Raw genomic sequence first — 288,358 nt, 5'->3', positions numbered from 1 at the left:
GAGCCCGTTATGCCGTGCAGCGCCCGTGTGCATTTTCCCGCGCTCGCCTGCCATCCACCTTTTACCGCTCCCCTACAGATAGGGTATTCACCAAAGGTTTTACATTCCACATATCCTAATACATTGCCTACGTATGGACCAGGCGCACAATTACAATTTTAAACATATTACAATAGATTCAACATGGGTTACACTTCAATTCTGTTATAGCATAGCTTGAAATTTGACATAAACATTAATATTCACCTCGAAAGTTGCTTACAGTTTCTTTAACATAATGACACGAAAAGAAAAAGAAATGAAATCAAAACATTACTTACACTAATTTATCGAAAATCAGAAGAAAAAAATTATTATATGTACAGTTGTTGTTACACATGCCCCTGTTTCCAGTAAATTTTTACTAAGTATAAATTTAATGGGAACACTAAATTTTACATTTATACAGTGGTTCTGAATCTTTATGTGAATGTCCCAAAAAAAAATTTATATCACAAACTTCCTTTCACTCACATTATATAGGTCTATACTTTTTAACATATCAAGAACATTTACTTGTCATTTACTTAAGTGCCTTTTGCACCGTCCAACCTCCCATCACAACATTATTAAAATAGCAAATTACTAATTTTTACTAAATTTCTCAAAGAAATAATTTCAAATTCTGGAACACAAACATTTAACTACAAAAGCAAATGCAAATATCTGTATTCACTATAAGACAATTTATTGCTGCTTGCATTGAATGGCAGTCCATTTCCTTACTTACTAAAAAAAACACACACACACAATAATATTCAGAAAATTTCGTACACATATTTGCTGCCTATTATTCAGATTTGGGCAGTCCTTTTCACCTCATATTACCACATCACCTGTATCACACTTACAATTCTCCATTGATTATTTATCTGCCCTCATTGGTGTTTGCCAGTCCTTTATATTATGGCTCATACACTGCCCATTTTCATTTTTGACAGTCCCATCTTTTATCTGGCTGATAGCATTTACCCTTTCTTTTCAGCACTTTTTCTCCATACCTCTTTACATTTATAGTGCATTTGGTAATCTGAAACTCACATAACTACATTAGCACGCTGTCAATGGTATACATACATTTACAAAGATTTGTTACATTTGGAATAAAATAGTTTTAGCATAGGATACAGCACATTTACTGCAAATTATTTTCTGAGTGTACTTATGTCACTCACTCCTAGGAACATAGTTTCCGGTCCACAACATTTCTTACACCTAAAGGTTTTTTGGATTTTGGGTAGATCAGGTAGTAAGCATTATCGTGTGGAATGTTCTGTATTATATACGGCCCATTATAAATATATTTAAATTTGGAAATTTCATGGTTCAGTTCACTAGACTTTTCGTGGGTTTTTAAAAGAACATAATCCCCAATTTTAAATTTTGAAACTTTCAGATTTTTATCGTGTCTTTTAGATCTAGATTCAGCTTTTTGCTTTGCCCTTTTTCTTACTAATTCTTTCCTTTGACTCAACCCCAAACTTGTACAAGGTGGAAACTCTAGTTTTTCCTCAATTAAACTTTCACTTCTGCTGCCTAACAAAATTTCTTCCGGTGGGAATCCAGTAGTTTCATGATGTAATGTGTTCATGACAGTCTCAAAGTCCGATATAAACTTGCCCCAGACCCTATGGTTACGACTGCAGTACGTTCTACATAATCTTCCGATTTCTCGCATGTACCTTTCAACCGGGTTGCTAGCAGGATGATAGGCTGCGACATATTTAACCTCTACTTCATTTTGCTCCATCCCTCCTTTCCAATTTTGGATATGAACTAGGGACCATTGTCAGATAGTACTGTGTTGGGTTTGCCAATGGTTCTGAAGTATTCAACCATCCTATTAAATACAGCTTTTGCTGTTGCTTTTTTCAAGGGGTATAATTTCACAACAGACTTGCTCCGGACACTGCGAGAGGCCTGTACAAGCAATGATCACACGCACGGCACAGCGGACACACCAGGAACCGCGGTGTTGGCCGTCGAATGGCGCTAGCTGCGCAGCATTTGTGCACCGCCGCCGTCAGTGTCAGCCAGTTTGCCGTGGCATACGGAGCTCCATCGCAGTCTTTAACACTGGTAGCATGCCGCGACAGCGTGGACGTGAACCGTATGTGCAGTTGACGGACTTTGACCGAGGGCGTATAGTGGGCATGCGGGAGGCCGGGTGGACGTACCGCCGAATTGCTCAACACGTGGGGCGTGAGGTCTCCACAGTACATCGATGTTGTCGCCAGTGGTCGGCGAAAGGTGCACGTGCCCGTCGACCTGGGACCGGACCGCAGCGACGCACGGATGCACGCCAAGACCGTAGGATCCTACGCAGTGCCGTAGGGGACCGCACCGCCACTTCCCAGCAAATTAGGGACACTGTTGCTCCTGGTGTATCGGCGAGGACCATTCGCAACCGTCTCCATGAAGCTCACGCTCACGCCCCATTATCGTGCAGCCCGCCTCCAGTGGTGTCGCGACAGGCGTGAATGGAGGGACGAATGGAGACGTGTCGTCTTCAGCGATGAGAGTCGCTTCTGCCTTGGTGCCAATGATGGTCGTATGCGTGTTTGGCGCCGTGCAGGTGAGCGCCACAATCCGGACTGCATACGACCGAGGCACACAGGGCCAACACCCGGCATCATGGTGTGGGGAGCGATCTCCTACACTGGTCGTACACCACTGGTGATCGTCGAGGGGACACTGAATAGTGCACGGTACATCCAAACCGTCATGGAACCCATCGTTCTACCATTCCTAGACCGGCAAGGGAACTTGCTGTTCCAACAGGACAATGCACGTCCGCATGTATCCCGTGCCACCCAACGTGCTCTAGAAGGTGTAAGTCAACTACCCTGGCCAGCAAGATCTCCGGATCTGTCCCCCATTGAGCATGTTTGGGACTGGATGAAGCGTCGTCTCACGCGGTCTGCACGTCCAGCACGAACGCTGGTCCAACTGAGGCGCCAGGTGGAAATGGCATGGCAAGCCGTTCCACAGGACTACATCCAGCATCTCTACGATCGTCTCCATGGGAGAATAGCAGCCTGCATTGCTGCGAAAGGAGGATATACACTGTACTAGTGCCGACATTGTGCATGCTCTGTTGCCTGTGTCTATGTGCCTGTGGTTCTGTCAGTGTGGTCATGTGATGTATCTGACCCCAGGAATGTGTCAATAAAGTTTCCCCTTCGCGGGACAATGAATTCACGGTGTTCTTATTTCAATTTCCAGGAGTGTATTTACTTCCGCTAATTCATTCTCGCCTTTTACTTCATTGCAAACACTGCTAACCGCACCTCTCTGTGTATTCACAGTTTCATCTATTATTTCCTTCGCCATGGAATTATCACTCGTAATATATTCATCAGCTCTTACGGCTATGTTCGTATCTAATGCTGCCGCATTGCTAGCGGCTTCTCTCTGAACAGCTCTTCTGCTAGGCTGGGCCGTTGCCCTCTGACGCTCCACTCGCCTGTTAACAAGTAGTGCTCCGCGCGGCCGAGATGACTCATTCTGGCTCGCACCTGACGCTTGTTTAGCAACAACAGGTTGCGTCGTTCCACGCCTGTCTCTAACCTGTCTCATAATATAACTGTCAGTTCGGTAACTTTTCTTAAATCGGGGCCGATATATATTGTCCGCTTCCGTTTGGCCTGCAACGTTCGCGGAAATCAGTTTCCCGCGTCGTTGTTATTTTGCGCGGTGTATCCTCTACCGCGACCTGGATAACTTCCTCTTCCTCTACCTCTACCTCTCTGTATCATATTGACGCGAAATCCATCGCCGTCATTTCTTTCGTCATTATTACGATTATTTCGGTTACCAAAATTTTGATAATTGGCACGACTTTCACGCCAATGGTCTTTGTCTTCGACCCTTTCTAGAAATGCTTGGAAGCTGCGATGATTGCTTCCCACGTATCTCTTTGAATCTTCTGGAAGCTTTTTATATAGTTCCCAGATGATTTCTGAATCTGACCTTCTACCTCTTAAATGTGTCAATTTCCGGTACCAATATTCGCAGAAATCTTTCAAAGAATTCCTGCCCCGGTTATCATGAAGCTTGGCCATGATGAACTCGCGCCATAAATGATCCTGTTTTTGTTCGGACCAATATTCTTCCGTAAACCTTTGCTTGAATTCTTCGAACGTCATTTGTTCGGTATTCAAATTAATTCCCCAGCGCTTAGCGTCACCTGCTAAGGCGCTAATTACTACGTTTATCTTTTCCTGATCAGACAAGTGTTCAGGAAATATCCTCTCGCAATTTCTGATGAAATCTAACGGATGCCATCCGTTATGTTTCTTGGCGGGATCGAAGCGTTCCTCACCTTCTAATAGCTTCGTAATTGGTGTGCCATTACAGACAACACCAGGTCTATCATTAATTTTACTCTCAAGATCGAAAATTTTGCCTTGAATTTTCGAAGCATTTTGTTCACATTTTTGTACACATCCGGTAACTTTCTCACCTAAATCTCTTTCAGTGTCTGAAACTGCCCTTTTCAACTGTGAGATTCCGTGTTGACATTCGTTTACGATTTCAGTTTTAAGATCGAAAACTTTTTCGTCTACTTTTGTTTCAACCAGAGGCTCTACTTTCTCTTGGATGTTGAGAATTTCAACATCAAACCTACTGTTAATGTTGTCAATTTCCCCCTGCATAGTATCCATAATTTTGTTAATGGTGTCAATTTCAAATTTCATAGTATTTACCACAGAACTTAAATTACCCACTTTTTGTTCTACCTATTCTATTTGTTTACTAATTTTAATTCCTTGCTCTTCGACCTGTGCTTTAAGCTGATCATTCTGTGTTTTGAGCTGATGGCTCTGTGTTTTAAGCTGCTCGTCAACGTGTGTTTTAAGCTGATCATTCTGTGTTTTGAGTTGATCGGCAACGTGTGTTTTAAGCTGATTATTCTGCCCTGAAATGTGTTTGGTTAATTGTTCAAATAAATCGTTCATGCTTAAAATTTTCACACTGTTTTGTTCTACTGAATCGGTGTATTCTGATGCTACTTCAGAAGTTTCTTTCGGTTCTTTCTTTATCTGTGGTGAATCAAACATGTCAGTGGATTCATTCACATACCCACTATCATCTACAAAGTCATCCTCTACTTCCTGTTTTATCCCTTGCTGTGTTCGAGACGATCTCGACATTTCAATCTGTTCGTTAACGTGTTCATGATACTGTATGTACGCCAATTGTCTTCCGCTAACGCCATCTGTTATCTGGCCACGTAAACTCCTGCTACTGCCAGCCGCATTTTCCATTACGCTCGGCACATCTACCGTGTCTACGTTCGTGTCCATACTGAATGCCAATTACACCTCTCCACTGTACTTGACGTTCACTGCTATTTACTTTACTGACTATTATTGCAATTCGAGCCACTGAACATCCACTGTTCGGTATTCACTTTAATTTGTGACCGACAACAACTGGATGTCCTGTCACAGTCGCCACTTGTAACGTCTCCGCTCTGGCGTACGTTAACTTTTTAAAGCCTGTACTATGATAAGTTGACGGGCTTCACCTTTTTAAGAAAGGATTTTAGTACATATGTTGACCGCGTGTACCTGAATGGAAGCAAAATCGGACTTATACCCAGTCAGTAACAACAATGATACGTCAAGCAAGTATAAAGTGCAACTACACGTTAGGAAGGGCAAGGAATATGCACAGCAGATGCTACCAATTGTTAATAATACGGTCGCCAGCCTAATTAGGCATTAAGTGAGTTTTTTCCTTGTACAAGTGGGTGTACGTACAAGCATAACAACACGTCGTAATACTGCATTATATGGTAAATTTTAGAACCAGAAAAATCTACTGAACTAATATTTTCCCTTTTTGTACTAATTTGGACAAGCTGTAAATACACAACATTACACTACAATGATTACTACAAACTGCATTTTGTCTATTGATCCGACTGAAATCGGGCATAGACTACCCTAGAAATAGCACTTTTGAAACACACATACAATGTCAATTTTAATAAGAGTAAACTGATAAATTTAGGTTTTATATTGACTTTAACTTTGTAGGTCAAATCAGTTCAGTACATTCCAGAATTTAAATGAATAGAAAAGAAAAGAGTGGAAGGGGGGGGGGGGGGGGGACCCTGAAACTGTTATGATCACTGTGTTGAAACTATTAACTATTGGAAACATTAAGCACTCAAGATTTACAAAATATGAGTTACTACTCTTTTAGTCTTATTACTTCCTCATTTAACTACCATTATTTTTGTCTCAAATTATTTGAGCTTCATTACTAAACCAATTCCAAAATTATCTTCCAACTTTGTCAGACCTTTGTTCTTTGCTTATACTTTCATTAACAATAAAGCTCCTTAAACATCTTTCTAGCATAGATAGGTCTGCAGGTAATTCTTATTAACATAAACTTTAAATCTTCATTTCGGGACACTCGGATTGCAGAACATGTGGAAAGGACCCTGTCTCGGTTAGTGATGAGGATAATTAATTGATAGGGCAATTCTGGTAAAAGTTAAGTTATTATTGAATAGTCAGGAACAAAATTAACACTGGTCCACACGAATACAATTCTAAAGATTCAACCTGTTCGAGTCGATGCGGCGGTTGGCGGGCAGCGAGATGGCGAGGCGCACAGCACACATACAATCACAGCTATGGCTCTTGCTGTATCGGCACTTTGCTTCATCTTGGCGTCGCAATCCTTTTCAATTCAGTGCCTATAGAATATAGCCATGCTGTATAGTCGTCGGAAACGGCACATCCGAGGCTCAATGAAACCACTTTTTCCAGGAGAGCCTCCTCGATCCGGAACGTGTTCCTCAGACCGATGCCCAACTCCGACTGTATTGCTGAGCCCGTTATGCCGTGCAGCGCCCGTGTGCATTTTCCCGCGCTCGCCTGCCATCCACCTTTTACCGCTCCCCTACAGATAGGGTATTCACCAAAGGTTTTACATTCCACATATCCTAATACATTGCCTACGTATGGACCAGGCGCACAATTACAATTTTAAACATATTACAATAGATTCAACATGGGTTACACTTCAATTCTGTTATAGCATAGCTTGAAATTTGACATAAACCTTAATATTCACCTCGAAAGTTGCTTACAGTTTCTTTAACATAATGACACGAAAAGAAAAAGAAATGATATCAAAACATTGCTTACACTAATTTATCGAAAATCAGAAGAAAAAAATTATTATATGTGCAGTTGTTGTTACACGTTGCCTGGTGAAACGTTGTTGTGATGCCTCGTGTAACGAGGAGAAATGCGTACCATCACGTTTCAGACTTTGATAAAGGTCGGATTGTAGCCTATCGCGATTGCGGTTCATCGTATCGCGACATTGCTGCTCGTGTTGGTCGAGATCCAATGACTGTTAGCAGAACATGGAATCGGCGGGTTCAGGAGGGTAATACGTAACGCCGTGCTGGATCCCAACGGCCTCGTATCACTAGCAGTCGAGATGACAGGCATCTTATCCGCATGACTGTAACGGATCGTGCAGCCACGTTTCGATCCCTGAGTCTACAGATGGGGACGTTTGCAAAACAACAACCATTTGCGCGAACAGTTCGACGACGTTTGCAGCAGCATTGACTATCAGCTGGTAGACCACGGCTGCGGTTACCCTTGACGCTGCATGACAGACAGGAGCGCCTGCGATGGTGTACTCAACGACGAACCTGGGTGCACGAATGGCAAAACGTCATTTTTTCGGATGAATCCAGGCTCTGTTTACAGCATCATGACGGTCGCATCCGTGTTTGGCGACATCGCAGTAAACGCACATTGGAAGCGTGTATTCGTCATCGCCATACTGGCGTATCACCCGGCGTGATGGTATGGGGTGTCATTGGTTACACGTCTCGGTCACCTCTTGTTCGCATTGACGGCACTTTGAACAGTGGACATTGCATTTCAGATGTGTTACGACCCGTGGCTCTACCATTCATTCGATCCCTGCGAAACCCTACATTTCAGCAGGATATTGCGCGAATGCATGTTGCAGGTCCTGTATGTACCTTCCTGGATACAGAAAATGTTCGACTGCTGCCCTGGCCAGCACATTCTCCAGATCTCTCACCAATTGAAAACGTCTGGTCAATGGTGGCCGGGCAACTGGCCCATCACAATTCGCCAGTCACTGGTCTTGATGAATTGTGGTATCGTGTTGAAGCTGCATGGGCAGCTGTACCTGTACACACCATCCAAGCTCTGTTTGACTCAATGCCTAGGCGTATCAAGGCCGTTATTGCGGCCAGAGGTGGTTGTTCTGGGTACTTATTCCTCAGGATCTATGCACCCAAATTGCGTGAAAATGTGATCACTTGTCAGTTCTAGTATAATATATTTGTCCAATGAATACCTGTTTATCATCTGCATTTCTTCTTGGTTTAGCAATTTTAATGGCCTGCAGTGTAGAATATGGTTGACGTGCAGCTACGGTGTAAGGATGCCGCGGAAGACAATCAAAGGGTCTTGCTATGAAAAGAATGGCCTTATTGGCGAGCGACAGTCAGGCTGGTATCTCACCCCGTCCAGGGCGCTTCCAGACACGTCTTCAGCCTGCAATCTCATAAAGTGGAGTAGAATTGTCTCTTGTGATGATAGGGCAAATTACCAGGGTTGGAAGTTTAATAGTGGCACTATTTATTTACACCTCGTACAAAATAGACACGTGTTTCAAAGATTTCTGCCTTCAAGGTAGTCACCAGTATTGTGTATAACCCGTCGCCATCGATGTGGAAGTCGTAGGATACTCTAAGCATTGCCAGCTGTGTCGACAGTTCGAGCGGTGCGGTCCATTGCGCGACGAATTTGTAGCAGTTGTGAAGCGAATGCCGTGAAGTGTTCCTTCAGTTTGGAAATCGATTTGAACTCACGAGGGCTTAAGTCAGGGGGGCGCAGTAGTGATATAGCACTCAACAGCCCCATCAGCCAAACAAATCAGTAACAGAATGAAATTTTCACTCTGCAGCGGAGTGTGCGCTGATATGAAAGTTCCTGGCAGATTAAAACTGTGTGCCCGACCGAGACTCGAACTCGGGACCTTTGCCTTTCGCGGGCAAGTGCTCTACCATCTGAGCTACCGAAGCTCGACTCACGCCCGGTACTCACAGCTTTACTTCTGCCAGTATCTCGTCTCCTGCCTTCCAAACTTTACGGAGACGGGATACTGGCAGAAGTAAAGCTGTGAGTACCGTGCGTGAGTCGTGCTTCGGTAGCTCAGATGGTAGAGCACTTGCCCGTGAAAGGCAAAGGTCCCGAGTTCGAGTCTCGGTCGGGCACACAGTTTTAATCTGCCAGGAAGTTTCAAATCAGTAACAGCTTGCACTGTACGTGCTTGAGCATTGTCGTGCAAAATGATGGTCAGGTCCTGCAGAAAGTGTCATCACTTCGGTCTCTACGCTGTTCATTTTTGGAACACAACCTACGACCAGCTTGAAACCTTCCCGTCTCCTCTATATCTCTTTTGTTACGCAACCTTCTTTTCTACAATAACCTATGAAACCTTCCCTTAGGATTTCCGTCTCTTGCTTAATAACAACAAATGAAATCTTCCCTTTGAAATTAATTCTCTTTCTCAATAAAAATAGGTGTAATCTTCGCATACAAATTTAAATGCTGCTTGTTAAAAGAGATTTGCTCATTATTTCGACGAAACATAGAATGTGTCGTCGTCGTCGTCGCCCTCATTCGTTACCTGCAATAACCTAAAACTGTTCCTTAACTTTTTTACCGTTATTGGATCGCCATCTGACTGCTACATCGAACTGCGACATGAATATACTTACTCTGTTTTACTATACTCTGTTTTGGAAAGTTTTACGTTGATGGTTTTTTTGGAGGATTTATAATCAGTAATGCAATATTGCTGGCAAAAATTAATTATATTCTGAAAACGATTCTTCAAATATTTACTGTTGGTAATGAAATGTGTTGTGACTTGGCAAGACAGCCAAGTCACAATGAGAGGAAGCCGAAAGGCACACACTTAAACTCACGCAGGCTGGCGTGAGGTCTGAAACAGGATACGTAATGAATGCTATAAAGAAAAGTACGTAGCTGCTGGAATACTTAACTTTAATCCACAATTGGTGAACATTGGTCTTGTTGATACAGTATTATCATCTCAATATAACTTGGTGACGGCGCCTTGCTAGGTCGTAGCAATTGACTTAGCTGAAGCCTATGCTAACTATCTTCTCGGCAATTGAGAGCGTAATTGTCAGTGAACCTTTCTCCGTGAACCATGGCTAGCAACACCGAGCGAGGTGGCGCAGTGGTTAGACACTGGACTCGCATTCGGGAGGACGACGGTTCAATCCCGCGTCCGGCCATCCTGATTTAGGTTTTCCGTGATTTCCCTAAATCGCTCCAGGCAAATGCCGGGATGGTTCCTTTCAAAGGGCACGGCCGACTTCCTTCCCCGTCCTTCCCTAATCCGATGAGACCGATGACCTCGCTGTCTGGTCTCCTTCCCCAAACCAACCAACCAACCATGGCTAGCAACGTCGGCTGTACAACTGGGACGAGTGCTAGAAAGTCTCTCTAGACCTGCCGTGTGGTGGCGCTCGGTCTGCAATTACTGACAGTGGCGACACGCAGGTCCGGACCGCGGCCGATTTAAAAGCTACCACCTAGCAAGTGTGGTGTCTGGCGGTGACACCACAACAAACGTTCAAATGGGACTTACTTTTTACAATAATCTTACAACTACCACTGCGGAAACATACCTTCAGTAGTCTTGAGTTTTGCAAAGAAAATAATTCAAAAATATTAGTTCCTCTTATGATAATAGTTAGCTGATGTCTCTGTACATCCGTTTATAGTCTCTTGTAAATCATAGCTGGTGGCTGGCAGGCACACCGCTCCTCTCAACCTCTCGTTTCAGACCTGCCACCGACTCACTTCGCATCTCGCTTACTACTGACTTCCTACGAACGCTAAAGTGCGGTCTCTCCCGCCAACAATACTTTGGTGCAGACACTCCCTGCTACCACAATTATTTCCAAAATGACAGATATTAATTATTCCTACTCAATCCGATTAATAAAATATAAACATCTTTCATAAATTGTGGTTTGACAATAGACGATAGAAATATAAATGTCTTACAAGCTTACAGACAGAAGTGATGACGCTTTCTGCAGGACCTGACCATCATTTTGAAGGACAATGCTCAAGCACGTACAGTGCAAGCTGTTACTGATTCGTTTTAACTGATGGGGCGGCTAAGTGCTACTGCACTCCCCTAACTTTAGCCGTCTTGAGTTCAACTCGATTTCCATACTTAAGGAAACACTTCACGGCATTCGCTTCAGAGCTGCTACAAATTCGTCGGGCAATGGAACGCGCCGCTCGAACTATCAACACAACTGGCACTGCTAAGAGTATCCTACGACCTCCACATTGCAGGCAACGGTGACTACTTTGAAATATGTATTTATTTTGTACGATATATATATATATATATATATATATATATATATATATATATATATATATATATATATATATATACCCTCCTCTGCGTTACCACAGACGATGTGTTACTGACCTCGTTTGTACTAAGATTGCAGTACAAGCGACGTGTCTATTTCCTTCCACCGCCCTGAGTGGAATGTATAAGTTCTGATACACTTTCACCAACCTGCAGGCTTCTACAGTTGTTGTCCGCTACACAGAAAACAGCCCGTAGGTCGTGAATCTGTTATCTTGAAGCTGTAAGAAACTCTTAGAAATAATTAATTCTCCAATCAGTTTTTATATACGGGATGCCACTTGCTCTGTATAGCAGAACACAAAGCACTGCACAATTACGTTCCACTTTTGAGTCACAAATAATGTCTATTCTTCAATAATTTAATGAACTGTGTATTTTCCATAATTACTATCACTCTCATAGCGTGTAGGCTTTCACGGCCGGCGTCTTCAGTAATTAAAACTTCCGGGCTAAGAGGCCGTGGTCCAATAGTAGAAATACTTCTCCCTGACGTTTCGTTGCCAGCTGCGGGCAACATCATCTGAGGTGAGTCTAGACTCGCGCGCACAGAGCCAGCGCGCCTTATCAGTGTTGCGCAATCTTGATTTTCCAGCAACACGGGCCTAGTAATACTAGGGCCCGTGTTGCCCGGCAGCCTCGCTCAGCGGCTAAGTCCGCTTCAAGGTCACACGACTTACACAGCCATGAAAAATGCGCGAGTCTAGACTCACCTCAGATGATGTTGCCCGCAGCTGGCAACGAAACGTCAGGGAGAAGTATTTCTACTATTGGACCACGGCCTCTTAGCCCGGAAGTTTTAATTACTACTATCACTCTGTTCTCTACATGTCCACATCACCATACATCCCTAATGAAGTCTTGATGCTGACTGCTACAGAAACATGTCTGTCCTGCGAGGGTACCCAACTAGCCCTCACCTTCACAAACTAAACATTGCAAATTAAGTCTTAACTGATACCGCGGAAGACATGTCTGTCCTCCGACACTGACGAACTAGCTATGATCTTACAGCCGAACCACTTCGCCCGGCATCCACGAAGTGCTTCGTCTGTGTTTTCGTTTAGCCGTTGTTTATTATTCTAGTGGTTATTAATACTTGTAAGATAGTGGAATGATCACACACTATTGAGAGAGGCTTTGATTTTATACGCAAGCAAATACGCTGTTTCGTTTGTCTAATATTAATAACAGAAGGTTATCATTTTGGCGCGCAACTTCCGAACGTAGCAGCCAATAGCCGAGAAGGACCACAATTTCGGCAGTCTTTCTCAGGGTACCCGTACCGTGCAAACCATCTGTCATCGCTACCTTACTCCACATTACATCATCTTGCCACTTTTGCCTTATCAAATGCTCTAAGAAGAGATGACCAGCATATTGCCACAGCATATTGTGTAATTCCAGGGGCTATCCTGGGTAATAAACATTGATCTTCCCAAAATCCGAGCAGCATGTGTATACAAATAGTGGTTCGATAGTAAGACAATGACGTTTACTGGCAGCTATAGACCACTAACGGCCATTTCCAGTACTCGGTTTATAATAACACTGATTTCCCGTCTTTCCTGGCTTGTAAATAACAGTTGTAAATCATCCTTCTCGTATGTCTGCTGTCTATAAGTTACTAGTTCTTAGTTTCTAGTAATATTAAAAAGGAAACACTTCTTAATGGCCTGTTCAGAATGGTTCAAATGGCTCTGAGCACTATGAGACTCAACATCTGAGGTCATCAGTCTCCTAGAACTTAGAACTACTTAAACCTAACTAACCTAAGGACATAACACACATCCATGCCCGAGGCAGGATTCGAACCTGCGACCGCAGCGGTCGCGCGGTTCCAGACTGAAGTCCCTAGAACCACTCGGCCACAGCGGCCGGCAATGGCCTGTTCTTTTTTAATATTATTATTACGCTCTGCCAGACACCGACGGAAAATTCAGTTAACTTTAGTTTTCGTTGGTGGTAAGTGCTGATATGCCTTTAAAATTATGTTTTGTGTGCCGCAAGCTATTACTACGAGTCAGATTTCGTACCAAACAAGATAATGATTTGTCGTTTCAGTACTGGCATTCATCACTTGTTCTCAGCCGTTGAATCATGAATATACATGATGTTGACCTCACAAGTGATATGCTACATGCATAAATACACTCATGATATACACTCATAAGTTAACATACGAAGTTGCAAATTTTCTAAAGCAAAAAGGTGTTTACATAGCATACAAAACAAAAAATATAGTTAAAATATATTTATAGGCCTCAGCAACCAAGCATCAGTCATATAGCAACTCAAACGCCAAAGCTGTAGTACAGTGTATGTCGGAATGACAAGTAGGAAATTTAGATCAATATTCCCTGATGGAAAAAAGTCACAACACCAAGAAGGAGTTGTGCGACATAAACGTGTTTCTACATCTGATAGATGATGTATTTGTACGAGGGTCACTCCAAAAGAAATGCACCCTATTTTTGCAAAAATACAGTTTTCTTTCTGCATGTGTGAAAGTTTTACAGTGTGTAGATACATCCTTCCCGCTTGTTTTCAACCTGTTCCCGTGAGTGGCGCTGTCACAGCATGTCTTCAAGATGGCTGCTACACTTGACGTTCGTCAGAAGCAACGTGCAGTCATAGAATTCCTGTGCTGTGAAAACGAGACAGTGGGAAACACCCGCAAGAGGTTGAAAAAGGTGTATGGAGATGCTGCTGTCGATCGCAATACAGTTAGTCGGTAGGCAAGCAGGTTACGTGATGAAAGCGGGCACCGCAATATTGAGGATTGTCCTCGCAGCGGCAGGCCTCGTACTGCACACACTCCAGACAATGTGCAGAGAGTTAACGAATTGGTGACTGCTGACAGATGCATCACAGTGAACGAATTGTCACGCTACTTTGGGATAGTGGAAGGAAGTGTTTGCAGAATACTGAAAGTGTTTGCGTTAAAAAAGGTTTGTGCCAGGTGGGTTCCCAGGATGTTGACAGTGGCTCACAAAGAAACAAGAAAAACGGTATGCAACGAACTTTTGGAAAAGTACGAGAATGGTGGAGATGAATTTCTTGGAAGAATTGTGACAGTTGATGAAATATGGCCCCATCATTTTTCACCAGAGACGAAGAGGCAATCAATGGAGTGGCATCATGCGAATTCACCCAAGGAAAAAAAAAAATTCAAAACCACACCTTCTGCTGGAAAAGTTATGGCTACGGTGTTTTTCGATTCCGAAGGACTCTTGCTTGTGGACATTATGGCAAGTGGAACCACCATAAATTCTGATGCATATGTGACGACACTGAAGAAACTTCAAACTCGACTGAGTCGTGTTCGACAACATCGGCAAAAGCAGGATGTTTTGCTGTTGCACGACAATGCACGGCCACATGTCAGTCAAAAAACCATGGAAGCGATCACAAAACTCGGATGGACAACTCTGAAACACCCGCCTTACAGTCCTGACCTGGCTCCATGTGACTATCATCTCTTTGGGAAACTGAAAGACTCTCTTCGTGGAACAAGGTTTGAAGATGATGACTCCCTTGTGCACGCTGACAAACAGTGGCTCCAACAGGTTGGTTCAGAATTTTACCGTGCGGGTATACAGGCGCTGGTTCCAAGATAACGTAAGGCAGTTGGATGGAAATTATGTGGAGAAATGAAAATATCGTTCCTAAATGATGTATCTACACACTGTAAAACTTTCAAATATGTAAAATAAAAGACGGATTTTTAAAGAAATAGTGTGCATTTCTTTTGGAGTGACCCTCGTATATTCAAATTTCGCGCCAGTCGCGTTGTCTCAGTGGGACCACTGAGTCCCACTGGTATCAACTTGGATCCACTCCTGTTCCTTATGTATATGGATGTCCTTCGACTTAACCTTCATCAGGGAGAAATTGTTGTTTTTTCAGACGATACTAGTGCTATAACAAATTCTATTAGAGATAAAGCAACAAAAGAAATTTATGATGACGCTTCTCAAAGAATTATTAAATGGTTCTTTGAAAATAGTCTCTCCCTTAACTATATTCAGTTCTATAAAACAAGAAGTCATACCAAAAACTGATGTAGCGCGTGAACAGGGTAGAATGCTCCAAATTTCTGGGTGTACTTATTGAAAAAAATATGAACTAGAAAAGCATATTACCGAGGCTACTTAAAGAATTCAGTTCATCTACTTTTGCTCTTCGTATTAAGTTCGTCTACTTTTGCTCTTCGTATAATTGAAGGTGTTCGAAGCAACATCCTACCACAATTTGCACATTTTCACTCAATAGTGTCTTATAGAATAATTTTCTGAGGTAACTCAACATTCAAAAACATTGCACAAAAGTAGTCATCTTGTACGTATCTCTTGAAGGCATTAAACATTTTAACCGCATTTTCACAATGTACGCATGTATATATTCGGTAATGAAATTCGTCATATATAATTCAACGCAATTTGGGAAGGATAAGAGAAAAACAAAAAGTGGTCTGTGTTACCCATTATTAAAACTGTCAATGACCGAGAAAAGATTCCAAACTAAATCATCAACAAAAATTTTTGATGATTTGGACAATGACATAACAGTCAGAGGGGTAGCAAAGCAAGTTTTAAATCTAAGATAAGTAATTTCTTCTGGACAACTTCTCATAAACGAATTTGCATTTAAAAACGGGAAGCCTGTAAAAAAAAGCTTACTTTTCACTGCAGTTGCATTAACAGGACAAAAAATTTTGTACATTCACTGTAGTTTAGTGAAGATGTGCTTTGTCCATGTACAATGTAGTGTTGTCATCGCACTGTTTATGGCAGAAGGAGAGGAAGGGCTTCCATACTGACACGAAAACTGACTCGTCTCGAATAGAAGCACTCGCATTTCTACCTATTAAATACTACCTCCACTACTGTATAGGCCAAAATGCAGTAACCAAGCTCCCAGTTTCAAAAGTAAAGTGATAGCACCCGAAATATATTCCTGCTGAAAATGTACATAACTCTTACCAGAAATAAAACGTGAATACTTCGTAGGACACGCGAAAAATAAGCGTTGTTCTTGCACATATAATCAATTTTTGCAGCTGACACATCTTCAGTGCTAATACAAGAAAAACATGAAACTACGATAGACTGCAGAATGCTTGAGCAGTGGGTCTTTTTTTTTTTTTTACAATAAATAAAGGGTAAGCTTTCTGTGTTTTTATTTTTATTTATTTTTTCTTCGCTAGCAATTTCGTGTCTGACCCATGAATACACGTTTATGTAAAGTTCGACTTAAAGTTCAGCGATGATACCTGAGCAGTAATTTAATCACCATTTATCTGATAACCTCAAGATGCAGCTATCCGATGCTGATAGGAGACTTGAACGCATAGATAAGAAACGAACTTTTACGAAGGACAATAAAAATGGGTGTTTACCTTTATAATATGCATAGTAAAATAATATGTACGATCGAAAATTAGCGTTTATGGGGAGCAATCGAGGAGAGGAAAATACAAAAAGAGGTGAAATCTCTCTTTAGGACGAAGTCAGCAAGGAAATTTTAATCTGTGCAGCAAGTCAATATCTACACTAGTGCATAAAGAAAAACAATGACAGGGCCTTCTGGAATACAGAAAATGACCAAACGATCGCCTGCCCAAGCACGCCCAATATACTCCGTGTTCTCTTCAGTTGTTTGTTTCTTTCAGTTCCGTATGTTATCTCAGATTGCAACACTGGAAGCTTGTATTGATCATCGCCATACTGGCGTATCACCTGGCGTGGTGGTATGGGGTGCAATTGGTTACACTTCTCGGTCACCTCTTGTTCGCATTGACGGCGCTTTGAACGGTGGACGTTACGTTTCAGATGTGCTACGACCCGTGGCTCTACCCTTCATTCGATCCCTGCGAAACCCAACATTTAAGCAGGATAATGCACGACTCTGCAGTATGCACAAAACTTGCAATGCCTTCTAAATCAATTGTGTAATCGTTTTAACCAAAATCTTACATCCATAAGTGGGCAGGTAGTCCACTGGAGTGAAGTCAAAACCTCCGTATAAAACACTCGTTAATTTCGCTTTCAACACACCTCTTGAATCGCCAAACATCTCCTTCTTGTAAACCATAGTTCGAGGTTAGAAAAGAAACTGTTCCTGAAGACCAAACTGGGGATCAAGCAGAATGGAGGCATCTGGTGTACTTTAGCCTTCGCAGTGACGAATGTATGAGCAGGCCACTGTCATGAAAAGGCATTTTCTTGTGCGGTGATCTTAATCGCTTTTGAAATCACTACGAAAACCATCCCTCGGTGTTACACAGCAAGATATAGTTTTATTTTTTCCGTACTGTTGATCACCGCATATCTTATATTACAACTCATCGGCCGTCACTTTTCTCCACTAAATACCTAGGAATTACAATTACACTATATGATCAAACGTATCCGGACACCTGGCTGAAAATGACTTACAAGTTCGTGGCGCCCTCCATCGGTAATGCTGGAATTCAATATGGGTTGGCCCACCTTTAGCCTTGATGACAGCTTCCACTCTTGCAGACATACGTTCAATCAGGTGCTGGAAGGTTTCTTGGGGAACGGCAGCCCCAGTCGGTCGATGAGGCCTGGCACGAAGTCGGCTTTCCAAAACATTCCAAAGGTGTTTTACAGGATTCAGGTCAGAACTCTCTGCAGGCCACTCATTTACAGGGATCTTATTGTCGTGTAACCACTCCGCCACAGGCCGTGCATTATGAAGAGGTGCTCGATCGTGGTGAAAGATGCAGTCGCCATCCCCGAATTGCTCTTCAACAGAGGGAAGCAAGAAGGTGCTTAAAGCATCAATGTAGACCTGCGCTGTGGTAGTGAAACGCAAAACAACAAGAGTTGCAAGCCCCCTCCAAGGAAACACGACCACACCATAACACCAACGCCTCCGAATTTTACTGTTGGCTAGCAGATGACGTTCACCGGGCATTCGCCATACCCACACCCTGCCATCGGATCGCCACATTGTGTACCGTGATTCGTCACTCCACGCAACGTTTTTTCACTGTTCAGTCGTAGGCCGGCAGCGGTGACCAAGCGGTTCCAGTCGCTTCAGTCCGGAACCGTGGCACTGCTACGGTCGCAGGTTCGAATCCTGCCTCGGGCATGGATGTGTGTGATGTCCTTAGGTTAGTTAGGTTTAAGCAGATCTAGGGGACTGATGACCTCAGATGTTAAGTCCCATAGTGCTCTGAGCCATTTGAACCAGTCGTCCAATGTTTACATTCCTTACACAAAGCGAGGCGTCATTTGGCATTTATGGCGTGATGTGTGGCTTATGAGCAGCCGCTTGACCATGAAATCCAAGTTCTCACCTCAAGCCTAACTGTCGAAGTACTTGCAGTGGATCCTGATTCAGTTTGGAATTCCAGAGTGATGGCCTGGATAGATGTTCCATAAAATTTCGAGCGTGTAGCCGCATAAATTCAGCTTCTTCTTCTAATATTTCGGCTGAGTACCGTCCAGCCATCTTCAGAATGAGCCGAGGTGACTAACGCTCCAGCACGTAGGTTTTCTCTAAAGTTCTGTTGCATCTGGGGGTGAGTCTCGTAAATGACTGAAGTGTCCGATTATATAAATTAGTGCCCATCCTTGATACTGGGTTTTGCACAGATAATTTTTCTTGCAAATTTAATTTCTGCATCAGTGGATTTGAATTTCTTATTTACTGTGACAAATACACAACCTCCATTTACCACTAGCCTATCCTTTCGATACACGTTTAAATCGTTCCCAGAAACCTCACTGCTGTCGATTTAGGGTTTTAAGCAACTTCCTACATTTGTTAATGAAGTGTAGATATTTAGGAACATTGAAGCTCTGGAACTTCGTTTGCAATGCTTCGACACAAGCATTTTCATTCTCTCGCCCGCTGGGGGCGTTTCTTTGGATCTTACAGTGACACATTCGCCTCCTCTACAGCTCTTGTTGTCTGGACTGGATAGAGAGACGCCTAATCCACAATACCATTGTGTGCACCCCAAGTCAGCAATAGCAATAGCAGTGGTAGTAGCTTTATTCATCTGTAGGTCTCTTTTTACAGGGATATAGGACATGTCAAAGTATTTACAAGTTGAGATCAGTTTAAAATAAGCTAATTCGTATACACATATATTTTCAGGCTTCTAGTTAGACACAATAATTTGATTTACTCCTGGTATACAACACTCTTTTTACAAATAATTTATTAGATAATGTAATGCCACACTGTTCATTCATATCTCACTATCAGTCACTGCACGCACTATACACACTTGTTTCGTAACACTTCACTCACTACACACACAAACGCGCGCGCGCACACACACACACACACACACACACACACACACACACACACACACACACACACACGCACACACACACACAGTGGTGATCTCTGGCCATTTTCTGTACCACAACTTCCCATTTGCTATCCTGAAAAACTGAGTCAGCATCCCTCCATAATGAGTAAGATGTTGAGCTCAGAAAGCGGAAGAGGTGTTAGTATTGTGCTATGCATAGCATGGGGGTAAGTATTTCTAGAAAGGAAAAAATAAGGAAAAAACATAAAGTGAAGGTGTTATGTGGAATGTTGGATGTTTTATAATCATTGTTATTATTATTTACTTGTTTAACATTTTTTATGAGGCCCCTACTCTATCTAAGTAATCCTTCAATGTATAAAATGTATTGCATAACAGGAATATTTTAGCTGCCTTTTTAAATAAGTGTATTTTTGCAATTTCTTTAATCTCTTTTGGTAATTTATTGTACAGTTTTACTCCTTGGTAGAAAATTCTGTTTTAAGTTTTATGTAAATTTTTTCTTGGTAAATGTAAGTTGAGTCTATCTCTTGTTTCATGGTCATGGACAGAGCTGTTTGTGCAGTAATTATCAGTGTTATTTTTTATGTGTACAACTGACTGGTAAATGTATTCACATGGTTCAGTTAAAATCCCCAATGTTTTGAACAGATCTGTACAATGAGCTCGACTAGTATTTTTGGTTATTATTCTTATGGCTCTTTTCTGGAGTTTGAAGATTGTGTTCATATTTTGTGCATTTGTTCCCAAAGAAGAATGCCATACCTAAGAACTGAGTGTACATATGAATAATATGTAACTAAAAGACACTGCATGTTACACACTGATGATAGGATTCCAAGGGCATAACATGCTGCTGACATTCTGTTTGCAAGCACCTTTGTGTGTTCACACCACTTCAACTGAGAATCAATATTAATTCCTAGAAATTTTGCATTTGTTACACAGTCTCTAGAGGTGCCATCTACATTTAATTTAACATTGCCGTTTTTCCTCTTAAAACTGAAATTCAAGGCATTAGTTTTCTTTATGTTCAATGTCACTTTATTGCTTATTGACCAATCATAAACTTCCTTGATAGTTTCATTCGCTTTCCCGGCAAGGAGTTCTCTTGTTTTCTGCTGTCCTCAGCGAAGAGAATTTTTTCACCATGAGTAACACTACTGGGAAAGTCATTAATGTAAATCAGAAACAGTATTGCTCGTAATATGTTGCCTTGCGGAACCCCTGTATTAATGAATTTTGATACTGATGTCTTACTAAATGTTTGGATCTATTTGAAGTATGTGTTACCTTTACTCTTTGTACGCTGTTAGGTATGATCGAAACCAGTCATTAGCTACCCCTCTTATTCCTAATGCTTCTAAATACTTTAATAGAACCTTGTGGTCGACTGTATCAAACGTCTTAGAAAGATCCAAAAATATGCGTGTGGTACACTCATCTTTATCAAGAGCATCAAGTACAACTTTTGTGAATTCTTCTATGGCTGACTCTGTCGTGATTGTATTTATGCAGGCAATTCATTAATCTGTCTTTCATAATTGCTTCTATAAAGGAAGGATAATTATGGTTTAAAGTTTTGCCGACATCGAGGTCTTTACAGACGGACAACAAGCTCGGATTGTTTCAAGAATGGCGAAGGAAATCGGCCTTTCTCTTTCAAAGGAACCATCTTGGAATATTTCTGCCTTAGCATAAGTTAGGTTAAGCTAGATTAATTAGTGTGTAATCCTAGGGACCGATGACCTCAGCAGTTTGGTCCTATAGTCCTTATCACAAATTTCCAATTTTAAAGCTGGTGGAGGCTCTGTATTGGTGTGGGTCGTGTGCAGTTAGAGTGATATGGGACCTCTTATACGTCTAGATACCATTCTGACAGGTGACACGTACGTAAGCATCGTGTCTGATCACCTGTATCCATGAATGTCCACTGTGCATTCCGACGGACTTGGGCAATTCCAGCGGGGCCATGTGACACCCCACAAGTCTAGAATTGCTACAGAGTGACTCCAGGAACACTCTTCTGAGATTAAACACTTCCACTCACCACCAAACGGCCTTGCAACGGGCTGTTCAGAAGAGATCTCCACCCCCGCGTACTCTTACGAACTTATGGAAAACCCTGCAAGATGCCTCCAGCACTACTTCAGACATCAGTCGAGTCCATGCCACGTCGTGTTGCGGCACTTCTGCGGGCTCGAGGGTACCCGACATAATATTAGGGAGGTGTACAAGTTTCTTTGGCTCTTCAGTGTAATAGTCTCATATATCTTAAGCCTGCAAGACAAATACAAGAGATCTGTTTCCAAAATATATTCAGTCAAAATACACACACCTCTAAAAGTGGTCGTATTTTATGCCGTTGTGACAGAAGCTAATGATATAACGGAAAAGCCATTCAGTGCGAGTTACAGGGACAACTTTCTCCTGTCTCCCGTAGTAAGTTAAACGTTCGTAAAATTATCGGCATTGAACTACTAGTGTATTTGTCTTTTCTTTCATTTTTAAATACATTTGTGTGTAAAATTTATCTTTTATGTAGATTAATACGTAATTTACTGACTTGTTGACTTCCGTATTTGTTTCACTCTCGTCTGTTGGTGGCTGCCTTGATCTCTCGGAAGTTCTCTTTCTCAAATAAATGATGACTGAGTCCATGCATGTACCTTGCTGTGCTTTTCAACTGCTGCCTAATCAAAAATTATTTATCTTTTCCGATTATCTTTTTCGACTGTAAAGATCTTCAAAGTAGTGAGTGTGCTACACCGTCAATTGTAAAGCAAAGCTATTAATATTTGTGGATAAATCGCTAAAATTCCTTTACTGATTGCTAGTTTCAGCTAACTGACAATCCATCTTCAGATCAACAAGAATTATTTCTTAATTCACTACGTATCAGCCACCAGGCATTACGCATTGTCATAATCTGTTGAGCTGAATCGCTCTTGTAGTTATGTACGCACTAAATAGGTCGTCAAGCTTATGTAATTTATCTTCGCCTGTGTGCCACCTTTTCTGTCGGCGAATTCCTTGCCGATTCCCGCCCACACCAACACATCCCTTTAACGGCGAAAGTTTATGGATTTCGCAATTTACGAGAGCTTCAGGAAAAAATGATAATGCGGACCGACAATTGACATGTAGAAAGCTGAGTATTTAGTAATATAACGAAACGTAGAAGACGTAGACACTGAATTCACAAAAATCGAAGGATGGGAAGCTTTTAGATTCTTCGGAGCACTGATGTCATCCAAGCCGAGTGTACATACGTGATAAAATAGTCTAAAGGAAAAAAACAAGAAGACAGCTCAACTTTTTTCTCTGAAACAGCAATGTAACAAAAAGTACGAAGTGAGTCACCTATGAATTCATTGTTGCAAATATCGCTACGTATGACGCATACACATGTGAGCTGAATAAGAGGCAGAGAGAGAGAAAGAGAGAGAGAGACAGTGAGAAAGAGGGGGGGGGGGGGGGAGGGGTGACTGGCACTGGAAACAGATTTTTGAAGACGAAATCGTGGCGTTTTTAGGACGGGCCATGTGAGGAATAATGCAGTAAGAGAGATTACAGAAGCCAGAAAGACGATAATGCAATAGAAACAAAACAGCTCAAGGAGCTCGGCCATTTGGAAAGAACGGCTGATGTAAGGTAGCCAAAACAAAATTGGAAATGGACTCGACATGAGAGAAAGAGGACAAGGCGCCCACCAGCAACAATGAAGGAAGGTGTCTGTGGGTCACCGATGGGCTGAGGTCTCCGTGAAGGAGACTGGCTGAATAGGGAAAAAAGGAAAAGGTCAAAAATGGAAAGCGAAAACGGGCTGCAGCCGCAAATAATAATCGCAAAAATGATGATCTTCCAACAATGGTCATTGGGCACTAAATACCTCGGGCCTAAGTCATTCACCTTTGACACTGGAGGCCATTTCCGTATTACTGCTACGTTGTACCAAATTTGATTCAAAACTTTTAGTTAGATCTCATTCTAAAGATATGAGAACTAAATAATTCAGATCAAAATACACTACTGGCCATTAAAATTGCTACGCTAAGAAGAAATGCAAATGATAAACGGATATTCATTGGACAAATATATTATACTAGAACAGACATGTGATTACATTTTCACGCAGTTTGGGTGCATAGATCCTGAGAAATCAGTACCCAGAACAACCACCTCTGGCCGTAATAATGGTCTTGATACGCCTGGGCATTGAGTCAAACAGAGCTTGGATGGCGTGTACAGGTACAGCTGTCCATGCAGCTTCAACACGATACCACACTTCATCAAGAGTAGTGACTGGCGTATTGTGACGAGCCAGTTGCCCGGCCACCATTGACCAGACGTTTGCAATTGGTGAGAGATCTGGAGAATGTGCTGGCCAGGGCAGCAGTCGAACATTTTCTGTATCCAGAAAGGCCCGTACAGGACCTGTAACATGCGGTCGTGCATTATCCTGCTGAAATGCAGGGTTTCGCAGGGATCGAATGAAGGGCAGAGCCACTGTAACGTTGTTGCATTAATTTGATCTGAAAGCGGTGCTGATAGACAATAAAAGCGGGTTAAAAGCTGTGAGCTGTCTGGGGAAGTGAACCATGCGTTACTACGCAACTGTTTCATCAGGTATCCAGTCTAGCTTACCAAATTCCCAACCAGACTAACATTAATTATAATCTTTTAATAGTCATACGACAACCGGTGATATATATATATATATATATATATATATATATATATATATATATATATATATATATATATATAAGAGAATTTAAATAAAAAGAAATAAATCAGTTTATATTTGGAAATTTATTTTAACATTGATCATTGAAATTTCAGCATATTAAACTTGATTCATAACTAAGCTGGTGCCTTATTTAGGATTGTGAAAATGTGAGATTGTAATCTTACGGAACACATCAAATAAGGAGCCAAAATTGGGAGACTGCATACAACACTGCATTCATAAAATAACAAACGAAGAACGTTGAAACATATGCAAGAGGAAATTAACCACAACCAACCGATTCAATTTTCACCCAAAGAAGTTACGTTCGCATCACAATCCTGTCCGTCATGTAATTACCACACACAGGTATACTAAATTCATACTAACTCTCTGTGAAATCTTCCTGAAAAGAATAGCTGAGGGCTACTTTGATGATTACACCACATGCTTCACGTGGTCAACTTGGTTTACACAAAGAGTGTAACTCCACAATAATTCTGATAATTAAAATAAATTAGATCGAAAAGCAATTTACAAAAGAAAAACCTCGAACTGGTTATTATCGTCTTACTATTAACCTGATGGGTCAAACAATCGTATAAGCACGTGGTACTGGTCTCACAAAGTACACCCCACGTGGGTTGAACATAAAGAAAAGTTGCTATATTGAAAAATATTGTCAAGACGAGACGTTATAATCTCACGCACATTCGCATTTAAGATTGATGATCTTAGTTAGAGTTACTGATCAACATGTGGTTCCACTTTACTCACAAAGTAGTGACAAAGCAACTACTGGAATATTCTGAACTGTACACTCGAATCGCACTGCGTTGCAATTTAAGATAACATTAGATAGTTTATAGCTAAACCTGAAATAAAGGTGATTAAATTTTCAGTTAGGCTGAACTTAAGAAATCCATTGTCCTACGGACTTAGCAGACACGCACTTAGCCGGAGATCTTACCACTTCAGACGCTCGCCGCAGACAGACTGAGCTGCTGGGCTCCTACCGTGCGTGCTTCACAAATACAAACGGAAGTGACCAGAGAGGCAGCTCCCTATACCAACATGACAAGGGACGGACAGGACCATACTAAGAATAGAAACCTCTCTGCTTTTAGAAAGCGTAGCTACCTGTTCTGACGTTGGTCCTACTGTTCTCTAGCAGACAGGCTTGTCTGCTACCATCAAGCATGCAACTAGAAATACATTTGCTCATTCATCCTCTCACACAGAAGGGAAGGGGGATGACAGTATCTTATCATATACAGTATATAAAAAAAAGCGGATGTAGGTTCCGTATGAGACTGTGTGACATGAATTACATATAAACTGTGTTTTAAAGTGTAGTAGTGTGACAGATCGTTCTTGTTTATGTGTAAAAGTAACACGTTTAACTGCTCAGTCTCCTCCCAGATAGTCAGAAACACCACAGTAAATTTAGAAGAGGAATTTATGCCGTAAATGACAACAGATTTAAGAAATTAACATGAAAGGAATCCAACAGAGACCTTTCACCACGAGTCATAACATCTGAAACGTACCGTCCACTGTTCAAAGTGCCGTCAATACGAACAAGAGGTGACAGAGGCGCGTAACCAATGGCACCCCATACCATCATGTCGGGTGATACGTCACTATGGCGATGATGAATACACGCTACCAATGTGCGTTCACCGCGATGTCGCCAAAAACGGATGCGACCATCATGATGCTGTAAACAGAACCTGGATTCGTCCGAAAAAATGACGTTTTGCCATTCGTGCACCCAGGTTCGTCGTTGAGTACACCATCGCAGGCGCTCCTGTCTGTGATGCAGCGTCAAGGGTAACCGCAGCCATGGTCTCCGAGCTGATAGTCCATGCTGCTGCGAACGTCGTCGAATTGTTCGTGCAGATGGTTGTTGTCTTGCAAACGTCCCCATTGTTGACTCAGGGATCGAAACGTGGCTGCACGATCCTTTACAGCCATGCGGATAAGATGCCTGAAATCTCGACTGCTAGTGATACGAGGCCGTTGGTATCCAGCACGGTGTTCCGTATTACCCTCCTAAACCCACCGATTCCATATTCTGCTAACAGTCATTGGATCCCGACCAACGCGAGCAGCAATGTCGTGATACGATAAACCGCACTCGTGTAAACCGCACTCGTGATAGGCTACAATCCGACCTTTACCAAAGTCGGAAACGTGATGGTACGCATTTATCCTCCTTACACGAGGCATCACAACAACGTTTCACCAGGCAACGCCGGTCAACTGCTGTTTGTGTATGAGAAATCGGTTGGAAACTTTCGTCATGTTAGCACGTTGTAGGTCTCACCACCGGCGCCAGCCTTGTGTGAATGCTCTGAAAAGCTAATCATTTGCATATCACAGCATCATCTTCCTGTCGGTTAAATTTCGCGTCTGTAGCACGTAACCTTCGTGGTGCAGCAATTTTAATGGCCAGTAGTGTATTTCGCTTTGACGAGTTCCTACTGTTTACCTGTTGTCATGTATGAACAAAGAGAGTGCTGGTGTTAAACGTTTTTCATGTATACGAGGGGCTTTCAATACGTAATGCAACTTTCTTTTCGCAGCCAATTTCGGTGGAAAAAATACAGAATTTGCTGAGGAACGTGTGGAATATTCCCACTGCAGCCCCTATAGTTTCATAATTTCCGGCCGGTGGTGGTACTGTACGTAGCCTTCAAAATGAAGTCTTTAACGGAAGTGCGTTTCAGTCTGAGAGCTGTCACTGAGTTTCTTTTGACGGAAAATCAGAGCATTGCAGATATTCAAAGGCACATGCAGAATGTCTACGGAGACCTGGCAGTGAACAAAAGTATGGTGAGTCGTTGGGCGAGGTGTCTGTCATCATCGCTACAAAGTTGCCCAAACCTGTCCTATCTCCCGGGTGCCGGCCGGCCACACACAGCTGTTCTACTCCTGCAATGTTGAAATGTGCGGACATTCTCATTCGAGGTGGATGACGGATCACAATCAAAAACTGGACGTCTCTGCTGGTACTGCTGACACTCGTCAACCAGTTGGGGTACTCAAAGGTGTGTGTTGCGGGCTTTCAAATAAAAATAAAAATGAAAATGATGTTGATTGTAGCCCTCAGCTACGTACCCTCCGACTCAGAGTTGCAATATTAGAAGTTTTGGCTGGTTTCGTTGTCTAGGGGCTGGAATACGTAGTTGCCACACTACAGTCCAAATACTGCTGAGTCTACAGTGTACGATAAGAGTGCACACATGAATCGAATGGTCGAAGGTTTCTATCGCTCGTCGTTTGCGGATTATGAATGTAACATATAAATTAATAAATGAAAGATTGCAATTAAATAAAATCTATCTTAACGACTTTAAATGATGAGTATGATAGTAGAAGTACTTTTGAGAATGTGGTATATTTTTGCAACACTTATTGGTGTCGATGGTCCAGCAATTAAATAAAATATAAGTTGAATAACAGGGAGACAATAGATTCCTACTTCACGTAATTAGTTATGAACAACAACATAGCTCGCGAGACATTCACTTCTGAACGCATACTACGTCTTCACTGCAGAAACCACAGAAATCACACAAGAGCACTCTGAAATATTTCTACCCTGCGTAACCACGCGCAAGCTGCTCCACTGCCCAAGTCTTTCTGTCAACTGTCCATCTGTCGCGCCGTCACATCCAGCACCTCCCGTGTCCTGCGCTGTACTGTCCAGGACTCCCATGTGTCCCTTACGGAAACGATGCTCCTTCCCAACCTCCATACCTCTCTTACAAGGGAACCTCCCCATCGCACCCCCCTCAGATTTAGTTATAAGTTGGCACAGTGGATAGGCCTTGATAAACTGAACACAGATCAACTGACAAAACAGGAAGAAGTTGTGTGGAACTGTGAAAAAAATAAGCAAAATATACAAACTGAGTAGTCCATGGGCGACATAGGCAATATGATGGAGACCGTCAGCTCACGAGCGCCGTGGTCCCGTGATAGCGTGAGCAGCTGCAGAAGGAGAGGTCCATGGTTCAAGTCTTCCCTCGAGTGAAAATTTTACTTTCTTCATTTTTGCATAGTTATTATCTGTCCGTTCGTTCATTGACGTCTCTGTTCACTGTAATAAGTTTAGTGTCTGTGTTTTGCGACCGCACCGCAAAACCGTGAGATTGGTAGACGAAAGGACGTGCCTCTCCAATGGGAACCGAAAACATTTGATCGCAAGGTCATAGGTCAACCGATTCCTCCACAGGAAAACACGTCTGATATATTCTATACGACACTGGTGACGGCATGTGCGTCACATGACAGGAATATGTTGTCGACCCACCTAACTTGTACACTTGGCGAATGGGTAAAAAGATTCTTCTACCTTGCCCGATTTAGGTTTTCTTGTGGATGTGATAATCACTCCCAAAAAAGTGATGAAAACATAAGAGTTTGTCACATAAACTGAAAATAAAAAATTAAACATTTCACTCGATGGAAGATTTGAACCAAGGACCTTTCGTTCCGCAGCTGCTCACGTTACGACGAGACAACGGCGCTCCTGCGTTTCCAGTGTCCTTCATGTTGCCAATCTTGCGCATAGACTGCTCAGTTTGTATATTTTGTTTATTTTTTTCACAGTTCCACACAACTTCTTCCTGTTTTCTCAATTGATCTGTGTTCAGTTTTTCAAGGCCTATCCACTGTGCCAACTTATAACTAAATCTGAGGGGGGTGCGATGGGGAGGTTCCCTTGTTAGTAAGGAGCGCTGTGATGGGCTAGAGCGCTCCCTCCATGTCTCCAAGCCAACGTACACTCACAAACATATTGAAACACATACGAAATACTGGATCTACATTTAAATAACTTGAAATTAAATAAATATTCCTACGGCTGGACCGTAAACATGTTCTAACATACATTATTAAATACGTAAACAAATTAAATAAATATATACCAAAGGAATAGGAAGAAAAAGTAGGCCAGTAGCCTAATGTCTCTGTGCTTTCTGAAACACAGTAAATATTTGACCAATTTCTTCATGAACAGTACATATCGGATATAAACAAAGACGCAGATGAATAAATATATTTATAAGCATGCTGCTACCGTTTTTTCGTGTAACTGTGCAGTACTTGTGGCCTGACGCGATCGATAGCAATCGGCCACTTTGACCTCCAATAACTCATGTACGAGGGTGAGTCAAATGAAAACCTCAAATATTTTTTTAAATATTATTTATTGTGCAGAAGTAGTACAAAGCTGTATCACTTTTCAATGTAATCTCCCCCACGCTCAATGCAAGTCCTCCAGCGCTTACAAAGTGCATAAATTCCTGTAGAAAAAAATACCTTTGGAAGTCCGCGCAACCACTCATGCAGCGTGTGGCGTACCTCTTCATCAGAACGGAACTTTTTTCCTCCCATTGCGTCTCTGAGTGGTCCAAATATACTGAAATCGCTTGGGGCAAAGTCTGCTGAGTATGTTAGACGAAGAAGACACTCAAAATGCAGGTCTGTGATTGTTGCAACTGTTGTACGGGCAGTGTGGGGCCTTGCATTGTTATGTTGCAAAAGGACACCTGCTGACAGCAATCCACGTCACTTTGATTTGATTGCAGGCCGCAGATGATTTTTTTAGGAAAATTTTTTTGAAATGTGTGTCAAATCTTATGGGACTAAACTGCTAATGTCATCAGTCCCTAAGCTTACACACTACTTAACCTAAATTAGCCTAAGGACAAACACACACACCCATGCCCGAGGGAGGACTCGAACCTCCGCCGGGACCAGCCGCACAGTCTATGACTGCAGCGCCTTAGAACGCTCGGATTTTTTAGGAGATCTGTGTATGATGCACTGGTGACAGTGGTCCCACTAGGCATGTAATGCTCCAAAATGACGCCTTTTTCGTCCCATAAGAGTGTCAGAATAACCTTCCCTGCTGATGGTTCTGGTTTGGTGATGAGGAATGGCGCCATTCCTTGCTCGCTCTCTTCGTTTTCGGTTGGTGGAAGTGAACCCAGGTTTCGTCCCTAGTAACGATTCTTGCAAGGAAACCATCGCCTTCTCGTTCAAAGCACCGAAGTTCTTCACAAGCACCAACACGTCGTTCTCTCATCTCAGGAGTCAGCTGCCGTGGCACCCATCTTGCAGACACTTTGTGAAAGTGTAGCACATCATGCACAATGTGATGTGCTGACCCTTGACTTATCTGTAAACATGCTGCAATGTCATTCAGTGTCACTCGGCGGTTTTCCTTCACTATGGCTTCAACTGCTGCAATGTCCTGTGGACTCACAACTCGTTGTGCCTGACCTGGACGAGGAGCATCTTCCACTGAAGTCACACCATTTGCGAACTTCCTACTCCATTCGTAGACTTGCTGCTGTGACAAACATGCATCACCGTACCGAACCTTCATTCGTCGATGAATTTCACTAGGTTTCACACCTTCACTGCGGAAAAACCGAATAACAGAACTCTGTTCTTGCCTGGTGCAAGTCGCAAATGGGGCGGCCATCTTTATACTGATACTGCGACGGTATGTGTGCATCTGCACTATGTTGCCACCTACAGGCCATTCCGCACCCTGTTTGTAGCATGCTTACCAACTTACTGGATAACGGCTCAAAATTTCGATTTGTTATTAGAAATTTAAGGTTTTCATTTGACTCGCCCTCGTAATATTCAAGCTAAATGCCTGTAATTTATATCAATTTAGGTTTCTAAAGACACGTCGATCGAGAAAATCGGATGAAGCTTTTAAATCTTGGAAATTCATTGCTTGGTGTTACTTGTATAATTTGCAGTCAGATACTAAACTTTAAACTAATAAGGATATTGAAAATCATATTACGCCATCAGATTCATCGAGCAAATAATAGTAATGTACATGTTGCATGGGGGCTTAATTAAATATAATGCAAATAATTTTAATTTTTTTTTGGTCGATGTTTGTCCGATTCCGAAGTCTCGTAACCGGTTGGCCCTGACTAGTATTAGTACGCAATCTGACTGCATAGAATAACAACAAAGAATCAAAGGAAATTTCCGTTAACACGATTAATTAATTAAGTCCCCAGCAACTATAAAAGCTACGAAACAAAAACTACGAAACAACAAAGCACAAGTGTAACTGTTCTGTGTGTGGAAGTGTGATTCAACGTACACATCTGGCACGGTTATTCCTCAATAAGACAAGGTATTTTAAGCACCATTTACACTGAAGTAATTAAAAAAAACAGAAATACTATAATTGCCCATAGAAACCATAATTACACTCTAATACATGAACACAAACCTGATGCTTTGTTGACTGAACCTGTGACCAAGAGACATTGATAGTTAGGAAATTTGAAATAAAAAAAATGTTTTTTTTTATCTTCTTATATATTGACGAATAATACACTCTGATCATTACAACATCCCCATTCGAACAGCATCGGCTGTCTAGCCCATCAGAACAAATGCACACGACATGCTCACAACTAGTACTGCTATCGACATCCTCTCAACAAGCACTGACTACGGCAACATCCGAACCACTACTTCCCACAGCAACTTCTGAACAAGCACTGCCAGTGGAGGCGGCGGAATAAAACTTTTTGGCGCAATCTCTGGCGCTGTGACTCAGTGTAGCCACCTTTCAAAGTATCTTTTTGAGGTATCAGGATTCCTCTGGCTACTATTAATTTCTATACGAACTGCGAAATGTCTGCTGTGATGGTTTCACAAAGTCTGGCATCTTTGCACTCCCGGCGTGTCTCCATCATCGACACGAGGTCACCGTGGAATTCTCAGCCACGCGGCTTGACCATTCACTGGGGCTACCCCTCTCGTCTGGCTAATGTTCGGCACCACGTGTGCCGGGCCCGCACGGCAACGACCACTCCGAACTTAGAATATTTTCAGGGCGTCACAACTCGCACATTACCTCACAGTGTGCGCTGGGTTCATAATCGCCTAACGCAAAACCACAAAGTGCAATGGAGGACCATGTGTGCTTGCTCGTTACAAGGCTGATCTTGACAATTTTTTGTCGAACATCGACGCAGGCGATAAAACATGAATTCATCACTTGGCACCGGAAACAAAACAGCGAGCTATAAAGTGGCGCAATACCACCTCTCCTCTGAAGAAAAACTTCAGAGCCGCACCTTCAGTCGGTAAGGTCATGGCTACGATCTTCTGGGTCTCTAAAGGGGTTATTCTCATTGATGTCGCTCCTCTTGGTGCAACGATCAATACGTAGATGTATTGTGCTACACTCAGGAAATCGAAGAAACGACTTCAGCATGTTCGTAGGCGCAAAAATGCAAACGAACTTTGCCTTCTCCACGACAACGCAAGGCCTTACAATTCTGCACACCCAAGTTTCATTGTACTTTCCTATCCAGTCTACAGGCCGGATCTTCCAATTTCCGGCTTCTATATGTTTGTCCCAATGAACGATGCACTCCGCAAGAAGCAGTACATGGATGATGGGGAGGTTATTGATGTAGGAAGCCGTTGGTTCTGACGTCTACCACTAGAGTGCTACCATAAGGGCAAACAGACTCTCCGAGTAATGTGGCCGTATGACTGTCGCATCTAACGGAGATATATGGTTTTGTAGCCAAAAGAGTGGGGAATAATATGGTGTATTTGAATCCTGATAAATCAACGCGCTTTCAGAAACAATTATTGCATTAGTTTCTGAACATCGCTCGAGCAAACAGAGTTTTGGAATATTATCTGACGCAAGAGTCGAGCGTCGCTATGGACGCTCTGTCTGTGGAAATATCCCTTCAAAATGTAATTTTATTTTTTCCGTTTATTACACTTGTAGGACGAAACTGGTAAACTAGTCTACACTACTGGCCATTAAAATTGCTACACCACGAAGATGACGTGCTACAGACGCGAAATTTAACCGACAGAAAGAAGATGGTGTGATATGCAAATGATTAGCTTTCCAGAGCATTCACACAAGGTTGGCGCCGGTGGCGACACCTACAATGTGCTGACATGAGGAAAGTTTCCAACCGATTTCTCATACACAAACAGCAGTTGACCGGTGTTGCCTGGTGAAACGTTGTTGTGATGCCTCGTTTAAGGAGGAGAAATGCGTACCATCACGTTTTCGACTTTGATAAAGGTCGGATTGTAGCGTATCGCGATTGCGGTATATCGTAACGCGACGCTGCTGCTCGTGTTGGTAGAGATCCAATGACTGTTAGCAGAATATGGAATCGGTGGGTTCAGGAGGGTAATACGGGACGCCGTGCTGGATCCCAACGGCCTCGTATCACTAGCAGTCGAGATGACAGGCATCTTATCCGCATGGCTGTAACGGATCGTGCAGCCACGTCTCGATCCCTGAGTCAACAGATAGGGACGCTTGCAAGACAACAACTATCTGCACGAACAGTTCGACGGCGTTTGCAGCAGCATGGACTATAAGTTCGGAGACCATGGCTGCGGTTACCATTGACGCTGCATGACAGACAGGAGCGCCTGCGATGGTGTACTCAACGACGAACCTGGGTGCATGGCAAAACGTCATTTTTTCGGATGAATCGAGGTTCTGTTTACAATATCATGATGGTCGCATCCGTGTTTGGCGACATCGCGCTGAGCGCACATCGGAAGCGTGTATTCATCATAGCCATACTGGCGAATCACCCGGCCTGATGGTATGGGGTGCCATTGGTTACACGTCTCGATCACCTCTTGTTCGCATTGACGGCACTTTGAACAGTGGACGTTACATTTCGGATGTGTTACGACCCGTGGCTCTACCCTTCAGTCGATCCCAGCGAAACCCTACATTTCAGCAGGATAATGCACGACCGGATGTTGCAGATCCTGTACGGGCCTTTCTGGATACAGAAAATGTTCGACTGCTGCCCTGGCCAGCACATTCTCCAGATCTCTCACCCACTGAAAACGTCTGGTCAATGGTGGCCCAGCAACTGGCTCGGTACAATACGCCAGTCACTACTGTTGATGAACTGTGGTATCGTGTTGTAGCTGCATGGGCAGCTGTACCTGTACACGCCATCCAAGATCTGTTTGACTCAATGCCCAGGCGTATCAAGGCCGCTATTACGGCCAGAGGTGGTTGTTCTCTGTTCTGATTTCTCAGTGTCTATGCACCCAAATTGCGTGAAAATGTAATCACATGTGAGTTCTAATATAATATACTTGTCCAATGAATACCCGTTTATCATCTGCATTTCTTCTCGGTGTAGCAATTTTAATGGCCAGTAGTGTATGTTTAGGGAATGTCCGTTGCTGTGGTTTGGCCCAGGCGCCTATCCAATGTGGTAGGTCTGCTTGTCTGCTTCCCGTGCCAGTGGCCTGGTGTTTGTGTTAGAGCTCAACACGGCGAGGAGCAGGTACGGCGCTCGTAAAGCGCTTTGCCTCCTGAGCTGCCACCTTTGTTATGGGCTCCCTTATCAGCCACGGATGCGGCGTACGTGCCACGTCAGGTCTGCACAATGCAAGGTCTGTTCTCTTGTCTAAAGCAGCCCACTTCCCATGTCGTTTCGCTGCGCCGACTGCAACGGGTCGTGTACTGACGCAAACGACTTCGGTCCCCTATCAGAAACAGCCTTGCTGTTAACTATCAAAACGGTGTCGAAACCGGCTGCAGGGAATCAAGGCCAAGAATTCATCGCTATAACTATTTGGGGCCTAGGGTACTGGTGTTCCGGGGGGGTAACCATCCAACCATCTTTAAGGAACCATTTGCACTCGAGCGCAGACGATATTTAATTTACTGAACGTAGATTATATGTATCGATTTTTTAAGACAAGAGAAAGCAAAACTAAAGGAATTAACACCGCTCTCTTGTCGCAGCCAGTAGGCTTCAGCACTCTTACGTCATTCGTTGCCCTAGAAGGACGTAATATTTTGTGTGGCTCCACAGTTAGCCATATTGATACTTATTTGCAGAAAAGAGGCGCAGAATTAATAAATCGCTCTCATTTGTCAATTATCTGCAATTATTTACCTAGAATTTTACTTTTAGTCACCCCATTGTCATGATTGAAGCTGAGGTCAGATATCAGGCTTGGTACATCTTCGGACGTGCGAAGCTCGATAAATTCACGGTGTAAATTGCATTTACTTTATTGTGTGACCTCAATGAACAATGCTACGTAATATTTTATGAAACATTGAGAAATTCAATTCCAATCTTAACGGCGAAACAAACTTTAATCTCTCAATTACTTATCCAAACAATTATTATTATTACAATTTATTATTATTATTATTATATTATTATTTTATTTGTTAAACATCGTATCTATTCTGCCAGCTATAGTTAAATATTAACTGTTTTTATTCCGTTGTAGCTTTAATTGTATCTTATTTTTTGTGCTGTAGTAATGCAACAGGCTTCATGGTGTAGGTTATCGACTTCTTGACTTCCTTGCTTCGCACGTCATTTCAGAGATATTTTTTTCGTAACGATTTTCTGTTAGCTTCGTCAGTTTTATCTACTACTTCGTGCGGCATCCAGTGTTTTCGAAATAAAAGACACTCATTCGTCTTCTGGTCCTCTATTTTTGATGTTTACAGTTTGCCAGACATCGCCCGTGTTCCGTCAGTAATATCGATAGAGTGGCCGAAGTGTTTTCTTAATTACCAGTAACTCACCATTTTAGCAGACTAGTTGCGATCTCCAATGTACCGATACACGACTTTCCATCTGGAACTGAGGTTCTTTTTTTTAATTTTGTGTTCCTTACGTACAAAATGGTTCAAATGGCTCTGAGCACTATGGGACTTAGCTTCTGAGGTCATCAGTCCCCTGGTATTTAGAACTACTTAAACCTAACCAACCTAAGGACATCACAAACATCCATGCCCGAGATAGGATTCGAACCTGCAACCGTAGCGGTCGCGCGTTTCCAGACTGTAGCGCCTAGAACCGCTCGGCCACTCAGGCCGGCTTACTTACGTACATAGCTTTTGTAAACAAGTGCACGATGTAAATGCTAAATCCGTGACAATTACGGTGTAATTTCGGTCGTTTAAATTTCTGTTACGGGATGCTCACTGTTGTTTTGCACTTACGAGGCAGTTATTACTAGGAAGGCCGGAAATAGGTGCATCAAAAGTGCTTGGTAAACAGGACTTTGAACGTCTGGTGCAAACCGTGTAATTTTATGCACGCATATCACTATATCCTATAAGTGTTTGTATCACTATATTCCATATGTGTTCGACACGACAGTGACGCGGCGTACATTGTAGTCAAGCCATCTATGCGACACTTTACATCTGCAACTCCACGCAGACTTCTTAAGACTTTGAGACTGAGAAGCTTATGTGCACGAATGAGCGTGGTTTTAAAACGCATCGCTCGCGTGAAACCAACTTGCCCTTTTGTCGCATGATATACTGAGAACTTTGGACGAAGGGAAACAGGCAGATTCCTTATTTCTAGATTTCCGGGACGCATTTGACACGGTGCTTCTTTGCAGGCTGTTAACGGAGGTACGAACATATGGAATAAGTTCATAGATACGTGAGTGGCTCGAATTCTTCTTAAAGAAAAGAACCCAGTATGTTGTTCTCGACGGCGAATGTACACTACTGGCCATTAAAATTGCTACACCACGAAGATGACGTGCTACAGACACGAAATTTAACCGACAGGAAGAAGATGCTGTGATATGCAAATGATTAGCTTTTCAGAGCATTCACACAAGGTTGGCGCCGGTGGCGACACCTACAATGTGCTGACATGAGGAAAGTTTCCAACCGATTTCTCATACACAAACAGCAGTTGACCGGGGTTGCCTGGTGAAACGTTGTTGTGATGCCTCGTTTAAGGAGGAGAAATGCGTACCATCACGTTTCCGACTTTGATAATGGTCGGATTGTAGCCTGTCGAGATTGCGGTTTATCGTATCGCGACATTGCTGCTCGCGTTGGTCGAGATCCAATGACTGTTAGCAGAATATGGAAACGGTGGGTTCAGGAGGGTAATACGGAACGCCGTGCTGGATCCCAACGGCGTCGTATCACCAGCAGTCGAGATGACAGGCATCTTATCCGCATGGCTGTGACGGATCGTGCAGCCACGTCTCGATCCCTGAGTCAACATATGGGGACGTTTGCAAGACATCAACCATCTGCACGAACAGTTCGACGACGTTTGCAGCAGCATGGACTATCAGCTCGCAGGCCATGGCTGCGGTTACCCTTGACGCTGCATCACAGACAGGAGCGCCTGCGATGGTGTACTCAACGACGAACCTGGGTGCACGAATAGCAATACGTCATTTTTTCGGATGAATCCAGGTTCTGTTTACAGCATCATCATGATGCACCCGTGTTTGGCGACATCGCGGTGAACGCACACTGGAGGAGTGTATTCGTCATCGCCATACTGGCGTATCACCCGGCGTGATGGTATGAGGTGCTACTGGTTACACGTCTCGGTCACCTCTTATTCGCAATGACGGCACTTTGTTAACAGTGGACGTTACATTTCAGATGTGTTACGACCCGTGGCTCTACCCTTCATTCGATCCCTGCGAAACCCTACATTTCAGCAGGATAATGCACGACCGAATGTTGCAGATCCTGTACGGGCCTTTCTGGACACAGAAAATGTTCGACTGCTCCCTGACCAGCACATTCTCCACATCTCTCACCGATTGACAACGTCTGGTCTGTGGTGGCCCAGCAACTGGCTCGTCACAATACGCCGGTCACTACTCTTGATGAACTGTGGTTTCGTGTTGAAGCTGCATGGGCAGCTGTACCTGTACACGCCATCCAAGCTCAGTTTGACTCAATGCCCAGGCGTATCAAGGCCGTTATTACGTCCAGAGGTGGTTGTTCTGGGTACTGATTTCTCAGAATCTACGCACCCAGTTGCGTGAAAAAGTAATCACATGTGAGTTCTAGTATAATATATTTGTCCAATGAATACCGGTTTATCATCTGATTTTCTTCTTGGTGTAGCAATTTTAATGGCTAGTAATGTAAATGTGATTCAAAAGGTACTTGAAGTGAAGAGAAGCTGGACAGCAAGAAACTCTTTAGCGCGCAATCCCCGCAAAGACAGTAGTTGTGAATCTTTGAGTATGGACTCTAAAAAAAAACACAATTGATTTATTAAAAAAAAGAGGACTGTTAATCTGTATCTTATGGAAAGAGGGCGTGTTGCTAGGCCGTCACTCAGAACGTATTGTTACATTTAATGAAAATTGATATTTTTGTCATAAAACCGAGTAAAGTATGTGCAAGAGTTGCCAAACGTTTATGTACACAAATTTTCTGGAAGCGAAGAATAGAAATGTCTTGTTTTTGGAAAAGGAGGTGAACTTCATTGTCGTCGCCGTCTATCAATCGACAGAACTGTAAGTGTACAAAGTTCACTAAAATACAGGAAAAGAAATTCATTCTCTATAGTTTTCATTCAATAAGTAACAATCTCTCATAATTTCATAATTACAGTAATTGGACTATGTTCTTTTACAATAGTACGGTGCTGAACTCCACTGACCAATTTTGATGTAGCAGGACGTGTAGTTTGAAGGAAGTCTGTGTGCCAAGCAATCTCCTTTTCTCACGAAAAGCATATTGTTGTTCGATCTTATTTACTTTCAACGGTGGTCCCTTAGGTATGAAAAGCTACCAAAACTTGTGCTCAAAGCTATCCGCAATACGGCCAAGCAACTAAAAGAGTCGTATTTTAAACCTTAAAGAACAATAACTTCCTCCAAATTGCAATACGTCACCAACTGGTGCAGTAGCTGATCATTCAATCAGGCAGTAACCAAAATTCAGGTACCAGTTACGACTTAAAGTAAAAATGTCAATCAAAAATCAATCTCTCTCTCTCTCTGTTTCCAAACACATATATAAATATTTTTATTATGAAGATAAAAGTCATTTTATAGCATTAATAAAAAAATAGTGATCCAGACTACCTTTTCATTCATTTTTCTAGCATGGACCGCACGCCGGCCGCGGTGGTCTAGCGGTTCTAGTGGCTCAGCCCGGAACCGCGCGACTGCTACGGTCGCAGGTTCGAATCCTGCCTCGGGCATGGATGTTTATGATGTCCTTAGGTTAGTTAGGTTTAAGTAGTTCTAAGTTCTAGGGGACTGATGACCACAGATGTTAAGTCCCATAGTTCTCAGAGCCATTTGAACCATTTGAGCCATGGACCGCACGAGTGTTCTGTAACTAATCTCCTTAGCAGACGGATTGCATTTTCCTAGTATCATACCAATGAACTAAAGTTCTGCCATGTGTTTTGTGGTGTCACTGCCAGACACCACACTTGCTAGGTGGTAGCCTTTAAATCGGCCGCGGTCCGGTAGTATACGTCGGACCCGAGTGTCGCCACTGTCAGTGATTGCAGACCGAGCGCCGCCACACGGCAGGTCTAGAGAGACGTCCTAGCACTCGCCCCAGTTGTACAGCCGACTTTGCTAGGAAAGGTTCACTGACAAATACGCTCTCATTTGCCGAGACGATAGTTAGCATAGCCTTCAGCTACGTCATTTGCTACGACCTAGCAAGGCGCCATTATCAATAGATATTTAACTTGTGATGCCTGTATCGTCAGACCGATGTTCTCAAATTATGGATTAAAGTTAAGTATTCTACCAGTACCTCCTGTTTTGCTAGTCTTATTTCTCTGACGTGTTCTAGACCTCACGCCAGTCTGCGTGTAATTAAACGCGTGCATTTCGGCCTCCTCTAGCAACACGGTGTTGGCTCTTCTGCCAACACTTCATGTTTACTTACGACCAAGCCCATGTGATCTTCCCGTTTCGTATCCTTAAAAATTGCTACTCCCAGGTGTTCGTATAAGTTGGCCGAATCCAATCGTGACTCACTGATACTGTAGTCATAGGATACTACGTTTCTGAATTTTGTGACGTACACAATTGTAAATTAAAAGCAAGTTGCCAGTCGTTGTAACAGTTTGAAATCTTATCAACATCAAACTGAATATCTGCGCAGTCGTTGTCAGACGGTACTGCGTTGCATCATCTTGCAAAAAGTCTCAGTTTACTATTAATACACTCCTGTAAATTGAAATAAGAACACCGTGAATTCATTGTCCCAGGAAGGGGAAACTTTATTGACACATTCCTGGGGTCAGATACATCACATGATCACACTGACAGAACCACAGGCACATAGACACAGGCAACAGAGCATGCACAATGTCGGCACTAGTACAGTGTATATCCACCTTTCGCAGCAACGCAGGCTGCTATTCTCCCATGGAGACGACCGTAGAGATGCTGGATGTAGTCCTGTGGAACGGCTTGCCATGCCATTTCCACCTGGCGCCTCAGTTGGACCAGCGTTCGTGCTGGACGTGCAGACCGCGTGAGACGACGCTTCATCCAGTCCCAAACATGCTCAATGGGGGACAGATCCGGAGATCTTGCTGGCCAGGGTAGTTGACTTACATCTTCTAGAGCACGTTGGGTGGCACGGGATACATGCGGACGTGCATTGTCCTGTTGGAACAGCAAGTTCCCTTGCCGGTCTAGGAATGGTAGAACGATGGGTTCGATGACGGTTTGGATGTACCGTGCACTATTCAGTGTCCCCTCGACGATCACCAGTGGTGTACGGCCAGTGTAGGAGATCGCTCCCCACACCATAATGCCGGGTGTTGGCCCTGTGTGCCTCGGTCGTATGCAGTCCTGATTGTGGCGCTCACCTGCACGGCGCCAAACACGCATACGACCATCATTAGCACCAAGGCAGAAGCGACTCTCATCGCTGAAGACGACACGTCTCCATTCGTCCCTCCATTCACGCCTGTCGCGACACCACTGGAGGCGGGCCGCACGATGTTGGGGCGTGAGCGGAAGACGGCCTAACGGTGTGCGGGACCGTAGCCCAGCTTCATGGAGACGGTTGCGAATGGTCCTCGCCGATACTCCAGGAGCAACAGTGTCCCTAATTTGCTGGGAAGTGGCGGTGCGGTCCCCTACGGCACTGCGTAGGATCCTACGGTCTTGGCGTGCATCCGTGCGTCGCTGCGGTCCGGTCCCAGGTCGACGGGCACGTGCACCTTCCGCCGACCACTGGCGACAACATCGATGTACTGTGGAGACCTCACGCCCCACGTGTTGAGCAATTCGGCGGTACGTCCACCCGGCCTCCCGCATGCCCACTATACGCCCTCGCTCAAAGTCCGTCAACTGCACATACGGTTCACGTCCACGCTGTCGCGGCATGCTACCAGTGTTAAAGACTGCGATGGAGCTCCGTATGCCACGGCAAACTGGCTGACACTGACGGCGGCGGTGCACAAATGCTGCGCAGCTAGCGCCATTCGACGGCCAACACCGCGGTTCCTGGTGTGTCCGCTGTGCCGTGCGTGTGATCATTGCTTGTACAGCCCTCTCGCAGTGTCAGGAGCAAGTATGGTGGGTCTGACACACCGGTGTCAATGTGTTCTTTTTTCCATTTCCAGGAGTGTATTCTCTGCAAGATCATTAATAGACTGATGAGCCATAACATTAAGAATGCCTGCTTAATAGCTTGTTTGTCCGTCTCCGGAAGGAAATACATCACTGACTCTGCGTATAAGGGATCCGCCAGTTTATTGGAGGGTTTGTGGAGGTAAGTGGCATTAGATGTTGAAACACGTATGTAACGCAGCAGCGATGGCGAGGCATTGTAGCATCTGTGACCAGAGAGTATGCGCTTGACCGCGCGAGTGTTGCGAGCGGTTCTCAGTCAGTAGTAGTCTTTACGAGTTAGTTGTCGCTATGCAGAGTAGCAGTCAGTCAGTCGTTGCGAGTCTGTAGCTCTGTCTAGTTGAGAGCAGTACTCAGTCTGTAGTCGTCATGCAGAGCGGTCGGTCAGTAGTAGCAGCCCAGTGCGGTTGTGTGATGTAGGCGGTCGGCAACAATGGTCAAGATGAGGAATAAGGTATACTGTTAATTAATATAATCATTAGATAATGAAAAATTTTATTTATTGTAATTATTCTCCAACAAGTCTCCCAATAATAATTTTTTATTTCAAAACCATTTTTTCAAAAGTTTAATTTTTTGAACTAAAGATCTCATTGCACTTCCCATTTCATTCCACTTCTTTTTGAAGAAAAATTTCACTAGAATTACAAAAAAAAAAAAAGGAGAATATTATTATTTGCAATGTAGTTCCTCCAAGTGGTGCGCAGCAACAAGAGCAGATATGTGACATCCATTTATTCTGAGGTAAGACTTTAATTCTGATTGTTTTTGCACAGGGCCAGAAACCGATATTTCGGTTTAATTGAATTTTCTTGTCACTGAATGGACTTTAATTTTTTGAGGGATTTATAATTGAGTCAGATTGCGAATTTCACATTTGTTGCCATTGTCAGTACATTTGATTGTGGGCAGGTTACGCATAGAGCCATGTCCATCAGCATTTCTAATTAGTATCGTTATTTTCTTTTAAAATTTTTTTGTGGGGAGGTTACACTTGGCTCCCATTTCTATTAAGTATTGCTATATTTTCTCTTATAAAAATTGCGGTGGGGAGGTTACACTTGGCGACACCCAGTCCAGGATCGTATTTCGTTGAGAGTCTTTTGAGCGACAGTCAGATATCTGCTCTTGTTTGCTTAGATATAATTAGGATTTAGCGCAACGCTTTTAATAATATTGTGACTTTCTCTCTACAGGTCAACGGCAGTTTGTTGCTTTGTTGTATTTGTGTTGCTTTTGCACTGTGTCGATTTGTTTTGTGAAAAATTTTGACTATTGTAAAAATGCCGCGAAAGACTGTGAATAGTGTATCGCGAAGTATTGTGAATGAAATTACCGACTTAAACAACGTGACCGATAGTAATTGTGATACGCAACGTAAAGATGACAATCCTGCGTTCACTAACAATCAGTGCATTCCAACCACTAATGATGACTTTCACCTTAATGATGAACAAACGAACTCAATTGTCTCGTCTGTTAACTTGACGACAATTGATGACGCAGAATGCTCTATGGTAATGAGCGCTGTAGAGCTTAACACACCCGATTTGGAAAATTCAAGTAATGTACAGTCAAATCTGTCTAATGAAAATGAACAGATCACACAAAGTAGGACAGATGTATTTAATTCCGAAACAATGACTGATAGTAAACATTTGACTGACAAACCTTTTTGTAAATTTCAAAATGACCAAATGGTTACAGAAAGTGAAACAATTCCAGATCCACTATTGAACAGTACAGATAATAGAAATGGTAATTTTGGCTCGGATCCAATTATGGCAATACTGCTACAACTTAGGGAAGAGAGTAAACAACAGAATGAAAATTTCAAACAACTTAGGGAACAGTACAAACAGCGGAGGGAAATGATGAATAATTTTTTCAAACAACTTAATGGAGGTTTTGACAACCATTGCAGGCAGGTAGATGAGGGTGTCGACAGCCATTACAAACAACTTAGCGAAACAATTGATAAAAGTGTCGATCTCACAAACGAAAAACAAGACGACCGTAAAGAACAGAACAAACAAGTTAGCGAACAGATTACAGCTGTTACCATACAATGTCAGGACACTAAAGTACAATTACGTGTGAATACTAAGACTTGTGCTAATAACAGTAATGAAAAAGTTGGCACTGTTGCACAAGAATTAAATAGTACACATGTAAGCACAACAGAATTACATAAAGACGAAGTTAATGCAGTCACTGAACAATGTTCAGCAAACGCAACACAGATACACGAAATTAATGCAGTCACCGAACAATGCCCTAAAAACGAAGTACAGATTCGCGACGAAGTTAATTTAGAGTCAGTGGAAGTTTCATACACTCCGAATACGGAAGTTGACGAGAAAAGTGAACGACACAATAACCAGATTGACGAAAGTATTAAAGTAACAGAATTAACAATTATTTCAGTCACCAATACGTCACAGAATCCGCCACGTTGCGAGCATTTGTCAGACTTACGCAGCGTGTATAATGTGAGCAATTTACAGCAACTACGCGACTTAAAATCCGAAAAGCCACGCGACTTAAAATCTGAAAAGCTACGCAACTTGAAATCCGAAATGACACAGACGAACAGATTCACACACAAACCTGAACGTGTTATCAAACTGAGTGACGAGAACGTAGATTTCGAGCAATTTGCATTTGTAAGCAAATGTAAAGAATTTAATAATGACAGAACACAGATACACGATTTGCACTGTATACGACAATTTATTTTTGTACTTTCACCGCTATTATCTGTAATGGAGAAACTAGCTTTGAACCTGAAGCGACAAATTGCTATTGTATTTTCATCAGCATTGCCTGTAATGAGGAAACTAGAATTAACATGGATACAACTATTTGCTTTTGAATTTTTACCGCTATTGCGTGCAACGCAAAAGCTAAAATTTATTTGCAGTGCGTAATGGACCTCAGGGGATTCATTACGCTTTAATGAATATGTGCCGTAGCGAGCATAGGGCCCCGAGCTGTAGTAGTGCTATTTCATCTTTAGTTTTCTGCACTGCTGCCTTCTCTTCTACTATCCTTTATATCTATCAAAACTGCTCTTTAACTATTGCTCTATATAGAATTAAGAAATATTGTACTGAAAACCCGATATGACAAATCTTTTACCGAATGTGACAATTTTCAGCAGGCACTCCCGTAATGACAACTACCGCCGTAATTTTAATTACAGATAAAAATCGTAATCATCAGTATGTGTAAAATTAACAGCAAACGCATTTTTTGGTAACAATAGACGTTTTCCACCACAATAGCATGAAAGTCAGCCGCTTAGCATGCCTAACCAACAATGCAGTCTACAAGGTCAACCAAACTTTAATGTTTCGCCGCGTGCACGTATAGTCCCAGCTCCAACAAATAGTAACGCATGGCAGCAAAGAAATAACTACGTACAGATAACACACTATTTCAACTCGTATCGCAATGCGCCGTATAGAAATTACTATCATGACAGACGTAAAAAAAAAAAAAAAAAAAATGATGAGCACAATTTTCAGCGTACATTTAATAACAGTCGATCTTTTCAGCAGCAAGAACATCAGCAACAACACATTATCATGAATGATCCAAACAATAGGTGTCATCTATAGCGTAACACGTCAGTAAGAAATAACAGAACAGTTCATATAGTGGATATGCCACAACATTCTCCCGTAAATAATAACACGTACGATAGATTTTAACCAGATACAGCACAGATTGCGTATTACAGTAACGCAAACATTACTTTTGACACGCAGAATTTTGCTCACGAGAATGTTATTTGAAACATGCTTTGTTGAATGCTCCATTTTTATCGCACCCAGATCTTACCAGAAATTTTTCCATTGCCACCGACAGTTCTAACACCGCTTTAGGCGTACATATTTTCCAGGAAATAGAACAAGATGGCTCTACAGTAATTAAAAACATCGCATTTGCAAGTCGCATTCTGTCACCTGCTGAGCGAAATTACTCCGTTACAGAATTAGAAACATTGTGTGTTGTATGGGCTTTTACGAGATTTAGGCACTTTCTTTACGGCAGACATACCACCGTCTACACAGACCATAGAGCGATACAATTTTTACTTTCAACTAAATTCACTCACGACAGGTTAAGCAGATGGAAACTATATTTACAGGAATTTAATTTTACAATAGTTCACATTCCCGGTACGCAAAATGTTATAGCAGACGCACTATCGCGTTCTCTCGGCAACAATCAGCAAGACGTAGCAACCAACTTCTGCAAAGCAAATTTCAGTGTCATGTACATTCAGCAGGTTGCATTTGAAAATTTTATTTCATCGTCATTACAGGACATAGCACAAGAACAAAATAAGGACAATGTGTGGAAAGAAATTAAACACCTTTGGCAAGATAGGAAAAATGTTACGATTAGGAACCACTACACTGTACGCAATGACATTCTGTTTCGCCGCTCTCATCCTGACAGCAACATTTGGTTATTATGCATTCCTGACGAACTGGTTAACAAACTAATTTGGTACACTCATTTAAGTTACGCACATTACGGAGCACGAAAATGTTTTCTTATACTGAGACAGAACTGTTATTTTACCAACATGGAAAAACGTATACGACGAGTTTTAGCGTCTTGTAAAATTTGCCAGAAAGCTAAATCAGACACCACTTCACATATTCCTCCTTTATATCCCATTATACCTGTGAAATTAAGACACATGGCCGCAGTAGATATTTTTGGTCCGATTCCGAGAACTAACAGAGGTTTTTGCTACATCTTTGTCGCTGTTGAGCTCACTTCAAAATTTGTTACTTTCACTCCATTACGCAAAGCTACTGCTAAAACTGTTTCAAATGCATTTGTAAAACATTTTCTATTTCATGTAGGGCATGTAATGAAAGTAATTTCTGATAATGGATCTCAATTTCGTAGTAGTGTATGGACACGCATGTTACGAGCTAGAAACATTTCTCCGATCTATATATCCAAGTACCACGCTTCTTCAAACCCTTGTGAAAGATTAATGAAGGAAATTGGTAAGCTGTGCAGAATATACTGCCACAAAAGACATATTGATTGGGATACACACATACTCTCATTCCAAGATGTAATTAATTCCATTCCAAATGAATCCACTATGCTATCTCCGACTGTTATACTGAAAAACGTTGAACCACCGAACAAAATTAAAGAATTAATAGAATTCCCCAAAAATCGTCGCCTACGACACCACGAAATAATTGACATTGCGCTGAACAACATCAAACGTGCCGCAGAGCGCCGGAGAAGACAGCAAAAACAGGTTTGTACACGCCGCGACTTTCACGTTGGACAGAAGATATTAGTACGTACACACTATTTATCCAGCAAATTAAAAGGTAAGTGCAGTAAATTTGAACTTCTATACGCAGGTCCGTATCGGATTCGCAGCATCCCTCACCCCAATGTTGTACACGTCGAAACTTTGAGAACCAGAAAATCGAAAGGCAATCACCATATCTCAAACATTAAACCGTTTATTGAGTGAAACCACTGTATGATTCAACACACTATGATGCCATTTACTAATGCAATTAATTCACCTGACTAATTATTGATGATTATCGTATTTTTTTTCTTGGCAAGTGCCCGGCAAGGTAAGGTTAGCAGGTCGCTCTTCTTGTCGTTACACATCAGACCGTGCATATTTTTCCAGATGAATTTACACATTTACGACTATTTCTGCAATTATATTTATGTGACTACTTATTGATGATTATCGTATTTTTTTTTCTTGGCAAGTGCCCGGCAAGGTAAGGTTAGCAGGTCGCTCTTCTTGTCGTTACACATCAGACCGTGCATATTTTTCCAGATGAATTTACACATTTACGACTATTTCTGCAATTATATTTATGTGACTACTTATTGATGATTATCGTATTTTTTTTCTTGGCAAGTGCCCGGCAAGGTAAGGTTAGCAGGTCGCTCTTCTTGTCGTTACACATCAGACCGTGCATGTTTTTCCAGATGAATTTACACATTTACGACTATTTCTGCAATTATATTTATGTGACTACTTATTGATGATTATCGTATTTTTTTTCTTGGCAAGTGCCCGGCAAGGTAAGGTTAGCAGGTCGCTTTTCTTGCCGTTACACATCAGACCGTGCACATTTTCCATTTTTTTGTGTATATGACTGTACTCCAGTTTTGTTTGTATGCACTATGAAATAGTTAAGATATAACACACACCAGTCGACTTTGACATTTTTTTTTTGCCTTATGACATCTCAACATCGTGACTGTTTCACATTTTTTTTTTTGCTACTGCATTGTATTATTCTGTGTACATTTTTTCGCATCCGAACACTGTCAATGTCTTGGACATATTACGTTTTCTGTCATGTTATGCTGTATGGTTAATTGTGTCACCATAAACCAGTCATTATTTAGTGGGTATAGGATTTAAATGCAAGACATTAATCTTTGTTCATCAATTTCAGAAAGGAATGATGATTCTAAGAAATAAATTTAACATAAATGGGAATTTCACCTACGGAATAAACGAAAGGAGATGCAATAACTTTATGAGGAAGAGTAAAGGGATCAGGATTAACAAGCATTAACAAGACTATACTATACTCATCACAGAATAGCAGTCTTAACTAATTTTTTCTTTCAGAATACAAGGTGATTGATGCAGGCTGTCAGAGAGAACTACACATCTTAGTTTTAGTGATGAAATATGCTAGAGATAAGGAATAGTTATGTAATGAGTAATGAAGTGATTTTTTGCAGATGATAGTGAATACTGATGAATAATGATGAAGGAAATGGTATTATGAATAATGAAGTTTTTCTTTACAGGTGATGATAATGGTGAAGTTATGATGATATGGATAATGAAGTTTTTTTCTTTATGCTACGTAGTTATTTAAGTATTTGTTGCGGTTTGCTTTGACAGCAGGTGTTACATTGCATAGTAGGATGACGGAAAGTTTTGGAAAGGACAGCTATGGAACACATTTTATACACATTTCACTACTTGTTAATTCGAAGTTCACTACTTTTCAGCATAGTGTGCGTTTCTTCTTTCAGGTCAATAATCCGTTTTTGTATTTTTTCCAGGAGAAGTTTTTCATGACACTTACTAAACCTGTTACTTATTATACCTGTTCTAGTACTTGCATTTTTATATTTTTTACCCATTTGTGTTTATCATTTATAAATGTGATCACATGTACTGCCTTGTTACATAATCTTGCTACAGCTGACTCATGACGAATGACGTTACCTATCCTCATTTGCAGCAATAGGTCAAAAGCAAAAAGTATTATGCCTCAGCAATTAATTATCGATCCCAACGCAATGCATTGCTACCAAAAAAAATGTATTACCAGTCCCACATAATGTCACTAGTTTATGATAATTCTGAATAATACTGATCAACTCTGAATAGCATGTCACTCGAGTAATGACATCTTAATGAGACTATATTCAAAATAATGCTTTGTCACTAGCTAATAACTGCCACTGTTTATTGTAATGCCTGTGATTACTAATGATTTGACTGTAATTAACTGATTTTTAATAATGACTTTGTAATGATCTGAATAATACTGAATGATGAACTATGTTTTATTCTATTCAATACTTGATGGCTACTGAGTGCCAATAATTAATGTCAATCAACGAAATTGTTATTAATTATGCCATTAATTAACTCTTGTTTTCAATGTTCATACTTTGTAATTGGAAATAAATGTGATTGTTTAATAATGCTTTGTAATTAGGAAAAGACTAATGATTCTTAATAGATTGGAATGACACATAATTAATTAACTATGGTACTGTTTAATAATGATTTGTAATTAATTAAGGCTACAAATGATTAATTAATTAACTGTAATTAGACAAATGATTAATTAACGACAAATGATTAATTAACTGTAATTATACAAATGATTAATTAACTGTAATTAGACAAATGATTAATTAATGACAAATGACTAATTAACTGTAATTAGGAGAAGGTTAATGATTCTTAATTATACTCTGTAACTGAAAAGAATGCGATTATTTCATAATGCTTTGTAACCAGGAAAAGAAGGCTACTGATTCTGTGTAAAACAATTAATGAACATTTTTCTGTAATACTACATACTTGGTACAGAAATGTTCAATAACTAGGCTGTGAATGCCACAAACTACTCATGAAGACTGTAATTGTCAATATTATGTGACTTGATGTCCTTCACCTCATAAGCTGACTACCCTGAATTACTGCAATGTCCATTTGTCCTGTTTATCCCAGTGATCATGGAGCACTATATTTGGTTTTGCACTAATTCTACGTTGGTGTGCCTTGTAAGAGTGTGGTGTTGACACGACATGCTGTCCACCACCATGAGCGATGAAGACATTATTATGGTCCCACTGTTTGGTGTACCTAATGTACTGCCAAAATGAAAACATGGAACATTACTACGACAGTTCAGTGTCTTGGCTACACTGATAAATTCTGATGGGAAAAGAACTTCAAGTTGTGTCACTTGGTGTTGTACTACTGTGGAAAGATATGGACTTTCAGAGCAGCTGTGTGCAATCTAAAGTGCTACAACCATGATGCAATCCTTCCCTTTCCTATCCTGATTCTTGTCACATAAAAAAAAAATTTTTTTTTGGTACCATCATTTATGTTCATAGGTTATACATTTTTCGATTCGCTAAACTCAAGTGTGAGTACACTTATGTCACTGGTCGACATGATGTTTGCCATTATGTTTATTTGTTGTGAAAATACTAAAGACATTTTTCAGTGCATGTGCACTTTGGACATGAATTTTTTTTGCCATTATGTTTATTTGTTGTGACAATGCTAAAGACATTTTTCAGTGCATGTACACTTGTCAACATAATATTTCTTGCCAGTCTGTTTATTTGTTCTGAATATGCTAAAGAATTTTTTCAGTGCCTGCGCACTTTGTTATCTGTCAAATAATTTGTATATACTTTTCTGATTTGCTACTATGTTTTGTACTCACATTTTGTCTTTGTCTGATATAATTTGTACTTAGTGCGTGTGCACAACATTTACTTTATGTACTACATCTAATTATTCTTGCCAGTCTGTTTATTTGTTCTGCATATGCTAAAGAATTTTTTCAGTGCCTGTGCACTTTATCTGTCAAAAAGTTTGTATATACTTTTTTCTGATTTGCTACTATGTTTAGTATTCACATTTTGTCCTTGTCTGATATATTTTGTACTTAGTGCGTGTGCACAACATTTAAATATTCTGTAAGTTGTAGGATTTTGTTAATTAAAGAAAAATTTTGCCGCGCTTGGCAAGTCCAAATGACTCACCATCGCTGCCAAATTTTTGCCCCCCGAGTGGAGGGTTATGAAACACGTATGTAACGCAGCAGCGATGGCGAGGCATTGTAGCATCTGTGACCAGAGAGTATGCGCTTGACCGCGCGAGTGTTGCGAGCGGTTCTCAGTCAGTAGTAGTCTTTGCGAGTTAGTTGTCGCTATGCAGAGTAGCAGTCAGTCAGTCGTTGCGAGTCTGTAGCTCTGTCTAGTTGAGAGCAGTACTCAGTCTGTAGTCGTCATGCAGAGCGGTCGGTCAGTAGTAGCAGCCCAGTGCGGTTGTGTGATGTAGGCGGTCGGCAACAATGGTCAAGATGAGGAATAAGGTATACTGTTAATTAATATAATCATTAGATAATGAAAAATTTTATTTATTGTAATTATTCTCCAACAAGTCTCCCAATAATAATTTTTTATTTCAAAACCATTTTTTCAAAAGTTTAATTTTTTGAACTAAAGATCTCATTGCACTTCCCATTTCATTCCACTTCTTTTTGAAGAAAAATTTCACTAGAATTACAAAAAAAAAAAAAGGAGAATATTATTATTTGCAATGTAGTTCCTCCAAGTGGTGCGCAGCAACAAGAGCAGATATGTGACATCCATTTATTCTGAGGTAAGACTTTAATTCTGATTGTTTTTGCACAGGGCCAGAAACCGATATTTCGGTTTAATTGAATTTTCTTGTCACTGAATGGACTTTAATTTTTTGAGGGATTTATAATTGAGTCAGATTGCGAATTTCACATTTGTTGCCATTGTCAGTACATTTGATTGTGGGCAGGTTACGCATAGAGCCATGTCCATCAGCATTTCTAATTAGTATCGTTATTTTCTTTTAAAATTTTTTTGTGGGGAGGTTACACTTGGCTCCCATTTCTATTAAGTATTGCTATATTTTCTCTTATAAAAATTGCGGTGGGGAGGTTACAATGTCTACGCACATGTTATGTAATTCGCGAAAATAACGGGCTGCCGATTTGCGTACTCGGTGATGGCGCCCGATAGCGAGCCAGGTAAGTTCTAGAGATTTTACATTAGACAAATTTGGTCGAGGAGACATCAACGTGAGTTCACTATAACGCTCCTCAAACCACTGTAACACTCTTGTGGCTCCGAGTCTTGTTCAATTATGCTGCTGAAAGATGACATCGCCGTTGGAGAAGACATCAAGCAAAAAGGGACGCCGCCAGCGTGTCTTCGATTACTGCCACAGATTCCACAGCATAATACTGCTCCTACCAGACTTGACAGCAAACATAAACGTAGCCAAAGGCTTGCAGACAAAAAAATTACACGAAGCGAAATGTAGTGTGAGGAGGGATATGCGAGAGGCGTTCAATGAATTCGAAAGTAAAGTTCTATATATTGACTTGGCAGAAAATCCTAAGAAATTTTGGTCCTATGTCAAAGCGGTAGGTGGATCAAAACAAAATGCCCAGACACTCTGTGACCAAAATGGCACTGAAACAGAGGATGACAGACTAAAGGCCGAAATACTAAATGTCTTTTGCCAAAGCTGTTTCACAGAGGAAGAATGCACTGTAGTTGCTTCTCTAGATTGTCGCACAGATGACAAAATTGTAGTTATCAAAATAGATGACAGAGGGATAGAAAAACAGTTAAAATCGCTCAAAAGAGGAAAGGCCGCTCGACCTGATGGGATACCAGTTCGATTTTATACAGAGTACGCGAAGGAACTTGCCCCCCTTCTTGCAGCGGTGTACCATAGGTCTAGAAATCTACTCTGTAGGAATCAGCATGGGTTACGAAAAAGACGATCGTGTGAAACCCAGATCGCGCTATTCGTCTACGAGACTCAAAGGGCCATAGATACGGGTTCACAGGTAGATGCCGTGTTCCTTGACTTCCGCAAGGCGTTTGATACAGCTCCCCCCAGTCGTTTAATGAACAAAGTAAGAGCATATGGACTATCAGACCAATTGTGTGATTGGATTGAAGAGTTTCTAGATAACAAAACGCAGCATGTCATTCTCAATGGAGAGAAGTCTTCCGAAGTAAGAGTGATTTCAGGTGTGCCGCAGGGGAGTGTGGTAGGACCATTGCTATTCACAATATATATAAATGAGCTTGTAGATAACATCGGAAGTTCATCGAGGCTTTTTGCGGATGATACTGTATTATATCGAGAGGTTGTAACAATGGAAACTTGTACTGAAATGCAGAAGGATCTGCAACGAACTGACGCATGTTGCAGGGAATGGCAATTGAATCTCAATGTAGACAAGTGTAATGTGCTGCGAATACATAGGAAGAAAGATCCCTTATCATTTAGCTAAAATGTAGCAGGTCAGCAACTGGCAGCAGTTAATTCCATAAATTATCTAGGTGTAGGCAGTAGGAGTGATTTAAAATGGAATCACCATATAAAATTAATCGTCGGTACAGCAGATGCGAGACTGAGATTCATTGGAAGAATCCTAAGGAAATGCAGTCCGAAAACAAATGAAGTAGGTTACAGTACACTTGTTCGCCCACTGCTTGAATATTGCTCACTGGTGTGGGATCCGTACCAGATAGGGTTGATAGAAGAGATAGAGAAGATCCAACGGAGAGCAACGCGCTTCGTTATAGGATCATTTAGTGATCGCGAGAGCGTTACGGAGATGATAGATAAACTTCAGTGGAAGACTCTGCAGGAGAGACTCTCACTAGCTCGGTACGGGCTTTTGTTGAAGTTTCGAGAACATACATTGACCGAGAGTCAAGCAGTTCGTAATTAAAGTATTTAGTATAGTGACGAACTACTACACTAGAATTGTTGTTATTTTTAAAAATATCGGGAACCCGATATATTGATATTCAAAAAAATGATATCATCGGCCCTTTATATACCGAAAAAAGTTATTTAATATCAATATATCTACTGGAGAAATATAGGCGAAATGGTCTATAAAAATATCGGCTGCACGTTGTAAATATACTGCCAGTTTCAGAGCTGTACATTAAAGTATTGATTTATTATCAGATATTCTGTACATCAACAAGCCAGCAGCCTGTTTATCCCCCTCAGAGCAAGAATTAAAAGGAAAACGGCGCACGTTCACGCTTGGCGACAATCACTTTGCTAACAATGGTAACTGCATGTATATTGCGCAATAAAATGTGTCCGATGGGCCTGTCGTTCGGTTTTGTCATATACAGGCTCCGACTGGAACACTTCATGTCGAGTTTCTTGTTTTTTCATTTCTGCAAAGGCCAGAGCGACCTTGCAGTCGTAGTGTCAAAACTGCGTGATGAAGTTAAACTCTGTAGTTACTTTTAGTAGCGCCGAGCGCCGATTACATTATCATTTCCCCACACACGTCTCTGCCCACCGAAAAAATCAATCCTGTCGTTTATATTTTTGTCCATCAGTTTCAGCAATTGTTTTTGAAGAATGCCGATGTGAAGAAACAGCTCACTAGATGCGTCATAAACCGATTTTCAAAACACAACTGATGTGCTATTTCTTCACATCGTGTATCTAGTTATACCATTCACACTGTCAGCCTCCCCCCCCCCCCCCCCCACCCCTCCCAGTGCAATCGGATTTCTTCTTTGTGCCACCTATGGCACCTATACTAGCTTCGCACAGTCAAAGAAAAAGCCTGGACGTGATGAAAGCTCAAAAAGTAGTAAAACTCCTTCACACCGTGATAGTAAAACTATGTTCTACTACAATTTCAGAAGAACAACTTGAAAGACGTGCACTTCATTCACCATTCAGCGCTCGCATTTCATATTTCTAATCCCAGCATTCTGGTATTCGGTAAAATAATAATTCGGGCAATATTAATACTTTCTATGGGTTGCCTGGTTTATTTGACGATTTTTACAGTTTGTCTCACACTGATCTGTGAGCGGAGCTAGGCGCTAGGAATTTTCTTTATTTATGGGCAAGGACAGCAGTCTTCCTAGCAGCCATGATGGGTTCCCGTTTCCCATCCCTTTTCCAATCGCCAGGGTAGCACGTGGTGTCGTTTGAACATTCAGTGGTGGCCAAAGTTTCTCCTGTTCTCAGTTCCCCAACCTGCCTTAACAACCTTGTAACCGCTATTTCTGCTCGATTTTAACGTCGCGAGGTCGCCTCCCTGTGAAATTTCGGCCCTGTGATTGGCCAGTTCAGGTGAGCTACCGTTTTTCGCGGGCGGGCGCCAACCGCCCTCCGCTGATGGGTGGTGGACAAAAGGGCAGTAGTTCAGCTCTAGTGAGGGAACCTTATAGGTCATTGTGAACAGTTTCGCGTCTTGCGGGTTTTGTTCCTTTAGTACGGGAGGCTACCTAGGGATTCACGCACAGTAGCGTCTTTCTTAATCTTTGGCTGATTCCTGGCGGTGGTCGTTGCATGCCTGCAACCCCTCCCTTTAGAAAATTGGACCCCATTTGATAATACGGCGATCGTTACTAAAATTCCTTTCCTCCTGCTATCGTGGCTTGTTATGAACGTACGTTGGGGCAGACTGCTGAACTCGACTTTTTCTTCCCCCGCCCCCGTTTGGTTGTAATATTGTTCCATTTTCAACTGTTCAATAAATGAGTCCTTTAATTTTACATTCTCCCTTTCATTACGTGAAATCACCCCTAGTGTCACAGAATAATGCAGAACTATAACGGTTGCTGTAAGGTCGTGCAGCTCTCGCATCATTAACGATAGGATAAAGATTCAATACCGCGCGTGCCGCGACCATTGCACGCATGGCACCGTTAACAGTAGTAATCATGTTCAATTATTCCCCACTGATAAAATGGGAAGTGTTCACGGCTCAGTGTGAGTACTAAATCCACTTGATTTGGTGGAAGTAGTGGCCTCTGTTTACCTTGCTGGTTTAGACAAAAATATCAAAAATCACAGCCCCTACAGCAAGGAATAGTAACCTGAAACTAACGAGCCACCGCTTTTAAACTTCAAATATTTATCGAAAAATGCCATTTATATATCGATATTTCGGTGGGAAAGAGCCGCCGACATATATCGATTATTACAGCGGAAGATATCGGCATCTCGCAATAGCGATGTATCGATATTTCACAGTATTTTCTCGTTAGCCCTACGCAACACACACAAGAATTTTTTGGGAACTCATAGACTCACATTATTTATCTGACCAGAGGACCTCGGCGAAGATCAGTTTGGATTCCGTAGAAATGTTGGAACACGTGAGGCAATACTAACCTTACGACTTATCTTAGAAGAAAGATTAAGGAAAGGCAAATCTACGTTTCTAGCATTTGTAGACTTAGAGAAAGCTTTTGACAATGTTAACTGGAATACTCTCTTTCAAATTCTGAAGGTGGCAGGGGTAAAATACAGGGAGCGAAAGGCTATTTACAATTTGTACAGAAACCAGATGGCAGTTATAAGAGTCGAGGGGCATGAAAGGGAAGCAGTGGTTGGGAAAGGAGAGAGACAGGGTTGTAGCCTCTCCCCGATGTTATTCAATCTGTGTATTGAGCAAGCAGTAAAGGAAACAAAAGAAAAATTCGGAGTAGGTATTAAAATTCATGGAGAAGAAGTAAAAACTTTGAGGTTCGCCGATGACATTGTAATTCTGTCAGAGACAGCAAAGGACTTGGAAGAGCAGTTGAACGGAATGGACAGTGTCTTGAAAGGAGGATATAAGATGAACATCAACAAAAGCAAAACGAGTATAATGGAATGTAGTCAAATTAAATCGGGTGATGCTGAGGGAATTAGATTAGGAAATGAGACACTTAAAGTAGTAAAAGAGTTTTGCTATTTGGGGAGCAAAATTACTGATGATGGTCGAAGTAGACAGGATATAAAATGTAGACTGGCAATGGAAAGGAAAGCGTTTCTGAAGAAGAAAAATTTGTTAACATCGAGTATAGATTTAAATGTCAGGAAGTCGTTTCTGAAAGTATTTGTATGGAGTGTAGCCATGTATGGAAGTGAAACATGGACGATAACTAGTTTGGACAAGAAGAGAATAGAAGCTTTCGAAATGTGGTGCTACAGAAGAATGCTGAAGATAAGGTGGGTAGATCACGTAACTAATGAGGAGGTATTGAATAGGATTGGGGAGAAGAGAAGTTTGTGGCACAACTTGACTAGAAGAAGGGATCGGTTGGTAGGACATTTTTTGAGGCATCAAAGGATTGCAAATTTAGCATTGGAGGGCAGCGTGGAGGGTAAAAATCGTAGAGGGAGACCAAGAGATGAATACACTAAACAGATTCAGAAGGATGTAGGCTGCAGTAGGTACTGGGAGATGAAGAAGCTTGCACAGGATAGAGTAGCATGGAGAGCTGCATCAAACCAATCTCAGGACTGAAGACCACAACAACAACAACAACAGTTGGTTCTACTACAGAATAAAGAATTCAGAAAAGCCTTCACTGCTTAATGCAGGGTGACAATGCGCTGAGCGCCACGTGCCTTTCTTATTACCGAGAAGAGAATGAGCGGGAAGTGGAGAAAACTTCAAGTCACCGTGCCGGAAGTGCGCTTCTTAGCGCGGTAATTTACCCACGACCACTCCATGCGTCCGCCGCTCTCCCGCTTCGCAGATCGCTCCATCGAGGCGGCTTTACCGACCGGTCCGCTGCCTTCCACAACAGAGACGCAAGAGGCGGCACAATGGGACCCTGGCAACCACGCCCCGACGGGACACCCCTTTTTTCTCCCACCCTCTCCCCCACGACAGCTGTGAGGTGTGGAGGGTCGGTCAGCCGCGGCCGTTATAACTACAGAGCGCATTATTCGGTAGATGGCTCCGCAACTTAGCGAAATACAGACTCAACCCAAACTCCACCGTAAAAGTGGCGGAAACAGCTCAGAGATATTTTTCGGAGTACTTTGGTACGAGGGTCCCGTGGTCTCTGGTAACTCGTTGCAGAGTACATATCGGCTGTAGTTTTAAACACGGCTGCTTAGTCAGCGACTGTTTACAAAGTAAAGGTAAAGCAATTACAGCCCTCGGTCACAAAATTTAAGTCTTTTGACCAGGTTACGACACTTCTATGAGTTTACTATGAAGACCCTTAGCTGCATACAGGCGTTGATATAAGTCAACGAGGACAGTTGAAAATGTGTGCCCCGACCGGGACTCGAACCCTGCATTTCCTCCTAACATGACAGACGCTCTATCCATCTGAGCCACCGAGGACACAGAGCATAGTGCGACTGCAGGGACTTATCTCCGGTACGCCTCCCGTCAGACCCATATTTGCAACTTATTGTCCCGCACTATATTCATAGTGCTCCTGCCCATCATATTCATTAGTCGCGGCTTTATCGCCGATTCCCGTAAGAGTTCGGGCACTGTTTGTGCATCCGCACAGAAGAAGATGGTCAAATGGCTGGTGAGCCTTAACTGTATATATATGAAGATGGTATCCGTTCTTTCGAACTCTTACGGGAATCGGCAGTAAAGCCGCGAGTAACGAGTATGATGGGCAGGGGCACTGTGAGTATAGTGCAGCAAATAAGTTGCAAATGTGGGTCTCACGGAAGGCGTGACAAAGATAAGTCTTGCAGTCGCACTATCCCCTGTGTCGTCGCTGGCTGAGATGGATAGAGCGTCTGCCATGTAAGCAGGAGATCCCGGGTTCGAGTTCTGGTCGGGGCACACATTTTCAACCGTCCCCGTTGACTGATACCAACGCGTGTATGCAGCTAAGGGTATTCAATTCATAGTAATTTCATTTTAAAGTGCTGCATGGTCACCAACGGTATCTGTCCGAAAGAACAGATACCATCTTATATATATATATATATATATATATATATATATATATATATATATATAAGAGCGAAACTTGTCTAGCTTGAAGGGGGAAACCAGATGGCGCTATGGTTGGCCCGCTAGATGGCGCTGCCATAGGTCAGATGGATATGACTGCATTTTTTAAAAATAGGAACCCTCATTTTTTACTACATATTCGTGTAGTACGTAAAGAAATATGAATGTTTCAGTTGGACCACTTTTTTCGCTTTGTGATAGATGGCGCTGTAATAATCACAAACATACGGCTCACAATTTTAGACGAACAGTTGGTAAAGGGAGGTTTTTTAAATTAAAATACAGAACCTAGGTGCGTTTCAACATTTTATTTCGGTTGTTCCAATGTGATACATGTACCTTTGTGAACTCGTCATTTCTGAGAACGCATGCTGTTACAGCGTGATTACCTGTCGCTGATGTTCCACTTGTCGCAGCCATCGTGGATTTTCCGTTGCCCAATAGCGCATATTATGCCGGTTTATGTTACCGCTGTTGGTGAATGACGCTTCGTCGCTAAATAGAACGCGTGCAAAAAATCTGTCATCGACCCATAATTTCTCTTGTGCCCAGTGCCAGAACTCTACACGACGTTCAAAGTCGTCGCCATACAATTCATGGTGTATAGAAACATGGTACGCGTGCAATCGATGTTAATGTAGCATTCTCAACACCGACGTTTTTGAGATTCCTGATTCTCGCGCAATTCTCGCTCGGATTAGCCGCGACAGCAGCTAAAACACCTACTTGGCCACCATCATTTGTTGCAGGCCGTGGTTGACGTTTCACATGCGACTGACCACTTCCTGCTTCCTTAAATAACGTAACTATCCGGCGAACGGTCCGGACACTTGGATGACGCCGTCCAGGATACCGAGCAGCATACATAGCACACGACCGTTGGGCATTATGATCACAATAGCCACACATCAACACGATATCTACCTTTTCCGCAATTGGTAAACGGTCCATTTCAACACGGGTAATGTATCACGAAGCAAATACCGTCCGCACTGGCGGAATGTTACGTGATACCACGTACTTATACGTTTGTGATTATTACAGCGCCATCTATCACAAAGCGAAAAAAGTGGTCCAATAAAAACATTCATATTTCTTTACATACTACACGAATATTAATAAAAAATGTGGCTTCCTATTAAAAAAACGCAGTTGATATCCGACATGTAAGTACTGTTTATTTCTTGTACTGTTAGTCTGTACCTAAGCTTTTCTTTACAAATTTTTTCCATAATTTTGTACTTATGTTGTAGGCCAATTTGAATATTTAATTTCTGATGAAGATACCCGTAAAAGTGTCGAAACCTCGTCAAAAGACTTAAATTTCGTGACCGAAGGCTGTAATTGCTTTAACATGTCGTTTGATTTTTTACCCCCACTTACGTACGACCTTGAAGAAGCAAGCTACACATTTCGTGCCGCACTACCAGTTGTAGGAGTATTAAACCGGAAATTGGTTTCGATAGTTACACGTCTGTTGTTTGAAGCTGATAAATAATATTTTATTCTAAATAATGTCCACTGCTGTTTATACACTTCTACCACTTCTAATAGGCTATGAATGTCACGCCAAAAAAAAAAACAAAAAAAAAACCAGTTCTTCTTTTGAAGCGAGCCGGTCAGCGAGCCATTTTCGCACATTTTCATACAAATTGAAGCGTTGTTCAGCGAGAGCGTGCCACAGTGGTGCAAATAGATGATAATCGGATGGAGCCAAGTCTGGAGAATAAGCCGTATGCCGTAGTATTTCCCAAATGAACGCCTCGATCGTTTCTCTGACCCGTTTTGCTGTGTGTGCTGGGGTGTTATCATGGAGCAATATGACTTTGTGTTGTCTTTTTCCGTATTCCGGTCGGTTTTCACGCAATGCTCGATTTAAATCGATCATTTGCTGCTGGTAGCGATCAGTGTTAACGGTTTCACCAGGTTTTAGCAGTTAGGCCTAATAATAGATGACACCCTTCTGGTCCAACCAAACACAGAGCATTACCGTCTTTCCAAAGTGATTTGATCTTGCAGCGGATGTCGATGGTTTGCCTGGATTCATCCATGTTTTACGACGCTTAGGATTCTCAAAATATATCAATTTTTCCATCACCTGTCACTATTCGATGGAGAACGACTTTCTTTTGTGTCGGACGAGCAGCATTTCACAAGTGGTCTTTCGATTTGCTTGCTGTCTTTCATTCAGTTCATGCGGAACCCATTTTCTCACTTTCTGCACCTTTCTCATAGCTTTCAACCGAAGAGAAACGGCTTTCTGCATCACATTCAATTGTTCAAATGGTTCAAATGGCTCTGAGCACTATGGGACTCAACTTCTAAGGTCATCAGTCCCCTAGAACTTAGAACTACTTAAACCTAACTAACCTAAGGACATCACACACATCCATGCCTCAGGCAGGATTCGAATCTGCGACCGTCGCGTCTAGAACCGCTCGGCCACCCTGGCCGGCATTCAATTGTTCCGCGAGTTCCTGTTGAGTCTGAGTATCATCATCATCCAATAAGGTCTGCAATTCTTTGTCTTCGAAATTTCGGTGATTTCCCGCACTCGTCGTTTCTCACGTCAAAATCACCACTTTTGAATTTTTTGTACCACTCTAAACACTGTGTTTCCCAAGAAAACTTTCGCCGAAAGCTCCGACAAGCATTCGATGCGATTCTGCAGTAGTTTTCTTCAAATGATAACTGAAAATCAACGCTGTCCGCAAATCAAGTTCGTAGGCACAAAACTCGACGTGCTTGCGGGTTTGAAACAGATACCGATGCATGGAACTTGGGTTACTGTGTGTTGACATTCATCGTCAGCCGGTACAGGAAGCAAATGGCGCTGCAGACGCGGTCTCACGGGCCCTACATTGAGGGCTAGCACAATCTATAGGGAAATTCCGGTTTCACACTTTTACACCTCATAGAGGTATGTTCACACGACGCGCAATTACTGACGCACGGGAACAAAAGTGCTTGCACAAAAATTAGTAGTTCTAATGATGCAATTAAATGCTCTGTCTCTTTAGAGGGTAGCGTTAGTCACAAATTCATAAACGTTTTAACAACTCTGAAATCAAATCATGTGAGTTTTGAAAACTTGGATAGGCTGGAAGGTTATGTTATGAGTATACCAGGAAGTAATACTCGCTCTGAGAGAGTATTTTCTCTTCTGAATAATAAGTTCAAATGGCTTTGAGCACTATGGCACTTACCATCTGAGGTCATCAGTCCCCTAGAACGTATGTGAGAGTGAGTCACTGTTGGAATCGGCCAACTCATACAAATACCTTTGTAGGCATATGTCATGGAATGATTACGTCGGTTCAATCGTGGATAAATCTGGTGGTAGACTTTAAATAGATTGCTTACTAATCACTTTTGCGACCAGTTCTAGTACATTGCTCAAATGTGTGGGACCCATAGCAAATAGTTCAAATGGCTCTGAGCACTATGGGACTTAATTTCTGAGGTCATCAGTCCCCTAGAACTTAGAACTACTTAAACCTAACTAACCTAAGGACATCACACACATCCATGCCCGAGGTAGGATTCGAACCTGCGACCGTAGCGGTCACGCGGTTCCAGACTGTAGCGCCTAGAACCGCTTGGCCACCCCGGCCGGCGGACCCATAGCAGCTAGGACTAACAGGGGATATTGTATGCATACAGAGAAGGGCAGGACGAGTGATCACAGGTTCGTTTAGTCTGTGGGAGAGTGACTTCTCCTGCAAAGCCCTACAAAAATTAAGCTAAACCTATACCAGATGTGTAAATGTCCAGGGTAAAGAAAGCACAAACCGTATTTCCGTCGATAAAAACCGTAGCTAATACGACAAGTAATTATAAAACCTGCAACTCAATGATATTTGTGTTAAAAATGTTAACAAAATGTATTTTATTATCAAGGAGTAACTGTGCAATGTAAAGATATTTGGCGACTAAGGCGGTCGAGCGGCTGGTAGCCGCTATCAGCTGACGGAACGCAAATGTCAACGAGGTTCGCGTGCCGGTCGCGAGGAGTGCTGACATGTACTTACTCCTGGAGAGCCTGTATACAGAGAGAGTGGCCATAGGTGAGGTTGCCCGTGGTTGGTTGATTAGCTTTGGCGCCATTTTTCTGCCAAACGTCTCTCAAGCTTCCTATGTTCGCCGTGCTTTTGAGTTGAACTGAAGTTCAGAGGACTTTTGGAAACGATTAAAGGGTATTTGAATTATTGAGAGACTTGTTATGCGTTGTGCATGCATGTTCGATTTAGTTGTATATCGTTTTTAGTACCTAATTAGCGTTTGCGATCTTAAATACGAGTTGAAATAATGAAGCGTGTTGTGATGAAGTCGGTAGGCCTACATATTTGAAGTAAACACGTTAGTAATTGTACAGTATTGTTTTTGAAATCTGTAATTCGTTCTGCAGACGTTCGTAAACGATGCCAGGTTGTGCTGTATTTGGTTGTTCCAATAGAGGCGAAGGTGGATTTCGCATGTTAGAAGAATGAAGAAAGACGAAAGCAGTGGGCAGTCGCAGTCAACAGGGCTGACATAAATCCGATACAAAACAAATGCAATATGTCTAGTAAACGAACTTTGAAGGAGATAAATGCAAGTCACGAATAATTTTTACAGCCACTGTATCAAATTTTCCTGTGCTGTACGTAGTAGGCTACTATGTGTATATTATAACTGTAAAGAAACGCATTTAACGAATGATTTCGCCATATTGTCTTGTGCTTTTGATTCGGTGAGTGTTTACTCCACTACTGGCCATTCGAAAGTACCCGCCCGCAGTTTGGCAGAAAAATGGCCGCCGTATCGTCCGGTTGGCCACTCTCTCCCTATACACGCTCTCTACTTATTCCTAGAGAGACTCGTAGGCTCTCTACTTACTCCCTACCGCGGCGCGCGAGCGTTCCGTGACTGTTAAAACGATGTGCTTTGTTATAATTGTTTCGCTGTTGATTTCACAGAACGTTTCTGGGAAATTCTACCCAAGTTTTCTGTAACTTTCCATTGGTTGTTATTGTGTAATCACTGCCTATGTTATGTGTCCTTTCCTGAGTGATCTTCAATAAAAACATGATAAACATAGAAGACGTACTTCCTCCACAATAAGACGCAATAGTTAGTCACGAGTCTAACGCACGGTGGGAACGCGACGTCTGGTCACCCCGACGTGATTGCGGCTAAGAAGACGATTCATCAGGACCAAGAAAGAAACATTCGTTAGCGGAAACATGACAGATACACCAGATACTCCCGCGATTTCAAGACTGGCAGTACGACTACCACCATTCTGGCCTCACAGCCCCGCGTTATGTTTCGCATAATTCGAAGCGATTTTTCTTTGTGCAGGTGTGACGTCGGATTCCACCAAGTTTGCATTGGTAGTGAGCCACTTTGACCATCGATACGCTGCCGAAGTACAGGATATTATAACTTCGCCGCCTAACACGGAGGCCTACACGAAACTCAAGACCGAGTCCATTCGACGAGTATCCGCCTTCAAAAGGAGAGGGTACGGCAAGTTCTAACACAGAAGGACATTGGAGACAAAAAACCGCCCCAATACCTCCGTCACTTGAGGAGCAAAGTCGATGCAGGCGCGGTCCCGGATACGCTACTTCGTACATTATGGGGTAATTTCCATGAATGTTTGCCTATCGAAGCCGCGGCCTGCAAACGATAGATATCGAACATGCGATTCTAAATCGATCACGCAACTGTGATGGCGGGCGCTATGTAAAATTATTTGTGAGATACTAGGAAAACCCAAAACGATTTATGACGGTAGTGAGTGGGATGTCTGGTATTTTAGATGTTTCTTCGGTCGATTGTCTCACTTGGAAGAATCTAATTCCATGCTTATGCAATGCAGAAAATAGTTTGAATTTTTGTCGGAAATGTGACACTTGTAGGGTGTCAGGCAAATCCAACACCTTCCATGAAAACCCTGACATGATAGCAAATCCGGCAGTATGTCACATAGCTCAAAATAAATCCTGACATTAAATTAACCAAAGTAATACGATCAACGAGTGAGCAAATTGAATACCACAGACTAACACAAGAACGCCTAAATGCATGTCATACCTTCCCACCGTGAAACAGACGCAGTTCTGAGGGGAGAAACGAGAACAGAAGCCGAGAGCAGACTCGTGTAGGCTAGGAGGCCCTACGATAAGGGACGGACACCCACGTCGCCAGCCGACCGCCAAAATCACCCCCAGCCCATGTTAAAAGATAGAGCCCTCCAGCCCATGTTAAAAGATAGAGCCCTCCGGAAGAACAGTATAGATCTTATGATAACACTAAAAGGGCCACACCAGCTGCAAGTTTTAACGTGAGACGTTTTCGCGTCTCTGTTACGTTGCAAACGTTAAAAACATTGCCCCACCACGAAAAGTATAACGTTTCTCATTGGATAGACAGAATTTTGTAGGTGGAGCTTAAGGTTAACATTGAGACCCTGATTGGTCAGTTGAAAACACAGCCAGACAGTTTTTTTAAACCAACTTCGGTAAATTGTAGTAAGGAGAAATTAGGAGAGAGTTGCTTCCGAGATGGCGAGCTGTATGGAGCTGCGCCGCCCGCCGCCCCCTGACGCTGACTAACCACCGACAAGGTAATGAACGCACGCGATGCCACATAACAGCGCATAAAGGTTCACTCAGAACTGCAGAAGTCTCATCTGTTAGACCCCCTTTTTACGTAATACTAGTTTCGATCGTCAATTAAAGCTCATGGTGTTCACATTTGCTACTTGAAGTAAAAATCTGAAATGCGATGATTTTTCTGTTATTTAATTATTGAGAATCCACATCAGCCACTGTATTTTACGACAGGTTAGATAAGTAATTAAAGATAATTGAGGGTCACTGTAGACCATTTTGATAGTTTTCTCTTTTGTGAAACTTAATTTAAACCTAGATTATAGATGTGATATGGCATAGGTCATCCTTCGATCCATTGTAGAACTTGGAAACCCATTCAGGGAATATTCGTTCACATTTTTGTTGAACGCAGTTGGTTTTTATCATCCTGTATTAAAACATTTCCTTTTATCAATAGTGCAAATTATAAACAATGTTTTGTGAGTAGAATAAAATTTCCAATGGTAAACTTAACTGCTTTTTCGACGTTATTTTACCAGGTAACTAAAAATAGGAAAGCCTTGAACCCCTTCCACTAAATTTAGTTAGTACTAAGATTCCTTTACAGGGAGTGCAGTGGAGCTGACGCTGAAATCATTAAGTATTTGGTTATATCATCGCTAGTCTCACTGAACTCTTCTGAACTCTACATGTCATGTGTGGTCTGGCGTCTCCTTACCAGCAACAGGTCCCAGGTTCAAACTAGTCAATTCCCTAAAAAACACGCTCAGAGCGTCGTTGCGCGAAACCAGACACCACGCAGAATGTTAGACACTGTACCCATATTTTTGCGTTTCACTGGCAGAGTCTACCCAGGTTACGGCAAAAAGGGAATGCTTCCCGCAGCATACACATCACATGGACTTTTTCAAGACGACAACGTCGACGACGAGTGAGGTAAGTCGTTTGCTTTGTACAGAAATGGCCATTAAATTTGCTACACCACGAAGATGACGTGCTACAGACGCGAAATTTAACCGACTGGAAGAAGATGGTGTGACATGCAAATGATTAGCTTTACAGAGCATTCACACAAGGTTGGCGCCGGTGGTGACACTTACAACGTGCTGACATGACGAAAGTTTCCAACCGATTTCTCGTACACAAACAGCAGTTGACCGGCGTTGCCTGGTGAAACGTTGTTGTGATGACTCGTGTAAGGAGGAGAAATACATACCATCACGTTTCCTACTTTGATAAAGGTTGGATTGTAGCCAATCGCGATTGCAGTTTATCGTATCGCGACATTGCTGCTCGCATTGCTCGAGATCCAACGACTGTTAGCAGAATATGGAATCGGTGGGTTCAGGAGGGTAATACGGAACGCCGTGCTGGATCCCAACGGCCTCGTGTCACTGGCAGTCGAGATGAGAGGCATCTTATCCGCATGGCTGTAACGGATCGTACAGCCATGTCTCGATCCCTGAGTAATCAGATGGGGACGTTTGCAAGACAGCAACCATCTGCGCGAACAGTTCGACGACGTTTGCAGCAGCATGAACTGTCAGCTCGGAGACCATGGCTGCGGTTACCCTTGACGCTGCATCACACACAGGAGCGCCTGCGATGGTGTACTCAACGACGAACCTGGGTGCACGAATGGCAAAACGTCATTTTTTCGGATGAATCCAGGTTCTGTTTACAGCATCATGATAGTCGCATCCGTGTTTGGCGACATCGCGGCGAACGCACATTGGAAGCGTGTATTCGTCATCGCCATACTGGCGTATCACCCGGCGTGATGGTATGGGGTGCCGTTGGTTACACGTCTCGGTCACCTCTTGTTCGCATTGACGGCACTTTGAACAGTGGACGTTACATTTCAGATGTGTTACGACCCGTGGCTCTGCCCTTCATTCGATTCCTGCGAAACCCTACATTTCAGCAGGATAATGCACGACCGCATGTTGCAGTTCGTGTACGTGTTCGACTGCTGCCCTGGCCAGGACATTCTCCAGATCTCTCACCAATTGAAAGCGTCTGGTCAATGGTGGCCGAGCAACTGGGTAGTCACAATACACCAGTAACTACTCTTGATGAACTGTGGTATCGTGTTGAAGCTGCATGGGCAGCCATCCAAGCTCTGTTTGACTCAATGCCCAGGCGTATCAAGGCCGTTATTACGGCCAGTGGTGGTTGTTCTGGGTACTGTTTTCTCAGGATCTATGCACCCAAATTGCGTGAAAATGTAATCACATGTCAGTTCTAGTATAATATATTTGTCGAATGAATACCCGTTTATCATTTGCATTTCTTCTTGGTGCAGCAATTTTAAATGGCTCTGAGCACTATGGGACTCAACATCTTAGGTCATAAGTCCCCTAGAACTTAGAACTACTTAAACCTAACTAACCTAAGGACATCACACACACCCATGCCCGAGGCAGGATTCGAACCTGCGACCGTAGCAGTCCCGCGGTTCCGGACTGCAGCGCCAGAACCGCTAGACCACCGCGGCCGGCAGCAATTTTAAAGGCCAGTATTGTAATTACAAGTATTTTAGTGATGCTCTTCTTTTGTCGCTGCTGTAGTGACGACTAAAAACATGCTCATAAAGCCCGCCACCACAGTCGGGTGATCGATTTACAATCGCGCGTTCGATATCTGCCTATCGTTTGGGGTCCGCGGTGTCGATAAGCAAACATTCTTGCAAATTCCTCAGTAGATTGCCGGCTCGAGTGAAGGCCATGGTCGCGTCACAAATCGATATGCTACTTGACGCCGTAGCCGATCTCGCCGACCGTATTCAAGACGCAATCGTGCCCGCTTCTTATTATGATTCGTCGACGGCGTGTTGCAGTGCTTCGATGGGAACCCAACCCGACTTCAATAGTCTCGCTAATAAAGTGGAAACACTTAACAAACAGCTGAACGAGAACTTAGTAAGCAAGGTCGACGCCCTCAGTAGACAAATGAATGAATTTGTCGCCGACCGGAACGTTGAAGGACAGTGTAGTGTCCTGACAGGGATGAAGGGGTTGCTGGTCAGTCTGCGCACCCTAGCGGTACAGAGCAGAAGGCAGAATGACAATTCACAGTGAAGGCATTTGATTGTTTTCTTCTATCTGAGCCAACACTGGTACAGGCATTTTCTAGAAATGCAGGTGGTGAGACTCGGCAGGGAACTCGTGGAGACTCCTGGACAAACAGGGTTCTGAAATAGTTGTTTATTCCAGACAGGACTAACTAATACACTAGAGGCTAGTTCTAGGGTTAGAAAAAACATGAATAACACTGTTACAACAGAAGTCATGCAGAAGTCCCAGGAGTGGATGCTAACCACAGCAGCAAACACTAAGAGCATCTTAAGGCAACAACTTAGTTGCAAAACAAAACATACTGAATGTGACACTGTTCACTGAGGCACTCCAAGTGAGAGAGCAGAGTTACGCCGAGCTGGACCGAGGCTGGAGTCGACGGACGCGGATTCGGCGCCCAGATCCTCTGACTGAGAACTCTGCCAAAATGCGGAATCTAGGGGTTTTAAAGAGTCGTGTGGGGGCACTGTTTTTCCCACTTAAAGCCACCCAGCGAATCCCGTAGGTCTCTTGCAGGTGCCTACCAATCTTGGTTAAGGTTAGGTCCCTTCTACTGCTACTAAGACGGGGATGTTAATGCAGTTGCACTAACTAAGTCCGTATTTGGTATCAACATTGTTCAGCTGAAAGCTAAACGAAACTGCTCTGCCAAATAAGGCTTGCAACATTATTGTTATACGTCATTTAGCCCCGCCCTCGGGCTCCCCGGAGTAGCGACTGCTAGGTCAACAGTTTTTGGCGTTTTTCGCTCTCTTTCTAACCCTTGTGAGTCTACTGACGTTGCTGTTCTCAGGGCTGGTATCAAGCTGACTTTATAAACTAGTACGCGCCTGTTGGTTACAAAGTTCTTCGGTGACAAGCTAATCAGCGTCTAGACGACATATGAAGTTACATGTTAATTCCTTGAAGAGTAACTAACGACCTGGGACCGCGTCTGGGGGCGTCTGCATTTTCGCAAGGCTCTCCCCTTACTGTTTACTTCATGTAACAACGTCTCTCCTAGTTTCGCCTGCCCTCAGCATCGTCTCTGCTTCCGCGCCTTGGAACGCCTGTCCTCCTTTCTCACAGCTTCAAAATAACACTACAGTAGCAAGGAATAATCAACATATTACAACGGTTCCGACGGAAATCCCCAAACCGCTCTTCATAGCGCGCGCACGTCTCTGGTGACGCGCCGCCTACTAACATATGTTGGTATCACCAGCGATATGGAGAGCAGGCACGCACGCAAATGTAGTCTGCCTTGCGCATATACCAGCAACAAACATCACACGGAAGTGAACACACCTGACAGATCTTCTGTACGTCTATTGGTAACGGACCGCAAGAAAGGCCGAAAGTTTTTGAGCGACATCGGATACGACCTCAGCATTCTACCACTCGATAAGCTACATAAATACCGTCCGGCCGCCGCATTTCAACTGTCGGCAGCTAATAATTCTGCGATTGCGACTTATGGAGTACAGCATTTGGAACTAGACAGACTGAGACGTTCTTTGGTGTGGAACTTCATAGTCGCACATGTGATGGAGCTTATCATCGGCGTAGACCTCTTGGCGCATTACCGCCTGATGCCTGACGTCGCCAACGCTTGGCTGCTGGACACAGCCACAGGGCTGTCCACCACTGGATTCTGGCGCCACTCTGCAACTTGCGAGACCGAGGCGATCCAGGTTGCGGACGACAGGTACTCTAAGCTGCTAGCGCCGTTCCCTGCTCTCACGAGGCCTCCAGGGGCCAACAAAAGTTACGTCATGATACAGTTGTCGTTGTTGTGTTCTTCAATCCAGAGACTGATTTGATGCAGCTCTCCATGCTACTCTATCCTATGCAAGCTTCTTCATCAGTAAGTGGCTCGAAACAGCATATCCAGACACTCCGGGATGATGATGGCATTGAAACAGAGGATGACACGCGTAAAGCTGAAATACTAAACACCTTTTTCCAAAGCTATTTCACAGAGGAAGGCCGCACTGCAGTTCCTTCTCTAAATCCTCGCACAAACGAAAAAATGGCTGACATCGAAATAAGTGTCCAAGGAATAGAAAAGCAACTGGAATCACTCAACAGAGGAAAGTCCACTGGACCTGACGGGATACCAATTCGATTCTACACAGAGTACGCGAAAGAACTTGCCCCCCTTCTAACAGCCATGTACCGCAAGTCTCTAGAGGAACGGAGGGTTCCAAATGATTGGAAAAGAGCACAGGTAGTCCCAGTCTTCAAGAAGGGTCGTCGAGCAGATGCGCAAAACTATAGACCTATATCTCTGACGTCGATCTGTTGTAGAATTTTAGAACATGTTTTTTGCTCGAGTATCATGTCGTTTTCGGAAACCCAGAATCTACTATGTAGGAATCAACATGGATTCCGGAAACAGCGATCGTGTGAGACCCAACTCGCTTTATTTGTTCATGAGACCCAGAAAATATTAGATACAGGCTCCCAGGTAGATGTTATTTTTCTTGACTTCCGGAAGGCGTTCGATACAGTTCCGCACTGTCGCCTGATAAACAAAGTAAGAGCCTACAGAATATCAGACCAGCTGTATGGCTGGATTGAAGAGTTTTTAGCAAACAGAACACAGCATGTTGTTATCAATGGAGAGACGTCTACAGACGTTAAAGTAACCTCTGGCGTGCCACAGGGGAGTGTTATGGGACCATTGCTTTTCACAATATATATAAATGACCTAGTAGATAGTGTCGGAAGTTCCATGCGGCTTTTCGCGGATGATGCTGTAATATAAAGAGAAGTTGCAGCATCAGAAAATTGTAGCGAAATGCAGGAAGATCTGCAGCGGATAGGCACTTGGTGCAGGGAGTGGCAACTGTCCCTTAACATAGACAAATGTAATGTATTGCGAATACATAGAAAGAAGGATCCTTTATTGTATGATTATATGATAGCGGAACAAACACCGGTAGCAGTTACTTCTGTAAAATATCTGGGAGTATGCGTGCGGAACGATTTGAAGTGGAATGATCATATAAAATTAATTGTTGGTAAGGCGGGTACCAGGTTGAGATTCATTGGGAGAGTGCTTAGAAAATGTAGTCCACCAACAAAGGAGGTGGCTTACAAAACACTCGTTCGACCTATACTTGAGTATTGCTCATCAGTGTGGGATCCGTACCAGATCGGGTTGACGGAGGAGATAGAGAAGATCCAAAGAAGAGCGGCGCGTTTCGTCACAGGGTTATTTGGTAACCGTGATAGCGTTACGGAGATGTTTAATAAACTCAAGTGGCAGACTCTGCAAGAGAGGCGCTCTGCATCGCGGTGTAGCTTGCTCGCCAGGTTTCGAGAGGGTGCGTTTCTGGATGAGGTATCGAATATATTGCTTCCCCCTACTTATACCTCCCGAGGAGATCACGAATGTAAAATTAGAGAGATTAGAGCGCGCACGGAGGCTTTCAGACAGTCGTTCTTCCCGCGAACCATACGCGACTGGAACAGGAAAGGGAGGTAACGACAGTGGCACGTAAAGTGCCCTCCACCACACACTGTTGGGTGGCTTGCGGAGAATAAATGTAGATGTAGATGTAGATGTAGATCTCCCAGTACCTACTGCAGCCTACATCCTTCTGAATCTGCTTAGTGTATTCATCTCTTGAGCTCCCTATACGATTTTTACCCTCCACGCTGCCCTCCAATACTAAATTGGTGATCCCTTGATGCCTCAGAATATGTCCTACCAACCGATCCCTTCTTCTAGTCAAGTAGTGCCACAAATTTCTCTTCTCCCCAATTCTATTCAGTATCTCCTCATTAGTTATGTGATCTATCCATCTAATCTTCAGCATTCTTCTATAGCACCACATTTCGAAAGCTTCTATTCTCTTCTTGTCTAAAATATTTATCGTCCACGTTTCACTTCCATACATGGCTACACTCCTTACAAATACTTTCAGAAACGACTTCCTGACACTTAAATCTATACTCGAGATTAACAAATTTCTCTTCTTCGGAAACGCTTTCCTGGCCATTGTCATTCTACATTTTATACCCTCTCTACTTCGACCATCATCAGTCATTTTGTTCCCCAAATAGCAAAACTCATTTACTACTTTAAGCGTCTCATATCCTAATCTAATTCCCTCAGCATCACCCGATTTAATTCGACTACATTCCACTATACTCGTTTTGCTTTTGTTGATGTTCATCTTATATCCTCCTTTCAAGACACTCTCCATTCCGTTCAGCTGCTCTTCCGCGTCCTTTGCTGTCTCTGACAGAATTACAATGCCACCGGAGAACCTCAAAGTTTTTATTTCTTCTCCACGGATTTTAATTCCTACTCCGAATTTTTCTTTTGTTTCCCTTACTGCATGCTCAATATACAGATTGAATAACATCGAGGAGTGCCTACAACCCTGTCTTACTCCCTTCCCAACCACTGCTTCCCTTTCATGCCCCTCGACTCTTATAACTGCCATCTGGTTTCTGTACAAATTGTAAATAATAAGTAACTAATTGTAAATAACTCTGAGAGCATCGAAAACTTATAACTCTACCGAGTTCCTACCACCAACTGTCACCATACTATAGCCCGCTTTCACATAAGACGCCGCTTCCGCGCATAGAGGCGGAGCGATAGGGAGGCGTTGATGGGATGAGGTTTGCGCATGTGTGGCGGCAGAGGGCGGGCAAACAAGAGTCCGTGTTGCCGAACTCTGTTGCTGCGGGCAACCATGATGTTCACTTGCTTTGGTACATCGTATCACACGTCCAAATCTATGTGAGAGTAATACATTTTAAAACCGATTTCGATCATTCGTCTACATGAGAGAAATCTTACTTTTGAGTCTTAAGGTTGTGTCCACTGCTCCACAGCAATTGTCTGTGTGACGTCGGAAGGCGAGAACAGCTGATACAGCTTTGTTAAGACGTCAAGAGCAATTTTTCTCAAAACGACAACTGTCTAACCACAAGATCATCGAAAATAGTTGCAATAATTGCTATTTATTACGATTTGGACTGTGTTATAAGTAAAAATGTAATACGTTACAAAATAAACTTCATATTTGTTTGACAATTGCTTCTACTCCATATAATTTTTAAATGTGTGTAACGCGCGTAAGTGGGTGTGTTTCATTGCTGTTCTGTGTAAACCACTATGCGTAAAAAAGAATTGCTGGTTGCAAACACTAGTGCAAATAACTATCGTAAAAATTGTCATTATGTTATATTTTTCGGTGTCAACAGGCATTATGAGTTTGAACTAACTTGTTCGATATTACAGTGGGAGAACGCATTTGTGATCCATTGAACAAGCTAACAATTAACCATCTGTGAATAACTCGATGGGATGCTGATCGATGACGTCGAAAACCACCGATATCTCGACAGGTAGCCTTCCCTTTCATTTTAAGGCGTTTTCCAATTCGTGCCATGAAAATGGCAGAGGTTTACGTGCCGAAATAGTGGAGTTTTTGACGAATTTTTTCTAGCCGCGTTCTCGCAAGTAATACAATAGGCTGGGAAAAGCTTAACTTCTCCTTGGGTAATGTGTTGAACAATATAGTCTGAATACTTCACAGGCTACATATTCCCAGCCAATAAAAGACAGGGAGGTCCCATGTACAATGTATGCAATATGTTGACAAAAACGTTTTTAAACACTGAGTCTTTAAAACCAAGAAAGATCATTACTTTGTTTCAAAGTCTACACCGCAATACCATCTACTATCTGAGTCCATGTCCGAAACATCTGATTGTAAAATTAGGATGATACATTCAAGACTTTACCCATCTTTACCTCCCTGTGAAAGTGTTATTTCTGAAACTTTTCAGCGTGACACAGGCAGTGTGCTCACGCTGAAGGGAGATGCTGTCTATTTCTTTATGCTCAAGCCTTTCAGTGTCTGTTATCTTGAATGTTTCTTTTTTTCCACATAGCTTGTAACCTGTGTGCAACTTAAATCTATCGGTTTATGCTGACAGTAATATGTGAGTAAACGCAAAACTGTGTGACCACATTCACATGCAAAAAGTCAAATTTATACATTCTGTCGCGAGACTTTTATAAATTAAGGAGCTGCAAGAGTCCAGAACGAGTCTGGCTTATATTGTCCGGTATATTTTTATTTTTCAGCCAGAGCACAATACCCCCTTTCCTTGTGTTCGTACTTATCTCTTTAACAGCTGAATGATAACTGGCACGGTAATTACAATGACCGGATGGCAAGAATTGTTCAGTGAATCACTTCTTGAAAGTGACGGCGTTTATTTCCAAATGATAGTCACTACTGTTTTTCTTACATCTAAATACAAGTTTACTCTCAGGAACCAAATCAGAAGAAGAACCAGCATGCAGAATAAGTATCAGAGAACTTTTTCCTAAGGGAACTTTAAAACCGCCAATACCATCACTCATTTTCCAGCAGGTATTCGTGGAATGATTCTGATTCACCCATGTTTCATCAAGTAACTGTAGAACTACCTCTTCCTTTTGTATCGTTTATGTTTATAAAGGACGTGCTTTCTGCTGCTTCTATGCCACTTCTTTCAATTAAAAACTCTCTGCTTAACATGTTTAAAACCAATGTATTTATAACTCTTAACATTGACGAAGCGATACATTTGAAGCCAATTTGATCACGTGTAATTGCACAAGGTTTTGTGATGTTGGGTATTCCCTTCTTATATGCATTTCAAACACAGAGCGCGTTGTCAAAACCATCTATTTGTGTTACAGGTTTCTTGCAATTTCGATGATGTTCAGGCGCACGAAAACAAAATTTCCTGAGTTTTCTACAGCTCCGTCGCTTTTGGTTACTGCTCTCTGTACAGCTCCGTCACTTTTGTTTACTATTCTCTGTACAGTTCTCTTGACGACACGTGCTTCTGCAGTTCGTTCTTGAGTCTTGAAAATGTCAGAAATAGAAGTATGTGTTTCAGATTTGCACCGTCAACCTGTTTCTCCACCGTTCCCCTCTCGAACAGTGCCAGGAAACACGAACGCTTTTATCTTTCCTTGTGAACTCTAATTTCTCTTATTTTATTATGATGAACATTCCTCCCTATGTAGGTGAGCGCCAACAAAGTATTTTCACACTCTGAGCGGAAAGTTGGAGACTGAAATTTCATGAGAAAATCCTGCCACAACGGAAAACGCCATTGTTTAGATGACTGCCACCACAATTCGCGTATCATATCCGTGGCAGTCTCTCCCCTATTTCGCGAAAATACAAAACGAGCTGCGCTTCTTTGAACTTTCTCTATCAATTCTAACTGCAGTGGATCCCACACCTGACAGCAATACACCAGAAGAAGGCGGAAAAGCATAGTGTAAGCAGTCTCTTTAGAGGACCTGTTGCATTTTCTAAGTGTTGTACCAATAAATCGAAGTCTTTGGCTTGCTTTCCACATTACGTTATCCATGTGATAGTTGCATTTTAAGTTATTCGTATTGTAATTCGTAAGTGTTTAGCTGACTTTTCAGCCTTTAGAATCGCGTGTTTTATCCTGTAAACCGAATTTAGTGGATTCCTTTTAGTAATCATGCGGATGACTTCAGACTTTTCATTATTTAGAGTCAGTTGCCACTTTTCTCACTACACAGATATCTAATCGTTTTCTAACTTGTTTTAATCTCTGATGACTTTATAAGACAGTAAATCACAGCATCATCTGCAAACAGTTTAAGAGGGCTGCTCATATTGTCTCCGAAATCGTTTATTAGATCAGGAACAGAGGAACGCCTATAACATTTGCTTGCAAATGCCAGATATCACTTCTTTTTACTCGATGATTTTCTGTGGATTACTACAAAAAAAAAAAAAAAAAATGGTTCAAATGGCTCGGAGGACTATAGGACTTAACTTCTGAGGTCAAAAGTCCCCTAGAACTTAAAACTACTTAAACCTAACAAACCTCTGGAGATCACACACATCCATGCCCGAGGCAGGATTCGAACCTGCGACAGTAGCCGTCGCACGGTTCCGGACTGAAGCGCGTAGAGCTGCTCGACCACCGCGGCCGGCTCGATTACTACATACAGTGCTCTTTCTGACAGGAAAGCACGAAACCAGTCGCACGACTAAGACGATACGCCATAGGCACGCAACTGAATTAAATTGCTTGTGAGGAGATTCACGTAGGAGAGAGGTTCTCGGAGTCCAGTTTGTGACTCGCGTCTAGCTGCTCGGAAAGAGAACGAATCTTATTCGTTACTAGCAGATGCGCAGGACGGCTGAAAATAGGGCCCCCTTCCAACATGATGCGAGCTATAACAGAGAAGTTAATAATACAACATATTCTGAAAAATCACTTTAAATCATGATCACACTATAACCGTCTACCACAGTTGCATCCCATATGCACCTTCAATGATGTGAGACGACAAATTAGCAGTTTTAGATGTTTCCATCCTGTCTTGACATCAAATCACTTGAATCTTGCGCCAAACAGTGTTGTCTCATCGTTCATCTGCACGGAGAGCGATTAAGGTGGCAGACGCGGTGCAATTATGTAGGTATTTTTATTTCAATGGGATATGTCATACGGAAGAAATCTGCATATAATTTGAACGGTACAGTTTTCACAAAGAAATCATGGCTACTGCTTTTTATGAAATGTCAGTGAGAACGAGCAAAGAGGCAATGTCAGGGTGGCAGCAGTGTATAGAAACAGAATAACAGCGCAAAGCCGCAAACAGTTTGAAGTGGTGGGTCGTTTGAGGTTAATTTTTGTCATGTCTCATAAAGAAGAGTTGGCTCAGGATGTTAGGAAGCTGGTGAAACAGCTAACTGGTTTCGAAGTAAGCCAATATTTTGTAATCTATATGCCATCGGGAAAAAACAGAAAATCTCTAGAAGCAGATAACCGATGAATGACATTTGCTTTTGTTAATGTTGCAGGATGATGATGAGAACCTTAGACAGTGCGAAAGTTATGCATTATCAAATATTTTGTATCATCGCTGCGTGTCTGTCGAAGGGCAAAAAGTTCGTAAAGCTATGGATGGGATAGTGACGAAATTTTTTGTACATGGCCATTTGCAAGCTTCTAAAAGATTGTCGGAGCTTTTTGAAAAGTTCTTAACAGATGAGAAATTTGAAGATCCATCCCACGTAAGCATTAGTTCCTGATGCCTTAGGTAAAACGTGAACATATGTGGTCAGACTTGTTTTACGTTTCAGTGCGACGAGCGATGGTCAATGTTATGGCTCTTGCTGTGTTTGGCAAACAGACCAACCAATAAAATTCAACCTAATGAAACGCCAGAACCCGTCAAAGAAAAGAATGGTGACGAGAACTTCGATTGGGGAGCATATTTAATGGATGGAGTTGCTCCGTTTAGTAGACCGTACAAGGATGATTCAGATGTAAGTATGTGCATAGTTTTAGCTGTTTATATTATTAACTATGTTGTGTAAAAAAAAACTCTGTTACTGTAGTGCTGCGTCGTTCATATATTAGTGATGTTGTATACTTAATGTGCCCCTTCCATTATACCTGTGTAAGTAGTTTATTGAGAAGTAATATATGTCCATGTTAGAAAAGTGCTGTAGTTTCTCTGTGAGTAGAGATAATCTTCTGGGGAACAGAAGTGGTTTTAAAATTACTCATGTATGGGGTTTCCCAAGGCTCAGTGTTGTGCCAACTATTGTTACTCATATTTGTAAATGATTTCCCATCCAATATACAAGAGGCTGAATTAGTTCTTTCTACAGATGACACTAGTATTTTAATCAATGCCAGCATACAAACATTGACAAAAGAAGTGGTAAACAATGTTCTTAAAACTATCATTGACTGGTTTTCCACAAATTGTCTCACTGTCAAGTTTGAAAAGCAACAACATATTGGAGTTATGCACATCTAGGGGTACTACACCACTGAGTGTAACCCAAGGTGAGAATATAATAAGTGGGGGGGGGGGGGGGGGGACGACGACGACGACGACTTCAGAAGTCTTAGAGGTTCATATTTATGACAATTTAAACTGGAAAAGACAACTTAGTTCAGCCTCATTGGCATTTAGAATCATTGCGAATCGTGGGCAGAGACAAATGAATAAGTTGACATATTTTGCGTATTTGCATTTGGTAATGAAATGTGGGATAATGTTCTGGGGTTAACTCATCTTTACGTAAGAAAGTGAATCATTCCATGTCAAATCAGCACAATGATTTTATTTCTCATCTCAGATTTTGATGAAACTTGGCATAGAGGTAGTGTACATGTAGAAAATGGAAAATACCCGATTTTATTAACATGCAACAACCCATTTTGAAAATACAGCAATGTGAAATTGTCAGAAACCTCCTAACAGCACCGAACTGCCATACTAATTAAACTAATGAGATAGATGTCATTTTGCAGTATTTTCTGTGAGATTTGCTATAATATGCAACACAGTATGGAGTTGAAATGAATTTTTTTTCAAATTTAAATGAAAATATAAATTTTTAATTTGATTATAAAAAGCACATCTTTAAAATTTTTCAAATTTGTATAGCCTGCAAAACTTAACATTATTGTTAACTAATTCCCGAAGTGTGAAAGTGGGAGTGTCGCAGGTACACACCGTTGTATAACTTAAGAAATGCATCTTTCACTAATAAAACACATTTTTGTAAAATTTACGGATTTAAATGGAAACGTGCATAACTTCATCCGTAGTATATCTATGTAAGGTAACACATTCAAATTTACTGTTAACACATACATTTAGAATGTCACTTGCGAAAGCTGATACAAACAACGCGAATGTTAAGATTACACTTCCTTTTAAATATACCGCATTTGTTTGTACAGCTTCATCACCACCAGGAATCTTAATGTTATTTACAAGTACCCATAGGATGTTAGGTTATCTGGGGTATGCTTGAGAGAGTGATGGGCCAGCTAGGTGAAGGAAGTAACTTTAAGTTAAAGACCTTAATGTTTTGTTGAAACATAAGCTAGACACCTTTTCCTGATTGGGGAGCATATTTTAATGGATGGAGCTCTGGTGCAGACTGCACATAGTTAAATATTGGGCTCGTGAAGATAAGTAGTTAATTCTATAAAAACTGTCAATTAAGTTAATACTACACCACAAGGAAGTTAGTCTGTTTCATATTATCTTTTGGAGGTTTTACTCATTGCAAAGTATTACTAAAAGAAAAGGCAACCTAAGGGCTGTCTTCTGCATACTTTTGACGTAGGTTTACATACAAATTTAAGACATTTGCTTAAGTATTAAGTGAAGAATTTAGGTTGTTTTCATTAGACATATGTTTAGTAGTCCCATACTTACTCAAGGAATTAAAGATTTTAAGTTGTCCCTTTTATTTCCTTTCAAAATGTGTAAAGTACATATAGTGCATACGAGATCTTAGGTCTAATTTTTCAGATATACAAGTTTTGATTTTTAACCTTAGTATAAGTGCATTACGTTACTACAGTAATAGTATATGCATATATTATCGTTCCATGCTAACTTTAGCGACTCTTGTGATCTGTAGTTAGTAAAATATTACTTTTATTGTCCAGATAAATTTTGTAAAAATATTGTAAACAGCCATGAGCGAGAAGTGTTTGATTTGCCATAGGAAAGTTAGTTCTGGAGATCTGTGCAGCTGTCTGGTGTAGTGACATGGGAATTGGGGAAGTAAATGGGTCTCTTCCATGGTATTGCAGAGTATGTTCAAGGGATAGTAAAATAGCTGAATAGGAAGGGAAGATTAGAGCTCTTAAGGCTGAACTGGATAGTGCTAAAGAGGAACTGATGAAATCAAGGGAGCAGAAGGGTGAAGGCAGGTGGGAGGAAAGTTATGTTGTTAAGTTGTAGCCATATCTTGCAGGAAAAATTAGGTGACAGGTACCTGGTCACATGTATTTTCAAGCCCAGTGCATGTCTTAGCCAAGTGATAGAGGATGTAGTATCATCGTGCAAGGGTTCCACAAACCAGGATTGTGTTGTGGTAGTAGGTGGAGTGGGAAACAGTATTGATAGGGATCAGGGCTACAATATTCAATGTGACATGGTAAAAACAGCAGCTGCAATGAATGATGCAAATGTTGGCTTGATTATTGCTTTCATGTGCTATGATTGGCCCCAGTTGAACAGCTTTGTCAGGAGTCTGCTTCAGGCGGCTACTTTGTCAGGCATATGTTTGGTTCCTGTTGATGGTATTGGTAGATGGGACTTCACAAGACATGGCCTGCATCTCAGTAGGAAAGGGAAGGGTAAATTAGTTGGAAGGATGGCAAAATCTTTAAGGTGGAAAGGGGGGGGGGGGGGAGGCGGGCACTGAAACTCATGGGAGTATATCTTTTTTAGGCTAAGATCAGTGTCCAATGATCCACCATTGATTGAAATCAAGCTCAATGAGAAGCTCAGAGAGGCAGGTACTAGAGATGTTAAAATATCACAAGATTTTCATAACAGTACAGTGAAAAATAATGTTCATATGTCACAAGATTCTTGTAAAGGCACAGTGAAAAATAATGTTGGTATATTGCATCAGAATATCAAGGGATTAGAAAAACAGAATAGATGAGCTTGTTTGTTTCGAACATTTAGAAACTGAGGTTGGAAGAGAGGTACCATGAACATCATATAGTCACAGGTATGGAAATGGTAGATGTAGATGGGTATAAGATTGCAGCATATGTAAGTAGAGACACTAGGGGGAGAGGAGGAGTTGCCATATCTATTAAAGTCTGTCATAGTGTGAAAAATTAGGGAACTAAAAAAAAAAATGTGTAGAGGAACATATAGAAGCATTTGCTTGTGAGCTTAAACTAAATAATGGTACTTTTATAATTGTAGCCATGTATAGGTCCCATTGGGAAATTGTCAGCTGTTTTTGAAAAACTTGGGTTCTTTGTTGTGCTATCTGTCAGACACAGGGAAGCAAATTATTGTTTGTGTGGATTTCAATGTAGATTTTTCTAAAAGAGTCAGATAGAAAGCTTAACCTTGAAGTATTACTTGATTCTTTCAGTTTGACGTCAATTATTGATGTGTGGTACAGGAAAGCAGCAAACTGATGGATAATGTTTTTATAGACAAAGGTAAATTTAACTGGATAAAAACTTTTCCTGTTAAGAATGGTATGTTTGATCATGATGCACGGGTAGTTACAGTATATGACATAACTCCAGACAGTCATGCAAAACAGTCCTCCAAAATAAGTGTTCAATTAACAGTTTAACAATTCAAAATTTTAGGGAAAGCTTGCAACAGTTAGACTGGGATGAGACGTACAGGGAATCTGATGCTAATTTAAAATTTAACCTATTTCATGATACCTTTGTGAGTATATTTGAAAACAGTTTCCCTAAGAAAACAGTGCAATATAATTGTAAGAAACCACCTAAAAAGCCATGGCTTTCTAAAAGGATAAAAATATCTTGTAAACAGGAAAGGGTAATTTATCTTACAGCTAGGAGGAGTAATGATTCAGAAACAGTGAAACATTATAAAAACTACTGCACTGTATTAAGAACAGTTACTAAAAAGTCTGAGATTAGTACGTCTGGTAATAAAATTAAAACAATTTGGAATATTGTTAAAAGGGACACAGGGCAACTTAGAGCACAAGAGGGCTGTATTTCTATCAAACTCAGTGAAAAGTGGGCTGTACATTGAAGATGTGGGTCTTACGGGGAGTGTGCCAGAGATAAGTCCCTGCAGTCGCACAATCCTCCGTGTTCTTGATGGCTCAGATGGATAGAGCAGGTGATCCCGGGTTTGAGTCCTGGTTGGGGTACACATTTTCCACTGTCCCCGATGGTATTTATCGACGCCTGTCAGCAGCTGAAAGGTCTGAATTCATTGCAGTTTTTACCTTTGAGAGCTGCAAGATCACCAGTGGTATATGTTCTTTCGGAAATACCATCTTTATACCATGAAAAATTCGGTAGCAAGAAGTCTGAAGTAGAAAACACTCTTAATAATAGTTTTTTTAAGTGTTGTAATGAAAATAGGATCCAGCTATTATTAGAAAATGCGAGGCAGTATATAAAAGAGGCAATACCTATGCAGTTTGATAAAACTGAAATTCAAACCACCTCTCCTACTGAAATTAGGAAAATAATAAATTCACTTCAAAGTAAAAGCTCACATGGAATTGGTGGCAGATCAGATCAGATCAGAGAACTAAAAGCTTGTTGCCAACAGATAAGTAGGATTCTCAGCCACATATGTAATAGCTCACTAAAACAGGTCATTTTTTCCAGATGGACTGAAATACGCTGTTTTTAAACCATTGCATAAAAAGGGAGATTGGTCTGATGCTGACAACTACCACTCAATCATGCTTCTGACAGCTTTATCCAAAATTTTTGAAAAAGTGATATAATCAATAGTAGATTCACATATTTGTCAAAATGAAGTACAAACAAAATGTCAGTGTGGTTTTCAGAAAGGCTTTTCTACAGAAAATGCTATTTATGATTTCACTGATCAGATATTAAATGCATTGAATAACAGAACATTACCCATTCTGGAAACATCCCGTAGGCTGTGTCTAAGCCATGTCTCTGCAATATCCTTTCTTCCAGGAGCGCGTTCTGCAAGGTATGCAGGAGAGCTTCTGCGAAGTTTGGAAGGTAGGAGAAGAGGTACTGGCGGAATTAAAGCTATGAGGATGGGTCGTGAGTTGTGCTTGGGTAGCTCAGTTGGTAGAGCACTTGCCCGCGAAAGGCAAAGGTCCTGAGTTCGAGTCTTGGTCCGGCACACAGTTTTAATCCGTCAGGAAGTTTCATATCATTGCACACTCCGCTGCAGAGTGAAAATTTCATTCAGGAAGAATGGTTGTTTGAATGCCTCTGTGTGTGCAGTTGTCAGTTGTTATTGTAATCTTATAATCAAGATCACTATGTGAACAATATGTAGGGCATTGTATATCCCTAGAGTAATCATTTAAAGTCAGTTCTTGAAACGTCCCCCCCCCCCCCCCCCCCCCCCCCCCCCCCCCGCCTCTCCCTCCCCCGGTAGCTGAGTAGCTGAGTGGCGTCAAATCAAAAGGCTTGCACCCGGCGAACGGTCAACCAGACGTAAGGCCCTAGTCACATGACATTTATTTTTAGTTCTTGAAATTTTATTAATAGACTTCCTCGGGATAGTTTGTCTGTCTACAAGAGTTAGCCAGTTAAGTTCCTTCAGTATCTCTGTGACACTCTCCCATAGATTAAACAAACCTGTGACCATTCGTACTGCCGTTCTCTGTATATGTTCAATATCCTGTTAGTCCCACTTGAGCAGTATTCTAGAATGCGTTGCACGAGTCTATTTCCCCAGTATTCTATCAATAAACCGAAGTCTACCACCTGCTCTACTCATGACTGAACCTGTGAGATCATTCATATCCCTACATACCCAGGTATTTGTATGAGTTGGCAGATTCAAACAGTGACTCATTGATATTATAATCATAGTATATTATATTTTTTTGTTTTGTGAAGTGCAAAATTTTATATTTCTGAACATTTAGAGCAAGTTGCCAATCTCTGTACCACATTGAAATCTTGTTAAGATATATCTGAATATTTATGGAGCTTCTCTCAGACAGTACTTCATTATAGATAACTGCATCTGCCTAATTTTATTATTAATGTTGTCTGCAAGGTCATTATCATACAACATGAACAGAAAGGGGCCCCAACACACTTCTCTGGGGCAAACCCGAAGTTACTTTTATATTTGATGACGACTCTCCATCCAAGGTCACATGTGGTGTTCTCCCTACCAAAAAGCCTCAATCCAGTCACCAATATCACTTGATAGCTCATATGATTGTACTTTTGACAATAAATGTAGGTATGATACTGAGTCAAATGCTTTTTGGAAATCAAGAAACACTGCATCTACCTGGTTACCTTGATCCAAAGAATCAATAATAAATAAATAATAGTAAAAAATAAATGTCGTGAGAGAAAAGTGTGAGTTGGGTTTCACATGATTGATGTTTTCAAAATCCCTGCTGGTTGGCATAGAGGAGGTCATTCTGTTCAAGACCCCTCACTATGTTTGAGCCTCAGAATATGTCCTAAGATTCTACAGCAAATCAGTTCCAAGGATGCTGGATGGTAGTTTTGTGGATCACTTCAACTACCCTTCTTGTAGACGGGTGCGACCTGTGCCTCTTTCCAAGAACTGGGCAAGGTTTTTTGTTTGAGGGATTTACGATAGAATATAGTTAGAAGAGGGACTAACTCAGCTGCAATTTCAGTACAGAAGCTGACAGGGATTCCATTGGGGTCCGGAGCTTTGTTCAGTTTGAAAGATTTAAACTCTTTCTCAACACAGCTGACATTAAAACTTATTCGGCTCATTTGTTCAGCGGTACGAGGATTATATTAGGGCAGCTGTCCTGCGTTTTCCTTTGTAAAGAAATATTTGAAAACAGAGTTAAGCATTTCAGCTTTTGCTTTGTTAGTCTGTTTCAGGTCCTGTCTCATTCGCTAGGGACTAGAAACTAAAAGCCTTTATGTACGACCAGAATGGCTTTGGATTATGTGAAATGTCATTTGACAATATTCTGCTATGGTAGTCGTTGAAGGCATCATGCATTGATCTCTTGACAGCCAAATGCATTTAATTCAGCATCTCTCTGTCATTAGCCTTATGCTTTGTTTTACAACTATTATGCAGCAAATTCTACTTCTTTAGAAGTTTCTGTACAGTGACCGTGTACCATGGAGGTTCCCTCCCGTTATGAACTGCCCTACTGGGTACATATCTATCCAGTAGGTGGTCAGTTATTCTTTTAAACTTGTGCCAGTGTTCCTCTGCATACTCCTTACCTGTGCTGAAATTTTCAGGTTTCTCATTCAGATATGGCATTACTAATTTTTTTATGTAGTTTACTGAACATATCTATCTTTCTGCTTGTTTTAATTGTCCATTGTACTTTGTTAACCATTGTTACCACCGCCACTTCATGGTCACTGATACCAGTTTTGACGGGGAAATTCTCAAATACGCCAGGTCTGTTTGTTGCCATTAGATTCAATATATTGACACGTAGAGGAAGGTGTAAGTAGATGAATGGCAAACACTAACTTCACTTAACAAAAGTTTATTCAGCACTTGACATACAAGAGTGCGGAGTGAACTGCCTCTGGGCAGAACACATACGGTATATATACAACTACAGAACATTCCATTACAATGATTCTTGCCATTTGTGTATACTTCTAGCATGTACTCGAACCAAATACAGAAATTAAAATGTTTCATTTCAGGTGAGTTTTGAACTCACGACCCTCTATGCAACAATCCATTATCATAACTACTATAATACAGCGACTGCGCTACTCAGCTTCTTCTGCGACATTGCTCCCTCCTTAAGAGAACAGCGTCTTGGTGTTACATCCTCCTAGTCCAGGAACGAGTCATCTGTCCTGCATACTCCAACTCCTGATGACTGAAGTTCGCCATGGTGGTGCTCTTTTTAGAACTTCCCTTGCTGCTACATTCTTCAGTACCTTTCCGCTTGTTGCATGTCGCTGGAGCTTCAAATTTACCCTGGGTTGCAGGATCCTTATAGGGCTTCATTCGAAGGACGTGGACCGTACCTCTGATCGTCTTCTGTTGGGGTCGAAATCTTCAACTTCATAAGTAACATCAGACAACTGTCTTACAACCTTATAAGGTCCAAAGTAGCACCTGAGGAGCTTCTCGGAGAGACCAACCTTCCGAACAGGAGTGAAGATCCAGACGAGGTCACCAGGCGGGTAGACAACAGAACGGTGGCTCGCATCATGCCTTCGGCGATCGTTTTCTTGAGCTTTCAGCATGCGGAGTCAAGCTAACTGCCGATCTTCCTCAGCTCTGGTTAACACTTGGCCAATGTAGTCCACATCATCAGGATGTAACAAAAACACAGTGTCCATCGTCGTCGGCGCTGCCTGACGCCCATGCACCAGGAAAAACGGCAAAAATCCTGTGGTGTCTTGTTTGGCAGTGTGTAGGCAAACGTCATGAAAGGTAGCACCTCATCCCAGTTGCTCTGCTCAACATTGACGAACATTGATAGCATATCGGCCAAGGTCTTATTAAGGCGTTCAGTAAGCCCATTAGTTTGCGGATGGTAGGCAGTCGTCATGTGATGAGTAATGTTGCACCAGCGGTTTATCTCTGTCACAAGATTTGATTGAAAAACTTTCCCTTGATCCGTTGGCTTTTGTAATTGCATGGCTTGTCAGATAATCAGTGCAAACAATAATCCATCTATTGCCACTAGCAGACACTGGAAATTGTTAGTCGGCCAGGTGGTTTCTGAGGAACTGCCTTTCTCCTCTGGCACTCTCGACAGTGCGACGCATAATGGCGAACACTCCTAAATAAACCTGGCCAGAAAAATCTCTTATGGATCCTATCGCATGTCTTAACAAATCCTAAATGTCCAGCCTCAGATGTGTCATGGAATTTCTATAGAACATGTAAGTGCATGTGTTTAGGAATCATTGGTAGCCACCTATTTCCAAATGGATCAAAGTTTTTCTTGCAAAGTGATCCATTAACTACCTTAAACTGTCCTTTCACATCCTCTCACTGATTTAAGGCAAGCATAATTTGAGATCTCTTGGCATCCTTCATCTGCTCATCAGAGAGATCCTGGAGTGCAGCGAAACAGTCACTCTCTTGATGGTCTTGCACAGGGTTTCTTGAGAGACAGTCGGCTTATTGGCGTTTTCTTCCACTTTTGTACACTATGGTAATGTCATACTCTTGAAGATGTAGTGCCCACCTGGTGAGTCGTCCTGTTGGTTCCTTAAGACCTGTCAACCAACAAAGTGAATGATGGTCTGTAACAACTGTGAATGGCCTTCCATAGAGATACTGTCAAAATTTGCACATGGCCCAGATCACAGCAAGACATTCTCTTTCTGTAGTTGAGTAGTTTCTCTCACCCCCATGCGGGTCCGGGGATTAGAATAGGCTGTTTGTCAGTCACTCCGCGGCTGGCGCGCTGCCAAGATTGCGTAGCACCGCCTTATCGGCGGGGTCAAAGGTCAAGCGCTCAGAGAGCTGACGTAACATGCTGTTGCATACTCTATGTCGACAGATTCTAGATGTACCCTTGTCCGTTTTTAAGCTACGCTACAGATCACTTTATTTGTGAAAATACATTGTACAATCTCCTACAAATTTAACATATTCACAGGTACCTTTACCTTTAATCCATATAAATACAGTTTCATTAACTGATATCTTACGTCTACTACGTGTATACAAGGAGAAAGGTGAGGGTGACATACATGTTGATTTGCCGAAGTCTTTATTTGCATTTTCTGTAACATGATATGTCCGATAGGCTATAATGTCACGATCGACGAAGCTCTCCAGTCCAGATACATTAGGTACGCCTGTACCACCACGTACAATAGCCACTGCCTGTCGTAAGAGGCGACTAAAAGGAGTCCCTCCCCCTCAAGGGGGTAGTTAGCGCCTGCGTCTGGAGAGGGACGGTTCCACGACCTATATTTGCGGTCATTTTGGTTTTTCACTTCTTCTTGTATCTTCCTTCCTTTGGTTGGTTCCTTTCTTTGTTCTTCTCCATCTCACTGTCTTCCTTACTCGTTCCATTGCCTTCTTCTCCTTGCCTTATTCTCCTTGCCTTCTTCTCCTTGCCTTCTTCTCCTTGCCTTCTTCTCCTTGCCTTCTTCTCCTTGCCTTCTTCTCCTTGCCTTCTTCTCCTTGCCTTCTTCTCCTTGCCTTCTTCTCCTTGCCTTCTTCTCCTTGCCTTCTTCTCCTTGCCTTCTTCTCCTTGCCTTCTTCTCCTTGCCTTCTTCTCCTTGCCTTCTCTGGTCTCCGCCTCGGCGTTTGAGACAGTCTGTCCTCTCTCTCTTCTTTTTCCTCTTCTTCCTTCCTCCCTGTGCGTGCCTGAAAGCCGACCCACGCGTACGCACGCGTAGCCGGTGACGGGGTAACGCATAATTCCCTGCCCTGGGTAGACAAGTAAGGCACGTACGTACCCCCTGGTAAAGGCCAGGCCCAGGGAGGGGTGATTGCCTGAGCTGATACCTTCTGACCATTCCGATTGGTCCCTCCGTCTGTTTCTCGGGAGGTGTGACCTGAGGTGTAAACATTCACCTAAGGCGGGAGTGCCCTCTGAGAGGGTCCCCACAAGGAAGGAGCGCGCCATCGGAGACACTGGCAATCATGGGGGATTCCTCCGCAATGGATTTCTCTTCTTCTTCTTCTCTCTCGACTTCTGCCCATAAATGGAAATTTGACCAGCCACCAGTGACAAAAGTCCTACCGCCTGCCCCACAGTTCCTCGTAGTTTCTCGATCTGAGGACGGCAAAGATTTTTCCTCTGTCAACCCTTTCGTTATCCAGAAGGGCGTAGATGCCATAGCCGGATCTGTCAAGTCGTGTACCAGGTTGCGTAATGGTACCTTGTTACTAGAAACTGAGAGCGCCTTTCAGGCACAAAAACTGCTTCGGGCCACACTCCTGTACACGTTCCCTGTCCGGGTGGAGGCTCACCGCACTTTGAATTCGTCTCGTGGTGTGGTATATACTAGATCACTCGACGGATTGAGTGACGAGGAGATTCAGTCTTTCCTCGCTGAGCAGGGCGTGACGGCTGTCCATAGGGTCATGAAAAAGGTCAACAATGACCTTGTATCGACCCGGACACTTTCCTTGACCTATGATAGTGTTCAGCTGCCATCGCGTATCAAAGCAGGCTACGAGGTTATTTCTGTTCGCTCCTGTGTCCCGACACCTACGCGCTGCTACCAGTGTCAGCGTTTTAATCACATTTGCCAGTCTTGTTCCAATGCGGTTAAATGTGTCACTTGTGGCAGGGATGCCCATGAGGATGACTGTCCACCTCCGTCTTCTCGTTGCGTGAACTGTCAGGGTGACCATGCAGCGTCCTCCCGCGACTGTCGCATCTACAAGGAAGAACGCTGTATCCAAGAAATTCGGGTCAAAGAGAAAGTGTCCACCTCGGCTGCTCACAAGCTATTTGCTAGTAGGAAGCCCACGCTGCTCCCAGCGTGGAAATACAGTACTGTCCTCGCCTCTCCTCGGACTACCAGGGAGGTGGCGACGCAGACATGCGATCTGACAATCAGCACCATGGTCGTCCGTTTGGCCAGTGCTAAGATCGCGCGGTCGATGTCTACTCTTCCTCCCGTCACCCCTCAGACACAAGCACCTTCATTAGCTTCTGCCAAGACGAAGACCCAGAAGTCAGATGCATGGGCCTTCAAGAAGGAACAGTCCCGTGCAGACTTCCTACGTGCGTCAAACTCCCAGCTGTCAACCAGTACTTCCACTAAACAACCTTCCAAGAAGGCTCATAGGAAGCACAGTTCTCCTTTTCCGCCACGACGCATTTCTTCTCCTGCGCCACCCAGCGGTTGCCGCCCCAGGCCGTCATCCGTTTCGCCTGGCCGCACCGCTGGTAGCTGAACATCTGGCCGTTCACCTGCGGAGGAAGCTCCCCCTCCTGGCCATCTTAACAAGATGGCCGATGAACCTATAGAACCAATGGACGATGACTGTCCGCCTACTGATAGCGACGGCAGCGCTCGCTCGAAGCCAGGCCCTCAGCGGCCTTCGAGGTGACCCCTTCTTTCATCTTCCTATTCTTCTCACGATGGCACTTATTCACTGGAATATTTTCAGCATTCGCTCCAACCGAGAGGATTTGAAGTTGCTGCTCCGCTTGCACCGTCTGCTCGTCGTAGCCCTCCAGGAAACGGAGCTATGCCCATGCGATCAAATTGTCTTGGCACACTACACCTCTGTGCGTTTTGACCTACCTCCTGTGGTAGGTATTCCGGCTCATGGAGGGGTTATGTTGCTGGTCCGGGATGATATTTACTACGATCCCATCACATTGCACACCGGCCTGCAGGCAGTTGCCATCCGAATTACTCTCCCCACTTTTACATTTTCCATTTGTACCGTTTACACTCCATCGTCGTCTGCCGTTACCAGGGCGGACATGATGCAAATTATTGCTCAGCTACCTGCACCATTTTTGTTAACTGGAGACTTCAATGCCCACCATCCCCTTTGGGGCTCTCCAGCATCCTGCCCGAGGGGCTCCCTGTTAGCAGACCTTTTCAACCAGCTCAATCTTGTCTGCCTCAATACTGGCGCCCCTACTTTTCTTTCGGACACATCTCACACCTATTCCCATTTAGTCCTCTCTATATGTACTACCCAACTTGCACGCCGGTTTGAGTGGTATGCACTTTCTGATACATATTCGAGCGACCACTTCCCGTGTGTTATCCATCTCCTGCATCATACCCCCTCTCCGTGCTCAACTAGTTGGAACATCTCCAAAGCAGACTGGGGGCTCTTCTCTTCCAGGGCGACCTTTCAGGATCAAACCTTCACAAGCTGCGATAGTCAGGTCGCACACCTCACGGAAGTCATTCTCACTGCTGCTGAATATTCAATCCCTCACACTACTTCTTCTCCGCGTCGCGTACCGGTCCCCTGATGGACCGCAGCATGTAGAGACGCTTTACGTGCTCGTCGACGTGCTTTACGCACCTTTAAATGCCACCCTACAGTTGCGAATTGTATCAATTATAAATGATTACGTGCGTAGTGCCGTCGTATTATTAAAGAAAGCCAGCTGGGCTGCTTTCACAAGCACCTTCAATAGTTTTACTCCTTCTTCTGTTGTCTGGGGTAGCCTGCGCCGGCTATCTGGCACTAAGGTCCACTCACCAGTTTCTGGCTTGACGGTTGCGAATGACGTCCTTGTGGCCCCTGAGGGTGTCTCCAATGCCTTCGGCTGCTTTTTCACAGAGGTTTCGAGCTCCGCTCATTACCACCCTGCCTTCCTCCCCCGCAAACAGGCAGAGGAGGCTAGGCCACCTAACTTCCGCTCCTCGAATCGTGAAAGTTATAATGCCCCTTTCACCATGCGGGAACTGGAAAATGCACTTGCCCGGTCATGGTCCTCCGCTCCAGGGCATGATTTTATTCGTATTCAGATGTTGAAGAACCTTTCTCCTGCAGGTAAAGGTTTCCTTCTTCGTACTTATAATCGCATCTGGATTGAGGGACATGTTCCCGCATGCTGGCGCGAGTCTATTGTTGTACCGATTCCTAAGCCGGGGAAGGACAAGCACTTGCCTTCCAGTTATCGACCCATCTCGCTTACCAGCCGTGTCCGTAAGGTGATGGAGCGAATGGTTAACTCTCGTTTGGTTTGGCTGCTCGAATCTCGACGCCTACTTACCAATGTACAATGTGGTTTTCGTTGGCGACGCTCTGCTGTTGACCATCTGGTTACCTTGTCGACCTTCATTATGAATAACTTCTTGCGGAAGCGCCCGACCGCGGCTGTGTTCTTTGATTTGGAGAAGGCTTATAACACCTGTTGGAGGGCGGGCATTCTCCGCACCATGCATACATGGGGCCTTCGCTGTCGCCTCCCTCTTTTTATTCGTTCCTTTTTAATGGATTGACAGTTCAGGGTATGTGTGGGTTCTGTGCTGTCAGACACCTTTTGCCAGGAGAATGGGGTACCACAGGGCTCAGTTTTGAGCGTCGCACTCTTTGCCATAGCGATCAATCCAATAATGGATTGCCTCCCAGCTGATGTATCAGGCTCCCTTTTCGTGGACGATTTTACCATCTATTGCAGCGCGCAGCGTACATGTTTCCTGGAGCGCTGTCTTCAGCGTTCTCTTGACCATCTTTACTCCTGGAGTGTCGCCAATGGCTTCCGTTTTTCTGCCGAGCAGACGGTCTGTATTAACTTCTGGAGCTACAAAGAGTTTCTCCCACCATCCTTACGACTCGGTCCCGTTGCTCTCCCATTCGTGGAGACAACAAAATTTTTAGGTCTTACATTTGACAGGACACTTAGCTGGTCTCCACATGTGTCTTATTTGGCTGCCCGTTGTAGCCTTTCTCTAAATGTCCTCCGTGTTCTCAGTGGTATGTCGTGGGGAGCGGATCGAACCGTCCCTACTTCGCCTGTATCGGTCGATCGTCCGCTCCAAGCTGGATTATGGGAGCTTCGTATACTCCTCTGCACGGCCGTCCATCTTACGCCGCCTCAACTCCATACACCATCGGGGTTTACGTCTTGCGATCGAAGCGTTTTATACTAGTCCTGTCGAGATTCTTCATGCTGAAGCCGCTGAATTGCCACTCACCTACCGCCGCGATATACTGCTTTGTCGGTATGCCTGTCGGCTACTGTCAATGCCCGACCACCCGTCTTATCGTTCCTTTTTTGATGACTCTCTCGACCGTCAATACGGGTTATATGTCTCTGCCCTGCTACCCCCTGGAGTTCGCTTTCGTCGCCTCCTTCAACACCTTGATTTTTCACTCCCTGTAACCTTTAGAGTGGGCGAGAGCCACACGCCACCTTAGCTCCAGGCTCAGGTTCGCGTTCACCTTGACCTCAGCTTGCTCCCAAAGGAGGTTACCCCCAGTTCGGTATACCACTCCCGTTTTGTCGAACTTCGTTTATACAGATGGCTCTAAGACCAATGACGGGGTCGGGTGTTCTTTTATTGTCGGGGCCAAAGTTTCAAATATCAGCCCCATGGCCATTGTTCGGTCTTCACAGCTGAGCTCTTTGCCCTCTACCAGGCTGTTCTTTACATCTGCCGCCACCGACATTCTGCTTATGTCATCTGCTCCGATTCCCTGAGTGCCATCCAAAGCCTCAGTGATCCGTATCCGGTTCACCCTTTCATGCACCGGATCCAACGCTCTCTTCAGCAGCTGGTGGACGACGGTTCTCCAGTTAGCTTTATGTGGGTTCCTGGCCATGTCAGTATCCCTGGGAACGAAGCTGCAGATGCCGCGGCCTAGGCTGCGGTCCTCTAGCCTCGGACAGCTTGTTGTGTCCCTTCATCAGATTGTAGTAGGGTCATTTGTCGGCGCATTTTATCGCTGTGGCATGCCGATTGGGCTGCACTTACAGACAACAAGCTTCGGGCCTTGAAACCTCTTCCCGCGGCTTGGACGTCCTCCTCACGCCCTTCTCGGCGGGAGGAGGTAGTTTTGGCCCGGTTACGAATTGGACACTGCCGGTTCAGCCATCGCCATCTGCTGATGGCTGCGCCGGCGCCGTTCTGCCCATGTGGGCAATTGCTGACGGTCCGCCACATTTTAACGTCCTGTCCGGATTTTAATACACTGCGTCTTGATCCTGGCCTGCCATGTACTCTAGATGCCATTTTAGCGAATGACCCAGGAGCAGCTGCTCGCGTTCTTTGTTTTGTCAACTTGACAAACCTGTCTAAGGACATTTGATTATGCTGTTTTTTTTTAATCCTATGCCTGTCAATCTTTTATCGTGTTTTCCCTTTTAGTTGCTGTTTTAAACTTGTGCCTCGCGGTGCATTCCTAACGTAGTCTGGGTGCTAATGACCATTGAAGTTGAGCGCCCTAAAACCACAAAAAAAAAAAAAAAAAAAAAGTTTCTCTCAGCTTTTGTAAGTGTCCTAGAAGCATGGGCTATAACCTTCTCTTTTCCATCTGAAATCAGCAGCAGAACAGCACCGATCCCATACCCACTGGCATCTGTGTGTAGTTCTGTAGGTGCTCTCTCATCATACAGACCAAGTACAGGGTCAGTCGTCAGCACATTGCAGCACATTGAAAGAATCTTGTTGAGCACCATCCCTGATAAATTTAGCATCGGCTTTTAACAACTTTTGGAGTGGCCTGGCTTATACAAAAGTCTTTGATAAAACGACGGTAATAAGACACAATCTGTGGAAGCTTCTCATATCTCTAATACTTTTAGGAACAGGAAATTCTATTATAGCTCTAACCTTTTCTGGGTCTGGCTGCACACCTTTGTTTGACGCAAGGTGCCCAAGTATTTTGATTTCTTTTGCTCCAAAGCGACATTTTCTTGGATTAATTTTCAGTCCGGCTTGTTGGAGACACTTAAGAATGGCCGTCAGTCTTTTTGTGTGTTCATCAAATGTCTCTGAGAACACTATAATGTCATCTAAATAACAAAGACATGTCGTCCACTTCAGGGACCTTAGAAGATTATCCATCATTTGTTCAAAAGTTGCTGGTGGATTACAAAAACCAAACGGCATTACTTTAAACTCGTACATGCCCTCAGGAGCGATGAATGTAGTTTTCTCACAATCAGCATCATCTACTTTGATTTGCCAGTATCCCGAGTACATGTCCATGGTTGAGAAAAACTTAGCCCCCTTCAGACAATCTAGTGTATCGTCAGGTTGTGGAAGAGGGTGAACGTCCTTTTTAGTTATCTTGTTAAGCTTCCTGTAATCAACACAAAAGCGACGAGAACCACTGGTCACGACCATGGGCTCTGTGAAGGCTGATTGATGTCATTCATCATCATTTTCTCTACCTTGTCGCGAATTACTAAACGTTCCGTTGCTGACACACCGTATGCTCTCTGGCTTATTGGTTGATGGTCTCCAGTGCTAATCCGTTGCTTCACCATCAATTTGTCTAATTTGCTCTTCACCTGTGGATTGAAGCGTTCAGAGAACTCTTGAAGAATGGCAAGTAGCTTCTTCTGTTGTTCCTTAGTGAGATCTGGTGAGAGTCAAGCTAGAAGATCTTGTCTCATAGTGGTAGCGTTAATTTCGCCCACAGACTTGGCATGGGAGGTTTCTATGACGCTTAGCTGTTCTGCAATTAATGGCTCAGCGTTTGCTACGCACATGTGTCTTGGAAGGGTCCACGGTTCTCGGCGACAGTCAACTATCCTCAGTTCACAGAATCAGTTTTGAAACGAGACGACAGAGGCTGGGATGACCAAGTTATTCTTCAGTGGTATGCTTCTCTTACATCCCACTACAAGATCCATGGGCTGCTGCATGGCATGATACATGACAGCTACCTTTCCAGCGCTGACTGCAGGAATGATCACTTGATCCAGCACACATAGCCTCCACACACTCGGATGGGCATCTTCCTGTCCACAGTATCTCATCTCGTCTAGCATAATCTTAAAGTGACCACAATCTATATATAACTGCTTGAGAAGTTTTCAAGAAGTCCTATCCGAGAATGACGTCATGAGTACACTCTTGTAAGATGATGAATTCTAAGGGCTGTGTACGGCCACTTATATCCACACGAATGACACATCTTCCTGTAGGTTTTACATATTTCCCATTAGGCACCTTCAGCAGAGATGCTTTGTTGTCGACGAATACGGTTTTCTGCAACTGGCGATGGTACTTCTCCGAAATGACTTAATGTGATGCTCCAGATTCCACAAGAGCGTGGGCTGGTCGGCCATCCATGAGGATATCAACGTAGTTTCCTACCACTTTTCTAGTGATCGACAGTGGAAGATATTTCTCTTCATTGGCCTTGCCTCCAAGGAAGGTCGCACCCTTTAGTTTTCCAGGTTGCGGCAGCCTTGTGGTTGGCTGGAGCTTCTAAATGGCAATGGAGACCTTGATCGGTGTGTTAGGGAGCGTCCTCTCCAGGGGCTAGCTTGTGGCGATGGTGACCTATGTCATCCTGCACCCACATCTTCTTGTTCATCTTTGTCGTCGTCTAAGATTGGTCTGCTGTCTTCTGGCACGGGCATCGTCAAATATCCGCCGCCTTTCTCAACAATAGCGCACTACATGTTCTGGTCGTCCGCAGTGGAAACATACTGGTTGGTTATCCTGGGTCCTCCAGACAACAGTCTTCTTTGGTGCCCAAACAGATTTCTCATGCGGCATTGTAAGAACGTAACTTTGCCTGGGTTTTGACATTTTTACCGTTTTAAAGGGAAGTGAAGGACGAGAGATTGGGTTCAATGTCTGTTCCACTTCCTCCCTTATTACCTCTTGAAGTGTCTCGGTTTTTTGCTCGCCATGCAATCCTAGTGCCTTCTGAACTTTCTCTCTCACTATCTGATGAAGAACATTTGTGAAATCAGTTGCTTCCTCCATCACAGACATCGATATGACGTTTGGAACCCATTCAAACTTTTCTCGATATATTGGCACCATTTTATGAAGTCATCTGCTGTTGAAACCTCCTTCAGGAGTAGGGCTTGATACATGACCTCAGCAACACCCTTCATGAGATGTGCAACCTTATCTTCCTCCTTCATTCAAGGGTCCACTATTTTACACAGCTCCAAGACGTCTTGAAGGTAGGATGCTGTCGTTCCTCCTGGAGAATTCATCTTCAGCCTTGCACTTCTGTCCATGTGTGTCACCTAAATACTTGCACAGTTCCGCCTGGAATACTTCCCAGCTTGTGAACTTCTCCTCGTTCTCATACCATTGCTTGGCAGTGCCCTCCAAGTAGAAAAATAAGTTAGCCAAACATACGGTGTCATCCCATTTGTTAAATTTCGCTATAGGCTCATATACCATCAGCCACTTGTTTGGATCTTGGCCATCGTCACCAGAGAACCCGGAAGGATGTCTCATGTGGTGGCACACAGTTGCTGTCATCGTGACGTCCTCTTCTTCTTCTGTCTCCGATAAATTGCGAACTTGGGTTTCTTGCCACGTAAACGGCAGCTCTGTCGTGGCCTGATGGGAGCCACTGTGTCGTCGATAATGTGCGGTTTCACAAGTACCAATACTCAGCATCTCCACCAGAATAATGTCATGTAGAGGAAGCTATAAGTAGATGAATGATGAACACTAACTTCACTTAACGAAGGTTTATTCGGCACTTGCACATACAAGAGCACGGAGCAAACTGCCTCCGGCCAGAACACATACAGTATATATACAGCAACAGAACATTCCAGTACAATGATGCTTGCCATTAGTGGATACTACTAGAATGTACCTGAACCAAATATATAAATTAAAATGTTTCAGTTCAGGTGAGTTTTGAACTCGTGACACTCCATGCAACAATCCAGTATCATAACCACTATACTATTGTGACTGCGCTACTCGGCTTCTTCTGTGACAATATTTCCATCATAAGTGGGGTTGCTAACTATCTGTTCCAGGTAGTTTTCAAAGAAGGCTTTTAGTAAGGTTTTGCAGGATGCCTTATCATGCCCACCACTAACAGAACTGTAATTTTTGTGTTTAATTGTTGGATGATTAAAGTCTCTACTGATGATTACAGTGTGACTGGGGAACTTATGCACAGATGAACAGGGGATTCCTCTAAGGTTTCAGGTTACATGAAGAGATTAGGCTGATGGGTGACAGAAGAATCCAGTTATCATTTTATGCCCACCGCTGATACTGGTCTTGTCCAAACAATTTCACATGCAACTTCAGTTCCTATCTCTTCTTTTTAATACACTAGAAAAGGGTGTACTGCTCTCATCACTTGACCAATAACAACTCTGGGCCCTATCGTGGACCACTAAAGTCTAATTCTCAGGTAAGTCGCATGTAACAACATATTCGTTCTTAATCAAGTTCTCCTTGACTTCGTTTACAGAAGAGCTTTGCTGCTTAGCTAAAAAAGAGCATGCAGTATCAATGTGGTCAGTTTTCCAGCAAATAATTCAGTATACTTTAGTGAAGTCTTCTGCATTGTTTCTAAGATACATCTGTTTACTTAAATCCACTGTTGAAAAGTGATATCTTCAACCATATTATTATCAAATGCATTTTGTAGTATGCATTACAGGGTTTGTATAAAAAGTAATGAGACTGATTTTTTGCTGACGCGACTGTACTTCGCAGTGAGCGCTCGCCTGGGGTGTAAGTGGTGGAGGGATGTCTGGTCAGAAACTTGCGGTGGGCCAGTCGTCTGTGGGCTCTTATCCCCGCAGCATCATGCGTTGAGTGGACACATGCATCAACCAGAAAAACTGACAAAAACATCGACCCTGTGTGCGTTTTATTGAACACCGACCGTCGGATGAGTGTCAGCATGATAGCAGATGACCTCAGACTCGATAAAATGACAATGCACATGATCATCACCAAAGAACTGTCAATGAGGAAGTTCTATGCCAAGATGGTCCCTAAGATTTTGCCAGACGTTCAAAAGCAAGCATGTGTGGACACCTGCTAAGACAATATCCAGAGCCATGAAGCTGATCAGAATTTTTAGATAATGTTATCACTGGAGATGAAGCCAGAGTGTTTCAGTACGACCCGGAGACAAAGCGCATGAGTGCCGAATGGCACACCGCAGCCTCCCCACGCCCAATAAAGGCTCACATGAGGAAATCAAAGATGAAAGCCATGCTAATCGTGTTTTTCGACCTCAGGGACATGGTTCGTTATGAGTTTGTGCCCGTAAGTCGCACTCGTAATGGCGCTTTCTATTGCAAAGTGCCCAAGAGACTGAAAACCAGGGTCCATCGTGTGAGGCCAGCCATCGCCGATGATTGGAAGCTGCCGAATCACACCTGCTTCTTGGTGGCCAGCTACCTGGCCAAGAAAGGGATTCCAACGGTTCCCCAGCCCCCCCTCCAGTCCTTATGTGGCCGTACCAGACAGGTTTTGTGCCCCAAACTAAAAACTTCCTTTAAAGGACACTGTCATGGGACCCTAGAGGAGGTCCAAGCCACCACGACGAGGGCTTTGAAGACCATCCCGGACTCAGCATTCGCAGCAGCATTTGGAACATGGAAATCTCGCATGCAGCGGGTTGTTGACTCTGAAAAGTCATACATTGAAGAGTATTAAGTGGTTGTAGCGATATCTACAATAAATTTTGATTCACAAGCTCGGTCTCATTACTTTTTAGACAAACCCTGTATGCTGGATCACTGTCAGATTACAAATATATTAATAAATTTAAATTTTTAATAGTTCTGATAAAATAGTGACTCATTGTAGTCATTACTTTTTAAACATTTTACAATTAAATTTATGAAAAAATATAATTTATTTAAAAGAAATTTATATGTGTTTCCACTTATATATCTATAAATTTTACAAGTGTGTGTTTTTGAAGTTAAATATGTATATTTGAAATTATATGAATATGTGAACCTGTGACAGCCTCACTCTCATAGTAAGGGAATCAGTTAATAATAATGCAAAGTGTTGTATGTAACTTCTTTAAAAATTTGAAGATGTGCTTTCCATTAAATTAAAAATTTAAATTTTCATTTAAATTTGAAGAAAGATTTTAGTCTCAAACCCATATTATGTTGTATATCATAGGAAATCTCAAGGAAAATTTTGCTCTCTCTCTCTCTCTCTCTCTCTCTCTCTCTCTCTCTCTCTCTCTTCAACTTGCTGAATTTTCAAAATGGTCAATGAATTTTAATAACATTCGCTATTTTTCTTTGCTTGTATGTAGGCTACCTCTGTGCTAAGTTTTATCAACATCTGACAGTGAGAGTTAAATTTTATATTAAAATTGGATTGATTTGACATGGAATGTCCCAAGTCCTCACTGCTGAAATGCATGCTGTAAGAATATGTGGTGCTCGCCCATGATCATTGTGTAGACATCTGTTTAAAGAGTTGGGCATTGTAACTAGTGCTTCACAATATACTTTTTCCCTCTTGAAGTTTGTTGTACGAAACCCACTGCATTTGAAAAGGAATGATGATTTACACGATTTCAATACTAGAAGGAAAAATGGCATTCATTACTCCACATAAAGCTTGTCTTTAGCACAAAGAGGGGTGCATAGTGCTGCAACTAAAAGTTTAGAACATTTATCCAGTGATGTAAAATGTCTGACACACAACAAAGTAAAAAAATGAAAACAAACTGAGAAAGTTTCTCCTCGACATTTTGAATATAAGAATTTCTGTTATTGTAATGTGTAAAAGGCGGTGGGTACGAATTACTCACCCACATCAGTAAATCTCGTAAATTTTCAGCATGTAGCCATATTTACAAATTAATTTGTGTTGTGAATGTGAAATGGCTCATTCTATATCATTATGATTTATCGTGCAAAATGGTCTATGGAACATGAAACTAGCTAACTATCAGTTCGAATCCAAAGACTTAGACTGCATCGGCATGGCCATGTTGCAAAATATACTGTAAATAGGATTACATAGCACATTAATCTGATTATTGTTCTTATAATTTTTTGAGTTAGCTGTGTTCAATCCTTCTATATGTAATGAAATTGGCCTAAGTTACTAGTATTGTTTCCATGTGTGAATTAAGCTTCTGTCTCATTTATTATGGCCTTCAGCAGTGTCTCAACACTTCTTTCTTATGTTTTGTGCTTTCCCACAAGTGATAATTGAATACTGCTGTTTTGCAAGTGGAAAATTCAGTGGGTCGGTCAATAAGTAATCAAAAGTTCATTCATTCGATATCGAACATTTCCTTTTCTAAATTTGAGTGTTTGGAATAGCTGTTCAGATTAGTTATATGTGTTGCATATAAGCATATTGAGATTTCACAGGATTAGGACATTTTAGAGAAACATTGTATATAATACATATTTCGCACAAGAAATAGGTGGTTGGTTCCCAGACGTGTAAATGCATTATTATTCATTAATAGGCAGTTACATAAATAAGGATTATAATGGATGGAAAAGTTGGTAAAACCCCACTGAAGTCTTAGAGGAGGCATTTATCCAGCAGTGGATGTCAAATGGTGGCTTCTGCTGGTGCTAATACAAATACTAAAGTGCATCAAATGATTTTTAACTACTGTAGCCAAGCACCATTGATTGATAAAAATTCATAGTGTTTATTTATGTGTGTGATGCATAGTTAATAATATTTTATTTATTTATTTATTCATCCAGAGGTCATTTCACAGTGATACAGGATTTATTGTATTATAATGAAAATAAACACACACACACACACACACACACACACACAGTATACAAGTGTGTTTCTATAATGACAGGACAGGTGGTCTGCCATGGCATTGATAACATATAAAAGAGTTTTTTCAACTAAGAAATAGTTGACCACGAATAAATCCCTCTACCTTCTCTTAAATGGAATTTCATTTGTGGCTTAACTTTTGGTGCTTACTGGCAGGTTACTCGAAAATGTTAATTCCTGAATAATGGACATCTTTCCAAACCAAAAGCATGGCTTCAAATCTTAATGTAGATAGTTCTTATTCTCAATATATCTACAGGTTTTTACCTTTACTTTGACTTCCATTAATAGTATAAATAAAGTTCACATGCATGTGCTGTAATAAGGATTCAGACCAAAGTGGGCCTGTTTGACAGTTCACTTGCGAGGAAGTTTCAATTCACTTGTAGTTTATAACTTTGTATGATTGTTTGTTTTCAGGACTCTTTCTCAGAGCTAGATGATTCTGGTGTAAGTAGCGTGGATGAAGCATTCACTCATACAAGCACACTTTCTGTGGGGCATAAAAGTGCGGAATTAGAATGTACAAGTAGAAATGAAGAGTTGGTGGAATTAGTCAATAAAGGTGTTGAGGCTGAAAGGTGGCTGAAACGAAATGTTCAGAATTGCTGGTGGATCACAGGCAATGTACCAAACGAAGTTCACAGCAAATACCCTTGTGCAAATTTTGCAGAAAGTTGGTGAGTAATTTTCCCAGCATAATTTTCCCTGCTACACATTCTCCAATTGTGGCATTCACTGCATCATTACAGTGTAAGGACTGAGAAAATGCAAAGTTCTTGTTCTCATCTACATAGCTTACAAAAATTCAAAACAAAGAATGTGTTTAAGTGTCTGGATATTAATGAATATCAATTTTCACAAGTTTCATTTAAAATTTTCTTACAGTTCGTATATTAATTGATAAACATGAAATGAGGAAGTAATGAATATGATACAACCTGTCTGCTTTGACAAGTGATACTGTTGGCAAGGGTTCACTCAACGACTATTGTGACTCTGTGGGAATTTGGGGTCCTGTGAGGACTGTTGTTATTAATGCCCTTAAACATATTTAAAATTTGAAAATATCAGACCACAGTAGGAAAGTAAGAATTGAAACTACAGAATGCACTATGTATATAAAAACAGAATAAGGTCACAATTGTTGACTTCACCAACTATCGGTCAGATGATCATGTTCCAGCCTATCCTAGATGATGAGCTACATTATAGGTTAGTCTGTCACCACAACTGTCATTTTCAGAAAATAGTGTCAGTGGTGTCACCACTGGTCAAAGCAGTACAGCAGTGTCGTGAACTTTACTAAATGCATGAAATCAAATCCTCTCTAATGACAAAAACAACCTTCTGTAACTCCAGAAAAAGACATGTAGTTACGTAAGCAGTGGGATATGTAAATTATGTTTTTATGTATTGTTTATATGAGTGTTATTGCTATGCATTTCACTAAATATAAATTTATAAATAGTTTCTCTTCTAATATTATTTTTGTGGGTTATGATCTCCTTTCGCACACTGCAGTTAATTTAAGATATCAAATTCTTTGTAACAATAAGTATTCCACTGGCATATTAGAACTTTAAACGTTCAACAAAGTTGTATGTGTATGATTTTCATTCATTACTTGATGTTGCGTTCTTCGTAATCGAAGCTATGGTGTTCATTCACCTTTTTGTCCAAGATTTTTCCTGTGACTTACCACTTCCATCTTGCTTTGTAAGGTAAGATAGAGCTGCTATCAACTCACAGATTAGTTCAAAAACTGCAGTTCTTTACTAATCATAGTGCCATTGAAGCTGGTATGCCCCTTGCATTCGTATGATCTATGAACTGTCTTACTCATCCAGGCACAGGCTGTCCTACAGTTGAACCTGGACCCCAGATCACAGTACAACTTAGCATTTTACCCCCACACACAAATAATTTTTAAGGATAACAAGAGGAAATATAAAATTGCAGCAAATGAAGCAGGCAAAAGGAAATGCAAATGTCTAGAAAATGATATTGACAGGAAGTGCAAAATGGCTAAGCAGAAATGGCTAGAGAACAAATGGAAGCTATAGGATATATCACTAAGTGAAAGATAGGTATGCCTACAGGAAAATTAAAGAGGCCTTTGGGGAAAGATAAGCAGAATATCAAGAGCTCAGGCGGAAAGCCAGCCGTGAGCAAAGGAGGGAAAGCTGAAAGGGGGAAGGAGTATATAGAGTGCCTACACAAGGGAGATGAACTTCACACAGTATTATAGAAATGGAGTAGGATGTAGATGAAGAGGAGATGAGAGATGTGATATTGCAAGAACAATTTGACGTAGCACTGAAAGGCTCCGGGAATAGACGATATTCCACGAGACCGACTGGTAGCCTTTGGAGAGCTGGCCATGACAAAACTTCCATCTGGTGTCAAAGATACAAGGCAGATGAATTACCCTCACACATCAAGAAGAATGTAGTGATTCCAATTCCAAAGAAAGTAGGTGCTGACAGATGTGAATATTACCAAACTATAATATGTCATGGTCTCAAAATACTAACATGAATTCTTTATGAAGAATGGAAAAAACTAGTAGAGCTGACCTTGATGAAGATCAGTTTGAATATCAGATAAATGTGTGCAGACATGAAGCAATATTTACCCTAGGACTTAACCTTAGAAGAGAGGTTAAGGAAAGGCTAACCTAAATTTACAGCATTTGTAGATTGAGAGAAAACTTTTGACAATGTTGACTGGAATATTCTCTTTGAAATTCTGTAGGTAGCAGGGGTAAAATACAGGCAGTGAAAGGCTATTTACAACTTGTAGAGAAACCCAACAGCAATTATAACAGTTGAGGGGCATGAAAAGGAATCAGTGATTGAGGAGGGAGTGAGATAGGCTAAAACCCTATCCTCGATGTTATTCAACCTGTGCATTGGGCATGCAATATAGGAAACCAAAGAAAAATTTGGAGAAGGAATTAAAATTCAGGGACAAGAAATGGGAACTTTGAGGTTTGCTGATGATATCGTAAATCTGTCAGAGAGAGAAAAGGACTTGGAACAGAAGTTGAATGGAATGGACAGTGTCGTGGAAGGTGGGTATAAGATGAACATCAACAAAAAAGGGACAATGGATTGTAGTTGAATTAAATCAGGTGATGCTGAGGGAATTGGATTAGGAAATAAGGCACGTAAGTAGTATATGAATTTTGTTATTTGGGCTGTAAAATAACTGATGATGACCAAAGTAGAGAGGGTATAAAATGTAGACCGGCAATGATAAGAACAGCATTTCTGGAGGAAAGAAATTTGTTAATATCAAATATAGACTCTAGTGTTAAAAAGTCTTTTCTGAAAGTATTTGTATGGATTGTAGCCATGTATGGAAGTGAAACATGGATGATAAATGCAGGATTGCCACAAGTTCTCGAAATCAGGGAATTTCAGATGTGCCGGGGAAATATAAAGGAAATTGGAAAAAAAAGCACTGGAAAAATCTTGTTTTTGTCTCAATAGATGAAATGGTTTGTTTACTGAGATGTCATGCATCTTCACTGGCTGGGCACTGCTGAGAACATGCACTGCTTTTGTACTCCCTCAGTCTTACTGCTTCTCCTCTTCCTACCATTCCCCTCAGCTTTGTCACCACTTCTTTCCACTAGCGAAGCAGCTGCTGATGAAAAGCAGGGAAGTGTGATGAGTCATTTGTTTGGACATGATTCTCAGAGATTGTTGATGCAGCGGCCAGAGATGGCAGGCATGTGTGTATGAGTTGTGTCCGAGTGATTGTGTGAATGTGTGTGTGTGCTCTTGTTTTATGACAAAAGCTGTGGCCAAAAATTTTGTTGTGAGAGAGTGATTGTCTTTTCTATGTGCCAGTCGGTGGCTCAACGATCATCTATACGGTGAGTTGCTACCTATCCTCATTAGCATTGATTCTCAGAGTATTTGTGCAAATTATCTTTTGCATGGATTGATCACCGTGCTCTCGTTTCATGAACACCTGGCCTCATGAGTGGATTTGCGCGAAGGGCCATAACAGCAGACGATTTCTGCTGGTATCTCTAATGGATCGGGCCTGCTATTCTGAAGCCCATCATTTCCTACTAACGTGCAGGCTGTGCCCATTGGACCTAACCTCACTGATCTGCTCGCAGGCGTCTGTTTGTGTTGGCATAACGTGGCGGATTTTTCGTGGTTTATCCATGGACCAAGGACCGAGGTGCTCCTTGGCAGGGCAGAGGCCATGGGTGATGGATTTCAGGAATTGAGTCTGTCTAACCACAAGTATGTTATACAGTGCAGCCTTTTATAGACATTTTGTTTATTGTAGTACATTTTGGCATTTATACAGGGCGGTGCATTGATAGTGACTGGGCCAAATATCTCACAAAACAAGCATCAAACGAAAAAACTACAAAGAACAAAACTTGTCTAGCTTGAAGGGGGAAACCCAATGGCACTATGGTTGGCTTGTTAGATGGCACTGCCATAGGTCAAACAGATATCAGCTGCATTTTAAAAAAATAGGAACCCCCATTTCTTATTACATATTCGTGTAGTAAGTAAATAAATTTGAATGTTTTAGTTGTATCACTTTTTTCACTTTGTGGTAGATGGCGCTGTAATAGTCACAAACATATAAGTATGTGGTATCACACAACATTCCGCCATTGCAGACTGTATTTTCTCCATGATACATTACCCGTGTTGTAATGGACCGTTTACCAATTGCGGAAAAGGTCGATATCGTGTTGATGTATGGCTATTGTGATCATAATGTCCAACGGGTGTGTGCTATTTATGCTGCTCAGTATCCTTGAGGACATCATCCAAGTGTCCGGACCGTTCGCCAGATAGTTACATTATTTAAGGAAACAGGAAGTGTTCAGCCACATGTGAAACATCAACCACACGACCTGCAACAAATGATGATGCCCAAATAGGTGTTTTAGCTGCTGTCGCAGCTAATCCGCACATCAGTAGCAGACAAATTGAGCGAGAATCGGGACTCTCAAAAACGTCGATGTTGAGAATGCTACATCAAGATCGATTGCACCCGCACCATATTTCTATGCACCAGGAATTGCATGGCAATGACTTTGAACGTCGTGTACAGTTCCGCCACTGGGCACAATAGAAATTATCGGACGATGACAGATTTTTTGCACATGTTCTATTTAGCAACAAAGCGTCATTCACCAACAGCGGTAATGTAAACCGGCATAATATGGACTATTGGGCAACAGAAAATCCACGATGGCTGCGAGAAGTGGAACATCAGTGACCTTGGCGGATTAATGTATGGTGCGGCATTATGGGAGGAAGGATAATTGGCCCCCATTTTATCGATGGCAATCTAAATGGTGCAGTGTATGCTGATTTTCTACGTAATGTTGTACCGATGTTACTACAAGATGTTTCCCTGCATGACAGAATGGCGATTTACGTCCAACATGATGGATGTCCTGCACATAGCTCGATTTATTTCTGTGGTGAAAGTTGAAGGATATTTGCTATCGTGATCCACCGACAATGCCTGACAATATGTGTCAGTGCATTGTCAATGCATGTGCGAACAATACAGAAGGGGAACTACTTGCTGTTGAGGGGAATGTCGTTACACGTATTGGCAAATGCATTGAGGTTGATGGACATCATTTTGAGCATTTATTGCATTAATGTGGTATTTACATGTAATCATGTAACAGCATGCGTTCTCAAAAATGATAGGTTCACAAAGGTACATGTATCACATTGGAACAACCGAAATAAAATGTTCAAACGTACCTACATTCTGTATTTTAACCCCTTACCGCATACTGTGCCAGATATGGCACATACCACTTTTCTCTTTGCCAATCTCATATCTGAGAATATACAGGGCTATTACAAATGATTGAAGCGATTTCATAAATTCACTGTTGCTCCATTCATTGACATATGGTCACAACACACTACAGATACGTAGAAAAACTCATAAAGTTTTGTTCGGCTGAAGCCGCACTTCAGGTTTCTGCCGCCAGAGCGCTCGAGAGCGCAGTGAGACAAAATGGCGACAGGAGCCGAGAAAGCGTATGTCGTACTTGAAATGCACTCACATCAGTCAGTCATAACAGTGCAACGACACTTCAGGACGAAGTTCAACAAAGATCCACCAACTGCTAACTCCATTCGGCGATGGTATGCGCAGTTAAAAGCTTCTGGATGCCTCTGTAAGGGGAAATCAACGGGTCGGCCTGCAGTGAGCGAAGAAACGGTTGAACGCGTGCGGGCAAGTTTCACGCGTAGCCCGCGGAAGTCGACGAATAAAGCAAGCAGGGAGCTAAACATACCACAGCCGACGGTTTGGAAAATCTTACGGAAAAGGCTAAAGCAGAAGCCTTACTGTTTACAATTGCTACAAGCCGTGACACCCAATGACAAAGTCAAACGCTTTAAATTTTCGGCGCGGTTGCAACAGCTCATGGAAGAGGATGCATTCAGTGCGAAACTTGTTTTCAGTGATGAAGCAACATTTTTTCTTAATGGTGAAGTGAACAGGCACAATGTGCGAATCTGGGTGGTAGAGAATCCTCACGCATTGGTGCAGCAAATTCGCAATGCACCAAAAGTTAACGTGTTTTGTGCAATCTCACGGTTTAAAGTTTATGGCCCCTTTTTCTTCTGCGAAAAAAACGTTACAGGACACGTGTATCTGGACATTCTGGAAAATTGGCTCATGCCACAACTAGAGACCGACAGCGCCGACTTCATCTTTCAACAGGATGGTGCTCCACCGCACTTCCATCATGATGTTCGGCATTTCTTAAACAGGAGATTGGAAAACCGATGGATCGGTCGTGGTGGAGATCATGATCAGCAATTCATGTCATGGCCTCCACGCTCTCCCGACTTAACACCATGCGATTTCTTTCTGTGGGATTATGTGAAAGATTCAGTGTTTAAACCTCCTCTACCAAGAAACGTGCCAGAACTGTGAGCTCGCATGAACGATGCTTTCGAACTCATTGATGGGCACATGCTGCGCCGAGTGTGGGAGGAACTTGATTATTGGCTTGATGTCTGCCGAATCACTAAAGGGGCACATATCGAACATTTGTGAATGCCTAAAAAAACTTTTTGAGTTTTTGTATGTGTGTGCAAAGCATTGTGAAAATATCTCAAATAATAAAGTTATTGTATAGCTGTGAAATCGCTTCAATCATTTGTAATAACCCTGTATTTCCAAGCTGCATGTTGGGACAGATATGGCACACAGTCAAGAGCAGCTGTGCAAGTAGTGTATGCCATCTGTTGGGAGAGTAAGGAATTATGTATTATGAATCTTTGCTTTGTGTTGCTAGCTGTTTACATCCAAGTTTGGTCACTCAAACGGTTGCATCAGGTACAGTAAACGATTGATTTCAGTGTTTATATTATTTGCAGAGGGAAAAGGACATCTGTGGACAGTTATAAAGAGGGAAGTTTATATATTTGTTCATTATAATACATATAATATTGAAAAATAGGTCTGTGGCGGATATGGCACAACATGCAGCCATGAAAGCGTAGAGCAAAAATTTAACATAACCTAACCTTTCCTACTAACATATAGCAGTTCATTTTCTTTCTTTTCAGCTCTGTTACTGCAATGAACGTAAGAAAGTTTTATGGCTCTTCGGCCGTAATAAGAGTTATAGAGGACGGAAATGCTAGTGAGGATCCTGGTATGTCAAATGACGAAACATTGTCCATGGAAAAAACTTGCAAAATTGATATCTTGTTTTCTGTTCGGAATCAGACAGTGATCATGATATTAGGCCTAAGAGTTACAATACAAAAAATAAAAGTACTGTGATATCAGAAACAGAAGACAACAGTGAGATTTGGTCTACTGATGATTGTGACCTTGAAAGTATTCCTCTTGCAGACAGGATGACAGCAATGCAATGAGATTCAAAACCTTCAACTAAGGTGGGGAAACCTACCATACATTGGAAACCAGGAAATTTGATTAGAGGGGATGATGAGACGAAATTCGCCGGAAATACTGCTCTTCCTCAGGAAGTATTGGAACTTGACACTCCAGTGGAATATTTCCAGTATTTCCTCACTAAAGACATAGTGCAGTACATAGTCGAACAATCCAATCTGTATTCGATACAGTGCCGACCCAATAAATGTGTAAATGTTAGTGCTGGAGAAATCGAACAATTTATTGGTACTGCCTTGTTTATGTCAGTCATTCAGCTCCCAGCAACAAGACATTATTGGTGCAGATATCTTGGCCATCCTGCTGTGGGTGACATGATTAGTTGTAATCGATGGGAAGAAATAAAGCGTTTCATACACTTCTGTGATAACAGTAATCTAGTTCCCGCTGGTGAACCCAACCATGACAAACTTTTCAAAATTCGCCCACTGCTAGACCAACTGCGTGAAAGACTGTTGAGAGTACCAAAAGAGGAATTCTTAGCTGTGGATGAACAGATTATTCTAACAAAATGCAGATCTTCACTAAAGCAATACAACCCCAGTAAACCACATAAATGGGGCTTCACAGCTTTTGTCCTCAGTGGAGTGTCAGGCTTCAGCTATGATTATGAAATTTTTGCTGGAGCTCAGAGTAATATCATAATACCTGGTGCTATGGATCTACAGGGTGTTTCAAAAATGACCGGTATATTTGAAACGGCAATAAAAACTAAACGAGCAGCGATAGAAATACACCGTTTGTTGCAATATGCTTGAGACAACAGTACATTTTCAGGCGGACAAACTTTCAAAAGTACAGTAGTTACAGTTTTCAACAACAGATGGCGCTGCAAGTGATGTGAAAGATATAGAAGACAACGCAGTCTGTGGGTGCGCCATTCTGTACGTCGTCTTTCTGCTGTAAGCGTGTGCTGTTCACAACGTGCAAGTGTGCTGTAGACAACATGGTTTATTCCTTAGAACAGAGGATTTTTCTGGTGTTGGAATTCCACCGCCTAGAACACAGTGTTGTTGCAACAAGACGAAGTTTTCAACGGAGGTTTAATGTAACCAAAGGACCGAAAAGCGATACAATAAAGGATCTGTTTGAAAAATTTCAACGGACTGAGAACGTGACGGATGAACGTGCTGGAAAGGTAGGGCGACCGCGTACGGCAACCACAGAGGGCAACGCGCAGCTAGTGCAGCAGGTGATCCAACAGCGGCCTCGGGTTTCCGTTAACCGTGTTGCAGCTGCGGTCCAAATGACGCCAACGTCCACGTATCGTCTCATGCGCCAGAGTTTACACCTCTATCCATACAAAATTCAAACGCTGCAACCCCTCAGCGCCGCTACCATTGCTGCACGAGAGACATTCGCAAACGATATAGTGCACAGGATTGATGACGGCAATATGCATGTGGGCAGCATTTGGTTTACTGACGAAGCTTATTTTTATCTGGACAGCTTCGTCAATAAACAGAACTGGCGCATATGAGGAACTGAAAAGCCCCATGTTGCAGTCCCATCGTCCCTGCATCCTCAAAAAGTACTGGTCTGGGCCGCCATTTCTTCCAAAGGAATCATTGGCCCATTTTTCAGATCCGAAACGATTACTGCATCACACTATCTGGACATTCTTCGTGAATTTGTGGCGGTACAAACTGCCTTAGACGACACTGCGAACACCTCGTGGTTGATGCAAGGTGGTGCCCGGCCACTTCTCATGGCTGACGTCTTTAATTTCCTGAATGAATATTTCGATGATCGTGTGATTGCTTTGGGCTATCCGAAACATACAGGAGGCGGCGTGGATTGGCCTCCCTATTCGCCAGACTTGAACCCCTGTGACTTCTTTCTGTGGGGACACTTGAGAGACCAGGTGTACCGCCAGAATCCAGAAACAATTGAACAGCTGAAGCAGTACATCTCATCTGCACGTGAAGCCATTCCGCCAGACACGTTGTCAAAGGTTTCGGGTAATTTGATTCAGGGACTACGCCATATTATTGCTACGCATGGTGGATATGTGGAAAATATCGTACTATAGAGTTTCCCAGACCGCAGCGCCATCTGTTGTTGAAAATTGTAACTACTGTAATTTTGAAAGTTTGTCTGCCTGAAAATGTACTGTTGTCCCAAGCATATTGCAACAAACGGTGTATTTCTATCGCTGCTCGTTTAGTTTTTATTGCCGTTTCAAATATACCGGTCATTTTTGAAACACCCTGTAGGAGCTAGCAGCAATGTTGTTGTGCGTCTTACTCAAACAGTCCCACAACATGTGAATCACAAATTATTTTTTGATAACTGGTTCACTAGTGTACCCTTGGCAGTGTATTTGCACAAGGAAGGTATACGATCACTAGGGACAGTCCGGCCCAATCGAGTACATGGTTGCATTTTACCTAAGGAGGCAGCAATGAAGAAGAATGGTTGAGGCAGCACGGAGGAAAAGATAGCAACAGTAGACGGTGTGCAACTGTCAGTAGTCTCCTGGTTTGATAATAAAGTAGTCAACACTTTGTCAACTTACGTTGGATGCAAACCAGAAGGCGAGATCAAGAGGCTTTTCAGGAAGGAAAAAGAATACAAAATGGTACCTTGTCCACGCTCTGTGATGATCTACAATGACTCCATGGGGGGTGTCGCTCTATTAGATTCTATGATAGGATATTACAGAATTCAAATCAGATTAAAGAAATGGTACTTGAAGATAGTCTTTCATCTAGTTGACGTGGCTTGTGTGAACAGCTGGCTGTTATGCAGAAGAAGAAATACGGACTACATGCCCCTTGTTGATTTCAAGGTCGCAGTTGCAGAGGCCCTCTGTAAAACTGGGAAATCCTTATCCAAGAAACGCGGTAGGCCAAGCAATGAAATACAAAAACAGCTTGACTGTAAGAAGAAGAGAGGCCCTACAGCAGATCTTCCACAGCGTCATGTGCGACTGGATGGGATAGATCACACGCCTATCTGGCTGGAAAACTGTGGTCATTGCAAGTATCCAGAATGCAAGGGAAAATGCTATATATCGCGTATGAAGTGCAGTGCGACATTGTGCTTGAATAAGGAGAGAAATTGCTTCATCAAGTTTCATAATGAATATAGAAAAATGGAAACAGAATGTGTGTTATTTTCTCAAAATATGTGTATTGTAATGAATAGAAAGTGTAATTGTTTTACATAAATACAGCTCTACTAGTTCATATACGTATCTTATTGTATATTTTCCACGTTGTGCATCATAAATCCCAAAACTGGTATCACATGGTATTAGTCGTTACTGCATGCCGTCCCATATATGGCACAAACCCTTAATTCTAAAATAACTGCCCCTACATAAGATTTAGAATTTTTTAAGCATTTTTTATGAAATCAGAACATCAAACATAACATGTAACATTTTTTTCAGAAAAATAAAAAAAATCATGCAGTGAGAGGTTTTAAAAAACCTACCTGTTACCAACTGTTCGTCTAAAATTGTGAGCTATATGTTTGTGACTATTACAGTGCTATCTATCACAATGCAAAAAAAGTGGTTCAACTAAAACAATATTATTTCTTTATGTACTATACGAATATGTAATAAAAAATGGGAGTTCCTATTTTAAAAAATGCAGTTGATATTCGTTTGACCTATGGCAGCACCATCTAGCGGGCCATCCGTAGCACCATCTGGTTTCCCCGTTCAAGCTAGACAAGTTTCGTTCTTTGTAGTTTCTTCTTTTATGCTTATCTTGTGAGGTATTTGGCCTGGTCATGATCAATGGATCACCCTGTATATTAGAAAGTATGATAATAGACATAACACAGTGGGTAATAACAGACAATGATGAACATAATAGAACCAGCATTTTATTGGCTGTCACCTATAGTTTTGGTTTACACTACTCTTCTGTGCCTTACACATTTCTTTCAAGAGGCCTACTTTTTTCTGAAATCAGTGAAGGTATTTTAAATCTGTCTTGCAACTCCAAGGAAATGCGTATTTTTATCACCAGATGTGTTTAGTTTTATTGAAATAAAACAACGGTGGTTTTAATGAAACACATATTCCATTTGACTTGCTTTCTCCATCTAAAAACAGTTCATTGCAAAAGATGTTGATTTTAATACGTAAGATTTTGTTCACGTGGGGGAGAAATACAGAAGTCATTACATTTTTTCATCAACTTATGTCTTTAACTACCCCTGAGATCTCAAAATTTGTCAGGGAAAATGCTAAAACTTGTCAGAAATTGGGGAAATATCGGGGAATTTCACTTGTGGCAACCCTGAAACAGTTTAGACTAGAAGAGAATAGAAGTTTTTGAAATGTGGTGGTGCAGAAGAATGCTGATAACTATTGAGGTGTTACTGAATAGAATTAGTGAGAAAAAAAATTGTGGCACAATGTGGCTAGGAAGAGTAAATTGATTGGTATCATTGGTATATACAACATGAGAGAGACCTCTCCAGCTGCTGTGCCTTTAAGAATAGTAGCTTCACTGACAATATTTTGCGTAATTTTATCTGCAAATAGGTAGGATTGCAAAGTTAGTAATAAACACAACTTTTCCTGTTTTTTTTGTTAAACCAAGCTGTGAGAGAGAAAACAAAATGGCACATTGTTGTGTACACAGTTTTTTTGTAAAATTATACATGAGGAATGGGGAATCAGAATACATACCATATTTTACAGACTAAAACCATCAGATGCACCTTAATTTTTAAGCAGTTGTTTAAAAAATAACATTTTTAAATTTTTGGTGTTGGATTGCAAAGGTAGACTAAAAAAACTTCATAGTTTATTGAACTGAATTGATGTTTAAAATACCCAAAAAATTGTCATCTGAACTACTTCTTCCTCCTCCTCCTCCTCCTCCTCCTCTTTAGCATCATCATTGTTGTCATCATAAATAAGATGGTCTTCACCCATAAAGAGCTTTACTTATGCCGTCCTTCTTGGAAGATTTGACAATGTCTTCTCTCACTCTAGACCATGATTGCCTTATCCACTGAAACACTTGTCTGATTGCAGGGCATTTTAAAGCTTTTAAAGTTGGGTTTCATCCATCATCTATTTGTTCCATTTCTCTCTCATATATACTTTAAATGGTTTATTTATTGAGACATCAAGAGGTTGCAATTGTGAAATAAGTTACCACACAATAACAGCAAGCTCTGTATTTCCCTGTCTCAATTTCTCTTTCACAGAATTTTTCAAATGAGTACTAAAGTGATTTAGGACAGGAAGATAATTCTTCTTCAGTGAAGCACCTTTCCTTCTCTCTGTTAACCCATAATTTCTTACCAGCCTTGTTCATCCAACCCTTACCACGTACGCGAACACCACCACCTTGTGGGAAGGTTTCGGCATTGTTTTGCACTTGAAAATAATCATTGGATCAAGTTCAGTACCGTCAGCACAACATGCAAGGGCAACATGTTTTTCATGTCCAATTGTTTTTATAGTTACAGTTTTAGCTCCTTCTATGGCAACAGTTCTGTTACTGGGCACATCAAATGTCAGAGGAGTTTTGTCCATATTCACTACCTGCCTTAGTACCACACTGCTTTTCTTTCGATGTTGAATAACAAACTGATAAAAAGGTAATATTTTCCCTTCATACCTAGTGGAATTTTCTGAGATTCTTTGGTTTCACTTACAGGTTAAGTCTGTGGTGCTTTATAAACCTGTAGCACCAGCCAGCTCCACCCTTAAAATCTGTTAAGTTTCTCTATAGTGCCAGCTTAAGATTGTGTATTAGAATCATTTTTGTATCAGTTTCAATGCCATTTTGATGGTGTCCTTGAATCCATTTCATTGTCATCTTCTAGTTTTGGCTATTTTTTCTTTCAGTCCCCTATCTGCACATTTAGTCTTCCTCATTTTTTTCAGTTCTTATTTAGTAGTCCACCAATTGCAGATTATTCCCCCCCCCTCGCTCCCCTGTAGGTGGAAGACCGAAATGCTGCTCAGCTGCTCAGTTTCTGTGTTCTTCTGCATATGCTATTACTTTCAATTTATTGCATGCATCATATGAATACCTTTCTTTTTTTTTTCCATTACGAAACTAGCTACTTACAAAAACATTGTACTGTTATCGATAACACAATTAAATTTTTCTGGCACAGTAGATGGCAATGAAACATCATAGGCTAGACAGTGTCCTGGATTTGTGATGGCAGAGTGGGAGGGATACAGTGTTGGCAAACATGTGAATCCTTGCAACTCATGTTTGTCGCATTGGTGCACTGCTACTGCCAGTTGAATCCAATATTGCCTGATAGAGATAGTTTCCTGTGGCGTAGAGTATATGACCATTTTTAAGATTGGCAGGAATTGTAAATCAAACATTGGACATTTTTATATTAATTTCAAGCATAGGACACACCTAAATATTGGAGGCAATTTTTGAAGAAAAAAAAAATAAGCCTATGTCCACCCGAATGTTTATTAGCGTCTTTTGTAAAAAATTGAAGTAATTATTCAAGAATTTTTCAAGATTTTTGGTAACAATATCAAACGACAAATTGTCTTTATGAAGTGGTATAGATGAACAAAAAACAGTTCCCAGTTCTTTTCGCCAACAACTCAACCCAATACACTTTGCCGCTTGTGGGTCCAGGGCTTAGAATAGGCGTGAGGTATTCCTGCCTGTTGTAAGAGGTGACGAAAAGGAGTCTCACATGTTTCGGCCCTATAAGTTCAGGTCCCATTTTCTGGGTTGACCTGCCACTTTCTGAATTCTAGCGAAGTGCATGCCATATGGGGAAGGACGCCTTATGTGGTGCACGAGCTATCCATAGTGCTCTTAGATTTGGTCTCCTGAGCCTCTTCTTGTCATGGGTTTGCATCTCCACCTGCAATTCAACTATTTGGGCGAGGACACTTTCTGGGGTATGTCGTCTTCTTCCGTTGTCTCCTGTCCTCTTTTGCCCCCATGACAATATTGGATTTCTCTGCGCCCAATATCCAGCATGGTAGCCAGTCCATTGTGGTGAGACCGTCATGTACCAATTTGGTGGTAGCCCCCTGACGACACAGGGATCACACTGCTGATTCCTGAGCATATGCCATGTAGTAGATGCCTGTCTTCCTGGGGCATCAGAACCCTTGGCAATGGCCATTATACCAGGTGGCCTTTGCTGTGGCTGGGTGGTGCTGTGGGGAGAGCCCCTGATCAAAGTGGGTGGCATCAAGGCGGATGACCTGCAATGATGTGGAGTAAGTCATCTTTTGCTGGGGACCGAATGGCCTCAGCAGTCTCTAAGAAAGGAAAGGTTGATTTCCATGCTACCTGTTATGACCCTAAATCATTCCCCTCCCTAGCAACACCTTGGGAGGAACGTAGAGCTTCAGAGAGACCGGATCCATATTCGCCATGTTACTTAGTGTGCAGCAGAACTGTTGGGTACTCCTTTCTGGAAACGAAGCCTCCGTTTTTTGTTGAGCACCTTAAGGATAAGCTTGGGGAGGTGACAGCACTGTCCAAAATGCGCAATGGTTCGGTTTTGACTCAGATGGCATCCCCAATCCAGTGTTGCTCGCCTGTGACAAGCTGGGTGATAATCGTGTTTCGGTCACTCCCTACAAAAGCCTCAATATGGTCCAAGGAATTATTTTTCATCGCAACCTCCTGTTACAGTCCGATGATGAGCTACATGCCAATTTAGAATGGTGGGGTGTTCATTTCGTTTGGTGTGTTGACAGGTGACCCATGAGACAATAGGGTTGCCACCGGTGCCTTCATCTTGGCCTTTGAGGGTGATTAATGCCTGAAAGGGTCAAGGTGATGGTGTACCGTTGTGATGTCAAACCCTATGTCCGCCCCCTATGCGGTGCTGTAAATGTCGGAAATTTGGGCCCATGTCCTCCTGGTGCCCTTCCAGCGTCACATGTAGAGACTGCAGACATTCGCTACATCCGAGTACTGCATGTGCATCTCCTCCCACCTTTGTGAACTGTGGACAGCATCACTGCCCAGTACTCTAAAAGGAACTCAAAATTATGGAGTGCAAGACCCTGGACAGGCTGTCTTATTGCAAGGCTAAGCTCAAATATGAAAGACTTAACCCTGTTCCTATGCGAGCTTCTTATGTTGCCGCCACAATCGCATCGCATTGCCATCGATGACACTGTTACACCCATCATCTCAAGTTACTCCAGTGGGCCTTCAGGGCTGCCCATCCTCCTCCCTCCCTCCAGTTGGCTGGGTGCACGTCGTCTTCTGATGCTCTCAATGCTTCTACTTTGGGAGCATCGCCCCCCAAAATGGCAGGGACATTGGTTCCCTCCCCACAGCCGGAGAAGCAGAGGCCTCCTCTGGCTCCTCTTACATGGGAGGGGTCCCTTGGGACTCTACCTTCCACAGTCGCCCCCTCCTCCCCCCGTGGTCCAGTGGACACCAGTCAGTGGTTGAAAGAGCCACTGGCTGCTGGTTGAAGGGCTTCAAGGTCTTCCTCTGTCCCTGAAGCTACTTCCGGGAAGCCCTCCTAGCAAGCGCCTAAGGAGCAGCGAGAGGGCAAAATTTCAAAGAAGTAACCCACTAATAAATGGGAGCCTCCAGTGCCCCATACACCAGTACTCCCCCACGGCTCTGCGTCCGAGGAAGAGGTGGAGATTCTGCCATCCCCTGAGGACCTAGACCTCGCCGACGCCTCGGATGCCTTGGTACTGGATGCGAAACCTCACTCAGTGGCTAGAGTTGATGCTGAGGCCTAATTTGTCTTCTTGGTCACTCCATACCACCCCCAACGACAGAAAGAGTCATTTTCCAGTGGAACTGTAAACTGTGGCGGTTTCTTCCCCCAACTGGCTAAATTAGGTCAACTTTTAACCTGTATCCCAGCTTTTTGCATTGTCCTTCAAGAGACCTGGTTTCCCGCAACGTGGACCTCCGCCCTTCGTGGCTGTCGGGGTAACTACAAAAACTGTCCTGCCTATGACAGACTCTCAGGTGGAGTTTGTATTTTCGTCCTTACCTCTGTCTGTAGCAAACCTGTGGCCCTTCAAATAGCTTTAGAAGCTGTGGCTGTCAGGGTAAGGACTACACAGGAAATTACCATCCGTAACATCTACCTCCCTCCAGATGGTGAAGCACCACCCCACGTTTTGACTGCATTCACTTCGCAACTCCCCCCACCTTTTCTCCTTCTGGGTGATTTTAATGCCTATAACCCTTTGTGGGGTGGAGCAAAGTTTAACGGCCTTGGCAGAGATGTTGAAGAGCTACTTACTCGCTTCAAACTTTGCCTCCTCAATACAGGTGCCCTCAGACATTTCAAAGTGGCATATATTTGGCCATTGATCTCTCGGTTTGCAGTCGTGGCCTACTTCCATCTATCCACTGGAGAGCACATGACGACTTGTGTGGTAGTGACCACTTCCCCATCTTCTTGTCACAACCCCGGCGTCATGCCCATGGCCGCCTACCCAGGTGGACTTTATCCAAGGCAAATTGGGAAGCTTTCACTGATGCTGTCAACGTTGATTCTACCCCAGATGGTGTCATCAATTTGGTGGTTGAGTAGGTCACTGCAACAATAGTTTCTGCAATGAAAAACACAATTCCTAGTTCCTTCGGGTGCCCCCAGTGTAAGACAGTACCTTCGTGCTCGCCGGAAATTGCTGAGGCCATTAAAGAGTGTAGGCAGGCTTTACAGCGACATAAGCGGCACCCTTCCCAGGAGTACCTAATAACTTTTAAACGGTTCCATGCCCGCGTTCACCAGCTTATAAAAAGAAGGAAACAGGAGTGTTGGGAGAGATACATATCGACCATTGGGTGCCATACATCACCTTCCCAAGTCTGAGTGAAGATCAGATGTGTTTTTGGGTGCCAGACCCCAACAGGTGTCCCTGGTGTTAACATCAATGGCGTGTTATCTACTGCCGCAAATGCCATTGCCAAGTACTTTGCTGAGCACTATGCTCGCGCCTCTGCGTCAGAAAATTATCCCCCAGCCTTCCGCACCATCAAATGGCGGATGGAAAGGAAAGTCCTCTTGGTCACTACGTGGCACAGTGAACCCTATAATGGCCCATTTACAGAATGAGAGCTCCTCAGTGTCGTTACACATTGCCCCGACACTGCTCATGGGGCAGATCGGATCCACAGTCATATGATTCAACATCTTTTGTCTGACTACAAGTGACATCTCCTTGTCATCTTCAACCGGATCTGGTGCAATGGTGTGTTTCCATCACAGCGGCGGGAGAGCACAATCATACCAGTGCTAAAACTCACTAAAAACCCACTTGATGTGGATAGCTATCGGCCCATCAGCCTCGCCAACGTTCTTTGTAAGCTGCTGGAACGTAAGGTATGTTGGTGGTTGGGTTGGGTCCTGGAGTCCTGTGGCCTACTGGCTCCACGCCAGGGCAGTTTTCGCCAGGGTTGCTCTACCATTGATAATCTTGTGTCCCTTGAGTCTGCCATCTGAACAGCCTTTTCCAGATGCCAACACCTGGTTGCCATCTTTTTTAGTTTTATGAAAAGTGTATGACACCACCTGGCAACATCATATCCTTGCCTGATTTTAATAAAAAATTTCCTGTCATGTCGTTCTTTCCGTGTCCAAGTTCATGCCTCCCATAGTCCCCCCCCCCCCCCCCCCCCTCCCCTCTCCCTCTCCCATAACCAGGAGAATGGGTTCCGCAGGGCTCTGTATTGAGTGTATCTCTATTTTTAGTGGCCATTAATGGTCTAGCAGCAACTGTAGGGCCGTCCGTCTCACCTTCTCTGTATGAAGACGACTTCTGCATTTTGTACTGCTTCACTAGTACTGGTGTTGCTGAGCGGCGCCTACAGGGAGCCATCCGCAAGGTGCAGGCATGGGCTGTAGCTCACAGTTTCCAGTTTTCGGCCGCAAAGTCGTGTGTTATGCACTTCTGTCAGCGTCATACCATTCATCTGGATCCAGAACTTTACCGTAATGATGGTACACTCACTGTAGTGGAGACATATCGATTTTTAGGACTGGTTTTCAACCCTTGATTGACTTGGCTTCCTCACCTTCGTCAGCTTAAGCAGAAGTGCTGGCAGCACCTCAATGCCCTCCGTTGCCTAAGCAACTGGGGTGCAGATTGATCTATGCTGCTGCAGCTCTACAGAGTTCTGATTCCCATTTTTAAGTGCTTTTTTTTTGTGTTTGTTCTGTCATTCCTACATGGTGATGTCGATGTATGAGGTTCTGCTTCATTTCGTTGACTTTAAGTTTCCTTATGGTCCATTTGTGCAGAGTCTCTCTCTCTCTCTCTCTCTCTCTCACGCACACACGCACGCACTAAACATCACACACAACTTGTTGTACACTTTTAAACACCGAAAACATTTTACATAAACAACAGTTATTTATAAACAAACCTATTATTTTAATCGGAACAAGGGACTCATTACCTCGCGGTTTGGTCCCCTCCCCCCCCCCCTTCCCCCCCAACACACACCCATCCCCTATTTTTAAACAAACCAACCAACCAGCACATTTCCCAGGGGCATGTCTGAAGTTACTCTTAAATTTGTTGATGACACTTCATGTTTTATCACACATTGCCTCCTCCCTACCGAGAAATCTTCAATACAGTCACGTATTTCATTTGACATCCCATATGGTCCTACTTTGATTAATAAATTTTGATGTGGTAACAACTCAAAAACTTTATAAAAGACATGGATCACTTGTGCCTTACTTATTGCTGTGATGCACGATTTTAATGGTATTATGTGACAAGAGTACCAGTTGTTTTGCAAGCCTAATATTTGGTGGTGTGCAGATCATTTGTTAGAGATAGCTTGTTATGGTTGAGCTCAGAATATGTTAAGATATTCTGCAGTATACTGATGTAGTGGTACTTGATGACAGTTTTGGGGATCAGTTCTACTGTCCATTTGGTAGATATATGTCTTGTGCTTTCTTTCAAACACTGAGGTTTTTGGGGTATGTCTGGTATATTATGCTCAAGAGAAGTGTTAATACCACTGCAAATTTGGAATAGAATCAGAGAGGGATTCCAGCAGACCATAGGGCCTTTCTCAGGTTTAGTGATTTCAGCTGTACTTTAGCAGTACTAGTATTATAATTGGTGCTTTGGTGTGAGAGTTATACTGTGGCATTACTCTCGGATCATTCTTTGTAAAGGAGCATTTGAGAATGGTTTTTTAGCATTCATGCTTTTGCTCTGCTACCCACAATTTCAGTTGCTGTCTTGTCCACGGGTGTATGAATATGATCTCTGATCCCACTGATAGCCATTACATATGACCAGAATGTCTTTTGGTTCTTGTGAGAGATATTTTGATGACACTCTGCAGTGGTAGTCATTAAAGGCATCACTCACTGCCCTTTTGAGAGTGAGATGATCTTTTATTCCTCATCTCTATATAGGCTCAAGCTTTGCTTTACATCTGTTATGGTATAGTTTGTGTTTCATTATAAGTTCATTTACAGAGACTGTATATCATGGAAGGTCCCTCCCATCATGATCTGTTCCATGAGGTACATATATATCCATGTCTTCTAAACTTGAGCCACAGTGTCTCTGCTGTTGCTGCTCAGAGTTAAATGTTTATAGTTCCCCATTGAAGTGTGGCATTACTGCTTCATTATGTAGGTTACTGAACATGTCAGTCTTTCTACTTGTTGTAGTTGCACTCTTTGCTTTGTAATCATTGTCGCTGTAACTTCCTCATGATCGTCGATACCAGTTTTAGTGTGGACATCTTCAAATCGGTCAGTCACATTTGTTACAATCAAGTCTAATATATTTCTGTCCTGAGTAGGATTCTGAACTATCTGTTCTAAGAACAACCCAATTATAAGTTTGTGCTCACCTTTGACACCAAGTCTTGCCCAGATAGTCTCACATGCAGCTTCATTGGTGGATTTGAGTTTCTTGTCTGCTGTGATGAATACACGATATTCATTTCCCATTAGTGTATCACTTTAATTTACACATAGGTTTGTTTCAAAAATATCACTGCTGCATTTTGTTCTTGGTGTTGTGTAAGCTCCAATGCTTTTTACAAGTACTTCAGATTCTGGCTGATTACTTAGATTTAACATTATATTTTGGGGGGACGGGGGTGGGGGTGGGGGGGGGGGGCGACGGGACGGGACGGGACGGGACGGGACGGGACGGGGGAGGGGGTAATTTATTAGGTTCTTACATTACTGTTTCAGAGTTTTGTACGGCTATCATTGTCTAATCTGGATGGAGAGTCACATACTCTAATTTTTTGTGCTCCCTACCCACAGTCAGTTACATGGTTAGCTGCGTCTGGAGAAAAGTGCAGTCTGAAGCATTTACTGTTTATCCATGATAAGTAGAGCACTTTTACTTGTCTTTGAGCACTGCCAATGTTTCCACATGTGTCACCTCTGCTTTCATGTAAGCTTAAGGCATGGTGATGGTGCCAGCACTGCGAGAAAGAGTTGTTCTCACAAGACAGTTGTGATGTGGGGTGTGTGAGGTGTGCCTTGTGCCCTTCCCCACAACCACTGCTCAAAGTTATTCTTATTGAGGCCCAACAGGAAAGTGATATTACAGTTCTCAGCCCGATGACACAAGCCTAGAATGTCACATTCTAGCTTGTCACAGAATTTTCTAAGTACTTGGTTGCAGCCTTCCTCTCACCTCAAATCCAGGGGGCCGCAGTCAGTTCGAGGGATAGTACTGCAGATTGTCAGCTTCTTCTTTGTAAATATAATATTTTCCTTTTGTTTTCCAAAGGAAATTGTGTAAAAAATAGACGCAATGAGAGTGGCAAGAAACCAGTTGGTGGAAAGATAGTCATTCACTGAAAAATTGCTCATGTAAGTGGAGGTGCAGGGCTGTTCAAAAAGATGGTCATAATTTGATTAATTTTTATTTCATTAAATGTAAAGTGGATATGAATATTCTACAAAAAGGATCTAAAGTTTCAGTTACCATCCTTAGAGTGGTGATAGTTGTGTAATGACTGCTAGACTGGTGGCACCAACAGCCAGCCAATTTGTTTCAGATGTCAGTAAATTGGTTACAATGCAGCATAAAAGTATCTGCATTTTTGTTCAAAAGATGAGAGTTGGCAGTTACAATGCAGAGAGCATTTAAACTTTTGATACAGCATTGAAACACAAACTGGAAAAAGCAGAAACCATCGGTTGAAGCAATTTGGACAAACGGAATGTTCCTGCAAAGGACAAAGTGTGGGGTAAGGTCAAATGAGTATGTGTGAAATGAAGAAAATTGTGTATGTAGTCAAAGTGATTCAGCCACTTATGCTGTACTCCCATCCACAAGTGATGGTAGTTCACGCAGATCAAGACACGGATGGGCTTTGCATGGTTGCTGGTTTGAAGCGGCAGTTGCTGTAAGTACGTATATGTGCTTTGTGAAGAAAGCCTTTATGCTGCAAGTCCTCACTTTTGCTTATGTAGAATTTGTCATTTTCTTGTCAGATTTAAGAGGGTTCCCTAAAGCCCTAATCTGGTCAGGCTAAATTAGCAATAAGTAAACAAATACGTAAATAAATAAGCATCAGCAGCAATTAAAACTCGTAACAGATGGAATAAAAATTTACTAAACAACTCACTACATTCAAATTTAATTCTCTCATTGACTATGGCATTCATAGCTGAGTGCACTGAACACTACTGAATGCTTCTTGGCTCTCGGAGAATGTGCGACGCAAGTGCACAGAACAAGCCTAAACACGACCACCATTGCTTGTAACTCCAACTATAGTAGATTTCTAGTGATACCTCATCCAACTGTACAGTGAGTTTTGAGATGCTGTTTGTTGTGGCATAACCACAAGCACCAGAACAAAGATGAAGGACACAAGAGAAGAGAAAGTGGTGAAATGACGTTGACCAGTGGTGCGCTGATTAGGACTGCACCACGACAGGAGTGGCCTCTACAAGACAATAATATAAGCACCCTGCTGCCAGCCTCAGTCGCGCAGTACAGCTCAATGTTGGCTCAGTATTCCCAGAGTATTAGGACAGTATTTGCACAGGCCTAGCATAGAACACTGACAGCAGTTATTTGTGATCCACAAACTGCGTGACAAACTTGCATGAACATTACATATAGCAAAGGACTCTGATTTATATTGCATGCCACTATTGCTTGTGACAACACATTGTAAATACAAGTAAAGTATTGTCAATCTGCTTTATTGAAATAAAACTAAAGTTATTTTGCGTGAATTGTTGTATAGCATTCCAAGAACGCAGTATCCCTTAAGCACCCTATAAGCGACAGTGGGCAGGACCGAACACTGTTTGCTGTAAAAATCCCATTACATATAACTTGTTTGGCTTCTTGTTGAAAATTACAAGAAAAGCATATAGAATTTTGTGGTGGTATGATAAAAAAATGGAATATGAAACTTTTCTTTTCGTATTTTACTTTTAGTGATTTTCGTCTTAGAGGAAAAATGAGTTGTCACAATATTTGCTTATGGGGTTTGCAAAATCTTCCTGAAACATTACAACACGAGAAACAGTAAATCAAGCTTAATTTATTTTGTGCCTTATTGCAAAACAGTTTATGGGCCATTGTTTTTTGTGGAGAGAACTATTGGTGGAATAAAGTAACTGGACATGTTGGAACAATCGCTTTTTCTTTCCTTACTGGAGACTCGTAAGTGTTAATTTTTCAAAAGGATGCAGTTTTGACCCATTAGTACCTTGATTTCTGAAAGCATTTTTGAATCAATCCATACCTCAACAACAGGTAGGTCATCTGGGAAAAGCAAACCAGGCCCTTACTTTCTGGCCTCAGATATCTCCTCACCTCCCACCATATGACTTTCTCTTGCTCGGCTTTGTAAAAGAGGCAGTTCAAGTTTCACCTCTGCCAACAACTGTGACCAGCCTGTGGAACCATATCTCAAGAGGTGTACTCAGTAACACAGATGATTCTTTGCATGTGGGATGTGTTTGCCTTGCAGCAGCAGTTGGAGGAGGACAATTAAACATTTAGAACATGTGTGTTTCTTGAATTTTCCCAGTGGAAGAAGTATCCCCTTATCTTTTGTGCATGCAATTGGGATATTATTAATTGTTGTTTCAATATTTCAGCTGAGAGCATTTCTCAAGGTTAGTCACTTAAAAGGTTTTTAAATCAGTTTACACACTACTGAGCAATAAACAGGCATGCATCAGAGAGAACACTGTATCAAGCACTGGTCATACATATAAATGTATGCATGTAAGTGTAAAATAAGGCAAGTGCAGAGTCACCAAATCTGCAATGTGTGAAAGTTACGTGGTTAATTATTATGGATGGCATATGTTGGAATACCTTAGACTTAGAACAGTATTGTCTTTGAGAATTCAGACATGAAACAAGGGATTTACTTGATTTGTCAGTGAAAACTCTTATCTTTGTTGCTCAGCTGTATTATGGGGGTGTGACCTGTAGCTTAACTTTCCTGTAATTCATGGAATGGCTACTGGAAATAAAAATTCCCAGACACTGCAGATTTATTGGGTTGTAGACGGTGGGTGTACCACATTCTTGTGCGGTGTATATTGGTTGTCCTATGTACCTTTTATCACTTTCACTAGGAATTTCATATATATCTATGTTTCGTAAAATCTGATAATCTTTCACAGCTCCCAAAATAACTGCCATCTCGGCCAGTGGAAGGAAGATCACATCCACTTTATGCTTCTGCATTATTCTTGCATTTCCCGCGTACTACACCTTTACCTCTCTTTCTTTTTGTTCTTCATTTGATTGGTCTGGCTTTCATGCTTGCTGAACTTTCACAATGAAATGTTTTGTATACCCATTCTTATTGAATATCTCTGCCAAGTGTACCATTTCATCCAATAGACTTCATTGTCAGACACAGAGTGACCCCTTTGCAAAAATGTTAATGGTACACTCATAGTTTGCGGAGGGTGTGGCAGCTAGAAACCTGCAACTCTAAATCAGTATGGGTTGGCATATGGTAAGAGCAATGCCATAAAACCCATCTCCCTTGTGCCAAACAAATACCCAGAAACAGTAGACAGCCATTTGTTTCTCATTCCGTGGTAAATTTGATGTTTTCATGAATCTCAACTTATCTCCAGAACACTGTGGAAAAAGAGGACTCAAACACTGCAGTTTTAAAACCGACGGTGTTCTCAAGATATGTCGATGACACATTTGTAGTTTGGCCCCCTGGTGATAGATTATTTTGAACATCTTAACTCCATTCATGAAAGTATCAAATTTACAGTGGAATGGGAAATGAATGGCCGTTTACCAGAGCAAGTATTAATAGTATCCTGGATGGACACCTGAAAAATGAAGGCATAATAATTTATAGCGTGTTTGTAAACTCTAAATTTCCTTTTTACATTATTGAAATTGAGTGTATTTTTGAACAATCCTGTGTTGGTCAAAGCAGTATTTAGCAAAGTACCTGTCACCATACAAAATTTAAAAATATTTGGAAGGGCAGTGTGCTAGGAAGAAATTAATTTGTTTGTTTCTGAAAAACTTCAAAGTAGTGCAGATTAGTGCCTCAATTGCTGTGACAAATTGACTGGCTTGACTGAGCAGTAAAATTTGAGGATTGTTTTCTTAATGAGCGTAGGTCATGTTCAGCTGTTTTGTTGCCCTATCTAAAACTGAACTGTTTCATCTTTAACAATGCAGATGGAAGATTTGTAGCAACAAAATACATGTGCGCTGTGGAGCTTAGATAATGCAAGTAGAATGGGTGTTCTGACTAAATGTAATGGTTTACTTGAAGTTTAACAACTCTGTTAAAAAGCCATTGTCAGATTTTAAGACTTTTGAACCAGAAGTTCACTCGCTTATGATTTTGTGTACTAGGGTAATTTTAGTCTTTATTTTTTACATTAAGAAAAGTTTAAATCATAGATCATGGCTCATACTTTACTGAGGTATGTCACTTAGTTGTGACAATGCAGTGTCATTTGGGAAGAACTGGAGGAAAATAAAAATGCTGAAGTAATGCATTAAACAGTAAATGCAGGTCTATTTTAACCTCCCATATTTAAATAAAATTGTAGTTATTGGTAAATCTTCTTGAACAGAAACACTGACATTGCATGTTCTGTGTTTTACATTATATGTGCTTGTTTACCAAAGTCTTAACTTGAACTGTAAATAAAAATTAATGAAATTGTTGTTCTCAAGGGAGGAGTACTCTGTGGCTGAAAGAAATGATGGTCACTGCTGCAAGCCAAGAACAATAAAAATTAGTGAATACAAAGTTGTGAGAGAAGTACTATTTATGCTTCATTCACCATCAGCAACTTTTCTGTTTTATCAAGAAAATGGCCGTTTTGTTGTACGGAATGATGTTACTATTCCAAGTCTTACCAAGGCACGTTTTTATCATGGCGTTCTTCAGTAGATCTAGGTCCAACTATTTTCCAGTATCACTTCATGCATTACAAAATGTAATTGTTATCAATGTTTATTAGGATGCTGTCAAGAATTATTTGGGACATGTGTGTGAGTATGTCAACATTGTGTATGAACTACAGAAATTCAGGGAAGAAGTTTATGCTGGTTATCAGTCAGATAATACCTCAGCTACAAGGTTGCCCACTTTCACGTTTGAAGCATATGCTGCGTCAGTGCACGACATTCTTCAGGAATTTGCTCAGTTCATCTCAAAAATTGAAGGACGAGTAAGGAAACAAGGTAATTAAGAAATTCCACTGTATTGTACTATTAATTTGTTACAATAATATTTTATTTATTATGACAATATTTGCTATTGCAGTATGTAAAATATGTTATTCAGTAAATCTATATGTTAATTACATTACATTAATAGAGTGTCACTTTCAGCTCTAAAGTTCTGCAAGTGTTGGAATAGTTCAAGTAACGGTAGACAGCTGTAGTATGATACATGATAGTTTAGTGGGGCAGCACATAGATGATGCTGAAAGTGATGTCAACAGTAGGAAGTTTTTCGTATTTTTCTAGCGCTATGTAGGCTGTGCTGAAACTACATTAAGATGTAATATTCTTGGTGAATAGAAACAGATGAAAAAGACTTCTATTTAACTTGTAAATTATGGATTGCAGCAATCAGTCATCCTTTTTAAATTTTATTGTGCAGATCTAGATTTTGGCATTTCTCAATGCATTATTATTTGTGCTCAATGCATGTAATGCCTCTTGGTCAGGTTTCATCCACAGTTCATTGAGTATTCAATGACATCTGCACATTAAAATTTAAAAAGGATGACTAATCACTGCAATCTATAATTTACAAGTCAATATAACACTCGCTGAGTGCAACAGCTTTCTGAATGGACGGTAACCTGACTTCTTTTTAAGTTCATAGAGCTCAATAACTACATTTTGTTCCACTAATATGTTAATAATGATGTGGTCTTCAGTCCAAAGACTTACTTGGTGCAGCTCTCCATGCTACTCTATCATGTGCTCCCTGCATTTTTAATCGTCATCCTACAATGGCCAACTGCATTTGTTACAAACAGTTGCATGCACAGTGTCATCACTGTCTTTGGGACAGTAGAAAAGCTAGCTGGATTTCCTTTCCTAGTTCTTTTAACAGTTCCACTCTTTTGTCATGTGGGCCAATCTCGGACAGCTGTCTGGGCCCAAGGTTCATTCCCAAATTTCTGGCCTGACAATAGTGGATGATGTCATAGTGGACCCTTCTAACACCCCGAACCCCTTGCACTGTTATTTTGCGGAGATTTCGAGCTGCACCCACTATTACCCTGCCTTCCACTGTTGGAAACATGTGGAGGAGGCTCAGGCTATTCCTTTTTCTTCTCAGAATCGTGAGAGCTACAATGTCTCTTTTACTATGAGGAGCTAGATCGTGCCCTCACTTCATCCTGATCCTCCTCTCGAAGGCCAGACGATGTTCACATTGAGATGTTGCAGAACCTTTCTCTTGCGGGCAAGCACTTTCCCCTTTATATGTACAATCGCATCTGGGCACACGACAACTTTCACAGACACTGGCATGAAGCCATTGTCATACCATACCTAAGCATGAAAGGATAAACACCTTCCTTCTAGTTATCACACCATTTATCTCACTAGGTGTTTGCGTGATAATGGAATGTATATAATTCATGCACGGCTGATATGGTGGCTCGAGTCTTACAATTTACTAACCACTGCACAGTGTGGATTTCGAGCATGCCGTTCTGCAGTTGACCATCTCGTCACTTTGTCAACCCATGTCATGAATGGTTCTGCAGAAATACCAGCCTGTGGCCGTGTTTTTCGATTTGGAGAAAGCCTGTGACACCTGCTTGAGGACTGGTATCCTCCGTACTCTTTACATGTGGGGCTTCCATGGCCGCATGCCCAGTTTCCTTCAGGAAATTTTAAGGGGAGCCGGAACAATCCATCTCCTCCGTCTTAGTTTTAGCAAATAGAAGGAACATTTTTTCTAAAACCATTAAACATATTGCTCTGAAATTTGGACTACATGTTCAGTGAATATTTCTCTACAAAGTTATAATGCCATGTTAATAAATATTTATTGGTATTTGTTTTACAACTTTTTAAACAGATACTTACTTTTTTCTTCTATAACTCTTGAATTATACAATATCTTTTTACAATTTGTTATAAAAATGAAGGAAAAGAAGTAAACAATATTGTGTATAAATTTCATATAAATTTCATTGATATACTGTTAGCAGTTTTTGAGAAAATGTTCCTCAAAGATGAAAATTAAGTTACCCAAAATGGCTTCCAAAGTTTTTTTACATTTCAGCACATCACATTTGATAATGTTTCCTTCATTGTATGTTGCCACTGCATCATACACTCCAAAATTCAGTGTTTTTATCTGTACAAACACTCTTTTGGGAATCCTAATCCAAATTAAATTATTTACACTTTCATTTGGATTTTGTGTTTTCCCATGTAAACATTTTTCCAATAAACTTGGCTGTGATAAATCTCTGAATATGGGCTTAATTACATCAATTACAACATTTAGCAAACTGGTTTTATGGGCATATTCCTTTCCTGATTGGTATTTACACCATGAGTCATCACCTGTGGGACACAGTGCACATTGTGGATGCTCATTTGTTAATGCAGTATGGAAAAATAATGCCCATACTGCTCTCCTCATATGCTCAATGCTTCTTGTGTTTTGCCTAATTGCACACCCATAATACCTCTGCAATCTATCAATTGCTTAATTTGTCAATCTTCCTCTTCCTCCAAGGGCCTTATCATCACTAAGCTTCTGGGATCCTGATGTCCGCTTTAGTTTGCGCAAGCGAGCCCCCAAGTGCTTCTGCACATGTCAAATGCACTCTCGTTTTTTAATGTGAATTTCATTGGCATAAGGTTTGAGTTCCTCTACAGCTTTATATCCCTTAGAATCACCATCTCCTAGATAGTTAGTGTATCGTACATTATACCACTCCTGTGATCTGGAAAAAATTGCTTTCACTGCCTCTACTTCCATCACTCCACTCGTGCCATGAAAATTTGCTTCACAACTTTCACTATGTTCGTCCTTGGTATTGCCCTTACATCTACAATGTTTTGAGAGAACAACAACATCAATTACTTTGCAACTGTCTCCACTGGTAGCTGTCACAACTCCATTTAGAGATATGACCTCTATGTTGCCATGATCCATCTAAAGCAACAGTTAAATCTCTAAAATTCCCATTATCTGTCAGAGCTTCCTCAACTGCTTTCTTCATTGTTGCTTGAGCAATATCTTCAGCAGAAGATCCCACCAATTCCTTATAAAATCCAAACTTGGTTGGTGGTTTTGGCAAGTTCATAATTCCACATAACATTGTCCCTCCAGCACTGTCCTTGCCAATGCAACGCCAGCCATACACTAGCTTAACATTTATGTTGTACACCTTCTTTCCACTATTACCACTATGAGGAATACTGTTAGAATTAGAAAATGAAACTTCTGCAGCACATTTGTGACTATTCAATAACATTTTACATGCCAAACCAATGTGTGAAGTTATTTTCAATTTCAGTCCTCTCTCTTTGCAAACTTGGCATAATACTGTTTCAAAATATTAGAGAGCAAGGAAATGGTAATTATTTCATTCACATCATTACTGTCACTTTCATAGTTTTTAAATGTTTCTTTGCTGTCACAAAGTTTCTTGCTGGAAGAAGTTCTATCACATTCATTTGGAGTAGTTGGTGAAGCAGTCTGAGCAGCATCTCCCTTCGAAACAACAAAAGATTTCTTCTTCCACTCATTGTGCCTTTTCTTAAACACTCGATTGCTGAAACAGGGCGTATTGATATCCACAAACCAAATACGTAAAACAGGTACAAGCAAAATTCGTCAGATACGCAAAATTGAGCAGCTAAACAACACAAAGCAAACTTAACAAGTCAACACACACGGTATAGCGTTTATGTTTACCGATATGAACAGTCACTTGTCACAGAGAGAAAGCCATACAACGGAAAACAAAACACTGTCTAATTCCGCAAAGATACCCTGCTTGTAACCACCAAGCGGCGCCGTCAGAGGTGACACACCAAGTCGCTACAACCGTTAACGCGGTGCATCAACTTTGCAGTGATAAAAAACACACTTAGAATTCACTTAGAAGGGTGAAACTTGATTTGTTTTATTCAGAAAACTCCAAATAATTTTATAATTGAAAAAAAAACAAAAAATGTTAATTTGGTCATTTTCATCGTTCCAGCTCCCCTTAAAAGACCAAGTTTTCAAGGTACATGTGGGTTCTGCCTTGTCAGACACCTTTATCCAGGAAAACAGTGTGTCTCAGTGTTCCGTCCTAAGTGTCGTCCTCTTTGCTGTGGCCGTTAACCCTATAATGGTCTGTCTCACACCAGGTATATCTGGCTCCCTTTTTGTTGACGATTTTGTGATCTATTGCTGCTCTCCATGGACTTGTCTCCTTGAGCTGCGTCTTCAGCGATGTCTCGATCATCTTCACTCATGGATCATCGACAATGGCTTTCTCTTTTCCACTGACAAAACCATTCCTATAAATTTCTGGCAATGCATTTGGTTTCTCAACTGTCTTTACGTCTTGGGCCTATTGCTCTTCTGTTCATTGAAACTATGAAATTCCTTGGGCTCATGCTCTATAGGAAACTTCCTTGGTCCTCCCAAGTGTCTTACCTGGCAACCCCCCCATGTACGGCCCCAGAATGTCTTATGTATCCTCAGTGGTACTTCCTGGGGAGCGGATCAGACCATCCTCCTCCATTTTTATCAGTTGCTTGTCAGTTTGAAACAAAATGATGGGTGTTTCGTTTATGCACCTGTACGTCCATCCCTCTTACGCCATCTCAATACTATGCACCATCATGTCATCTGTTTGGCCACTGGCACAGTTTATACTAGTCCAGTTGAGAGTCTGAATGCCGAAGCTGCTGAGCTACCACTGTCATAGTGCCATGACTTTCTCCTCAGCAGATACGCATGCTGTTTGTCTGCCATATGCCTCCCATTCTATGCCTCCTTTGATGACTTCTTTGATCACCAGTATGGGGTACATCCCTCTTCTCTGTTATCTCCTGGAGTCCACTTTTGCCACTTGCTATGGCGGCTGAACTTCACACTAACTGCAACTGAGCCCTTCACCACCTCGGCTTCGTGCCAGCCTGTGCTCACCTTGGACTTCACTCACTTCCTAAGAATGCCACTCCAGATTTGCTCTATCGTCGTAAGTTTCTCAACTTTCACAGGGAAATTCATGATAGTACCTTTGTGTACACTGATGGCTCTCAGAATGACTGTGGTGTCAGGTGTGCTTTTGTCATTGGCACTGACGATTTTCAGTGTTGGCTTCTGGAACCCTGCTCAGTATTTACAGCAGAGCTCTTTGCTCTGTATCAGGCAGGCAGTATGTCTGGTGACACAGGCTTTTCAATTGTGTCAGTTGTTCTGACTCTCGGTGTCCTTCAAAGCCTCTGCGTGCTGTACACCCTCCATCCCCTAGTGCAACAGGTCTGTACTTGCTCACTGTTGATGTAGCCACTGTGATGTTTATGTGGGTTCCTGCTCATGTTGCTGTGACAGGATATGAGGCCACTGATGCTGTTGCCAAGGCTGCAGTCCTTGAATCGTGGCCCATTAGTTCTTCCGTTCCCTCTGATGATCTCTGTGTTGCTGTCTGTCAGCAGGTGGTGTCACTTTGGCATCACCACTGGTCCTCACTTTATGGGAACAAGCTCTAGGAAATTAAGTCTCTCCCACCAGCCTGGACAGTCTTCTTTTGGTGCTCTTGCCACGAGGAGATCACTTCAGTTAAATTGCATATTGGGCACTGTCTTTTTACACATTGATGTTAGTTAAGTGGTGCTCCCCCACCACTATGTGCTCATTGCTCTCATCCTCCTACAGTTCGCCATTTCCTGGCAGAATGCCTTTTTTTTAACCTCTTACATTCTCATTTATGTTTGCTGTCTGAGTTATTGGTCGTGTTAGTGAACAATGTGTGGGCTGTTGATCGTGCTTTACTTTGTATCCATTGTAGCAATATGGCAAAGGACATTCAAGCTTCAGTTCAGGACCTGCGTTGCTCTGTGGTGTATTTTATGGATCTTCCTCAAAGTCCCAGTTTTTAGCTGTCTTTTACGTCCGTTGATTGGGCTTAACATGTAGTCATTTCTAATTCCTTTCTTTCTTTCTTTCTTTGTTCTCTACAGTTCTGATGTGGGCACATTTGACCCTAGTTGTTTTTACACCCTAAAATAAAACAAAACAAAATAAACGTATCCGCAGTATATATTCCAAAATGGGTGTTAATATATCTGACAGAGTGGGACTGATCAGCTCAAGTCTAGAACAGTAATCTGTTATAATATATTGCTTGACTTAATGTTGGTCAGCACATCTCACCCAGCTAGCAACAGTTCTGAGCCCAGCATTTTGTTTGTGAGTTGTAACAAAGTTCTAGTAACAAGAAGCGACTTACTTCCAATTACCGTGTGCATTTCAGTTTAAAATCTTAAACTTGTTTTGTGTTTATGTTGCTGGTAGCCACAGTTTTGCATTCCAACTACTGTGTAGTGTATATTTCTGCCATTTGTTTTCGATCAGATGTTTGTTTTCATGTCAGTAGTCAGTTGCTGCTGTAGATCTCATTAGTTGATAAGAAGCTCCGATTTACACAGCAGTGTTTCAGAGCACAGAGTTTCATATGTGAATTCTACATCCTAAATCAGTTCGCTCTACAGTTCCTTTGACTATACTGTGGATAGGATCTGTGACTGCTGTGTTCTGATGCAAGCTAAGTGTATGACTCTTCGCTCACACCTCCAGGTGGTTCTGGCTTCAATAACACAGTTTGAGGATGTTGCCAGTGGGCATCGCTCTACAGTTCCTTTGACTATACTGTGGATAGGATCTGTGACTGCTGTGTTCTGATGCAAGCTAAGTGTATGACTCTTCGCTCACACCTCCAGGTGGTTCTGGCTTCAATAACACAGTTTGAGGTTTGTTGCCAGTGGGCATCGCTGTGGCGTGCTCTATGTGGGGATGTGAGATACATCCAGCACATACCTTGTGTTCCCCAATAGGTCCACTACTGTGACTGCCCAAGTATTGTCCTCATTGAGGATGACACCTCACCTGCGGTCAAGTGGCAGTTTCTTTCAAGGTGTGGGAGGCACTGAAATACTTTCTGGAGGGCCAATCAAAGAGCTCCCCTGTTTGGGCCATATCTGTGGCTATCAAAATCCCTGAGCCAGATGCTGTTGCTCATCTTGTTTCAGCAGAAGCCTGTCGACCTGCAGGATCTGGGCATTCAGAGGGTGGATTAACTTGTAGCTGGTAGCCCCAATGCTAGGTGTGTATTGGAGCCCCTTAGGGATATGGCTGCCAAGGAGGAAGAAATCCAGTGCACTCTGTTTGCATTCTGGGAAGAGTAATTCCAGATGTGAAATGAGTGCTTCTGGATGTTACGAAGAGCACAGAGTGTGGGCAATTACAGGTGGTGGCTCATTTTGGTACTGACGATGCGTGACACTGTGGAACAGAAGAGATTCTCCCAGGTTTTGGGCAGCTAGCTGAAGCGGTAAAAGCTGCCAGACTTGCTTGTGATATGAGGGCACAGCTCACAATCTGTAGCATCATCAACAGGACTGACTGTGAACTTTTGGTACACAGCCAAGTGGAGAGTCTGGATCAGAGGCTCATATGGATCCACAACCGTGTAGGTTGTGGAGCTCTTGTCTTCAGCCATAGCGTGGGTTTTGGGTTCCGCTTAATAGATAAGGTGTCCACTACACGTTAGAGGCTGCTACAAGTTATAGCTTTGTTGGAAAAGAATCAGATCTCTAAGGGCTAACAGAAATCACTGAAGTTCAAATAGTTACAGGTACCAAAAGCAGGCGAAAGCCAGAGTTCAGCTGAAATTTTTACAAAGGATCTAACCATGTTTGGAAGGGATAGATTAAATACAGTTGGTGGCAGTGTCTTTGTTGCTGTTAGAAGTGGTTTAACTTGCAGGGAAACTGAAGTAAACAGTTCCAGTGAATTAGTATGGGTAGAGGCTATACTTGACAACCAGAATAAATGGTTGCTTTTACTGACCCGCTGACTCAGATGATACAGTCCCTGAAATGTTGAAAGAGAACTTGAGTTTCATTACAAATAGGTACCCCACTCATACAACTGTTATTGGTGGTGACTTCAATCTGCTCTCGATTTGTTGCCAAAAATACATATTCAAAGGCAGTGGTAGATGTGAAACGTTGTCACAAATTGTACTAAATGCTTTTTCTGAAAATTATTTTGCACAGTTAGTTCGGGAGCCCACTTGAAATGGAAATGGTTGCAGAAACATACTTGACCTTTTAGCAGCAAATAATCCTGAGAAAATAGGGAGAATCGTGATGGAAACAGGTATTAGTGACCACAAGAACATTGTAGCGAGACTGAATACCGTAACATCCAAATCCAACAAAAGTAAAACCATTGTTTGATGCCTTCCTAAGAAAGAGCCTCCACTCTTTCCCAACTAATTGTATAAGTGTAGCTGAAATTGAAAGCATGGTGTCTGAGGCAATAGAGAGGTTTATACCAAATAAATTAATAAAAGATTGTGCTGATTTTTCATGGTACACAAAACAGGTCAGAACACTGCTGCCGAAGCAACAAAACAAGCATGCCAAATTTAAAAGAACACAATTTCCAAGACTTGTAATGTTTTACTGAAGCTCAAAACTTAGCGAGGACTTCAATACTAGATACTTGTAATTGCTTCATTAATAAAGCTGTCTTGACAGTGCCACTAAAGTGAAGTTATTAAAGGTAGTTTCAGAAATTTCTCCAACAGAGAAGAGGAAGTAAATATTCCAGAATTTGAAGAAAGAACAACTGCCAACATTAGTAACTTACGGGATATCCTCAGTGTAGCGAAGCAGCATAAAGCAATTATTAAAGGCAAGTCTTCTGGTCCAGGTAGATACCAGTAACTTTCCTTCTAGAATATGGTAATATAGTAGCCCCATACTTAACAATCATTTACAACAGCTTGCTTGGTGAAAGATCCTTAATAAGAGACTGGAAAGCTGTACAGGTCACACACATACTCAAGAAAGGAAATAGGAGTAATCTGCTAAATTACAGACCCATATCGCTATCATCAGTTTGTAGTAGGATTTTAGAACATCTACTGTGTTCGAATATGTTGAATTACTGTGAACATAACGGTCTGACACGCAGTTAGCACAGATTCAGGAAATACTGTTCTTGTGAAACACAACTAGCTCTTAATTCGCACAAAGTAATGTGTTCTATTGACGGGGGATCGAAATTGATTCCATATTTCTCAATTTCCAGAAGCTTTTTGGCACTGTTCCTTACAAGAGACTGCTAACCAAATTGCATGCCTGTGAATTATCACCTCAGTTGTGCGACTGAGTCTGAAATTTCCTTTCGGGAAGGTCACAAGTATGCAGTAATTGATGGAAAATCATCATGTAAAATAGAAGTGATATCTGGCTTTCCTCTGGGTAATGTTACAGGCCCTGTGCTGTTTCTGTCTATCTATATCCGAATCCTTCTCCAGCTACTGCCAGGTCTGGGTGCTGGTGAGTCCTCTCCATCTGGCTCGGTCCTCCCACCACTTTTCTTCCTCCACTTGTTGCCAGGTCACACCTCTCCTTTCCACAGATATTCTCACTCCCATTTTCCACCGTGTTCTTGGGTGCCCTGTGGGTCTTTTCCCATCCATCTTTAGTTCTTCCATAATTTTGGGTAGTCTCTGCCCATGCATCCTCTTAACATGCCCATACCATCTTAATCTCTTTTTTTCAATTTCTTCTCTCATACTTTCTTGTTTAAGGTCCTTTCTAATTTCTACATTCTGTACTCTGTCCATTCTTGTTTTTCCCTTAACTGCTTTGAGAAATTTCAGTTCCCCTGCTTGCAGTCTGCTCCAGTCCCTTTCTGTCATTGTCCATGTTTCTCCACCATAGGTGACAATAGGGAAGTAATAATTCTTATATGTAAGGAGTTTTGCTTTTTCTGAAACTTCCTTGTTCCAAATCAGGTGTTTTATGGCTTGGTAGAAATTGCCTCCCTTCTGTAACCTCCTATTAATTTCATTAGTTATTCTTCCATCCCTAGATATTTCACTCCCTAAATAAGTGAAACTTTCTACCACTTTGAGGGGTTCTCCATTCAAGATAATATTTCTGTTGATCCCTTTCTCTCTTCCAAATACCATTACTTCACTATTATCTTTATTTATTTTTAATACGTACCTTTTCATTATTTCCTTCCATGCATCAAGTTGTAACTGTACATATATCTCTTTATTGCCCCATATTACCAGATCATCTGCAAAAATCATCTTTTTGTCTTTTTCTTTCACTATATCTCTAACTGCCCTATTCATTCCCTCCATCACAGCATTAAAAAGTGCAGGAGATAGAATACTTCCTTGCTTAAGTCCATGTCTTATTTCGAAGTATTCAGAGTTCACCAATGGTATTCTGATTCTACAATTGTGTCCTCTGTACATTGTCTTTATTACATTAAGTCAGATGATTAAACATCTCTCATCTAACTACAAGCAACACCTCCTCGTCATCTTCAACCGGATCTGGTGCGATGGCATCTTTCCATCGCAATGGCGGGTGAACACCATCATTATGGTGCTCAAACCTGGTAAAACCCCACTTGATGTGGGTAGCTATCAGCCCATCAGCCTCACAAACATTCTTTGTAAGCTGCTGTAACATATGGTGTGTCGGCGGTTGGGTTCGGTCCTGGAGTCACGTGGCCTGCTGGCTCCATGTCAGGGCAGCTTCCGCCAGGGTCGCTCTACCACTGATAATCTTGTGTCCCTTGAGTCTGCCATCCGAAGTCTTTTCCAGACACCAACACCTGGTTGCCTTTTTTTTTTTTATTTAGGAAAAGCATATGACACGGCCTGGCGCCATTTCCTTGCCACATTATACAAGTGGGATCTCGGAGGCCTGCTCCCGATTTTTATCCAAAATTTCCTGTCACTTCGTACCTTCCGTGTCCAAGTTGGCGCCTCCCATAGTTCCCCCATATCCATGAGATTGGTGTCTCGCATGGCTCTGTATTGAGTGTATCTCTATTTTTAGTGACCATTAATGGTCTAGCAGCAGCTGTAGGGCAGTCCATCTCACCTTCTCTGTATGCAGACGACGTCTGCATTTCGTACTGCTCCACCAGTACTGGTGTTCCCCCCTGCGGGTCCGGGGATTAGAATAGGCCCGCGGTATTCCTGCCTGTCGTAAGAGGCGACTAAAAGGAGTCCATCCCCCTCACGGGGGTAGTTCGCGCCTGCGTCCGGAGACGGACGGTTCCACGACCTATCATCGTGGTCCTTTTGGTTTTTTCACTTCTCGTTTCTTCCTTCCTTTTGTTGGTTCCTTTCTTTGCTCTTCTCCACCTCACTGTCTTCCTTACTCTTTCCCTTGCCTTCTCCTTGCCTTCTCATTGCCTTTTTCTCCTTGCCTTCTCATTGCCTTTTTCTCCTTGCCTTCTCATTGCCTTTTTCTCCTTGCCTTCTCATTGCCTTTTTCTCCTTGCCTTCTCATTGCCTTTTTCTCCTTGCCTTCTCATTGCCTTCTTCTCCTTGCCTTCTCATTGCTTTCTTCCCCTTGCTTTCTCATTGCCTTCTTCTCCTTGCCTTCTCTGGTCTCCGCCTCGGCGTTTGAGACAGTCTGTCCTCTTTCTCCCTCTCTCTCTTCTTTTTCCTCTTCTTCCTTCCTCCCTGTGCGTGCCTGAAGGCCGACCCACGCGTTCGCACGCGTAGCCGGTGACGGGGTAACGCGTAAGTCCCCGCCCTGGGTAGACATGTAAGGCACGCGCGTACCCCCTGGTAAAGGCCAGGCCCGGGGAGGGGTGATTGCCTGAGCTGATACCTTCTCACCATGCCGATTGGTCCCTCCGTCTGTTTCTCGGGAGGTGTGACCTGAGGTGTAAACATTCACCTAAGGCGGGAGTGCCCTCTGAGAGGGTCCCCACAAGGAAGGAGCGCGCCATCGGAGACGCTGGCAATCATGGGGGATTCCTCCGCAATGGATTCTACTCCATCTCTTTCGACTTCGACCCAAAAACGGAAACGTGACCAGCCAACAGTGACAAAAGTACTACCGCCTGCCCCACAGTTCCTCGTAGTTTCTCGAACTGAGGACGGAAAGGATTTTTCCTCTGTCAACCCTTTCGTTATTCAGAAGGGCGTAGATGCCATAGCCGGATCTGTCAAATCCTGTACCAGGTTGCGTAACGGCACCTTATTACTAGAAACTAAGAATGCCTTTCAGGCACAAAAACTGCTTCGGGCCACCCTCCTGTACACGTTCCCTGTCCGGGTGGAGGCCCACCGAACTTTGAATTCGTCTCGTGGTGTGGTCTATACTGCCTCCCTCGACGGATTGACTGACGAGGAGCTTCAATCATTCCTCGCTGAGCAGGGCGTGACGGCTGTCCATAGGGTCATGAAAAAGGTCAACAATGACCTTGTACCGACCCGGACAATTTTCTTGACCTTCGATAGTGTTAAGCTGCCATCGCGCATCAAGGCGGGCTACGAGGTTATTTCTGTTCGCCCCTATATCCCGACACCTACGCGCTGCTACCAGTGTCAGCGTTTCAATCACACGCGACAGTCTTGTTCCAATGCGGCTAAATGTGTCACCTGTGGCAGGGATGCCCATGAGGGTGACTGTCCACCTCCGTCTCCTCGTTGTGTGAACTGTCAGGGTGACCATGCCGCATCCTCCCGCGACTGTCCTGTCTATAAGGAAGAACGCTGTATCCAGGAAATTCGGGTCAAAGAGAAAGTGTCCACCTCGGCTGCTCGCAAGCTATTGGCTAGTAGGAAGCCCACGCTGCTCCCAGCGGGGAAATACAGTACTGTCCTCGCCTCTCCTCGGACTACCCGGGAGGTAGCAACCCAGACATGCGATCTGACCTTCAGCACCACGGTCGTCCGTTTGGCCAGTGCGAAGATCGCGCGGTCGACGTCTCCTCTTCCTCCCATCACCCCACAGACACGAGCACCTTCCTCAGCTTCTGCTAAGACGAAGACACCGAAGTCAGATGCACGGGCCTTCAAGAAGGAACCATCCCGTGCAGACTTCCTCCGTACCTCGACCTCCCAGCCTTCGGCCGGTACTTCCACTACACGTCCTTCCAAAAAGGCGCATAGGAAGCACAGTTCTCCTTCCCCGCCACGGCGCATTTCTTCTCTTGCGCCACCCAGCGGCTGCCGCCCCAGGCCGTCATCCGTTTCGCCTGGCCGCACCGCTGGTCGCCGTACATCTGGCCGTTCACTGGCGGAGGAAGCTCCCCCTCCCGGCCATCCTCCCGAGATGGCCGATGACCCTATAGACCCAATGGACGATGACTGTCCGCCTACTGATAGCGGCGGCAGTGCTCGCTCGAAGCCAGGCCCTAAGCGGCCTTCGAGGTGACCACTTCTCTCATCTTTCCTTTCTTACGATGGCACTTATTCACTGGAATATTCGCAGCATTCGCTCCAACCGAGAGGACTTGAAGTTGCTGCTCCGCTTGCACCGTCCGCTTGTCGTAGCCCTCCAGGAAACGAAGCTACGCCCATGCGATCAAATTGCCTTGGCACACTACACCTCTGTGCGTTTTGACCTACCCCCTGTGGTAGGTATCCCAGCTCATGGAGGGGTTATGTTGCTGGTCCGGGATGATATTTACTACGATCCCATCACGTTGCACACCGGCCTGCAGGCAGTTGCCATCCGCATTACTCTCCCCACTTTTACGTTTTCCTTTTGTACCGTTTACACTCCATCGTCATCTGCCGTTACCAGGGCAGACGTGATGCAACTTATTGCTCAGCTACCTGCACCATTTTTGTTAACTGGAGACTTCAATGCCCACCATCCCCTTTGGGGCTCTCCAGCATCCTGCCCGAGGGGCTCCTTGTTAGCAGACCTTTTCAACCAGCTCGATCTTGTCTGCCTCAATACTGGCGCCCCTACTTTTCTTTCGGACACATCTCACACCTATTCCCATTTAGACCTCTCTATATGTACTCCCCAACTTGCACTCCGGTTTGAGTGGTATGCACTTTCTGATACATATTCGAGCGACCACTTCCCGTGTGTTATCCATCTCCTGCAGCATACCCCCTCTCCGTGCTTCTCTAATTGGACCATCTCCAAGGCAGACTGGGGGCTCTTCTCTTCCAGGGCGACCTTTCAGGATCAAACCTTTACAAGCTGCGATCGTCAGGTCGCACACCTCACGGAAGTCATTCTCGCTGCTGCTGAATATTCCATCCCTCACCCTCCTTCTTCTCCACGTCGCGTACCGGTCCCCTGGTGGACCGCAGCATGTAGAGACGCTTTACGTGCTCGTCGACGTGCTTTACGCACTTTTAAACGCCACCCTACAGTGGCGAATTGTATCAATTATAAACGATTACGTGCTCAGTGTCGTCGTATTATCAAAGAAAGCAAGAAAGCCAGCTGGGCTGCTTTCACAAGCACCTTCAACAGTTTTACTCCTTCTTCTGTTGTCTGGGGTAGCCTGCGCCGGCTATCTGGCACTAAGGTCCACTCACCAGTTTCTGGCTTGAAGGTCGCGAATGACGTCCTTGTGGCCCCTGAGGCTGTCTCCAATGCCTTCGGCCGCTTTTTCGCAGAGGTTTCGAGCTCCGCTCATTACCACCCTGCCTTCCTCCCCCGCAAACAGGCAGAGGAGGCTAGGCCACCTAACTTCCGCTCCTCGAATTGTGAAAGTTATAATGCCCCATTCACCATGCGGGAACTCGAAAACGCACTTGGCCGATCACGGTCCTCTGCTCCAGGGCCAGATTCTATTCATATTCAGATGCTGAAGAACCTTTCTCCTGCGGGTAAAGGTTTTCTTCTTCGTACATACAATCGCATCTGGATTGAGGGACATGTTCCCGCATGCTGGCGCGAGTCTATTGTTGTCCCGATTCCTAAGCCGGGGAAGGACAAGCACTTGCCTTCCAGTTATCGACCTATCTCGCTTACCAGCTGTGTCTGTAAAGTGATGGAGCGAATGGTTAACTCTCGATTGGTTTGGCTGCTCGAGTCTCGACGCCTACTTACCAATGTACAATGTGGATTTCGTAGGCGCCGCTCTGCTGTTGACCATCTGGTTACCTTGTCGACCTTCATTATGAATAACTTCTTGCGGAAGCGCCCGACCGCGGCTGTGTTCTTTGATTTGGAGAAGGCTTACGACACCTGTTGGAAGGCGGGCATCCTCCGCACCACGCATACATGGGGCCTTCGCGGTCGCCTCCCTCTTTTTATTCGTTCCTTTTTAATGGATCGACAGTTCAGGGTACGTGTGGGTTCTGTCCTGTCCGACACCTTTCGCCAGGAGAATGGGGTGCCACAGGGCTCAGTTTTGAGCGTCGCTCTCTTCGCCATCGCGATCAATCCAATAATGGATTGCCTCCCAGCTGATGTATCAGGCTCCCTTTTCGTGGACGATTTTACCATCTATTGCAGCGCGCAGTGTACACGTGTCCTGGAGCGCTGTCTTCAGCGTTCTCTTGACCGTCTTTACTCCTGGAGTGTCGCCAATGGCTTCCGTTTTTCTGCCGAGAAGACGGTCTGTATTAACTTCTGGCGCTACAAAGAGTTTCTCCCACCGTTCTTACGACTCGGTCCCGTTGCTCTCCCATTCGTGGAGACGACAAAATTTTTAGGTCTTACATTTGACAGGAAACTTAGCTGGTCTCCACATGTGTCATATTTGGCCGCCCGTTGTACCCGTTCTTTAAATGTCCTCCGTGTTCTCAGTGGTCTGTCGTGGGGAGCCGATCGAACCGTCCTACTTCGTCTATATCGGTCGATCGTCCGCTCCAAGCTGGATTATGGGAGCTTCGTATACTCCTCTGCACGGCCATCCATCTTACGCCGCCTCAACTCCATACAACATCGGGGTTTACGACTTGCGATCGGAGCATTTTATACCAGTCCCGTAGAGAGTCTTCATGCTGACGCTGGCGAATTGCCACTCACCTACCGGCGCGATATACTGCTTTGTCGGTATGCCTGTCGGCTACTGTCAATGCCCGACCATCCGTCTTATCGTTCCTTTTTTGACGACTCTCTTGACCGTCAATACGGGTTGTATGTCTCTGCCCTGCTACCCCCTGGCGTTCGCTTTCGTCGCCTCCTTCAACACCTTACTTTTTCCCTCCCTGCAACCTTTCGAGTGGGCGAGAGCCGCACGCCACCTTGGCTCCAGGCTCAGGTCCGCGTTCACCTTGACCTCAGCTCGCTCCCAAAAGAGGTCACCCCCGGTTCGGTCTACCACTCCCGTTTTTTGGAACTTCGTTCGAAGTTCATCGACATGACTTTCATTTATACAGATGGCTCTAAGACCAATGACGGGGTCGGGTGTTCCTTTATTGTCGAGGCACAAAGTTTCAAATACCGGCTCCATGGCCATTGTTCGGTCTTCACAGCTGAGCTCTTTGCCCTCTACCAGGCTGTTCTTTACATCTGCCGCCACCGACATTCTGCTTATGTCATCTGCTCAGATTCCCTGAGCGCCATCCAGAGCCTCAGTGATCTGTACCCGGTTCACCCTTTCGTACACCGGATCCAACGCTCTCTTCAGCAGCTGGTGGACGTCGGTTCTCCAGTTAGCTTTATGTGGGTTCCGGGCCATGTCGGTATCCCTGGGAACGAAGCTGCAGATGCCGCGGCCAAGGCTGCGGTCCTCCAGCCTCGAACAGCTTCTTGTTGCGTCCCTTCGTCCGATTTTAGCAGGGTGATTTGACGGCGCATCTTATCTCTGTGGCATGCCGATTGGGCTGCACTTACCGACAACAAGCTTCGGGCCTTAAAACCTCTTCCCGTGGCTTGGACGTCCTCCTCACGCCCTTCTCGGCGGGAGGAGGTCGTTTTAGCCCGGTTAAGAATTGGACACTGCCGGTTCAGCCATCGCCATCTGCTGACGGCTGCGCCGGCGCCGTTCTGCCCATGTGGGCACTTGCTGACGGTTAGACACATTTTAATGTCCTGTCCAGATCTTAACACACTGCGCCTCGATCTTAACCTGCCAAATACTTTCGATGCCATTTTAGCGGATGACCCACGAGCAGCTGCTCGTGTTCTTCGTTTTATCAATTTGACACACCTCGCTAAGGACATTTGATGATGCTGTTTTTTAATCCTATGCCTGTCAGTCTGTCTTTTATCGTGTTTTCCCTTTTAGTTGTTGTGGTCAACTTGTGCCTCGCGGTGCATTCTTAGAGTAGTCAGGGCGCTAATGACCATTGAAGTTGTGCGCCCTAAAACCACAAAAAAAAAAAAAAAAAAAAAAAATACTGGTGTTGCTGATCAGCGCCTACAGGGAGCCATCCATAAGGCGCAGTCATGGGCTCTAGCCCACAGTTTCCAGTTTTTGGCCACAAAGTCGTGTGTTATGCACTTCTGTCAGCATCATACCATTCATCCGGACCTAGTAACCATTTCTGTTGATGCATTTTTGTAGATACTGTGGCAGTTTTTGTATGCCCATGTCATACCAGCTTGCTGCCATGTTGTTCAGAAAGTTATGAACCCCTTATTTCACCTCGTTGTCGGAGCTGAATCGCTTTCTGGCCAAATGTTCTCTTAACCTAGGGAACAGGTGATAGGCACTGGGCGCCCGTGCTCAACATTCCTCTTCTCCCGTTCTGAATTGTCCGTTTGAGTTTTTTCATAGTCTCACAGTACCTGTCAGCATTAATTGTGGTCCCAGTGATTCAGCTCCGTATGTAGTACATTTGCAATGTATTTCTAATTGGTCATAATCTTTATGCTTGCACTCAGTAGATGTCTCATCAGTATACAGGGTTAACTTTAAATTTGGGGAACAGGATTTTATGTCATTTACCTAAATTAAGAAAAGAATAGGTGGATTGTGGATGGGCAGTTTGGAGTTAAAAGGTGTAAAGAAATAAGAGATACTATACGGGAATGATATATTGAGAAAGGCAATGAAATATATGCTGTTTTTAATTATTTGGAAGAAGCTATTGACAGTGTACAGTGGTACAAGTTGATGGATATTTTGAAATAGAAAGAAGTAGACTAAAACAGAACCTGTATTTACAACAGAAAGTAAGAATAAGGATTGGAAAGTAAATGTCAGAAGGAAGCAGCATTGGAAGGGCGTTGGACAAGGTTGTTGCCTCTCCCCTTTATTATTGTACTTACAGCCAAAAGAAATCATTACAAAAGCCATAGATAGAAAAAGAGGAGTGTGCATTGGTGGAAAAAGGATTAGAATTTATTAGATTTTGCTGATGACATGGTTTTAGTCACAGTAAGTGAACAAATTATAAATAAAATGCTAAAAGATCTGAATGAAGTGGTGTGGTATATGGGATGAGAATCAATACAGCAAAAATAAAGGGTATGGTGACTGGCAAAGAAAGGAGACTGGCAATATTAAGATAGCACACGCTATTATTAGCCAAGTAAAAACATTTAAATACCTTGGAAGAACAATCACAGAAGAGAAGCCGTAAGTAGCTGAAAACTCACATTGCTATCATTGCTATAACGAAGGAGGCAGTCAATAGAAAGAGGAAATTATTACGTGACACACTAGATAAAGATCTGAGGAAAGACTTGGCAAGTGTTTTGTCTGGAGTGTGGCATTCTATGGGGCAGAAACATGGACACTCAGACCATAGCATGATAAAAAGCTAGAAGCATTTGAAAAGAGGATGTGGAAAAGAATGGAGAGGATAAGCTGGAGGGAAAGAGTTACTAACAAAAGAGTGTCTGAAAGAATTAGTGAGAGTAGAAGGCTGCTGCAGGTTATGAGAGAAAGGGAAAAGAACTGGATAGGACATTCATTGTGATGGGAAAGCTTACTATCAGATGCTTTGGAAGCCCACTTGCTATCAATTGCTTGGGAAGGTTGAGTTTGTGAGATTGAGAGGAAGGAGATAAGAGATGATAGACAACATCAAGGGAAGTGAAAATCACGTGGACTTGAAGAGGATGGCAGAAGTGAGCAGAGCATGGAGTGTTACCATGTGAAAATCTTCCTGTGGGCAGTGTGGTGGTGGTGGTTGTGATGGTGGTGGTAGTGCGGAAAGTGCACATTCTTTGCTCATAATAGCCGTTAAGGTATGTTTCTAACGTCTTTATTGTCTTTGAACGAGTTTGTCTCAAAAATGAAATAAACTTCTCCTGATCAAACAAAAAGAGCTCTTTCCAATAGCACAAAGAATAATGAAATCTGAGTCACTTTTTTATATGCAGCCTTTTGAAAAATCAGGCAAAATTGATGAATAAGTTTTTGCATGGATTTTGATCTGGGACAATGCAGTAATTGCTTGAGTAGTCAAGACACAACCTGCATAGCCAGCTGCAAAAGAGGAAAAAAATCAGCATCTGGAAATCATTTCCTCATAAGAAATAACCTGTCAGAACATAATCCAAATTAGTCGCAACAAGATTTATGAACTATTTCAACAGCAAATTATGTTAAACCTACTGAATAATGAGCGCATGTTCAGTAACAAGGCTGTTGTACGTAAAAAAAATTGAACAGTATCACAAAAATTTCAGCTTGGAAGTCTCCTTAGTTCATGATCAACAGCAAAACAAACTTAATATATTCATATCTGTCACTTTACAAAAGCGTGGTAGTGCCCCCTATGCTACTTATTGAACTATAATCTGGCATGGCTTCAAGTAAGACCTGTATAAACATCCTAAAAAAAATTCATCAGAATTAGATAGGGTCGAGTGGGCGTTCTTAGGCCACTTGACGTGGAATGACCTCATTCAGGTTTTCGATGATTAGAGTGTTTTGAAATAAACATGCTAATTCTGTTATATATTACCTTTTTCTATCATCTTTGAGAAGACAACAGCATAAAAAATGGTCTGTAGTTTTGTTTTCCATTTGTCACCTTTCTTGAAAACTACCGAGTGAGGTGGCACAGTGGCTAGCACACTGGACTCGCATTCGGGAGGACGACGGTTCAATCCCGCGTCCGGCCATCCTGATTTAGGTTTTCCGTGATTTCCTTAAATCGCTCCAGGCAAATGCCGGGATGGTTCCTTTGAAAGGGCACGGCCGACTTCCTTCCCCGTACTTCCCTAATCCGATGAGACCGATGACCTCGCTGTCTGGTCTCCTTCCCCAAACAACCCAACCCTTTCTTGAAAACTGGGGTTACCTAGGCTAATTTTTAGTGGTTCAGGAAACCTTCATGGTGTTAAGGTGCTTTTAATTGCAGTGGAAACGGGTATGGATATGTTGTCAGTGCAGAGTATGTTAGGATGGTCACATTTAGCCCACAATATCCTGCAGACTTACAGTTCCATTACGACTTTACTATGTTTTTTATTTCATGCCTGTTAGTTGGAGTGAGATACATGTTGTTTTAAGAACAACTATTCTTAAAATTGCGTTTTTGGTTATTGAAATTACACTGAAGTGACGAAAGCCATGGAATAACAGTATGCTTTTATACAGATTGTGGTATCATCATATAATCAAATAATAAAAGGGCAGTACGTTGATGGAACGGTCATTTGTACTCGGGTGATTTATTTTAAAAGGTTTCCAGTGTGATTATGGCTGCGCAGTGGGAATTAGACAATGTGGAATGGTAGTTAGAGCTAGACGCATGGGACATTCCATTCCAGAAATTGTTAGGGAATTCAATATTCTGAGATACTCAGTGTCAAGAGCGTGCTGAGAATACTAAATTCCAGGCATTACCTCTCACCACTGACAACACAGTGACGACAGCCTTCACTCAGCGACTGAGAGCAGTGGCAATTATGTAGAGTCATCAGTGCTAACAGACAGGCAACTGTGTCTGAAATAACCACAGAAGTCAATGTGGGATGCGCAACGAACATATCCGTTAGGACATTGTGGTGAAATTTGGTGTCAATGCGCCATGGCAGCAGACGACCAACATGAAGGCCTTTGCTAACAGCATGACATCACCTGCAGCATCTCTCCTGGGCTTGTGACCATATTGCCTGGACCCTAGGTGACTGGAAAACCTTAACCTGGTCAGATGAGTCCAGATGTCAGTTGGGAGGAGCTGATGGTGGGGTTAGAGTGTCGTGCAGACTTGTTAAAAATATGGACCCAAATTGTCAACAAGGCACTGTGTGAGCTGATGGTGGCTTCATAATGGTGTGGGTTGTGTTTAAATGGAATGGACTGGGTCCTCTGGTCCTACTGAACCAATCATTGAGTCAAAATGATAATGTTCGGCTACTTGCAGACCATTTGCAGCCATTCATGACTTCGTTTCCAAACAATGATGTAATTTTTATGGGTGACAGTCTACCATGTCACTGGGCCACAATTGTTCATTATTACTGTGAAGAACATTGTGGACAGTTTGAGCGAATGATTTGATAACCCATCAAACATTTATAGGACATAATCGAGAATTCAGTTTGTGCAAAAAGCCCTGCACCAGCAACACTTTTGCAGTTACGGGCAACTAAAGAGGCAGTATGGCTCACTATTCTGCAGGGAACTTCCAGTGACTTGTTGAGTCTGTGCCATGCCAAGTTGCCACACTGTGCCTTGCAAAAGGAGATCCAACGCGATATTAGCAGGTATCCCATGACTTTTATCTCATCATTTTATTGGTGATACCTTTAACAAAAGAAGAAAAATATTTGAAATTGCAAACATAGCAGTAACATTGCTTCCACTGTTTGATATGTGAGCTACATGTTTACTTTTTGTGTATACTAGTCTGTCTATATCCGGATCCTGCTCCTGCTCCAGCTACTGCCTGGTCTGGGTGCTGACGAGTTCTCTCCATTTGGCTCGGTCCTCCCACCACTTTTCTTCCTCCACTTGCTGCCATGTCACACCTCTCCTTCCCACAGATATTCTCACTCCCATTTCCCACCGTGTTCTTGGGCACCCTCTAGGTCTTTTTCCATCCATCTTTAGTTTTTCCATAATTGTGGGGAGTGTCTACCCACACATCCTCTTAACATACCCATAACATCTTAATCTCTCTTTTTTGATTTCATCTCTCATACTTTCTTGTTTAAGGTCACCCATAACATCTTAATCTGTCTTTTTTGATTTCTTCTCTCATACTTTTTTGTTTAAGGTCCTTTCGAATATCTACATTCCTTACTCTGTCCATTCTTGTTTTTCCCTTAGCTGCTCTGAGAAATTTCATTTCCCCTACTTGCAGTCTGTTCCCGTCCCTTTCTGTCATTATCCATGTTTCTCTTCCTCTGGTGACAATAGGGAAGTAATAACTCTTATTCCTAAGGAGTTTTGCTTTTTTCTGAAACTTCCTTATTCCAAATTAGGTGTTTCATTGTTTAGTAGAAATTGCTTACCTTCTGTAACCTCCTATTAGTTTCGTTGGTTATTCTTCCATCACCAGATGTTTCACTCCCTGAATAAGTGAAACTGTCTACCACTTTGAGGGTTTCTCCATTGAAAGTAATATTCCCACTGATCCCTTTGTTTCTACCAAATACCACTATTTCACTCTTAACTTTATTTATTTTTAATCCATACCTGTTCATTATTTCCTTCCATGCATCAAGTTGTAACTGTACATCATAGCTCTTTATCACCCCATATTACCAGATCATCTGCAAAAATCATCTTTTTGTCTTTTTCTTTTACTATATCTTTAACTGCCCTATTCAATCCCTCCATCACAACATTATAAAGTTCAGAAGATAGAATACTTATTTGTTTAAGTCCTTGTCTTATTTTGAAGAATTCAGAGTTCCCCAATGGTATTCTGATTCTACAATTGTGTCCTCTGTACATTATCTTTATTACATTAATGTATCCATCTTCTATACGTATCTTCTTCATTTCTTCCCAGGGTCTTTCTCTGTTAACTGAGTCATATGCCTTTTCTATGTCTATAAAAACCATTGTCACCATTTTGTTATACTCCCAACTTTTTTCCATCAGTTGATGGATAGAAAATATCAGCTCGATCGTGCTTCTTCCTTTCCTAAGCCCATGCTGTTCTTCACTCAGCTCATTTTCTATCTTTTCACTTATTCGATTTAGTAAAATTCTTTCAAAAATCTTGGCTGTATGACTCATAAGGGTTTTTGTTCTGTAGTTTTTACAAAATCTTTTATTGCCTTTTTTTAAGATGGGAACAATGTCTCCTCTTCTCCAATCGTCAGGTATTGTACTATTTCTCCACACATTTGACGGTAATCTATACGCCACTGCATTCCCACTGGACCTGCTGCTCTTATCGTGTCCACTGATAATTCATCAGGTCTTTGGGCTTTCACCCCATTCATCTTCTTGACAGCTATTTCCATTTCTTCCCATGTAATTTGTCCTAATTCTGTTTCCCAACTTCTCTCAATTTCTCCATTATTTGTTGTTTTCTCGTGTACCTGCTCCTCAGTGTTTAACAGTATCTTAAAGTGTTCCCTTCAGAGATCTTTTATATTCCCTGGGTCTTCAGTCACAGTACCATCCTCTGTTTCCATCTTTACTGGTACTTCAGAAGCCTTTCTTTCATTTTTCATAATTTCTATCATTTTCTTATTGCTCTTCACATCTTCAACTTTTTTTGGAAAACTCTTCCCATGCCTTTTTCTTTGCTGTTTCCAATACTTCTTTGCACTTCTTCTTTTCCTCTATATATTTTTTATAGTCTTCATCATTTTTAGTTTTCCACCACTTTCTCCATGCTCCATTTTTTTCTTCTAACTGTTAGGATTGTGGTATCATCCCACCAACTACTAGTCTGTCTGTCTGTCTGTCTGTGTATACTAGTAAGTCCTTATAATATTGGTAATATTTACTGATTTTTTATTTAGTTGAACATTTTCTTGGTCTTCTAACATTTCACATTGGAATAGTGTTTACTTTTCTGTTGCTTTTACAGTTTCATTGTATAACCAGAGATTTTCATGTGTCTATTGCAGGAAGGCAAAGAAGATAGTTTACCTAGTTCATAGTTTTTAAATTATTTTCTAGCAGTGAGACACTCAGACAGAACAACTCTTGTATTCCTAAAGCTGTGATGAAATGTATCAAACAGCGAAACAATTACTTGATGTCATTTGTGTAAAATGGTTATTAATGTTAAGCTGTAATCTAAGAATTATATCCTGTCAACATTGTTGAAAAGCAGCAGTGGAATTTCAGATTAAGGGCCATTTAATTGAATGTCCACAGTACAGGTTTTTTTGATGATTTTGTTTATTTGTTTTTTTTTTTACAGAGGATATTAACACACTATACCAGTTAATCTGTGAATTGAGACCAAAATTTAAAGAACTAAAAGTTGTGTATGATACACATGTATTAGCCATTGAAGACTGGAAAGAATCTCCGAAATGGTTAGCAGTCACACGGTTAGTGTAATCCTTGAAGTTGAACAAAAGGTACAACAGAAAGACTGTCACAAATAAGCTTTACATATGATTGCAGTCTTTGCCAACTGAAGTTGAAAGTAATTGTAAATCTTTTGCAGCATATAGACTAAATGTGTCTTAATATTCTTTGCAGATTGCTGTCAGTTCTTTATGAAGCAGGAATATCTGCCACTGAGGTATACGAGTCGAGGCATATATTAAAATTATTTCTCAAAAGCTTCCGACCATATTTTGGTATTATTAGCACTTGGTTGACTGAAGGCCATCTTGAAGATTGGCGTCAGGAGTTCATTATTACAAGGTATTTGTAGATGTCTGACAGAGAATACGAAACTTAAATCTATCTTAAAATGCATGGAAAGTGTGCTGGGTGAGCGTTAGTTGTTTTTTACTGACTATAGTAGAAGATAGTGACGAATAATCTTTTCCATTTCAGTGTGAAATTATGCTTCACGAGGGATTACTATGGCATCTATGTCTCTTAATGGTTGAAACTTATTACCTTTAAAAAAAAATTGTTGGTGTGTGTAGGAAATAATGATTGAAGTTCATTGAATATGAGACATTGTTGTAATTTCCATATTTAAATTGTGGAGGTATGTTGGTTGAAAAATAGTCTTACATTGCTTGGAAATAATAAAACAAACTTTAATAAGTATTATCACAAAAAATATATTTATTTCAAATAAACTGATAATAAGTACATGGAAAATTATCATTGCACTAGTACACAGGCTGTACATTTTTGTTATTTGGTGCAAGAAATTTTATCTTTATCAATTGAATTGTCCTCCCTAACAATTCTGCAACCAGCATTTTTGTCAAAGTGAGTTAGAGAAGGAATAATGTTGTATTCGATGCCCTGCATCTGCTGATTAATTTGTTTCTGCCTTGCATTATTCTTTTTACCATTGTCTACCTACAGAATTCCTTGTTGTGGCGAACAGTGTTATAAGGGAAAGCATCACGCGTGACACACCAAATGTAGTAGTAATGCGCAGAGCGCAAAAGCGTTTTAATAAAGGAAAGAAATATAAAGTTAGCATTTATGAATGGAAGGATAGTAATCACAAGGAACTGGGGGTAGTGTATGTCTATGTATATCGAGGAAAAATAGTCCTGTTCCTGGAAAATTGCCACATGATGGCTGAGTGGAACACTGTTTTTCATAATTCATGTAGCAAAAAGTGGTGTATGTGAAATATTTGCAGAATTCTAAAGTAGTACTGCTACTTTGTTGAAATGGATGTTCTGAACGTATTTACTTGCTTGCATTCGAACATAGCTGAAATAACATAATTTTTTTGAGAGACCTTCAAAATATTAGGAATGGAATTTTGTCATTTTCTAGGAAAGAATTTACCATTGTCAATTCTCGTGGAGATTTATCAGCAGATGGTTAGGGGCAGCTCTTGTGGAGATTTTCCTCACTTGATTATGACAAGCAGAAAAAAGTTTTGGTTTTTCAGTTCACTGACATGGCAGATGTGAAGAGATGAACAACAGAAGAGTGTGTATCTCACTGTCATTGTTCACTTGCAAAGATGTTATGTAACTTTTGCATATTACAGCTCACAAAGTGCAGATTTTGATCAATAGATTAAAGCATTGTAACACACCTCTCAGAATCTTTGAGTGTCACCGATTTAGTGAAAGGAGGGAAAAAAAAAAGTTTCCAAAGCAGGAAAGGCACTACTCCATGTTTAAACATGTTAGTTGTTATTTAAGTTCAGATCTGAGCATCTGCAAAATTTGTCTGTATGCAGGATAAATGCTCAGAACTAAATATTTGTGAAAACATGTACAAAAATATTTTCAGAAATGATTTTAAATTAAAATTTGGGATGCCAAGGTTGCATGTATGTTCATATTGCAACAAATTTTTGGTGCAGATGGTTAGTGCATAATCTGCTGAAGGAATTAAAAACAGCTGAATTAAAGTGCAAATCACCATTGGAGGGCTGAAGCAGTGAACAAAAAGCTTGCTGTTTATACTGGAAAAGCAAAACAACAGGTAATAATGTGGCTTACAACAGGTCTAATTTTGAATCATTCTTCAGCATTTATCAATAGTAGTACTCTTGTTACAACCTGGCACCACATAATACTGGCAATAAACCTGAAAGCATTGCCAGGAGGGACGCAGCAAAGATATTTTCATGCACTTTGAAGTCCATTCCTAAACAATGAAATCCATTCACTGATGAGAGGTTGAGAATTTGATTATCAGATATAATTGTTGCAATGGGCAGAACAACCACTGGTGAATGATTTTCCTTTTCTAAAACATACGTACATATATCATATCATATGTGATCACATAACTAAAGATCATATACTGTCATTACAGTGTTTGTCCATAAATATCAGTCTTGTGCACTTTGGACCCAGTTCTCGTCGACACCCAGCTTCTGAAGGCCCTTCTGCAAAATTGGCTGGATACCATCAGGCTTTCCCATAAGCACATCTTTGACACAGCAAGTGTTTGGCTTAGCAACATGACCTGCCAGAATTATTCTTTGCTCTTTCATCTTCTGCACCATGTACAGTTGTTTCATCAGATCATATGATTCCTGGTTCTTTCTATACCTCCAGGTGCTCTTTTTGTGGCTTGTTTTTTTTTCTCTTGATTTTCTATTCAAAGATTGACAGGTTCTCTTCATCTTCATCCTTTTTTTGTGTAGTGCTTAAGGTTTTTGTCCTGTGTAACAATACTGGTACTTTCGATGCATTCTAGGCTTCAAGTTTGTTCTTAATTGACAGAGTTTTTTATGGCATTATCTGCTTCAGAGTGAAATAAGTTATAGACTCATTGACAATATGTTCTTTAATTTCTTTTTTTATGCCTGTTGAACCAGATGCCCCCTTATTTAAAATCTTACTCTCTGGCTGTGTTTCATTTTGCGACCTGTAAAGGTTCATTATTAGAGGTCTCTGTGGATACTTCCATCATTTAGTGTTCTCTGTATCAGTCCATAGTCCAGTCTCATTGGAATTCTTTGCTAAATTGCAGTTTCTGCCATTTCTTCCTCTTACTCCACTAGGACTGCTATGACATTTGCACATTTGAATAATTGTGTTCTTCCGTTTAGTTTCACTCTGCAGTGTTTTTCAAAATTTGTTTGTAAATATTTCACAGCTCTAGATCAGAAGGCCCTTGTTATAGGTCATAGATCTGTACCATGTGGCAGATATTTTGCCCCTGTACTGAGCAATAAACAACCTTTGCATGTATATCACCCATATGACAGGATTTTACTCATTGGCAAAGGATTCCTTGTCTGCAAGACAGAACTCGAGGATTTTATGAATCTTAGTGCACTAGACAAGGGTTGCATAGAGGCTTGTTCACAATAACTCACTATACCAAGGTACAAATTTCACATGAAGGCACTAAGGGGAAGAAAGTCATAATATCCTGCAAGGATGGGTTTTTTCAAAACATTATAAAGAAGCTGAGAGGTACTGGGAAAATAAATCTGCTTCCAGATAACATTTAAGCTTTTCCTGTCTTGTATGATAAACTTTTGTGAATGAAAAACAACAGGAAGAAAGACTTACTTGATGTGTCTGTATACCAGCTAAATTCTGTCAGTAGCTACCAAGTGAATAGTGGATCCATCTGGCGAAATCCATTGATTGAGGACTGAACATGTAATGCTAACTGTACATCATTTGTGTAATTGCAACAGGAATGGCATTAAATTTTCCGTTATCTTTTGCTGCTGCTGCTGCTGCTTGCGTTCAATAAACATTATGTGCTTTGATGCATTGTGTTTTCTCAAAATAAAGTCTTTATTTTTGCAGTAACTAACATAGAAAAACAGTGTGTTGCAGTGGTACAAAGTTATAATTATGCAGATATAATGTTTTTCAGTGAGGAAAATTAAAATAGAGCTATTTGTGTAAGCTAGTGTAAGCAATTGTGTAATAACACTTACTCAAAATGACATTAAACCATATATTCAGTGCCTGCATAAAAATAGCCCAGCTAGATAAGTATAAAACAGATTTGTTTGTTTTCATGTAAAATTTGCATTCTGTTAGTTATAGTGTTGTTCAGATGAATGATTCAGGTGTTGAATTTGTAGTATGCTTGAATACTGATAAGTAGTTAGATGATGTGTTCTTATTACCTTGTGAGGTTCTGCCACTTAAATATACAGTGTTGATCTTTAAAAAAATAATGTTTTGAGTAAGAAGAGTCTGAGATATTGATTTTCACTTGGTTCTCAGGAATGATAGTGTAATAGATAGAACATGGGAAATGTGGGAGGAAGGCTTCACACTGCATCCTTACATAAACTGTCTCAAATCAAAAGGAATAGAGCCATTGCCTCTGCTGGAAGATGTTGCTGAAAAGGTCCTTCATGCTGGGAAAAGCATTGAATTACTTAAAAAATTGAATAAGATTGGTGATTTTTCGCATCTCAGTGACATGAAAGGTAAGTCTGAGTTTAGTATTTGCTTTTTGGGGATCAGTGACTATTTTTGTTCAGTTATGAATTTGGAGAAAAACTGATTTTGGGTGCGAATGCAACCCAGTATCTGTGTTCAAATGTTTTGGAGGTATATATGTTCATGTTCAGCGGATCTAGAATTTGGAGTAATATGAATTTGTCATGCATATAGTCTCACAACTCAGTTAACTGACGTTTTGACAGTTTCTCAAATGTTGCTTTATTGTATGTTTATGGAATTAACCAACCCACATTGAAACAAGTGAGCAGTTCATGTGACTTTTATTCAGCCTCTTTTGTGCTCTTACTGTGCAAATATTGCTGAACTTACAGTCAACAAACATTATCACATAGGAGGCAAAATGAAGTATCACTCTCAAAGAAATCTCACTCATTGTTTCTTCTAAAACCCTACTTAATTAATTTTGTCAGTTTATGTATGTGTCTAATTTGATTTCAGTCACATTTTGGTCTATTCCAATGAACTACAGTGGTATTAAAAGTTATGTATAAATAAAAAAGTATGAATCCCAAAACCCTAGAGGAAGCACCCAAATTAAAGAAAAGAAACCTTATGTATCCACTTTTGAGACTATATAGTTAACAGGTTCTACTTGCTTTAGTGGTAAAGCTGTTCTCCTATTCTTTTGCTGAGTATTGCAGAAGTGTAAGTTCTAACCATTTGATTTAAATTACCCTAAATTTTTGAAATAATGCAAGTCTAATACAGGGCCAGGTGCTAAGACAAGTGACTTTATGGACTTTTGAGAAATACAAAATGTGAAGATTACAATGTAATTTGGATCACAGTATTCTTCACTGGTGAATCCACTTTTGCACATGTGATGTTTCTCTGTAGGTATCTGTAAGAAATCACATGGGATTACGTTAGGTCTGTTAGGCAGAAGTTTGATTGCTGTGAACACCAGCAACTGATTGGTGAAGTTATCTTTCTGAGCAGATACATTGTTATGATGCAGATTAAGCCACACTCCTCCTTGACGTTTTCATTGAAGTTCTTTGAAAACCTTTGATTTTGACTCACTCGCCACAAGCTGTCTTCTTTTGTCCCAAGATACTGTTGCAACATAACCAGTTTTGAAGAACAAAGGTGCCACACACTTCTTTCCAACATATCTGAGCTTCTTCACTTTTGTTGGGGAACATTATCAGCAAAGATCCGTGTGATTAATGATGCTTAGTTCCTGAATAAAACTGTAAATCCAGATTTTCTCAACAGTTCTAATGTTGAAAACAAATGAGGAGTTCCTGTTGTGAAACATACTGGCCATTACTTGCACTGCTTAACACCATTGTTTTTTTGCTCTTCGATCAAAAAATGAGGCAGCCATTGGGATGAAACTTCCTTTACTTGAAGAATAACTCATTTGTCAGATGCCACATCTGTTGGACACACAGTGAAAATTAGAGTGCAGATGACATGAATTTGATAGGAATTATTCGATGAACTACTTATGTCCTTTTTATAAAAATATCAAAGACTCCTATCTTATTATGTGCATGGAATATGGAAATGTGGTTGGCAAGAGGACAGTGACACATCGACACACTTCGTAGTATCATTATAGGCCAAAATTGCGATTGTAACTAAATACATTAATAACAGTCCATGTGGCTAAAGTTGTAACTTCTAAAACATTAAATCACAGTGATGCAAGTAAACAGGAAAAAACATAAAACACTGTCTCTGTTTTATCAAGAGATGCCAGAAAAATGATACAGTATTATGGAATTTTTTTGTATGTTGCGAATCAGAACATATGATGCACATTGAAAATTGGAGACTGTGGCTGTTCTGTGAAATAAGTTGTTGCTCGTGTACAGCAACCAGCCATGAATTGGTTTTAGGTTAATTTATTTAAAAAGTACCATTACCGGTTTTGAATTTTTCACAGTTCGTCATCAGACAGTTTTTCATGCCTTTTCAAAACAAATTATACATCGGTTTCCTGTGAGTTGCCCTAGGATAAATAATAGTTCATAATTATAAATGTGTAACCAGATGGGCACATTTTATATTTGTGTTGGAATGCAACTTACTTGAAATGTCCATCTGGTACATTTGTTTTTGCAGTTTTCTTGCAATGAAATACAATCTCAAGGATGTTTGCGTTTTCACAATCACAAACATTGAATTGTGTTGTAAACCACTTTCATTCAGTCACAAAACAAATTTTCAGTGTGCATCATACATTCTGATTCGCAACATTCGGAAACAGATACACACTTTACAAGGTACGTGAGTGTCAAAGATGCTGCAATTCAATCATTGCACTGCAATGCCTTTGACACTCATGTACCTTGCAAAGTGCATATTTGTTTTTGTATTTTGCGAATCAGAACATGTGATGTGCATTGCAAATTTGTTTCATTACTGAATGAAACTAGTTCACAATGCAGTGCAATGTTTGTAATTGTGAAAATAGAAAGTTGCATTCCAACAAAAATATGTAGTGTGCCCATTTGGTTACACATTTATTATTGTGAATTATTTATCCTAGGGCAGCTTGCAGGATATAAATGTATAATTAATTCGTTTTGATAAAAGCATGAAAAACTGTCTGATGATGAATTGTGAAAAATTTGAAACTGATGACTTTATTTAAAAAGTAACCTTAAATCAGTTTGTAGTTGGTTGTTGTAAACCATCAACAATTTATTGATTTAGTATTACCTATGAGACTGCAGGTGGTATGTGGTCAGATTATTACCAATGCAGGTTCTCATGGATGTGGGTGGGTACTCAGGTTTCTGACATTATGGGGTAAAACGTCAAAACACAGCTCCAGATGATAAGTTTATCTTAGAATGTAGACCCTGCCTAATTTATGCCAGTTACATCAGAGGGAAAATACCATTAAAAAAACTGTTGTAAGTACATAAGGATAGAATGTCTGGCCAACACTTAAAGTAGGAAATGAATGCCGTATTGCAAGTCTTTTTAGATGACATCACTTCAGCAACTTGCATTTCGATGATGATGATGATGAAAATGATGATGGACACACAACACCCAGTCCCCTGCCGGGGATTGAACCTGGGCCCTCTTGTGTGGTAGGCAGTAACACTAGCGCTGCGCTATGGAGGTGGACTACTTAAAGTAGAAAATAGTAATTGTAGAATCTGGAACTTATCTGTCATTTCTTTGGGGAGAAAAGAGGGATTGGTTTCAGCAGGTGGGAAATGAGGAGGGGACCGCCCATCCAGATTGTAGGTTGGGAGGAACCCACTTGCTGTTATGATGAATTAATGTCTACTGGACAAAAAAACCAGATATGTATGGCAAAAAGCTTTTTGTTGTTTGCTTCAGACAAACTACTAGAAAACTATTTTAATACAAGTTGTACTGTGTACAGGATGTACTGTTATGTCAGTGCTGTGTTTGATTACGGTATTTACTCGAATCTAAGCCGCACCTGAAATTTGAGACTCGAAATTCAAGGGGAGAGAAAAGTTTTAGGTCGCACCTCCAAATCGAAGCAAAGTTCGTCTAGTTGTAATATGAGACACAATTTAGGTCAAATGAATGACGATACAGCTGCAGTAGTTTGGTTCGAGTCGTAAGCTTAGCAGTTAAGCTTTACCAGGTAGCCATTGCTACGCGTCACGCGCTCCGTCCGTATTTATAAGGATATCCTTCCTTTTTCATGTGCTTCGTCTGGTATGAATTGATTGCTTATTTTTCTTTGATCTGATAAGTGCCGTTCTCTTTGTTATAGGTGTTTACGTCACTCCAAGCTGAAAATGCATTACGAAACATTTGTTGTTACTTACACTACTGCTTTCTTTGATAATGATCAACAAGAACCAAATAACAGACTGCGTATGATAGATGATGTTCTGAACGAAATTTTAGCGAAAATTTTTCTCCGTTCCAAAATCTTTGCAGGCGCCTCTTTAGTTCATTACATTCTGCACAGAAATTAGTCATCTTAGATTTAAAAATCTAGTCAGTTGCCGTGCTTCATTTCTGACTGTATCACTATCAGGCATAAGAATAATACGAATATAAACATGACATGATATGTATATTCTTCCCAGTTTGCTGTTGTCTCACTCTAGTTTCGTAGTTTATTAGGCAGACAGGATTTAAATGAGATAGTAGCAAACACGAAACAATACATGGCAAAATGTTTATATTCATATTAATCTTATGGCGAAGAGAATACTACATGTGATTCACAATTCATAAAAGTATTTTTAATTATGACAAATTAGAAATGGGAAATTCAGACTAAGTGAGTGATTATTGTGTTATAAAGAGAAGGTAATTCAAATTGTAGAAGAACCTTTTCTATTTCTGTGTTTATGATGGCTACCACAAACACATTTGAGCTTGCAGGGAGAGACAAAAAAATCAGTAAAAGAAAGAAATGAAGTTTCTTTCAGAGCTAGGGAATTCTTTTTGAAGCACAAGGCAACCAACACCAAGGAACGGTTTGTACTGCAGACCTTGGTTGAAGTAATCTCTGACAATTTGGCCACATATACTCTGCGTGCTGAGGGGGGGGGGGGGGGGGGGTGTCTTGCTTGACACATGTCTCCGAAGTCTGAATGTCAGTAAGAGTCATAGGAAAAATCTGTTGAAATAATCATCTTGATGATGGTGTGACATGTTTCTTCAAATGCTTTGGTATTTCGAAATATACCACCCTTAGGCAAATTAAGTGTAACAGTGGTTTTTGCTTACACACTCTTAAGACAAAAAAAGATGACACACCTCGCACAAATTATCCAAAAGGGAAAGGAATCTGTGGATCTGATGTACATGTTCAAACTATGGGTTACAGTGTCAGAAAAATTGGATGTTTCATTCCAGAGAGAGAGCTTCACAAACTGAGCAAGTCAGTAATGCGTTGACTCACCTCTGGACCATACGCAAGCAATTATTTGGCTTGGCATTTATTAACACATTTGTTGGAGTCCCTCCTGAGGGATAAAATTCCAAATTCTGTCTAGCTGATGCGTTAGATTGGCAATATAATGAGCTGCTTGGAGGGCCCTCCCCATGGTGCTCCAAATGTTCTCAATTGGGGAGAGGTCGGTGACCTTGCTGGCTAAGGTAAGGTTTGGCAAGCATGAAGACATGCAGTAGAAACTCTCGCCATGTGTGAGTGGGCATTATTTTGCTGAAATGTAGGCCCAGGATGGCTTGTCATCAAGGGCAAGAAAACGGACCTAGAATATTGTTGATGTACCACTGTGATGTAAGGCTACCATGGATGACAACCAAATGGGTCCTGCTATGAAAATAAATGGCACCCCAGACCATCACTCCTGGTTGTCACTCCGTATGTCAGACAACAGTCAGGTTGGGACCCCATACCCGTCCAGGGTGTCTTCAGACCCATGTTCAACTTGGAATCCCTTTACTGGAGTAGAATTGTCTTCAGTTAAGAGTCCCACTTTGGATTGAGCCCCAGTAATCAGCAAAGATGTGTCTGCAGACACAGTACCCTCTGGAGGACATCCAACAACTCTTATCAAGCAATACCAAGCAGAAAAACTTCTTGCATAAGGGTGAGAGGTGGACCCACGTGTTTTTGTCGTGATCAGTTTACGGAGCTCTTTTTCTTCGATAACTCATACATTTTTTTTCTGAAATTGTAGTAATTTGTACATCTTATCAACAGATTTCCATCTGATTAGAATAATTCCTTCTTAGTGCACCCCACCCCATACAGAATTGGCAGCTGTGTCATTTTGTAGCAATTTTGACTAATGTAGTGCATTGATATTCCATTCTACCAGCAGGAGTGCCAATGTAGTGCACTGTTAAAATGGATATTATCACTTGTGTGGAGTCTGCTCACTATGTATTTTGGTTTCATGAAACGAACTGTGAAACAACTGTTCATTGTAAATTTTGCAGTAAATATGCTAAAGAACATCCAAGCAGACCTACAATTTACGCTTGGCAGAAGATCCTTGTTGAGACAGGTCGTTCGCTGTGACATGATAAACCAGCACTTTCCAGGCCAGTAGATTGGCTGTGAAAGGCCACCTTGCTCCCCAGACTTGACCCCACTGGGTTTCTTTCTCTGGGGTTTCATTAAAAAAACTATGTATGTTCTTCCCCCACCAAACAGTTTAGCCAATCTGAAAAATCAAATCTACACTGCTGTTGTACAAGTTACGCCTGATTTGCTGCAACGAGTGTGGGAAGAAATTAGTTACCAGTGTGATGTTTTCTGCATCTCAAATGGTAGTCACATTGAACCAAAATGACACTTGACACTTTTATGTGAAACTTGAGGTTGTTTGCTACAAAATTACACATCTATCAACTCTGTGAGTTATCTCAATAACTTTCTATATCATTCCAAAGCTGTAAACTCCTTTTTGACTCAACCTGTTTATTAGAAGTGTAGTACATGCTTTTGTTCCAACCTATAGTTCGAAGAAGGAAATACTTGTTCTTAAAACATCTCATTTCTTTTTTTTTCCTGCTTCAGGTTCTTTATACAAAGAATTTTTAATTGCCATAATTAAGGAGCTACCTGTTGATGAACAGAAACAGAAAATTTCAGATAATCAGTCACATTTTAATGATGAAGATGAACATGAACAAACAAATGTCAAGAGAAATACCATTGAAGACCATACTTCACTGACACTAGCACATGTCAGTGTTGAGGATGCCAGTGTTCCACAACAGAAGGGATTGAATCTTTCAGAAGAGAGACCATTACTTGATTATCCAATATTGGGCAAAATAGTGAAGAACTTGTTCCATGGGGAAGATAAGCTTGAGTGGCAAGACATAGGTCAAATGGAAGAGCAAGAACTCTTCGATAAGTGAGTATTAATGGCATGCATTTGTGCTGCCCACACGCACACGTGCGCGCGCGCGCGCACACACACACACACACACACACACACACACACACACACACACACACACACACACCTGCACGCACACGCGCATGCACGTACGCGCGCGCGCGTACACACCTGCACATACACGCGTACACACCTGCACGTACGCGCGCGCGCGCGTACCTGCACGTACGCGCGCGCGCGCGTACCTGCACGTACGCGCGCGCGCGCGTACCTGCACGTACGCGCGCGCGCGCGTACGTGCGCACGCGCCTGCACGCGCGCGCGCGCGCGCGCGCGCGCGCGCACGTACACGCGCCTGCACGCGCGCGCGCGCGCACGTACGTACACGCGCCTTCAAACGCGCGCGCGCGCGCGCGCGCGCGCACGTACGCGCGCACGCGCCTGCACGTACGCGCGCATGCACAGACAGACAGACAGACAGACAGAGAGAGAGAGAGAGAGAGAATGTTGTAATTTGTTTGTTTTGTTCTTGCCTGAAAGATTGATTATTTCAGAAACATTTTATATAAATTTTCATTTGTCTATCTTTGCACATAGTCTAGCACTTTATATAGCTAGCAGGAATATTATTTGTGTCAGCTCTCAGATGTCAAAATATTTGTTTTCGGTACAAATATAACATTAAGAAATGGAAATGTATACTATGTGTAAATGAGAGATCACTTTGATGACGTGACATTTGTCTAAAATGTCATAGGAATTTCATATATTAATGTAACTGCTAAAGGATGTTTGTATTGATGTCACTGACTGAACATCAAATTTCGCCTTAGATCGAATATGAACCCAGTTCACAAATTTGCATTGTTGTGGAACACTAAATTTTGATTAACTGAATGATGATCAGTTATGATCTAAATTAGTAGGAGACACACTTGACATCACCACTAATTGGCTATTTATATGATGGTTGCACTTCACTTTCAGGAATTAATTGTACATCATAGATACACAGTATTTATATATGGAGGTTTCGTGTTCTGAAGATGGAGTAAAACAAGCAGGAGGAGTACTCTTTCTATTTGTTTCTGGAAATCATTCTGTAGCATAAAATTGTAATTTTAATAGTATCTTGCATATTGGTATCAGAGGCTGATTTCTTTCAGTCAGTTTCAGCAGATGTTCTCTTGGTCTTATTCTAATTGCTGCACAGTGTTTTTGTCAGAACAAAATGTCAACTTAAATTGTTTATCACTTAAGTCCAAGAATTGGCTCACTCTTTCAGTGAATACCCAGTGAGCTCATTGGAATTAATTATCGTCCTCGGCACAAACTTCGGAATAGTCAGAGTATACAAAAATAAAACATAAAGAAATAAAATGTAAAACAAAAATAAACAAATAAATACATAAATAAATAAAGAAGTAGATGTAATTGTTAGTGCTTAAGGCTCTTGAACACTAAATTCTGTCCACCATAGTGGCCTAGAAAGTTAGGAAAAGAGCAAGCAGCATTTCCGGCAGTAGGATTTCAGACTTAATACAGCCATGTTTCCCTTATGATCAGTAGTCATTTGGCAGCTGGTAATTGATCCGCACCTGGTGTTTGCCATTAAGTGTTGCAGCCAGGTTTACATCAAATGCAAACCGATGCCAAGTGTGGCATCTTATCACAATAGGCTTTCAGCTGTTTGCTGAGCATGATGCAAACGTACATGTAACAGATAGTTGGCAATGGATTTAGGTGGGTTCCTATGCAGACTAATCTTCTAATAGTTAATACATTTTAAGGCCATTGTCATTCAGTGATAAAGAGACTATCACCCTGTAAAAAAAAGGGGGGGGGGGGATAAAAAGAATCCTCAGTACTTACCAGGCATTCAATCGCAGATATGTGGATCCATAGTCCACCATGTAACTACTAAGCTGCCGATTAACATCACATAGTCTATTTTTAGATGTTCTTGTTTGCCACCCCATGCTTCTTGTACATGGTGAGTGGCACTCTATCGTAATTCAGACAATATTATGAAAAGAATAGATTGCTACTCACCATAAAGATGACATTGAGTTGCAGACAGATGTGACAAAAACACTGTTGATAGAAGTTTTGTGCCAGAGCCTTCTTCACAAAAGAAAATGCACATACATTCACACAAGCAAGCACACCTCACACACGACTGCTTTCTCTGGCGGCTCTGTACAGAATGTAACTGAAACGGGTCAAAGAGAGCAGTAATTCGGAGTGGGGCAGGGAAGATTGAGGGAAAGCAGGGAACAGGTCAGGGACGAGGAATCAGTGCTGCTGGGTGGTGCGCTCAGGGACTAATGGTAGCAGGACAGTGCTGCCTGACGCAGTGTCAGGAAACCATGAGGGAATAAGAGTATGGGGGTGGGGGGTGGAGAGTGGAAAGGAGAGCTGAAGAGAAGGGAGAAAGACTGGTGGATGCACTGCACCAAGCAGTGCACAATGAGGGTGATGGTAGTTGAATTGTGAGATGACAGAACAGGGGGCAGAAACTGTTGGGTGGAGGGTGAAGGAGCAATAGAGTACCTGCAGAAAATGTGTTTTGTGGATACCTCCCTTCTGTGCAGTTCAGAAAAGGTGATTGTAGAGGGGAGGTGTATGAAGAATGAGGTAGTGTCACAGGGCACCTTACTATCTATGTCCTAACAAACAACTACTTTTTCTAAGCTACTTCCCCTTCCAATCACAATCCCTTTCCACAGGGATCACATCCCTGTGGAAGAGCTGTGGTGTCACCGCCAGACACCACACTTGCTAGGTGGTAGCTTTTAAATCGGCCGCGGTCCATTAGTATACATCGGACCCGCGTGTCGCCACTGTCAGTGATAGCAGACCGAGCGCCACCACACGGCAGGTCTAGAGAGACGTACTGACACTCGCCCCAGTTGTACAGCCGACTTTGCCAGAGATGGATGACTGACAAATAAGCTCTCATTGCCCGAGACGATAGTTAGCATAGCCTTCAGCTAAGCCATTTGCTACGACCTAGCAAGGCGCCATTATCCTTTGTTATATTGCTATTATACTTCTGTATCATCAAGAGCGATGTTCTACAATTATGAATTAAAGTTAAGTATTCCAGAAGCTATGTACTATTTTTGGTTACTCTAATTCCTTGTAATGTTCCAGACCTCACGCCAGTCTGCGTGAGCATAAACGCGTGCATTTCGGCTTCCTCGCATAGTGACTTGGCTGTCTTGCCAAGTCACAACAAGAGCTAGACGAAAGACTTGCCCAGTTCACCCACTCAGCACCTGTTCCAGTCCTGTCAAAAGCTTAACCTACCCCGGGTCAACTTAGAAAGCAGCCATATCATGTACCAGCTCTGCTGCAATCATTGCTTGGCTTTCTATATTTTCACCCCTGCGGGTTTAGGGGTAAGAATAGGCCTGCGGTATTCCTGCCTGTCGTAAGGGGCGACTAAAAGGAGTCCCAACTGTTTCGGTCTTTAATGTGATGGTCCCCTAAGGGGTTTGACCACTCTATTTCAAAATTTTCCATTAGTGCGTACCATTTGGGGAAGGACACCTTACGTGGTGCTTTCTATATCCATCTTGTCCTAAGATCTGGCACACCCAATATTGTCATGGAGTTGGACTTACACCGAGCTTCCGGCCACATCAGCTGCAGTGTGTTCCGGGTAGCATACATTCCCTCCATTGTGCACTTCCATCTTTGCCCTCATGATATACATGGTTATTTGACACCCGACATCCAGCACGGTAGTCAGTCCGTTGTGGTGGCGTCGTCGTGTACCCTCTTGGTGGTAGCCCCCTGACTACACAGGGATTGCACTGCTGATGCCTGAGCTGCTACCTCCCCACATATGCCAAGGAGTAGGTGCCTATCCCTCTGGGGCATCAGGACTCCCGGCAAAGGCCATCCTGCCAGGTGGTCTTTGCTGTGGCTGGGTGGTGCCTGTGGGGAGAGCCCCTGGTCGGAGTGGGTGGCATCAGGGCGGATGACCCGCAATGAAGCGTGGTATATCATCTCTCACTTGTGGGCCTCCACCAGCAGTCTCTAAGCGATCGAGGTCTAACCTCAATGGCAAGAAATATGATCTGAGATCATTTCCCTCCCTGGCCACTCCATGGGAGGAACGTATGGCGAAAGACAGCAGTGCAGATTATTCACTCCGGTACCTCGTCTGTACATGAGTTGATGGTGAATCATTTATGCCGACCAAGCCTCAGTTTTTTGTGGAGCATATAGAGGACTAGTTCGGGGAGGTGGAGGGCTTGTCCAAAATGTGCTCTGGTTCAATTCTAACCAAAACAGCATCCTCTGCCCAGTAACGGAGGTTGCTCACTTGTGACAAGTTGGGGGGATGTTTCAGTTACCATCTCATCCGATAAGAGTCTAAACATGGTCCAGGGTATTATATTCCACAGGGATCTACTTGTGCAGTCAGACGATGAACTACGCGCCAACTTAGAACGACGAGGTGTTCATTTCATCTGGCGCGTCCAACGGGGTCCGAGGGATAATCAGGTAGCCACCGGTGCCTTCATCTTGGCCTTCGAGAGTGATGTCTTACCCGAAAAGCTCAAGGTGATGGTTTACCGCTGTGATGTGAAGCCATATCCCTCCTTCGATGTGGTGTTTTAAATGCTGGAAGTTAGGGGATATGTCATCCCGATGTACTTCCGGCATCACGTGCCGAGATTGTGGACGCCCTTTGCATCCCAATACTCCATGTGCCCCGCCTCCCATCTGTGTTAACTGCGGAGAACACCATTCCCCCTTCTCGCCGGACTGCCGGGTATTCCAGAAAGAATGGAAGATCGTGGAATATAAGACCCTGGACCGTCTGACCTACACTGAGGCCAAGCAGAAATATGAGAGGCTACATCCTGTGCCAATGACGTCAACCTATGCTACTGCTGCAACAATGGTTCTCCCATCTCCCGTATCGTCACGTACGGTTGGCTCTATGATCTGTCAGCATCCACCGGCCCCCTTGATTGTTGGGGGTCACTTCACTCCCTGTTGCTCCTGCTCCATCTACTTAAGGAGCAACACCCCCCGCCTCACCCACCCACCCATCGGGGCATCAGTTCCCACTTCCCAACCGGAGAAGCATAAGACTTCTTAGGCTCCTCTCGCCAGGAATGGGTCCGTTGGGGACCTCCCTTAGCAAGTTCGGTCTAGCAGAAAAGCGGACACCCACAAGTGGCTGAAACAACCACCGGTCACTGGTTGTAGGGCCTCACGGTCGTCGTCTGTCCCTGAGACTGACTCAGTGAAGCCCTCCCAGCTTGAGCCACCGTAGGCAAAATGCGAGAAGCAGAAAAAGAAAAAGGTTCCCAAAAATCCCGACATTGCAGTGGCACCTGTCCCACCCCTTCCTACAAGCTTAGCGTCAGGATGAGGTCGAGATTCTGGCGTCTTCTGAAGACCTGGATCTCGCTGGACCCTCGGACGCAATGGATGTCACTCGCGCGGGTACTGAACCGGTGGCAGCAAGTGACCCAGCGGTGTAATCTGCCTCCCCAGTCCTTTCACGCCTTTCTCAGCCATGGACAATGTCCTCCTCCAGTGGAACTGTGGCGGTTTCTTCCACCATCTTGCTGAGCTCCTACAACTTCTCAGCCTTCACCCTTTCTTCTGCATTGCTCTTCAAGAAACTTGGTTTCCAGCGATGCGAACCCCCGCCCTCCGTGGCTATCGGGGTTATTATAAGAACCGGGCAGCTTATGAAAGGATATCTGGTGGCGTCTGCATCTATGTCCTTCACTCTCTTCACAGCGAGTCTGTCCCTCTACAAACACCTTTGGAGGCTGTCGCTGTTCGGGTGTGGATGCCACAGACTGTTACTGTCTGCAGTCTCTATCTTCCACTGGATGGTGATGTCCCGCAGTGTGTCTTGGCTGCGCTGATAGCCCAATTGCCGCCACCTTTCCTGTTACGGGGCGACTTCAATGCCTGTAACCCTCTGTGGGGTGGGTCAGTGGCAACAGGTTGAGGTGCCACCGTTGAGCATGTATTGACACAGCTCGATCTTTCCATTTTAAATGATGGTGCCTTCACACGTTTCAGTGTGGCACATGGTACGTACTCCGCCATCGACCTTTCGATCTGCAGCCCTAGCCTCTTACCATCTGTCCAACAGTGTGTGCATGACGACCAGTGTGGTAGTGACCACTTTCTGTCACTGCCACAGCATCTCTCTTCTTTGCGCCCTTGCAGATGGGCTATGAATAAGGCTGACTGGGACTCGTTCTCCTCCATGGCCGAAATTGCACCTCTTTCTAATCAAGCCATTGATGCAGTGATTCACTTGGTCACCACAGGCATCGTTACTGCTGCAGGATCTGCCATTCCCCATTCTTCTGGGTCCCCTCGGTGGTGGACTGTGCCTTGGTGGTCACCTGCGATCGCCGAGGCGATTTAAGATTGCCGGTGGGCACTCCTGCGTCACAAGTGACATCCCTCAATAGAATACCTCATTGCCTTTAAACGACTGCGTGCACGGGCCCGCCGCCTTATTCCCCAACACAAGCAGGAGTGCTAGGAACGGTATGTCTCCACCATTGGCCCCTATATCTCTCCATTGCAGGTTTGGGCCAAGATTAGGCACCTCTATGGCTATCGGACCCCTGTCAGCGTCCCTGCTCTCTGAGTAGAGCAGTTTTTACTGACTCCGATGTAATTGCAAACTACTTGGCAGAGCATTTTGCTCCGAGTTCCGCTTCTGCGAATTACCCACTGGCTTTCCGCTCCATTAAAGACCGGGTGGAACCTCGGAGCCTTTCATTTCCCACCTGCCATCCTGAATCCTTCAATGTTCCATTCAGTAATTGGGAACTCCACAGTGCCCTAGCTGCTTGCCCTGATACAGCTTCTGGGCCAGATCGCATCCACTGTCAGATGCTGAAACACCTCTCAGTGAACTGCCAGCGACGCCTCCTCGCCCTTTACAACCGTATCTGAGTCGAGGGTGAGTTTCCGTTACAATGGCAGGAAAGCATTGTTATTCCCATTTTGAAACCTGGCAAGAACTCATTGGAGGTGGACAGCTACCGCCCCATTAGCCTTACCAGCGTTCTTTGCAAGTTGCTTGAACGCATGGTGAGCTGGCGGTTGAGTTGGGTACTCGAGTCTCGGGCCCTTCTAGTTCCGTCTCAGGGTGGGTTCCGTAAAGGCCGCTCTGCCGCCGACAGTCTGGTGAGCCTGGAGTCAGCCATCCGTACGGCCTTTGCCCGCCGTCAGACCTCGTCGCTGTCTTTTTTGACATGTGGAAGGCGTACGATACGACATGGTGCCATCACATCCTCTCTACGCTTCATGGTTGGGGTCTTCGGGGTCCGCTGCCGATTTTCATACAGAAATTTTCTGTTGCATCGTACCTTCCGCGTGCAAGTCGCGGCCTCCCATAGTTCCTCTGAGTTCAGGAGAACAGGGTACCGCAGGCGTCTGTCTTAAGTGTCTGCCTGTTTTTAATTGCAATTAACGGGCTCACTGCGGCAGTGGGAACGTCTGTCTCAGCTTCCTTGTATGCTGACGACTAGTGCCTCTACTATAGCTCCATTGGCACTGCAGCTGCTGAACATCAGCTGCAGGGCGCTATCCGCAAGGCGCAGTCTTGGGCTGTAGCGCCTGGCTTCCAGTTTTTGGCTGCCAAGACCTGCGTTATGCATTTCTGCTGGCAACGCACTGTTCACCCTGAGCCGCGGCTTTATCTTGATGGCAAACCTCTTGCTGTGGTGAAGACACATCGGTTTCTGGGTGTGGTTTTGATGTCCAGTTGACTTGGCTTCCACATATTCGGTAGCTTAAACAGTTGTGTTGGCGGCATCTTAATGCTTTGCGATGCTTGAGCCACACCAGCTGGCGTGCCGACCGATCTACCCTCTTACGGCTCTACCAGGTGTTAATCCAGTCCCGTCTGGATTATGGGAGCCTGGCTTATGGTTCAGCATCCCCTTCTGCATTGCGGGTGCTGGACCCAATCGTTCACAGCGGAATCCGACTTGCCACTGGTGCTTTCCGAACCAGCCCTGTGAACAGCATACTTGTGGAGGCAGGTGTCCGTCCACTGCAGTTACAGTGTGAACATTTACTGGCCGCTTATGCTACACCTGTTTGTAGCATACCCGGGCATCCAAATTATTGTCTGCTGTTTCCTCAGTTGGTCGTCCATCTCCCAGAATGTCGGCCCTGGTCGGGTTGTATGATCACGGTCTGCGTCAGAGAGCTTCTCTCCGGGCTTGGGGTTTTTCCTCTTCCACCTCCTTTCCGGGCCCCCCTGCGTACACCCCCATGGTGTGTGCCCCGCCCTTGCCTTCGGCTTGTTTTGGCACAGAGCCTGAAGGACTCACTCCCTCCAGAGGCCTTCTGCCGCCGCTTTCTTTCCATCCTTGCCACGTATCAGGACTCTGGCGTTGTTTACACTGTCGGTTTGATGGTTGCTGGTCGTGTCGGTTATGCTCTCACTCTAGGGGACCATTACGAACAATGCTCATTGCCAGCTGGCTGCAGCATTTTCACTGCTGAGCTGGTCGCCATCTTTCGTGCCCTAGAGTATATCTGCTCCTGCTCAGGTGAGTCCTTCATTATCTGTAGCGACTCCCTGAGCAGTTTACGAGCTATTGACCAGGGCTTCCCTCTCTCTCGTCTGGTGATGGCTATCCAGCAGTCCCTCCATACTCTTGCCCGTTGTGGCTGCTCTATGGTCTTTGTGTGGACCCCTGGTCATGTCGGCATCCCGGGGAAATGAACATATTGACCACCTGGCCGAACAGGCCACCAGTGAACAAACTCTGGACATTGGCCTCCCGGAGACTGATTTGCGGGCAGTCTTACGCCGCAAAGTTTTCGCGCATTGGGGCGCCGAATGGTGCGATCTGACCACACCCAATAAACTCCTTGGGAGACGACAACTGTGTGGCGGTAATCCATGCAAGCCACTCGCAGGGACTCTGTTGTCCTTTGTCGGCTCCACATTGGCCACACCCGGCTGACGCACAGATATTTACTGAGCCGTGAGGACATGCCTCTATGTCGCTGCGGGGCGGCTTTGACAGTGGTCCACATTTTGTTGGCCTGTCCCCTTTTAGCGGTGCTCAGGCAGACATTTGCGCTGCCTGATACGCTCCCTGCCCTTTTAACAGATGACACTGCCATGGCAGGCTTAGTTTTGCATTTTATTCAGGCAGGGGGCTTTTATCACTTAATCTAAGTGTTTGTCCTTTTTTGTGTTGAGTCTGGCCTTTGGCCTACGGTTTAGGACTGAGTTTTTAATGTGTCTCTCGGTGGTTGGCTTTTCCCTTTTAGTCTCTATGGTCGGCCAACCACTGTCACACTCTGTGTGCTTTTAATTCCTTTTGTCTGGTCTCTGTCTAAGTCTTTCTTGTCCTGTGTCGTCTGTCGTCTTTTCCATTGTTTTTTTTTTTTTTTTTTTTATTCTGTGTGGGTGTTCTTAAGTTTTAGAAAAAGGGACCGATGACCGTAGCAGTCTGGTCCCTTTAATCCCACAAACCAACCCACCAACCTTTCTATATTTTTATGACTACCAACCAGCTGTCCATCAAGATGAATGGTCACCGCCAAACTCTGGCTAAGAGCAAAGTGTTCCATCCTGTGGGACAACATGCAGCTGATCATAACATGCTTGATTTCAGTGGCAGCTTCACAACCAGGTCGTCTTGATCCTCCTCTCCACTACCAGCTTTTCTGAACTGCTCAGATGGGAGTTATCCTTACAACATGTTCTTCAATCCTGAAATCATCCCAACCTCAACCTACAGGAACCTACTGTCCCCACACCCTCCACCCAATTATTTCCATGTCATCTGTCCTGTCTCCTCCTCATAGTTTTCCTCCCCCCACCCTCGTTGTGTGCTGCTCTCTGCTGGTGCATTCACCACTCTTTTTCCCGTCTCTGCTCGTCTCCTTTGTACTCTCTGTTTCCCACTCTGTCACTTCCCCATAGCCTCTTGACACTGCACCTGGCAGTCCTGTCCTACCACATCTAGTCCATACATGCTCTGTCAGCCACTGCTGATTGCTCTTCCCCCACCTATACTCTGCTGTCCCTCTCCCTTCCCTGATCCACTCCAGATTGTTGCTCCTGTTTGATGCGTTATCAGTTGCAGTCTGGCTGGAGTGCTTGCTTGTGTGAAAGTGTGAATGTTTTTCTTTCTGACGAAGGGTTTGGCCGAAAGCTTATGTGTAACAGTATTTTCGTCGTGCCTGTCTGCAATTCAACATATCATCTTCATGGTGAGTAGCTATCTATCGTAATTCATATTGTTGTTCCATCCCAGATTTTCCATTTATTGATTGTTCTGTTAAAGCAGAATGTCTAGTTGGTAACTGTACAGTTCTTAACTTCATTTGATTTTAGGAAGACTCGTTGTAGTATAAATGAATTATAAGCAGTAAAGCCAGTGCTATTAAGTGAAGTTGTTTTCTTTGTGGTTAACAAAATATTAGAATTGATCTTTGGGTAACACTAATTTCCCTTACGTTTTAGGCATGTTGTTGATACAGTTTGTTCTTACATTTTTGTGCTATGTAGCAACATATAAAATTCCTTTAATTACAGGGTTATACAGAAACTGTCCTCTGGATGTTTCCCTGTAAAACCGTTGTTGGAATCTGTATTCAGCTACTTCATTTATGAGAAACATGGTACTGCGTGTTCACTAGTGAAAAATATATTGCATTCTGAATACAACATTGCAGTTCAGCTCTCAGTTGTAAGAAATATTTATCTCATGGAGGGAAGTGACATGGAAAAATTCTGTTCACATGTATTCAGGGAGGTATGATTACCATTACTTATCTCTTTTGTTTATTTATTTGCTGTCTGTATAACAATCAGGTTTCAGGCATGTCATGGTTATAGTTCACATGTACATTGAGATACAAGGTTGTTCTAATTATTGCACTTCTCTCAGCAATGAAAGATAAATGCATAAATTGATATAAACAGTGAAGATTGAAAATTATCACTTTTTTTTTTTTTTTTTTTTTTTTACAAAAACAAACTTAATGCTATATGCACTAATACCTTTACAAGGAGACTTACAGTATTTATTTGTTACTAAATGCTTCAGTTTATTCTTTAAGGTATTTAGATTAGCTGTCTTAAGATCATGTGGATCTGTTGTAAAAAAAATTGTTCCTATTGCGTGTGTGCTGCAGTTTACAGCTTTTTTATTACTACTGTCGAAGTTTCCCTTCCCTGTCTATTGTCATTATGTACACTTTTTGACATAAAACTCGACCGGCGGCCGGCCGCTTCAGAGGCTAAGTCCGTGCCGATCGCGACATGGGACAAAAAAACTGGCCAACTCGCTAATTCTCTAAGTCCGGTTATCTGCACAATCTGGCAACACTGTAGACTGCGGCACTTCCTGGAGGAAAACTTGTCCCATGATAGAGAAACCCTAGGCTGATTACGCCTGTGGTCTAGCGGTAGCGTGCGTTGTTTCTGTTCATAATGTCAGTGGATCGAGAGCAGCTGGCATAAAATATTTTTATAGCCTCTTCTGTCTGAATGCTGAAGACGTGAATGTAATGGTAGCGCAGATTCAATCTATTTCGCTTTCTGACACACAGGTATCAAAATTTTATCCAGCAATGATTTTGCGGCAGATTTCCTGCAGACTGTCCTCCTCTGGACGCCGTATGCGGCAAAGCTCTGGGATCCATTTGCTGGCTACTGGCAGCGGCCGTGGCGACAGCAGTGGCGCTGCACACCCCCATTCTTTATTGAAAGCGCCTGCTACCGCTCATCGCTTTTGATGATTTAAAATGCTTTATTATTAAATGTTGCTCCACAGAAATTTTCTACAATTTCCATTCACGCTCAAAAGCAACGGAGACAGACGCCCTGATTAGTAGGCAGGTATTGTATTACATTAATCGGCAAGAGCTGAGTATGGCCCGAAATTAATTTTATAGACTGGGACGAAATTAAACCACCTCACCACATTCGATGAATTTATAAAAGCTTCATACCTCATTTCTTTTCCTTTCAAACTCAATTATTTGTGCAACTTTTGGTCAATGTTTGGATGTTTTCATCAAGCCAGAGTGAGCGTCTGTGGTGTAAAGTGTATTACAGTTCTTGTTTCATTCCTTATGGTAAGTCTATGCGATAAACTGTGTGAATACCTTGCAATGCATGCTCTGTAGCAGTGCAGGAACACTGCACATTTGGAGTTCCACGTATGGGTTCATCAAGTATTTATTGTTGATCGGAAGTGATAGTTAAGGTCATCGGATTTAAACCAGAAAAATTTGTAGTTTTGAAGGTTTCAGAGAACGGAAAGGAATTGCTAACGCCGGTGTTAGAAAACGTCTACAGTTCAATGCTATTGCAAAAATTTAGAAGAAGGGAACTATATTAATCAAAATGTGCACTTCATAAACAACCTTCTGACATGTTAGACCTATATGACGAACAAAGCTCAAATTTATATCGTTGACAGTCGGTTTGAATCTTTCCAGGACCTATTTTACAGTGAAGCACCTTGGCATTTGCAAAGCAGACATCCATGATATTAACTTAATTTACTAAGTCAAAATCGCACGAAGATTGATGTTTAAAGGCATCCTTCAGATAAGGAATTTTTACTAGCAGTTTGCAACTCCATTAATTAAAATGGAAAATAAAAGGTTGTAGTCAGCAGCTTCTACCGTGATTCGAACTGCTACGTCATATAGTACGAGCACTGCAATGCACAAGGGAACCTCTGAGCTAACGACATACTGGCGGCAAGAGGCGGACTATAGTCACTGCGATGTTGCCTGAGCCTAAAAACGCAACCTTAAACGCACAAACAGAGGAGGAGGAGATTACTGTTTTAACGTCCCGTCGACAACAATGTCATTAGAGACGGAGCACAAGCTCGGATTAGGGAAGGATGGGGAAGGAAGTCGGCAGTGCCCTTCCTAAGGAATCATCCCGGCATTTGCCTGAAGCGATTTAGGGAAATCACTGAAAACCTAAATCAGGATGGCCGGGTGCGGGATTGCACCGTTGTCCTCCCGAATGCACACACAAACAGGTGTTACTTATGTGAAGAATGCCGTTCTTGGAGTCCAGAAATTAAATATACTTTGTAATTGTGTCATCTTACTGTGGATTATATCGTACGAGTCTTCGATGTGGAAAACGAATGTCAAGTGAATTTAGCGAGGTAATGCCGTCCTACACCCTGAAGTAAATGCACTATCAGAGTGTTGACAAATACTTGCTACGACGCTGCCATTTCTTGGCTCTCTGATGAGGCAGCTCTTCAGCGAAATGCTTGCCGTGATTCTCCGATACGGTTCTTCAGAGTGGAGACGCGCGCGCACGTTTGGTTTTTATGCGGCGTTCTCCCCTGATGGTTTCTGATGTCACCTTGTGGGCTGTGTACACATTTGAGACATTCAATTATCATTAATCCAGAATGATACAAGTTTCAGCTTCCGGCGTGGAAGAAGGCTGTTGACGGCGACATTATATCATTTCAACGTAGGGAAAGCAAAAGAGATCATTCAATGTTTCTCATTCAACATAAAGCATGTGAGATAATTTTCCGTAACGTTCATAATCATCTAAAAATACAAACAAAGTAAAAATACTCCAGAAGCTTATTCGAATTGAATATAATGTAAGATACCAAACGCTTTGCACCTTGATGTCGAATTTGTCCACGTGCAATCTTTTGCAGCATGCACTTAGAATGTCATGATTACCACGAGAATGAAGAAATATGTTGGTAGGGATGGAAGCAAGAAGAGACGTAGTCAACAAATATTCGATTCCCCATGGCATTCATTTCATTTGAGACATAAGAACAGGTAAAGCGGGAATTTACTTTCGTGAACACGAAAGATATGCCGCACATATTGATAACGAGGAAGTCTGCGTCTTCATACGTTTCCTCCTTGAAATCTGTATGCTCTATTATATACTAAGTAGCCCGATCATTGTTTCAGTAATGTTACCTTCTTGTTTGACCCCGTAACGTTGAACAGATTCCAAATGCATGTCTCTGCATGAAAGTAGCTGTTCGAACCCTTCCTGGGTTGTTTTTTGTGTTTTATTGCTTGGAATTCCTGAAGCAGACCACTGTGCCTTCCCCCCTCGTGGGTTAGGTCTCAAAACTAAACCGCTTTTTATCCAATGGCATAATTTATTCAGACAGCATCAGCACAAGACTATCAAACAAAGTCTTCCATTTACAGTTGCAACACTCTAACCAGCACTGACCGAAGTGTAATCCACGGTAATGGTCCGAAATTAGCAGCTGTCTGCTACTGTGGCAAAGTCCGTACTACACTTTCGATTCTGCAGCACCATTTTATCTGGTAATACTGTGTAGTTGCAGAGTTGTGCCAGCATGTCTGTCCTCACATTGTCAACTTTATGTATCTAACTTCTCCTGTAGCGTAGATCACGAGGAGCCGAAGTAAATGGGTGTATTCTGCATGACGTAACATTCAGTATTCCCTTCTTTCATAGCCACTCTTCATGTGCATCGATACCAAATAGGAATGTGAAAACTTGCGAGTGAGAGAATGACAATAACAATCGTAACAAGAACAAGCAAATAATGAATGATGTTTATTCCAACGCAGAACGAGAATGGCTTTAAATATAAAAATCTATATCTATATCCATATCTATTGATCTTTGAGTTGGCACAATGCAAATATATTCTTAGCATTTAGTTACTGAATTTAGTTCTGGATGTTTGCAGAGAAAAGGAAAAGTCGGTACTTCTCGCTAGTGTAATATAATGTGAACCAGCAACTACCCTTTGCTTAGAACACGACTCAAGCAGGTCCCCAAGTAGGTACCAAGGCACTGCTGCATTCTGTTCCCTGACATTGCTCTGATGACGGTTAATGCAGATAGTTCTGATTATGAAATACAAAACTTATTGCAGGTTAGTTCCTAGGATAGTAACATTAAATTTGCGTTGTAGACGGCACATGAACGTGACTACTATCCATGTTACTCATCTATATAAAAAGACAATATTATGGGAATTTAGCAGGATTACTCAACATGAATTCTGAAATTGGGTGACTGACCACACAGGTGCTAAACGTCGTCAAGAGTATACGATGTCCTAATTGCATTAGGAATATGAAGATCGTCTTTGACAGCTCGCAACTTTCACATTGCTATCTCCACCCTAGTACAGACAGCCCTCAGTGCAGTTGCACTATGTTGCCGATGTAATGGAAGGCCTTCAAACCGACAACAGACCACATATTGAAAAATACAAGCGAATTCTCTTGCAGCGTAAGCTTATTGTAACTAATCTAAAAATTATTGGAGAGGAACACTGTCCTATTCAAAAAAAGTAAAATGTTACACACTGTTGACGTCAAACGGACATTATCTATGTCCTGCTTGTGTCCTACTCATCTATAATATCAAGTGTACTATCAAAATGATTATATATAATTAATATGAATATAATAGAGGGAAACATTCCACGTGGGAAAAATATATCTAAAAACAAAGATGATGTGACTTACCAAACGAAAGTGCTGGCAGGTCGATAGACACACAGACAAACACAAACACACACACAATGGTTGCTTCGTCAGGAAAGAGGGAAGGAGAGGGAAAGACGAAAGGATGTGGGTTTTAGGGGAGAGGGTAAGGAGTCATTCCAATCCCGGGAGCGGAAAGACTTACCTTAGGGGGAAAAAAAGGACGGGTATACACTCGCTGTCTACTTGTGTGTGTGTGTGTGTGTGTGTGTGTGTGTGTGTGTGTGTGTGTGTGTGTGTGTGTGTGCGTGCGCGAGTGTATAGCTTTCCTTTTTTCCCCCCCACGGTAAGTCTTTCCGCTCCCGGGATTGGAATGACTCCTTACACTCTCCCTTAAAACCCACATCCTTTCGTCTTTCCCTCTCCTTCCCTCTTTCCTGACGAAGCAATCGTTGGTTGCGAAAGCTTGAATTTTGTGTGTATGTTTGTGTTTGTTTGTGTGTCTATCGACCTGCCAGCACTTTCGTTTGGTAAGTCACATCGTCTTTGTTTTTAGATATATTTTTCCCACGTGGAATGTTTCCCTCTATTATATCCATATCATTAATTTGAACCCAACAATTACGTTTGTTATTGTCACTGTTGCATTTCGAAATCTTTCCTGTCATCTTATTTTCTCTTTCTGTTTTTGCAAGTAGTTTCACTTTGTATTCACCTTCTCCTCATTACCGAATCTACCATACAATTTTATCCCGCCTATATATACTCAATAATACGTAACCCACTTCCAAACCATAACCAAAAACTTTTTTCCGCTTTCAACACTACCGCTGCTATGAAGTCCACAGTTCCTTTCAGCTATTAAACAGCCATTTCGGCTATTTCTAATAACTTTCGCCTTTTTTTCCATTTCTGTTTTTCCCACATCACTGATCGTTTTTAGCCGCTTCCCTCAAGTTTTAACGTCATTATTTCTTCATCAGACAATTGTTAGCCTCATTTTCACAATCTGCCACCACAAAACCACTCCTTTTAATACATTTGCACGCAGTTTTTTTCGAAATTTTCCCGAATTGCTCCACCCTTTAATGTGTTTTGGCGGCAACACAACTACCTAACCTTTGTGCACATCGTTGTCTACCAACCCAAGTTCACCACAGGATCAACAAGCCCAGCTATAACCAACACTTTTTCGCCTTTTTTTACACCAGATCTCCAGTTGCTTTCCAGTTCACCTTTATCTCTCCCCATATATTTTTATTTTTATTTTCATTTTTATTTTCATTTCAGCCTCATATTACACTTTCCACCTTCTAATACCATGTCACCTTCACACCATTAAGTTTTATTTACATTTCCTCCGCAAACATGCCTTCGCTCTAGCCAGATTACACTCCCATATTTTTATTTTGTCTGACATTTGGCATTACCCTCAAAGGCCTCACGCTTAAAGTTCCCATCTCTGGCTGTAACCCTTCTTTCCATCAGTCCCTATACCAGTTCCAAACTGAACAATCCATTGCCCTCACCCACCTAATCCTTCACCTACACATCAACTCAGCCAATGAACACACCGTCAACTCCTATCCTTAATAAAAGTTCTCAGTCTCTCCTCTCCCACATCCACACCAGATGTTCAGAGCATCCTCCTACAGGCCAACCGCAAATTAGAACAGCATGCCACCCTCCACCTCAAAAAACTATCCAATCTCCTGGTTTCCCACCTCCGGAAAGGCAACTCACTCACCCTTCACAACCTTTCCAGCAAACCTCAACCTCCTCTCATTGCACACAGACCCAGTCTCTCCCATCTACTCAATCTCCCACTTCCAGCTCCACTCCCCCCAAAACCTCAAAATTCCAATCAACACAATCTGGAACCACAACACCCTAATTCAGTAGTTAACCTTTCCTCCAAACCTCTCTCCCAATCCGAAACCTCTGTCCTATCCAAAGGCCTCACCTTCAGCCCCACTCCCAGATTCAGCAAAACAGCCCTTGTCAAAGATTTACTGTCCTACACCCGTACTCTCTGCTGGAAATATCACTTTGCCATGAAGAAAAATGATCCTAATCCTACTCCTAATGATCCAACTCCCCAAGACACTATCCAAATTGAACCCTGTGTGGAACAGTTCTGTCCTCCGTCACAGTGGGACCCACCTCCTCTTCCTCAAAATCACCCTCTCCAAACTTTCCAGGAATTTCTGACTTCCAGCCTTGCCACTCAATCCTTCTTAAAAAAAAAAAAAAAAAAAAAATTCTTTGCCTTTACAAATGTCTGCTTGTGTCTGTTTATGTGCGGACGGATATGTGTGTATGTGCGCGAGTGTATACCTGTCCTTTTTTCCCCCCTAAGGTAAGTCTTTCCGCTCCCGAGATTGGAATGACTCCTTACCCTCTCCCTTAAAACCCAATCCTTTCGTCTTTCCCTCTCCTTCCCTCTTTCCTGACGAAACAACCATTGTGTGTGTGTTTGTGTTTGTCTGTGTGTCTATCGACCTGCCAGCACTTTCGTTTGGTAAGTCACATCATCTTTGTTTTTAGATATATTTTTCCCACGTGGAATGTTTCCCTCTATTATATTCATATTAATTATATATAATCATTTTGATAGTACACTTGATATTATAGATGAGTAGGACACAAGCAGGACATAGATAATGTCCGTTTGACGTCAACAGTGTGTAACATTTTACTTTTTTTGAATAGGACAGTGTTCCTCTCCAATAATTTTTAGATTAGTTACAATAAGCTTACGCTGCAAGAGAATTCGCTTGTATTTTTCAATATGTGGTCTGTTGTCGGTTTGAAGGCCTTCCATTACATCGGCAACATAGTGCAACTGCACTAAGGGCTGTCTGTACTAGGGTGGAGATAGCAATGTGAAAGTTGCGAGCTGTCAAAGACGATCTTCATATTCCTAATGCAATTAGGACATCGTATACTCTTGACGACGTTTAGCACCTGTGTGGTCAGTCACCCAATTTCAGAATTCATGTTGAGTAAACCTGCTAAATTCCCATAATATTGTCTTTTTATATTGATGAGTAACATGGATAGTAGTCACGTTCATGTGCCGTCTACAACGCAAATTTAATGTTACTATCCTAGGAACTAACCTGCAATAAGTTTTGTATTTCATAATCAGAACTATCTGCATTAACCGTCATCAGAGCAATGTCAGGGAACAGAATGCAGCAGTGCCTTGGTACCTACTTGGGGACCTGCTTGAGTCGTGTTCTAAGCAAAGGGTAGTTGCTGGTTCACATTATATTACACTAGCGAGAAGTACCGACTTTTCCTTTTCTCTGCAAACATCCAGAACTAAATTCAGTAACTAAATGCTAAGAATATATTTGCATTGTGCCAACTCAAAGATCAATAGATATGGATATAGATATAGATTTTTATATTTAAAGCCATTCTCGTTCTGCGTTGGAATAAACATCATTCATTATTTGCTTGTTCTTGTTACGATTGTTATTGTCATTCTCTCACTCGCAAGTTTTCACATTCCTATTTGGTATCGATGCACATGAAGAGTGGCTATGAAAGAAGGGAATACTGAATGTTACGTCATGCAGAATACACCCATTTACTTCGGCTCCTCGTGATCTACGCTACAGGAGAAGTTAGATTCATAAAGTTGACAATGTGAGGACAGACATGCTGGCACAACTCTGCAACTACACAGTGTTACCAGATAAAATGGTGCTGCGGAATCGAAAGTGTAGTACGGACTTTGTCACAGTAGCAGACAGCTGCTAATTTCGGACCATGGCCGTGGATTACACTTCGGTCAGTGCTGGTTAGAGTGTTGCAACTGTAAATGGAAGACTTTGTTTGATAGTCTTGTGCTGATGCTGTCTGAATAAATTATGCCATTGGCTAAAAAGTGGTTTAGTTTTGAGACCTAACCCACGAGGGGGGAAGGCACAGTGGTCTGCTTCAGGAATTCCAAGCAATAAAACACAAAAAACAACCCAGGAAGGGTTCGAACAGCTACTTTCATGCAGAGACATGCATTTGGAATCTGTTCATCGTTACGGGGTCAAACAAGAGGGTAACATTACTGAAACAATGATCGGGCTACTTAGTATATAATAGAGCATACAGATTTCAAGGAGGAAACGTATGAAGACGCAGACTTCCTCGTTATCAATATGTGCGGCATATCTTTCGTGTTCACGAAAGTAAATTCCCGCTTTACCTGTTCTTATGTCTCAAATGAAATGAATGCCATGAGGAATCGAATATTTGTTGACTGCGTCTCTTCTTGCTTCCATTCTTACCAACATATTTCTTCATTCTCGTGGTAATCATGACATTCTATGTGCATGCTGCATAAGATTGCACGTGGACAAATTCGACATCAAGGTGCAAAGCGTTTGGTATCTTACATTATATTCAATTCGAATAAGCTTCTGGAGTATTTTTACTTTGTTTGTATTTTTAGATGATTATGAACGTTACGGAAAATTCTCACATGCTTTATGTTGAATGAGAAACATTGAATGATCTGCTTTCATTTCCCTACGTTGAAATGATATAATGTTGCCGTCAACAGCCTTCTTCCACGCCAGAAGCTGAAACTTGTATCATTCTGGATTAATGATAATTGAGTGTCTCAAACGTATACATAGCCCACAAGGTGACATCAGAAACCATCAGGGCAGAACGCCGCATAAAAACCAAACGTGCGCGCGCATCTCCACTCTGAAGAACCGTATCGGAGAATCACGGCAAGCATTTCGCTGAAGAGCTGCCTTGTCAGAGAGCCAAGAAATGGCAGCGTCGTAGCAAGTATTTGTCAGCACTCTGATAGTGCATTTACTTCTGGGTGTAGGCCGGCATTACCTCGCTAAATTCACTTGACATTCGTTTTCCACATCGAAGACTCGTATGATATAATCCACTGTAAGATGACACAATTAGAAAGTATATTTAATTTCTGGACTCCAAGAACGGCATTCTTCACATAAGTAACACCTGTTTGTGTGTGCATTCGGGAGGAAGACGGTGCAATCCCGCACGCGGCCATCCTGATTTCGGTTTTCAGTGATTTCCCTAAATCGCTTCAGGCAAATGCCGGGATGGTTCCTTAGGAAGGGCACTGCCGACTTCCTTCGCCATCCTTCCCTAATCCAAGCTTGTGCTCTGTCTCTAATGACATTGTTGTCGACGGGACGTAAAAACAGTAATCTCCTCCTCCTCTGTTTGTGTGTTTAAGGTTGCGTTTTTAGGCTCAGGCAACATCGCAGTGACTATAGTCCGCCTCTTGCCGCCAGTATGTCGTTAGCTCAGAGGTTCCCTTGTGCATTGCAGTGCTCGTACTATATGACGTAGCAGTTCGAATCACGGTAGAAGCTGCTGACTACAACCTTTTATTTTCCATTTTAATTAATGGAGTAGCAAACTGCTAGTAAAAATTCCTTATGCAAAATCTGAAGAATGCCTTTAAATATCAATCTTCGTCCGATTTTGACTTAGTAAATTAAGTTAATATCATGGATGTCTGCTTTGCAAATGCCAAGGTGCTTCACTGTAAAATAGGTCCTGAAAAGATTCAAACCGACTGTCAACGATATAAATTTGAGCTTTGTTCGTCATATAGGTCTAACATGTCAGAAGGTTGTTTATGAAGTGCACATTTTGATTAATATAGTTCCCTTCTTCTAAATTTTTGCAATAGCATTGAACTGTAGACGTTTTCTAACACCGGCGTTAGCAATTCCTTTCCGTTCTCTGAAACCTTCAAAACGACAAAGTTTTCTGGTTTAAATCTGATGACCTTAACTATCACTTCCGATCAACAATAAATACTTGATGAACCCATACGTGGAACTCCAAATGTGCAGTGTTCCTGCACTGCTACAGAGCATGCATTGCAAGGTATTCACACAGTTTATCGCATAGACTTACCATAAGGAATGAAACAAGAACTGTAATACACTTTACACCACAGACGCTCACTCTGGCTTGATGAAAACATCCAAACATTGACCAAAAGTTACTCAAATAATTGAGTTTGAAAGGAAAAGAAATGAGGTATGAAGCTTTTATAAATTCATCGAATGTGGTGAGGTGGTTTAATTTCGTCCCAGTCTATAAAATTAATTTCGGGCCATACTCAGCTCTTGCCGATTAATGTAATATAATACCTGCCTACTAATCAGGGCGTCTGTCTCCGTTGCTTTTGAGCGTGAATGGAAATTGTAGAAATTTTCTGTGGAGCAACATTTAATAATAAAGCGTTTTAAATCATCAAAAGCGATGAGCGGTAGCAGGCGCTTTCGATAAAGAATGGGGGAGTGCAGCGCCACTGCTGTCGCCACGGCCGCTGCCAGTAGCCAGCAAATGGATCCCGGAGCTTTGCCGCATACGGCGTCCAGAGGAGGACAGTCTGCAGGAAATCTGCCGCAAAATTGTTACTGGATAGAATTTTGATATCTGTGTGTCAGAAAGCGAAATAGATTGAATCTGCGCTACCATTACATTCACGTCTTCAGCATTCAGACAGAAGAGGCTATAAAAATATTTTATGCCAGCTGCTCTCGATCCACTGACATTATGAACAGAAACAACGCACGCTACCGCTAGACCACAGGCGTAATCAGCCTAGGGTTTCTCTATCATGGGACAAGTTTTCCTCCAGGAAGTGCCGCAGTCTACAGTGTTGCCAGATTGTGCAGATAACCGGACTTAGAGAATTAGCAAGTTGACCAGTTTTTTTGTCCCATGTCACGATCGGCGCGGACTTAGCCTCTGAAGCGGCCGGCCGCCGGTTGAGTTTTATATCAAAGAGTGTACATAAATATTAATTGCGTTATGTTCTGTACTTGGTTTCACAAGTATCATTGTCTGCAGGACGTACATAGAGTGGATAGTAAGCATTTTACGTTTTTTGAAAATTTCTCCACCAAGCTCTCCCTTGTTTATCTTGTAATACATAATGTATGCCATTATTTTACTTATGTCCTAGCCAGTGAGATATGTGTGCTTTGCTAGAGCATTATATATTCTGTGCATGAATGTTATGATGTAAGAAGTTAAAAATAGTTTTACAAATATAAGGTCTGTCAACAGCACCAATACAAGTGCGGAAACTGGAAATTCTGACAAAAAGTAGTCCCAAAGTGGGATTGCATCTGCCAAAACTATTGGTGGCGAATATGGAAAACATGATGAGTGTGTGGAAGCTGTGGAATCAAAAATTAGTGTTCTATACCACAGTGACACAAATGAATACCAAAGCAGGAAGTTTGCAATTAGCCATATGTATGTCGATGATTTGTAGTGATGCCTTGGTTATACAGAGTATCCCACATAAAACCAGTACACCTTATGCCTGACATTCAAGTAACAATGAAATAACTAAAAAAGAACAGATAATAGTAATGTTAAAAAACCTGTAGTTACCTGTTTATCAAAGACACTGGAAGTGGTGGCTATGGACATCCAGGCATGCTGAATTCATGTGCTGGTGTTATCAACTACACACTGTAATTCTGCAGGTGTGAAGTTCTGAATTTCTGTAGTAATGTTCTGTTCAAGACTGTCTATTGTGCAAGGATTGTCAGCATACACTTTACTTTTTAGTGTGCTCCATAAATAAAAGTCACACTATGTTAAGTCCGGGGGCCTTAGGGACCAGGGGCCTGTGCTGATAAGTCTGTCTTCAGGGATCATGTTGGTGACACGGGCCGTACTTTTACTGGATGTGTGAGCAGTTGCTCCATCTTGTTGGAATACTGCACACAGCTTCTCTGCATCTGTGGGTTATGCATAGAAAGAATCAGAGATCTCTAGATATTTGGCACTGCTTAAGGTACAACTGAAAAATATCAGGCCAATAACGTGCATGTTGGACAACACATACTGAACACCTATCTTCTCCAAATGGAGAGGCTGTTCCTGCAGAATATTTGGGTTATCCTGTGACCAGATCTGCAATTCTGAGAGTTTACATAGCCTGCTGACAAATGAAACTAGGCCACATCTGACATGAAGTAAAGCAAAGGGCCTAAGTAACAGTTAGCAATTGATGGTAATAACAGGTTAAAATAATGAAATCTCTTTTTTTCCTGATCCTTAGATTTCAACTCTTGCACCAGAGTCACACGATGGACTTTTAATTTCATATTTTTTTTTCTTCCTTCCTTTAGTATCTGATGACATGATTTAAGAGATTCATCAACATTCTGTGATAAACTCCTTTTTGACTTAGTGGGGACTTCACAAATGTCCATGTGAATTCAGTCTATAGTTTCAGGTATCCTCACTGTTGGTCGCCTATTCCACTGCACACTTCTGAACAGATCCTACAGCCCTCCATTTCTTGTATAGATGGCGAATAGTGCTAGTTGTGGGGAATTTTCTACCGGGATACTGCGCTTCAAATATTTCTTTACATTACTTGATGGAACCTATCTTCATGTAACACTCCACAATATCAATTTACTATTCTAATGCGAACTACCCAGTTTCTGTAACAACTCAGAAATAAGAGCTTCTCACAACAGCACAGCTGTACTCTGATAAAATACAGTCTAGCCAACTTTCGAGACAAGTCTTACTACTTCACAAGCAATTTGACTATAGGTGATTAACTGGTGCGTGATGTGTACCGCTTTTATGTGGGACACCCTGTACATAATGTCCTAGACTTTGGTGATGGTGAGGAATGAAACCTCCAAATGGTACTGAAAAAGATTGATAATCACTTTATGCCAAAAGTAAATGTAACACTTGAAAGGTACTTATTCAGCTCCTTACAACAAAAACATGGCGAGACAAAACTGAACAAAATGGATTTCTGTGGCCGGGAGCTATTAAGGAAATTAAATACATTCATGTAATTAGGCTAAAATATGTTATTAGTTTCAGTTTTGTGATTTTTATTTCCATGTTTTTGGCAGTTGAGCATTAATCGCCATGCAGAACAATGATGCTGTATTTGTTGGTTTGATAAAGAAATTTGGCTTTCATTAATCTTTCTCGCTGAGGCAGCAATTTATTTGAAGTGAAGTGTTTCATTCCACACTATTGGCTAGTTTCAACTGTTAGCTGAATTTCAAGTGCATGTTTTCACCTTCTGGCACATATGGCATCATGTCATAATAAAAAACCAAATTTCATTGTGAATCTGGATGCACAAATGTGCATTTTAAGCCAAATTATACATTTTAGTATGGTTTATGAAATTCTGATGCTCTTGGAGTACCCTCTGATACTGTGTTGTTTCTTTTATGATGTAATGTTAAGATCTCTTAATACTTTATACATGTGAACATACGGGCTTCTTACATAATTGTAGCTGCACATACACAGTAGTGTCTCTTTGCTGGCACACTCTAGCTGTTGGTAAACGGACTTATTTCTGACAGGCTCAGGACAGTATTGCGAATGCTGGTTTGAAAATCATTAATTACAAAGTAAATTTCCTTTTACGCAAGATGAATTATGTTACGTGCAAGAATGTCGATGACTTTCTTAAACCACAGAGTGTTTGACTCTCATTTAAATCTTAAGACTCTGAGGATCAGCCACTTAGAAAAATTTCGAGTTCAGAAGACCAGACATTTATGTCATTATTTAAAATTTTATTGACACATTTGTTTGATGTATCTTAAAGTGTAACAAACACAAAGAAAGACCAATATTATAAATGAAAGCTTAGCTTTTCTTATAGCTTATTAATCTTCAGGCCATTTATTTATTCCAATGGCATTTTTACAGAGCATATTAAATCAGTACATAAATTCTTGCATTCTTCCTTCTTCCCTCATTAATTTCAAGCATTCTGATTTCCGTCTTTGGAGATCCTCAGTGTTATGACAGTGTTTTCTTTTTCTCTTGTGTTCTTCCCTGAAGATCAGCTGAATATTTTTCCTGTTTAAGTTTCTGTTGTGTATGCCCATTATCTCACTGTTTGCTTCTTTGATGTCATTTAACGTCTGTGTAAACCACACTGGTCGTCCTCCAAGACTCATTATTTTATTAATGATTTGTTTAGTGTACCTGTCATTCTCCATTCTTGCCAAATTTCCAAAGAATGACATTCTTGTTTTGCACATAGTATGTATTCTGTTCTCTCCATGTTTGTAGATTTCTGTGTTGGATTGTGGTCTGTTGTATTCTGTTCCCACTGTTGAAAAGTGTGTTATCAGTAAAATACCACACTGAAAGTTGCAATCCAACAGAATAGAATTAAAAAAATATAAATGTTACTGAAAGTACACAAATTTATTCCTCTGTGAATATCTTGTCATTCACAAAATGTGTTTAGTTTATGTTTATGGGAGTTTGATAATATGTCTTCTGTTGAATACCATTGGAAAACCTAGAGGGTCCTACTTACATCAAGTATCACTCAACCGTAACTGTTGAACTGTTCCCTTTGCACATGAACTGTGGTAAGACAAATAATCCATAATTAGGAGGAGCCAGATGTGAATTTTGGGGAGGATACAAAAGGATTTCATACACATCTCCGCAGTTTGATCTTCTAGCTTTCTCAGGATAATCGATGGATTTTTGAGTTTTCATCCAAATTAGTGTCGTTTCACATTATATTTCAGCAGGTTTGTTAGCTGCCTTCTTCAGGTGTTAGAGTGCAGATCTCATTTGCATGCTGTTTATATTTTGCTGAGAGTCTAGACCCTCTGTTCGACCGGTGTCAGAATTTCCTGTTATCACCATAAAGAAACAGCTGTTCCCACAGTGCGAATTTCACACTTTTTGTGTCTTCTCCTGCATGGATGTACCCTTCTACCAAAACCTTATGTCCACTTCGCTGTCATACTCCATCTTCCAAGGGGGACAGTCACCAGTAAGATTTATCCAAATAGATATGCATCAGGTCAAACTGAAGAAGACTGAATCAACAGGTTAAAGATAGAGAGCATACAGCATATGGTGTGTTACTTTGTTCTAGAGGAACCACAATTATCATATGGATAGCTGTAATCCGTGGCAAATGATGTGGCTCAGGGAGTGGGGACTTAATTTAACCATACATTAACTATAATGATATGGTGTGATTGCACATGCCTAAAGGCTTTGAAAAAGTCTGTTATAATTCCCAGAGTGGCATAAGGATTTACCATAGAAAGTGGTTATTGTAGCATTTTATACTTACTGGCTTTATGGGAAAGAAACTAGTTGGATGACCAACTACAGTTTTACATGGAGCCAGTAAAACACAGGCTCTCATAAATGACTTTGTACATCCGATAACTAGGTCCAACTTGGGAAAGTAATGAAAATGGTTTTCTGATACAAGCAACCTAGATAAAGCGTAAGGTACCACTAGTTTACAAAAAAATCATATGTCACCTGCATGAATTTGATTTTTGAAAGTGGGATATTTCTGCAGGATCCTTCTTCACTGAGCAGTATTGCTGCTCCAGTCTTGAAAAGCTACCTCAGATAGGTTTGCTGTTGTTATTTCTGCTAACTATTTTAATATTTATGTAGGGATCACTTGAGTTGTAATTGTATGTTGTTCCTTTCGCCATTCGTTGATAAGCACTATAGCTATTGTTGCAGCTAAGAATTTAGAGGCAACAGGAATAGGTGGGCTATAGAATTTAGATATTCTACAAAGAAATCCATATGTGTACATCTTTATCCCTTTTCTTTAAAGGCAGAATAGCAGTTTAAAGGAACAAAAAGCTACATGATATTTCTTGGCTAAATATTTGATAAATTGTTCTAGTTCCTAAATGAGGGAAAAAGTGCGTCTAGATTTTTGAAATATTCGGAAAAAGTGCATCTAGATTTTTGAAATATTCGGAAAAAGTGCATCTAGATTTTCGAAATATTCGGAAAAAGTGCATCTAGATTTTCGAAATATTCTTGATAATTCAAAATGCCTCACTGGCAGGGACTTTTTGGCATATTGTAATCAGGGAGTAAAGTTTGCCTTAGTGGCCTACACAACTAGCCCCATGTCCAGCCTGTGTGGAGGGACTGGTGAGCTGTCACTTGCCACTCCAAGGCAACTTTTCATGGTGTGACATATACAGAGCTCTGCCTTTATTACAACTTACTATCACAATTGCTGGTGTTCATTAATTGGTGAATGACTGCAGTACATCCACTTGACCTGTCACTATACCATCTGATGAGTGAACCATCATTCATTTATGTTCTATTTAGTCTTGTCAGAGAGGAGTGTGGGTAGCAGAAAATATTGGTTCCACCCTATGTGAGAGTGCTTTTGGGATGAGTTGGGACCAGAGGCAGTGTACTCTACCCTGAAAGTAGTCTATTGTAATGTGGAGGGAGGAATGATGTAACTTTGTTTTGCCAACAATGAAATCCCCTATGGGGCTCGCCGCTCTTTGGCAGGCTCGTACTTGGGTACTGTGGGGCCCCAGCCTTTGCAGCATCTTTTCCCTTCTGTGCTGCACATCTGCCCTCTTGCTTTTATTTTTCCCCTCCCTTGGGGAACATGTCTGGGATGTTTTCGGAAATGTGTTCTGCATATTCAGTAGCTGATATCAGAACAGACTCTTCACTGTTTTTCGTCCCCCCCCCCCCCCCCCTCTCTCTCTCTCTCTCTCTCTCTCTCTCTCTCTCTCTCTCTCTCTCTCTCTTTCTCTTTCTCTTTCTCTTTTTCCCCTCTGTTTCAGCATTTAAGGTTCCTCTTTTTTCCTCCCCCTCAGTGCGCTTCTGAAGGCCAGCCTGTGTGTCTGACATCTAACAGGTGACTGGGTAACGCGTAATTCCCAGCCCCAGGTACCCCCTGGTACTTGCCAGGCCCAGAATAGGGTGATTGCCTGAGCTAACAATACCTACCCAAATTGCCAATTCCTCTATCAGGTGTTTGGAAGGTGTCACCTGAGGAGTGAACAGTCACCTAAAGCAGGTGTGCCGCCCTCTGAGGGGCCCCCAGTTGGAAGGAAAGCACCATCGGAGATGCGGGCAATCATGGGGGATTCTCTTGCAGTGAGCCAACCCTCTTCATCACAGTACGTCCACTAAACGGAAACAAAATCAGGCTAATGATTCAAAGACTCTCCCAGCTGCACTACTGTTCCTTGTGGTTTCACATATTGAAACCAGTCAGTCCTTTGCAACAGTAAATCCACTTATTATTCAGAAAGTTGTTGATGCACTTGACAGCCCTGTGAAATCCTACTCTTGTTTATGCAATGGCACTTAGCTTTTGGAGAGGACTTCAAATTCTTAAGCATAACTGCTTGCAGGTTCGCCCATCCATGGTTATCCTGTTCATGTCAAGGCCCATCACATGCTGAATTCTTCACGTGGTGTTATTGACACTAGGCTACTCGATAGTGTGACTGAGGCAGAAATCCAAATGTACTTCTCCGATCAGGGCATCATTGCAGTCCATCAGGTGATGAAAAAGGTAGCCGCATCCTTAGTGCCCACACGCACTCTTTTTCTCACTTATGCTAGAGTGATGTTTCTGTGAAAGATCAAAGCAAGTTATGAAGTTATCACAGCCTGACCGTACGTTACGATCTCGATGCGCTACTACCAGCGTCACCATTACAACCACACTCGAATGTCCTGTCGACACCCGGCCAAGTTTGTAACCTGCAGTAGTGATGCTGATGGGAGGTGATTGCTTCCTTCTCCCCACTGCATCGATTGCAATGGTGACCAAGCAGCCTCTTCTCAAGGTTGTCCCATGTACCTCGATGAGTGAGCCATCCAGGAGATCCGGGCGCATTTCTTTCTGGTCCTCTTTGACCTTCCCCCTGAGAATGACGTTCCATCTCATGTGGGAGTCACGCTGCTCATTCTATATGATGTTCACAGTCAAACCATCTCATATCTAGCTTCAGGCTGTTGCAGACTGCATTTTCCTTCCTCACTTGACCATTACATCCCTCCTTTATTCGGTGTTACCAAGGCTGACTACCTTCAGCTTATTGGGGAACTCCTTAACCCCTTTCTGTTGTTTGGTGACTTAAATGCGTGCCATCCCCTTTGGGGTTCTCCCAGAACCTGATGGAGAGGAGCCCTCTTGGCTGACTTTCTCAAACAACTTAACCTCATCTGCTTTAACACAAGAGCAACCACATTCCTTTCAGAATCCATGCACACCTATTCCCATTTGGACCCCTCCTTCTGCACTGTCCAGCTTGTCCGTGGTCACGAGTAGGCTGTTCTCTTTGACAAGTTCTCTAACAACCATCTTCCATGTGCTACTCGTTGGCTGACTCCTACCCCACCTATGTGGCAGATTTTAAAGGCCAACTGGAGGATTTACTCCTCCCTAGCAACCTTCAACGAACAGTATTTCACCAGATGGACTACCTTATCAATATTATCCTTACCGCCACAGAAAGTTCCGTTCCTCGCACTTCATCTTTACCTCATAATGGCCTGGTCCCTTGGTGGACTGGAGCATACCACGACGCAATTTGCACGCAGAGACATGCCCCCCTTTTAACCATCATCCTATGCTGGCAAACTGCATTCATTATAAGAAGATGTGTGTGTAATGTCGTTCCATTCTTGGGGATAGCAAAAAAGCTAAATGGATTTTATTTACTAGTTCTTTTAACAGTTCTACTCTCTCTCCCATCGTATGGGCTAACCTCTCATGGCACTCTGGGGCCAAGGTCCATTCCCCAATTTCTGGCCTGACCAAAGCAGATGATGTCATAGTGGGCCCTATTGCTATGGTCAACACCTTGGGCTGCTATTTTGCGAGATTTCAAGCTCCACCCACTATCAACCTGCCTTCCTCCATGGCAAGCAAGTGGAGGAGGCTCAGGTTGTACCCATCTTTTCTCAGAATTGTGAGCGCTACAATGCTGCCTTTACTATGAGGGAGCTAGTCATGCTCTCACTTCATCCCAGTCCTCTGCCCCAGGGGCAGATGATGTTCACATTCTGATGTTGCAGGACCTTTCTCTTGCAGGCAAGCACTTTGTCCTTCATACGTATAATCACATCTGGGCAGAGGGCACGTTTTCCAGGTGCTGGCGTGAAGCCACTGTCATACCCATACCTAAGCCCAGTAAGAACAAACACCTTCCTTGTAGCTACCACCCAATTTCTCTCACCAGCAGTGTGAGCAAGGTGATGAAACATATGATTCATACCCAGCTGGAATGGTGGCTTGAGTCTCACAATTTACTAAACACTGCACAAAGTGGATTATGAGCACAGCATTCTGCAGTTGAACATCTTGTCGCTTTTTCAACCCATGTCATTAACGGTTTTCTGCAGAAATACCAGACTCTGGCTGTGTTTTTCGATTTGGAGAAAGCCTACGACATGTGCTGGAGGACTGGTATCATTCGTAGTTTCTACACATGGGACTTTCGAGGCCGCATGCCTGTTTCCTTCAGAAATTTTTAAAAGACTGAGTTTTCAAGGTATATGTGGGTTCTGGCTTGTCGGACACCTTTATCCAGGAAAACAGTGTGCCTCAGGGTTCCATCCCAAGTGTCATCCTCTTTGCTATCGCCATTAACCCTATTATGGTCATATCTCGTGCCGGTCATATCTGGCTCACTTTTTGTCAACAATTTTGCCATCTATTGCAGTTCTCCATGGACTTGCCTTCTTGAGCAGTGTCTTTGTCTTTACTTGTGGAGCATAGACAATGGCTTTTGCTTTTCCGTTGACAAAACCATTTATATGACTTTCTGGCAGCGCAGTTGATTTGTTCCACCGTCTTTACATCTTGGGCCAGTTGCTCTTCTGTTTGTTGAAACTACAAAATTCTTGGGGCTGATGCTCGATAGGAAACTTTCTTGTTCCTCCCACATGTCTTACCTGGCCGTCCACTGTGTCTGGTCCCGCAATGTCCTTCGTGTCCTCAATGGTACTTCCTGGGGAGTGGATCAGAACACACTCCTCCATTTGTACCAGCCCTTGTCCATTTGGAACTCGACTGTGAGTGTTTAATTTATGCATTTGCATGTCCATCCATCTTATGCTGCCTGATAAAATCCACCATTGAGGTGTCCGTTTGGCCACTGATACCTTTTATGCTAGCCCGGTTGAGAGTCTGTATGCAGAAGCTGCCAATGCATGCCATTTGTCTGCCATGCCTGGCCACCCATTCTGTGCCTCCTCCTTAGATGACTCCTTTGATCACCAGTATGGGGAATGTCCCTCTTCTCTGTTACCTCCTGGAGTTCGCTTTCAACTATTGCTCCGGTTGCTTAACTTTATGCTACCTGTCACTTTTCCAATGAGTGTGAACTGTTCATCACCTGGGCTTCGTGTAACAGCCTGTGTTGACCTTGGAATTCACTCACTTCCTTATGACACTACTCCAGACTTTCTCTGATGCCGCAAGTTTCTTGACTGTCACAAGGAACTTCTCAGTAGTGCCTTCGTGTACACTGATGGCTCGGTGACAGAGGCTTTTAAATTGTGTCATTTGCTTGGACTCTCTCAGTGCCCTTTAGAGCCTCTGTGTGCTGTACACCGTCCATCCCTTAGTGCAGCAGGTCCAGGAAAGCTTCCACTTGTTAACAGTTCACAGTTGATGGAGCCACTGTGATGTTTATGTGGGTTATTGGTCACGTTGGTCTGACAGGAAATGAGTACACTGACACTGTTGCCAAGGCTACAGTCCTTGAGCCTTGGCCCACTAGGTCTTCCATTCCTTCTGATGGTCTCTGTGTTGCTCTTTGTCACATTGGCATCCCCATTGGTCTTCCCTACACGAGAGCAAGCTGCGGGGAATTAAACGTCTCCTGGCGCATGGCTGACCACCTCTCAGCCCTCTCGCTGTGAGGAGATATTTTTGGCTAGGTTGCATATTGGGCATTGTCTTTTTAGCCATCATCATTTAAGTGGTGATTCTCCACCACTTTGTGCTCATTGTCCTCGAACATTGATGCTGTGTCATTTCGTGATGGAATGTCCTCCTTTAACCACTTATGTTCTCATTTATGTTTGTTGCCAGAGTTAGCTGCAGTTTTAATGAAAGACACGCAGGCTGTTGATCGTGTTTTACTTTTTATCTGTCATACCAATATGGCGAAGGACATTTAATCTTTAGTTCAGAACCTTTGTTGTCTCTGTGGTTATGGACCTTCCTCCAAATCCATGTTTTTAGCTTCTTTCGCTCTGTTGATCGGGTTAATGCGAGTTATTTTTAACTCCTTTTTCATCTTAATGTTGTGCCGTTCTGACATAGGCGCTTGTCACCCTAGTTGTTTTTGCACCCTAAAACAAACCAAAACAAACAAACTGACAATGAAACCTACGAAATTGCAACTGAGTTTCTTGTCTGGAGCAACTGTAGATTCATAGCTGGCATGTAGGTTTAACAAATGCATATATATTTCGTGTGAACTGAAATCTAAAAATACTCAAATACATTAGTACCAAATATCAAGAAACACCAGTGACAGTAATGTTAGTACTGTGCGCCATGTTATTTGTTCACAAATATTAGTGAAAGCCAAATCGTGCAAGCAAACTCTATGGTGAAAGGCTTCAGACTCCTGTTGGTACTAACCTAGAGCATGTAATATTAAACGTGAAGTGAACATGTAGACAGGAGAGTAGGGAAGAACTTTTGTAGCAGATATTAATATCCTGGAACTGGGTTGGAACAAGGAATCATCTCAGGAGCTTATGAAGTCTCAAGTTAACCCCTGTCAGAGCAGAATTTGAGATGATAATCATTCCAACACTGGTTTGCAAGAAATATTTTAATGGTTTTTTAACACCAGTGATGAGTATACAGTTACTTTCACCTGTAGGCATCATTGTGAATTGTGTTTTATTCATCTCATGACATACATTTGCAATCCATTTGGTTTGCGTACAGGAGACATGTCAAATTTTATAAAACAATTACAATGATTTTTACATTAATAAATAATAGCACTATAATAAATAATGACACTATAAGGATAACACAGTACCCAGATCAAATTTCCAGTTTGTTATGCATGAATTAATCCAATGAGTAATAACACTTCAGTGTCAGTACCTTATATAGCTTTTTTTTAAGTGAACCTAAATTCATCTGCATCAGCTTGTTCCCTTTTAATTTATTACAAATTTTCATTCCCATGTATTAAGGTCCCTGGGCATACAGTCTGAGGCGGTGGGTGGGGAGCATAAAATTTTCTTTGTTTCTGGTGTCATGTGAATGGACAAAATAGTTTCCCTCAAATAATTCATGTCTGGTGTACAAAAATATAATTCTCTCATATACATATAAGGATGGCAAAGTTAATATTTTAACAGAATGAGAGTTTCACTCTGCAGCGGAGTGTGCGCTGATATGAAACTTCCTGGCAGATTAAAACTGTGTGCCCGACCGAGACTCGAACTCGGGACCTTTGCCTTTCACGGGCAAGTGCTCTACCAACTGAGCTACCGAAGCATGACTCACGCCCGGTCTCACAGCTTTACTTCTGCCAGTATCTCGTCTCCTACCTTCCAAACTTTACAGAAGCTCTCCTGCGAGCTTCTGTAAAGTTTGGAAGGTAGGAGACGAGATACTGGCAGAAGTAAAGCTGTGAGACCGGGCGTGAGTCGTGCTTCGGTTAATATTTTAAGTTTTCTAAATAATGGTCGACATGGTTCTAATAGGAGCACCATACAAATAAGGGTGGCAATTCTTCTGGAAAACCTGTAATACTCAGGAATTACATTTTACCTGGAAAGATTGGGGAAATCTCAGGGAATTTTGTTTTTTAACCTAACAGTGGAATTTAATTTTATTGAGCTTTACAAAGTACAAATTTTAAAATACTTAATATTGCAAAGTGTGTTAATTATTTGAATATTAGTCCATATAAATTATCAGTGGTTGAAAACTGTGGTTAAACTACAGCCAAGAGGAAAGTAAAGTTACTATGAGATGGTCAATACCCCCACCCCATGGTCACTTTAATTTCTCAGCAGCTTCTTACGACTTCATCTCCCTCTCCTTTCTGTACCTGTAATTCTTTGAGATTTTTATTTCCCAAGTTTGAGTAGCCACGCTGTGTTATACAGAGCTATGGGAGATCTTAAATGAACTCATTGTTAGTGAACACTATTTACTTGCTGTGATTCCCTTCCTGCTCTGCAAGGTCTTTATCAGCTGCGTGCCATTGATAAAATTGTGCAGACATTGCATGACAGTCCAGCAGAAATGAAAGAAAATGGTGCAATTCAGCTGCGTACCAGGACATGGGAATAGAAATGCAAAATGTTAAACAGTTTGTTGAGAAGACATTATGATTTATTGTAACCTAACTCTTCGGGTAGTTGGAATGTTACTGAGGCGGAGGATAGTACTTAAATAGTTTAATTAAAAGCTAGAACTGCTGAAGAAGTTATAGCTTGTTTGGAGCTCATTTCAGGCACTAAACAAGTATACAGTACTACCAGTGTGCGCCATATTAGGCTCTGCCCTATGATACACCACTGTGTCTTTGATAACAAGACCACTCAAATACACCTATGGTGTACCTGTTATCAATCTGCCACTTATAATACAGTTATTAGTTTAAATACCTTTGGCCTTGATATGATTTAAAACAGTATCAATGTCTAATATGGAGTGATTCTGCATTTGTGTAAGCAGTTCAACTAGACTTATCTTGTTACTTATATGATTGGACCTTGATCTCACTGTTGGGGACCAAAATCCGAAACCACTATCACCATGTGATTTTCTCTCTCTCTCTCTCTCTCTCTCTCTCTCTCTCTCTCTCTCTCTCTGTGTGTGTGTGTGTGTGTGTGTGTGTGTGTGTGTGTGTGTGTGTGTGTGTTTTTAAATCATTACAAATGATCACCTCTATTAATGTATGCTATTCACATGTTATTAATGTGTTTGCTTATCTTACTAGGTTGAGAGAAACTATGCCTGGGACAACGCATATTCACTAACTATGCAATTGGAGAACTGTATAGATGAACAGTACCCTTCACTGAGCTCAAAATTTTCTGTATCTGTTTCTAAGAGATCACAAACAATTGTATCAGTAAACACATTGGACAGCATCAAAATTAAGTTTTCAGTAAGTAGCACAAGAAATACTGAAATTTGTTGTTAAATAAAAATGTACATTACCATATAGGAACTTAATTGAATACTATAATAGGCTCTCTGTTTCATTTTTGAAAAATACTGCATTTTAAGACGTTTATAAAAAAACATGGGACAATCAAGGAAAAAATGAGGCAGAAATTGTACTGACAAAATTTAATTTAGTGGTCATGCTTGTAAGAGGTAAAAACTGTAGAGAAAGACAGACTAGAATACATCCAGCAAATAATTGAGGACATAGGGTTCAAGTGCTACTCTGAGATGAAGAGGGAAGCACAGGAGAGGAATTCATGGCAGGCCACATCAAATCCCATCTTTCAGAGAAGACTGATAATGCAAAAGGGGGGTGGGGGAAGTTGGCATGTGCATCATGCACTCAGATGATCACAAACAACTGTTTACAATTACTGTGCTGCACTGTCACTGTACTTCTCACTTTTATATATTTTACTGGGAAGTATTTTACCTTCTGTCATAAAAGAGAGCATATGTTAACTCATTAAAGCGTGTTTTTGTAATGAGCAAGGCCTTCACTGTTTCAACTTTTGTTCTGTATTTTTTCCATCTGACCACAAAGATTTTAAAATTACACTTTCATTTTGGCATGATGAAACAGTGATTGCATAGATCTAAAATTGCCACATATCCACTATAACATCCTCAGACTGCTTATCACAATGGAAACAGAAATCTGCACTGTCTAAACCAGTCAAAAATTCAACACAACATGAATCAGCACTACCAACAGTGCAAACATTAACAGTAGATAAACAAAGATTGTAGGTCAAGTAGTACAAGTGGCGCTTCCTAGCAAATATTCTTGCACTGAAATAGCCAAGTGGAATTGCAAAAAGTAGGATATCTGAGTGCCCCCCCCCCCCCCCCCCCAAAAAAAAAAACACAACTTCCAGGCCAGAGGAATGTTTTGGGTTTAATACTTGTTTCACATTGAAAAGAAACAAGAGATACACATAAATAACATTACTGCAGACATTGTTTTCATCATTGTTTAAATTTCCTGTGGAATAAATATTAGTATTAGGATAAACATCCAGAAACTTAAGTGCATATCTGTAGAATTACATGTTTTCACTGATATTTGATCATATTGAAAACACACACGAGGTCTGTTCAAAAAATTCTGGAACATTCATTATTTTGCACCAGTGGTATGTTGGAGTGAAATGCAGTCCACATCCCTTTACACATTTGTGTAATGTGTAAGTGCCAGAAGTTTCATTGTTGTATGTCCATTACTTATTGTTCAGTGCTGTATTGAGTGGAATGCAGTGTTGCACAGTTTGTGAATTTCGAGATTGCAGAGTTAGAGGAGTGATACTTCTGCATTAAATTTAGCATGAAACTGGAGAAAACCTTTACAGAGACACAACCAAATGCTACAGGAAGTCTACAGTGATGAGTTCTTAAGCCGTACTCAGTGTTGTGAATGGTTCACACGGTTTAAAAATGACTGGGCCGAAGTTAAAGAGGGCCCTTTATCAGGATGCCTTTCAGTGTCTACCGACAACTCTGTTAGGAATGTCAACTAAATTATTCATGCCAATCGAAGACTGACTGTCAGAGAGATTCCAGAAGAAAACATTTCAGTTGGACCATGTCATGAAATCCTGTGAGAAGAACATGGCCTGAAATGTGGCGAGACAATTCATGACTCTTGTGTCATGACAAAGTACCTGCACATTTGTCCCTGTTGGTGCTTGACTATTGCACAAAAAATGATATCACTGTGCTGCCTCATCAGAGTTGAAAACCCCACTGAAAGAAAGCAGATTTGTAATGACACGAGATAAAAGAAAATTTGCAGACAGAGATTCACGCAATCGAGTAAGGGGCGTATAAAGACTGCTTCTGGAGGTGGAATCAGCATTGAGAATGATGTATCAATTGTGGAGGAGTATATTTCGAAGGAGACCATGCGCAGTAAGTAAAAGGTAAGTGTAGAAAAATTTTGTGACAAAGTGCCATAATTTTTTGGACAAACCTCGCACATAACTACACACTAAAGTTTACATATGCTGGGTCTTTATTTCTTTTCTTCATAGTAAACATGAAAAGAAAATTTCAGATAATTGTATTATCACCACCCAACAATTTTTCTTATTGTTAGATATAATTATTCTAGAAATAAACTAAACGGTATTACTAAACGATGGTTCATGATTCACTGGTTCACGGTCCCACTTGCAAGTTGCCTCTCAATGGTTTTCAGGAGCAACAAAAACTCATTTACAATGTTTCACATATTTATTGACCAAATTTAAAAATTTAATGTGCTGTTGTAGGTGATATACTCATTCAGAGGTATAATCGTAGTTAAATACACTGCAATAAGTATTTCTATTAGAGTCTGTCTATATACACTGAAGCGACAAAGAAACTGGCATACACACATGTATTCAAATACAGAGATATGTAAACAGGCAGAATACACGGCCCTGTGGTCGGCAATGCCTGTATAAGATGACAAGTATCTGGTCTAGTTGTTAGATCGGTTACTGCTACTATAATGTCTGGTTATCAGCATTTGAGTGAGTTTGAACTTGGTGCTATAGTCCGTGCTCGAGCAATGGGACATAGCATCTCTGAGGTATTGATGAAGTGGGGATTTTTCTGTATGTACTGTGAATATCAGGAATCCGATAAAACATCAAAACTCAGACATCGCTGCGGTTGGAAAAAGATCCTGCAAGAACAGGACCAATGACAACTGAAGAGAATCGTTAACGTGACAGAAGTGCAGCCATTCCACAATCTGCTACAGATTGAAATGTTGAGTAATCAATAAGTGTCATAGTCCGAACCATTCAACGAAACATCATCGATATGTGCTTTCGAAGCCAAAGGCCCATTCATGTACCCTTGATGACTACACGACACAAAGCTATATTTTTCACCTGCGCCCATCAACGCCAACATTGGACTGTTGATGACTAGAAACATGTTGCCTTTGTTGGGCGAGTCTGGTTTCAAATTGTATCAAGTGGATGGATGTGTACGGGGATGGAAACCCCTCATGAATCCATGGATCCTGCTTGACACCAGGGTACTGTTCAAGCTGGTGGAGGCTCTGTGATTGTGTGGGGCATGTGCAGTTGGAGTGATATGGGACATCTGATGTGTCCAGATATCATCCTTGACAGATGACACATATGGAAACATCTTATTTGATCCTATGACCATTGTGCATTCGATGGACTTGGGCAATTCCAGCAAGACAGTGCGATACCCCACACATTCAGAATTGCTACAGAGTGGCTCCAGGATCTCTCTTCTGAGTTTAAACACTTCCACTGACCATCAAACTACTAATAGCCTTGGGAAAGCCATCCATGACAAAACTCTTCCATCTGGTGAGCAAGATGTATGAGACAGCCAAAATACCCTCAGACTTTTAGAAGAATATAGTAATTTCAATCCCAAAGAAAGCAGGTGTTGCTAGGTGTCAAAATTACCAAACTATCAGTTTAATAAGTCATGGTTGCCAGATACTAACACACATTCTTTATAGATGAATAGAAAAACTGGTAGAAGCCGACCTCAGGGAAGATCAATTTGGATTCCATAGAAATGTCAAACACGCGGAACAATACTGATCCTACAACTTATCGTAGAAGATAGATTAAGGAAAGGCAAACCTATGTTTCTAGCATTTTTTGAGTTAGAGAAAGCTTTTGGCAATGTTGACTGGAATACTCTCTTTCAAATTCTGAAGACGGCCGGGGTAGAATACAGGGAGTGAAAGGCTACTTACAACTTTTACTGAAACCAGATGACAGTTACAGGAGTTCAGGGACACGAAAGGGGAAAAGTGGTTGGGAAGGGAGTGAGACAGGGTTTTAGCCTATCTCCAATGTTATTCAATCTCTATATTGAGCAAGCAGTAAAGGAAACAAAAGAACAATTTGAAGCGGGAAGAAAAAATAAAAACTTTGAGGTTTGCCGATGACATTGTAATTCTGTCAGAGATACCAAAGGTACTGGAAGAGCAGTTGAATGGAATTGACAGAGTCATGTAAGGAGGATGTAAGATGAACATGAACAAAAAGAAAACGAGGATAATGGAATGTAGGTAGTAGATGAGTTTTGCAGTTTGGGCAGCAAAATAACTGAGGATGGTCGAAGTAGAGATGATGTAAAATGTAGACTGGTGATGGCAAGGAAAGCGTTTCTGAAGAAGAGAAATTTGTTAGTATTGAGTATAGATTTAAGTGTCAGGAAGTCTTTTCAGAAAGTATTTGTATGGAGTGTAGCCGTGTATGGAATTGAAACATGGACGATAAATGGTTTAGACAAGAAAAGACAAGCTTTTGAAATGTGATGCTATAGAAGAATGCTAAAGATTAGATGGGTAGATCACATGACTAATGAGGAGGTACTGAATAGAGTTGGGGAGAAGAGGAATTTGTGGCACAACTTGACTATAAGAAGGGCTTGGTCAGTAGGGCACATTCTGAAGCATCAAGAAATCACCAATTTAGTACTGAAGGGGAGTGTGGAGAGTAAAAATCGTAGAGGGTTACCAAGAGATGAATACATTTAACAGATGCAGAAGGATGTAGGTTGCAGTAGTTACTTGGAGATGAACAGGCTTGCACAGGGTAGAGTAGCATGGAGAGCTGCATCAAACCGGTCTTTGGACTAAAGATCTCAACAACAACAAAGAGAAAGGGTAAAATACCATTGGTGAACCCCAGTAAAAGCGAGCTTGACCAAGAGAGAGATAAAATACAGAAAATGATTCAGAGGCAAAAAGAGAGAACACTAAATGTTAAAGACTAATTTTTTGTCACCTTTGAAACTGCCTTTGCATACATTTTGCATTTCCTCCCAGTCGTTTACTTCTGAAATATCCATATTTTTAATCTGCTAGCTTGAAGTTCAGTATGCTTTTCCACACACAACTGTCAATTTAATGGATCTTACTTGCTCATTCAGCAAGTTTATTAGATTCAGTTTTAATTTTCATGTTTACTTACCCATAATTTCTCATTGTATAGCAAAGAAAAGTAATGTTGTAATTTTTCTGTTGCTACAAAGGTTGAATGCCCCATGTCCCTGATATTCTCTAAAGTCAACATGAAGATGTACAATTCTGTATTCAGGTTCCTATTGAAGGTGAAATGGGCACTTTGGGCCTTGGAACAGTTGATATTTAAAAGTAAGTACCTGTTTCATTGATACTTTTTGTCTTCTACCACCATAAAAATATCCTTATCAAAATCTACATTCTTCTTACATACTGGTGTTTAGGGAGTCTATGGAGAAGGAATGAAAACTTTAAGGATTGCCTGTAACAATGTATTTTGTTGGAAATTGCAAATGATTTGAATATCTTTTAAACACAATCGATGCAGAAAGCAGATCTAGATTCGACAATAGCATAATCATCATTAGTGCACTACCAGAAGAGCCATATATGCATAAACATATTGGAGCATAAACTTGTGACAGTTGACTCTAGCATTTATGTGGCAAAAACAAAACTGAAGTTGCTGCATGGTAAGCAGGGCCCTCAATTTTATTTCTACCATCTAAATGCTAGCATTACTTGTCACAAGTTTGTGCTCCGGCATGTTTGTGCCTGTATGACTGTACTGGTAGTGCACTGACGATAACTATGCTACTGCCAAATCTAGATCTGCAATAAATTATGGATTTCAGTGACTTACTGCTGCCCTTTTTTACATTTGAATGTTCAGTGGTATCCAGTGGATTCAGTTTTAAGTAAAACAATGGTTATGGAGAATTTTATAATTAAGTCAGTGATGCTGAAGGAATTATATAAAGAGAGAGAATGTAGAAGAGAGGATGTAAAATACAGAATGGCATTAACAAAGAAAGATTTTCTTAAAAAGACTAATGTGGTAACACAGGGTCTACACAACCCAGGACAACCGGGAGATCTGGGAAAAACCCTGGAATTTTTTCATCTGGGAGATAACTGGGGAAACTGCGGGAATTTTTTAAAATTCCGGGAACTTTTCATTGTTTTAGTTTACAGTTAAATTTTTGTAATTTTGACTGATAAGAACCAGTACTCTAACAAAGGATATTACTGTATCTCGCTACTGGAGCAATAAAACATGAACGAGAGAAAAAAAGGAAAATAAAACTTAAGTTGCAAAGGAAATGCACCATATACAACAAACACCAACAGCAAAAGGTGTCAAACGATTTAGGAAGACTATGCAATGCTTCATAAAAACACATTGCCTCCCATGAGCGTAATGCCACAACTGTTTACATTAGATTCATTCTCCCATGTCTGGCCACAGAAGAGTGGCTGTTGGCTATATAAGCAGTAGCAGCAAGCAGCCAGATGCTACCCAGAAAAATTTTACTGGCATGCCCAAGCTGCCAGATTCACACATTCACAACAGGCTCAGATTTAGGGGTGGGTGACTAGCTGTGGTATCTTCCCCGGGCAGCAATTTCGGGGGGAGGGGGGGTTAAACTCATATTCTTGAGGGGGGGGTGGGGGGGTGGGGGGGTGGAGGGAAGAAACTTTATTTTACAAGGTGCCTGGCAACCAGTGCACGTTGGTCTATTGATTATTCATATGATTTTGAAACGCATCCTAGTTTGTTTTAAGTTGATTTCCAAATAAATAATAAGTTCATTTTTGAATGCGTTCATAGTGTATGTGATGTCTCTGCGAGGAGAATCCCCATCGCATCTACAAATAAACTTTGCTGCAGACAAAAGGGGATGGGGTTATATGAGCTGAGCAGAATAAAACCAACGGGTGAATGCCAATTGCTTTTTATGTGGTTGACTGGGTTTGCGAATGATCAGTGTTATTTTAATTATTAGCAAAATCCTTAGATTCAGACTACCAGAATGGAAATAAATGACTAATAGGAATAACAGGTGAGAAAGTTTCCATGTTATCTTCTCGTTATGTCCAAGAAAATGGAATTTTGACAGAAAATTTTTGACCAGACCACTACAGTACTACTTCAGTTGTACAGTCCCCAGCTAGCAGCCGCTTACGTTCCATTCTAGGAGTAGCCCAGAAAACGTACTGTACGAACACGTAATAATGCCCAACTGGTGAAAAAACATGGGATAACTAAACCAGTGATTGGGGGAGGGTTAGTGAAGTTAAGAATAAGTTTTGACACTGGAAGGAATTGTTGTATCCGTAATTGGAGAAACAACAGATAACGATTGGCGTGGGTTCCAAATTCTGTTTCTTGCCAAAAGTTCCACAATACTAACACAACTTTGTGCTTGATCAAGAGCAGCGACTGCGCTGCAGAGTCCAAGTCCGGTACGGTAAACAGTTGCAGCACAGTGTAGCGTCATTCCTGGCTGAGACGTTGACGTAGCAAGTAGGTAGCCCAACAAGAGACTGCCAGGCGTGGCGCCGTGTGCCGCTATATAGGGCGAGTGGTGGAGGAATATGCCTGCCGTAACAGAGTCCACTTGTGGTGTCCTGTTATGATTGGCGGCGCGACATCACGTAACTATCTCTCGGGAGGACGCCGGCCGAGATTGCCATGACAGTGCGGAGGCACTCAGTGCGTGAGGCCTGCACCTGCACTGTACACCTGTGCAGAGCAGCGCATAAGGGGGGCATTCCGGTCGGTGGCTGTATGACGTGATGACGTAAAGACCGCGGCCACGCAGCTGCAGGTGCCACAGTGTGGGCATTGACTATACCATAGGAATAATTACAGAATTAGTGATGACAGGGTTGTTTATTAGAATGAGGAAGGAGATGAAACAGGGACATCATGCAATATGATGATTCCAAATTTATATAAAAATGTGTACTGTCTTGCTTGTCTGTTGTCTTTACTGGTTCTGTGTGCCCTATATTTAATTTTGTCACACAAAACAGCAAGTTATTAGCTAATAGGCAATAGAGTGTACAAATTTTCCCAGTTACAGATAATCCCATCCAGTATTAATTGCGAGTTTGTTTTAAGAGGAGCAGGATTTCAGACTGGACAACTGGGAGCAGGAGAGGCACCATGGGACATTTTAATTTTCACTGTTCTAAGTATAGTTTGATGGCATCCATTACAAAATATTACATGTTTGAATTCCACAGAGCAAAATACAGTGACATGCGATAGAACAATGTTGTGCGAAGTGGCACACTTAAGACCAAATAACCTGTCTAATATTTCCTCTAACACATATCTCTTATATGATTTGTCAGATTCTTCAGAAAGATGTGCACTACGAAATGGAAGTTTTTTTTTTTTTTTTTTGAAAAGTTGGTTTTTAAAATTTTTGGCATCCTACCTCAAACGCTCAAGGGAGGGGGGGGGGGGGGGCACCACTAACTAGTATTTCCCCAATCTGGAAATATTGAAGATCAGGGCTGATGCACAAAGCAGTCTTAAGTTGTGGTGGGGAGGTGAGTAGTCTCCACGTGACTCGAGTTTACATTTAGTGATTTTGCTGTTTACTCTTCATTTATTGCTCTCACATCAAATTAAAACAAAATGAATTTCTGTGGCTGGGATCTATCTAGTGAATTAAAATACATTCACATAATTACGGAAAGGTAAAAAATGTTATTAGTTCCTGATTTTATTTTATTTCCACCTTTTTGACAGTCAAGCATTAATTGCCTTACAGAACAATGAAGTTATTTTTGTCAGTTTGCTAAAGAAATTTGGCTTTTATTGATCTTTTCCACTGAGGCAGTCAATTTATTTGAAATGAAGATTTTAATTGCACACTATTGGCTAGTTTCAACTGTTCGCTGCATTCAAAGTGCATGTTTTCATATTCTAGCACGTGTGGCATTATGCCACAATAAAGAACCAAACATGAGATAATACAGTAATAGTACTCCAAGAAAATTTACATCTGAATCTGGACATACAAATGTTCACTTTAAGCCAAATTATGCATTTTAGTTTGGTTCACGAAATTCTGATGCTCTTGGAGTATCCTCTAATGTCTTGTTTCTTTTATGACATAATGTAAGATCTTTCATTGTATTATACGTACGAACATATGGGCTTCCTGTGTCATCAGTAACGCCTGTTACCTGGTTCTCGTAGCAACTGCCGAAAGGAACCTGTTTATAACAAGTCGCAGGAAAATATTGCAAACGGTTGTTTGAAAAGCATTACATTCAAGGTAAATTTCCTTTTACGCAAGATGAACTATGTGCAAGAATGTGCGGTGAATTTCTTAAATCACAGACGTCTGACTCTCATCTTAAAATCAGCTCTTTGAGGATGACCATGTAGACATTTTAAAAAATTGTTGTTAAAAATTTTACTGCCACATTTGTATGATTTATCTTAAAGTGTAACACGCACAAAAAAGATTAACATTATATGTGAAAGCTTAGCTTAGCTTCTCTTACAGCTTATTAATCTTAGAGACCAATATTATGTGCGAAAGCTTTTTTTTCCCTTGTAGCAACACTATGTATATTAATTTAAACCATTAACTTTTACTATTTGTGTGTTCATGCTACTTAAGTGATGTTGCTGTTGGCTGACTAATGGCTGACTAATTCACATGTGCTATGCTCTGAATATCCGCTGTCATCAGCTGGCGAGATCACATGGCAGGATCTATGACTGGCATACAAAAGCGCATCGCAATCTCAATTTCAGTGCTTCGGAAAGTAACATGTGGCGTTTGGCGAAATTCGAATTTATACTTTCGTAATACAAAAATATGCAGTGTACATGTTGGTGCACATCAAAGATCTTTCCAAAGTATGTTATTTTTCTTGAGTTTTGTTTTCTAAAGTGCAGGGAAGTTCTACGCTGGTGTATAAAACCATAATCAGTCAGAGAATTGATAAGTTTTACAGTTACGAGGAAAAGTATACTATCACTTAACAGGGAAAAGGTGTATTTTCACCCAGGAGAAAGTGTATTTTTAACCCAGAAATCCAGGAAAAATACAGGAATTTTTCCTTTGTCTGTGTATACACCCTGTAACATATAATATAAATTAAAATATTAGGAATTCTTTTCTGAAAATATTTGCCACCTGAGTACAACTTCTAAATGTTCTTGTCATTGTTGTTTTCAACCAAACACAAATTTGATTCAACTCTCTACTCTACTGTTTCCTGTGTAAGCTTTTTCATCTCTGTATGGTTATTGTAACCTACATGCATTTGAACCTGCTTACTATAGTAAAGCCTTGGCCTTCCCTGTAATTTTTACCTTCCACACTTCCCTTGCTTACTAACTTCAGAATGCCTTGATGCCTCAAGATGTCTCCTATTAACTGATCTCTTCTTTTAGTTAAGTTGTGCCATAGATTTATTTTCTCTACAATTCAATTCAGTACTGCTTCATTAATTAACCAATCTGCCTATCTGATCTTCTGGATTTTTCTGTACCCCAATATTTCAAAATCTTCTACTCTCTTATTATCTTACTGAGGAAGACAGTTAATAGTGAAGACAAGAAGAGACTGTAAGCTTTTTTTTTTTTTTTAAAAAAAAAGTTTGGTACTACAGAAGAATGCTGAAGATTAGATGGTTCAGTCAGATAATTAATGAAAAGTTGAACTGATAGGAAAAGAACTTAATGGCACAAAAGGCCAAAAGAGAGGAGTAGGTTGAAAGGATATGTCCTGGGTCTTCAAAGAATAATGAATTTGTTAATGGAGGAAAGTGTGGAGGGTAAAAAATTGTGGTTAGAAGTCAAGTCTCTAATACAAAAGCAGGTTCAAACAGATTAAGTTTATGTTAATTATTCAGAGATGAGTAGATTTGCACGCAACATCTAAAGTGGGGAATTTTATCAAAGCAGTCTTTGGATTGAAAACAGCAGCAACAACAACAGCTGTCATGATAATAAATCACTTCCACTGTTTTCATACTTGAAAGTGGCTTGTCTTCAGAACCTGTAGAGATATTATTGACTTGAGTTTTTTAGAAGTCTGCAGTTATGCGTATATTTTATTTGGCTTATTACATTGACACAGTAGAGATACACAGTAAAGACAATAACATAAAAGTTTGATGTCATGCAAGCAGAAGATAGCAAGCAAATATTAAATGTCCATACAAATACCAGCCATTACAGTAAACATTCCATCAAGCGAGTACCCATAAGATGACGTGTGAATTTCTGGGGCATGACCTCTTCCCAAAGTGGTTCTTGTGAAGACCGCCTGTAGATTGCAGTGCCATTGGTATTGAGGACTGGAGGTAGTGATCAATTTCCAACAGTTGTGACAGCTCCATGTCACCGTTGAAGTATGTTACTACTGTTTTATTCTCATTGGTATATTTTTTCCAGTAACAAGTACATACGATTAGACTTTTTTCCTTAAACAGTGTAAATTGCTACACAGTAATGAGATTGCAAATTCACATTTGCTGCGAAGAGACTTAATTAACAACAACTATAATATAAAAATACCCAGCATACCAGCTCTGAGAGAAAATTTGCTCCTGCTGAAAGCAAATAAAGGTGTAATGAGTGTTAGTCAGTAGAGTTTGCTTGGGATGGAGGGGGGGGGGGGGGAGAGAGAGAGAGAGAGAGAGAGAGAGAGAGAGAGAGAGAGAGAGAGAGAGAGAGAGAGACTGCAGTGCTTTTGATGAAGTTTGAAGGATAGAAGAAGAGGAAGCAGAAGAAGAACCAACTGTATACTGCAAAAACAGTGTTTCTTTAGAATAGCAGCTTTCCTGTTAACTTTGTGTGAAACGTAGCTAAGCACAAATAGTTCATAGGAGGTTAATAATGGTTAATTATCTGAGCAGAGTACTGTTATGTTTCAGAGGCTTTTTTAGTAAATATTAAAGAAATATGTAGGTCTAAGAAATCTGTGATCTAAGAAAGAAAATATATGAGAAAGAAGAAATACAGGGTGTATCAAAAGGAATCGTCCAGTTTGGCATGTCTGTATTTCTGAAACTAAGAAACATACAGCATATAGTTAAACTTCCTGGCAGGTTAAAACTGTGTGCCGGACCGAGACTCGAACTCGGGACCTTTGCCTTTCGCGGGCAAGTACTCTTCCATCTGAGCTACCCAAGTACGACTCACACCCCATCCTCACAGCTTTACTTCTGCCAGTACCTCGTCTCCTACCTTCCAAACTTTATAGAAGCTCTTCTGCGAACCTTGCAGAACTAGCACTGCTGAAAGAAAGGATATTGCAGAGACATGGCTTAGCCACAGCCTGGGGGATGTTTTCAGAATGAGATTTTCACTCTGCAGCGGAGTGTGTGCTGATATGAAACTTCCTGGCAGGAGAGCTTCTATAAAGTTTGGAAGGTAGGTGACGAGGTACTGGCAGAAGTAAAGCTATGAGCACAGGGCGTAAGTCGTGCTTGGGTAGCTCAGATGGTAGAGTACTTGCCCGCGAAAGGCAAAGGTCCCGAATTCGAGTCGTGGTCCGGCACGCAGTTTTAATCTGCCAGGAAACTTCATATCAGCCAACACCCCACGGCAGAGTGAAAATCTCATTCTGAAAGTATATAGCAAATTTTGTTTTTAGATGAACGGGAAACTCAAAAAGGTTTTTGTCGTACCTTTTCATAGGTGTTCAGTATCCCTCCTTGAGATGCATGGCATATGTCAGTGTGGTATTCAAATTGTTTCCACACTGCAGGGAGCATGTTTTGAGTTACAACTTCAACAGCTGCTGTTATGCGATGTCTCAGTTCATTCATTGTTGTTGGTAATGGACGTAGTCTTTTACAAACCTCCACAAGAAATAATCACATGCAGTTAGGTCCAGTGACCTTGGCAGCCAGTAATGTAAGGCTGAATCATTTGGTCTAGTGTGACTAATCGATAGTTTCATAATGCTTTAATTTAAAAATTCTCGCACCTCCAGATACCAGTGTGGTGGTGCCCCATCCTGCTGGTAAATGAAGTCATTTGAATCAGTCTCCAACTGTGGGAAAAGAAAGTTCTCAAGCATATCAAGATATGTGCTTCCTGTAACAGTGTTTGCGACAAATAAAAATGGATCATACACCTTTTCCCGCGAAACTGCACAAAACATTAAATTTTGGAGTCCCTCTCATGCTGTACAACTTCATGTGACTGTTCCCTGCCTCTGTTCTCACATTATGATAGTTCACCTTTCCATTATAATGGAATATTGCCTTGTCCCTGAACACTAAGCATGGAAGAAAAATGTCATCCTCCATCTTGCCAAGAATGAAATTACAGACCTCTACATGTTGTTGTTTCTCACCTTCACGAAGAGCTTGCAGTGGCTGAATTTTGTGTTGTTTCAAGTGTAAATGTTGACACAACACATGCCAGATGGGCATTGGGGCCATGTTGAACTGTCGAGTTGCACGGCGAACGGATTTCTGCAGACTCCTTGTGAAACTACAGTGGATGTGTTCAACGTCCATCTCACACACTTGGGGATGGCCTGGCGATTTGCCTTTACACAAACAATCTGTTTTTCTGAATTGTTCATGCCTTCGTCTAATGCTCTGTGCTGTAAGAGGATCCACACCATACCTGGTATGAAAGTCACAGTGAGCAGTTATTACTAAGCCACACTGCACAAAATGTGGAACACAAAATGCTTTGTTTTCCTGACACCATTTTTACTAGAACTGAAGTGGGCGCACACCGCTGCTACCTAGCAGGAACCATGTAAAACTCGAGTGTTAAGTCTTTACAACAGTAAGTTGTTCACACACAAATTTAAAATAATATAATAGTTATAATTTTTTAAATCAAATGATTCTTTTTCATACACCTTGTATTTCATGAAATGAGGACAAGTAATATTACTCAGTGCGCAGTCACAAGCATCGCCAGGTGCTGAGACCCACCTTCAGTGAGTTGTGATCTCAGCTAGGGTAGGTAATGGGGGTACAGAAGAGGTTTGGTGTGGGCAGGGAGAGGTTATGTACTGCTGCCTGTGGGAATGTGCAGTGATTTGATGGGGAAGGATGGTGGGCTACTAAGTGCAGCATCTGAAAGCTGTGTTGGTGAGGCAAAAATGGGAGAGGAAAGAAGCAGAGAAGGGAAAAGGACTATGCAGGTGTGCTAGTGTGATGGAAGTCATGTGTAGGGGTGGAGTGGGAGAAGGGAGGGGCGTAATAGCAGGTGGAGGATTTTTAAATGCACCTGCAGGCAGATCCCATATTACTAGATTTCCAGAAAGCATTTGATACAGCTTTCCACTAGAGACTCAGGGCTGCCACAATTTCTGTAAATCAGGGAATATCAGGGAAATTTTGAAAAAAAAAAAAAAAAAAAAAAAAAAAAAAAAAAACTGGAAAAGTCTCATTTTTGTCTCAGTAGCATGACATTTATTGTTTACTGAGATGTCATGTTTCATCGCTGGCTAGGTGCAGCTGAGTATGTGCTTGGCTTCCCAACTCTCTCGTTCTTACGGCTTCTCCCCTTCCCACTCCTCCCCTCGGCTTGCAGTCAGTGCTGCCACCACTATGTGCGTGTAGCCTAGCAGCTGCCGATGAGAGGTAGGGCGACGTGACGAGTGGTTTGTTTGGATGTGTTTCTCAGAGCTCGTTGACGCAGCAGCTGGAGACAACGGTCATGTGTGCATTAGTTGTGTGTGAGTGATTGTGTGAATGTGTGTGTGCTCTCGTTTTCTGAAAAAGGAGATGGCCAAAAATTCAGTTGAGAGTGTGACTGTCTCTTCCATGTGCCTGTCTGTGACTCAGTGATCATGTTTATGGTGAGTTGCTACCTATCCTCATTAGTATTGATTCTCGGGGTATTTGCGCAAGTTATCTGTTGCATGGGTGATCACCACGGTCTCATTTCATTAACATGGTGTCTGTGACACATGACTAGCTGGCCACATGAGTGGACTTCCATGACGGGCCAAAACCACAGGCCATTTTTGTGGGTATTTCCAACAGATTGGGCCTGTTGATCTGAGGCCCACAGTTTCCCACTAATGTGCAGGCTCTACCTGTCAGATCTAGTCTCACTGATCTGCCTGCAGGCTGGTTCTGTCTGTGTGTTGTGCAATGTGGCGGATTTTCATGGTTTATCCATGGACCCAGGACTGTGCTGGTCCTCGCAGGCCAGAGGTTATGGGTGATGGATTTCAGGAATTGAGACTGTACATTGTACAGTGCGGCATTTTATAGGCATTTTGTTTATTCTAGTACATTTTGGCACTTTGAAATTAGTTTATATATTAGAAAGTATAGATGATAAGAAGAAGAAAATTGTGGCAGTCACTGGCAGTTTGCACTATGTATTCATGTATTTCTTGAAAGTAAAATCTCACAATACCTATAGAATAACAGACATAACATGGTGAGTAATAACAAATGATAATGTACGTATATAGTAGAACCAACATTTTATTTGTGATCACCTACAGTGATCGTTTACACAACTCTTCCCCAACTTCTACATTCCTTTCAAGAGGCCTACTTTTTTCTGAAGTTATTTCTGAAAGCGGTGAAGATATTTTAAATCTGTCTTGCAACTCCAACAAAATGCCTATTTTTGTCACCAAATGTGTTTCTCTTTATTGAAATAAAATAATATCAGTGGTCTTAATGAAACATACATACCATTTGCCTTGCTTTCTCCATCTAAAAGTAGTTCATTATGCAATATGTTGATGTTAGTATTTAAGAATTTTGCTCACACATTTAGAAATACAGAGGTCCTTACATTTTTCGTCAACTAACGTCTTTCCCTTTGTCAGGGATAAATGCTAAAACTTGTCTGGAAATCAGAGAAATATCAGGGAATTTCACTTCCCCAGATATGTTCGTGGCTCGAAGACATCTTAAGTATTCGAACCCAATATGTTATTATGGACACCGAGCCTTCATCATTGACAAGGGTATCATCAGCCGTGTCCCAGGCAAATGTTATAGGACCACTCTTTCTCTATATATGCTTAATTGATCTGATGGATAGGGTGAACAGCAGTCTGCAACTGTTCACTGATGACACTATAGTGTGTGGGAAAGTGTCAACATTGAGTGACTGCAGGAGAATACAAGATGACTTAGACAAAACATCTGTTTTGGGAGATGAATAGCAGCTTGTTCTGGATGTAGAAAAGTTTCAGTTAATGCAGATGAGTAGGGAAAATAGTCGTGTAATGTCTGAACTCAGTATTAGCAGAGTTTAGCTTGATCTTTCAAATACTGTAATGTTGCAAAGTGATATGAAATGGAAAGAGCACGTCATTTTGATTATACAGTAAGGTTCAGTGTACTGAAAGCGTTATAAGAAACTATAGCTCATTTATGAAGAAGATCATATATAGAACACTAGTGCAACATATTTGTGAATATTGCTTAAGTCTTTGAGATCCCCACCTGGTCAGATTAAAGGAAGACATTGAAGCAAATCAGAGGTGCGCTGCTACATATGTATTTGTTTCTGATAGGCTTGATCAGTGTGCAAGTATTACAGAAACATTCATGAACTCAAATGGGAATCCCTGGGTGAAATAGGACGTTCTTTTAGGAAAACATTTCTGTGAAATTTTAGAGGAGTGGCATTCGCAGGTGACAGCAGAATGATTTTGCTGCCGCAATGTACATTTAGCATAATGACAGCAAAGACAAGAAAAGAGAAATTAGGGCTTAAACAAAGATATAGGGACAGCTGTTTTTTTCCTTGCTCCATTTGCGAATGAAACAGAATAGGTAATAATTAATAGTGGTACAAGATACGCTGCGCACTGTTTGGTGACTTGCAGAGTATGTACATAGCTACAGAACTCTTGTTTTGGATTTAACCGTGGTAAGTCTGAGCTTAGCAGTAACAAAATGAAACTGGATTTATTGCTACTTACCACAAAGAGGTGGCGTTGAGTGGCAGACATTTAAAAATAGACTAAGCTATTGGACAGGCTCCTTCTTCAGATATAGAAACATGCAAAGACACTCCCCCCCCCCCCCCCCCCCCCTTCCTTACACACACACACACACACACACACACACACAGGCACTTTGTCTTCAGGTGCTCAAGCCTTAGTGCCCGTGTGTGTGTGTGTGTGTGTGTGTGTGTGTGTGTGTGTGTGTGTGTGTGTCCCTTTAACTGAAGGACTTCCTTTAAATGAGTCAGCCTTACACTCAATTCCCTCTGTATGTGGTGGGTAGCAGCCTATCCTATGTCAATTTTTATAGTTGTAAGGTCCCAGTTACGTGTCTTACATCAGCTGGCATCATTTGAAAAAAATTGTAGTATCATAATATTAAACACATCTATGCATTGTATATATGGATACGTTTGCTGAGTAAACGTTAGTCTGGTATGTGTCTTGTTTTTGTGTGTCATTCAAAATATGAAGTAAATATATCTTTGGTTACTGTACTGATTACACAGCAGAGATTCTGACTTTTAAGTGTAGAAATGAAAAGTTTTGTGTAATATCCTTTAATTAATGTTAGTTAATATTCTAATGAGTCTCAGTACAATAAACATTTCTTGAATTTTAGAGACAGTAGAAGCTTACATGTGATGAACTTTATTTTATTTTGAAGGAGGGGAGTTGAAGGACAATAATAAGGCTGAATCTGCAAGTAACATTAGAAAACGTAACATGTTGTGGCTGTTGCGCTTCTGGATGTTGCATTCAGTTGGTTGTCTTCATTCGTACCTGATGGGTCAGGTATTAGTATCACTTGGTTTGGAACTTGAACGAGACACAGAAGAAGCAGCCGATCTGGACACACTAATTAGAGGTATGCATTATGTAATTTGTTTTTGGCATTAAAGTAACTTTTCCTGTGTTATGGAAGTAAGATATATCATTTGTATAAGAAGAACTTTAGTGAAAAACCTTTTACTTCATCAAAGGTAACAATACAACAGTGATTTGTAAAAATTTAATTTTTTTAATTTTTTGTAATTGTCAATTTTAGTAGTTTAGTTTGGCACTGCCTGCAGTGCCACAGCTCTGTAGTTTATTTCCTTGTTATAGTTGTCTCATTGCATTCTTCAGTCAATCTCAGATTGTGTGGATTAGTACTTCTTTCATATTGGTGTTCAGTTGTGGTAGTGAAAAATAAATAGTAATTATAGTTGTGTGGATACTGTGTGAATTGGCCACAGTGTGCGTCCATTTAGAAACTACCCTGGCAGTGATTGGCAAGCTTCGGGGTGCTGCGTTGATCACACCGGAGCTCCTGGTGTGAAGGTTGTGGTGCATCTATTGCTTCCTGCATCATGTTGGAACACTGATCTCAGTGCATCTTCTAAGGTACATGACTTGGCCTGTTCATATTTGCCCAAATCTTAGTAGCAGGTAGTGGTGGAATCAAAGATCTCTAGGCATAATAAAACAAACATAAGTTGCTGGCTGCAAGAGTATTCTCCTACATGGTAATGAAAGATATGAAACACAGCTCATTGCTGAAAGTTCATCTGAGACTTTGTGGAATGCTTAGTCTTTTGGGACTGTGACCGATGTCCATGGGAGATCTGAACAAAGGCAGAGGGCGGGCAGTTTGGTTTTTAAGACCTCCAGTCTCGGGTAATGAAGCCCCTGGGGAAAACGAAAGGCAGGTTGGGAAGGAAGGACAGTATGCACCAATTAGCATAGTAGCAACCACATACTTTGCTGATTTAACCTCTCAGATGATTGATAAAATTGAGGAATACTCTCATGAAACCACCTTTGACATTTTGGAAAAAGCAGGTTTGTGCCATGAACTGTACAATGTTGCGTTTGCTCTCTCTGAGTTTTGAGTGCTACATTCATCTTCAAGGAGATGATGAAACTGGTAGAGAATAAACATAAAATTGTATAGCTGATGACGGAAATATGCTTTTTCCCGATTATTAAATAATATAGACAATCACGTACAAAAAGACTTTTGACTTTGTCTTTGTAACCAAATGCATCTGATTTACTTCTGGGTTCCTGTAGAATGTTAATGACATACATGGTTATAGTTTTGCAGTCCATCAGTCGTATGGATATAGATTTTTTGCATTTAGCTGGTTTTGTGACATCCTGTGCACTAGCATTCGGAAGATGAATACACAACAACAGCATAAAAAACAACATAAAAAACACAAAAACAACATAAAATATGGAGCACGACATAGCACATCTTCTACTTTTGGCAGATATCAATGAACAAATACACTATTGCGAATAATAAAATTAAAACTGCAGTCCCTATGCTAAACTTTTGGGACATGATTATCAATGAATCAATTGAAATATGACAGTCAGAGGATCTGTTCAGTGAGGACCAGTAACGATCATTGAGGTCCGTGGCCCAGTTGACAACTTTGTAATTGGTGTTGGCAGCCTTATTTAGAAGGTGTAGCTCTTAGTAGGTACAGTTGAGAGAGGGAGAGGGCTTGTAAACTCAGGTCAGAGATAGCACTCTATCCAGAGCTTCATTGGGCGACAAATGAATGTAACATAATAGAATGCAAGTTTTTAGTAAATGCTTGAAAAGCAGTTGCCATGAAAAGGAAAAGGAAGAGGAACAGGAGTGGACTGATGTGTCATTCACAGAGATGGGGTGTCCCTTTCATCTTTCTTTTAATTTTATGACTCTGTTTGTCTATAACATTTGTGTCACATCTCTTCTCAACAGCTAATTGTTTGATGATATGTAGCTCATTTTTGTAGTTGTCTTAACGAAGTGTATTTTAGTGATGTAAAACTACTGTAGGCTACCATGGACTATCGTAAGTAAAGGTAGACAATGGTAGTTTTCCTAGTAACCTTGGTCAGTTAAGCTCTTAACCATGTTACCTGTACATTATGCATTTTGCATACCTATCTGCACATTATGCATACCTATCTGTACATTGTGCATTTTGCATTCCTATCAGGCATTACCTCATTTTGATTGCCTTGTTTGCATATGTGATCAGTGTCTTACTAGATTCCCTTAGAAACTGGAAGCGGTAGAAACTGTGAGAGGATATATAAAGGGCTGTATATTAACCTACAGAACATTTTTGTTCTCCATAGTTATCCTCCCATCTGTTACTTAAAAATAAACAATATTCATAGCAAAACTGAAACTTTCAATGTATAATTCAGGTAGCTGTGCTTTATTGATGTCCCCCAGAAATTTTAGGGTTTTATTTTTTTATGTCTCCTGTTTCATTATTGCCATAGTTTTGCTGTTGTCTAATTTTAAGATTAGAGCCATATTGTTTCTAAGTTTGGTTACTATTCTCTGGGAAGTTTTTCCTCCTTCACTTTTTGTTCCTGGCAATGTTACTTTTATTTCTTCTCCTCCTCCTCCTCTTCTTCCTGAAAGATTCTTGCTTGTTCATACAACTATCTCTCCAATTAACACTCTTGTCAGACCTTTAGTTACTGTTCCTTTCTTATTTTACCACGTATTCAGTTTCTGAAAAATATATTCTCCACTTTCTTGCACATAATGTATGTTGTGACATTGTATTTAGCAACATCTTCCACAGAAATTATGAGGATACAAAGTCTTCTAACCCTCCCCCCCCCACCCCCCCACCCTCCATCCAAGTCTGATTGGTTGCGTAATTAAAACCACAGTGAAAATCCAGTGAAGCTTTGTGCAGAAGTGTTGCGCAAAGTCCTGCTGAGGGTTTCCGCTCGATTTCATGCAGCCCACATAACATAAGTGTCATGCGGTCTTCCTTCATGAAAGTTCTTTGCCACATGCTACAGGGGCAGTGGAGATGCTCCTGCAAGGTTTTCGATGGGAAGTATTTGATAACCCATCATACACCCTGGACTTGGCTCCCTCTGATTTTCATCTCTTCACTCACATGAACCGTTGACTATGGGGACAGCATTTTGGCATGGACAATGAACTGCAGACCAGTGTAGAGATCTGGTGGAAATCACAGGTAGCTGCTTTCTGTGACAAGTGTAATGGAAAGTTGGTAGCAAGCTACTACAAAATTCTGCCGGATTGCTGACTGTGTAGATCAGTATTTGGAAGGTGTAGCTAAATTTTGCAAATAAATCATTTTTTATGTTCCTTGTGCTTCCCATTTTGCAAATGCCATAGTAGAAGGAAAAGATGTAATACACAGGTTTCTGCAGTGGAAAACACACACACACACACACACACACACACACACACACACACACACACACACTTACATATTTGCATGCTCACATAGAATAAAATAATGTTAACTACAACAGTCTTAATATTCCAAGTCTTAAATTTTTCATGTAAATAAGACATTTTATATCAAATGCACTAAAACGACACTGGTAATGCTAAAATTTAGGTGAAACATGTCTGGGTAGGTGAGGAGGAAGAAAACAAAACAAGTGTTTGCTCCATATTCAGTTCCAAGGAAAAGTTATCCTAGTATGCTGACAAAACTGCCAACACCTTTATAAAGAGACAATATACTGTCTACGAAGAAAAAGTTCTTGGACAAACAGTACACACTGAGAAAAAACTGAAGAATCACAATATACTCCCCAGGTAAATCAGAAACCAATTTTCTTTCTTATCTCTTGCTATGAAACCAACAAACTGGTCATCACTTTGAAACAGTCCTTGATGAATATTTCTTTCACTGTACAATATCATCCAAACTTTCACCATCTTAACTACGTACATTGCCAGGGCTTTGACTAACTATCATAGTGCTGTATCTGAAATCCTACCCTCGTCACCAAAAGTAATATTGCATTTCTACTCAGCCTGTGTAGTATCCTAACCCATCACCATGCATACCTGCTCAGAATCCTACACCACTCTGGTCATCACAGTGAATGACTCAGGTGCAACACTTGTTTTGTACACTCATTAACTACATCCTACTGCAGTCCTGTTTCAGGCAATTCAGATTCTATTCCAGGTAGGGCCACATTTGAAAGCAGCCATGTTACTTACCAGTGTGATGTTGTGTGTGGTAATGACAGCTGACGGCCTATATACCTGCATAAACACACTGTCAGGCAGTGGATATGTTTGAGTGTACTGTCAGACAGAATGGACATCACGCAGATATATACATTTCTGAAAGAGTGCAAAAGCCCCTTGACATTTGTTTGCAGGTGCAATAGTATCATTCAAACTCATACAGGAATCAATAATTTGTTAGTAGGGGTTAATGGACAAGGGCTGCTGCATTGCAGCATGCAGTAAGTTGAAGATTTGAGTTGGTTAAGGGCTGTGTCCAGATTACTGAAGAGGTTAAGGCAACCACTCATGAGAATCCATAAATCTGAGTTTGAGTTCCGATCTAACACAAATTTTCAACTCTTGCCATTACATTACTGTAATGCTCTGGGTGGCTTTAAGTCACAAGTTCCTACTCATACCTTTCCTTTCTTTCCTCATTCTCTTTTTCTTACAAACTGTGGTTGAATACAAACTTTAAGTTGTGGCATACAACAGCACTAATGACTTTGTTAGGTGTTTGAATACCTGTGGCATACGGGACCCTCAATCTGCCATCCCTGCTGAACTAAATTGGTGGAAATTGCCCCTCCAGCTTATCCTCCATTTTCGTGGTCTCGTTGCCCTAAACTTCTGCTAGCCCCTGTACACTCTGATAACCTTGCTCCTTACACTTTTCCACTTTACTCCCAAATACCCCCAATTACTTCTCTCTGTCCCCCCCCCCCCCCCCAACCGCCACCCCCACTACCCCCTTTTTTAAATGACACATTTTTCATTTTTCTGTTGCCTCTGAGAGCAACCTTCTATCATGTCTTAAAGTACCTCTTGTCTTTCTTTCCTGTTCCGTACTTCTTAACCCCTCACATTTTCCCTGCACTTTCCATTCCCTGCTGTCCTTTCTATTGGAGCAATCACTCGTAAATGACAGTGTTGCTGCAACCAGGGGTGGGTATGTTTAGGAGTCCGTACGGTTGTGTTGTAAAGTCGGAGTAATGGGTGAACAGTTGCTCTCATTTTTCTTAATTTTTAAAAATTACTTTTATTAAGTCACGTTGTATGTAGGCCTGAAAATCAGTTACAAGAAGAAGAAAATAATGTAAAGCCAAGAAAAGGGTTCCATTACAGCATTGTGTATTCATTTGTTATTTCTTTTCCTTCTAATATGGCTTTTTGTATATGATAGTTTTCCTCTATTTGGTCTCGGAAACTGACATATGGCCAGGAGAGTGGTGTGCTGACTACATGCCCCTCCATATCTGCATCCAGTGACGCCTATGGGCTGAGGAAGACACGGCGGCCGGTCGGTACCGTTGGGCCTTCATAGCTTGTTCGGGAGGACTTTCAGTTAGTTTTCCTCTATTATAAGTTTCTGTTTTTTTTTTTTTTTTTTTTTTTTTTTTTTTTTTTTTTTTTTTTTTTTTTTTTTTTGGGGGGGGGGGAGTGAAGTGGGGGGGCTGTTGTGTTTCAGAATTTTTAGGTTAGTGTATATGTCTCTTGGCCTGTGGTTCATGTCCATAATGCAAATATAGAATGATTGCTGTTACTTTTAAGCAGCCTTCGGTGTTCAATTTATCTAATGTCGAAATTTCCAATATAAAAATTGCACTGCAATCTTGACACGCGTGATTGATTCCAGACGAGATGTGTTTGTCGTTGTTAGTGTTGTTTGTCCTCAATTTCTTTTGTTATAGAGTTGTCTGTTCTGTAGGCTGTTTTCAGTTCTCGTTTTTTTGAACATATTGTCAATCCTGAGTGTTACTTTGTTGCTGTAGGTGAGTGCGTGCAGTTGACTGCTGTTGCTGTGTATCTTGTCCAATTGTATAATGTGTGTTGTGTTTGTCTGTGTGTGTTGATGCTGATCTGTTTGTTGCTATATGTTTGGTCGCTCTTTCATTTTTATTTCTATTTTTTGGTTTAGTTTGTCTGTCATATTTGTTTTTTATCCATTTTGAACAGCTATAGGTTTGAGTGCCTATAGGTCATTTTTGTAATTGCCCTCATTGACTATAATTCTATTCAACTCTTTATAACCTGCATAGAAAAGCTGGCTGCTTTCTGCGTTATGGGGTGGTTTGCATTTTTGTGTATCATTGTACTGATGATGGTGAATTTCATGTGTATGGGAAATGTATGTGGTTGTTGTGTCTGCGTATTGTGATGTCTAAGAAGTCTAACTTGTTATTTTCTGTTAAGTAAGAATAATTTTTATTTATTCATGTCAGAACCATGTTTCCATAATTAATTATTGATGGAATAATTTATTGACAATAATTCATTCCAGTTAATGCTCACGAATTTCATCAGTCAAATTTGACTGACTTACTTGTTAATGATTATAATTTTTTTTTTCTTTTGTTTTTTACCACACACACTAACACTAGTAAATTGCATCCTGTGTTTCAACAATGTAAATAATCAAATTTTCCATGTCATTAAGAAATGTGGCTATTAAATAAGGGGCTGATGCTGTCATGGAATAAGTATGCGCGTACCTAAGATGAACAACCACTAGCTGTGAAATATGAAGCCTTATCAGTTGAATGTGGCATCTCCAGTGTCTGTAGACAGATTGCTGTGACTGCGGCCTTCATTTGTGTAAGGGCTGTTAAATTGTTTTGCTGGAAAAATTAGTAGTGTAATAATACTCTCTTTCAAATTCTAAAGGTGGCAGGGGTAAAATACAGGGAGCGAAATGCTATTTACAATTTGTACAGAAACCAGATGGCAGTTATCAGAGTCGAGGGGCATGAAAGGTTAGCAGCGGTTGGGAAGGGAGTGAGACTGGGTTGTAGCCTCTCCCTGATGTTATTCAATCTGTATATTGAGCATGCAGTAAGGGAAACAAAAGAAAAATTCGGAGTAGGAATTAAAGTCCATGGAGAAGAAATAAAAACATTGAGGTTCACCGATGACATTGTAATTCTGTCAGAGACAGCAAAGGACTTGGAAGAGCAGCTGAACGGAATGGACAGTGTCTTGAAAGGAGGATACAAGATGAACATCAACAAAAGCAAAACGAGGATAATGGAATGTTGTCAAATTAAGTCGGGTGATGCTGAGGGAATTAGATTAGGAAATGAGACACTTAAAGTATTAACGGAGTTTTGCTGTTTGGGGAGCAAAATAACTGATGATGGTCGAAGTAGAGAGGATATAAAATGTAGACTGGCAATGGCAAGGAAAGCGTTTCTGAAGAAGAGAAATTTGTTAACGTCGAGTATAGATTTAAGTGTCAGGAAGTCGTTTCTGAAAGTGTTTGTATGGAGTGTAGCCATGTATGGAAGTGAAACATGGACGATAAATAGTTTGGACTAGAAGAGAATAGAAGCTTTCGAAATGTGGTGCTACAGAAGAATGCTGAAGATTAGATGGGTAGATCAAATAACTAACGAGGAGGTATTGAATAGAATTGTGGGGAAGAGGAGTTGGTGGCACAACTTGACAAGAAGAAGGGACCGGTTGGTAGGAAATGTTCTGAGGCATCAAGGGGTCACAAATTTAGCATTGGAGGGCAGCGTGGAGGGTAAAAATCATAGAGGGAGACCAAGAGATGAATACACTAAGCAGATTCAGAAGGATGTAGGTTACAGTAAGTACTGGGAGATGAAAAAGCTTGCACAGGATAGAGTAGCATGGAGAGCTGCATCAAACCAGTCTCAGGACTGAAGACAACAACAACAACAACAACAACAACAATGGAGCAATGAATTGTCATGAAGTTTCACATGAAACTTGAAAAAACTGCCACTGAAACCTATCTTTTTGCTAAAGGAAGTGCATGGTGAAGACTGTTTATCAAGTACGCGAGTTTTTGAGTTGTTAAAATGCTTCCAAGAAGGCCAAGATGATGACGCAGATGCTCAAACCTTGGACGCTCCACAACTTCAGAAACTGATGAAAATGTCGAAAAAGTAGCTAACCTGATTCAATCTGACTTTTGGTTGAGTATTCAATTGATTGCTGAAACTGTAGGAATTGACAAAGGATGTGTAAGGCAAATTTTACATTACCAGTTTAACATAAGAAAAGTTTGTGCTAAACTGGTTCTGAAAATTCTCATGATTGAACAAAAAAAAAATGCTGGTGGAAATGTTTGTACAGACATTCTGAATACCATTGAAAATTATCCTAATGTCACGGGAAGAGTGCTAACATGTGACAAATCTTGGTCTTTCACTTATGCTTCAGAAACTAAGTGCAAAACCATGCATCGGAAGTGCCCAACTTTATCAAGAATGAAAATAGCTTGAATGAGACATTCAAAATGTAAACCGACAATGATGATGATTTTTACATTCATCAAATTGTCTCTCTTCTCTGCATTCCTGAAGGTCAAACTATTTATCAACATTACTACCTTGAGGTTCTTCCTCAACTCTGTGGAAAAAAATAAGAAAAAACAGCCTGAATTGTGGAAGAACAGGTCACGGGTTCTTCATCAAGACAACATGCTTGCTCATACTGCATTGTCTGTTAAGGAGTTTCAAGCAAAGAACAGCATCCCAGTGTTAAAAGCACCCAGCGTGTTCACCTGACCTAGCACCATCTGATTTTTGTCTATTCCCCAATCTCAAATCTGCATTAAAAGGAACAATATTTCAGTCCATTGAAGCATTGAAAGAGAAAGTGGCACGCACCATCAAGGAGCTCACACAGGAAGACTTCCAACACTGTTTCTGTTGTAACCGTGGCTGCAATGGTCGCGGGGTTGCCGAGAAGGAAAGAGCGGCGGGCCCTAACAAGAGTAGCCTGCGACCAAACAAACGGCCAAACGGGAAAGGATGGACACAAACGACAGATGACAGAGCAAGACCAAATGAACAACAACACGCAAGAAGCAACGGGGTCACAAGCGAAAACCTCACAAATCAACAACATCCACTAGTACACGGAAACAAGCAAAGTAAACACACTGTCTGTAGGCGAGTTGTTGATACACTCATGTGAATATCAGACTGCCTCGCTGAGCAAGAGGCAGGTGCTTAAATACATGATAGGGTATGTCGCTATTGGCCGCTAGGACCATGTGCTCCACCGTGGGGGCCTCACATTGTAAGCGGGCCAGGAGCGCGCACACAGCCTTGGTTTACGGTGCGACGGTTGCAGAGACCTCTAGTGGTAATTAAGGTCCATTCCGTCTGGCATCGATTGGAAACCTGTGGCGCTCGGTACCAGAGTTTCAATCAGTGGAAAATTCACATGGATCATTGTAGGGATAGAAGAGGAGTTATATTGAGTGTGTCAATAACTAAATATATATGTTTTTGAAATAAAATGTTTCACAGCAAAAGCTCCTTTATTTTACAGCCACACCATCTTTTACTATTATATGCTGGAGATTTGTGTGAAACTAATTCAATTTTGCTGATCTATAACATATTCATGTTCTACTTGACTAGTTTTATTTCCGTATCTTCTATTGTTTCTTTCGTATAGCTAAGTCAGTGTAAGTTGATCTCTGACAGTAGCAGTCAGCTGGGCTTGGTAGCTTTGCAGGCTTCCCCCAACCACTAACATAATGCAATATTGTAAACATCTCTGTGGCAATGCCTCTGTGTTGTCGCTGCTCCGAAGATAGCTACTATTTTCACCTACAGCCATTATGGCTTCGCAATTGAAAGCTGGTGACATCGCTGCGAGCTGTCGGGGACCTTTTTACGCTGTCTCAACTATAGAATTTCCTTTTTTGTAATATTTATTTGTGTTATTACTTCTAGCAATTGCTTTTTGTATACATTCTCTAAATTTATCATAGGTGCTCTTGCTTCATCTATGTTATCATTATATCAAAGCCTAAAGTTTGTTTGTAACTAAGCATTTGGCATGTGCAAATTAATGAGATGTATGATATAAGAAGTTTTGTTCCTTATTGAATTTGGAATTTAGTATGCAGTTAACATGCTTTTGTGATGTTTCAGTTCACAACACCTATGTTCAAAAAGTTTACACACACTGCTTACAACCCAAGGAATACGAAAATATCAGAAGGGCTATTCTGGAGGTAAAAATCATAAATAAATAACACAATATTTGCTGTAAGTAAGTTATGTGTTTGATGAATATGATTTGTTGCACCGAGCATGATTGTCAACTTAAGGATTTGTTGTTATTGAAGAGTAAGACAGAAAATTAAATGGTACTAATGTCTTGGAAATACTTCTTTGTTTTTCAACATGAGTGCTGTATGTACTAAGCAATGGTTAGACTGTAAAATTTTTTTCCTTTTTCCATTCTCTTTCAAATAATTGTAACAAACTGTTTCTTCTGTCTTATTTGCCTTTCAATCTTTCGTCACTATAAACATTTCTGAAAACAGGTGATACAGTATATTGTACTTTGTTGTAATGAACGTTTTCCAAAACTATAAGAGAAAAAGGTTTACTTGTGAAGTGCCAGAAGAGATGTAAGATGTGAACTGGATTACATGGTGAGTAAAGTTTGAGCCAAAATATGTGCCATGAAGTATACCTAGGTACAAGTACAGATGCATATTGTGATGTAATTGTTTGGAATTTAAAAGAGAGAAAGGGGGTGAAGAGACACATGGGAGCAGAGCTATATTGACAGTTTGAGAAAGAGTAAAATGAAGCAGAAGTTCTCTGAGCCAGTCAAGTTGTTTGAGTAAAGTAGTTAAATGTAGTTGAGTAAAAGGTAAGGAAGGAAAAAAAATTAAAAGCTGGATACACAATGACAGTAGTACATTAACAGATGGAAAAAAGTTATGGATACCTTTTTTTAATGAAAGAAGAACTGCTGGAATGGGAAGGATGAAATGACAGCACAAAAGGACCACCAATGCACCCAGTCTTTTTACTTCTCTCCTTTTCCACTGCCCCCCCTCCCCCCTCCCTACCTTCTGTCCAACCTCCTGACTGCGTAGGCCTTCAACCAGACAATTGTCAGAGTCGTGTTTGCAGGCAACCCAGTCAGGCTGAATGCCTTGACACACTGTCCAGCGAGTGCAGCAAGGTGAATGTTCCCTGCTGTTTTGGGGTGGCATTATGTGGGCCCGATGTATTCCGCTGGTGGTCATGGAAAGCGCTGTGCAACCATATTGGCAGCATATTGGTGAGGCATTTGTCTTCGTGGAGGACAATTCGTGCTCCCATCATACACATCTTGTGACTGACTTCTTTCAGGATAATGACATCGCTTGACTAGAGTGACCAGCATGTTCTTCAGGCATGAACCCTATCGAACATGCCTGGGATAGGTTGAAAGGGCTGTTTATGGATGACGTGACCCACTAACCATTCTGAGGTATGTACGCTGAATCGCTGTTGGGGAGTGGGATAATCTGGACCAACAGTGCCTGATGAACTTGTGAATAGTATGCCATGACAAATACAGGAATGCACCAATTCAAGACGATGTGCTACTGGGTATTAGAGGCACCGGTGTGTACAGCAATCTGGACAACCACCTCTGAAGGTCTTGCTGTATGTTGTATGGTGGTACAACATGCAATGTGTGGTTTTCATGACCAATAAAAAGGGTGGAACTGATGTTTATGTTGCTCTCTATCCCAATTTTCTGTTCAGGTTCCAGAACTCTCGGAACTGAGGTGATGCAAAACTTTTTTTGATGTGTGTAAAATAGCAATACTGTTGAAAAATACAAAACTGCAGAAAAATGCACGTCATATCCTAAAATGGTCCCATCATGTAAGAAAGAGAGAACCATACACAAGCACAGACAAAAAAAGGGAAAACGGTGAAACAGTAGATCACATGCCGCATTTTGTGTCAAATTATGAAGACTCGGTGATGCACGTGAAGTCTGTTAGTCTAAGGCTTAATTCTTCCTTTCCATTTTGGCTTCTTCTGTTCGAAGAAGAGATTGGGAGAAACAAATAGCTCATTAATTATAACTTTTGTATCAATGGGTTCAGAACATTTCTAAGAGTTGGAAAAAGTTAGCTCAAGGAAGACTTCTACGCTTTTGTCTGTAGGAGATGTATTTTAAACTGACATACTCAAGCTAAACAGCGTCCATCAAATGGATGACATCAGCGAGTGGAAAGACCTATGTGAATGACATATCACTCAACTCCTCGTACTCTACATTTTCATGGCAACAGCTTTTCAGACATTTACTAAAAACTTTCATTATATTATGTTACAGTTATTTGACACACAATGAAGCTCTGGATAGAGATGCTATCACTGACCTGAGTTCACAAACCCTCTCCCCCTCACACAACTGTACCCACTGCATATAATATACTACATTGGTCATGTCAACCAACTACTGGGGTCAAGTTGTTGAAAGCGTCATTCTCTGCTAAGAGCTACACTTTCTAAATAAGGGTGCCAACACTCATTACAGAATTTCGAGAACAGCTACTATTTTCATATCGAGAACAGCCCGAACTCTTACGGGAACTGTCACCTTAGTGTGCGCGAGTAATGAGTGGATGGGCAAATATCTGTTAGGTACATTATGTATGTAGATTGTGGACAGTTGAGAATGTTGGCCTCACGGGAAGCGTGCAAGGGATAAGTCCTTGCAGTCGTGCTATTCATCTGTGTCCTCGGTGGCTCAGATGGATAGAGCATCTGCCATATAAGCAGGAGATCCCGGGTTCGAGTCACGGTTGGGGCACACATTTTTAGCTGTCCCTGTCAAGGTATATCAACAACAAGTGTCAGCAGCTGAGGGTTTCAATTAATTATCATTTAGTCTAGAGAAGCTGCACGGTCACCAATGGTATCTGTTCTTTCGAGAACAGTTACTATCTTCATATATGTCATATTTCAATTGATTCTTCAATGATCGAGTCCAAAAGTTCAATGTACAGACAACAATTTTCATCTTATTTTTTGCAGTAGTGTATTTGTACATTGTTAGCTGCCAAAGGTGGAAGACGTGCTCTGTTGTGCTCAGCATTTTTTTGTTTTTGTGAGATATAAGAATGCTGCATTGTTTATGTTTGATGTGCTAGTGTAGATTGTCACAAAATCAGCTAAATACAAAACCAGTGCATTTTGCATGTTTATTTACATTTATGTGTATAAGCTGACTTCTGGTATTTATTGGCCCAAGTAGAATCGTGAGCCAGTTAATTTCTTTCAAAAAAGTACATCAGAACCCTTACATAACATTTAAATGTATCAAAACTAGTACATGTGTCATATATATGGTGTATTTTCATGCATAGTGGGCTGCAAAAATCATGTTTCGTGCTGTGGCAATAGTTTGTATTTCACATTTCTGTTTCATGTGAATTTAGCAGTAGTATCCTCATCCATAGAATTGTTCACCACAAATTTCAGAGTATATAGCTGTGAAAACACACAAGTTTATGAGAATTCTCAGAATTTATGTACTTTGTACGTAACATATTTCATAGTAAATTGGCGTTTGTGATTTAGTTGAACATAGAAGTAACATATCATCTTATGTGTGGTTTTACCTTTCAACAGGAGTGTATGTTGACTGTATTTATCAGAATTTAACACTATTTTCATGGTTTGTTAGTACCTATAAGTTTGAACAAATTTCAGAAAGTCTGTTCGTACCTTTCGTACCAGATTATCCTGTTTTGTTAATAAAAAAATTTGTTTTGTATACAATTGCTTCAGTTCTTAAATAGAATTAGTAATACTTTTAGCTTAGTAGGTCCAGAAATTAAAATAGAATCAGCAGTCTTATTTTAAAGTTATTTATTTATGTACTGCTCTGTAAAACTAAGCATCAGTCACGATGCAGCCCAACACGAATGCTGTTCTTGAACATAAGCTGAGTTACTTAATGTTCATAAACAGCTGGAAATCATCCTGACTAATGTCAAATGATTGGAAACTGTTGTGATAGGTGTGTTCAGAGCACTCCCGAGAGACGTGTGTCAGAGATACTGAAGGTACAAGTACTGTTCTTTCCTGTGGATTCTTCCACCTCTACAGGAAGAATAGGATCTATCGCCGCTTGTTCACCTGACTGTGAGTGGCACATCAGTGATAGGGCTCAGGGTGTTGCACCCATTCCAATAACCAGCAAGTCAATGTACTGTCTTCTACTGAAAGCAAAACTGAGTAATTGAGATTCACTTCACCTTTTGGGAAACCTGCTGTGTCTTCTGTCAAGGAGAGGCAAATGCAAAAGGGCAGGGTCTATTAATTGTGGGCACTTCAAATGTATGACAAAGAATGATACTGCTTAGGGAAATGGCAGCAAGGGATGGGAAGGGACACCAGGTGCACTGTGTGTCTGTGTGGCACCATTATTCAACATGTGGAAAAGGCTATTTTGGCACCCATTGAGGGAACAGGTTGCTCCCAACTACAGATTCTGGCTCAAATCATAGAGAAGGTTGAGAGGATCAGCCTTGGTTACAGTGTTCCAACTAAACTCACAGTTTTCAGCACTGGGTGCAGATCATATATCCTCCCTCCCCCCCTCCCCTCCTCCCCAAGTAAGTAATAGATATTATTGTCAGAGGTGTTGAGAAATGGCTGAAATTGCTAAAATTGATACTGTGGAATTCATATCGGATTCTATACTGAATTTGTGGCCAAGTTCACCCGTTTGAACCACAATATACTACAGATTCATGGAAAAAGAATGGTGCCCAGTACATCTAAATTTACAATACTCTGCAAACTACTGTGTGGTGTAGCTTACTTCTGGTACTGCTAACTGATCTCCCCTTCCCTGTTCCATTTGTGAATGGTGCACAGGAAGAATCATTGTTGGCAAACTTCTGTATTGGACGTAATTTCTCGAATTTTCTTGTTGTGGTCATTATGTGAGTGTCATTTTGGTAGACGTAATATTTTGTCCAAGTTTTAACAGAACATGCTTTCAAAATTTCAAAAATGTATATCTCTGTGATGCACAACACTTCTTTTGTAGGGTCTGCCATTAGTTTGTTGATCATCTGTGTAATGCTCTCATGCTAGCTAAATGATCCCTTGACAAAATGTGCTTCTCTTCCTTAGATCTTTTCGAAGTCTTCTATTAATCGTACCTAATAAGGATCCGAGACCGATGAATGTTACTCAATCAGTTGAACAAGTATTCTGTAATCCACTTCCTACATGGCCGAATTAAATTTTGGTAAGTTCTTCCTAAGGACCCCAGCGACGCATCTGCTTTCCCTACTATTTGTTTTATGTGCTTATTCCACTTAAGGTTGCTGTGGATAGTTACTCCTACATATTTTACAGTAGATGCTGTTTCCAGCAATGTGTCATTACTTGTAGTTATACAGCAGTGGATTTCTTGTTGTTTGTGTGCTCAGTATGTTACATTTATTTAAGCCAAGTCAATTGCCAATCCCTATGTCATTCATCAATCTCATGCAGATTACTCTGCAAATTGCTAGTGTCTTCTGGCAGTCATATTGTATTATACACAACCGCAGCATCTGCGAACAGCCTTATGTAGTTTCCAATATTTTATACTAGATCATTTATAAATATTGTAAACAGTAACGGTCCTATCAGACTACATAGGGGTACTCCTGAAATTACATTTACATCTGTCTATTTTGTTCTGTTAAGGGCGAACTGTCAGTTCTATTTTCAAGGAAGTCTTGAATCCAGGTGCAAATCCAGCCCAATACTCTGTACGCTTGTATTTTTTCACTAAACAACAGTGCAAGATCATGTCAAATCCCTTGATGTAGAAAAGGAACATGGCATCAACCTGGTTGCCAATGTGTACAGTGCTGTGGATCCCGCGCAGGAACAGAGCAAGCTGAGTTTCACAAGAACCCATGCTGATTTTTGTAGAGGACATTTTTGTCTTCAGAAACATCATACTATATGAGCATAAAACATGTTTCATAATCCTACAACAGATTGACATAAGTGATAGGGTGCCTATAACTATGTTCATCTGTCCTACAACCATTGTTCAAAATGGGAATGACCTGCACTTTTTCCTGTTTCTAGGTGTCCTTTGTTGCTCCAGCAACCTAAAATAAACTGTTGCTAGAAGGGGAGCATGTTTTTTTTTGTGTGTACCTTAAAATACATCATATGGTCCGGATGACTTCCCGTTACTAAGAGGTTGTAATTGATTTCATGTTCCATTATGACTTATCTCAGTATGTGCCGTTTTGGTGTTCATACAGTGATTGAAAGAAGGGACTGTATTACGATTTTCCACAGTGAAACAATTTTGGCAAACTGAACTATGTATTTCCGCCTTCTCTTTATCTTGAGTTTCGGTGCCAGTATCCTCACTGTTTGACTGAGTAGATGAGTTTGAATCACTTACTGATTACATGTAAGACCAAAACGTCTTCAGGAGTTTTACTCGGATTGGTTGGCAAAATTTTACTTTCAAAGTAATTGAAAGAAAGCACAGGTCACACCTGTCGACAAGAAGGGAAGCAGATGTGATCCAAAAAAGTACTGTCTAATATCCTTGATATCCATTTGTTGCAGAATATAGTCTGAACTCTAACATATTTTATTCCCTCAAACAGAATGACCTCCATGCAGACCTGCACGTTTTCCGAAAACATTGATCGTGCGAATCTGAGTCACATCTTCCTAACATGACATCGTAAAAGCAAGGGATCAAAGCAGTCATATTGATATAGTATTTCTTGATTTCAGAAAAGCATTTGACTTAGTACTACAACTTTGCTTATTTCGAAAGTATGATCAGGTGAGGTAACAACCAAAGTTTGTGACTATTGAAGATTACTTGGTACGTAAGATGCAGCATATTATCTTGGATGTAGAGACATTGACAGACGTAGAAGGATCTTTAAGTGTTTGGACTCTCGCTGTTCATGTTGTATATTGATGACCAGATTTTTTGTGGGTTATGCATTTAACTATAATGAAGTACTGTCTAAAAAGAAGCTGCAAAAATATCCAGTTGTATCTTGATAAGATTTCAGTATGGTGCCAAGATTGTCAATTTGCTTTAAATGTTCAAAAAATGTCAAAAAAATAGTAACCTGTGACTAAAATATCGACAAGTCATGATTGAAATTGATGAACTGATATGTTGGTGTAACAATTTGTATGGATATGAGATGGAATGATCACATAGGCTCAGTTGTAGGTAAAGCAGGTGACAGACTTACGTTCATTGGTAAAATACTACAAAATTGCAATCATTCTACAAAGGAGACTGCTAACAGAACACTTCTGCAACCCATCCTAGAATATTGCTTAAGTGTGTAGAACGCATACGAGATAGGACTAACAGAAGATATTGAACATATACAGGGAAGGTCAGCACAAACTGTCAGAGATATGTTTGATCCTTGGGAGAGTGTCATGGGCATGCCAAAAAACTTAAATGGTGGATATTTGAGGACAGACAAAATCTATCTCAGAAGGCTTACTTGCACTGTTTGAAGAACCAGCTTTAAATGATGAATCTAGGATTATACTACCACCACCTACATATCACTCCCATAATGATTGTGAGAACAGATTAGACTAATTATTGTGTGCACAGGGAAATTTAAGCAGTCACTCTCCCAGCTCTTCGCCGAGCGGTTCTAGGCACTTCACTACAGAACCGCACGACTGCTGAGGTCGCAGGTTCAAATTCTGCCGCGGGCATGGATGTGTGATGTCCTTAGGTTAGTTAGGTTTAACTAGTTCTCAGTTCTAGGGGACTTGTGACCTCCGATGTTGAGTCCCATAGTGCTCAGAGCCATTTTTCTCCCAGCTCCTCATATGTGAATGGAACTGGAAGAAACTCCAATAACTGGTGCAATGGGAAGCACTCGCTTCCATGCACTTCAGTGGTTTGCAGAGTGTGACTGTAAGATACAGATGTAGATTTGCTGGGTTAGAGGAGGAGTGTAAGTGGCTGGTGCACAAAAGGTTGTCGTATAGAAGATTTGCCATACTCTTAACAGAATGCTAGAAATAACTTGAGCAGAGTTAAGTTGTCTTTCACTGATTACAAAATATGTCGATCTTGTATGTTTACTTCTTGATCCAGAGTTGTTGTGAAGTTAGTATACTGGATGGTTGTGTTCATCTTTGTCTTAGTATTTACCAGTCTATTATAAATTCTAAAGAAGGGGTCTTAGAGTGTTTTACTTTTATTTTGGCAGACAGTCTGTCATTACAAATTTGAAAAATCATAGTTTCATTTACATAGTGACATTCCTTTCTTTACAGCTGGTTACACTCGCATTAAAATTACGTGAAGTCTGGCTTGTGGGCTTGGAAATTGTATCAGAAGAGCGACTTAGCAAGATGGGTGACTTGTACATAAAGTGTCACAGCCAATTGGGTGCAGTCTTACAGAATGCTGTAGATGCTAATCATGATCCACTTTGTAAGTACTTAGCATTAAAGTAAAAGTTTCAGAAACAAGCTATGTAGCTTGGTAAGGTGCAAGAGAAGTAGATGCTCATTTAAAAAAAGGAATGAATAAATTCAGAAAGGACTAGCTCCATCCTTAATGTAAGTTAACTGAATTTTATAACCTGCATACAAAAATAAATAGCAGGGGCTTCATTGTAATGGATGCAAAGAAGTAAATTTTATTCCTAAGTTAATTTGCTGCATTTAATATAATGCAGTGGCTCATTGTGCTAGAGTTAGAGAAATGTTTGAAATAAAATTCCTGCAAATAATGCAGATAGTGCCAGCCTTCCTTATAAGTGGCATATAACTTTCGAGAGATCAGGAATCTCACTCTTATAAATGTAGAGATTGAAACAGTGTGTTAAAATTATATTTTCTCTTTTACAGTGACTCATTTAAGTGATGCTATAAACTCCACTCCGCCACAGAAAAAAACAGTGGATTCAGGAGGAGAAGTAATTATGCCAGCCTGTGGCACATAATGACAATGACAGCTACTAGAGTTTCTTCAGCACGTGTCTAGTCATGAAATTCTCTCCCTAGCTTTCTAGCTGATTGGATTCGGAGTGGTTCTTGTCCACTGTTAATTTCCATCTTATTTACAGCAATGTATGGGGGATTAGGCTACATTTGTTCTTAAAAGTGTGCTAATGGTTGTTGAAATAAGTTTTTGAGGGTAATAAACAAAGTTGCTTTTGTTGTAGTGCCAAATCCTCATTATCTAAATCGACATAAGTTTAGTTGTTGGTTGCTCTAACAGTGAATCCTTACAAAACCCTTATGTAACAATTGTACTTTTAGGTATCTTTTGAATGCTGTCTGAAATGTGAGTTATCAAGCAGTTTTCAAATTTATGAAGATGTAAACAATCATTGGACAGACATGTTCTGAACACTACATGTACACATAGGTGTAAGAAACATTGTAAAACTGAATTTTTGTTCCTCTTATGTGTCAAAAATTACATACTGAGGTCAGTGATTACATTTTTTGTAAGAAAATATAAATTATATATTTCACTGATACTGTTTATAAAAGAATGTGTTAATCCTGGTCATCTTTACTGACTATATATTGGCCTTTAGCATTTGATGCTATGTATCCTTCTGCCACATCCTATGTTCCCTGATGTTTCTCCTCCAGTTTTTTCCCTGCCTTCCATATATGTAACTTTTACTTTTTATTTTGCGTGTTAAGTGTTTCTAGTAGCATGTAAAGAAGAAAGATGAAAATTTCACAGCTTGGCAATGAAAGTTTTCTTTCAGATCAGGGCACTTTCTAATATTTTTCTGGCATGTGAATTCTGAGCCTGATGTGTGAAAAATACCCTCTGTTGTTCCTATGATCTCTTTATTGGCATTAGAATTTTTCCCAATCAAAACTTTCATTAGATGTGCGCGTAGTTGTATGTGCCTAATCTATGAAGAAAGATGGATGTCTCAAAAATTGTACTTCTAATCCTTCAGTTTTCTCACCCCCAAACCATCTTAATGGGCAAGTGTGTTGTGCTAGTAAAAGATAATTTTTGCAGTTCATGCCTCATATAATCCATGTTTTCGTTTTAATTTTTTGAGAATCCCTGCAGCTATTGCATAAGACACGGATACTGAGGACCTGCAGGATATCACAAAGCTGTTAAAGTTGCTAAGGATACTCACAAGGGACAATCTGTAGACACATCTTCTGATATTGTCGTAGAATTTCTTCTTAACTTTATAGGTGTGATTGAGCACACAAAGATGATTTGCTATATGGCAAAGGGAATGGGGGGGGGGGGGGGGGGGGGGAATTAAGAACAACTGTAGAGTATATTTCTTATTGCCCTGCATCTTGAAATGGTTGAGAATTGTAAACGTCAAAACAACGTGGGCATCAGGTACTTATCAGTGAGATAAAACCTGTACCCTTAACATGTACAGACCATTGTTAGAAAGGGAATATATTCCTCCCGAAGAGGGAAATCTCAAATATGTAGTCTTAGAAGTGCAACATACACAACGAGAAGTGGCAAGCAGGAGGTACGTGAAACAATTTGGCGACTACAGTACAAAATGGCTCAACTGTGGGGTATAAATATTTGATGTTGTTGTTGTTGTTGTGGTCTTCAGTCCTGAGACTGGTTTGATGCAGCTCTCCATGCTACTCTATCCTGTGCAAGCTTTTTCATCTCCCAGTACCTACTGCAACCTACATCCTTCTGAATCTGCTTAGTGTATTCATCTCTTGGTCTCCCTCTACGATTTTTACCCTCCACGCTGCCCTCCAATACTAAATTGGTGATCCCTTGATGCCTCAGAACATGTCCTACCAACCGATCCCTTCTTCTTGTCAAGTTGTGCCACAAGCTTCTCTTCTCCCCAATCCTATTCAATACTTCCTCATTAGTTACGTGATCTACCCATCTAACCTTCAGCATTCTTCTGTAGCACCACATTTCGAAAGCTTCTATTCTCTTCTTGTCCAAACTATTTATCGTCCATGTTTCACTTCCATACATGGCTACACTCCATACGAATACTTTCAGAAATGACTTCCTGACACTTAAATCAATACTGGATGTTAACAAATTTCTCTTCTTCAGAAACGATTTCCTTGCCATTGCCAGCCTACATTTTATATCCTCTTTACTTCGACCATCATCAGTTATTTTGCTCCCCAAATAGCAAAACTCCTTTACTACTTTAAGTGCCTCATTTCGTAATCTAATTCCCTCAGCATCACCCGACTTAATTAGACTACATTCCATTATCCTTGTTTTGCTTTTGTTGATGTTCATCTTATATCCTCCTTTCAAGACACTGACCATTCCATTCAACTGCTCTTCCAAGTCCTTTGCTGTCTCTGACAGAATTACAATGTCATCGGCGAACCTCAAAGTTTTTATTTCTTCTCCATGAATTTTAATACCTACTCCTAATTTTTCTTTTGTTTCCTTTACTGCTTGCTCAATATACAGATTGAACAACATCGGGGAGAGGCTACAACCCTGTCTTACTCCCTTCCCAACCACTGCTTCCCTTTCATGTCCCTCGACTCTTATAACTGCCATCTGGTTTCTGTACAAATTGTAAATAGCCTTTCGCTCCCTGTATTTTACCCCTGCCACCTTTAGAATTTGAAAGAGAGTATTCCAGTCAACATTGTCAAAAGCTTTCTCTAAGTCTGCAAATGCTAGAAACGTAGGTTTGCCTTTCCTTAATCTTTCTTCTAAGATAAGTCGTAAGGTCAGTATTGCCTCACGTGTTCCAGTGTTTCTACGGAATCCAAACTGATCTTCCCTGAGGTTGGCTTCTACTGGTTTTTCCATTCGTCTGTAAAGAATTCGTATTAGTATTTTGCAGCTGTGACTTATTAAGCTGATAGTTCGGTAATTTTCACATCTGTCAACACCTGCTTTCTTTGGGATTGGAATTATTATATTCTTCTTGAAGTCTGAGGGGATTTCGCCTGTTTCATACATCTTGCTCACCAGATGGTAGAGTTTTGTCAGGACTGGCTCTCCCACGGCCGTCAGTAGTTCCAATGGAATATTGTCTACTCCGGGGGCCTTGTTTCGACTCAGGTCTTTCAGTGCTCTGTCAAACTCTTCACGCAGTATCATATCTCCCATTTCATCTTCATCTACATCCTCTTCCATTTCCATAATATTGTCCTCAAGCACATCGCCCTTGTATAGACCCTCTACATACTCCTTCCATCTTTCTGCTTTCCCTTCTTTGCTTAGAACTGGGTTTCCATCTGAGCTCTTGATATTCATACAAGTCGTTCTCTTATCTCCAAAGGTCTCTTTAATTTTCCTGTAGGCGGTATCTATCTTACCCCTAGTGAGATAGGCCTCTACATCCTTACATTTGTCCTCTAGCCATCCCTGCTTAGCCATTTTGCACTTCCTGTCTATCTCATTTTTGAGACGTTTGTATTCCTTTTTGCCTGTTTCACTTACTGCATTTTTATATTTTCTCCTTTCATCAATTAAATTCAGTATTTCTTCTGTTACCCAAGGATTTCTACTAGCCCTCGTCTTTTTACCTACTTGATCCTCTGCTGCCTTCACTACTTCATCCCTCAAAGCTACCCATTCTTCTTCTACTGTATTTATTTCCCCCATTCCTGTCAATTGCTCCCTTATGCTCTCCCTGAACCTCTGTACAACCTCTGGTTCTTTTAGTTTATCCAGGTCCCATCTCCTTAAATTCCCACCTTTTTGCAGTTTCTTCAGTTTTAATCTACAGGTCATAACCAATAGATTGTGGTCAGAGTCAACATCTGCCCCTGGAAATGTCTTAAAATTTAAAACCTGGTTCCTAAATCTCTGTCTTACCATTATATAATCTATCTGATACCTTTTAGTATCTCCAGGGTTCTTCCATGTATACAACCTTCTTTCATGATTCTTAAACCAAGTGTTAGTTATGATTATGTTGTGCTCTGTGCAAAATTCTACAAGGCGGCTTCCTCTTTCATTTCTGTCCCCCAATCCATATTCACCTACTATGTTTCCTTCTCTCCCTTTTCCTACACTCGAATTCCAGTCACCCATGACTATTAAATTTTCGTCTCCCTTCACAATCTGAATAATTTCTTATATTTCATCATACATTTCTTCAATTTCTTCGTCATCTGCAGAGCTAGTTGGCATATAAACTTGTACTACTGTAGTAGGTGTGGGCTTCGTATCTATCTTGGCCACAATAATGCGTTCACTATGCTGTTTGTAGTAGCTTACCCGCATTCCTATTTTCCTATTCATTATTAAACCTACTCCCGCATTACCCCTATTTGATTTTGTGTTTATAACCCTGTAGTCACCTGACCAGAAGTCTTGTTCCTCCTGCCACCGAACTTCACTAATCCCCACTATATCTAACTTCAACCTATCCATTTCCTTTTTTAAATTTTCTAACCTACCTGCCCGATTAAGGGATCTGACATTCCATGCTCCGATCCGTAGAACGCCAGTTTTCTTTCTCCTGATAACGACATCCTCTTGAGTATTCCCCGCCCGGAGATCCGAATGGGGGAATATTTTACCTCCGGAATATTTTACCCAAGAGGACGCCATCATTATGTAATCATACAGTAAAGCTGCATGCCCTCGGGGAAAAATTATGGCTGTAGTTTCCCCTTGCTTTCAGCCGTTCGCAGTACCAGCACAGCAAGGCCGTTTTGGTTATTGTTACAAGGCCAGATCAGTCAATCATCCAGACTGTTGCCCTTGCAACTACTGAAAAGGCTGCTGCCCCTCTTCAGGAACCACACGTTTGTCTGGCCTCTCAACAGATACCCCTCCGTTGTGGTTGCGCCTACGGTACGACTATCTGTATCGCTGAGGCACGCAAGCCTCCCCACCAACGGCAAGGTCCATGGTTCATGGGGGGGAAAAATATTTGATAATGTTGCAAAAATGATCTGCACCATGTTACTTTGGAGACTAATGGGGGGGGGGTGGGGGGTGTGACACATTATGGGGAACAATGGATTTTGTGAATAATGGTTACTAAGTAAAAACATTAAAATCTCACTGGTGTACAAAAAAGAATACAGGATAATACATAAACATCAAATACTGTCTACAAGTAGACTATTGTAATTATTCTTTTGGTATTCAGTGTGTAATTGTTGCATGTATTTGTCATATTCTTTATAAGATAATAGAGGTACATAAAAATAAATGGAATGGAAAGTGTGTAGACCTACAAGGGAGGTGATTCCAGTTCCCTCAGTCATGATTAAATCTGCAGGTCCAAACTAGGTCTACAAGTTATGGAAAATTTCCTGGGGATACAAAAGTAGTACTTCTTTCAGTATGATAATAAATAAAAAAAATTTAAAAGTAAAAGCTGTTAATGTGTTGACTGCAATTTTTCTATCACAATTAAAGTTTGATAGCTAGTTTTGGTTTCTATCTTCAGACTGTTCAAAATATGAACAGGTGGCGAATAAGCACTGGAAAGCAACTTTAGGTGTAATCATGCAACTTGCTACTACTACCAGTAATTTTATTGTTATTTAAACAAACATTTTTCTGAACACGTCTCATAACATCAGTTTGTGGGTAAAGGAGAGAAGTGGCATGTGGAGGAAAGTTGTATATCGTCTTTTGTCCCCGTTCTCACTTTGGAAGCAAAGACTACTAACTAACTGAGTTAATTACTGTTTTGGAAAGGATTGTAATGTGGTTCATATAAAGTGTAGTACCAAGTGATGGGGTAAGAAAAGAATTCAAAAAGTATCCACTAGATGGAACTTAATGTTTTCTATGATTGAAAATTTTTGCAGCTACATCTAGTGATTGGTAATGCCACTAACTATGATGCTAGTACACTGCACATTTTAACAGCTGCAGATCTGATGGGAGGTTGTGACATTTTGTAGTTCCTAGAAGTGGCTACTCCTGAAATTTGTTTGGAAAAAAATTATATAATTGCAATAATTAGTATGTTGAATATCAACATGTCTGACATGCAACCAGTACTGACTGTTGGGGGGAATCTGAAGAATAACATTGCAACAGAAACCAAAAAGAACTTACTACCTACGAAACATGTTAAAATATAAGCTGTATCAACATTGCTTGATCCTAGATTCAAGAATACACACTTTCAAGATGCTTTAGCATATTTGAAGGCAATCGAAACCATCAGGTATTTGCATGCAGCTGTTGGAAGGATTGTGTTAGTATGGGCAACATGCTGATACATTACAGAAAAAAAATTGGAAAACCAAATTTGATTTATGGGCTGAACATTGCACAATAGCACAAGAAATGAATAATTCACGAACTGGATCAGCAGCAGACTTACCATTAGTAGTATGGTATTCTGCCTTACGGCAGGTCTTGTCATGGGCTAAGCCTCTTCCACTTTTGTCTGTCAATAACCAGTCTTTTTCATTTCTGAATATTTGTGTCCTTTGATATTGTCCAGCATTTGTTATCTTCTTTTTCCTCTTCCCCTTTTTCCCTCCACCATTCCTTCTATTCCTTCCTTCAATAAACAGTCCCTCCTCAAACAATGTCCAATCCAGTTCTGTTTTCTCTTTCTGATGACTTTCAGCATGTTTTTCTTCCCCAACTCTTCTTAATACTTCTTCATTCCTTATTCGGTCTTCCCATTTCGCTTTTTTCATTCTTCTCTATATCCACATATCTAGTGCCTCCAGTCTTCTTTCATCTTCCTTCCTCAATGTCCAGGTCTCCACACCATATAGTGCAATGCTCCAGATGTAACGCTTGGCAAGTCTTTTCCTCTGAACTTTGTTTTGTGGTCCACCAAATAATTTCTGTTTCCTCTTGAATCCTTCCCTTGCCATTGAAATTCTTTTCCTAATTTCTGTTGATCAATTCATACATACGTACCATTACAGTTCAGTTATTATATCAAGATTGCTTTCCAGATCCTAAACAAGATCCATTAGAAGTAGGGAACATGCATGTGGCTTGGGGCAAAATATAGGTTTTATTTAATGAGAATTAGAACATGGAGGGGCAGATTGTAATTTAAATTTGGTCTAAAATCAACTTCTCAGCTTAGTAGTTTGGATGTTTAATCATCGCAGAATAGGGTACCGAAGAACCAATAGAAGGCATTACTAATATTTTTTAACTGAGTGATAGATGTATTTTCAAAATTTATGTCAGTGACAGAATTAAGTGCTGCAGTGTTATCTTTATAAATACAAACTAACAGGGAATTTAATTGGCTGGGATATATGGATTTACTGATTGTGCTTTGTGTATTAAAAACTTCATCATTTTGCTTCTTTCTTTGAGAGAACAATGAGTTTATTAAGTTTGCTTTGTGATTCAGGTGCCTACTCATTAAATTTTTATTTTGTTTTGTTTACAAATAAAAAATAAGAAACAGTCATGTTTTTATGAATTCACCAGAATGGCTAAAAGACTGAGGACTATTTGGTCTCAAGAATCCAATGAGGGTTGTGAAATGAGACTCACTGAGGCCCAAGAGCATCAGGCTTTAACTTGCACTTCGGCAAGTCCTTTCAAAAGTGAACTGCGATGTAACTTTGATCGGGAATGTTATGCATTATCTTGCTCCCAAGAACCCTTCGCTCATAGAGGCTTAAAGTTACTTCTCTCAAACATAACATAAGTGGAAATTTTGATGGAAAGTGGCACAGACTAGTGAGTTTTATACCCTGAATCCCACTTATACCTAACAGTTTACCACTTCACTTTAAATGTGTAAAAGTTCCAGTCAGCTTATGTTGTGCAATAACAATACACAAAGCACAGGTTCAGATGGTGCACTTTACAAGTGTAGATATTAGTTTCAGTTGTTTGTTGCACAGCCAAATCTATGTGGCTATCTCCCATGTTAGTGAAGCAAATGAACTTTGTTTATGTCCCCCAATCTCACTATGTTAAACATTGTATACAAAGAAGTTTAGTAAGTCAAAAATAAATTCCATGTATGAAGTCTCAGGCACAGCTATAAATAAATAACCAAGCAACTCCAGGTTTCTCAGGTTGTTGCTTAATACATACGTAGGTACAGGGTTATTACAAATTATTGAAGCGATTTCACAGCTCTACAATAACTTTATTATTTGAGATATTTTCACAATGCTTTGCACACACATACAAAAACTCAAAAAGTTTTTTTAGGCATTCACAAATGTTCGATATGTGCCCCTTTAGTGATTCGGCAGACATCAAGCCGATAATCAAGTTCCTCCCATGCTCGGCGCAGCGTGTCCCCATCAATGAGTTCGAAAGCATCGTTGATGCGAGCTCGCAGTTCTGGCATGTTTCTTGGTAGAGGAGGTTTAAACACTGAATCTTTCACATAACCCCCACAGAAAGAAATCACATGGGGTTAAGTCGGGAGAGCGTGGAGGCCATGACATGAATTGCTGATCATGATCTCCACCACGACCGATCCATCGGTTTTCCAATCTCCTGTTTAAGAAATGCCGAACATCATGATGGACGTGCAGTGGAGCACCACCCTGTTGAAAGATGAAGTCGGCGCTGTCGGTCTCCAGTTGTGGCATGAGCCAATTTTCCAGCATGTCCAGATACACGTGTCCTGTAACGTTTTTTTTGCAGAAGAAAAAGGGGCCGTAAACTTTAAACCGTGAGATTGCACAAAACACATTATCTTTTGGTGAATTGCGAATTTGCTGCACCAATGCGTGAGGATTCTCTACCGCCCAGATTCGCACATTTTGTCTGTTCACTTCACCTTTAAGAAAAAATGTTGCTTCATCACTGAAAACAAGTTTCGCACTGAACGCATTCCTCCTCCATGAGCTGTTGCAACCGCGCCGAAAATTCAAAGCGTTGGACTTTGTCATCGGGTGTCAGGGCTTGTAGCAGTTGTAAACGGTAAGGCTTCTGCTTTAGCCTTTTCCGTAAGATTTTCCAAACCATCGGCTGTGGTACGTTTAGCTCCCTGCTTGCTTCATTCGTCGACTTCCGCGGGCTACGCGTGAAACTTGCCCCCACGCGTTCAACCGTTTCTTCGCTCACTGCAGGCCGACCCGTTGATTTCCCCTTACAGAGGCATCCAGAAGCTTTAAACTGCACTGCAGGCCGACCCGTTGATTTCCCCTTACAGAGGCATCCAGAAGCTTTAAACTGCGCATACGATCGCCGAATGGAGTTAGCAGTTGGTGATCTTTGTTGAACTTCGTCCTGAAGTGTCGTTGCACTGTTATGACTGACTGATGTGAGTGCATTTCAAGCCCGACATATGCTTTCTCGGCTCCTGTTGCCATTTTGTCTCACTGCGCTCTCGAGCGCTCTGGTGGCAGAAACCTGAAGTGCGGCTTCAGCCGAACAAAACTTTATGAGTTTTTCTACATATCTGTAGTGTGTCGTGACCATATGTCAATGAATGGAGCTACAGTGAATTTATGAAATCGCTTCAATCATTTGTAATAGCCCTGTATATTTGTATGTTCCTTTTTACACCATTCTGTGAATTCATTATTTAAAATGTTAAAAACATATATGTTTTGTGGTCAGTTATTATCAGCCATTGATGATTAACTGAAAATAAATATTGATTAACCCCACATCATCATCATCATCTTGTGCAGTTTCCAGCCTCTGGCCATATCTGTATGGAACATAGGCCTCTCCATCATCTTCTGTCTTGCCACCATCTCTCTGTCTTCACCTTGGTCCAGTCTTCTCCTTCTTCTTCTGGACACATTCCTCTACTCCTTTCAGCCATCTGTCTCTCGGTCTCCTTCCAGTTTCAGCTCATGTATCCTCCTGGGTATCCTCTTCTCCTCCATTCTGTTAACGAGTCCATACCATCTCAACCTGTCTGTCTTTGTCACTCCAGTATTGTTTCTCAAGAATTTCATCTCACTAGCTTGTTCTTTGCTTTTCTCTCTTTCTTGCATAACCCAGGAATTCTGATGCATATGTCAGAATCGGGACATAGTATGACCGGTGTATAACATTTTTACTGATTTGGAGTGTATCCTTGCTCCATATCAGGCTTCTGACACTCTTCCGAAATGCTTCTGCTTTTCGCTCCCAGTTGTTTATTTCTGTCGTTTTTTCCATTTTCCTGTATCAGGCTTCCTAGGTACTTGAAACTCTCCTCTCTCCTCAATCGTTCCCCACCAACTGTTATTCCAGTTGTTCCTCTCTCCTTCTTTCTTGTTGTGATAATCATCTCATGCTTACTTATACTAAATTTCATCCCATGTTCTTGGACTGTTCGTTCCCATACGTCCAACTGCTCTTGTACCACCTCCTCCTTACTCCCCCAAATCATCAGATCATCTGCAAACACCATAGCTTTCATCTTCCTTTTGCCAATTATTTGTGCTACTATACTCATTGTATCATCCAGCACTACAATGAAGAGTAACGGTGAAAGTGCACTTCACTGCCTCAAGCCATTCTTCTGTTCAATCCAAGCTGATCTCTCTCCTCCCACTTCCACACAGCTCACACTTCCATGGTACATTTCCCCTATCCTCCAAATAATCTGTTTTGCTACACCTCTGTTCTCGAGGGCTTTCCAAACTTTGCTTCTACTTACACTGTCATATGCTTTTTCACTGTCCAGAAAGGTCATTAGTAGATCTATTCCATATTCATAGTGCTGTTCCTGCAGTTGTCTTACAGCAAAAAATAGATCCACTGTGGACCTTCCTGTTCTGAAGCCATATTACCCTTCTCTGATTCTTCCTTCTAATTTTGCCCGAATTCGTGCTTCCAAAATTTTCTCAGAAATCATTGCACAATGACTCATCAGTGTTATCCCCCGATAGTTCTTGCACACTTTTCTATTTCCCTTCTTAAAGATCAGGACAATTATTCCCTTCTTCCAGTCTTCTGGGATCATCTTCTGTCTCCACACAACTTCCATTACTTGATATAATCATTGTATCCCCACCTCTCCTGCTGCTCTCACTATCTCTACACTTAGCTTGTCCAGACCTGGTGACTTCCCTCCCTTCATCTTGCCAAATGCCTCTTCCACTTCTCCCCATGTATGGTCTTTTTCTATTTCCTGTTCCTCCTCTTTTTTTCTCCGTGCCTTGTTCCTCCTCATCCAGGTCTCCATTCGGGCTCAGGAGTTCTTCAAAATACTCCTTCCACATATTTTTGAGTTCCTCCTTATTCTCTACAACTTGTCCATTTTTTTTTTTTCACCATTTGAGCATAATCTGTCGTACCGCTCTTCCTCTCACTTTTAATCATCCCACGTAACACCTTTTTGAATCTTCACTATCGTCCTCCATCATTTTGGTCCACTGTTCCATCCACTTTCTTCTTTCCTTCGCCACCATTCTTTTTGCTTCTTTCTTTCTTGCCCGATACTCTTCTCTTGTCTCTACTGTTCTCTTCTGAAACCTTACCCTAAAGGCTCTATTCTTCATCTGTACTATATCCTTTGTTTTATCATTCCACCAGGGCATTTCTTTCCATATCTTTTTCTTGCTTGTCCTCCCACATATTGCTTCCGCTGCACTTACTAATGATCCCTTGAATCCACCCCATTCCTCTTCTACCATTTTGGTTCATCCTTTGGGGTGCTTTCCTTTACTACTTGTAGTTTTCTTTCTCCCTCCTTCAACTTCCATACCCTTATGTCTTTCCTGGTTTTCTGTCCCTTTGTTATCCTTAGTCCCTCTCGGGTTCATTACCAGCAAACAGTGGTCATTATCCAAGGCCTCTGATGGTATTACCTTAATGTCAATGATGTTCTTATTCATCTCACTATCTTACAGGAAGTAGTCAACTATCGACTTTCTCTTTAAGTCTTGACTGTATTATGTAATCTTGTGGCTCTCCCTTTTTATGAACCAAGAGTTCCCAGCCAGCAAGCCATTCCTTTGACAGAGTTCCAATAGTCTTTCACCTTCCTCATTTTGGCAGCCCCAACCCTTTAGTCCAAGCACACTTTTGCAGCCTTGTCTTTCTCTTTCAATGTGTGTGCTAAATCCCCCATTACTATCATATTCTTCCTTCCCATCTGCTTCTGCATTTCCTCTTCAAACTTGTGCTTCTCCGACTGATGACTTCAGAAGTTAAGTCGCATAGTGCTCAGAGCCATTTGTGCTTCTCCTCAGAAGTGCAACCCATCTGCGTCGCATACACTTGTATTTATCTATGGTCGTCCCCTTGAGTGATATTTTGGTCATCATCATCCTATCACTTATTCTCTTCACTTCCTCTTTTAATCCACCTCTTACTACTATTTCGACTCCATTTCTCCTTCCCTCCTCATTTCCACTCCAGTAGTCGGTAGCCTTTCCTCAATTCTCTCCTTCCCTCTCCTTTTCATCTCATTTCAGCTAACCCCAATAGGTCTAACTTCCTTCTTTCCATCATGCTACCATCTCCTATACCTTTCCAGTCAATGTTTGTATATTTAATGTTCCGAATCTTAAGTCCTTGTTATAGCCATTTCGTCGTCGATTAAATCCGACCTTTCCGATGCCCGTTCTATTTTTGAAAGCAGAAATCATAATTCACTACTAGCTTACTGGGCCTATCATAGCGTCACCAGAGCCCCACTAGCCATCACTTTTCACAGTTCCTGTAGGACCTTCACAGCTACCATAACAGTCCCGGCGCTCACACAGTCCCCACTGTACCTTGCTCCTACAGGCAATCCCCTACTTCATGCCATTGCCCATCTCTCTTGACTTGGACGAGGGATTGGACTAGTGGGAGACTTGTGCCACATCAAACATCCTTAATGTATAAGCAAACAGTGCCCAGATATCTGTCTTGCTCATACTCTTTGGTGTTCTTTTATTTTCGAACAGTGTATCTTATCTTCCATTTACCTTGTAATAAATTGATTTCAAATTACCCATATATATATATATTGATGTTCTGAGAAGAAGAGTATTTCTTTCATACTTACAGAATTTCGTGTGAGAAATCCTATACCCATCCTTCACATTTGCACTCGAAAAATATTCACTATCATCCATTTCATGAGTTAAAAACTGAAGTATGTCACGTGTAAGTAGCAGCCTAAAGAAATCCAGGGTGTATTGCTTGTAGAATGAATGTCAAAATATTCCTGTTTGTTAAACAGATGTACTGTATGTCATGTGGTTCATTATGCCAAGATCAGCTTATTTACTTTTGCTTTTGTGTGTTCTTGATCATCATCAGTCATTACCATCACTGTATGTTGTACAAACACACAGGCGCAATTGCTGAACTAGACTGAATAATAGAAGTACACATTTATAAGGATCTGCTGCACTGGTTTGTTGGTCATGGAAATGTTTATAAATGTTAGCTGCACAAGACTAGTAGTTAACATTAATGCTTATAAGTGTCATCCACAGTGAAATTGTTAAGTTGTTGGTTATTTCACATCATATGAAAAACAAATTTCATTGCGAGACAGAAAATTTATAGCTTGGCCGCCTGGAAACTAAAAGAAAGTTCACAGTGGTCATAAAAACTTTTGACTTAATTGGAGTGGTATTCAAATCCTGAGGACTGTTCTATAAACAGTATTAAGATCTATGTTGGAAATTACTAGAGAAAGGAAAAAAAAGTATAGCAAATCATTGGGTCAGTGAATCTTCTGGAATAGAGTGGAAGACATATAACAAGGGTTGCTCTGAAAGTAATGCACAGCATTTTTTTTCTCAGCCGAAAACAATGTTACAAGTGGAAAACATTACGTATGTATTATATGAAGTCTCCTTAGTGAGTTCGCAAAGTTTCTATCACTTCCGACAGTTTCAAAATGGCATCTGTAAGTGACAAACGTTACAAGCAATGTGCTGTCATTGAATTTATCGCTGCAGGAAAAGAAACTGTGAGGAATATTCATGAAAGCTTGTGCAAAGTCTACAGACCATCTGCTGTCAACAGAAGTAAGTAGGTCACTGGGCACAGAGGGTGAGGTCATCAGAAGGTGGTTCAGCGGAGCTCTAGGATTTGTAGTGGTTGGGGAGACTAACCACATCTGTCATACCTGCCATGTTGCAGCGAGCTGCTGATGTCATTCACAAGGACAGATTAAAGGATGCCATTCGTGGAAGACATTTTGAGGATGATTAGGAGATGATATAGGTAGTGAAGCACTGGCTGCACCACCAGGACAAGAATTGGTACCAACAGGGCATATACGCCCTTGTTTCGTGCTAGAGGGAGACCATAGAACAGGATGGAGATTACGTGGAAAAATAAGGTGTGTAGGTAAAACACTGTTCTTTCGTGTGTGTAATTCTCATTATGTTCAATAAAGAATTGTTGAAGAAAAAACAAAACTGTGGTGCATTACTTTCTGGGCAACCCTCGTATGCAGTGAAAATTAAGTGGAGGTGGGTGGGATATTATTTCAGGCAAATGACTGGTAGACAGACCAAGGATGTTTATCTTAGATAGGTTGTTTGTTATAGGTTATACTTCACAAAGTAAGCTGGAAATTACCATACCATAGAATTATTAACATTTTAGCACACATACCTGTTAATTGTAATCGTATGAGGTCTTCAAAGACTTAATCGTTTGAATTTGTGTGTATAATGTAATTGAAGAGAAAAAAATCTACTTACCAAGTTGTGGCAGGAGAACACAGATATGAAAGGTATTGCATATGCAAGCTTTAGGAGCCAGTGGCTCCTTGCAGAGAGGACTGAAAGAGAAGGAAGAGTGGTGAAGAAAAAGGACTGGTGAAGTTAGCAAAACAAGTAGAGTTTGGAAAAATTAACCACATCCCCGGGTCAGGGACGACTTACTAGACAGGATAAGCAAAACTCAGTCTTTTCTTCTCATCCTGTCTGGTGAGTCTCCCATGACCCATTGTTGTGGGTGATTTTTTGAACTCTAACCCTTTTTCTAACCTCACCAGTCCTTTTCTTTCATCACTCTTCCTTCTCCATCAACTCTTTGCCGGAAGAAAGAACCATTGGCTTCCAAAGCTTGCATACATAATACCTTTTATATGTGTGTTCTCTTGCTGATGCTTGGTGAGTAGATTTTTTATCTATTCAATTACATTATATTTTCAAAAACTAATTATTTTCATTGAATGTCTATGTATGTATGCCAAATTAACTATGATGCATTTATCTGTTGAATAGTGTTAATCTCAAATTTTTGTATCCAAAATTATTAGTAACTGTGTGGCATGATGGTACAAAAATAAAGATGGTATGTTCTCACCTCTCGAAATGCATTAAAGCTTTCTGAATTTGAACATTAAACAGTGGAGAATCCAGAATGGAATGTAACAATATTGTGAAAAGTAAAGATGCTACTCACCATATTGTGGAGATGCTGAGTCATAAATGGGCACAACAAAAAGACTGTCACAAATATAGCTTTCAGCCAGTAAAGCCTTTGTCTAATTTTGACGAAGGCCTTACTGGCCGAAAGCTATATTTGTGACAGTTTTTTTGTTGTGCCTATGTGTGCCTCAGCATCTCCGCTATATGGTGAGTAGCAGCGTTACTTTTCACAATATTGTTGAATCTGAACATTCTCAATTCAAAAGTGATAATTATTGGTGGCAGTAAAATTATTAATGTAATGTATCTATTTAATGGCTGATTCGCAAAATATGTTAAATGTGGAATGGGAGATAGCTGACAAAATGGAGTTACTGTTTTTGGGAAGGAAAACTGCAGACAGTTGGTTGTAGGTGAATGCAGAATATCCTTCTGTAGGAGCATTGTAAACGATCATGATGGGGCAACCAACAGAGAGACAAGTGAAATTAGATTTGCGGAGCTTGAGCTGGCCAAAGGTGGCTGTCAAAAGTTGCTGGTAGGAGGAAAATGAATGTAGGTGATAGGTTTTTGATGTGGACCTAATGTTTTGAGGAGTTGCTGGAGAGCACGATGGACTTTTAGAATGGGATCATAGTGGTAAAAGTTTGGAAGCAGTAGAGTCAAAACTTATCTGGAGACACAGATTAGCATCAATTAATGGCCAATTCGGTAGAGTCCTCATCTGCTGGCAGGATCAAGATTGGTGTTAAGGACAGGAATAGCTGTTTGTTCTGTAGCTGTGATGGATTCACAGGGTATGAAGGTAAAAGCAGGTTGAGTAATTCCTGGAGGGGTATCAAGGATGCAATTTCAGCATTTTGTTGATGTAGGACCAGCAACCCTTTTATTTATGAACAGTGTATTACAAATCCGTCACTGTTGCAGTAGGCTACTGACCATAAAGATGACTCACTGAGTTGCAGAAAGGCACAATGAAAAGACAGTTATACATTTATCTTTGGACTAAAACCTTCTTCAGAAAAGGAACATACCTGCATTGATTCACACAAACAAGCACGCCTTACACACATGATTGACATTTCCGGTAGATCAGGAGAAGGCAATATTTAGTGGTCACAATAAGTGAGAGGTATTTCGTAGCAGATACACACACTAAATGTCATTGTCTTCTCATTTTTAATGACATTCAGATTTGTAAGTGGTGAAAGTGAGAGGAGGAGGCTTTGTTATAGATAGTTTCAGCTTGTCATTGTAAATATTCAAACAAATGAACTGCTCATAAATAATGTTGAAAGTGATCTTCAGAATAATGTCCACATTTGTGACTACCAGAAAAACCTTTGCAGTTATTTGGCATCACCTTACAATCTGTGTGTGATTAGTAAGTATATGCTTGTAAAAAAGATAAACATACATTAAAATTACTTTGTTGTTGGGTTCAGGGAATCCATTTTAATATTTTTGACAATTTAATTAATATTAATCTTTATGTGGTAAAATGCTATAATACTTTTTCTCTTGCTTTAAGCGATCATAGCCAAAGTTAGTTTATGTAGCTCGACAGTGCAGGCTGTATGAGAGCCAAATGCATAATTCCTCTACTTGAAGCCTGTATCAGTAATGCCTTGGAATATATCAATCAACAATAGAACAGAGATTGGCAACAAATGTGCTTGATCTTGACAGTGCTTTGTTTTTCCGACAGCAAACCATAATTCTATTATTTGGGACAATTTACACAAGAAGTACCCAAATCATGCCTGGTATCCTTCTGATTAGTCTGCTGGTATACAGAGTCTTTCAGGAGAAACAACAAGTGTCTGATGAGTCCATAGCAGGGCTTATTCTAATCAAAAAAATTGTTATACCTAGTTTTCTCATGACCGTGGATGTGAAAAATTTGCTTATCACTGTCTTTCTGTCAATTTATGTGTTTCTCAGTGGGAAGGCATTCATATAAAATTTGGAAGAAGAGTGAAAGAATGAAAACTAGAATGTTTCAATCTTTACGTGTTTCTATGCACCAACCACCCAGTTGAGTGCTTGCCTGTCCTCATTTTTCGTATGTTGTATCCAGTTCTAAATAGGTGTAAGATTACAGCTGTTTGAAGTCAGTGTATACAGTTTTTACAAAAATGCTGCACTAAAAGACTAAAATTTTGGCAGTGGATAATTTATAATTATTGTTCATTCCATTTTCTGATAAAGCTAGTTTCACCGTATGTATGAATGTATCATCCAGTATAATTATGCATACATCCAGTGAGGTTGTTAGGTGCAATGTGGAAGGATACATTTATCTGTGCCAGGTCACGTGGCAAAACTCTAGTGGCAGATTTAAAGGCTGCTGCAGACTGCCATGGCTTTGCTTGTCACAACCAGGCAATGTTTACAGAAAGATCTCTGTTGCACTTACTGACAATGACTCTGTACTATGTGGTTTTTTCCTGGACTTTGATTTTGACTTTGGTATTACCTCCAGGAGACTTTTGCCTAGTGCATGGACTTACTTGTCTGTCTAATGCTGGCCTGTCTTCAGTTACTGTTCAACTGTTTTCAGTGAGCAAACTGTGGGCATATGGGTGAACTGAGAGCTTGGTTCATATCCAAGTGCTAGTCAGTTGTGCTTACACGAAGTGGTCTGTAGTCCTGGCCTGTAAGTTATTCAATAACATTTCAGAGTACTGTATTGACAATGAGATATTCACCTCCAGAGATCTTTTGTTTTGTGTATTTCCAGAAGAGTTAAGAACTATTACTTTCTGTGATTTAATTGTAATTAAGTTGGGCTTAAGAAGAAGAAGAAGCAGATTTGAAGCAGTGGAGAGGATGGAACTGCAACTGGAGCCCACTCTGTGCATGAAAGGACTTGTCAGTCCATTTTGCTGAGTGTTTGAACTGCAATGGACAAGTAGTTTATCAAGCTCTAGAAACAACAGCTAGAGCAGCAGCATGAGCTCGTACAGAAGCAGACAGATCCGACATGTCTACGATTTCTTCCAGCAATTCTAGCTTTCCAGTCACTCAGAGAAGCTCGAGAGGATTGTGACGTATATATGGGAATTAGAACTTCATCTGCAGGCAAGTGACATTAGGTGACCTTTTCCTGCATCACTTTGAAATCTTATGAAGATCTGACTAAATATTTATGCAGCTTCTTTCAGATACTACTTAATTATAGATAACTGAATCATCTGCAAAAAGCATGATTTTATTAAATTTCACTTGATGCCCCATATGATCGTACTTTTGGCAAGAAGAGTAGGTGTAGTACTGAGGCAAATGCTTTTCGGAAATCAGGAAGTACAGCATGTAACTGATTGCCTTGATCGAAAGCTGTCAGTATGTCATATGGGAAAAGTGTGAGTTGGGTTACACATGATAGACGTCTCCAAAAGCCATTTCTATGATTTAATTGTAAATGAGTTGCACTAAGTAAAATCTGTATTGTTGAAAAAACAGACTTACTTCACCTATAAATTAAGTAAGCCATTTGTACAACTGAAATCATTTTTGCTTTCTACTAAATGTCGTACAACACAGATCTAAGAAATTCCTTATGTAAAAATTTGGCAAGTTGTCTTTTATTGTTATAAAGTGTTTGTGCACTCTCATTATGGTTTGACCAGTCAGCCCAATCTAAAATTGAAGTATCGGTAGCTCAAAATTGTGAAATTTGCCAGCACACCAACTGAGATTCCTGCATTTGTCGTCTGAGTTATCTGAATACATATTAAGATATATTTATGTATATATGTAAGATTTGTCGTCATCATACAATGAAAATAAAGAGCTTAAATATACAGACACACAGAATATAAAAGAATGTTCTTACGAGGACAAGACTTAAGCTTCAATGTGTGATTGCTTCTTGTCTTTTCCTGCAATCTTTAAAGGCTGATGTTCTTCCTGGGTCACATACTTTCTCCAAGGGGCACTGATTCACTGTAGTTGGTAGGAAATGTGCTTTGGTTGTTTAATTGGAAGAGCAGCACTAGTCATGGTGGGTAGTGATATTGCTGAAATTGTTGGAGTGGCACAGTTTCCTTCTGTCCTGAATGGTCATTTCATTAAATACATCAATAACTTGTAAGGAAGTTCATTCTTCAGTCTAACATTCTTAATTCTAATTCTGGAGCAATGGTCATGACAGTCATGTTTACTGGTTATCAACCTCCCTAGATTTTACTACATTTTTGTATTAGAGTTAAAAAACTACAAGGACAAATTATAGTAGTTGTTGGGTCCTTAGATGTTAAAGCTGAAGACAGCTGAAAAAAGTACTGGAGAAATAACAGAATTAACAAAATACATTATAATAATAATGGAAATTCCTGGCAGTAACAACATGTGATATAAGGGAAAGGCACCCACTCACCTATAGTTCATCAATGCGCGGATCACAACAACACGTAACAGAAAACTGCATGCACACTAGCCTTCTAGTACAAGCTCTTTTTTCAGCAATAGTGCACACAACTGCACAGACAGCCAAACACATATCACTACGGTCACAACAAGACTAATTATTGATATTAGGTTACTGGAAACAGTTGCCTGAACTGATGGAGGTACGGGAGCAGGGAAGGACACAAGGAGGGGATAGCAGGAAAGAGGCAGAACTTTGGAGAGATTTCTTCACAGTTGCATAACAATACAAGAAAAGTACAGAGTGTACAACAAAAGGAGACGGGGGGCGGGGGGGGGGGGGGGGGGGGGGGAGAATGAGAGAAAGATGGAGAAAAGGAGGGGAGAGGGGTTGAAAAGGGGGGGGGGATAGGGAGGAGGAGGCAAGGTGAAGCACGTTAGACTGTTTTAGGCCAGGGTGATTGCAAGAGCTCAGGATGTGCTGAAGAGTTAATGCCCATCTGCGTAATTCATAGAAACTTGTACTGGAAGGGAGTATCCAGATGGCTCGCATAGTGAAGCAGCTGTTGAAAACATTTGTATTGTGGTGTGCAGCATGTTCAGCAACTGGACAGTCAGGTATGCGGTTTGCCACAGTTTGGTGGTGGCCACTCCTGTCCGTAGACCACTGGTTACATGCCACGCCCACATAGAAAGCTGTACAGTAATTGTAGTGTAGGTGATATGTAACATGGCTGCTTTCACATATGGCCCTACCATTTACTGGGTAGGAATTGCCTGTGACTGGACTGTGGTAGGAGATGGTGGGTGGGGGAATGAGACATGTCTTGCACAAGGGCAACCACAAGGGAATGGCCCATGGGGTGCAGGATTGGGAGTAGGATCAGAATAGCAATATTTTGTGGGTTGGGTGGACAGCGGAACACTACTTTGGGGTATTTGGGTAAAATATCCCTCATATCAGGGGATGATGTGAGTTAGTTGAAGCCCTGACGGAGGATATGGTTGAACTTTTCAGGGTGAGGGTGATACTAGGTGACCAGAAGAGTGCTGGTCAGTGGCTGGTTTACTGGTGTCAGAGGAGCAGATGGCAAAGGAGCATTTATTAACAGTATCCTGTCCAGCTCATCCATAAACAAATCTCCAATATAACTCAGAACATTAAACTAAAATTCACATTAAGAAAGACCTAAACAATGCTAGATCCGTGACAGAAAAAATGTTTTCAGCAAGTATGCCTCACATTTTTGAATGAATATGCGTCTTTAACATAGTATAGGGACTGTCACATGCATGGTTTTAAGTGCCCAACTGAGTGGGTTGGATCAATACAAGAGCCTGAATGCATGCAGAACCATGGTGCTTAGGTACATAGAGAGAAGTTTTGGAACATGTTCTTGTCCACACACAACTCAGTGTTGGGGTGTGCCACATTCAAAACTGCATGTAAATATTGGAACTCGTGGGTGAGTGCATTGTGTGGAGGTTCATCACTACTGAAATTTTGCATGGTATATGCACAGAGACTAGAGCAGTTACAGTCCTGTTGTGTGTGAAAACAAATCAGACACACATTATTATCATTTCTAGAGCAATTGGTATTGCAGCCATCAACATGAACACAAATCAGAGCAAATGTGGTACTTAAGCTAAGGAGCACATGTACCATCACAATCATACTCCTTTGATTAAAGAGCTGCAAGACACTTATTCAGATGACTATTGAACATTTGATGTGCTATTGGATACTATCAAGGACTGCTGCCATCAACTGTAACGTCGTTGACCTCCTCATAGATGTCTTGGTCAATGTTGTTTTCATCTGTGCTAGGAAACTGACAGTTTAAAGCTCTTTATCCATGGTAAAAAAATTCATAGTACTACAATGTTGTTATATAAATGTCATCAAGAGACCTGCCACTGCACCAACTGTCAAAAAATTCTTCTTTTCTTTTGTAAATGAGCTCCTAAGATTTGTATTTTTATTTCAACAAAGTCATGGTTCACTTCCTGGTAAACTGGTCAGTAGAATGCTACTAACTTACAAGCCTCCACCACAGGATAATCTTTGAGCTAGTTCATTTTGAGCTTCTGTGGTGTACTCATATTCTCTGATGATCTCCATGCACTCTTATTTGATGTGAGGCATCTGCAGGTGTCAATTCTACATTTGTGACCCCACATCAGATGATGTTATCAGCTACGCATTATTCCACCAAATTCATTTGCATCACCAAGCAGACTGCACTCAATTGGGCCACGCACTAACACTCTCCCGGGATTTCCTCCACATTGTGGCCATTACACAAGTGCTCATCCACAGTTACTCTGAGCACACCAACCTTATTGGGTATGTTATTTTGTCACCCCCAGCTACCAATGAATATGATGTGGTGAAGACAGAGCTCATTCAGCATCTTGTCTGAACACCAGAACAACAGTTGTGTTAGGTTATTTCTGATGATGTTTATACACCAAGACACCTTTGCAACTCTGGAGACATCTCTGAATGTTGAATGATGCAACACTCACGCCAGATCACACCCTGTGGACACTGTTGATCATGAAATTACCTCCCTGGTTACAGCTAGCAATGATCTCACATGAGAATGAACCATTGCAGAAGACATTAATTGTGGGAGACTGACTCCTAGCCCTTTTACAACAGTGACAAGTGTTAACAATTCCCATCGAAGATGATGTCACCTGCAACTGCCCTCGTAGTGACCTGCAGCCAGCCAAAACAAACACGTGGCCAGCTAACAACGACATACTGCTTGCCGACACAAAGCTATGACCACCCCTCTATTGGTTTCAAAGCCATTTTGACAACAGAGCACACAACTGTATGGTGCCCCCACACAGTATAAATGATCCAAATTGTTCCACCTATTAAAGTTGCTTACTACCTCAAAATGTGAGCCAATGTCATTGCACTCCATCCTCTTGCAGTAGACTCTACATCCTGGATTGCACTTGCAACCAATATTTTCTCATCGACTCTGAGTCTAGGTGAACATCATCCCGTGTGAATTACCACTTACAGGAAAAACATTACCTGCATTTCAACTCCCTGTGGCGAACATTTCACACATTGTTGCAGTGTATGGAACCACATCTCAAACCTTGGATTTTGGCTTAGTAGACATGTTCTCATGACAGTAACAACCCAGTATTGGTGGTGGTCTTTCCAAGACATTTTCATCTCTACCCCAACTTGTCATTTAGTACTCTTCTACATCATAGCTAATGACATTCTGTAATTGAAATCGTCTACACCCCACCATCCCTCACACAACCAACAACTATTGACCCAGGCTTGGAGACTGTCTGTTCCGTAGACACACATAAACATCATCAGCAGACACTATGAGACCGCCTGTCATCTTTGCTGCAATTACAATGAATTACCCAGCAATAATGTGACACAGAAGAAAGTGCTGTGACTACATGAAGAGAACAACACTATATGCAAAAAGATTTGTGTGCTTACAGATGATCTCACCGCCATGCATTCTTTGTTGGAACAGCTTGCTGAAGAACAACCTCATCATTCCAAGTATACCATCACAAATGAGTCAGCGAACACCCACACACCATTTGTACAGCCTGCAACAGCTTAATCAACACTGGTCGGCCTAGTGCTTTCCTCTTCTGGTGTCCACGCACCTGGTGTGTGTTTCTCTCATCCTGCCAGATTCACCTGTGCAGTTCAGTCAGTGTGCTATTAGTAATGGAATGGTTAATGAAATAAACACTACACTAGACCTACCAGTCTGATTCAAGTGACACAAATTAGCTCTGGGTAAAATTTGCTCTGCTAAGTTGGTTATAGAGTAGCTATTGTAAGCTGGTATTGTTAGACAGTTTAATAGTCCTTTGGGCTCACCCATTCGGCTCATACTAAGTAGGGATAGCACCTATAGACTGTGTGGTGACTATCAAGCTCTTAACTCTTGCACTATACTGGGCAGTTGTCCTGTCCCTTATATCAGGACTTTTTTTACGTAATTTGTCAGAGACCTCTGTGTTCAGTGTTAGATTGTGAGAAAGCGTATTTTTCAGATCCCTATGAACCCAGAGGACATTCTGAAGACAGATATTATCACCAATTTCTGATAGATAGCCATTACAGTTCCTGTATCCCTCCTGGGCTCAATCTTCGTCAGTCATTGTCCTCACTCATTTAATCCCTTCCCTGTTCCAATTCCAGCACTACACAGCCCTCTGTTCCACGAATGCACGCAGTCTTTTTACTTGCGTCCTTTTCTGCCCCCCCCCCCCCCCCCAGCCCCTCCCTCGCCCTCTGTCTGACCTCCTGACTGCAGCCATCTGCCCTACCCTCTCTCCACCTTGTCCCTGCATGCATGCTCCCCAGCAGTACTTCACCATCCCCTACCCCTACCCTGCTATCACTCCCCCTCCCCAGCCCAGCCTCTTTCTTTCCCCCGCCCAGTTGCCTCTCCCATGATGCACTGCTGCTGCTTGTAGTGTGGCTTCAGCTGCCAGAGACTGGGGGTCATGAGTGTATGAGCTGCATTTGTGTGTGTGTGTGTGTGTGTGTGATCTATTTTTGACAAAGGCCTTGTTGTGGAAAAGCTTATTTTGTGACGGTCTTTTTGTTGTGCCTATCTGCGACTCAGCATCTCCACTATATGGTGAGCAGCAACTATCCCTTTCATATTATTGCTATATTCCATCTTGGATTTTCCATTGTTTTTTATCTTTGTCCTGGTATGTTGCCTTGTCTGCTGTCTATCTGTTGCGTTTCATTTGCCTACCATTAGTTTGTGTTACTCTTCCATAGGCTTCGTCCGTTTTCTTCTGCAACTCCGACATTTGCACCAGTACCTGGCTACCTATGTATATAGCTATATATAATGCTCTTTTCACATTTTCCTTCTGGTATGCTTACGTGCATGATACTCAAGTCTTATCTGTTTGCCAAACGAAACATAATGACCATCCAAAACTAGCTTTTGAAGCTGTGCACAAACTTGGTGTTGTCATCAACTATGGTGTCAGCTGAGACAGTCTCATAATACCATCCTTGGCCGTTTGGTTTTCCTACACAACAATGTGCTCAAGTCATTCATCACCTACCATGACTACAGATCTTTCATGAATTACACTAATTTCTCAGCATGATAAATTTTTGTTATTAACACCTGCCTAATGTAGCTGCCAATCAGGTGCCTCTTACAAATACATTAGCAGGTAAGCACACCTTTGGCAAAAAGAATATGAGCTAGACCCTGCAGAAACAACAAGCATTTGAAAAAATTATAGACTGCCTTGCTCAGACCATAACACTGACACTACAACACAGGCATACGCACACACACTGCCTATCCGACAATCAACTCAGATGGAGCAATTTTGTAATTTGTGCTGTTTCCCAACAGTCAGTAGCAGGCATGCAACAGCTACCATGTTTATTTTCTAAAAAGATGTTGGACTTCCAGCATAAGTGGTAAGATTACCACAGGCAACTGTTGGCAGTGTAAGCAGCACTTTTTTTATTTTTCAGAACATTGAGGGCAGACCTTTCACAGTCTTATATTGATCATTGCCCACTAGCAGATTCTATTCGCAACACAGCAAAAGATTGTTACTCACAGCACATAGGCCATTTAGACTACATTCTGCACTCTGCAACAGATGTCCGATATCTTCATGGCATGGACAATGTCATGGCTGATTTCCTTTCGAGGATCAACACTCTCCCGGTAGATATTTATTTTGTCTAACTGACAACAGTGTAGCTTCAGGATGCACAATTATGCTAACTCCTACATGGAAATACAACAGAACTGCTTATCAAACACCGTAATACTCCTGGCTCTTCAACTTAAGTACTATGTGATGTCTCACAAAACTGCCTTCACCCATTAGTGCTACTCCTTAAGGGCCATCTTCATCATGTCCACTTCAACCTCACTGGAGACCCTCCCCAATTCAAATGGTTGTCAATATATTCTTTCAGTGATCGACAGAGTAACAAACTGGGTCACACTATACCAAATCTCAACGTCACTGCTTAGACCACTGCAAAAGCAAAGTCACTGTATTGATTTCCTGTTTTGGCTTCCCCACCACAATGACAGGTCAAGCCAGACAATTGGAGTCATTATTTTTAACCAAACTCTGTCACTTATGCATTGTTCAGTGCTTGCAAACAACAGCTTACCATTCACAAAGTAATGGACTGGTACAGCATTGGCACTATGTACTTAAAACAGCACTTACGTGGCATGGAGGGGAATAGATTGGTGCCCTGTTGTGGGTTCATTTAAATATATCTTTGGCTTATAAATACGATCTCCACACATCCCTGGTGGAATTCCTTTATGGAGAACCACAACACCTTTGACATTTCACTGCATGGAAAACTGACTAATGCTACTCTCAACAGATATAAAACCAGCATGGACCCTGCTGGGAGCCACCTTGCACCTAGAAGTAATGTTAGTGACATAATTAACATTGAATTTGATGACAAAATGAAATCATAGCCCAAGTGGATATGTGTCAGATGCGATCTGAGGAGATCTTGGACAAACTAAATGATGATCTTCTTGTCAAGGAAAGACAACAAGATGACCATTGTGTCCACAATGGCACATTCCCAGGAACATTCTCCTGACAATTCAGACTCCCACTGGATGTCGATCCCGACTCCATCACTTCCATATTTTAAGCAGATGGGTTCTCATGGTCACAGCTGCAAGAAAACACATTCAGCTCCAGCATTCACCACCAAAGCAAGACACATGCAGTGCTGTGGCACCATCGCATCCCTTTATTTCAGCCTCCACCACTCGCCAACCCCAACCTCCACTCCCATTTTGGATGACATCACCAGCTACCACCTCACCTCATGCAATAACATCTTTCCTGAAGCTACCAACTTCACGTATCCACTTACGCAGTACAGGGAGAAATGGTCCAGCTGCGCCCCTGTGTAAGCAACCAAATATTGCACAGCTGATGCACGAAGGTGAGGTCTCCAGCAGTTCTATCCAAGGACACCCATACTGTAGTTTGTAAAGGGGGAAGGTGGGGATGGACGTGGGGGGTGTGGTGTATTTTTAATATTTTGGAAGACAAATGGTGGTTTGTAAGTAGCCATAAAAAGGTTCCAGTTCTGACCCTGTTAAAAACCTGCATAATACAAACTTTTAAATCATTTTCTTGAAAGAAAAAGTCTGACTGCACTAGATTTCTTCCTTTCCCTGAGAGCTAGAGGGGATGGGGCGGGACAGGGTGGGGTGGGGGTGGGGGTGGGGGGGGGAGGAGCAATGGACCTTGCCCTTGTGTATGGGCACCCTTGGCCCCCCCCCCCCCCCCACCACTCTGTCTCCCCCTACCCTCACCTGCACTCTGTGACAATCTAGCAGCAACTGCATGATGTGGCACGAGGAATTTCTTTGGCCAACAGTACGGCTCAGCTGAAGGACAATCTTCAAGCATTTACAGATGTATCAATCCTCTGCTTTTTAAAGGCCAACAACCATTGAAAACTTCACTTCCTACCAACATTAATGATTGGAATGGTCCAACGCTATGGCTCTGTCACAGTATAACCTTTGAGCTAGTCCATTCTGAGCTTATGCAGTGTACACATGTTCTCTGGTGTATCTCTGACTTGGTAATAAAGTGCTGATTCATGATATTTGTGCTCCCCATTATTTAACCAAGAGTGTCCACACATGTGTCAACTATACATACATATTTATAAACTCGATCAAAAAATCCTTGGTCCAGCAATGGAAATTCATCACGATCATTTTTCTTATTGTAAGTTACCGACAAGAATCTATGGTAGAGTGCACAATATCACATCGTGTACTGGAGACAACTGAGAAGAATCTGTGAAATAGTCTATATGTCTAAATGTGCTAGTTAGTGGATTTGGGGTGCACCTGACTGAAAGCTTAACTGCACACTTGTCTACTTCATGAGACTGTGTTCTCATGGACACTCTTGTATGCAGAACATTTTCTTTAACAAGTCTGTATTCATTCATTTATTCATCCATCCATCCATCCATCCATCCATCCATCCATAATGTTCTGTAGAACCTGTTGTGGCTTATAATGTACAGTATTAATTTTATTTTTGATGTGAATAGAGTCCCATTACTTGTTTTATGCCTGCTAACAAGTTGTGAAAGGCCTTTGTACTAGAATACATGTCTTCAGACTAAGCAAAGTAGGTTGATTTGGGGGAGGGGACCAAAGAGCAAGGTCATTGGTCCCAGTGGATTAGAGAAGGATGATGAAGGACGTCGGCTGAACCCTGTCAAAGAAACCATCCCACCATTTGCCTGGAGTGATTTAGCAAAACCGTGGAAAACTTAAATCAGGATGGTCGGATGTGACTTTGAACCATCGTCCTCCTGAATCCGAGTCCAGTGTGCTAACCACTGCGCCATGTCACTCGATCTAAACAAAGCTGTAAAGTTTTTTGAAATTTTGTGTGTCTTGTTTGTTGGCTGTGTGAAATCACAGTTCATCTGAAACTGATTTTTATTATTTGCCAGGAATAGTGCACTGAAGAGCCAAAGAAACTCGTACACCTGCCTAATATCGTATATGGCCCCCGCGAACATGCAGAAGTGCTGCAACACAACATGGCATAGACTCGACTAATATCTGAAGTAATGCTGAAGGGAACTGACTCCATGAATCTTGCAGGGCTGCCCATAAAAATATAAGAGTATGAGTGGGTGGAGATATCTTCTGAACAGCACATTGCAAGGCATCCCAGATTTGCTTAATAATGTTCATGTTTGGGGAGTTTGGTGGTCAGCAGAAGTGTTTAAACTCAGAAGAGTGTTCCTGGAGCCACTCTGTAGCAATTTTGGACATATGAGGTGTCACGTTTTCCTGCTGGAATTTCCCAAGTCCGTCGGAATGCACAATGGACATGAATGGATGCAGGTGATCAGACTGGATGCTTACGTACGTGTTACCTGTCGGAGTCATATCTAGATGTATCAGTGGTCCCATATCACTTCAACTGCGCTCACCCACACCATTAAGGAGCCTCCACCAGCTTGAACATGCTGACATGGAGGGTCCATGGATTCATGAGGTTGTCTCAATACTTGTACACGTCCATCGTCTCGATACAATTTGAACGAAACTCGTCCAACCAGGCAACATGTTTCCAGTCGTCAACAAAGCAATGTTGGTGTTGATGGGCCCGTGTGAGGAATAAAACTTTGTGTCATGCAGTCACCAAGAGTATGTGAGTGGGCCATCGACTCCAAAGCCCCATATCAATGACATTTCATTGAATGGTTCACATGCTGACACTTGTTGATGGCCCAGCATTGAAATCTGCAGCAATTTGTGGAAGGGTTGCACTTCTGTCACACTGAACTATTCGCTTCAGTCATCATTGGTCCCGTTCTTGCAGGATCTTTTTCCGGCCAGAGTGATGCCAGATATTTGATGTTTTACCGGCTTGCTGATATTCGTGGTACTCTTGTGAAATGGTCATTTGGGAAAAATTTCCACTTCATCACTACCTCAGAGATGCTGTGTCCCATCGTCATGTGCTGACTATAACATCAAATTCTAACTCAATAAATCTTGATAAAATGCCATTTTAGGGGCAGTATCCCATCTAACAACTGCGCCAGACACTTGTTGAGTTATGTAGGTGTTGCCAACCGCTCCGCTGTATTCTGCCCTTTTACATATCTTTGTATTTCAATACGCATGCCTATACCTATTTCTTTGGTACTTCAGTGTATTATGGAGTAAATGTATTGGGAAGTGAATATATTCCTTACAAAATCCTGGACGAGGCCTCTCAAAGACTTGTTTACCTTACAAAACATTATTAGAGATCACATTTTCCAAATAAAAAAAATTACTTTAGCTGCATAGCCCCGGATGAATGGAATGAAGGCAACAGCATGTAAAAATATCCTTTTTGAAGCCTTTCACAGATTTTAGATTTTTTTTTTTTTTTTTTTTTTGTCCACCACTCCACTGTACACCTTTGTCTATTATCAGTCACGGGAAAGGTTCCTCTGAATGGACTAAGATACCACCAAATTCTTTGGGTTTAATGACCTTAACTAATCATACCCTTGTTAATACAATTAAGGCTTAAAATATCAGGCTGCCATATCTAATTCTATTTTATTATTTAAGTTTCAAAGTGCATAAAGAGAGCCATAATTTTTCCAAATTTCACCTTATCTATTCGTTATTTAATTCTACAATTATTAATAACTGTTTTAATTGATAGTATTCACATATAGCAGTTATATAACCATGACTGCAGGCATGAATTACGTCAATACTAAATCGACTGCTAATTTCAAAATCACCTACATCTACATCTACATACATACTCCGCAATCCACCATACGGTGTGTGGCAGAGGGTACCTTGTACCACAACTGGCATCTTCTCTCCCTGTTCCACTCCCAAACAGAACGAGGGAAAGATGACTGCCTATATGCCTCTGTACGAGCCCTAATCTCTCTTATCTTATCTCGCGTGATGATCAAACCTACCAGTAACAAATCTAGCAGCCCACCTCTGAATTGCTTCTATGTCCTCCCTCAATCCGACCTGATAGGGATCCCAAATGCTCGAGCAGTACTCAAGAATAGGTCGTATTAGTGTTTTATAAGTGGTCTCCTTTACAGATGAACCACATCTTCCCAAAATTCTACCAATGAACCGAAGATGACTATCCGCCTTCCCCACAACTGCCATTACATGCTTGTCCCACTTTGTATCACTCTGCAACGTTACGCCCAAATATTTAATCAACGTAACTGTGTCAAGCGCTACACTACTAATGGAGTATTCAAACATTACAGGATTCTTTTTCCTATTCATCTGCATTAATTTACATTTATCTATATTTAGAGTTAGCTGCCATTCTTTACACCAATCACAAATCCTGTCCAAGTCATCTTGTATTCTCCTACAGTCACTCAACGACGACACCTTCCCGTACACCACAGCATCATCAGCAAACAGTTGCACATTGCTATCCACCCTATCCAAAAGATCATTTATGTAGATAGAAAACAATAGCAGACCTACAACACTTCCCTGGGGCACTCCAGATGATACCCTCACCTCCGATTAACTCTCACCATCGAGAACAATGTACTGGGTTCTATTACTCAAGAAGTCTTCGAGCCACTCACATACTTGGGAACCAATCCCATATGCTCATACCTTAGTTAGGAGTCTGCAGTGGGGCACCGAGTCGAACGCTTTCCAGAAGTCAAGGAATACGGCGTCTGTCTGATACCCTTCATCCATGGTTCGCAAGATATCATGTGAAAAAAAGGCGAGTTGCATTTCGCAGAAGCGATGCTTTCTAAAGCCGTGCTGGTGCATGGACAGCAACTTCTCTGTCTCAAGGAAATTCATTATATTCGAACTGAGAATATGTTCAAGAATCCTGCAACAAACTGATGTTAAGGACATTGGTCTGTAATTTTAAGGATCTGTCCTTCTACCCTTCTTATATACAGGCGATCATGTGATGATTAAATCAAATTTTTGCAAAAAGGAGCATATACTCTAACAAAACTTGCATATAATACAAAGAAAAAGTGAATAAATAAACAGTAATAAAACTTTTGGAAAATTAAATGAAGCCTTAATACCTAATCCATATAAACTAATTTACAAAACCACAAAAATATTAGAAAAAAAACAGAAAAGAACTAGAAAAATTAGAACATTGCTTCTATATGACCACTTTAACTTCATTATTATATATAAATAAAGAGAAATATGGAACTAGTATCCTGATAAATGTGTTATATTATTGTTTTATATCATTTGATCTTTCTTTTATTATTAATAAAGAAAAATTGGACAATATCAATTATTTAGATTATTACAATCCATACTTTAATAGAAAGTGTAATAGTATAAATTAAAAGTATAATATTAAATAATATGTCAATAAATTTCTTCAGTAAAATTATATTATCATAATTAATATAATATCTTCAAATGAAAATCCAGGATTGAATAATGACAGTGTTATGAAAAGGATAGACTGCTACTCACAATATAGATGAGATGTTGAGCTGCAGACAGGCACAATGGAAAGACTACTATACATTTGAGCTTCTGTCCCAAAGGCCTTCTTCTAAAGCAGATTACACACACACATTCTTGAAGCAAATTCACACATATGACCACTTTCTCTGGCTGCTAAGGGTGGACTCTATATACATTTTTCCGTGTCATGATTGGTATATAATTTTTTTAATGGCTGCTGTTAATTTCCTCTCTTAATTTACTCTATCTCCACTGTAACTTCTCCTGTGCTAACTGAAATGTCGTTTGAGGAATGAAGTTCAACCAGATGATATTGAGTTGTTCTTTGATAAGTTTGTGTATATTATGCTACCCAATGCAACACTGAACCACACCACTTATTATTATTTACAGAACTTTCTTTGATGATGCTTGTCTGTACAAACTGTCTGTCTCAGTGCTGTCAGACTAACTATAAAATGTGCTTTATTTTGACAATGAAGACGTCACAATCTCTTCATGGCCCATGCACTTTCTGGGTGGGACAGCAGTGGCTCAGAGTAAACTCCTAAGTCAGCAAATGCTGCAACTCACAGGTAGACTGCAGTTGTCACCCCATCTGGCATACACACTATGGCAATTCCAACTCATGTACATATATGTATATAAAACACAAAATATTTAATTACATTAGTAAAAGTGTTTGATTATATAATAATTTCTTTTTCCCATAAAAAATAAGTAGCTACAACTTTTGATAAATACATGAATTAATATAATCAATTAATACAAATAAAATATAATTTTTAATGATGTATTCAATTAAATGTAATATATTTAATTAAGTTGTTAATATTAAAAAATTAAAAAACATAAAATTCTACTTTTAAAATACAAAAATTGAGTAAATTAATGAAACTGTACATAAAGAAATTAAGAAAATTTTTAATTGAAGTACTAAATAACAAAAATTAATAGAATGCCTGATTAAAGGGTTACCTTAATAAGGTAAAAAAAAGTAAGTAACAATTACCTGTAATAATATTACATAAGGTAGAATTAAACACCGTCCTTTACTATCAAAAACTAACATGCATTACACACTTTAATGTAATGTTATAAAAAGGCAATCTAACTGAACTAAATCCATATCCAACTGTTAGAGGCATCAATCCTCTGCTGTTTAACATCCAAGGACTGCACAAATCTTCTCTTTCTATCAACATTAATGGCAGGAACAATCTTGTTCATTTCATCAAATTCCTGATTTGGAGTTTGAATAGGACTAAACATAATAATAAATGAATCATCAATTAAATATTTTATTTTTCAAGCAGTAGCATCAACGATATTTTTATTTTCAGTTCTATTGATTTTTGATAAAATATCTGACAGGATAAGAGAGAGAACTTATTCCATTCATAATCATCAGATATAAATTATTATTATTAAAATTGGAGCTGCTCCATTACGCTATTGGTTTCCAGAATTTATAGGAGCAGCAAGAAGAAGTAATACTTCATGTTAACAGCATGACAAAAAATTGCCTCTACAATATACTTATCGAATTGTATCCAGGTAAGAACATTCATTGTCATGATTACTATTTTAATAATTATTAGGAGGTTTAAATCAAACATCATTATGACAATTTTTACCATATTCGTCAGTTACACATTTAGGATATATAATTAGATCACAAATTGTTAGAGAAAAATTTGAAAAGTATACTTCATTATTTATTAACTGATAAGACTAATTATAGATCTATCTTCAAACAAATAAACCTATTTGTTATAAATCAAATTACAGTTCATTTGAAACTGATTTTTATTACCCACCATGGATAGTATTATGGAGTACATGTATTAGGAAGTGAGTGTTTTGCTTACAAAATCCTTGAAGAGGCCTCTCAAGGATTTGAATTTAGCTACTTTACAAAATATTCATATCAATCACATTTATAGAATTAAAAAAAATCCTTTTGTTCATTGGCCTTGAAGGTGATATAAAAAGGTGACAGAAAGTGAAAACATACTTCTTAAATCCATTTTGGGTATTCTGCTTGCCACTATACTGTTTTCTTAAAGATTTCCTTCTCTTTTGTCGTACCGACCTCGCATCACCATTCACTGCATTTTGCCGGGGTATGTGCGAACCACAGAATTCTTACTGTCTGCTCCTTGTTGTCGTCCTGTCACAGCCCATTTAATAAGAGAACTGCTATCGTGTTTTTTCCATGCAGCCTTCCTGAGCTGCGTCTTCTCAAGGCAATTCCACTGACTACGGGAATACAAAGCCTGATGCCAGGCACTTGGTTCACCCTCCTGGTATCAGCATTTGGCATATTGTGTGCAATATAGTGGAAATAGTGCATTAAAGTACAGTGCATGCCAGGACTACCAAGATGATTTATTACTATGCTTTTCTGCCAAGTATGCCATTGAAGTGATTTTCGCATGCTCCTGGACTACACCAAACAGAGGTTGCAAGCCACCAATGGTCTGCCCGGTCCAGATCCTTCTCGGTTAAGAGGAATTAGCTCATTTTGAGTGTTACTGTAGTCATTACCTTTTGGCTTATATGTTAGAACCAGTCATTTGGCTCTTCCAGCACACCCCATCATGTATTATGGTTTTCTTAACTCGCACACCACTTAGGCATGTACACCCCTCAGGTGTCTAGAAGGGAACATAAATGGTTCCTTCGTTCGTGACCCTCCTCTAAACCAAGGTGCCAACACTCATTACTGAAACATGCTGATTTTCCTTTTTTATTATTCCGATTAGCACAACCCTTGTGGTCATAAAATTAGTTCATGAAATCAGCCTGATGCATCCGGATTGCACTCCCACCAACCCCTTGCCCTCTCCACCTTCCCACACCCCTCCAAGCACACCACCCCTCTGCACCCATCAGCGTCCCCCACCCACACCCCTCCCCACACCATCCCTTATGCGCACGCCACCACGCCCCTTCCACAGCCAACAGACGTGTGCCCAGAGAAGCCACAGTGTAATCATGTGGTGTATTTAACACGCCTTCCCGCCATAACACATGGCAGAGATTGTTGCAGTAGCCATCAGAAAGATCACGGGAGGCGCACATCGGCACGGCGCGTCACGGACGGTAGTTGCCGCAAGTAGGGTCCCGTCCACCAGAGGGCACGCGAGAATTCGGACACGACCTCTGCCAGCGGAACAACAACAACAACAACAACAACAACAACTCAGGCAGCACGGGCCGTGACCAGTCAGTTCACATCGGGCATGCCTAGGACACAGTCCCGGTCTACGCTAAGTGAAGTGCGACGTAAAATGTGAACAGTGTTACTACAATTGTATTGCGCAGTCCATGTTGTGTGTACCTCACCTGCTTTACTCTCTGCAACACTGCCTGCCAGCACCCTCCTGCTTTCCATGAAATTCTGCGTACACGGTTAAGTTGTTGTGTCTGCCACATGTTCCCAACCCCACAGTGATCATGCCCGATGGGCTCTGTAGCCAGCAGCCCCTATTAACTCTCCCACTCCAGCACCTATGAGCACTTTGGAGGTGTCAGAACTTGGTATGCAACTGTCAGCACTACAGAACTGCTTGACTCAGCTGACCAACAGAGCAGTGTGCCCAGCACAAGCAAACTCTGCAGACCATCCCCCCTGGCTGCACTGCTGCTCATTTGCCCCCTTCAACCTGCGTGACTCACATTTGTGGTTTGCTTCCATTGATGCAGTTTTCGCAGGTTGCTCTATTATGAGTGATTCAACAAAATTTGGGATGGTTGTTGGCCACCTCGACTTGACCACTGCTGCCCAAGTCCAGGATGTTGTTTCACACCACCCCCACCCTGTAACTAAGCAAACTAAAAGAATGCATCATCTCTAACTTCAGGTTGCCCTGGCCTCGCATGCTCATTTATTGTTAGGCAATGTAGTGGTCTTGGCCAATAAACTGTTCAAGACCCTGAACTCCTTCCCAGCCATGGCTGCAGTGTGGAATGCCAGCTACCACCCCAGAGCTCCAGCCAGCTATTCACCCATCCTACCTGCCCCACCTCAAGCCATGACATGCACAGTGTCATTCACACCACCTGCCTCTAAGGAACCTCTGGGCAGCACACGGGCCTCCGACCTCTACCAGAATCTGGTGCGCCAGAGCTCCGAAATGGCAGCACTTACCAACATTATCACCTGCCTGCACCTCACGCACCAGCTGCCAGGGTGGTGACCAACCTCACACATATGAGGCCGGACCAGGCGAAAACAACTGCCCCCATAGGTGTGGTTCTAACCACCCTCTGACAACCAAAAGCACTGCAAACTAGGCACAGCTTGCTGGTGCCACCAGAGGTTTGGCAAGAATACGAACAACAGCAGAACCAGTCCCCAAACCCCAGCAGCCACTAGCAGTAGGCGCATCCAATTGCTGTGTCACTTCACAACACCTGTTAATATGGGATTTGAATGATGCTAATCCCCCTGCCCACTACCTCATTGACACTGGCTCTGACTTATCACTATTCTCGCATGAACCACTTTTAAAACCTGCCCCCCCCCCCCCCTCATTCCTACCTACTGGGTGTATACCTGCTTCCAGTGCGAGTTCCCATTAATCTTCACAGTTGCGGACATTACTGACCCCATTCTGGGTGCCGACTTCCTCGGTCATTACAGCCTATTGGTCAATGTAGTGAAGTTGATGGCACATCTGGCAAGATCGTCTGGTGCAGCTCCCATCCAGCCACGTGCTTTGCCATGAAACAGCTGGTGGTTTTGGGGCCATATGCTCAGCTTCTTTCAGAATTCCCCCTCCTCATCCAGCCATCCAGTGCTCCCCAGAATATTCAGCATGACACCGTGCATTACATCACCACTAACCCTGGCTCCCCAGTTTTCTCCCATGCCTGTTCCCTACCCCCTCTTAAGCGTAAAATCACACAAAAGGAGTTCGAAGAGCTGCTCACCACCAGCGTACTTTGCCCTTCCAAAACCCCTGGGCTTCAGCTCTTCCCCTTGTCATCAATAAGGACAGTTCCTGACACATACAGATATTACTGTAAACTGAATGCCTGCATCATATCTGGCCACTACCTGGTCCCACTCCCTCACACCCGTGATGACGCCATTTCAGGAGCTACTGTCTTCAGTGAGATAGTGTGTATTAAAGCCTAGACACAAATCCCAGTCACCCCAGATGACATAGAGAAAACAGCCATAATCACAACCTTTGGCCTGTTTGAGAGTGCCTTCATGACATTTGGCCTCCACCGTGCCACACAAATATGGCAGTGATTTTTGGACACCATCCAGGGCACACCAGGGTATTTTGGCTCCTAGATGATATACTTTTCTAGTCCAGAGACCCTACTGAGCATAACCAACACCTATGTGAAATTGTTTACTGCCTACAGAAATCTGGAGCGATTCTCAACTTGGCAAAATGCAGTTTTGGGGTGAATGAGGTCGATTTCCTTGGACACTTAGTCTCTGCTGCTGGCTCATGATCCCCCCCCCCCCCCCAAGACAGTACAGGCAGTAGCGGACTTTCCACATCCTACTATGTTCCAAGAGCTCTGGTGATTCATTGGCATTGTCAGGTTTTTCTGCCGCCATCTTAAGGACGCCGCTGCCACCCAAGAGCACTTTTCTGTAGCACTCCATGGTGCTAAAAACTAAGGGAGCAAGCTGGTCCCTTGGACTCCAGCCATGGTCAAGAGCTATAAAAAAACAAAATGGGACCTAGCCAATGCGACCCTTCTGGCCCGCCCCCACTCCCATGCCTCCCTCACAATAGTGGCGGATGCAAGCCAGAGCTGTCCTACAACAATATGTGCACATCTGGCAACTGCTCACCTTCTTTTCATCCAAGTTCTCTGATACACAATGTTGCTGGGGTGTATATGACTGCCAGCTGCTTCAGTCCATGAAGCCATCTGCTATTTCTGATCTTCAGTCAAGGGATGCGTCTTTATGATCTTCACAGACCACCACACCACCTCCTCTGGTTTTCGCAGGACAGTTTAGGATACAGGAGTGCTGATAGAAAGCACCGAAGCTGAAATCGTTAAAGGTACAGAAAGCTGGCTTAAGCCAGAGATAAATTCTGCCGAAATTTTTACAAAGGTACAGACGGTGTTTAGAAAGGATAGATTGCATGCAACCGGTGGTGGAGTGTTCGTCGCTGTTAGTAGTAGTTTATCCTGTAGTGAAGTAGAAGTGGATAGTTCCTGTGAATTATTATGGGTGGAGGTTACACTCAACAACCGAGCTAGGTTAATAATTGGCTCCTTTTACCGACCTCCCGACTCAGCAGCATTAGTGGCAGAACAACTGAGAGAAAATTTGGAATACATTTCACATAAATTTTCTCAGCATGTTATAGTCTTAGGTGGAGATTTCAATTTACCAGATATAGACTGGGACACTCAGATGTTTAGGACGGTTGGTAGGGACAGAGCATCGAGTGACATTATACTGAGTGCACTATCCGAAAATTACCTCGAGCAATTAAACAGAGAACCGACTCGTGGAGATAACATCTTGGACCTACTGATAACAAACAGACCCGAACTTTTCGACTCTGTATGTACAGAACAGGGAATCAGTGATCATAAGGCCGTTGCAGCATCCCTGAATATGGAAGTTAATAGGAATATAAAAAAAGGGAGGAAGGTTTATCTGTTTAGCAAGAGTAATAGAAGGCAGATTTCAGACTACCTAACAGATCAAAACGAAAATTTCTGTTCCGACACTGACAATGTTGAATGTTTATGGAAAAAGTTCAAGGCAATTGTAAAATGCGTTTTAGGCAGGTACGTGGCGAGTAAAACTGTGAGGGACGGGAAAAACCCACCGTGGTACAACAACAAAGTTAGGAAACTACTGCGAATGCAAAGAGAGCTTCACTCCAAGTTTAAACGCAGTCAAAACCTCTCAGACAAACAGAAGCTAAACGATGTCAAAGTTAACGTAAGGAGGGGTATGCGTGAAGCGTTCAGTGAATTCGAAAGTAAAATTCTATGTACCGACTTGACAGAAAATCCTAGGAAGTTCTGGTCTTACGTTAAATCAGTAAGTGGCTCGAAACAGCATATCCAGACACTCCGGAATGATGATGGCATTGAAACAGAGGATGACACGCGTAAAGCTGAAATACTAAACACCTTTTTCCAAAGCTGTTTCACAGAGGAAGACCGCACTGCAGTTCCTTCTCTAAATCCTCGCACAAACGAAAAAATGGCTGACATCGAAATAAGTGTCCAAGGAATAGAAAAGCAATTGGAATCACTCAATAGAGGAAAGTCCACTGGACCTGATGGGATACCAATTCGATTCTACACAGAGTACGCGAAAGAACTTGCCCCCCTTCTAACAGCCGTGTACCGCAAGTCTCTAGAGGAACGGAGGGTTCCAAATGATTGGAAAAGAGCACAGGTAGTCCCAGTCTTCAAGAAGGGTCATCGAGCAGATGCGCAAAACTATAGACCTATATCTCTGACGTCGATCTGTTGTAGAATTTTAGAACATGTTTTTTGCTCGAGTATCATGTCGTTTTTGGAAACCCAGAATCTACTATGTAGGAATCAACATGGATTCCGGAAACAGCGATCGTGTGAGACCCAACTCGCTTTATTTGTTCATGAGACCCAGAAAATATTAGATACAGGCTCCCAGGTAGATGCTATTTTTCTTGACTTCCGGAAGGCGTTCGATACAGTTCTGCACTGTCGCCTGATAAACAAAGTAAGAGCCTACGGAATATCAGACCAGCTGTGTGGCTGGATTGAAGAGTTTTTAGCAAACAGAACACAGCATGTTGTTATCAATGGAGAGACGTCTGCAGACGTTAAAGTAACCTCTGGCGTGCCACAGGGGAGTGTTATGGGACCATTGCTTTTCACAATATATATAAATGACCTAGTAGATAGTGTCAGAAGTTCCATGCGACTTTTCGCGGATGATGCTGTAGTATACAGAGAAGTTGCAGCATTAGAAAAGTGTAGCGAAATGCAGGAACATCTGCAGCAGATAGGCACTCGGTGCAGGGAGTGGCAACTGTCCCTTAACATAGACAAATGTAATGTATTGCGAATACATAGAAAGAAGGATCCTTTACTGTATGATTGTATGATAGCGGAACAAACACTGGTAGCAGTTACTTCTGTAAAATATCTGGGAGTATGCGTGCAGAACGATTTGAAGTGGAATGATCATATAAAATTAATTGTTGGTAAGGCGGGTACCAGGTTGAGATTCATTGGGAGAGTGCTTAGAAAATGTAGTCCATCAACAAAGGAGGTGGCTTACAAAACACTCGTTCGACCTATACTTGAGTATTGCTCATCAGTGTGGGATCCGTACCAGATTGGTTTGACGGAGGAGACAGAGAAGATCCAAAGAAGAGCGGCGCGTTTCGTCACAGGGTTATTTGGTAACCGTGATAGCGTTACGGAGATGTTTAATAAACTCAAGTGGCAGACTCTGCAAGAGAGGCGCTCTGCATCGCGGTGTAGCTTGCTTGCCAGGTTTCGAGAGGGTGCATTTCTGGATGAGGTATCGAATATATTGCTTCCCCCTACTTATACCTCCCGAGGAGATCACGAATGTAAAATTAGAGAGATTAGAGCGCGCACGGAGGCTTTCAGACAGTCGTTCTTCCCGCGAACCATACGCGACTGGAACAGGAAAGGGAGGTAATGACAGTGGCACGTAAAGTGCCCTCCGCCACACACCGTTGGGTGGGTTGCGGAGTATAAATGTAGATGTAGATGTAGAGTATATTGCACAGTTCACCACCAATGTCCGGCATGTTGCTGGCATTGATAACATTGTGGCAGATTGCCTTGGCTGCTCCTGCATCATCACCCAACTCTTAGACTAGAATACCCTGGCCACTGCTCAAGAGGATGACCCGGACCTGGCCCATGCCCTTTGGTATGCGGACTCTGGCTTCAAACTCCATCTAAGAGCCATACCTGGCTCCAACCCTAAGATCTGGTGTGACATCCTTCACAACCTGACGGCTCGCCCCCACCCCAACTACAACCAGCACCTCCACAACAGCATGGTGTGCACTGTACCTTCATTGACTGTGACCACACAGCAAGCACACACATCACACTTCAGGTCGATGCATACCACCCACCACTCTGCCCTCAGTATTCGGGTCCACACCTGGTGTTGTGACATGGGAACAAGACATTCTCCATTCATCTGAATGGGGTCATGACAACTGCCTCCATAGACAGACAAGCCGGCCGATGTCCTAGAGCCCCCTCCAGCCAATGAGCACAGCACCATTGAGGTAGAGTTGCCATCAGTGGATACATCCACAGCACCATCAACAATGTGCCCAATACAATGCAGGCCAAAACTGTCCCCTCTGGTGTCCCTGACATGCCACTGGCTGATGTCACCCCAGATGCCATGTTGACACACCACCAGACAATGCTGCCTCCAGTCTATCATCAACTGACTATATGAGTGACACACCTCCCAGTGCCTGGGACCCTGATGTTGCCACTGCACTACCCTTTTTGCAGCCTCCAGCTAACACAGACTGCGCTCCATCTCCAAAGGTGCCCACCACCCACAACAGAGTGTCATCACCACAGCCACTGGCATTTGCACCGTTGACACTACTTCACATGCTGCCAATGCTGTGCACAGGAGCTGCCCCTCCTTCCACTGGAAACCACAGCATGAGTGCAGCAGCAACAACCCACAGCAAGTATCATCAGTCAGCTTCAAACACCCCTCTGCACAGTTGACAAGTGTTTTACTCTCAAAAGGGGGGAACTGTGTGGTGACTCCTTCCCTCGCTCCATTTGTAGCAGCAGATGATGGGCTGCATAGACTGGAAAGCAGCCCGGCAATACCCTCACTGGTCACTGCCACTGGAAGGAGAACTTGGATGGCCATGCTTTTCAGATGCTAGACATGCCAAACTGTTGCTTGACCAGTCTCTTGTTCCACTCCGACAAGGCAACATCCCCAGCTCTGTGCTCTCAGCAGCTCGCTTGCACAACGCAACATGGCCCACATTGTCGTCTGCTGCATTTGCCTGTGGTATGCATGAAATGCAGAATTCTTTTCCCGCACTTGTCCTGTCATGATCCATTTAATAAGAGAAGTGCTACCGCGTTTTTTCCATGCAGCCTTCCCATGCTGCATCATGTCAAGGTGCTTCTACTGACTACAGGAATACAAAGCCTGATGTTGGATGCCCAGTTCGTCCTCCCAGTATCAGCATTTGAAATATTGTGTGCACTACATTGCAAATAGTGCAGTGAAGTGCAGTGCACGCCAGGTCTACCAAGCTGGTTTATTACTATTCCATCCCCACCGTTTTGGCACTCCTTTGTGGCCAAGCACGCCATTGAAGTGGTTTTCCCACACCACCAGATGATGCTGAACAAACGTTGCAAGCCACCCAGGGTCTGCCTGATCTACAACCTCCTTGATTAAGAGGTATTAGCTCATTTTGAATGTTACTGTAGTCGTTAGCTTTTGGGTTAATATGTTAGAACCAGCCTGCGTGGCTCTTCCAGCACACCCCATCATGTATTGCTGTTTTCTTAACTAGCACACTGCTTAGGCATGTGCGTCCTTTAGGTGTAAAGAAGGGAACATAAATCATTCCTTCGACACTGATCAAGATGGTGCAATGGTAAGACACTGGACTTGCATTCAAGAGGACAGTAGTTCAAATAATTATTGATAGGATGCTAAACTCTAACTTTTCTTCCTTTTTCTGTGCATTACTGTGAATTAACATTTTCGCCAGTTCCTATGGTAGTTTTCTACTTGCATCATTCAGCTGCTGTTTTTCTACCACAATGTAATTTCACATTAATGAAAGTATACTCATAGCACTCAATAACAAATAGTTATTTACATGCTGGAAGATTTTGCCACATCGAATTCATCATACATATTTATAATTATATAAAGGTGGGAAGATGATCTCTCACCAAATACAGATTGGGCAAAATAAAACTGACTCAGAATTATTTACAATAGGAATGACGTGGGATTGAGCCTAGTTAATGAACATCACAGAATAGGCTGGAAGTGATCACCATTGAAGTCGATGCAGTGCTATGCTCAATTTAGCAAACTGTGAGACATATGTAGCGGCTCTGTCTTGAGGGACAGCAGGAATGGATTTTCAGTGTTCTGCTGTAGCTCTTCCACTGCATGAGCTTTACATGAGTACACCTGACCCTTACCTTGCCCCACAGATAAACATCACAAGGAGAGAGATCAGGTGACTGAGATAGCCAGGAGGTTGCACTGCTTCTACTGATAGTCCTCTCCACACAAGGTTATCAGTGTGCTGTTGCTCTGTCTTGCTGAAAATATCTGTACAGTCACTCACCTTCTGTGAGATGATCCAAATATGGGTGAAACAGATTCTAGACATACTGTGAAGCATTAGTTTGATGAAACATTCATGTTATAATGCGAACATCGAACACTGAGCACCATAAAAGAGGAGGTATACACCAACACAACACCAGAGGAAAAATTAAAATGGATATTCCAAGACACAGACTAGTAAAAACAGCCTACTCATGCACACTTAGCTCCCCAATAATCTTTAACAAATACCCACCCTCAGCACTGTCCATGCCTTCTAAACTATTTCACAGAAAAATGTACAGCGGGCTGACTGAAAATCCATTTTATAATGTAACAATTTTTTGATGAAAAAAATATCTCCGTATGTTACTGTTTAAAATGTATGGCTAAATGTTTGTATTGCATAGATAATTCAGTATAAATGCTTGTAACTGTATATGTAATTAAGTATAAATATCTGTGGTTGAGTATGTGATAAAATATATGAAACATATGTTAAAACTTAGAATGTACAGTTAATATCTCTATTTATGTATAGAACTAAACATATCAGCATTATGTATAAGACATAAAGCCTATTCCGTTATGTTAATGCTCAGCAGCAAATAAAGGTGAACACCAATTTTGAGATTGTGCAATCGCTCTTCAAAGTACTGATAGGGATTTTCTGATACATAATGACACATGTTCCATGAGTTTGTGATCTCTGAAAGGCTGAACTAGACCTTGCCTGAAAAAATGAAAGACTGCGGGTCTAAAAATCCTGTGCAGACATGTGACAGCAGACAATTGGTGAATAAAAAAAGCACAGTTAGTTTCCATCATTTTCTGATGGGCAGTTCTCCTCTTCATTAACAAAAGTCAATGTCTTATGTCTTACAAACATTTTTCAGGCTAATTTTATTTTGCCCACCCTGTAGTAGGACGTTGTTGATTAAACAGAAATTTGAAAGTAAGAAATCACTATAAACACTGTATAAAATGTATTAAAAACTATTCCATATTTTGAGAGATGGTGATATGGACCAGAACAATGAAAAATGTGCAGTAAAGATAGGTTCCAAAATGTACACCTCAAGTGCTGTGAGCACTTGTTCAATTTTACTACTGTGAAACAAATTTCTTCTATTGCAAGCTCTTTGCTAGTGTTAGACAACCTACAGAATGCAGTAAACAAATGAGAACACATTATTCTGTTACTGTGAAACAGCAGAGCTTCTGATGTAATCTGCGTGCTATTACACTGACTTACACTTGTGAGCCACCACTAAACAAGGTGCTTATGATGGTGTCCATTCACAGTAAGGCATGTTTCTGTCTGACAGGAAATGCTGCACTCTTTGAAAAATTCAATGTTGTTCGTGGATGCACTAGCAGGCGTTGATGATGCATTCCTGTTCTGTTTGTATATCATTAATGGGGGCTTGCATACACCAAAGATTTCAAATGTCCCCACAATAAAAAAATTAAAAGGATTCAGACTATGAGAATGAGCTGGCCAATGTGCTGAGCCTCCTTGAGCAATCCATTGTCCATTAAATGTTTGTCTGATGTGTTCTCAGAAATTTGGAGAAAATTGGCTGTTCTCCATCAAGCATGAACCATGTCTCCAGGAATGTGAAATAGTACATCCTGTAGATGGACATGCAAGTGATTCGCTAGGAACTGAAGATATCTTACACAAGTCAACCTTATAAAAATACAAACTGGTTCCATTAGCACTAATGTATGCACTGCTGCTATCCAGAACTGTGAGTATGTTATTGTGCGCTGTATGCAAGGACAATAGCAGAGGAATGTGTTCTCATTTGTTTACTACATTCTGTAGGTTGTTCATAATGGCAATGAGCTTGCAGCAGAAAAGATGAACAAGTGTTCATAGCTCTTACAGTATGTGTTTTAGAGCCCATGTACATGCTGTGTAGTATATGAGTAGTCACTTACAAGTTCTTAAACCAAAACTAAAACAAGTCTCATGGAAATGCAAATAGAAAAATGTAAATATTGAATTTTTGAGGTGGATAGGTAGATGCATTAAATTTAGAAAAAGGCATTGAAGGCAAATGGTAAATAATACATATAAAAGTTTTTATGGAAGAAAAAGCTACTTGGACGCTTCTCCAAGAGAGGCTAGAAGGAGGAGGAATCATAATGAAAAAAAGCTGAAGTGTCCACTTCTTGACCTGCACTTACAAGTGACATTCCCTTTTCTGTACCATTGTTAATCTATCCTTTGTTCCTGAGGGTGATTCTGTTTAACTATCCCAGGAACAATCAATTCCAAGATGTCATTTGTTGTCCTATTTGTATTTTGTTATTACTATTTTAATTTTTGTTGAGTAGGCCTACTTCATATAGAATAACTTTCTGTCTTTTTCAGATAAATGTATGGCAGCAACGAAAACACAGCCTTTAGTGTATCATTTACCATGTCACACAGCCTCTTCTAATGAATCTCTTGCTCAATTATCTCCTTATTTTGGAGTTCCTACTAGAAAAACAGTTCAGGGATTGGAAAGGTATGTTGGTTATTAATTGTGCACATTATTCACCAAATTCACTGTTGTAGACAATTACACTATTCTCACAGTACAAGGCCATGAGCTCATATTTTAAGAAGGTGATGTTGAAAAAATATGATTCTGGAAAATCCTGCTTGATATATGAATACTGGAGTGAGTGAAGATAACCGCTTACTGTGTAGTAATTGAGGCACTAAGCAGTAGGTTGCCACGTAAACAAGAATTGACACATGATAATTCAGTTTACAAACATTCACTCCTTTACACACACACACACACACACACACACAGATATATATATAACTCAGTACCACCCAGCAGTGGAGCAACTGATTCATTTTCTAAGAGGATTTTGACTACTTCTCATCGTGCCCTGAAATAGGAAATATCCTTGGCACTATCTTCCCCACCTCTCCCACAGTGGTATTCCACCACCCACACAATGTACACAACTTTGTTATCCACCCCTATTCCAACCCTGCTCCCAACCTCTTGCCCCGTGCCTCACATCCCTGAAATATATCTAGTTGCCAACGTCTCCCAAACATCCTCTCACTACCACCTACTGCATTCCTGTCACAGGCATCTCCTGCTCCATCAAAGGTAGGGCCACCTGTGAAAGCAGTTATTTGACCTATCAAAGTAGCTGCTACCACGATGCAGTATTCTACTCGGGCATGACCAATAATTAGTTGTCTGTCCATATGAATAGCCACCACCAAACTGTAACCAAGAGACAGCTTGACCAACCAGCTGCTGAGCATGCCCCAAACATGATGTGCTTGACTTCAGTGACTGCTTCATGGCCTGTGCCATCTGGGTTCTACCCAACTTCAGCAACTGCTCTGAGTTGTGCAGGTGGGAACACTCCGTACAACGTATCCTTCATTCCCATTATGCCCCTGCCCTCAATGTTTGCTAGACCATATACCCCACCTGCCCCTGTCCTCTTTCCTGCTCCCATTCCAGCCTCTCACATATACTTTCTATCTCCCTCAGCACATCTGTCTAGTCCTTTCACCTTCTATGCTTCCCTTCTGTTCCCCTTTGCCCTCACAGCACAGTCTCCGGCAGATGAACCTCGTAGTCCTCCATCCTGTCCCCACCTAATCCCAAAGACAGTACTACATCATCTTCACCCACTTCTGTCTTGCTGTCCATCTCCATACCTACTCCTCCCCCCCCCCCCCCTGCAGTTCTTCTGTATCTCCATTACAACCCCTCCCTCCCAATCCCAGCCACTGTTCACCACAGCTGCAGTTGAGCCTTAGAGCCTGGAGACGACAGTGATTGTGTGTGTATGTGTTATGCATATGTGAATGTGTGTGTTTTGTTTACATCTGACAAATGACTTAGTCTGATAGCTGATAATATTAAGCAGTCTTCTTTCGATGTGCCTCCTCTATGTGGTGAGTAGCATTTCATATTGACGTTAATGATGGAGCATAATTCACAAACTAGTAACAAATATGTATATGCAGAAGATAGTGTTGAAGTTAATGATAATTGCATTGTAAAGGTGTAGGAATTGGAGCACAGGACTCTTGCAAAATGAAGCTGGATGCTAGTGAGTGAGATTAACAGCAATTTATTACTAACAGCAGAATATACAGAAAGATCATGTACATACAATACAATTGTTTACTTGAAACTGTGGATGACACAAGTGACAAAGATATTGATCCATGTTGGAGAGCTAAATAGTATCATTGCCAAAGAGCTTTATTTATTTAATATTTCGCCTCACTGATGACGAGGTCCCCACAGAGCACCTGTTTCTTCCTCTTGCAGTGCAGAGCCCTGATGTGAGGGGGCTAACATAAGTCCCAGCTACTCGCGTGTTCTTCATGGAGTTGTTCATGACCAGCCTTGCAATGGCTGGCTGCAATGTAGGACTTGACTGGACCATTTCTTGGCAGAGAAGTGCAGTGTTGATGCTCCTCTCCTTCCCCCTAACCCCCCCCCCCCCTGCCCCACCCAATTTTAGACCAGGTAACAGTGGTTAAAATAGGGGGACATCATCAGATGTGACCATAATGAGATTGCTGTGCAGTGTCAAGGGAGTTGCAGAGGCAGAACAGTTGCTTTTGGCAGTGACGAATAAGGTGGTGCATTGTCATCCCTCTTGTCTTGTCTGTTTTCTTCTCTCTGAGTGGTGTGTATCTTGCAAAATCCGCATTGAATCTACAAATAAATTAATGAGCTATTTGTTTCTCCCAATCTCTGTGTTGTGTGTATCTTGCAAAATCCAGGCAGGGTTTAGGCAATGCATGGAGATGATGGCTGGCTTCCAGTGTACTAGTGTGTCAAATGTATTGGCCCCTGTTGCAGTAGCCAATGCAGCCCAGAATATGGTGGCTGCAGTACTAGTCTCATTGCATCATCTCATAGCACAGTGTATTGAACCTCATATATAAAAAGTTTTGGTGAACCTTGGGGTTGGGGCAGAGTGTTCATTTTCACATAATATGTTATTTTGCACTCCAGACTAGGCCTGGTAACACTGTAGTGGTCAGTTGTACTGGAAAGGAGAAATATGCTGATAGCTTGAGGAACTCATCATTAAAAATGTCTGCTCACGAAGCTTCTGTGAATGTGTAATGAACACCCAATATGGCAGGCTAAGGATTCTGTCCACTGACCCCCACAGCATTTAGTTGCTGCTTTGCGTATCTTATGTCACCATTCTGTAAGTCCACTGCTTTGTGGGTGGTAGGCTGTGGCGTGATAGCACTGGACACTGCAAAGGTTACATAGCTGGGAGACCAATAAGGATTCGAACTGTGACCCTGAGAGGTACTGATGGATGTGGGGCAGTTGAAATGCAATACCCAGAATTGTACAAATAGCCTTTCCATTGTTTCCACCATTATATGTAAGTGTGTTTCCTCTACCCAGTGAGTGACATGATTGATAGTGGAAAGAGTATACTGATACTGGTAAGTAAAAGTCTCTTTGATGAACACTTATGTTGAATGAGTGTCTCTCTCTCTATGTCTCCCACACCACCTTGTGTTTGCCTTTACATGTGACTGTGTGTGCTCTGTTGTGTTGAATGCCTACACCATTGGTTTGATACAGGGTGATGTGTGAAACTGCTTTCACACTACACACTTCTGTTGTCCCAATCTGCTCCAGCTGCTGCAGACACTGTATTAAAGCTGAAAGCGTTAATAAAAGTTGCGGTGAAATATTCATCTGGGCTCTGTTGCATAGTAATCAGATTTGCTTTCAGTTCTTAGAATTGTCCAACATTGGTGGATTTAAATGATCTGTGAAATTCCTGCTTTTCCGAAGAAAGCATCAAACTATTTAATTAGAAATGAATGCTCCCACTGGAAATGTTCTCAAGCTGGTATTCATTAATAGATCATAATTGAAGCATACGTCAATTGTTGAATAAACACGTACCTTCTTGAAATGAACAATCTTTTATTGACTTTTGTGTCAATGAAATTCTTCTCGTAATATTAATTATCTGTTCACTGGCTTATACACAGATATATAATTCAATTTCCTTCAGAATCTCGCAATGGCATTGATTTCTACTTGACAAGAATGAAAACATCCTAATGAATCACTTCTTAAAAAGAACAAAGACTTCCTACACTAAGAATAATTATCTGAGTGGTAACCACCACAGGGTAATAAAGAATATCTCTCTCTCTAGCACTGTCACGTCAAGTCACGCTGCTTTCTCTCGTGTTGCAAGATACACCATATATGCCCCTCTTGTGGATGAACGTTTTTGGGCAAAACAAACATGAGCATTCACACAACACTATGCCGATGATTGTTCATGACAACGTATACTATTAATATCCACTATATAGACATTAACATTTTCTTATTAGTCAATATACTATCAATTAAAATAAATCAGTCATACTATAGCTAAATTCTCTGCATTCTGGAAAGAAAACTTATCTCTACATTGAAAAACAAATACATAATGTCTGCATACATCTTGAACATTGTGCCTGAAAAGAAAAACTAACTACTAAATTGCAAAAAGGAACAAAATATCCTAAGTATGGTTCATAGTTTCAATGTAAAACTGTCTGATCAATGTTATTTGGTATGTGTAGTATCTTCAGTCTTCAGAATTTTCAGTCATTGCGAAATTCCTTCAACAAGTGATGAGGATACATTCCTTTCACCTTTTCATTCTTCACATCCTTCAAAACATAGGACCCTGGATGAGGTATTTTTGTAATCACAAATGGTCCTTGATACAATAGTTGCCTCTGTATAAGTGAAGCCTTAGGATGCATTTTTACTAAAACTTGGTCTTTCACTTTACATGTTTTTATTCTTCCTAGTTGATTGTCAAAATAGATTTTTCTTTTCTTTGCCTTGTCCATTATATTGAGTAAGTCTTGGTGTACTTTATTTTGTAGAGGCATTCTGTCAATTGCTGCTTTAGGGATTGGTTGAATCCAGTCATTCTGTACCTGTTTTCCAAACATCAGTTCATACGAAGTGCACTCTGTCATAGTGTGTGTCATATTGTTCACAATTTCTTGAAAATTGTTAAGGTAATAGATCCGTTTGGTTTGCTGGTTGTGGAAATACGTTCTCATGAACTGGTTTAATTCACAAATGATTCGTTCCACAGGATTTGCAGAAGGGTGGCACACTGATGTTAGAACGTGTTTTGTACCACAGCTGCTTAGTGTTTGCCTCCAACGAAATCCAGTGAATGTTGACCCATTGTCAGAAAGAATAGCCTCTGGTTTGCCTACGTTGACTATATAATCTTTGACCAGTTTCTTGGCTATGGATGCACCTATAGCTGATTTTAATGGATAAAGTTTGACATATTTGGTGAATATGTTGAGAAAAGCTACAAAATATTTGTATCCTCCTCTTGATGATGGTAGAGGACCACAGACATCGAGTGAAATGATCAATAGCGGTTTAGTAGGCATAATAGGATGTTGGAAATCCATCACAAAAAAATTTCCTGGTTTGGCTAGCTGACAAATTTTACATTTCCTTAACTGTTGGTGCACTTTCCTGCGAATATTTGGGAAGTAGCAATATGCTTGAATCTTCTGAGCACATTTTAATACTCCAAAATGGCCCCAAGTGATGTGCATGTACAAAATTAAGTTATCCTCATTCTTCTCAATACACACCTTCCAATTGCCTGAATCAAGATGCCCTTTGAAAAATAAGATGTCATCCTCAACTTTGTAAAGTCACTTCAGATCTTCATATCCGGGTTTTCTTAAAGCTTCTTTTATTGAAAGCCAATGAGGATCTTCATTTTGTGGTTTTCCTATAGTCTTACACATTTTAAGAAAATGTTTCCTATATGTATTTAAGAGTCATTAACAGTACTTTTAATTTGGACAGATTGTCCGTGATGTTGCTTGTTGACAAATCACCGTCTGGCATTCTTGACAGTGCATCGGCTATGAACTTATTCTGTCCGCTTATGTATTTAATTTCAGATTGAAACTCTTGGAGTGAGAGCATCCATCTTGCTAGTCTGGGATGTGATAATTTACATGTTTGCAAAAAACTAAACTCTTTGTGGTCACAGTAGAGCATTGTCTTTGCTCCATATAAGTAATAGTGATATTTTTTAAATGACCAGACTACGGCCAATCCTTCGTTTTTGTAGTCATATACATTCTTTCACAAGCAGTTAAGAGTCAGCTAGCAAAAGTTATTGGACAGAAAGTTGGTTTTTCATCTATCATTTTTACTTGGAAGAGGCAGGAACCTATTCCAATTTCCGAAGCATCTGCCATTAAACTGAATTATTGGGTCATATCTGGATGATGTAAAATTTGTGAGTTAACTAAGGCATGTTTTATTGCTTCAAATGCATTCTGGCATTGTTGCGTCCACACTCATTGAGTATTTTTGCACAACAAGCTGTACAACGTTTCTGCATTAATAGAGTGGTTGTAAATGAAAAACCTGAAAATAGAAGCAACTCTGAGGAATCCCTTTAATTACTTTTTAGTTGTGGGAACTGTAAAGTTTTTAATTGCCTTTAATTTCTTGAAGTCCGGTAAGATTCCCTTTTCATTTATATGATGACCCAGAAATTTAATTTTATCCCGAGCAAAATGGGACTTCTGCAGATTTGCAGTTATGCCTGCTTTCTTGAAACATTCCAACACTCTCCTCATTAAATGGACGTGCTCCTTCCACATGACTGTAGTGATAAGCATGTCATCCACAAACAAAATTAAACTGCTTCGAAGTGCAGGTCCCAATGCGTAATTTGGAGCATTTATAAAATCTCCCGAGCTGACGTTTAGCCCGAAAGGTAGACCCTTAAATTGGTAGCTTCTACCTGCATGTACAAACATGGTGTACCTTCTTGATTGTTCACCTAGCACCACCTGCCAAGACAAACTCCTGAGATCAATATTCGATAACTATTTTATCCCTTCGAACTTTTGAATTAACTCTGTAATATTTTACGGATGAGTTTGCACGGGCACAATAATCTTATTTATTTGCTGTGTGTCTAGCACGAGACGAACTTTTCTTCCCTTTTTTGGGATAACATGAGGACTACAGTATGGACTCATCGAAGGTTTGATCAGTTTCAATTCAAGCATCTGCTGGATTTCCACATCAACCACCTTTCTTTGATGCCACGATACTGGATAAAAAGTACGGCAGAAAACTTGGTGTAGAATCACATCTAAATGACATGTGTATCCCTTGATTACATCAGGCTTTTCTTGAAAGACTTCATGATATTCCTGTAGAAGATCGTATAGTTGCTTTCTTTGATGGTGCTGCAAATATTCAGGTTCTTGAACTTTTTCGTATACCACATCTTCAATTTTTAAGACTGGTTGCAAATAATTTGGTATTCCTGTGCAGGTTCGCAATGTATCCATTGGATTTGCAGTTTTCGTCCATGACAATACTTTCCATGGCTACTATGTTCTCTGAGAAGATCCATCTGACGTCTTCGATCCCTTATTGTAAAACCGGCATAACCCAGAGAAAAATCAATATGCCGATTCCTCTCTCTCTAAATTCATCAATTTCCAAGATATAGTCCTCAACTAATTTTTCTATTACAAGGGATGTGCAGTTTATAGCTGGAGGTGAATTTGAAGGAGAAAATCCTCATCAAACATTGGTTCTTGAATATCTCTGCCATGTAAATTTCTTATGTATGGTGATTCCAGGTGGCCTGATATGACTGTCATCTGCATGTGCATTTGGATGACAGATGTTGTATGTTCCATTTGTGACAATTCCCC

General features: G+C 41.6%; 1 protein-coding gene and 1 non-coding gene across 2 annotated transcripts; one reads left to right on the top strand and one right to left on the bottom strand.

The window, feature by feature from the left end:
* The first annotated feature begins 77,497 nt into the window (after positions 1-77,497).
* LOC126456792 (gamma-tubulin complex component 5) lies at positions 77,498-236,136 on the top strand. Its single transcript, XM_050092581.1, has 17 exons — positions 77,498-77,616; positions 77,717-77,929; positions 77,999-78,184; positions 101,937-102,196; positions 127,591-127,780; positions 127,881-128,103; positions 152,127-152,259; positions 152,414-152,581; positions 156,517-156,725; positions 163,217-163,559; positions 174,121-174,340; positions 198,833-199,003; positions 204,091-204,211; positions 216,470-216,670; positions 226,735-226,817; positions 234,922-235,081; positions 235,501-236,136. Exons 1-17 carry the CDS (start codon positions 77,551-77,553, stop codon positions 235,593-235,595), a joined length of 3,042 nt encoding a protein of 1,013 aa, XP_049948538.1. The 5' UTR covers positions 77,498-77,550; the 3' UTR covers positions 235,596-236,136.
* On the bottom strand, positions 197,303-197,377 carry Trnas-uga (transfer RNA serine (anticodon UGA)). The gene has a single exon. It is a non-coding gene; the product is annotated as a tRNA-Ser (tRNA).
* Positions 236,137-288,358: the final 52,222 nt, after the last annotated feature.

This window comes from Schistocerca serialis, chromosome 2 (assembly GCF_023864345.2).
Source record: "Schistocerca serialis cubense isolate TAMUIC-IGC-003099 chromosome 2, iqSchSeri2.2, whole genome shotgun sequence".
Lineage (NCBI taxonomy): Eukaryota > Metazoa > Arthropoda > Insecta > Orthoptera > Acrididae > Schistocerca > Schistocerca serialis.
Note: the sequence above shows the minus strand (reverse complement) of the source record. Positions and strands in the feature narration are given on the sequence as shown.

Excerpts from the sequence above, each read along its gene's own strand:
- LOC126456792 (XM_050092581.1), top strand. The coding sequence starts at position 77,551 with ATGTCTCATAAAGAAGAGTTGGCTCAGGATGTTAGGAAGCTGGTGAAA. Across the intron at positions 152,260-152,413 it reads AAATGGTTAGCAGTCACACG|ATTGCTGTCAGTTCTTTATG; the intron begins GTTAGTGTAATC and ends TATTCTTTGCAG. Across the intron at positions 204,212-216,469 it reads GGAACAGTTGATATTTAAAA|GAGGGGAGTTGAAGGACAAT; the intron begins GTAAGTACCTGT and ends TTTATTTTGAAG.